This window comes from Cervus elaphus, chromosome 20, assembly GCF_910594005.1.
Source record: "Cervus elaphus chromosome 20, mCerEla1.1, whole genome shotgun sequence".
Lineage (NCBI taxonomy): Eukaryota > Metazoa > Chordata > Mammalia > Artiodactyla > Cervidae > Cervus > Cervus elaphus.
This window is the reverse complement of record NC_057834.1, coordinates 87,332,754-87,621,111: the sequence shown is the minus strand read 5'-3', so window position 1 is coordinate 87,621,111 and position 288,358 is coordinate 87,332,754. Positions and strand designations below refer to the sequence as shown.

At 36.7% G+C, this 288,358-nt stretch overlaps 1 protein-coding gene and 1 non-coding gene across 2 annotated transcripts; both read right to left on the bottom strand.

The window, feature by feature from the left end:
- Positions 1 to 64,210: 64,210 nt before the first annotated feature.
- On the bottom strand, positions 64,211 to 215,859 carry ADGRL4 (adhesion G protein-coupled receptor L4). The gene is made up of 15 exons (XM_043876473.1): positions 215,661 to 215,859; positions 214,165 to 214,314; positions 129,291 to 129,443; positions 115,682 to 115,752; positions 114,718 to 114,897; positions 114,430 to 114,613; positions 112,970 to 113,086; positions 109,161 to 109,363; positions 102,154 to 102,327; positions 100,704 to 100,907; positions 97,134 to 97,354; positions 96,938 to 97,004; positions 67,509 to 67,600; positions 65,973 to 66,141; positions 64,211 to 65,611 (listed from the first exon to the last, which is right to left on the bottom strand). The coding sequence occupies exons 1-15, from the start codon at positions 215,680 to 215,682 to the stop codon at positions 65,549 to 65,551; spliced, it is 2,070 nt and encodes a 689-aa protein (XP_043732408.1). The 5' UTR covers positions 215,683 to 215,859; the 3' UTR covers positions 64,211 to 65,548.
- On the bottom strand, positions 203,439 to 203,520 carry TRNAF-AAA. The gene has a single exon. It is a non-coding gene; the product is annotated as a tRNA-Phe (tRNA).
- Positions 215,860 to 288,358: the final 72,499 nt, after the last annotated feature.

The window sequence follows — 288,358 nt, the reverse complement described above, 5'->3', positions numbered from 1 at the left end:
CTGTGTGGGTCACAGCAAACTGTGAACAGTTCTTAAAGAGATGGGAATACCAGACCACCCTACGTGCCTCCTGAGAAACCTTTATGCAGGTCAAGAAGCAACAGTTAGAACTGTACATGGAACAATGGACTGGTTCCACATTGGGAAAGGAGTAAGTCAAGGCTGTATACTGTCACCCTGCTTATTGAACTTATATACAGAGTACATCATGAAAAATTCTGGGCTGGATGGAGTACAAGCTGGAATCAAAATTGCTGGCAGAAATATCAATACCTCAGATATGATGGTGACACCACCATTATGACAGAAAGAAAGAGGAACTAAAGAGCCTCTTGATGAAGGTGAAAGAGGAGAGCTGGCTTGAAACTCAACATTCAAAAAACTAAGATCTTGGCATCCGGCCCTATCATTTTATGGCAAAAAAATGGGGAAACAATGGAAACCTTGGAGACTTTATTTTCTTGGTCTCCAAAATTACTGTGGAAGGTGACTGCAGCCATGAAATTAAAAGACACTGCTCCTTGGAAGAAAAGCTATGACAAACATAGACAGCATATTAAAAGGCAGAAACATTACTGTTCCAATAAAGGTTCGTATAGTCAAAGCTATGGTTTTTCTAGTAGTCATGTATGGATGTGAGAGTTGGACCATAAAGAAAGCTGAACATCAAGAATTGATGCTTTTGAAGTGTGGTGTTGGAGAAGACTCTTGAGAATCCCTTGGACTGCAAGGAGATCCAACCAGTCAATCCTCAAAAAAATTAGTTCTGAATATTCATTGGAAAGACTGATGTTGAAGCTGAAACTCCAAAACTGAGGCCACCTAATGTGAAGAGTCTACTCATTGGAAAAGACCTTGACGCTGGGAAAGATTGAAGGCAGGAGGAGAAGGGGACGACAGAGGATGAGATGGTTGGATGGCATCACCAACTCAATGGACGTGAGTTTGAGCAAGCTCTGGGAGATGGTGAAGGAAAGAGAAGTTTGGCGTGCTGCAGTCCATGGGGTCACAAAGAGTTGGACATGACCGAGCAACTGAACAACAAGCAACATTTGCCACAGGAGAGGAGGATTCGAATCTTGGGTTGGGGAGATACCCTCGGGGAGGAAATGGCAACCCACTCTATTTTTATTGCTTGGAGGATCCCACAAACAGAATTGCCTGGCGGGCTACAGTCGATGGGGTTGCAAGAGTCATACATGACTGAGAAACTGAGCTTGAGCTTGAGCTTGAGCCATCTCGTATTTTCCTTTTACAGTTTAAGTTCTAGTGGAGTTGAATATATTCTCAGTTTTGGAGGCAAGATACTTATGTCAGATTTTAGGTTTTGAACATGTTTAGTCCTTACCAATCCTGAGCCAAAATATGGCAGCAAGACATGAAGCTGGGCAGAAAGGCACAGCAATATTGGATTTGTGTGGAAAACTGCAGTCTTGCCTTGTTTATCTGACTTAATGAGGTGACTGCATATTTCTAAAATATATTCAACAACTCATGATTTTCACACAACAAATATCACACTTCTTATTTATTAATGGGCTACAGGAGACTTCAAGTCCAGAACCACATCTTATTTTATTTCCAGGAAAAACAATGACTTGTTTCACTTCTCCAATTTTATAAAACCTCAGGAATGATTACAGGGAGCTGATTTTAAAACATTTTGATTAAGTAGTATGTGCAACATTATGTAAATAGCTTTAGGACTAATTAGGACCTATCTGATCCAGCACTTTGCTGCAGTTTTGAAAAGCCAGCAAATGATTTATATTGATATGGGTTAGCATAAAAGTCTAGACTGCAAATGAAATGTCTCTTTTTTTAATTTGAAACTATATTCTCTGCTTTTTCCACCTTCCTCAAACTCTAAAAACTAGATAAGCCTTTGTAAATATTTTCTATTTTTTTCAATACATTATTTGTTGTTGTTTAGTTAGTAAATTGTGACTGACTCTTATGTGACCCCATAGAGTGTAGCCTGCCAGGCTCCTCGGTCCATGGGATTTCCCAGGAAAGAATACTGAAATGGATTGCCATTTCCTTCTCTGGGGATTTTCTTGATACCCCAAAATGAAAACAAGAATGAGGTTATCAACTAATTTACCCTTGATGGACTATCCCTTAATAGGAAACTCACAAAGATAGGAAGGCTAACGTTATATACAAGTCAAGAGATCTTAAAGAGTGATGTTTAGAGGTTAAGATGTTATTTTAACACTTGTGAGGGAAAATATGATCCTTCTCCTTAGTGATAAGGAAGACATTTGTGACTCACCCACTTTAATACATTTAATGTGCATCTGGTACTTGGCAGGGTTGGTTGAAGTAAAAATAAGAGTGCAGAGAGCATAAATGTGTAAGAATGAATGCAGTATGCTTTCAATTGCAAAATCCCCTCCGTAGGAAATGGAAATGCATTTTAATTATCACTTTAGAAATACTGCTTTCATGCTTGGGTTATTTGCTACAAACATTCTCTTCAGGTAAGAGAGTTACATTAATGACTATTAAAATTCAGCAGATATTCCTGGATACTCCTCTCACTGTATTCCTGATGCTGAGTTATGATTAGTGATATCATATGTTTAAGGCCAAAAAATGGGATTAGGAAAATTGCTCAAAGCCAGGATTGTGAATTTTCACCAGAACAATCAAGTAGGCAGCTATGGTAGATGACATTTACTTTGACTTCTGAATACATCATTAGAATGAAAATGACTTAATGTCACATCCGTAAATATATGTTCTACTGCTGAGATATGTTTCTTAAAATTAGTATACCTGTGCCAGTATACTACAGTTTAAAAAAATCAGTACATTTTACAGTCTCCATTTTTAATTTTGGTATCTGGTAACATTGATACACAGTCAAATACTGTTGGCTAGTTTTAATTGTCATTGTGTGGGGTTAAAAGTGTTAGTTATTCAGTCGTGTCAGACTCTTTTGCAACCCCATGGATTGTAGCCTGCCAGGTTCCTTTGTCCATGGAATTCTCCAGGCAAGAATACTGGAGCGGGTTGCCATTCCGTTGTCCAAGGAGACATACAATTTTAATCTTTATCTTTAATTTTGCACATTCTCTGCAGATTCCATTTTTTTTTCAAATCTCCCAAATCATTCATCAACAGAAATTGTAGTTAAAAGTGACAGCCAATGCTGTAAAGAAATAATTACATGATCACAAGGAAGTCCAGTTCATTTTCATTTAAAATATGGCACTAATTCCATGCATATATTTTATCCATTTAACTTAAGAGAAAATATTGTTAGGAAAAGTGTATTGCTAATCATCATGTTAGAACTCAAAGTGTAAGAGTAATCAACTGGCATGGAATTTGTATTTTTAAAACACATGCCTGTCTACAGTGAATGTTCCTGATTGCAATCTGACATGAAGTTCATCAACTCAGACTGTTGTCTGGGTTGCTTCTTTTAGAGGACCCTGCTGAATACTAGTGTTTCAAATTTCATGATAAAAATAATTTTATCTTTTGGCCAGGTTTTAATGTCAAAAAACCAAAACATAGCTTAGAAAAACCATACTCATATTCTATAGAAATTTTTCTTGCAATATTATAATATTGTGCAATTCCCTTTCTGTTATGGAAATATGAACTACGTGAAACTTTATTTCTCTTCCAGTAATTTTGCATTAAAATTTTGACATACAGAAGCAAGGTTTTTGTATGTCAATTTTGACTGTCACTTTGTAAGTTTGTTACCTTGATCAAATCATATTAATCCCTCCAGACATTTGCTTTCACATTTATACAAGGAGGGAGTTGGATAAGATCATTAATAAGATTTATTTAGTTCTCAAAAGTTATAATGTTTTAACAAGGAATGGTACAAAATAAAAAAAAAAGTTATACCATAGGAACAAAATAAAAATTGTACCATAAAATTTCGTATGACTTACTATGTGATTTTAAAGAAAGTTTCTTAGAAGTTTTGTTGATATAATGAAATTAATGAGGACAAGAGGAGAAGGTGGTGACAGAGGATGAAATGGTTGGGTGGTATCACTGACTCAATGGACATGAATTTGAGCAAACTCCGGGAGAATGTGAAGGACAGGGAAGCCTGGTGTGCGGCATTCATGGGGTTGCAAAGAGTTAAACGCGACTTAGCTACTGAACAACAACAGCAATGAAATCAACACTACTTTCTTAACATTTAATTACAATTATCCTATTAGCTTTATTTTCATTAAATAATAATAAAACATTACTTTTTTGGTGGAAGTACATTTTAAAGAGAAATAATAATTTTTCTCCTGAAAAAAACATGTCACAATAATTTATCTTTTTGAATGGTATCTTTCTAGAATTGATATTTTGTAAAACATAATAACATCTTGGACTAAGGACAATTGATGTCAGCCGTTGAATATGCCATTAGATTTGACATGTGTGGAATGCAATGCTCATTTTTGTCATTGGCAGGTCACTGTGACACATGGTCAGGATAACACCAGGTCAGAGAGACAAGATAAGCAATTGAGCATCCAGAGGATCCTTTGTGCTCAATCAGACCTCTTTGTTCTAACTTAAATGGAGAGCTTGATTTTACTCTAAAAAACGCAAAATCAACTAATCATCTAAAAGTGAAATGCCTTTAGAAGTGAAAGCATTCTTTAATCTGATAATTATAAAAATGCCAATCACTCATTACTCCATAGAGTTTGAAGTATTCTTTGGCTCATGTAACATAAAGTTTGTTTATTTTGTTATTTTTGTTCAATTTTGTTCACATTTTTATTTTAAGCATCATTCAGTGGAGCAATGATTTCAATGACCTCAGCTGTCTCCATGGCAGAGCGATTTGCTTCTGCTTTTATCCATGTTGAGTTAGTGTGAGGACAGAATTTCTCTTTGGACCCATGAGAACTTATTTATGTACAGTTGTAGAAGAAGGGCATTATTAACTTCAAAGAAATCCATGAAAGCCCCCAACACAGTGTTCTGGTCATTGTCAGATTTACTACACATACAGGGTTTTTAAGTTGAATGAGCTTATTTCGAGTAAGAGTAAATATTTTTTCAGAAAATGAAAGTGATTACAAAGAGACTCTTAACCTGTTTTTCATTATCATTGGTGATTTTGTAGACAGAATCTTATTTAGCATCATTTGACCTAAGACAAGTGGTTAGTCTTCTATTGTTTCAAATCACATTGAAATCATATATATATATATATATGTGTGTGTGTGTGTGCATATATGATAACCTAAATAATATTTTGATGACTATTAATCATTTAAAGATTGGAAGCAGAAAAGTCAATTTTATAGATTTATGAATATAGTTCCTACTTAGGTTTATTTCTTATATTTAAATTTATATAATGCTTTTCCTTAAGATTTAAAATCTTTGCAGAATTATTGTCCTTTATGGTTATTTATTTGTAGACTATTTTATAAAGTATCTATTTTATAAAGTACCTATTATCAAAAGCAGTATTTGGTAGTATACATATACCATGTAATTTCAGTTTTCTATATAATTTTATAAATGCAAAGGGAGGTTGAAAAAAAAGTAAAGATTGGAAGCAATTTCTAATTACTAAGCCTCAGAAGAAATAACATTTAAAAAGCCCAAATTAACTTATTCTACTGACCTTTGAAATTAGATTATATTAGAATAACAATTTAGCAAATTGCATGCCTCAATTAAGGCTGAGGATATGAGATAAAAAAGTAGAATAAAAATAAAGCTTGTTGAGTTATGTGCCAAATTTGGAAAATATTCAGTTTTATATCATGATCATACCTAATTTTGGCTTCAGGTCTTAAATTGTTTTCCCCTAAATCATTTAAAATCAAAGAATCTGAGAGGGAGCCACATTTATTTAGAGACTTCTGCTTCCAGCTTCCTGATTGATTGGATATTATACAAACAAAAACCCTTCTTTATTTGATATAATTTGATCCTGGGTAAATTTTAACATGCTTATGTTTAAATGAGTGCCTGAGCTTGTAATGAAGTAAGAAAGTTAAACAGTAGTTTAAATAAGAATAGTTTGCTAGAACCAAAGCAGTATGCATTAAGCAATCAAAAGCTAGGGGATGCTCCTAAAAGCAACGCATATATCAGGTATGTAGATCTCGAAAACAAATGACATAGTACACAACATTGTAAATCAGCTATATTTCAATAAAATTTTTAAAAAATGTTATAGCATGTAGGAAATGGTACATTATTGTTAGGCCCACGGAATCAGAAAGAGATAAAGGGACACCACTGCAGTAATATGGGACTACATACTAGTGAAAGGGTAAGTTACCACATTTTTTTCTTTCATTGAAGTATAGTTGATTTACAATATTGTACCAAAAGTTTACTGAACAACACAAGGAACTCAGAGAGAACTCATGTAAATTTCAGGGAAGTAAAAAACACAAAAGTGGAAGTCACTTAGTGATGTCTGATTCTTTGCGACCCCATGGACTAGTCCATGGGATTTTCCAGGCCAGAATACTGGAGTGGAGTAGTCTTTCCCTTCTCCAGGGGATCTTCCCAACCCAGGGATTGAACCCAGGTCTCCCACATTGCAGACGTATTCTTTACCATCTGAGCCACAGGGGAAGACCAAGAATAATGGAGTGGGTAACCTATCTCTTCTCCAGCAGATCTTCTTGACCCAGGAATTGAACTGGGGTCTCCTGCATTGCAGGTGGATTCTTTACCTACTGAGCTATCAGGGAAGCCCAAAAAAGACAAAAGAAGATTATAATACCACATAAATGGTGACATAGAAAACATTCAAAATTCTTGGTGTTTGAAAGGTCAATTAATGTACTAATTATATTTCAACTGTTTAATTTATGTTAAGTGCTCATGATAAAATTGTAAGTGTAACTCATAAAAGAATAAAAATAATGTGATGGCACCCAAACATGTGTATAGGTTGGTGCAAAAGTAATTAATGTTTGGAAGTATTATAATTGCAGTTGGTGCAAAAGTTATTGAGGCTCAAAAATAATTGCAGTTGATGCAAAATTAATCGATGTTGGTGCAAAAGTAATAGTAATTGCAGTGGTGCAAAAGTAATTGCCATTGGCGCAAAAGTTTTGCACCAACCTCAATTACTTTTGCACCAACCTAATAGATTTAAAAAAATGGCAACAATTAACAAGGGAAAATCCCTTAAACGATTCTTACCACTGCATCTTGATATCACAGTCACCAAGGAATAGACAACACAAGCAAGCTCTGGATGGAAATAACCTTTACTTAACACAGGTAAAAGACAAAGCAAGGTTCAGCTGTGGTCTTCAGTACCCCATAGCCAGCTATTCTCTCCCATCAGCTGATGCAGGACAATTTGCCTACAAACACCCCTCTCAAGCCACAGTAGAAGAACCTCTTCTTTCCACAGAGGACAGATGTAACAGTGGGGTTGAGCAGGTCCTATAAGATTAACACACTTAAGCAGAACAAAAGAGCCCACATTGACATAAAACAGAGAAATAGTCCCATTTGAGGTGCTGAGCCTAGCACAGCCCATGGGGGCTCTTCATAAGGAAGTATTTTAGGCCCAAGGCCAAGCTTCTGTGGCTGAGCAGAATTCAAAAGACTGTGCATATGAGACTGCTTTTCCTATTAAGAGCAGAAGAAATATTTAAAGTGATAACGATTGAGAAGTTCTCCAAATTAACATCAGACACAAACCCACAGACTCAGTAAAACTCAGAGAACTCCAAGCAGTCGTGGTGAATAGCAGAAAAGCTCACCCTAGGTACTCCATTTTCAAACCATGGAAAATCAAAGGTAAAGAAAAGCTACTGAAAGAAGTCAGAGGAGAAAAACCTTTCCTATAGAAAAGTTGAAATAAGTTGAAAAGTTGAAAGGGTGAAAATAAGAATGACATTTGACTTTTTCTCGGAAACAATGCAAGTAAAAAGGGATGGGAATGGAATATTAAAAGTGTTGAGAGAAAATAAAAGCAACAAAAGAACTTAGAATTCCGTATTCTGTGAAATCATCCTTCAAAAGTGAAGGGGAAAAGACTTTCTCAAATAAAAATTGAGGAAATTTTTTTTGCTAATATACATTGTAAGAAATGTTAGAAGTTATTTAGAAAGAAGGAAAATGACATAGGCGAGACAAGTGCTCGGGCCTGGTGCACTGGGAAGACCCAGAGGAATCGGGTGGAGAGGGAGGTGGGAGGGGGGATCACGATGGGGAATATATGTAAATCCATGGCTGATTCATGCCAATGTATGAGAAAAGCCACTACAATATTGTAAAGTAATTAGCCTCCAACTAATAAAAATAAATGGGAAAAAAAGTATATCCTTGGTGAAAACAAAACAAAACAAAACAAAAAAAGAAATTTACAACAATATAAAGAGAGAAAAGGCAAAGGAGTAGGCATAAATAAGATAAAAATCTACTATTTTTCTTATCCTTAATTGATCTAAAAGGTAAAAGTTTATTCAAAGTAACAATAACAGCAATGTATTATATATACATATAACTCTTCTCAAGGTGTTAAGATACGCCTGTTCCTTAAGCAGCACACAGCTGCTTCTTTAGAAGGCATTGTCCAGATTGGAGTCATTCAAAAAATCATAGCATCCTTTCCAGGAAATTTCTGTGGTTAATAATTTAAGCAGAATTTTCAGATGCATGTTGGATCCTCATTTCAAGGAGATTGTATAGTTTACGGCCCGAATTTTCCCTGTTTTATAAAAGAAGACATTGAAAGAAGACCATTGCCCATTGATTTGGGCAAAGTCATAGAGCCTTATTTATTGAACTTGAATGACAGCAATATCTAGACAAAAACTGTATCTTACTTATCTTGATCACCCCGGTGCCTAGTAAGTTCCTGGCACATGGTAGATATGCAATTAGTGTAAATGAATTAGTAAATAATTGAATGAATAAAAAACTAGAACCTAGATTTATAGCCCTTTGGTCATTCCATTTTATTGAGAGATTTTTAAATTGAAAAATTTTTGAAACTTTATGTCTCTGCCATGAGCATATATTACCATTATTCTAAAACGTTATTGCTCAAGATGCATGGTGTAGGAACACACTTGCATCAAGTTTAAAATTGCTTTGTAGCTGAATATTGTGCATAGATTTCATGCCCTTATCTTATTTTGTTATTTCATGAAAAAAATGCACATTCTCAATCAACATTTCTATTTCCTTGGCTTAAACTAGTATCAATTTTAACTTCATCACTTTCTTTTGCTAAGTATTCACTTGTTGACTCATTTAAGTTTATGTCTAGACACTACACAGATGCAATACTGATATCCTACCTTGATTAAATGGACAGAGAAATATATATTTATTAGTAAGTTAATATGACTATTCTTCATTTTAAATTTCAACAAAGGTGTAAAAAGCATTACTAAGCAAACTACTGTATGAGTTATGCAAATTTCCATGGGTTTGTAGTAAACTGAGTTCTGTAGATTTAAGATCTATTTTATTCTGAGTCATTTATAACTTAACACTGGCTCTGCTGCCAATCAAAATGACAACTGCAAATTCATTCATGAACTTGATCTGAGAAGAGAAATCCCTACAGATGATTTTAAGTAAATGGAAAGAAGAGGAGAAAATTACATCTCTAGAAACTAGTTATTATTGTCCATTATGGTTGCTAAAATTACTAGCAGTTCCTCAGAGAAGTGAGTGAAATGGATCCCAAGAACTGGTTCATAATTTGGAAGCTGAGATTAGAAAGAGAAAGCTCAAGATCCATATGACAAATATGTGTGAGCTAGAGTGGCACAGTTTCTCATCTAGAAACAAACAAAAAACACCTGAATAGAAATTTTAATAGAAAACCTTGAACTTTTGGAAAATTGGCCTGTCAAACTTCATATATGATTTAAGGTAGGAGTTTTTTGATTGCCTCAGGGAGTATAAGGGCTATTGGGTTTAACTAATGAGACTTCATGGAAATAGATGAATTCAAAGGAGAATAATTACTCTAATATTTTTACCCTTTCAATGCTTAAAATCAAGGAAATTACCTATCCATATATACAAGTTCTTCAGTGTGGTCCTTTTAAAAATTTAGGGCAGTCATGCAGGATCTCTGATCTTCCTTGCAGCATGTGAACTCCTACGTATGGCATGTGGGATCCAATTCCCTGATCAGGGGCCCGAGTCGTACAGTCTGCATTGGGGGTTTAGACTCCCAGACACTGGACCACCAGGAAACTCTGGAGACTCTCTAATAGTAGTAGTTCTGAAGTTGCTAGATCATATGTCACTGAATTGTAGGTTTAAATTTTAACATTTAATACATACAAAGAAATATGAGGATTATATATCAGATACTCATGTATTAGGGCTTCCCAGGTGGCTCATTAGTAAAGAATCCACCTGTCAATGCAGGAGATACAGATTTGATTCTTGGGTTGGGGAGATCCCCTGGGGTAGGAAATGGTAACCCACTCCATTATCCTTGCCTGGAAAATTCCATGGACAGAGGAGCCTGGTATGCTGCAGTCCATGGAGTTGCAAAGAGTTGGACATGACTGAGCAACTGAGCATGCCCCCTTACACTTACCACCCTCTTCAAGAAAATACTTACCAGTACTGTTAAATCTCTTTCACAAAATTTTCCTCTACACAACCCATCTCTCCTCTAGAAGTCCTCATTATTCTAACATTGTTATTTAACACTATATTAACAAATTTCTTTGTGGTTTTTTAAATATGTATGTAATCCTAAGTAATACATAGTGTTGTTTTGAATACTTAAATCTTAATTGGTTTCAATATGCAACTTCATTTTTTTCTATTCAGCATTGTTTTTAAGATTTATCTATATGCATTCCCTCCCCTATGGTATGAATATACCATCTATTTACCCATTCTCCTGCTATAGACACTTAAATGGTTTTGCTTTCTTTCTTTCCTGCCTTTCTTCTTTCCTTCCTTCCCTCCCTCACTTCCTTCTTCCCTCCCTCCATCCCTGTTTCCTTCCTTTCTTATTTCCTTCTTTCATGGTGCTATTTTACACATTCTCCCAAGTGATGGCACCAATTCCCAATTCCACAGCAGTGTATAAACATTCCTGATGCTTCCCTACTTTTCTACTCTTTGAAATATGACAGCTTAATATAGCAGTTTAAAAGATTTTTGCCAACTTTGTTATTATGAAGTGGTAATTTCACTGTGAACCTATTTTTTCTATTTTTACTAGTCATGTGGAGCATCATTTCCTGTGCTTATTGACCTCTCTTTGTGAACTGTTAATGCAGTGTTTTTGTTGTTTTACTGTTTTTAGAAGTTTAAAAATGTATTTTTAAACTTATGTAGTGCATATTGTACATAAGTATGAAAAAGTGAAATTGTCCATCTTTTTTGACCCCAAGAGCCCACCAGGCTCCTCTGTCCATGGAATTCTCTAAGTAAGAATATTGGAGTGGGTAGCTATTTTCTTCACCAGGGGATCTTCCTGACCCAGGGACCGAACCCAGGTCTCTTGCATTTCAGGCAGATTGTTAATGGTCTGAGCCAGCAGGAAGCCTGTTCATAAGTTTACATGAATATAAACATAAAGTTTTCCCCAAAATTCAAACTCTTTTCCCACTTTTGTGATTTTTTAAATGAAAATAACTTTACATTTTAATGCAATCAACGTATAGGTGAACACATCACTCCGATTCTCATCTCTTTTACTCTCTGTACATGCTAGGGAGATCTACAGTCTGTTCAAACTATAAAATCCTTACTGTATCTCCTCCTTATGCCTTTCCTATGGCCTTCATTGTCTTGACCTTTAGAGTACAGATCTGAAAAATCTGAACCCTAAATGAATTCAATTTTCTTTGTACTCAGCATTTACACTGGGACTCCTAACACAGTGGAGAAAAAAATCCTACAACCATGATGCTTCACTTATTAGAACTTGAAGTCCTTTCCTTCTTTTGCTCTCCAAGGTAACTATTTCGTGCTGCTTCTTAAATTTAAAACTCTCTTATCCATCTTCACTTTCAGCCTATAGCCCTGCTTGTTTCACTAAGAAAATAGAAACAGTTGGAATAAAGATGCCACATCTTTCCTCCTTCCCAGTACCCAGTGAACTTAAACAGTGTCCCGAGAGCCTTCTTCCCTCCTATAACTATACTGCACTCCTATCTAAAGCTAAACACTCTATGGGGTTCCCTCTCATCTCATCTGCTAGATTATATTCAAGCATTTCTCCCTTTTTCTATCTATGCACAAGTTTCCCCTTTCTTTTGGATCATTGCAATCATCATACACACAAGTAATAAGTTTTAGAAAGAAATCTCTCTGGATTCCACTTCCTCTTCAGCTAGCACCTATTTAGCACTCCACTTCTTATCTCCCTCTTCTAATTTAACACTCAGAGAAGTTGTATACAGTTGCTTCTCAGTCTCTGCTTTTATTCTCCTCTTTTTGGGTTTTCATTTTGAAAAATTCAAACATATACAAATATAGAGAGAATAGGATAATGAAATTCCATATTCTTACTCAGATTTAACAATTATTTGTCTTACTATTTTTATCTACCCTTTTTCTTCTTCCACCCCTTCTTTCTTTTTCTCTCTTCCCCACTCCCTTTCTTTCTAAGCTAAAGAACATACAAATTTCAGACACCATATTATTTTTCTTAGCCTTTGACTGGGTGGATCACAACAAACTGTGGAATATTCTTAATGAGATGAGAATACCAGACCACATTACCTGCCTCTTGAGAAACCTGTATGCAAGACAAGATGCAACAATTAGAACTGGACATGGAACGATGGACTGGTTCAAAATTGGGAAAGGAGTATATCAAGGCTGTATATTGTCACCCTGCTTATTTAACTTATATGCAGAGTACATCATGCAAAATACTGGGCTGGATGAATCACAAGCTGTAATCAAGATTGCCAGGAGAAATATCAGCACTTTAATGGCAGAAAGCAAAGAGGAACTAAAGAGCCTGTTGATGAAGGTGAAAGAGGAGAGTGAAAAAGCTGGCTTAAAACTCAACATTCAGAAAACTAGGATCATGCATCCAATCCTATCACTTCATGACAAATAGATGGGAAAAATGTGGAAACAGCATCAGATTTCATTTTCTTGGGCTCCAAAATCACTGTAGACAGTGACAGCAGCCGTGAAATTAAAAGATGCTTGCTCCTTGGAAGAACAGCTATGACAAACTTAGTGTATTAAAAAAGCAGAGACATCTCTTTGTTGACAAAGATCCCTATAGTCAAAGCTATGGTTTATCCAGTAGTCGTGAATGGATATGAGAGTTGGACCATGAAGAAGGCTGAGCATCAACAAACTGATGCTTTTGAGCTGTGGGGTTGGAGAAGACTCTTGAGAGTCCCTTGGACAGCAAAGAGATCAAACCAGTTAATCCTAAAGGAAACAAACCCCTGAATCTTATTGAAAGGATTGACACTAAAGCTGAAGCTCCAATACTTTGGTCACCTGATGTGAAGAGCTGACTGATTGGAAAAGATCCTGATAATGGAAAAGATTGAGGGCATAAGGAGAATGGGGCAACAGAGGATGAGATGGTTGGATGGCATCACTGACTCAAAGGATGTGAGTCTGAGCAAACTCTGGGAGATAGTGCAGGACAGGGAAGCCTGGCGTGCTGCCGTCCACGGGGTCACAAACAGCTGGACACGACTGAGCGTCTGAACAACAGCAAGTCAGCCGTCTGCCACCAGTGCTCAATCACGCGAGCTGTTGGCAAAGTCAGCGATGACCTCCACATGGCTAGGTCCAATGGTCCGTTCCAACTTCCCCTCATATTTGGCTCATCAGCACCATTTCATAAACTTAATCACCTGCCTCAGTGAGGCACTTCTTTCACTTGCCTTCCAGCATATCCTACTGCTTTGGTTTTTCTCCTCCTGCACCGGACACTCTGCAGTTTCATTTGCTGGTCTCTGTATCTGTAAATGGTAGAGTCCCTGAGATTTACTTTCTCAAAGTTTTTTTTTTTTTTTAATTCTTTCCTGGGTAATCTAATCCAATATTCTGAGTTTAAGTGCTGTCTAAATATCTAAAGATTTTCATAGTTACATATCCAAGTGAGTTCTCTTCTAAGCTTGACTCATATATGTTCAGCTACTTTCTTGTCAGTTATCACTAAGGTGTTTAATAGGCATGTTGACTTTAAAGTCCCAAACTGGGCTTAGAATCTTTCCATCTCTCTTAGCAAATCTCATCCTCTAAAATGAATCACTATAGCTGATAAAGTGATCTGAGAATATAGGAGAAAATGTATTAATATATTCTCTACACATAATCTTTAAGCTGCATCACATCACTCCTTAGCTCTACATGTTTTTTTTATTCCCATCAGGGTAAAAGTCAAAGTCTTAAAAAGTTTGTAAGTAAGCTGAATATGTTTATCCTGGAAACCGGAACACTTTGAGGAGTAAAAGAGGACATTAAAACCGATTAAAGTAATATTATTTTAAAATACTCACTTATGAATGGACAGTTTGAATTAATTTTATTTGTAGACATAAGATAATCATATTTAAGAATTATTTCAAAGAAATTTCCCCCCCCTCAAACAATCAGTGTTAAAGCAACATTTAAAAACTAAATATCTCACTTAAAAATGATTAACATAACCTGAAAAATTATTCTTGGTACATCTTTGCATACTTCAGTTGTATGGCTTAGTCATAATTATCTCTAATACTATCTCTAATACTGGTACCTCCTGAAGTATATATTATAACATGAGTTTATTAGTTTCATTAAACTTTTTTTCAAATAGTCTTCAAATTTGCATTATATGACTAATTTGAAAGTGACAAATCTTTCAATGTGTTCTTGTTTGCAAGCTGCCAATAATTTCAATTTGCTAAAACTTCAGATATGAAATTTGGAAGGAACTCCATTTGTTGAGTAAGTTAACTATTTCTAGTTTCTTCTTGTTTTGAAAAAAAATACATCAACATTAAGAGGATTATTTAAACAAATACCAATTGTAGGACATTTAGCTTGATTGACAAAGCAGTTGTTCAAAGAGCCAAATACTTTCAAAATATTGTTGATGTGGGCAGCAAAAGAATAAGTTGCTCTCGGAGAGAAATGTATTTGTTTGAAGATTTAAATTTTTTATTTTTAATTTATATTTATTTATTTTTGACTTTTTGTTTTGTATTGGGGTTTAGCCAACCAGGTGGCACTAGTGGTAAAAACAAACAAACAAACAAACAAAAAACCTGCCTGCCAATGGAGGAAATGTAACAGACATGGGTTCAATCCCTGGATCAGGAAGATCCTCTGCAGGAGGAAACGTCACCCCACTCCAGTATTCTTGCTTGAAAAATCCCATGGACAGAGAATCCTGGTAAGCTACAGTCCATGGTGTTGTCAGGCATAACCTATCAACTAGGCACACACACACAGGGAACCTGAAGAGAACTAATTTCAGAGTTAATTTAGAATCTAGTACATGCAAGCCTCAGACTACCCTGACTCTTGATCAAGAGTATTCCACTCTATGCAGTGGAAAGTGCTTCCCAGTTTTACCGGGCAAGCTATTCAAAGAAGGCTATTGCCTAAAATCAGCTACTAATGGACCTATAGCCTTGGCCTTGCCTATCTAGTACAGTTCACTATTACATTTTGCTTTAAGATTTTCTTGGTCTGACCCCATAGGCTATAGCCCACCATGCTCCTCTGTCCATGGGATTTCCCAGGCTAGAATAACTGGAATGGGTTGCCATTTCTTTCTCCAGGGGATCTTCCCAACCCAGGGATCAAATCTAGGTCTCCTGCATTGCAGGCAGATTCTTTAGCATCTGAACCACCAGGGAAGCCCACTAAAGAGTATAATTTCAGGTCCAGGTCGCTTTGCTGTGGTTAGTCTCTGATTGGACATAAGTGAGGAGAGCACATCTTTCTCTTTGATCTATGAGTCCTTGGAGACAGCAGATTTTACATCTGGGGAAACTGCTGGCACTTTTAGATGGGCTAGAAAAGATCCTAAATATCTGGCTCTGCTGTTAGCTATGACAGTCCTGGGGGTATCAACAGCAGGCTCTCAGGCTGGAGGAAGGGAGGGGAGGTTGCCATCAATTGTGAAGTTCAGCCTTGAGTGATGACATTTGGCAGCAGGGGAGTTCTGAAAAGGGCTTATTTATGCACAGAGTGTAAGCAGCTCTGAGGATTTGTGTAAATATTTATATGGAGAGTGAATTCTGGGAAAATGGAAAAGATCACACGTAAAGGGATAGTGACTTCAATATACTATAAGCTAAGCGTAACTATACATAGCCTCTTACTTTTGCCTTTGGGTCAGTGAGACGTGAGGAGGTTCTCAGTGACAGGGTAGCCATATTAAGGCAGGGCCAAGGTGGTTAGGAGCTCAGAAGTTGGAAACAGGCTCACTGTGTTTTTGATCCTGTCTATATTACAAACTAGTTTTGTCTTTGTTAGTTTGGAAATGTAAATTAACCTCTCTATGCCTCATTTTTCTTTTCTGCCAAACATAGTGCCTTCCTCACTAGGGGGCCTCCCAGGTGGTGCAGTGGTAAATGAATCCACTTGCCAAAAATGCAGGAGGTGCAAGAGACTCGGGTTTGATCCCTGGGTCAGGAAGATCCCTGGAGAAGGGAACGGCAACCTGCTCAAGTAGTCTTGCCTGGAAAATTCCATGGACAGAGGAGCCTGATGGGCTACTGTCCATGGGGTTGCAAATAAGTTGGACATGACTGAGAGCACATGTAGCAATGGCAATAGCCCTCTTTAGATTGTTTTGAGTTTCAGGGTCCCATATTATTTCTTATGCATTTAGCACATGGGTGCTTGGCCCACATGGTGTATGTGTGGTTAGATAAGAGTCAAGCAAGGAAATGGAAGAGAACAAGGAGAGTTATATTTATGTTTCTAAAAATAACAGTGTGACATGCTGAATTTGTTAGCATTTCATGGGCACTATGCATTTCCTCAGTGAACGTGACTGAACACCTCCTGTGGATCAGATAATTGCTTAATGTGGCCCTCAGGCAATAAGATCTAGAGATCAGTGAGCCAAGAAAGAGGGGCACTGGATATCTACTGTCTTCCATTAATCAGAACAATTGCCAGCAGACCTCTGGTCTGCCTGAATATTTATCCATCAAGGTAAAAACATGCAGCTGTCTAGTCTAAGGATGACCCTGAGTATGCTTAGGGCATTGCTAGATATTGAGAAGCAGTAGTGTAGAGATATTAGAAATTGGATATGGTGTCAGACAGAAGAAATTCTTGTGTTGTAGGATCATTGTGAGTATTAAATAAAGAAACACGTGAACAAAGCCTAATAGATAGGCACACTGTGGGCTCCTGTTATTCAGAAGTTGCATTTCTCGAATAATTCTCTTCTGGTTCTCCAAAACCTGAGTATCAATCAAATGCACAGTGTCACTGACAAGAAAGGGCTTTGGGGATGCAGAAAAGCATAATGGCTTGACATTCAGGCTCTGGAGACATATTCCTACATTCAGATCTCAGCTCCTCCACTTACTAGCTGTGTGACTGAGGGCAGAGTCTGTGCTCCAAGTCCATTATCTGTACGTGGGAACAGTGACATCACCCACGGCATCACTGTGAAGACTAAATGTACTAAGACATGGGAAACCCCTGTCATTAATATAATGAGAGAGCAACAAATACCAGGAAAAAAAAGAAAACAGGATCAGGAAAAATTCCACAGAAAGAATAAGAACGTGAGGAATTCAGCTTTTCTTTTTCTGTACAAGCATTATTAAAAGAGTCTTTTTTTTTTTTTTTCTTTTTATTGACTATCACTACCAATGGTTCCAGTGTGGCCAGGTGCAGGAAAAGACTAGAGTAAGGAATGTGATGGCAACAGTTAAGTTAAAGCAGGAAGTTCCTGTAGAATTACCTAACTATATGAGATTCTGAGTTAAGGGTTGCAAGTGCATTTAAAGCTCTCCCAGTTGGTGGGTTTGAAATGCAGTCTCAACAGGACCCATGATTTCTTATTTGATCTGCTGGCCTGCCTTGCTCTTCTATCTCATTTCCTATTCCCTCCATCCTCACCCCTCACCACACTCTTACCTTCTCTTTTCCTCAAACATCCCCAATTCTCAGCTCATTCCAGCCTGCAACTTTTGTATTTGAAATCACTTCTGCCTAAGGTGCTCAGCACCTAAGCTCTCAGGCCTGGCTTCAGTGCTCACTCAGGTCAGCCTTCTCTGACCACTGATTTGAAAGTCCCCAGCAGATTCTAGTCACTTTTCATCTCCTCACCTATTTTCTTCATTGTACTTATCACTGTGTAAAATTGCATTGTGCACTTGCTTCTTTGTGTAGTAGCGACATAGACTCAGACGTTAGTTTTTTCTGTTCCTAGAACAGTGCATGGCATACAGTAGGAGATCAATTACTATTTGTTATAGATGAAAAATATCCTGGTTGCTCAGCAGAAGGGGGCAAAAATTTACAGGAAGAGTATCTTTAGAGCCTGTGGCTGGATGGGCTGACAAAGTCAGGGACAGACATTTTCAGGAATTCTCAGTTCCATAGATGTTTCCTGTTTATTCATGTTGTTGTTTTGGTTCATCTTAAAAAGTGGGTGCAACCCATATTCCTTCAGGTGTAGTTTGGACTGAACTTGGCAGGTTTATTTCCACCTTTTCTCTGCTTTCCATTCTTATTTTAAAATTCAAGACTAAAGCAACACTAATTAAATAGGTGAATGACAAAAAATAAGAATTTGGAATCTGTATGAGTTTTATGGATTTTTAGCATTTTGTTAATGTAGTATTTCAAATTCATGGATAGTAGATTGGCCTATTCAACAAATGATGCTGAGAAAACTAGTTAGCCTTTGGGGGGAAAATGTAATGAAAATCCATACCTCACTGAAATCAATTTCAGATAGAGCAATGCGTGTAATATTAAAAAGTAAAATTTTGACAACAGTTGAAGAAAATAGAAGTGACTATTTCAGAATCTTTGATAAGGGACAAGTTTTCTATGCATGCCATAAAGCCAGAAACCATAAAGGAAATGACTGACCTACAAAACAAAACTTTTTTATAAGGAGCAATAAGTCCCCAAAGCAAAACTAAGAGACTTTTGACAAACTGGAAACATCTGCAAAACAATTTTACTGTATTTAGAGCTCTATTTATACACACACACTCACACACACACACACACACACACACACCCCACTTACAATTTGGTAAAAGGACACCTGACCTTCCTAAGGCCGATGTCACTAGTGGCTCATCCATTAGTCATCTTTCTTCCTTCTCATTTCCTCTATGCCATTGCAGTCAAGTTCCCACCATAGAGACTGAAATGTTCCCCAAACCATTCTTAGAAGCATCCCTACAGCAAGACCAAGAGAATGTGACTCAGGTCTGGCCAGTGGGATTGGAGTTGATATCTGCTAACTTCCTAAGATTTGCTTTTCCCTGGGAAAGAGGCTGAGAATAAGAATCACCCCTTTCATTTTTAGCTAGACATTGTTATGTCTGCCTCGGAGCAGGATTTTGCTATGTATGAGGGGTAAACCAAAAGTTTCAAATCTGAAGACCAAGTTTATATGGTAAGAAATTCAACTTCATATTTTGTTTTTGTTTTTATTGGAAGATAATTGCTTTATAATATTGTGCTAGTTTCTGCCATACATCAGCATGAATCAGTCACAGGTATACATGTGTCCCCTCCTTCCTGAATCTCCCTCCCATCTCCCACCCCATCCTACCCTTCTAGGTTGTCACAGAGCTCTGGGTTGAGCTCCCTGTGCCACAGGGCAAATTCCCACTTGCTGTCTATTTTACATATGGTAATGTATGTATTTCCATGCTATTCTCTCAATGGATCCCATCCTCTCCTTCCCTCACTCTGTCCACGAGTCTGTTCTCTTTATCTGTGTCTCCATTTTGAAAAGTAATTAATCATGCCAAAAGTTGAACATGATTTCATAATTTATCATTCTCTTAAATGTCCACATCTCCTTTCTCCTCTAATCTGGAAGCCTAGGCAAATATACCCCTGGAGACGGACATAGCAACCTACCCCAGTGTTCTTGCTGGAGAATCCCATGGAGAGAGGAGCCTGTTGGGCTACAGTCCATGGGGTCAGAAAGAGTCAGACACAGCTGAGTGACTAACACACACACACGCAGGCAAATACATCTACCAATAATCTTTGAAGTTTTTTAAAGCATGAACCTGCCAAATATTTGCATTAACTATCATTCTGAAAGCATAGAGACTGAACTGACTATTTGTGGGTCTATACATTGTGTATAGTCGACAGTCAGTGTTTTCTAATAGTCAAACCACCTGATATGCAGTATTCCAGGCATCTGAGGCTCTTATTAGCTAGTTGTTGTTGTTGCTCAGATGCCAAGTGTTGTCCGACTCTTCACCATCCCATGGACTGCAGCATGCCAGGCTTCTCTGTCCCTCACCATCTCCTGGGGTTTGCCCACGTTCATGTCCATTGAATCAGTAATGCCATCCAACCATTTAATCCTTTGTTGCCCTCTTCTCCATCTGCCTTCTATCTTTCCAAGCATCAAGGTCTTTTCCAACGACTCAGCTGTTCACATCAGGTGGCCAAAGTATTGGAGATTTAGCTTCAGCATCAGTCCTTCCAACGAGTATTCAGAGTTGTTTTCCTTTAGGATTGACTGGTTTGATCTCCTTGCTTTCCAAGGGGCTCTCAAGAGTCTTCTCTAGAACCACAGTTTGAAAGCATCAAAGAAGAATTGATGCTTTCTTATTAGCCACGGCAGATGATAAAATAACATTATTTTTCTTCAACAAGATTGTTGTATCTAACTCTGCACACTTCTGATCTCTGTTTTCATCAGGTAAAGATCGCAGCCCACTGCTTCTCTGGTTGATTTGTTCTCTAATATTCCATGCTCTTTGTAATACTCTATACTACTTTGCCTTTGGGCTGCCGTCTTGTACCTTCTACACCATCTACATCCTCTGGAGTTCTCTCCGGTAATTGGTAAATTCTACTGTATCGTCCTCTGTCCATGGGATTCTCTGAGCAAGAATAATAGAGTGGGTTGCCATGCCCTCCTCCAGAGGATCTTCCTGACCCAGGGATCAAACCTGGATCTCTATGTCTCCTGCACTGGCAGATGGGTTCTTTACCACTAGGACCTACAGTCCATAGGGTCACAAAGAGTTGGACATGACTGCAGTGACATGTAGGCATGCCAGCACTGTATCCTCAATGGACATCTTGACGTTCACTCCAATGTCGTGTCTTAACAGAGAACTGCCTCCCTGCAGACGTCACTCCTGCCCTTTTCTGTTTACTCTTCACCTTCCAACATAATTCATGACCAAGAATTAGGCCTTGATGTCCCTTTTTATCTCCATTATTACCTCCTGCCCATTACTCTTCTAGTCTCTTGTAATAAATTCTTTTTCCTCAAGTCAGTGTATTGAAAACTGTTGCCCAGTTTACGGTTGTCACTTTGTATATTTTCCCTGTTCACAAGAGGAACCCTTCAGTGTCCTGGCTTCTCAGTGCTTTGATCTTTTTAACTCCAATGACTTTTTCTTGTACTTCACTTTAGCAATCTACTCCTGTGATTGCCTCTAACATCATTCCATCATCTCTGATATCTTTTCCTCTAAAATAAGTAATCTAAACCTCACGTTTTTTGTTGTCATTTTATGTGTGTGTGCTCAGTCACCCAGTTGTGCCTGACTCTTTTTGACCTCATGGACTGCAGCCTGCCAGGCTCCTCTGTCCATGGAATTTTCCAGGCAAGAATACTGGAGTGGGTTGCCATTTCCTATTCTAGGGGATGTTCCCAACTCAGGGATCAAATGGCTGTCTCTTGCATCTCCTGCATCCGCAGATGGATTCTTTACCACTGTGCCCCCTCAGAAAGCTCATGCGCGCATATATGTCCAGCTTACTTATTCCACAGCTCTTTCTCAGCTATTCAGTACACTGTCGATATCACTTATTCATTCTTACCCATTCATTACTTTCTCTGTCAGATGCATTTCATACCTTGTCATCCAGTTTAAATTTTATGATCCATCATTTCAACAACACTCTTAACTAACATCTTAAACTTCTTTTTATGTTTTTTTTTTCCCCTATCACAGTCACCTGGATATGTCCCCAATTCATATCAGCTTGACTGTTTAATTTTTTCCTGTTCTCACTGCATTAGCCATTACCTGCTTCTAGCTTCATGCCCTCTCTCACTTACCATCCTAAAAGTTTATTATCTAAATTTCTCAACATAATCACCTAAAATTTTCCATTTCCTTCCCTCCAATTTACTCACTTATTTAGTCCTGTCAGCATTTTGACCTCATCCTTCCACCAAAACAATACATGTTAAGACTACAAGTATCCCAATCTTCCTAAATTTTTCAGACAATTATCAGTAATTTACTTGAACTTCCATTAGGACTCACCCTTCCTGAAATAACTTTCTCTCTCTCTCTCTCTCTTTTTTTGCTTCCATGTCATCATATACTTTACTTCATTCAGATCACTTATCCTGTTTCTTTTAGGAGATTCATTCTTCTCTACTTACCCAAGGAACACTGACATTGCCAGGGTCAGTATTAAGTAAACTCCTCTAATATTACACTATACATCAAAGCCTATATTATTGAAAACAATGGATTAAATTTTTCTCAATATGTGAATGATTCTGAAATATATGTCTCTAGATTTAGCTACCTCCCACAGTGTCAGGGTCCAGGTGTGTGTTGGAAAAGAATTTCCAGACATGAGACAGAATGAGAGGGAAATAAAATTTATTAGAGTGGGAGATGCTGTTAGAATAACAGGCCAGCTCAAGGGCGAACTGATGTTGAACAGGGGTCCTTAGTCCACTTTTATACCCAGGGTGAAAGGAGTGGGATAGGGTTTTGTGGGTCATTTGCTGTTGGAAGAGGCATATATACTGGGTGGGGGAAGAGTAGGGCAAATACCTTCTCCCTGTGGGGGTAGAAGGGGAGACAGGTTATACTGTTCCATTAATAGTTACAACATGGGGGAGGGAAGGATGATTAGGGTTTGGTTTTTCCTGCATTCCAAGACCCTCCTTAGTTTTATCTCCTCTTTCATTCTTGGGTCACCACACATAGTTGCTTACAAGTATATGCAGATGCTAGTTAATACTGTCTTTTTGATATAGTAAAAGCATATTAAAAGCAACATGGCTAAATTTAAACAAATGACTTCTACCTATCTCCCAAGAAAAACAACCAAAAATATATATAACACAGGTCCTCTTCCAGTGACACAACCCGTCTGTTTAGTTGTATGCATTAGAAATACTCCAAGTCTTGTACATAATCAAATCCTATCAATTTCAATTTCCACAAATCTAGGATACCAACATTTCTGTCTGGGAATATTATTCTGGTGTCATAACCTCCTCCCGCCCTTTTTCTAGCTTGCAACTGTCCCACTCAACATAGTTTCCACATAAATCCAATTATGCTAACTCTACAACAATGGCTTTCTCTTACTCTAATTAAAAATGTTTTAAGTGGTCTACAATTATCTCGTGTGTATATCCAATATCTCCTTTTCAGTTTCATTGTACACTTGTCTTCCAAAAAGAAGGAGTCAATGCTAACTCAAAGATTTTCCCTAAATAATTCATGGATGGCATTGACATTTCCTGAGACAGAGAAGAGAGGCTGAGGCTATTGTCATTGTTTTGGGATTGTTGTCATTGTTTGTAGTGGTGGAAACTTTTTGGAAGTACGTATTTAACATCAAAGTGGAAATGTTAGGTAGGCAATTTGACAGAGGATTTGGGCAATTAAAGAAGAAAGTGGCAATGGATATATTAACTTGGGAGTCATTTTATGAAATTACCTATAAGTGAATATTAACAGAGTAAAAGCTCAAAGACTGAGCTCTCACAGTATCCTGGCTTCTCAAGTAGGGAATCAATCTGGAATCTGGATGAAAAGAGGGATCCAGCAAAGAAGAAAACTAGAGAGTGGTGAGTGTGAGTGAGAAGCGAGAAAAATAGTGGTGTTCCAGAAACTAAGTGAAGAAAGAGTAACAGTGTCAAAAATGCTGACTATTCCATCTTTTAGTATTTAATTGTCTTTCATACACCTTAGAAAAGGTGCGAAATATAACTTAAGTACAAATGAAACACAACATATTTTGGAAGAGGTTTTTTTTTTTTTTTTTAATGTTGAGACATGAAGAGGTGGAAAGCTCTTGTGAGACAGCACAGAAGAGTAGAAATCAATCATTTATTTAACTCAGTATAATAATATTCTCTTGGGACTTTGCTTACAAGGTGATGTAGAGAGAAATATGAGGATCTACTTGGGATCTTTCACATTTCCAGTCAATTTCAGAAATGACTATGGGAGAACTGGAAAGGTATGCTACAGCTAGATGACATGGAAGAGGAATAGAGATGGAGTTCAGACATTATCATTTAGGCTTTATCTGTTAAAGTGGCTTTGTTCATATCCACTGATCATAAGGCTAGGCAAAAATGTATAATCACACGCTCACACACATGAAAGACAACATGTGTTGTTTAATGATAGAGATGTATAATGTAGACACATCTGTTAGGTGTTGAACTACTGTTTCTTACCTTCTCTTAAACCAATTTGAATTGGTGATGGCTTGAAGGCCATCTCCTTGTTCTACGTCCGTAAAATCTGAAGACAGACCAATCTGTTTTCATGAGGTGTATTAGTGAAAATATAATCCATTTTAATGCACGGCTAAAGCACATCAAGAAAATCATATCCCCTGTTCCTATGTGTGGTGTAAAAGCTGCTCAGGGCTACCGTGTCCTCAGGATGTGTATGTGGAACCACCATTAGTATTTAATAGGAGCTGGGCATGTGCATCAGGAAGATAATATTATAGTGCTTGAGAATGTGGAAAGAGCTCTATAATATTAGGGCTTTTTTGTGCAATAGACATAAAAATGATTGAAATCCTGGTTTAAGGAAAAGAATGTATTCACTTTAACTATCTTCTTTGGTGGTATTTATAGAAACAGCTTTTATTCTTCTCCAACAGCTTTCCTAACGGTGGAAAAAATAAGTCATTTCAATATGATGCAGTATAATCTATAAACGCTTAGCCCACAATTGTTCCATGTACCACTGAAGTACAAATAATCACCTGGCTGGAATCTGGAAGGCAGTCGACAGGGCCTACCTAAAAATTTGCTTTAAGTTGAGGACAGAATTAAAAGATTCTTTTGTGTGTTTCTGTGCATATATGTGTGCATATATGTGTGGAATGATTCTACACACATTATGATATGGAAGTAAAGCAATGAATGGTCTAATCCAAATAAGAAATGTTTCATTTTCTAAATGTTGATTTGTTCAAAGAGACTGTCTTTTCAAGGTTGTTAGCTTAAAAAATTTACAGCACTGCATGCTTCAAGCCTTTCTTCTTAAATTTCCTCTTTCCAGTTATAGGAAGATAAAAATACTTTATTAAAAAAAAATCCCAATAAGCCTGTGATTGATGAAAATGGGAAAATTAAAAAAGTTGCAATTATCTTTCCACAATTATTAGTAAGCTTCACATGATGAGGCTTACTGGCCTCCATTACATTTTTTAAATCAACTGTTCCCAGATCCTAAGATTCAAATTCAATAAGCACTTCTTGTTTGAAGTAGAACTGCATTTCCTCTGGACTGTTTCCTTAGGTGAGATCTCTAAGTAAAAAAGTGTTTTCCCTTCTTTTTTGTCTTAGGAGGTGGGGGTGGGGATGCTGGGCTGGGAGGCCTTATAAGCCACAATGTCTAGAGGCTGAACAGCTTATCAGATAGTTTATAATACTCACCTGAGAGGCATGACCTTTTAGCAATTGTGTCTTTAGATTCTCCATGCACTTTGTTAGCAGCTGTATTGTTAAATTTAGATAAATCAACACTTGCTTCTCCTGAGGACTGTGTCTTTGCATTTTGCTCTATATCAAGTTCAAGGTAATTAAATTTTTAAAATTTAATTTTCTTTCTCAAACACCATATGTGCTTTTTCGATTGTGTTTCTGTGAGAGAATTGTGTTTCTAAAAAGTCAGTCCTATTATTATTTAAAATCTATTTGAATTTTACAACTCCAGGTTACTTATATTGGAACCCTTTAGTAAATCCTAAACGAATGACCTTGTCTATTTATATTTCTGTGATTTGTAAGGTAATCCATCCTGAATACATATTTCATTCTTATGTATGCACCATAAACTGGAGTTTGGGGAAGATTTTATTAAAAAAATGTGTCCATTAAAATATGTTAAAATGTAACAACAAAAACAAAAACCACGTTTGCATCAGACTTACATCAATTCATTCTTCCTATGATTGAGTCCTTCCAATTTTGTTCTCTCTTTATCCTTACAAACAACAAACAAAAAACCTTTCTTTTCTTCTTCTTTTTTTTTTAAAACTGTTTGTGCATCTTTCAATATGGGAAATACATATTTACTCCATGTTCTGAGTGTAAACTGTTTCAGGTACATAGTAGTCAACCAGTGTTCCATTTGTATCTTTAAGAATGGTTATTGAGGATACATTCCGGCAATGAGTTCTGTTTAAAACAATCCCAACTGATGGAATTTTGCTGATTATTCTAGCCTTAGAAGCTTCACTGTCTGCCTAACACTACATGAAATCTGTGACTCACAAATGCAGGGGCATGGAATCACAGCAGCAAAGAACAGGTGAAAAGTTGTTCCTAGTTGTGTTCTGCAGGCCCATACAAGCCCTGTCACTCCCGTTATTTTCTTCAACCAGTTCTCTTTTCTTATTCATCTTCATTAAAAAAAAATCTTTTATTTTCCTTTGTGACTATTAGTAGACTCTCTCAGCTAATCATTTCTTGGCTTGGAAAATGTAGGTTCATTCAATGTCTGAATCTCTTGCTTTTAAAATTTTACCCAGCAGGTGGCACTAAAACACTGTAAAAAGATAGACTCATAGCTCCCAGTTTTAAATTATCACCTGGAAAAAAAAACTTCTGAAGGGTCATGAAGTTGGTACATACAAAGAAGGTATGGTTGCAAACAAAGTACATTTTGCACTTGAAAAATCTTAACATTGCATACATTTAAACTACTACCGATAATTTAGCCAAACCTTCTCCTCATCTGTACGAAAGAAATCGATATTCTTACAGAAATGATAGGAGTGTGTATGAACGTGTTTGTCTCTGCTGGGGAGAATTAATTGAGACAGTTTTTGTCTCCAAAGAGTTGCTAAGTGTTGTATAAAATATTATGTTAAATCTGCATAAAATCAGAATTAAAAATGTATTTATTAGTATCCATATGGTTATGTTCTCATTTCAACACAAGGGAATCGGTGTGCATACTCTAACACCTATTAGTATTAATGGGAATTATATGTGTAAATCCCCAAGTCCCAATGCATTGAGATGAAAATCTCTAAAAGGATTTTAAATTCTGTACTTGTATTGCTTTCGGTTATGAAGAAACTCAAAGTGTGGAAGTCAGTCTTATATCTTTAAACTTAGTAGGGATAAGCTGCACCTGAAACAACAGAGTTTGAAATGTTATTTATTCCAGTTGAACATTCAGTTTTAGTGCAGTGATCAATTCAGAGCCAAAAACTAGAGAGGTTTCTCGGATTGCCAACCCCAAGTCTGGAACTCAGCCATTCCCAAAGAGCTACCACAGCTGTTCCCATAGCAGCAGAGGTTGCTCCTGGGTCTGGCTTCCAAGAGGAAATATCTTTCTTCCATGCCAGTGTGAACACATGAGAAACAGCGAAGCTTTCTTCTCGTTCCCAATGCTTATCTCTGTGGCTCCTTCTGCCTCACCCCGCAGGGGTGCTCAGCCTCTCTGGCACCTGTGACTCCGGGCTCTGCAGAACAGCACCTGGATTTGTGCTGGTCCCCAGTGACCCTGTAGAAGTAGGTTCTCTCCAGAATGTTCCAGGCGCAGGGAGCAGACGAGGAATGCATTGCCGCCACCAGCTCTTATTGACCGACACTTCTGGTTTGGCGCTGAACCAGGAGAGTGAACAGAGGGTTTCGACAGCTGGGAGATCTTCTGCCTTACAGACCTAGAAGATTCCTGTGCCAAGAAAGAAACCCTTCCTTGCAGGAATGCAGAGAGTCAGCCAGTCTTTTCCTCAGCTGACTGTCTTCCCTGGCTCTGCTTTACTGAGCTTCACCCTGCCTCGATGATTAATAATAAGTCCAATCGTTTGAAGAATCTGTGTGGTCTCCATCCAGCTGCACCATCTTCCTCCCACGGTCCCAGAGGCTTTCTGGCCTTCGTTAAAAGCCCTTCTGTCCTTGAGAATAAACTTCCAGTAGCGGAGACTTCAGGTTCTGTAACTGGATGAGTTGACAAGCCAACATTTATTGAGTACTGATGATATGGCCAGCACCATTTTATGCTGATTATATGAGGGACAGGGGAAAATATTCTTTTTCCATGTTTTCAGCCCTCTTGATTCTGACTACCTGGCTTTGAAGTAAAATATCCTCTCTTTTCTTTCCTTCTTCGAGGTGGGCTATGTCTACCATTCCTGTCTCTGCTGTGTTTGCCAAGGTGATAGCTGTCACAAAGTCACTGGCCTTTTGTATTTAATGAGTGGGTTTTAAAAGAAATCATTAGAGACAGTGTGTGCTATGGACAGATAATTACCTCTGATTTTAGGAAAAGTTAAAAATGAGTCTTTTATGTTAGCTTGAAAACTCACCCTCATTTATATCTTGTTTTTTAATTCCTTGTATAAAAGGAAATATTTTTTCTTCTCTATTTTTGCTCAGGACAGGATGGAGAACTCTAACATGGGTACCGTGTGTTTGGTAATGATTTGCTTCACCGATAGAGCAAATTGGTTGTTGACAATGGTTGACTGCAACTGACATTGCCTAATAGAGGAAAGAGGCATTTTATTGATTAAAAGACAAAAGTACCCAAACTGGGTTTTGTCCCTTTAAAAGTATTGACTATAAAATGAAGATCTTGTACTTTTTAGATTTGAATTCAATATGATATTGCAATTACTTTTACTATCACCCCTTTCCTGTTTTCTGAAAGAGCATACACATTTATTCACAAGGGAAAAAAAATGCTACCCCTTAGCAGATTCCTTGCTGAGGAATATTTACACACACGCACATGCAAACAAAAATTCAAAGCAAGAGATAAATGCACTCTAATTTTAAGGAGTATTCTGAGGTCATTGCTAAAAATGTTTGATTTGAAGTCAGTTCTTCCAAGTTGAACATAACATTATTTCTTTAGCAGGGGATCCTCCATCCTTATCTCATTTACCATATTTAAATCCTTAAACCTCTAACACCAATTCAAGTAACAGTCCACTTACCAGCTTCAAGCTTTGGGTCACTGTTCAATGAGAAGTGACAGGCAGTAAAACAGAGGAATTAATGGCAGGTGGGTAACAGATGTCGAAGAAAGCCTGCATGACTCGTAAATAGCCAGAGTTTATAAATTATCTATTACACAATTATTTTCTGAGCACTGTGCAAGGCAATGGGGGCAGTGGCTGAGATAATCACCATTCTTAAAAATTATCACTGTTCTCAAGACACTCATGATCTGGCAAGACAGGCTGATATGAAGGAAACTACAGGAGCTAATAACTGCCATAAACAAGGGGGATTCTAAACATGGCATACCTGCTCAGTTCATTCACTCAGTCATGTCCAACTCTGTGACCCCATGGACTGCAGCATGGCAGGCTTCCCTGTCCATCATCAACTCCCAGAGCTTACTCAAACTCGTGTCCATCAAGTCAGTGATGCCGTCCAACCATCTCATCCTCTGTTTTCCCCTTTTCCTCCTACTTCCAATTTTTCCTAGCAACAGGCTGTTTTCAAATGAGTTAGTTCGTCACATCAGGTGGCCAAAGTATTGGAGTTTCAGCTTCAGCATCAGTCCTTCCAATGAATATTCAGGACTGATTTCCTTATGGCAGAAAGTGAAGAAGAACAAAAGAGCCTCTTTATGAAAGTGAAAAGAGGAGAGTGAAAAAGTTGGCTTAAAGCTCAACATTCAGAAAACTAAGATCATGGCATCCAGTCCCATCACTTAATGGCAAATAGATGGGGAAACAGTGGAAACAGCGGCTGACTTAATTTTTTTGGGCTCCAAAATCACTGCAGATGGTGATTGCAGCCATGAAATTAAAAGACACTTACTCCTTGGAAGGAAGGTTATGACCAACCTAGACAGTATATTAAAAGGCAGAGACATTACTTTGTCAAAGGTCCGTCTAGTCAAGGCTATGGTTTTTCCAGTGGTCATGTATGGATGTGAGAGTTGGACTATAAAGAAAGCTGAGTGCAGAAGAATTGATGCTTTTGAACTGTGGTGTTGGAGAAGACTCTTGAGAGTCCCTTGGACTGCAAGGAGATCCAACCAGGCCATCCTAAAGGAGATCAGTCCTGGGTGTTCATTGGAAGCTGAAACACCAATATTTTGGCCACCTGATGTGAAGAGCTGACTCATTTGGAAAGACCCTGATGCTGGGAAAGATTGAGGGCAGGAGGAGAAGAGGATAACAGAGGATGAGATGGTTGGATGGCATCACTGACTCAATGGATATGAGTTTGGGTAAACTCCGGGAGTTGGTGATGGGCAGGGAGGCCTGGTGTGCTGCGATTCATGGGGTCGCAGAGTCAGACAGGACTGAGTAAGTGAACTGAACTGAATTGAACTGATTTCCTTTGTTAGTAAAGTAATGTCTCTGCTTTTTAATACACTGTCTAGGTTGGTCATAGTTTTTCTTCCAAAGAGCAAGTGTCTTTTGATTTCATGGCTGCAGTCACCATCTGCAGTGATTTTGGAGCCCCTAAAAAGTCTCTCACTATTTCTATTGTTTCCCCAATAATTTGCTGTGAGGTGATAGGACCAGATGCCATGATCTTAGTTTTCTGAATGTTGAGTTATAGGCCAAAATTTTCACTCTCTTCTTTTCGTATCTGAGCTGTTGATGTTTCTCCCTGCAATCTTGATTCCAGCATGTGCTTCATCTAGCCCAGCATTTTGCATGATGTACTCTGCATATAAGTTAAATAAGCAGAGTGACAATATTCAACCTTGACACTGAATAAACACCTTCTTGCTAATCTTCACAACCACTTTATAAAATGTATTATTATCTGAATTTTACCAAAGAGATGATTAAGGCTCAAAAGATTACATTAGATGACCAAAGTTTACCTTATTCTTTTTTCAAACTTTAAACTTTTTATTTTGTATTGGGGTATAGCTGATTAAAAATATTGTGATAGTTCATGTGAACAATGAAGGAACTCAGCCATACATATACATGTATTCATTTTCCCCCCAAACCCTATTTCCATCCAGGCTGGCACATAACATTGAGAAGAGTTCCATGGGCTATACAATAGGTCTTTGTTGGCTATCCAATTTGAATATACATGACCTTCCCAAACTTCCTAACTATCCCTTCTCCCAGGCAATCATAAGCTCATTGTCATACTGAGTGAAGTAAGTCAGACAGAGAAGGCAAAATATTGTTGGGCATCCCTTATATGTGGAATCTAAAAAGAAATGATACAAATGAAATTGCAAAACAGGAAGAGACTCACAGACTTAAAGAGTACCTTATTAAGTGACATCATTTGAACCCAGACTTCCCAGGCGGTGCAGTGGTAAAGAATCCACCTGACAATGTTCGATCCCTGGGTGGGGAAGATCCCCTGGAGAAGGAAATGGCAAACCACTCCAGTGTTCTTGCCTGGAGAATCCCACGGACAGAGGAGCCTGGTGGGTTACAGTTCATGGGGTGGCAAAGAATTGGACACGACTGAGCAGGTAACACACCACACAGACACACAGACACACACACACACAGACACACACACACACACACACATTTGAACTCAGGATTATCAGACTCCTGATGCTGAGTTCTTTCTCCCCATCTTGCTATTTCTCTCTCTTAGGAATACTCATGATCAAGGCAAATTTTCTTCCAGAACCACTGATAATGATAAACAGGTAAGACTTCATAGAGAAGGCTTCTCTTGGGACTGTGGAATGTATTTTCTTGGAACATTTCATTAGTTAATTAAAAAAAAAAAAGTGTTGGACTGCTGCTAGGTAGTTTATATTTTATTCTATTTCAAGTTGGGAAAATACCTCACTTCAAAGCTTTGTTTTTGGTATATATTCTTTGTGGGGTGGATCACACTGTAGGCAATTTGGAGACAATGTTTATAGCTCTACAGGCTGAGAATCTGGTCCTTCCCCAACACATATTTGAGCATACAGCAAAACAGCCACCATATAGTCCTGCTGTTCATGAAGCAAAGTTTGATTCTGGGACTTATAAACAGGAGTGTAACTATAGCAAACATGAGTTAATCCTCTCACAATCCTTAGCACTTATAAAGCTTTTTTCGGAGCCTCCTGTTTAGAGCTGACCAAAGCAATTTAAGCAGATATGTGGAGCCTGGAGAGAATCCCGAGGAGGAAGTCCAGAAAAATGTAAAGACTCTCCAGTCTGCCTTGTGCAAGAAAAGAAAGCAATTTGACAAACATTCCTGGGCAAGGAACCCCAGAGGGAGAGCACAGTCCAAAGGGATCCACATCTGTTGTATTAATTTACACGTCCATGGTTCTTTGCCCCATTCTGGGTACAAAGTAGCATTTCAGTCCATATGTGATGAGTTGAATCAAGGGCCTTAGAACCTAATTGGGATGTAAACCCGAGACCTTAAATAGAAGGAACAGGAGATAAGTGATATGATAAATGTATAAAGAAAGAGGGAAGAAAGTGATTTTCTTTGACTAGGTAATCATTGAAGGCTTCATGGAGGAGTCTAGTGTTTGAGATAGGCTTTGGACTATGGAGGTGTTTTCTATAGGATAAAGAGGGAATGGGCATTTATGGGTATAGAGTCAGTCTGTCAAAAGAAATAACAGTAAAGAGTTTATGTTTTACTGATGGAATGGGGGATGGTAGGGTTGTAACAAAGTACACGGGGAATGTGAAATACAGGAAACAAGACTGGAAATGAAGCTGATGTCAGGCTACAAAAGGCTTGAATATGGCGGTAAGGATTTTGTATTTTATTCCTTAGCAGTGGAGAAAATGAGAGTTAACGTTTATTGAACTATGGTTCTCAAGTTTAATAGTGGGTAAATATACAATTTACAAACATTATCTTACTTAATCCTCAAAACCTCACTGAGACTTAGAAGAAAATTGAAGTAATATTCCCAAAGTCACCTATCTGGCTGATAGCGTATCTGTCTGAATCTTGATATGACTCCAGAGCTAAGACTATTAACTATTATATTAAGCTGACTTTTGTCAAAAGCTTTTGGAGGAGGAAGTGACATGATTAGGACCATACCATCACTTTGACATATGCGTTAAAGATACGAGAGAGTGGAAGTGAAACCACTCCGGTAAAACCAGTTAGATTATTGCCACAGTCCAAGCAAACTATCAGTTAAAGCATATCTCTAGAAACGGTGGTTCAGGGAAAATGGGATATAAAAGTAACATAAAAAGTAAACTAAAAAGGACTCAAATAGGTTGAATTTGGAGATGTGGTTGTTATTATCATTATTCTTCGCTCAGTCGTGTCCAACTCTTTGTGACCCCCATGGACTATAACCTGCCAGGCTCCTTCATCCATGGGGATTCTCCAGGCAAAAATACTGGAGTGGGTTGCCACGCTCTCCTCCAGGGGATCTTCTCTACCCAGGTCTCCCGCACTACAGGCAGATTCTTTACCCTCTGTGACACTAGGTAAGACCTGCTATTAATTAGTACTATTTGTCAAAAAATTCCATTCCTTTCTCTTTCCAGATGCATTAAGTGCCCTTTCTGTCTTTCTATAGTTGGGTGGGGTCATGTGGTTAATTTGAGACAATAAGTTTTTCATGGAAGTGAAGTGTGTAATTTCTTGCTCAAATATTTAATCACTAATATATAACCCCCCCCCCCCCCCAGCCCCGCACCCTGCCAGAACTCTTGTTTTTCCTCTTATCATTGTGACTTGCACTATTTGAGAAGGCAATTTCTCTTTCAGCCTGGTCCTTGAATGCTTAAGAGGAGCAGAGTCTGTTGATCTTGATCTGTGAATGACAGAGAAACCTCTGTTGCTGTAAACAGCCGAGATATTAGGTTTATTTGTTACTGCAGCAAACCTAGCCTGTCTTGACTAGTACAGAGGAGGCAGGAACTGCTGCTGCTGAGCAGTTGCTAAGCCCAACTCTTGACAGTTCTATGGACTGCAGCCTGCCAGGTTCCTCTGTCCGTGGGATTTCCCAGGCAAGAATACTGGAGTGGGTTGTCCTTTGCCTCTCCAGGGGATCTTCCCGACCCAGGAATCAGGCTTTCATCTCCTGCTTGGCAGGTGGATTCTTCACCACTGAGCCACCTGGGAAGCCTGGCAACTTGCTGACATTTATTGAGCATTTACATTGTGATTAATTCATATTAATTACCTTATTTGGTTCTTAAAAGGAAATCTACTATAAGAAAAACATAAATTTTATAATATGAAAGTAAGCTATAAAAGCAAAACTTTTTACTCTGTTTGAAGGTGAGAAATGAGAGACAAGTACAGCAGGGAAAAAGGAGATGAGGAATACTCTCAAGGTAGGCAGTTGCAAGTTCCAAATGAAGCCGTGAACGTGAGGGCGTGGACCATGTGAATATGTGGTAGGGGGTGGAGAGAGTTTCTGTGTCAGGGAATACAAGCAGAGTGTATATATATTTATGTGCATATATATATCTCTATCCCCCCACCCCAAATCTCCCTGGTAACAGTGCTAAGCACAAAGCTAGCTGTAATGAGCAGGTTTACAGCTCATTGGAGTCACAGGGGAATTTATATGGTAGTCACTCTGCCAAACGATACACAGATCTGAAAATTCAGCACTGAAAATAGAAAAGCGCAGGCCCCCAAGCTACTCTTCAGATTTTTAGCCATTGTTGTGGTTGCCTGTGTTTAGAACCTGAGTATTACTGTGGGTGATACACTTCATTATTTTTTTTTAATTGTCCATTGTGAGTTAATTATTTTGAAAAACTCTTAAGCTTATGAGAAAGTCTTTCTTTGATTGCTAATAAGCTGACTGTTGTTTCCATCAGGTCAAATAGGCAAAGTTATCCAAGTTAGTTTGATTGGCTGATTGAAGGCTACTGGTTCAACTAATACGTTCTTTATATTACAGAAAGGAAAGAAAGGAAAAAAGAAGGGAGGGAGGGAGGGAGGAAGGGAATCAAAAGAGGAAACCAAAAAAACTGTCTCTCACTTGTTAAAAATTCAAACATAAGCCTAACTTATTATCCCCCACACAAATGTTTATCTAATTATCTATGGATCAATTAGAGAACTGGGTCTGATGATGGTCAGTTCATCACATTCATATTTCTTTATTCCTTACCTCTATTACCTTAGTCTCTAGCTCTCCTGCTCCCCAGTCTAGCTTGCTTACATTTTGTAATATATTCCTAGTGGTTCTCTTTGCTTTTCTGTTACCTGGGCCAAGATTCAGCAATGCTGCCTGATAAATATTCCTCAAGTATCACTTTCATGATGCCAGTGTGTTAGGCTTCCAGAGCCAACAAATGGAGTTTTGCTCTGATCACCTTACACACAAGGAGATTATTGGGGGCAATTGTCCACTCTTATGGATGTGATTTCATGATGTGATTCGACCTCAAATTTCCTCTTTATAAGTCTTCCTCTCCATTGAACTGTCCCTTATGCAATCAATCTGATTGCTTTAACTTATAATAATAATCATTATTCACACTGGGTAGATCTTTATCCCTGGGCTGGGTACCCACTCTGACCCAGGTAGTTATCAGTTCAGTGCCAAGAATTGTCTATCTTTGCTTCCTGAACCAGTGCCTCTGGCTGAGGGTACCTATAACTTTCCTGCTCAAGAACCTAAAGTGATTCTCTGCTGTGACCATAAAAATGTTTCAACTTTCTTTAGATTTCAGTTTCCCTGATAACAGGATGCTTCCCTAACTTTTCACTTTTACTGTTGACTACTCTAATGTGTGCTAACTGCCCTAGGGAGGCCAGTGCTCACTGCCAAGGTGCGACTGTGTGTGGTCCCACCTTGACACCCTAGTCCAAAATGCTTATTCCACAAAAGCCATGCACCTCATTCATTTTCCTCTATTGACACCTTTCCCTGGTGACTCAGATGGTAAAGAATCCACCTGCAATGCAGGAGACCTGGGCTTGACCCCTGGGTTGAGAAGATCTCCTGAAGGAGGGCATGACAACCCACACCAGTATTCTTGCCTGGAGAATCCCATGGACAGAGGAGCCTGGTGGGCTACAGTCCACGGGGTTGCAAAGAGTTGGACATGACTGAGTGACTAAGCACAGCACAGCACACTCATTCTACAGGCTTCCTAGGTGGCTCAGTGGTGAAGAATCCTCCTGCCTATCGGGAGACACAGGTTCGATCCCTGGATCGGGAAGATCCCCCAGTGGAGGGCATGGCTATCCATTCCAGTATTCTTGTGTGGGAAATCCCATGGACAGAGGAGCCTGGCGGGTTACAGTCCACGGGATGGTGAAGAGTTGGACATGACTTATCAACTAAACCACCATCACCACTCATTCTAAAGAATCATGTTCTATCACTTTTATTCAGCCTCTTTGAGAATTTTGTCCTATGTTGATCCTCTGTTTTTGTCATCTTTTTGAACATTATAAATATTATGTCCTATTATTTATGACTTATTATGCAGTTTCTTTATTTCATGTGTTTTTTACAAAATAATTTGTTTTCAAATTGGTGTCTCTGTGCTGTATTGCTTAGCACTGTCCTTCTGTTATTAGGGGCATATACTACAGTGCTTGTGTGACATAGGGCCCAACCCAATTCTAGACACCTAAATAGTGCTCATATAACCATTATACAGACAATGTGAAACAGAATAGGCAACTGTTAAACAGGAAGTTCCCTAAATGATTCCTACAGGAGTGATGATTAATAATTTTACTCGGAAAATATCATGTATTTGGTCAACAGGAAACTTGTTTTTTGTGAATTAATCATTGATTCAGTTCAGTTCAGTCTCTCAGTTGTTCCGACGCTTTGAGACCCCATGGACTGCAGCACGCCAGGACTCCCTGTCCATCGCCAATTCCCAGTTTACTCAAACTCATGTCCATTGAGTCAGTGATGCCGGTGATGCCATCCAACCATCTCATCCTCTGTTGACCCCTCTGTCTCCTGCCTTCAATCTTTCCCAGCATCAGGGTCTTTTCCAATGAGACAGTTTTCAACATCAAGTGGCCAAAGTGTTGGAGTTTCAGCTTCAGCATCAGTCCTTCTAATGAATATCTCGGGCTGATTTTCTTTAGGATGGACTGGTTTAATCTCTTTGCAGTCCAAGGGACTCTCAAGAGTCTTCTCCAACACCACAGTTCAAAAGCATCAATTCCTCAGTGCTCAGCTTTCTTTATAGTTCAACTCTCAAATCCATATATGGCTACTGGAAAAACCATAGCTTTGACTAGACAGATGTTTGTCAGCAAAGCAATGTCTCTGCTTTTTAATATGCTGTCTAGGTTGTTCATAACTTTTCTTCCAAGGAGCAAATGTCTTTTAATTTCATGGCTGCAATCACCATCTGCAGTGATTTTGGAGCCCCCCAAAATAAAGTCTGTCACTGTTTCCACTGTTTCCCCATCTATTTACTGTGAAGTGATGGGACCAGATGCCATGATCTTAGTGTTCTGAATGTCGAGTTTTAAGCCAACTTTTTCACTCTCCTCCTTCAGCTTCATCAAGAGGCTCTTTAGTTCTTCCTTGCTTTCTGCCATTGATTAGTGATTCTTTATGTTGCTTCAGTTGTGTCTGACTCTTTGTGACCCCATGGACTGTAACCCGTCAGGCTCCTCTGTCCATGGAATTCTCCAGGCAAGAATACTGGACTGAGTTGCCATTCCCTTCTCTAGGGAATCTGTCCAACCCAGGGATCGAACCTGGGTCTCCTGTGTCTCCAGCATTGACAGCATTACCACTAGCACTGCCTGGGAAGCACTTTAACTAAAGAAAGGATTTTAAAAATATTTCTTTGCAAATGAACCTCAAAAAGAAATCTTGATCTTATTCAAGTCTAGAAATTAGAAAGTTCTTTGAATGAGGTTGAGGTTGAGAAAAAGAAATAGGGGGGAAAAGGTATTAGGACATAGAACATGGCTTAAGCCAAAGCATGGAAACGAAGACATTTATGATGTGATCTGGAGTTCAGTTTTACTGAAGCAGAAGTAACATCCATGCGCATCACTCCCACCTCCAGACTGGATGATATGGAATTTATTCTGCATAACTTTGTCTCTCCTGTGTTTAACACAGTAGCTGGCATATGGTATGTACTCACTAAACATTTGTTGAAAGATCACTCAGGTTAGAATGAAGAAGTGGGGGAAAATGAAGAGAAAATATGCTCTAGAGCATTCTGACTGAATGTAAAACATCCATAAAAATATAAAGGAATGTGTACATATTGTTCAGTATTACAACCACATTGCCTAGTAAAGAAAGTAATCTGATCATTTGAGAGCAAGCAATTAAAAAGTCTTAGTAATGACGACAGTAAAGCAAATATTGGTTCTTCTAGCACCAAATGCTATGGAGTGAAATTTCTACCCAGTATAGGAAAATTGAACAACAGACCTGTGACATGAGTAAATAAAAAGTAACCTAGGTTTAATTAACTCAAAATTTTTCTTTTGACTTTCCTTGCCAAGATTTATTACCAGTTTCTGAGTGGACCAATTGACATTGTAATTTATGTTGTTGCATTCAAAATTGTTTTGTTAATTCGTGCCTTGACCATCTACATCAGAATTTCTTTTGTTCTAAGTGTTTCGTTTCACATCAACATTTTGTATTGAAGGCTCTCCCTTGTTAAAGATTTTCTTTCAAGTATTCTTATACATTGGGCTTCCTTGGTGGCACAGTGGTAAAGAATCTACCTGCCAATGCAGGAGACACAAGAGACCTGGGTTCAATCCCTGGGTTGGGAAGATTCCCTGGAGAAAGAAATGGCAACGGACTACAATATTCTTGCCTGGGAAATCCTGTGGATGGAGTAGCCAGGCAGACTATAGTCCATGGGTTTGCAAAAGTGTCAGACCCAACTGAGTGACTAAGTGCACACAGACACACACACACATTCTTATACATACGTTACATAGTAGGTGAACATTACTCAAATCAGCAGGGTTTTTTCAGCACAGGTACTGGGAATTCAATTTAAAAACTGTAAAAAAAAGTACCTTACTGGTCTGGACAACCTGGAAATCAGGGGTAGATCTAGATACATGCACATTAAAATCCAGGGCTCTAGTAAGGTTATCAGGCCTTTATCTTCACCCCTCAGCTCTGCTTCTTGCTGTGTATCATTTTAATTTTTTTCTACTCATGATGAACTTTTCACACGTGGTTTTTAAGGAGGCTTCTGGAGGGACCAGTTATCCATGTTTCCAGTATAATAGCACTGCTGCTGCTGCTGCTAAGTCGCTTCAGGCGTGGCCGACTCTGTGTGACCCCATGGACGGCAGCCCACCAGGCTCCCCCATCCCTGGGGTTCTCCAGGCAAGAACATTGGAGTGGGATGCCATTTACTTCTCCAATGCATGAAAGTGAAAAGTGAAATTGAAGTCGCTCGCTCAGTCATGTCCGACTCCTAGCGACTGCAGCCTACCAGGCTCCTCCGTCTATGGGATTTTCCAGGCAAGAGTACTGGAGTGGGGTGCCATTGCCTTCTCTGTATAATAGCACTAGAGGAGGTAATTGAAAAGTGAAAGTGTTAGTCACCCAGTCGTGTCTAACTCTGTGACCTAATGGAACCCACCAGGCTCCTCTGTCCATGGAATTCTCCAGGCAAGAATACTGGAGTGAGTTGCCATTTCCTATGCCAGAAGAGCTGCCCAACCCAGGGATTGAACCCACATCTCCCATATTGCATGCAGAGTCTTTATCATCTGAGCCACCAGGGAAGCCCCATAGATGTTATCTCTCTAATGTTTGTCCTCAGAAAACACTGATTGGTCCAGCAAGACACGTAGTTCTCAGGAATGATTTGCAAAGTTGGGTTTTATGATTAGCTTGGGTTTTTGATTAGCTTGGAATATCATGTCCCTTTTCTCTCTGACTCCCTCACCTTCAGTGGCCTGGGTGTGTTTGGCACCCCGTGTAATAGCACTGCAAGAATACAGGTATTGAAGGAAGAATTCTCAGACGGAAAGTGATGTTGGCCCTTCAACATATGACTACAGTTATGACCTAATAGTGGAGATTATGTTTCCTAGCTTGGAAACAATGAGGTAAGCAGTATATATCCTGACATGGAATGCCATCCGAACAAAATTTATTTTTGCCTTATGATAATTTTTAATACTTTAACCTATAAAGATGGTTGCAACCAATCTACCTCACATGTTTTCTTGAATATTATCTTAACCATTTTCTGATCACGAGGTGAGGCCTAAATCCTCTGTCTGCTCCTAAATCTGGATTGTAACTAACAGAAAATGGCAGAAGTGATGTTGCAGGGCTTCTGAAGCCAGGTTAAAAGCAGTATTGTGTTTGTGCCATGGTCTTTTGGAATGCTGTGCATGGAACGATACCTCTTAGAGCCCAGAAGACACACTGGTTTGGCTGTGTGTAGATGTTCTTACTGGCAGTTCTGGCTAAGCTCAGCCTTTGAGTCATCTCAGCCCAGGAACCAGACATGGGAGTAAGTTAACTGTCTTGGAAGTATATTCTACAGCTCCAGCCGTTTCAGTTCCCAGACATTTGTATCACTCACAGAGGAGGCTCTAGACACACAGGAGAAAAGACAAGCCACACCATTATGTCCTGGTAGAATTTCTGACTCCCCAGATTAGATGGCGCAATAAAGAAAAAAATCAGGTGTTATGCCCACTACTAAGTTTGCTTGGTTTGTAATGAAGCCATAAACAACTAGAGCATAATCCATGCTCTCAGTGCTCAGCATGGGTTTTTGGAGAGGACAGAGAACATATTTTCCCCCTGACATCTGAAACACGATCACTCCAGATGAAAAACATATCCTGAAAATAAGATTATCAGAAAGGGATTTGACTGATAGTGTAAAGACAATCAAATAAATTATTTAAAAGAAGTGCATTTTGAGATATTAAAGTTGTGAAAGATACTAATTAAGGGAGAGAAGTATAAAACAAAATCCAGGGATAGAGAGTTTAGTGATCAGTACCTACTTGGGATAACAAGAAACTGACGATTGGAATATATAGGAGGGAGTCAAGATGAATTTCAAAGCAGGATAATTTATTGGGGTCTTGAATGGTCTGCAAAGTTTAGATTTAGATAAAGACTAATAAGAGGGTGTCAAAATGTATTCCATTTGAAAATCTTATACCCCAAATGGCAAAGTTGTTGTCATGGTCATGTTTCAGATGAAAGCATGAGTAACAATCCCATGGTGCAGTGACAAAAGAGTCCGGCAGGAGACATGAAAAGCATGTAGAAATGGTGGAAAATAAATAGCATAATTGTGTGACCAATTATAATTGGGAGTTAAGTATAAATCCTTGCTTCCTATAAATGACTAATCCCCCAAATAATTCCAAAAAATGACTATAGTTTGTAGTGAGGGACAGTGGAGAAAAGAAGCTTATTTTGAGAGCTTTTCAAGTGTTACTCATTAGTATAGAGATGTAGTTTTCAAAAATAACAGTGGAAGAAATTTGTTTTCATGTGGCATATTGTGATCTTAGATTTTTCACACTAGTCTTGTCAATCGTAGGTCTTAACCAGACTAACAGAACATGTTGTACCTGCTGTGTGTACTTTTGGTTTAATGCTCAAAATCTCAGTCAGTACCTGTGAGATTTAGAGCAAGTAACATACCTAGAACTTACTTCTAACGTTGGAAAACTATTATTTGACTATTACATGAAGTTTGTGGAAGAATCAGATGAATAAATATATGTGGAAATGTTTTTGTACACTATCAAATTGTATACACATTCTTGAAATGAAACTAGAGTAGGCTGGAATGTTACAATTGTATCGAAGGAGCATGTTACAGGGTAAATCCCCTGAGAGGTATATATATATACTGGGTTGGTGTCTTGGATTCTATGTGTAATGTGCTCAGTCGTGTCCTACTCTTTGCGGCCCCATAGACTGTAACCCACCCAGGATCCTCTGTCCATTGAATTTTCCAGGCAAAAATTCTGGAGTGGAGTTGCATTTCCGACCTCAGGGGATCTTCCCAACCTAAAGATTGAACCTTGGGTCTCTTGCGTTTCCTGCACTGGCAGATGGATTCTTTACCCTAGCACCACCTGGGAAGCCCTTGGATTCTATACAGGGCTACAGAAGGAATAGTTCAGCCCAGACTGAAGATTGGGGAACACAGTTGGATATTGGGTCAGAATAGATTCATACTATACGGCAAGGAGCCAGAAATGGGTGTGGAGGTGAGTCTGAAGGTGAGAAATGAGAAGTCAATGAGATGAATCAGAGAAGCATGTTTAAATAGTCCAGGAAGTCAGAAAAATATCAGAGGGTATCCATAGGAGGGAGAGAAACATTGGTATAATCCGTTTTCTCCATTGATGGTTCTCTTAATGTGGGGCTTCTTTCACAAGGGTTTAATGAGGGATTCTCACATAGGATTACTTAATAAGGACTGCATCCTCTTCATTCTTTCAGTTCTCAAAATTGCTGTACCTAATACTTCAGCTTAGACAATTCTTATTCATGTCTCAAGCTAGACTCTGAAAGCTAAGGAATATAGGAACAGTTGTGCTAGCTGGATCAGGCTCATTATCATTGATAGTGCTCTCCAAATATGAGGGCAGGTGGCACTGAAACACCCATAATATAGAGCCTTTATTTTGTATCTGGACTCCCAAAAGCCCCTCCTATAATTTCCCTTTTGCCTTTTGAGATCCTGTTGCCTCAGAAATTGTTCTACCACCTTGCCCATCTTCTTTGATTGTTCATTTTATCAGCTTGGATCTTCACTTTTTTCCTGACCTTAGGAAACATCCAGCATCTTTTGATTCCATGCCCTAGAGCCACAAGCCACTCTAGCTCTACTCTAGCATTTTAGTTTAGTGTTTGTTGTCAGGGTCAAAACCTTAAAGAGATTGGTCAGACAGGGCAATTACATATTCTGTTAGGTAGGTGTTAATGTGGTCAGTGTTATTTCAGGTCAAACATTGAGGTTATCTCCTGTTCTCATAAGTTATTTGAGTGATGATGCAGAACTTTATCAGTACCAAGTAATGCTGTGTATTTGAAAGTAAACATTTCATAGTGGGTACAACATGTAAATTAAAAAATGCAAAGCATATCTTTTCCACTTGCAAATATATTTTCACTTTCTGATATGAGAATTTAATTATATTTCAAGGTGAATTTTTAAACATATTAAATGTTTAAAAGAATATTTTCTATTTCCAAAGAAAATTTTTTGATTTACAGAAAAATTGTGAAGATAGTACAGAGTTCCTAAATACCCAAAGCCAATACATTTGTCACAATCAGTGAACAAATACTGATGCATTATTATCATATAAAGTTTGTAATTCAGATTTCCTTAGTTTTTATTTAATATCCTTTTTCTGTTCCAGAATTCCATTGAGGGCACCATAAATCTATTTATTTATGGTCTCCTTAGCTCCAGTGACTATGTCAATGGATCAGATTTTCCATGTTTTTGATGACTTTGACAATTTTGAGGAATTTCAGTGGAATGTCTTTCACTTGGGATGTGACTATGCTCTATGTTTTCCGCATTATTAGACTGGGATTATGGGCCTCCCTTGTGGCTTAGCTGGTAAAGATCCACCTGCAATGTGGAAGACCTGAGTTCGATCCCTGGAGAAGGGAAAGGCTACCCACTCCAGTATTCTGGCCTGAAGAATGCCATGGACCGTATAGTCCATGGGATCGCAAAGAGTCGGACACAACTGAGCGACTTTCACTTTCACTTTTTCATGGACTTTGGGAAGGAGGATCACAGAGCAAAATTGACATTCTTATTCTATCAAGACATAAGCCACATCTGGCAGCATGACATATCACTTCAGATGTTGATCTAGATCATCTGACTGAGGTAGTGCTTGTCAGTTTTCTCCAGCGTTACTCACTTTTTCCTCTTTTCTGTAGTGTACTCCTTGGAAGGCGGTCACATTGCTACCATCCATAATTAAGTAGGGGAATTAAGGTCCACATTCTTAAGTGATGATATTTACATGGATTGTTATTTTGTGGAAGATTGGCTTACTCTCCTCCACTTATTTATTTATTTATATCCATTTGAACCCATGGATATTTATTTTGTACTTTAGGCTATAACTCAATACTTTAAGTATTGATTTAATAAAGTTCATTTCAAAAGCAAGTTTCAGGTTCACTATAAAGTTTAATGGAAAATGCAGAGTTCCCACATACCCTCTGCCCTGACACATGCACATCTTTTCCCGTGACCCACATCACACCCCAGACAGATACATGTGTTACAATGAACCTACACTTGCACATGGTTATCTCTCAAAGTCCATTCTTTACTTTACGGTTCACTTTGGGTGCTGTACATTCTTTAGGTTTTTTTAAACACTTTATTTATTGGCCTCACCACATGGAGTGCAGGATCCTAGTTCCCTGACCAGGGATCGAACTTGAGCCCCATGTAGTGGAAGCATAGAATCCTAACCACTGGGACCACCAGGGAAGTCCCCATTTTTTTTTGAGTTTTTACAAATGTATTACAAAATACCTCCACCATTATGGCATCATATGAACAGTATTACTGTCCTAAAAATTCTCTCTGTTCTGCATATTCATCCCTTCTTCCTGCTAACCCCTGGCAACCACTGATCTTCTCACTGCCTCCATAGTTTTGTCTTTTCCAGAACGTCCTATAGTTGGAATCAAACTGTATTTAGCCTGATCAGATCGGTTTCTTTCATTTAGTAATAAGCATTTAAATTTCTTTCATGTATTTTCATGACCAGATAGCTCATTTCTCTTTAGTACTGAGTAATACTTCACTGTCTGTATTTACCACAGTTTAGTTATCCAACCCCCTACTGAAGGACATCTTGGTTGTTTCCAAGTTTTAGCCATTATGGATAAAACTGGTATAAATACCTGTTTGCAACTCTTTTGTGTAGACATAAGTTTTCATCTTCGTTAGGTAAATACTAAGCAGTGTGACTGTAGTATCCTATGGTAAGAATATGTTTAGCTTTGTGAAAAACTACCAAACTGTCATCCAAAGTAGATGTGCTATTTTACATTCTGACCAGTGAAGAATGAAGGCCCTCCATGTCCTCGCCAGCATTTCGTGTTGTCAGTCTTCTGGATGTGTGCAGTTTTCATAGTGGTATCTTATTATTTTAATTTGCATTTCCCTAATGCCATATGGTATTGAGCTTCTTTTCATATGCTTTTTTGTCATATGAATATCTTTTTTTTTATGAATATCTTTTGATGATGAATCTGTTAGGTCTTTTCTCTATCTTCAATCAGATTGTTAGTTTTCTTATTGTTGAGTTTTAAGAGTTCTTTATATTCTTTAGAAAACAGTCTTTTATCAGATGTGTCTTGCAAATATTTCCCCCAAGTCTGTATATTGTATTTTTAGTCTCTTAATATTGCCTTTTTCAGAGCAGAAATTTTTAAATTTTAATAAACTCTAGCTTACCAATTATTTCTTTCATGAATCATGCCTTTGGTATTATCTAAAAAGCCACTGGTAAACCCAAGGTCAACTCGTATTTCTCCTTTGTTGTCTTCTACGACTTTCATGGTTTAACCCTTTACATTTACATAGCTCTAGTTTGAATTTTTGTGAGGGGTAAAGGTCTGTGTGTGGATTCATTTTTTTTTTTTTTTTTTTGCTTGTGGATATAGAGTTTTTCCAGCACCATTTTTTGCAAAGACTAATTTTTCTGCAGTGTACAGCCCTTGTGTGTGTGTTAGTCACTCAGTGGTGTCCAACTTTTTGCGACCGTGTGGACTGTAGCGTGCCAGACTCCTCTGTTCATGGAATTCTCTAAGCAAGGATATGGAGTGGGTTGCATTCCTTTCTCCAGGGGATCTTCTCAATGATCTCTTCTTCAGGGGATCTCCAAGGGATCTAGGGAATGCACCTGGGTCTCCTGCATTGCAGGCAGATGCTTTACCATCTGGGCCATCTGAGTTACTAGGGAAGCCCAACCTCTCTGTCAAAGATTAGTTGTGTTCTAGCTTTGACTATTGGGAGTTTCTTTCCATTAACCCTTTTGATATATTTCCATCCATAAAAAAAATTGAGCACTTCCTTAATTTCTGGCACTACAAGATAGCCCAGGCTCATCTTGTATATTTCCTGCCCCATTCCTTTGAGAAGCCCAGTTCCTTTTATTGGAGAATAATATTCAAAATCAAGATTTGAGTGTTAGATGTGCTCATTGTTTATCAGGTTATCATTTTAAACTCTCTCAGATGATAGAGCAATTAAATAGATGATGATCTACCAACCCATGTATACAAACGTGCACAGCCCATGAACACATATATACATATTTCAATATGCGATCATCTGTATCTATATTAAACAGTTCATACTGATATCACCTACTTTAGTGCATTGTCTTATATATAATTCTAACCACCCCCACTTGTTTAACTGAAAATTTTCACTCCAAAAGTGAGACATTTGGCTGTCAGCTTCCACCTAACTTTTACTTAATTGTTCAATTCCAGTATACATATATAGTGATTTCAGAATTATTAACCCATACACTCACAAGAAACAATTTTATCAATTATAATAGAGTGCGGATGTACATTTCTTTTTTTTCCCTTTAGTCCTATAGACTACTCATTTCCAAAGTTACTTCACTTAGCACTCTTCACCCCACCTCTTTCACTGAGGATGTATCTTACGTTTGCTGTAGAGTTACATTCTTTTGCCACATTTCACATTACATTCTGGAATCCCTCAAATTTCTAAGTGATTTTTAAAATTTGCATACTTTAGAATTTACTTTTTCGCTGTATCTTTCTATATTTTTTGACAAATGCACAGTATCATGTATCCTCTATTACAGTATCATACAGGATAATTTCACTGCACTAAAAAATCTATTGTATTGTAATATTTCCCCATGTATAGATCTACTTCCTTGCTTCTCCCGGGAAACCACTGATCTGTTTATTGTCTTTAAAATACTGACTTTTTGAGAATGTCATATACCTGAAATTATACCATATATAGTTTTTTCCTACTGCCTTCTTTCACTTAGTAATATGCATTTAAACTTCATCCATGTCTTTTCAGGCTTTATAGTGCATTACTTTTAATCACCAAATGGCATTTCATTTCATGGATATCCTGCTGTTTGTTTATTAATTCACATATTGAAGGGCATCTTGGTTGTTAACATTTTTAGTTTTTATGAATAAAGCTTCTACAATATGTAGACATTAATTTCCAAGTCAGTTGGGTAAGTATCTAGGAGCATGATTACCGCATCATATGATAAGACTGTGTTTAGTTTGTAAGAAATTGCCAAGCTGTCTTCTGGAGTGGTGACGTTGCATTCCTACTAGCAGTGAATGAGTTTCTGTTGCCCTATATTCTTGTCAGCAATGGATATTGTCATTTTTTTTTTTTTTTTTAGATTTTAGTTCTGCTGATCAGCCTGTAGTGCTATCTCATTGTTGATTTAATTTGCATTTCTCTAATGACAAAAGGTGTTGAGTATGTTTTCATATGCTTATTTGCCATAGTATATCTGCTTTGGTGAAGTGTCCAGATCTTTTGCCCATTTTTAAACTGTGTTGTTTGGTTTTTATTGTTGACTTTTAGGCTTCTTGTATATTTTGGGTATAAATACTTTAACAGATATGTGATTTGCAAATATTTTCCCCAGCGTGTGGCTTGTCATTATATTCTCTTGATAGTGTCATTGCAGAAGAGTTCTTAATTTAAAAAAAAAAGTGGAACTTATCAATTTTTCTTTCATAAACTATACTTTTGTTATATCTAAACTCTAGGTTATATAGATTTTTTTTTCTATGTTTTCTTGCAAAAGGGTTATAATTTAGCATTTTATATTTATGTCTATGATCTATTTTAGTTTTTTTTTTTTTAATGTATCTGTAAGATCTTTAGTCTCTATCCTCTTCATATTGTTTTACATGGACTCATTTCTATTCAAATTATTATTTTTTCTCCATTACATTGTCTTGTGTTTTTGTCAAAAATCAGTTGCTATATTTATGTGTCGATGGTAAAGAATTTGAATGCAATGCAGGAGACCAAGGTTTCATCTCTGGGTCAGGAAGATCCCTGGAGAAGGGAATGGCAACCCATGCCAATATTCTTGCCTGGAAAATTCCATGGACAAAAGCTCACCAGAGCCTTTGGTGTCCAGAGTTTTTATCGTCTTGATTATGTATTTCCTGCACAGCTGACCTTTAATCTCTAGCCTCCCTCTAAGACTGAACTAACACTTTAGCCTCCAGTTCCTTTAGAGGTCACAGCTAATATGGTGTGGCCCAAATATCCCACCATAAATCACATGGATAGTCTGTGAAGGTCATAGCCCCTAGGCCAGCAAAAACACTCCCATTGGGTCACACATCCCAGGGACCTTGAGACCACTTTCCAGGAGTTGAGAGCAAAGTTCAGACCTCTCTTTGGGTAAGGCTAATTTTTTTTTTTTGTAAGGCTAATTCTTCATTACACGTCACACAGGACATAAAATTATATGAATTTTAAAGATAAAACAGAATTTAAATATACATGGTAGTAACAATATTTACCAGATTTTTGAAGAACTTGAGGTCTTTCCTTTCCTAGCAGAAAGAAAGTTGCAAATTAAAATATGTTTAAGTAAATTACAATATGTTTAAAACCAACATTTTAATAAGGAAAATATTAAAAGTGGTCAATTTTTATACTTAGATAACTTAATTGTTGCAGTTTTCTGTATTATTATATGTTAATCTTTATAGGATGTTGTCTGTCTTTAACACTGTAGGAACAAGAATGTTTCACATGTTCTTCCCTCAGGGATGCATTCTTTCAATAAGGGAGGCAATTCTTTTAAATTTAGCTATCATCCCTTGCTTATAAGTCAATATTTTTGTGTGTCTGTTTTTCAGTGATCAGGTTACTGTCTACAGATCTTTTCATTGGTCTCCATTAGCATACAATACTTTTCGAATATCACCTCTTAAAAATGAATTTAACTAAAGCCAAGATAGCGTTCTTCATTTCAAATATGCTAGTATCTGTAGTGCCACCAGAAGGCAATTATTGCTCGCTTTGAAATTTAGCTTATTAGAGGCAGAGAGCTAAAGGAAATAGGCTAATTTTTTGGTGGTGGTAATTTTCTCTTTAAAAATGAGAGATGTACGCTGTGGCAAAGGCCTCGTAATGATGTGTGCAGTGTTCATGGGCTGTGTTGCTTGGGTGGTTTCAGAGAAAAACACATTTTGAACGTCAGATTTTTCACCCTTTCCCTATTATCTTCAGCTTCCCCTTTTCGGTCTATCGGGTGATTATGTCTGATTCAGTAGTCAGTAATACTCTCATTGCACTTGGAAGTATTGCATACAAATCACCCATTAAAAGGGTAGACAGGGAAGATATCACTGAATGCTCTTTTCATATTCGGTAGATGCCTTTTGAATTTTGTGTAGTTTCAGGGGAGATAGTCTTGCAAATTACTTTCCTTTAAAAAATGTCTTTAATTTCCTTTCTAATTCATAAATTCATTTTTACTTAAACACAACTTCATTACTGCCCTTTCTCTTTTGTAAACCATCATAGTGAATCAGAGACTCAAAACTTCTTTAATGTCTTGGGTAGCACCCATTTTATTTTTGAATCTGTCATTTTGAAAAAGCTCCACAACTTGATCTGGGTGAGATGAAATGCAATCTTAGTGTACAATCTGTTTCAGGTCATATCTTTTTGACTCAGGTTGTCATGGAAAGAGAAAATAGGACATAGGTTAAGTTTGGTCTCAGTAAAATATATCAAACTTTTGAAATAGATTCCTTGTATATGTAAACTTCTTAATTTTTCTCATATTAAATATTTGTCTTCTTTCTAGTCAGAGAACTATGTAGAAATATTATTCTGTAAATAGCATCAACTGCCTAAAGCAGAGCTGGAACTGGATATGATTATATAACCTTAAAAATATTCGAATATGGGTAAACAACAAGGTCCTACTGTATAGCACCAGAACTAGATTCAATATCTTATGATAAACCGTAACAGAAAAGAATATAAGAAAAAAATACATATATGTATAGCTGAATCACTTTCCTGTACAGCAGAAATTAATACAACATTTAAAGTCAATTATACTTTAATAAAAATACTTGAATATGCATTCATTTACTTACTAAATATTAGTTAATTCACATTAGTTTAGAAAATACTACATTGTAACTAGTTACACAATGATTAAATTTAGAATGATAATTGTGACTAATAAAAAATAACTTATGTGCCATCTTGCAAAAAGAAAATATATTCATCTAAATTTTAGGATAATAGCTTTTTTTTGAGAACTAAATATTTTTAAGTATGTTCTAAACTTGAAACTTCTTTGAAAATTATCAAGTAAGTGAAAGAAAAATAGGTGTAGGTTTCACACTGACTTTGGATTTTACACTTATAACCTTGAAATTTAGTATTAAGATCAATGTATTTGTAAAGTTCATTTAGCTTGATATTTGTTTGTATATTGGCCAGGGAGAACTTTAATTCTCACTACGCCACAGGTAGGGAGTTGTCTGGGCTCTCAATTACCCAATCATTTGTAACATTGCATAAATAATATATGCCCTTGGATTGTTACTTAATAAAGCTACTGAATCTTCTTTTGTTATTGTTTTCACAGAAAAACGTGTGTATGGTCAGTCACTCTGTCATGTCCAACTCTCTGCAGCCCCTGAACTGTAGCTCTTGTAGCTCTTCAGGCTTCTCTGTTCGTAGAGTTTTGAAGGAAAGAATACTGGAGTGGTTCGTCATTTCCTCCTCCAGGGGATCTCCCTGACCCAGGGACCAAACTCACATCTCTTGCATCTCCTGCATGACTGAAAAAGCTGGCTTAAAACTCAACATTTAAAAACAAAACAAAACTATGGCATACAGTCCCATCACTTCATGGCAAATAGAGGGGAAATGTGACGAAGTGACAGAGTTTATTTTTTGGGGCTCCAAAATCACTTCAGATGGTGACTGCTGCCATGAAATTAAAAGATGCTTACTCCTTGGAAGGAAAGCTATGACCAACTTGGACAGCATGTTAAAAAGCAGAGACATCACCTTGCAGACAAAGTTCCTATAGTCAAAGTTACGGTTTTTCCAGTGGTTTTGTATGGACGTGAGAGTTGGACCATAAAGAAGACTGAGTGCTGAAGAACTCATGCTTTTGATTGTGGTGCTGGAGAAGACTCTTGAGAGTCCCTTGGACTTCAAGGAGATCAAACCAGTTAGTCCTAAAGGAAATCAACCCTGAATATTCATTGGAAGGACTGAGGCTGAAACTTCAATACTCTGGCCACCTGATGCAAAGAGCCAGTTCATTGGAAAACCCTAAAATAACTCTGAATAACTATACCCTGATTTAAAAAAAAAGGTATGGGAAACTATGTTAAGCATAAATCAACATTTTTGTTTGTGTGTGTGTGTTTTAAAAATTTTTCATTGTTAGTATATAGGAATGCAAGGGATTTCTGTGTGTTAATTTTATATCCTGCAACTTTACTATATTCATTGATTAGCTCTAGTAATTTTCTGGTAGAGTCTTTAGGGTCTTCTATATAGAGGATCATGTCATCTGCAAACAGTGAGAGTTTTATTTCTTCTTTTCCTATCTGGATTCCTTTTACTTCTTTGTCTGCTCTGATTGCTGTGGCCAGAACTTCCAACACTATGTTGAATAGTAGTGGTGAGAGTGGGCACCCTTGTCTTGTTCCTGATTTCAGGGGAAATGCCTTCAATTTTTCACCATTGAGGGTGATGCTTGCTGTGGGTTTGTCATATATAGCTTTTATTATGTTGAGGTATGTTCCTTCTATTCCTGCTTTTTGGAGAGTTTTAATCATAAATGAGTGTTGAATTTTGTCAAAGGCTTTCTCTGCATCTATTGAGATAATCATATGGTTTTTATCTTTCAATTTGTTAATGTGGTGTATTACATTGATTGATTTGCAGATATTAAAGGATCCTTGCATTCCTGGGATAAAGCCCACTTGGTCATGGTGTATGATTTTTTTAATATGTTGTTGGATTCTGTTTGCTAGAATTTTGTTAAGGATTTTTGCATCTATGTTCATCAGTGATATTGGCCTGTAGTTTTCTTTTTTTGTGGCATCTTTGTCTGGTTTTGGAATTAGGGTGATGGTGGCCTCATAGAATGAGTTTGGAAGCTTACCTTCATCTGCAATTTTCTGGAAGAGTTTGAGTAAGATAGGTGTTAGCTCTTCTCTAAATTTTTGGTAGAATTCAGCTGTGAAGCCATCTGGTCCTGGGCTTTTGTTTGCTGGAAGATTTTTGATGACAGTTTCGATTTCCTTGCTTGTGATGGGTCTGTTAAGATCTTCTATTTCTTCCTGGTTCAGTTTTGGAAAGTTATACTTTTCTAAGAATTTGTCCATTTCATCCAAGTTGTCCATTTTATTGGCATAGAAGCTGTGGTACATATACACCATGGAATATTACTCAGCCATTAAAAAGAATTCATTTGAACCAGTCCTAATGAGATGGATGAAGCTGGAGCCCATTATACAGAGTGAAGTAAGCCAGAAAGATAAAGAACATTACAGCATACTAACACATATATATGGAATTTAGAAAGGTGATAACGATAACCCTATATGCAAGACAGAAAAAGAGACACAGAAATACAGAACAGACTTTTGAACTTTGTGGGAGAATGTGAGGGTGGGATATTTCAAAAGAACAGCATGTATACTATCTATGGTGAAACAGATCACCAGCCCAGGTTGGATGCATGAGACAAGTGCTCCGGCCTGGTGCACTGGGAAGACCCAGAGGAATCGGGTGGAGAGGGAGGTGGGAGGGGGGATCGGGATTGGGAATACATGTAAATCCATGGCTGATTCATATCAATGTATGACAAAACCCACTGGAAAAAAAAAAAAACAAGTCAAAAAAAAACCAAAAACAAAACTATAGTCCACCTAGAGGGATGGGATGGGGGAGGGGGAAGCTTCAGAGGCTTGGGATATATGTAGACATGTCTGATATATGTTGTACAGCCGAACTTAACATTGTAAAGCAATTATATTCCAATAAAAAAAATACTTTAAAAAAATTTTTTTTTCATTTATTTTTATTAGTTGGAGGCTAATTACTTTATAATATTGTAGTGGTTTTTGCCATACATTGACATGAATCAGCCATGGATTTACATGTGTTCCCCATCCCGATCCCCCCTCCCACCTCCCTCCCCATCCCATCCCTCTGGGTCTTCCCAGTGCACCAGCCCTGAGCACTTGTCTCATGCATCCAACCTGGGCTGATGATCTGTTTCACACTTGATAATATATACGCTTCAATGCTATTCTCTCAGATCATCCCACCCTCACCTTCTCCCATAGAGTCCAAAAGTCTGTTCTATACATCTGTGTCTCTTTTTCTGTCTTGCATATAGGGTTATCGTTACCATCTTTCTAAATTCCATATATATGCGTTAGTATACTGTATTGGTGTTTATCTTTCTGGCTTACTTCACTCTGTATTATGGCCTCCAGTTTCATCCACCTCATTAGAACTGGTTCAAATGTATTCTTTTTAATAGCTGAGTAATATTCCATTGTGTTTATATACCACAGCTTTCTTATCCATTCCTCTGCTGACGGACATCTAGGTTGCTTCCATGTTCTGGCTATTATAAACAGTGCTGTGATGAACATTGGGGTACACATGTCTCTTTCAGTTCTGGTTTCCTCGGTGTGTATGCCCAGGAGTGGGATTGCTGGGTCATATGGCAGTTCTATTTCCAGCTTTTTAAGAAATCTCCACACTGTTCTCCATAGCGGCTGTACTAGTTTGCATTCCCACCAACAGTGTAAGAGGGTTCCCTTTTCTCCACACCCTCTCCAGGATTTATTGCTTGTAGACTTTTGGATAGCAGCCATCCTGACTGGCGTGTAATGGTACCTCATTGTGGTTTTGATTTGCATTTCTCTGATAATGAATGATGTTGAGCATCTTTTCATGTGTTTATTAGCCATCTGTATGTCTTCTTTGGAGAGTGTGTTTTTTTTTTTAAACAGCAGTAATTCATATATTTAAAAAGAATTGACAGGCTGACTTGGTCAGTGGTAGAGCTGGTTAGTGGTTATGGGTGAACTATGCACGCTTTTTCAAAATTTTTTACTTATGGAATACCTATATTATTTTTTCAAATAAGATACATTAACTTTAATCAGAATACTCAAATACTCGTATTTGGAACACTAGGATATAATATGGGAAATACTGATATAGACATGGATTTTTAAATCTACCTCTGGTTTCAGTTCAGTTCAGTTCAGTTGCTCAGTCGTGTCTGACTCTTTGAGATCTCATGGACTGCAGTACACCAGGATTCCCTGTCCATCATAAACTCCTAGAGCTTACTCAAACTTAAGTCCATTGAGTTGGTGATACCATCCAACCATCTCATCCTCTGTTGTCTGAGGTTATTGATATTTCTCCCTGCAATCTTGATTCTAGCATGTGCTTCATCCAGCCTGGCATTTTGCATGATGTACTCTGCATAAAAGTTAAATAAGTAGGGTGACAATGTACAATCTTGATACACTCCTTTCCCAACTTGGAACCAGTCTTTTGTTACATGTCCAGTTCTAACTGTTGCTTCTTGACCTACATATAGATTTCTCAGGAAGCAGGTAAGGTAGTATCGTATTCCCATCTCTTGAAGTATTTTGCACAGTTTGCTGTGATCCACACAGTCAATGGTTTTGGCGAGGTCAATAAAGTAGAAGTGGATGTTTTTCTGGAACTCTCTTGCTTTTTCAATGATCTGGCAAATATTGGCAATTTGACCTCTGGTTCCTCTGCCTTAATCCAGTTTGAACATCTGGAATTTCATGGCTCAAGAATAACATCTGGATTCAGATATAATAACAAAACATAGTTATCTGAGTCATATCATTTGGTACTTTGTGGCTTTTATTGCTCTTGACGGATTGTTGGGTGTGACTTCATCAGATTATACTCAGGGATATTTCGGGAAGCAATCCTATTGAATTCATTGCTTTGTCTAATGAAAAGATATTATTGTAATACATGAAAGTGAAAGTCTCTCAGTCATGTTCAAGTCTTTGTGATCCCATTGACTAAACAGTCCATGCAATTCTCCAGGCTAGAAAACTGGAGTGAGTAGCCATTCCTTTCTTCAGGGAATCTTCCCAACCTGGGGATCTTCCCAACCCAGGAATTGAACCCAGGTCTCATGCATTCCAGGTGGATTCTTTACCAGCTGAGGCACCCAGGGAAGCCCAAGAAAACTGGAGTGGTTAGCCTATCCCTTCTCCACTGGATCTTCCTGACCCAGGAATTGAACTGGAGTCTCCTGCATTGCAGATGAATTCTTTACCAGCTGAGCTACCAGGGAAACTCAACACATAGATATTAGCAAGAGCATAAAAGTCATGGCAGATTATAGTTTCCCAAAATGACCTCAATAATATTTCCCTATTCCATATGCTTTTATGTATGTGACTTTGTCACTCCATTAAAAGATGGATCTGTTTCTCCAACCCCTTAAATCTGGGTGGACCACTTTGGTAGAAGTGAACTTTGTACGTTTAGAGGCCAGGTGGTAAGACACCTTTCAGTCTCTACCAGGTACTGTTGGAATGTTTGCTTTGGAGATGCTGCCACAAGGACCCCAGAGTCCATGCTATGTGAAAAACCCAAATAACATGGACAGATCATGAATGATGCTTGGCTGGCAGCCCCTGTGGAGATGGTAGTGGGTGGCCAAGTCAGATGGCTGTAGCACCAGTGAATACCTGACTGTATCTTCATGAGAAACCCTGGGTGAAAGGTACCCTCCGAAGCTCAATTAATCAGCAAAAATGTGAGAAACAATAATAAATTATTTTTCTAAGGCACCAGGTTTTGGAATGACGTGGTTACATAAACAACAGGTAACAGGCCGAACCTGGATGAATAAAGCACTCAAGTTTTAACTTCATTTTATGGCAGTACCCTTATTTCTGCTTTGATTCAATTCTTTTATGTGTTTTGCATTAGTAATATCTAGTTGGTATATTTATTTCATAAGAAAGGTGAATGTACATAATGCTTCGTGTATAAAATCACATTTTGTCCAAGTGCAAGAGTACATATTAATTCAATTACCTTTTCTGAGATTTTTAAAGAAAACAGAAGGATACTAAGAAATAACATTATACTCTTGCTTCTCAAGAAAATAGAGGTTTGATTAGCAGAGCAAGTCTCTTCCTCTACTTGTCCCAACAAGTAAAAAAAAAATGTTTGCTTATGTAGGGTTATTCAGCTTCCAAGCTATGCATGCAAATCCACTTGAGAAAAAAGATCACACAATGCTAAACATGTCTTATACTTTAGCACATAAAAGAATAAAGCACTATGTTTCTGACCTCTGAGGCATTGTTCATCAGAATGATGAGGTATGCAGGTGAAGGTGACAGATAAAACAAAATGCATGAATTCTTAAATTAGTAACTAATAGAATTCCTGGTTCATTTATCTCAAAAATTTGCAATATCTAGCTTACTAAATATGGAAACTAGAAACTGCCTGTATATAATAACAAAGACATCTTATTCTTCAGGAAACAATGCTGGAAACTTAAACAGGACAAAAATAGGTAAAAACAAATGCACTTTACATATAAGCAAGTCTTTATTAAAGAATATTTCTTCCTCTCTACTGAAGATTCCTTTCTATTTTTTTCTCAAGTATTAAAATAGCTCATTTGCTTTTGCCTTTAAAGAAATCAAGAGTGTGTTTTAAAAGAGCATGGTTTCTATGGTTTTACATTCAGTTCAGTTCAGTTGCTCAGTCATGTCTGTCTCTGCAACCCCATGGACTGCAGCACACTAGGCTTCCCTGTCCATCACCAACTCCCAGAGCTTACTCAAACTCACGTCTATCGAGTCGGTGATGCCATCCAACCATCTCATCCTCTGTTGTCCCCTTCTCCTCCCGCTTTCAATCTTTCCCATCATCAGGATCTTTTCCAACGAGTCAGTTCTTTGCATCAGGTGGCCAAAGTATTGGCGTTTCAGCTTCAGCATCAGTCCTGCCAGTGAATATTTGGGACTGATTTCCTTTAGGATGGATTGGTTGGATCTCCTTGTGGTCCAAGGGACTCTCAAGGGTCTTCTCCAAAACTACAGTTTAAAAGCATCAATTCTTCGGTGCTCAGCTTTCTCTATAGTCCAACTCTCACATCCAAGGTTTTACATTAGGTAAGAGCAAATGAAATTACTGCAAATTGTCCTGCACAAAGGAGATGAAGCACCCAAATGATGCCAGTATGAATTTCTTGGTCTTTTTTAGGAATATATGGAAAGTTGAGAAAACAAAATTATCTTCGCTTATAAGTACTGTTTAAAGAAGAGATTAAATTTTTCAAGTTCATGTAAGTGCTCATAGTTGTTGTTCAACTGCTCCATCATATCCAACTCTTTACAACCCCATAGACTGTAACCCGCCAGGCTTCTCTGTCCATGGGTTTCTCCTGGCAACAATACTGGAGTGGGTTCCCATTTCTTTCTCCAGGGGTAATGCTCACAGTATGTATATTTAAATAAAAGTATATCAATGCACCTTCGTGTAGGTAAACCATTTTAATTAAACTGTAGGACATTTAGCCTTGCAGAGGCAAGGATTTTATTTGTTCGCAGCAGTGATGGCGCCTTGGCTGCACCCCTACTCCAACGGGTGTGTCAGCAACGTTGAACATTTAACATTCTCTCTGACATTCTACTAGTTTTACAGTGGAAGGCAGTGAAATTTGACATTTTGAATGAGGCAGGGTAGAGATGGAGTATAGGTTGGGAGGTGGTAGAAAATAAAGAAAGTGAACCTACAATTTGACTTCATGATCACTGATTTTTATTTTTACTGTTTCCTCAGCTGTTTCAGACATAAGTTGCTGATAAATCAATAACATGGAAATCCTCACTTTATACAATAAATGCACGTCTTTTAAAAAAATTATTATTTTGGTTTCCTTTAGTGAATTCCACCACATACCTGTAACAGTCCCTGACACTTAAGGTGCATAGTCAATAGCTGTTCACCCACATGGAAATAATCATAGCTAATCTATTACCATTGATATCACTTGTTGTATGCTAAGCACTATAGTAACTATCTTCCATATACTAGTTGATTGAATTGTGACAGAAATGTGATGAAGTAGGTTTTGTTATCTTCTTTTCTGACACGAGAAACTGAGTTACAGGGAATAACTGGCCTGAGATCTCATTTCTCACTGTAGGTAGAAAAGAAATTTCTGACTGTAGAGTGACCCACCAAACCACGCTGCCTCTCTGAAAGTAAAGTTCTAAGATATGAGAGGTGGCTGTTTATTTACATGTTCCTTTAGGAGAATCTGAGAGATTGATCTGAGAAGGAAGATCAAATTGGGGAGCATTTAGGTGATTCTGCAGAGGAGTGGGTGGCACTTGAGAAACAAGAAGAGATGTTGTTTTGAATAATTACTTTCCTCACTCAGGTCATAGAAGGTCTTGCAGGAAAGCCTCCTGCACTAGATTGAGTGAAAGATGTAGTTGTCATGATTACCGAGTGGGCTGAAGTGACAGAATAAATGACCTCACTGGCGCATTGCCGCTCTCCAGGAGCCCGATGCACAGGAAACCAGGGGGAATTTTAGGGTAATTTGAACAATATTTGCAGTAGTGGCAGCACAACGCTCTTTCTTCACAGCAGGCAGCACTAGTGGGGAGTCTTTTTTAGGGCTCTGTTCTTATCACCTAAAACTTACAAAGCTTAACTGACTGCCAGGATAATTAACCCCCCTGTATACTGGAGGTTCTTTTAGATCCACTTCCAATACATTAAGAAAAAGAAAGAAAATAATCATTTTCAGGTTGAGCAGCCTGGCCCTCTGATGCTGATATATGGCAAATTGCAGCCCAATAGGAAATGAAACCGTATTCCTGAAGAACAATTTTGCAAGAAACCTATTATTTCTCCCCTTATTTTTGAGTGTATAAAATTGTAATATACTTTTTAGAGTTTATTATTTACAATGCCTCAAAGTGGTGGGGAGGGTTGATATTAGAATTGTGGTACATTGGCACTGAAAGAGATCCATTGCAACTAAACCAACCCTCTCATTTTATATTAATCATAACTACCATACAAACCTATGATGTATAAGGTTTGAATAGAATAATAAGCAAACTGTTCTGCACTTTCAGATTGCCTACTGATCATAATGCTTGCTCAAGCTTTCTATCTAGGGTAAGTAACTCAAACCCTTTTCACTTAAATGAAAATGCTCAAGGAGCTTTGTGGATCTCAAACACATGGCATGATTTTCACTGAATAGTTGCAAGAAATAAACAACCTCTATATCAATGAAAGGGTTATAGTGCTTTGGCTTATCAACATGTGTCCACATCCATCATAAGGAAAAAAATAACTTGACATTTGGTATTTTTAACAATAAAACCAAGCCACATAGCATGGAGACAATTACTCCTGAAAGATACTGAAGTCTTCCAAAGTATTACTGCGTTAATCCAGATTACATACCAGCTGTGAAATTTATGGTCCATCCTTAATATGAAATATTATTCATCATTTAAAAGGAATGAATGAAATATATACATTAGGTCTCCACGTGATAAGAGGTATTTTAAAAATGTGATTTCATACAACCATTTGGATATGATGCTATGAACAGGAAGAAAAAAATGGAAGAATACATACCAGGTAGTTAAAATAAATGGCCTAGTTGAAAGTGTAAGTGGGGCTGGGAGGATAGGAATAAGTGCGCAGAGAAAGGGCAGCAAAGAGAAAAGAAGAAAAATACTTCATCTTAAAACATATCAAGTACACACTTCAAATTGCATATGCATGTAGAAAATACATGTTTGAAAAGTACGTCACACTCCTCCATACCCAAAAGAACATAATTGTAAACAGGGATATTATCCTTGCACTGTATGAGTCTATAGCTATGAAACAGTGGAATATGCTCTAGACTGAGAGGCAGAAATTTGGGTATGAATCCAACCACTTTGACTTTCTATCTGAGAACATCTGAACAAGTTCCTCAGAGTTTCCATGAGGAAGCAGAAGGAGCAATGACTTTCAGTTTAAACGCTAAATTTGCAATTTCCTAGCTGTGTGACTGAGCACATTTCACATTGAAAAATGATGACAAAATTGCATATGTTACTGTAAGAATTAAATGAGATGTGCAATTTAACAAACTGAAATCAAATTTCAGGAAAAACTCCTTTCTTCCCCTTTCTATGCCATTTCTGAGTTAATTCTCTTATATCTGTAGTCTAAAATTTGAAGGCTTTAAGTTTGAACACAGTAATATCTTAACAAGCCCTATTAAGTGCTAAGTTATTCTGTACACCTTGCAAGTGCTATAGTTGTAGTGACTGGGGAAATTAATAAGAACTAAATTAATTAATCTGAGAGGCTTCATACTAGAATGTGCATGGGAGAAGACATTCTAGGTAGCAAAAATCTGAACAGGTTATCTTTCTCGATCAATACTAAATCAATAATGCATGCTCTCCTCAAAGGTTTCATGATGGAAAAATTAGAGAATAATCTTGAAACAGAGAAAAAGCTCATGTTTTAAATCATTAAAGGAGGATGTAATAACTTTAAATATATGAAAAATTAAGAAGTGCAGGGTTATTGTTTAACTTGGGGGGCACTGTATTAAAAAGGGCTGAAAAAATGATGCCATCATCAAAGGAGTATATATAGTATGTTGGTTATGCCTAGCATGAAGATTGTAAAGTATTTGCTTATAGACTTTCTCATAGATTTTTTTGTTATGCTGTGTGTAAATATATATTTCCCTGATCACAGTGTAATCAATCAACAGATTTTTTTATTAGGGGATTATAGTGTCTTGGTTAATATTAAGTTTTTACTCAGTCAGGGATTTTATCTTATACTTCTTTGGTGTCCATTCATCTCATTGTTTTAGGCACATCTTAAAAGTATTAATTTCTTTCATTGAATCCCCTGAAATACTATAAACCTTTCCCATTTGCTAATAAAGAGTTTGCAAATTAATATTTATTAATGAATTTGTGATATATTTTAGAGGTTGAAGAGATTTAAATCTCAAATCCTAGTATTTATTCCTCTCACCATCACGTGAAAAAGTGGTGTGTGTGTGTGCATGTATTTGTGTGTATGTGTGTGTGTGTCTTTCGCCACTCAGCTGTGTCTGACTCTTTGCAACCCTTTGGACTATAGCCTGCCAGGCTCCTCTGTCCATGGAATTTTTCAGGCAAGAATACTGGAGTAGTTTGTCATTTCTTCCTCCAGGAGATCTTCTCCACCCAGGGATCAAACCTGCATTGGGATCCCTGGCTGGATCCCAGGCAGATTCTTTACCCACCGAGCCATCAGGGAGCCCAAAGAATTGATACATGAGGAATAACTGCCAAATGGAAAACAAAGCATTACTTAGTCATTTGGCAAGCTTCTCACAAATTCCCAAAGATCTTCCCTGGAAAAACAGTTGAGCCGTATTGTGAACTTCAGGCTACATTGGTAGCCTAATTCCTCTGCCTGTTCCACTTCACCAATTTGAGATTGCTGGGCATTGTTTTCCACCTAATGACATTTAGAGATAGGCGTGGAGGGCTTTACCTGAGAAAGATGGCTCATCCAATGGGCTTCCAAAATGGGATAGGTAAAGCAAAAACAGCCAAAGCCAGACAGTTTGGAGGGCCCAGACTCTCTTGTCCCATCAACCACATAGTCACAAAACAGAAGAAAGCTGTACCATTGCTTCAAGAAGCAAAAAAGAGAAGGTGCCTTAAAGGAAGAACAAAACTTGCTATAAAGAATATCTTGAGCTTGGGCTAAATAACTGCAATACAGCGTGATAAATGTTAAAATAGGTAAGTGGTAGATAGAGTGATGCCACAAAGGTGGAAGTGATAAATTCCTTGTGTGAACCCAGAAAGGCCTCATAGAGAAAGACACATGAGAGGTAAGCAGATGTTTGTCAGAATGATGATGATAACAAGGAGGAAGCTCCAGAAATTTGGGATTTGGTAAACTACAGAAAGTCTTGGGAAAAAACTGAAGAAACTCACAGGGCAAACGTGAAAACCAAGGAGGCAGGGTGTCTTTATCGCACAGACTTTGAGTGGTTTTAAAGTTTTTTTTATGTTAATTAAGCATGTGGTGTGTGGGAATCTGGAGGCATGGGTGATGTCCACGACATGGGGCAGTGTCGCTCTGGGATGCGGGTGAGCCCTCTGACGGTGGGTCACCCTGGGTCCTGCTGAGGCCGAGCTACTGGGCCTCAGGGGACAGGGCTTCACTGCAAGTCCGAAGTGTGTTGCCAGCAGTTGTATGTACTTTTGTATAGCCTTTGTATGTCCTTTTGAATTCAGCACATTAACACTTTCCTGTCATAGTAATGTTCATGTTTGTATTCTAAAAACTGAGCACAGTGAAAAACTTTTCTGAATCCTTTTTAGTTTGAATTATAAAAACAAGGGGAAAATGCTATGAGGCATTTAATGCAATAAACATACATGTATACATGTGCACACACCCATTAAAAAAAAAAAGAGAGATCCTTACTTATCTAATAAAAAGGTAAGTAAGCAGATATGAAATCTCCTGCTAAAGAACAGGGGCTTCATCCAGTGATGTCTATGAGAGGGGTGATGAAAACAAGATAGAGAATTTAAGGTTTTTCTAATGATATAAATACTCACTTATCTCTAAAGATGTCATCACATACTTATTTCCATATTAGCTTCCTATAGTTGCTTTGAAAAATTATGAAAATTATCAACAAACTTTTGGCAAATTATCAACAAACTTGGTGGTTTAAAATAATATACATTTATTATTTTCTTTTTATTTGATTCACAAGCAGCACATTTATTCCTAGGATATAAACAAAAAGAAACCCAATGTAGACCTTCACTTTTGTTTTCCTGTTTCATAGCCTCTCTGAATTATATCTGCTCTTCATTGATGATAATGTGCTCAGTAAACTAAGCACTTGTGACAATGGGTGTTGTTGAGTGGCATTTATTATTTTACAGTTCTGGAGATTAGAAGTTGGAATTGAGTTTCTCTAGGCTAAAATGAAGGTTCACCAGGGCTGACTCCCTTCTAGAAGGTCTAGGGGAGAGTCCATGTTCTTGCCTTTTGCAGCTTATAGGCTGCCTGCCTCCATATTGTGGCTCCTGGACTGCTTGTATTTCCAACACCAGCAATGTGTGGCTGAGTATGACTCATGTTGCATTGCTTTGACTGGCTCCCTCTTCTGCCTCCATCTTTCATTTATAAGGAACCTTGTAATTACATGGGGCCCACTTGGATAATCCAGGATAATTTCCTCATGCCAAGGTTAGCTGATAAGCTGTTAGCTGGTTAATTCTTCTCTCCATGTAACCTAACATATTCATGTATTCTAAAGATGCGGATGTGGGCATTTTGGGAGGACCATTATTCTGCCCACCACACATAAATTGTATACACTGATTGAACTGATTACTTTTTCAGTATCGTATTCCAATAGCACTGTCCTACAGTGATAACTATAAAGATAATAGAGCTGACTCATTGGAAAAGACCCTGATGCTGGCAAAGATTGAGGGCAGGAGGAGAAGGGGACGACAGAGGATGAGGTGGGTGGATGGCATCACCGACTCAATGGACATGGGTTTGGGTGGACTCCGGGAGTTGGTGATGGACAGGGAGGCCTGGCGTGCTGCGGTTCATGGGGTCACAAAGAGTCGGACACGACTGAGCGACTGAACTGAACTGAACTGAATAACAGGTTATAGGCTAACCATATAAGAGATCAAAAGATCAAATAAAAAGTTATTATCACAGATCTTCTAAAAATGTTTGAGACATTGGGAGGTAGCTTATCTTTCTTGACAAATGACTCAGCCAAGCAGTAGAAGGATTCATTTAGATAACATTTTATTTGTTAAAGCAAGATTTGACAGACTTCATTTTAACAGCTGGAGAAATTAAGTTAAAATCACAACATTTGGTGTATTGGCATACTTTTACAGGTAAGTGCAGAACAATTACATATATTTTGAAATAAAATCCCTGCTTCTATATTTTAATTTTATGATCGGAAGGTAGAAGACTTACATTTTAGGAGATATGTTTTACTAGTGGAAAACTGTCAGAAAATATATTCTCTGTGGAAGTTTATACAGTTCTCAGTGATCTCTTTGTTATAAATAACATTTTTAATGTGTACTTTTCTGAACAGAAAAAAATAGCAATTCACTTTATGAATACTTTCATATTTACAGTGCCCTTTTAAAAATAGTAAGTTAAAAGGGAATATTGCAATGTGAACTATAATATTTCTAAAATTAAAAAAATAACTCAAATATATGAGTCTAATGAGATATAGTATTTTTCACTGCACTGAAATGTTATGGAATTGAATACTTCAGGTTTATATACATGATTTTTACATTTACAGGCATGAACAATATTATATTTTGACACATTTATGTACTTCTGAATAAGCATTTGAAGTCACAATCTGTGAAATAAGTATAGAAAGAGCATATACTTCATTCTAATACTAATGTAAAAACAGAACAGAAATGTTTAGTTTTTTCTTTTGTGAAGTTTTGTGTTTTCTATAGGGATAGAAAATCGATGTAACAAGTACAAGTCTAAGTTGTTTTAGTAAAACTTTAAGTTCAGAACAACTCATAGAATTGTAAGATGTGTTTATTCAATTCTCATCTGGTTTACTAAACAACAAGTCTGCTCAAAATACATCTCACTGTTATAACAATCACTCTCTTTTTACTGTTTCATATCCTACCCCTTCATTCTCTTATGTTCCACTTTCTGTAACAGAGCTCATTACCAAGGTGATAGAGGACTAGTTTCAAAGGCAACACAAGTCACAAAAGTATCAAGCCAGTGGTTTCCTTCAGGACATTCATACATGTTTTGTGTTAGAAAGAAAATCTTTGCTTGGGTGCAGTGCTATAATTCTGAAAAACTAATTACTTTCCAAATATCTGCAATACTATTTTTGACATAGCTAAGTAAGTCATGTAGAAAAGCTTACTATAGCTATATGGTACATAATTTTATTTTGTATTATCTACAGTTTCTACACAGTAAACAGAAAAATGGATTTAAAATATTTGATTACCTAGTAATTAATAATTGGACAGTTTGTTTGAATAATTTTTATACATTGGCCATCTGCAGTTGGGCATTTCTATTTCTGCATAACAATAATTATCCATAGTTCTGTTTACCTCAAACATCCGAAACAACAAGGGACATTTTTGAATAATCTGTAATATTCTTCTTGGATCTAAAAAAAAGAAAAAAATAAAGTAAGAAATGTGAAACATAATTGCAACAATCACATCAAATTATTTTCAAATCACATTAACCTTATATTTGGTTTTATAAATTATTGTTGCTTTCCGATTATCTGTCAGAATACACTCAAGTGAATGTAAGCTGTATTATTTATATTCCTACTAGCAAGTTTTTAAAAGCACATCTTGCTATGAACAATATGTGTCCTGATTATTCCAATGCTAAGATGTACTGCATTTAGGCAATAAAGGCACAAGTCATAAATTTACTAGAATGAGGATTTTTATCAATTTGCTAACTGATGCGACATACCTATACTAGAAGGTTGACAAGGATAACAAATTACTTACCTTTCTAGATAAGATACACAAGAATAAGAAGATGAACATCCCCTGGAAAGCATTGCTGATGGTGAAGAGATAAGCTGTCACTACCGATGCATGCACCACATGGAGAACGCCGAAGATCCAGGTGGTGCCAAGGAGAAACAGGAGGGCAAGAGCTCCTCGGGCACAAGACCTGGAAGAAACGTGCAGTGTTCCTGCTGAGAAGGCTATGGAGACTTAACACACCCTCAGATCCCTTAAATTTTGTAGCAAGTTGGAATAACCCAGAAATCTTCGGTAAAGACCAACAGAATTTTGAAACTGATAAACTCTGCCATAGTTACATGGGACAGGCTAGGGTATACTAGTGCACTGTGGCTGGGACACGTGTCCAAGTTCAAGGCAGCATTATTAAAATCTGGTAGTTTTCGAGAAATTTCCTTAATCTTAAAATATGCTCATCTGGTATACTACAGTGTGTATGCTTTGATTTCAAAACTAACGTTGCAGGAACTTCTGGAGCTAAGACATATAGCTGTTAAGAAGTATTCTCCCTAAGAAACCTTGAAAAATATACCATGTGGATTTAGGTCAGCACATAGGCAGGACATCAAAGGAAGCTTCTGCTTTCCTTTTAGGTTCAGTAGAGAAGAACATGTGAGATATAAAACAACAGTTTTTTTTGGGGGGGGTTTGCAATACAGTTACTTCAAAGTAAATTCATGTTAGAATGCTGATTTCTTAAAAAAAAACAAACAAAAAACCCCAAAAAAACATAGGAACATACTGTCTTAAGTATTTTCAACTTACCACCTCTGAGTTTTGGTAAAACAACATTCAATCCTGCTCACTGGGGACACTGCCTTGAAAATGAGGCAACTGATGCTTATTTTCTCACTCATTCTTAGTGCAATCATTCTTTACTGCAGAAGATATTTTTGCAGTGTACCACAGAAAATGAGTCATTTTCAACTTTATTAAAACCAGCAACCTACATGTTACTATGAATGGTGAGGAGTAAAAGAAAGTAATCAAACATTTGCTAAATTCTAACTATAAATCTTGTGCAAGATACTGAAACTACAGAAGTGTTCCCAAGCGACCCAAACCTCGGTTGTTTCTAATATTCCCTACAGTACACTTCAGTTTTTCCTGAACAAACCACTTTCAAGGACTCAATAAATCAGTTTTAAAGGGCAGGAGGTGAGGAAAAATCATGGAAGCATGCAAACTAGGAATACAAGAAAGAAACAGCTACTAAGTCTGAGAACTGCTTTGTAGAAGCAGATCCTAAGGCCGACTTTTGTCTTAAAATGTAGTCATTATCTTTTTTTTCCCCAAAGGAGAGTATGTTCAAAAAAGATTACTTTACTTATCATTTGATCTGTGGTGATTACAGGCTTATTAAACATATTAAGTGCTATTTAGCAGTAACTATTTTAAATATGATGGGAGAAAATGTGAAAAAATAATTTAAAAACTGCCTTCCAAAAATTACTTGCACTTTAAGTTATGAAAGCTTTGAATTGCTAAAGAAAATACAATTGAAGAAATACTTACCTTATGTTCTCATAGCAACTAACTTCTCGTTTCAACTCTGCAGTGTGACGAAAAACTTTGTATATGATAACTCCAAATGCCAAGAGATTAAACTGAGAAAATAATTTCAAGAGATAATTTTCATAACAAACTAGATACATATAAATGAAATAAACACATGGCAAATATATAAAATAAATAGAAACCAACAAACCATGACATTTTTATATATATTAAGAAGCACAAATCCTCTGGTAGACGTATGCAAACAAAGATGCGGTTGATCTTTACAATACCACTGAAAATTGTCAGTACAAATCGTAGTGGTACAATTCACCAGATTGTATTAAGCACCTGTTCAAGAATTTCTTCAGATGTTATAATCACATCTACAGATTGATGAATATCATCTTCTGCCAGTAATATGGTTAATATACATATCAAGATAAATTTTGGTTTGAAAAACTTAATGATCAAATTTTTGTTCATTAAATTATGTGCTATTTCTTTGAAAAGAAGTTTTAGTGAAAATTCTGTCAATCCTTTGAAAATTTTAACTGGAAAAGAGAATTTGAAAGGAATTAGAAAAAAACACTCAAGTTCCATCACTATAGAAAGTTTGAATAAATTTTGTTTTGTATGGTTCATCTAGCTATCTCTCTTAATATTATGCTGAGATTTAATTTTCCTAAATGTAACCTCATAAACTTTCAAAATGAATGTTTCAATGAAATATATGTTTGTTTGAAGACACACATTTTATTGATAAATATTTATATTCTATTATCTATATTCCAGAGTATGTGTTATACAGAATGCACAGAATTTTTACCCCTTCTAAAATGACTTTATTATGAAAAATTCCCATTTCTTTTTTTCCTTTTCTTGTACTCTTGGAGATTTGTAAGCCATATTTACAGTGTCAGGGGATTAATTGAGGGATATATTTTAAATGTATATTTATTTTAACAAAAGCATGTTAATAATTTAAAATATTAAAATTATTTAAAAATTTTGTAGATTAATCTTCTATTGAATATATTTCATTAACACAAACAGATTTTTCAGCAGATTTATAACAGCAGTAGCAAAGTGCAGTATTTTAATTTTTGGCTAATTCTTATACTAGGATTTCAGAAACTTATAGATAAATTATGTTTTTTTTCCATATTCTAAAAATTTTACATAGCTTTTGAAAATGATAGGGGTTTCCCCGAAGGCTTAGTGGTAAAGAATCTGCCTGCAATGCAGAAGCCACAGGTTCGATCCCTGCAGGAGCCACAGGAAGATCCCCTGGAGGAGGAAATGGCAACCCATTCCAGTATTCTTGTCCGGAAAAATTTCATGGACAGAGGAGATGGCAGGGTACAGTCCGAAGGGTCAGAAAGAGTAGGACAAAACTGAGGAACTGAGCACACACACACAGCACTGAAAATGGTATTTATTAGTTACTGTTACAAAAGCAGTATAAAATAATAGACCAGATAATTTCATATTGTCATATCTCCATGGAGAGGTTCTTGAGAGAAACTCTTAAGACAATATGGATCTAGTCCCTTCTCCTGCTTCCAAATATTTATTGCTTCTAATTATGTGATTAACAAATTCTTATTAAGTAAGGAGTCTATACAAAGAAAAGAATTCAGCAATTGTAGAGGAGAGATAAAATATATTTAAATTGATCCAGTTGACAAGTTTCACTCTGTTACATGCTCAGACAACTAAATTAAATGACAACTTAATAATATTTAATTTCATAAATAGTCTTTGCTACTTATGAAAGAGAGATGCTTAGTATTTTCTAGACTTCTATAGCGACAGCTTCTTTAAATAAATTTGGGAACAGTTGTATTTTATAAATATATTTTAAATAAGAAAAAGTATTAAAATTTGGTTAGTGTAAATAGTATACTCAAAACATTATTGATTTGAAAATCTTCAGAGAATTTTATGAGGTATTTATATTGAACTTATCTCAACAAAAAAAGAGTTGTAAGATAAAATAACATTAAATTTTAAAATAATTGTTCATTGATGCATAAATTTTCCAAGTTAGTGGTTAACATAATCTTTATTAGAGCTTCTTAAAATTCTAATTTTGATAAAACACACTGAAAAAGTTGCTATTATGGTTTCTCAGAAATGTATATGCATTTTGGATATGCTTTTACATCATATGCTAAAATAGTGAAGAATAAAATGGAACATTCTCTGTGGGTGATGTAGTTCTGGAAAGTACATGTTTTCTACATAAAAGGGAAAAATGTTTACACACTTATAAAATAGGTGCTGGTATAGAAACAGGAGACTGATTCTTAGTCCATAAACTTATATTTTCCCAATTATAAGATAAAAGAGCTTAAAGCATTTTTATCAAAAAAGTGTTATGGTTTTATTCAATGAAAACGATCAGAAATACATTGTATCATCCACATTTGATGACAATACCAGTTGCTCAGTGGTAAAAAATCTGCCTGCCAGTATAGGAGAAACCGGAGATGTGGTTTCAATCCCTGGGTTGGAAAGATTCCCTGCAGGAGGAAATGACAACCCACTCCAGTGTCCTTGCCTGGGAAATCCCATGGACAGAGGATCCTGGCGGGCTACAGTCCATGGGGTCTCAAAAAAGTACGACACAACTTAGCAACTAATCAACAATGCAAGTATATGGAGCATTTTATTTGCATGTATTCGAAACATCTTATAAAGGGCCCACTAAGTGTCTGATCTAGTGGTGAGTGCTGGGTACATTTAGCATTTAAACCAGAACTTGATCAGAAATGAGGGAGAAAGGCATTTTATGATGGAAAATGGCATTTTCAAAAAGCCATGAGACTTAAAAAGAGTCAAGAATGTGGTATGTCTTTAAGGAAAACAAAGGGAAGAGTAGCAGGAGGCAAGATAGAAAGAGATAGAGTACTTAGATTTTATCTTAAATGCAAAGGTTTTCTATTCTTTCACTCAAGAATCACTTATGCACTACAGTCCCTTTCCAAAAGAAACTTGCAGTAAAATGGGGGAGATGGCCAGTCAACAGGCATGCACAATATTATTCAGGAAGTGCCATGCAGTTGTTGGCAGAGAAGAGAAGGACACAAGATGACGCTTTAACGTATGATGTCTAGGCTAGTCTTGAATGACCAAAGGAGGACAACACGAGAAAACAAGTGACTTGTCTGGATCTCAGTCGCTGGACCAGCTACATACACTTGCTCGCTCAGACTCAGTGGATTCAGATAAGATCCTTAGGCTCTATCTGACTTTTTCACTTGGAAATCCAACGGACATGATGAATTAAAATGTCAAAAATTAAACTACTGTTCTTCTCCTAAAGAATCTATTTTTGCTGTAAACTTTACCAACTTTTATCTCATTTTCTAGCAGTAATCAAGTTTATTAATCAACAAACCTTTCATCTTTACCTTCAAAACATATTTGGAATATGACCAGCACATAACGTCTTTATATTTCCTTCCTGGAAGAGGACACCGTCATGCCTCTCCTGGGCTAAAGCTTCCTAATTGGTCTCCCTGCTTGCATCCTTGCCTTCCTACAGTCTTTTCTCATTACAGCAGAAAGACTGACATGTTAAAAGGTATGTCAGATCATTTCTTTAGTCTGAACCCTCCAGTGGCTTCCTATTTGAGTTAAACCTGAAAATCTCCCAATAGTCTACAAGATCTGAAATGATGTATTTCTTCCTTCAAGTTCTACTTCTCTCTGCTTTGATCAGTTTACTCCACTCACACTGGGTTCTCTGTTCTTCCTCCAGCACACAAAGCATGCCTTCAGGTCACTGTCCTTGCAGGACCCTTAGATATCCCCTTAGCTCATTACCTCACCACCTCTGGTTAATGCTAGTTACCTACCTACAGACTCCCAGGGTAGCTTTGTGAAAAACTGAAACCCAAATGATAAAATCAGATCTGAGTTCAACTGCATGGAAATGCAGAGCATGATGGTATTTTTTTCTGTTTTGGACAGTGCAAATTCTGTATGTCGACATGTTCTTCCCTGGCTTTCGTCAGTAGGAAACTGACAGCAACTTTCCTTAACTATAGTCAAGTTTCTCTGAGCCCTCTTCTTATTCAGGCCTTGACCCTGGGCTTCAGTGCCATTTTTGCAGTGTCTAGTTTTAGCAGGAATTCTGTTGAGTCAGCTTACAGAGGATTTCCCCCTCCCCCCTTGATATATGATCACTTTCAAAGTCTAATCAAATTTTTCATCTCCCATCATTGATATCTGATCACCCTGGCCTGCCATTCAGCAAGAAACCTCTTAAAATAAGTTTAGCAAGAATTCTCTCTACACTTGATGTCTAGTAATTTTCCATCCACAACCCCCACACATAACCTGTTCTTAGGCTGTAAATCCCTGGTTGTTCTTATAGTATTCAGAGTTGTTCTTAATCCCTTCTATTTTGATAGTTTTGGCACCTATCACAATAGTCCTGAATGAAGCCTTACTTACCATTTTAACAAGTATCAGAATATCTTTTTCCTTGATAAAACTTAAAGCCAAATCCAAGGTCATATTATAATTTTTAGCAAATTTGGGATAACTGGAAAAACCTACATTTACTCCTTTTACACTGCCTCATTCTCTTTATTCATAAATATATAAGCTACTTTAAATTCTTTTTCTAATAGAGTTAAGAATTAGTATCACCTAAAGGCACAGGACTTTAATTACTAAGAGGTGGAAATTAAGTTGAAACTCTATGCATTTTATGTGGTCCAGAAAAGTATCTTCTGGGAGGGAATATTTTGTTAAATAAGCATGAACAGTGTGAGATGTGATAAAAAACAAAGAACAAGATTATGTAGAATTAAAAAAAAAATTTCTAATAACAAGAAATAGTTTGAAATTATTCCAGAAGTAATTATTTTGAAAATTGATAGAGAAATATCAATTTAGATTTCAGATTAAATAATTAGAAAGATACTATTAACACTGTCAACAATAACAAACTTGAATGCTTCAGTAAAGCTTTAAAATATAATGTGTTGTTCTTAGTCGCTCAGTTGTGTCTGACTCTGCGACCCCATGGACTGTAGCCTGCCAGGCTCCTCTGTCCATGGGGATTCTCCAGGCAAGGATACTGGAGTGGGTTGCCATGCCCTCCTCCAGGAGATCTTCTCAACTCAGGGATGGAACCCAGGTCTCCCACATTGCAGGCAGATTCTTTACCATCTGAGTCACCAGGCAAGTCTTTAGAATATAATAGAAATAATTACTATTAACCTTAATTAGGAAAATAGACCCTTTAAAATGATTCACACTTTTGCTCATTACTGTTTACCTATGTGTGCTGATTTTAAGAGCTGTTGTTCCTTTATTATTTATCTCTAATGATAACGTCACAAAAGCAAAGGGGCTAATTAATGACTTGTAAATTAACAGTCTTTCATTATCATTTCTGTCTTAATTTTTAAAATACAGTTTTAACTTATAAACCAGGAATCCACAATACTTTTCTAGGAATAAACAAAACAAGGACACTACCTGGTAAATATAATAAGAACTCTGAAATTCACTGAGGTACTTTAGAATACAGAATACAGAAGAGAATAAAAATAGTTGTGCAAAAAAAAACTTTCAAATAATTTCCTTTGCTTCATCTTAAGTGATATTTATCTATACGGATATCTGTTTCTTCACTTCATTGATACGTGCAATTACTTTAAAGTTTGGCACACATACTCTGATGTTTGACAGAAAGCATTAAAATTTTTTAAGTGGATTAGGTTTTTTTTAACTAGAAATTTAAATAGATGGGTTGGTGAGAGAGCAGCTGCTAATTCTTAAAGATTAAGCCTAACAGGGTACATTCAAACCAAGAGCTTCAAACTCAGACTTCAAAATGAAGCATCCCAATCAGTCATTTTTTTCCTTTCTTAGTCTTTTTCTCAATAATTGATGAAGCCATCTATATGCTGATGTCAGATCTCACCAGAAAAAATGAGAAAATTTCTCTTACAGCACTTTTAGTCCCGTGCTTTAATTTTTCACATATATCAAACGTTATCTGGTTCATTTAAGAATGTGTCACGATCACAACTATAATATCCTTTCAAATAGTTTTATTACCTTTAAATTAACTGGCCTAGAACAGAACTGCTTTTGCCATGGACGAAAGGTGGATTTTACTGGCTTACCAAGAGGTTATAAAAAAAGAAGACCCATTCTCAATTCTTAGGCCACTGCAGAGATGGCTGAGTAGTTCTTAATTTAAGCTTTAAAATGAAAAGATAATCTATTAATAATAATAAAAAATCTACAAGCTAGATTGGAATTAAGTGCTGAGAATTTGATCTTCTGATTTTCTTTTAAAAAAATACTTGGAATTGCTCTTTTACATGCTTTGCAGGGGGGTGGTTTAGTTGCTAATTCATGTCCAACTCTTGTGACCCCATGGACTGTAGCCTGTCAGGCTCCTCTGTCCATGGGATTCTCTAGGCAAGAATACTGGAGTTGGTTGCCATTTCCTTCTACAGGGTATCTTCCTGACCCAGGAATCAAACCCAGGTCTCTGGTATTGCAGGCAGATTCTTTACCAACTGAGCTACAAGGGAAGCTCAGGCCTTAATTACATGCCTTAGTTTACATGCCTTAGTTACAGGATATTCACACAGTATTAGGTTATGTGATAAGTGGAATAATATGTCCCCTCCAAAAAAAATATCTACACCCTAACATCTGGAACCCTGTGAGTACAGCAAAAGGGATTTTATAAATAGAATTAAGGTTATAGACTTTAGGATAAGAAAGTTATCCTGGATCAAAAAGGGCTCAATGTCAATATATGAGCCCTTAATGAAAGAGGAAGGCAGAAGAGATTCAGCAGAGAGATGCTGAAGAAGGCGGGAGAGATGAGGGAGAAGTGAAGGTCAGAAAGCAGAGAACCAAGCGGGCCATGAGGCAAGAAATGTGGGAGCCTGCACAAATGGAGTCTGACATCTGTCCAAAAGCCAGCAATCAAATCATCTGCATAAGCACAGAAATAAACTCTCCCCCCAAAGTTTCCAGAATGGCTTTTGCATTGTTTTTAGCCCAGTGAGTCTCTGAGCAGAGGAGTCAGTTGAGCCTCACTGTGTGCAGACCTCTGACCTCCCCTACTGTGAATTCACAGATTTGTGGCCACTAAATTTGTAATAATTTGTTATTACAGCATTAGTAAAACACCCTGTGTTAGTTGACTATCACTGATTACCTTGGTATAGATATTAAACCCCACATAGTTACAGTATTTCTTATTTTTAAAATAAAAATTTTAAATCCAGCTTAAAACAAATGCTAATGTATCAATAACTCATATTTATTACTGATGCTCTAGATAAGTTGGTGGGTAGTCAATTATATGAAAACATTTACTATTTGTGAAATCTGCTTCTGTGTTTCCTAAAGTAAAAAGATCAAGCCAACTTATAACTTGTAAATTACTTCCTTTTCAGCAAATCATAAATGCAGTCTATACTTTCAAGTACTTGTCACATTTTCTTCATTATAACATTAATACCTATCTTTATAGGTCTTTCTCATAGTGTTGCCAGATTAGTAAATAAAAATATTGGATGACAGTTAAATTTGAATTTCAGATAAATGACAATGTAATTTTTTAGTGTAAGTGTATTCCATACAACATTGAGAACATACTTAAAAAATAATTTGTTGTTTATGTGAAAGTCAAAGCACATGAGCATTCTGTGGTTTGTATGACAATTCTGATTTCATAGCTTTCAAATCATTCTCTCATCTGATCTTTTTTATAATCTGAGGACACTGACTTCACAGTAGAAAACCCCAAGGACATTATCCTCTTAATGCAGGCTGATCTATAATTGTTTGAAAAAAGATCTCAAACGAAGAGGGGGTGAATTTTCAGATATTGTAACCATTGTGGAACCTGAACATGTGTGAATGTACTGAGACTGATAAAATACCCTGAAGGTATATAGTGGCTGAAAGCACATTTAAAAGGTTTGAGCCCAGTAAAGAATACACCCAGACTTGGCAGAACTCCCCCAGGAAATCCTAAGATCTGCAAGATGAAGCTGTGCCAGGAAGCAATTGATTGGGCTGCTGCTGCTGCTAAGTTGCTTTACTTGTGTCCGACTCTGTGTGACCCCATGGACTGCAGCCCACCAGGCTCCTCCATCCATGGGGTTTTCCAGGCAAGAGTACTGGAGTGGGGTGCCATTGCCTTCTCCGATTGATTGGCCTAGCACCTGTTAAAAACCTTTCGCTAATAAAGCAATAGTTATAAGACAAGCTGCACCCTGGGACCTTTAGTGCAGTGCAGCAACATATGCACCTGAACACACCTCTCCTCAAGCAACAAAATACAAAGAAACCATATGGGACTAAAATTAAGTGTGGCCGATTCTGGACAAAAGATACCGAGAGACCAACAAACTCAACTGCCACTTTTGAAGAACCTGGAGCAAAAGCAGGGCTCAAGAGCAAAAGCAGGGTACTGACATGCCCCCTGCACACAACACCACCTAAGTGGTGGGCAAGCCACCTAAGACATCCTTGTGGCCCGACCCCTGAACACCTCCCTGCCCTCACCCCATATATGGAACAAGTTAATGCCCTCAGGGAGCAGGCAAGCAAGGGGACCTGTTTGTTCTTGCCCCTCCTGCTGCAGCAGGGTCTCCAATAAAGCTTTGTCTGAATTTCTTGTCTGGTCTGTGATCAATTTCTGTGATCGTTTTCTTTGAAAATGAAATTTTCAAAGTTTAGATGGTAAATTGCGTTAGTATAAACTTAAAGGAAACACAGAAATTGTTTTGCCACTGAGTTTGTTGATATTGTATTAGAACTGTGGAGTAGACTAACTTTCCCCCTACATATAGCCTCATGACACTGCTAGAAAGCATTTATTTCCCAGCATCACAAGCTTCATCTTTTTTTTTTAATATTCCCTAGGCTTAGTATTGAGCAGCTTTGGGAATATTTAGAATGTCTTCTCCTGAGGCTAGTGCCTGGCACGTGAGACAGTAGACTAATGAGAAATGGGAGTGTAGTTTATAAGTACAGGAAAAGAATATTCAGTAATCTGAAATATACTGAAACATTTGAAAGAATCTGAAAATACAATATATTTAAGTAGGTTTTAAATATCCTAAGAGGAGAGTATCCCTCATAGACTATTCTGGGATATTAACAGTATATTAATGGACATGAACTTGAGCAAACTCTGGGAGATAGTAGAGGACAGGGAAACCAGGCCTGCTGAAGTTCATAGGGTCACAAAGAGTCAGACATGACTTAGCAACTGAACAACATTAACAATATTCCTGATACTTGACTAATCTCTTAAGGTTTACACTTTAAAACATAGCAATATTCTCCCAACAGGGCTTTACTTCTTGGGTATACAACTGGATGAATAGTTGTTCTACCATTTTTCATATACTCAATATCTAAAATAGAGACTCAAATCAATAAAAAAAATACTAATATTTATTGTTTTCTATGTGCCAGACACACTATTCTCAGCTTTCTCTATTTATTCATTTATTTAACCCTCACATGAACTTTATAGGATAAGTATGCTTATTCCTCTTAATATTATCATTACAGAGAGTCCCTCATTTTTGATGGTTTGGTTTAGGATTTCTTGACTTTACAGTGGTGGGAAAGTGATACGCATTCAGTAGAAACTGTATTTCAGGTTTTGAATTTTGATTTTTCCCAGTCATGTTATATGTGATATGGTACTCTCCTGATGCTGGGTGGTTGGCAGTGAGCCTCAGCTTCCAGTCAGCCCCATGGTCACCAGGTCACCAGGTCACCAGGGTAAACAACCAGGGCACTGACAAGTATCTGCATCCACACACCACTCTGGTTTTCTCTTCCAGTATTCAAGAAATTACATGAGATATTCAATACTTTCTTACACAACAGACTTTGTGTTAAAAGATTTGCCGAATTTTAGGCTACTATAATAGTTCTGAGCATGTTTAAGGTAGGCTAGGCTTAGCTATGATGTTCGTAAAGCTAGCTGTCTGTATTAGATGCATTCTAACACATGGGGTTTAGTTGAGCCATAATCCCACTGTAAGCTAAGTAAGATCTGTATCATTGCATGTATTTCACATTTATGGCAACACAGGCATAGGGAAGTTAAATAACAGGCTCAAAGTGAAACAGCATGTAGCAGAGTCAAGATTCATACCTAGTAGACAAATTCTACAGCTAATGCTCCTAAGAGCTCTGCAAAACTACCAAACTGTAGATGAAGGATAAAGAGAAGTTAAATTGACATCTAAGAGTTCAAGAATTTAACTGCTCAGATGTTTATTTATTTCTGACTGCTAACAGTAACTTTATTTTAGAAATAGTTAAAAGTGGAAAACATTAATGAGTAGCGACTTGGTTAGCTATTTGACATTACTATGCATTGAACTTAGTAAGTCACCAGTGACATTGAAAATATAGTGTTTTACGCCAATGAACCCCTAATGGAGACACATGCCTTCTTGATCTCTGTGCTGTTCAAGTTTTTCCTGTGCTGCTGAACAATAGAGCTCTATAGCCTTTAGAGTTCAAGTGTGGTTACTGGGTTCATGTCAGTGGTCTTATGTAGAATATAAAAATAATCTATTACTACACAGGAAGAACACATTAGCGTTCCTACTGATATTTTTTCCAAGGAAAAATCAAAGTTTACTACTTCAAGTATAGAGGACACTGGTGCCATCACTTTTCTACATCACATGGTCACACATCAAATAAAAGCTGTTTGGGGGAAAAAAAATATATATATATATATATATATATATATATATATATATATATATATACACACACACAAGCCATTTTGAGAGACAAGTGACTGTTACTAAAGACAGAGAAGTCCCCCCCGCCTCCTCCAACCCTTTGTTATCTTTAAGTCTACTGCAGGGTATAGTACGTGTGCCTGTCAGGTAGCTTTCCAGATCATATCACGTAGTTTAATAAAGTAGCCGTGCCAAGTGGCTCAGTGGTTAAGAATTTGTCTGCCAATGCAGAAGACCCAAGAGATGTGGATTCGATTCCTGTGTTGGGAAGGTACTCTGGAGAAGAAAACAGCAACCTGCTCCAGTATTCTTGCCTGGAAAATTTCCTGTATAGAGAAGTTTGGCAGGCTAACGTCCATGGGGTCGCAAAGAGGCCAACACGACTGAGTACAGCAATAAAATGAAAAAGTAAGATATAAAGTATCCAAGTGTATTCTGAATTAAAATTAGCACTGATAAGTATACACGAAGAAGAAAGTGACACAACTGACTTTTCTTCCTACTCCTAGACTGAGTTATCTGCCAGACAAGTTGCAAGTCCTCATAAATCGATCAAGTTAAAATCCACAAATAGATTCAAATTCCAGTTCTCACTTTTATTTATTTAATTCCTTGTATTGCACTTTCCTTGTCGGTAAAATATGGATAATATTAGTATCTATTTCACAGGATTTTTGTATGTATTAAATTACATAATAAAGTACTTGGAATAATGTTCAATATAAATGTTCCAAACAAACATCAATCATCACTAATAGTTATTAAATCATATGGCAAGATGTTCTCTCAAATTGTCTCAAATATCTGAAGTGTCTAACAATAAATAGAGTGTATATTTACTAACAATTGGATAGACATTATTTTGTGTCATAGACTCACTAGACCTGTAAATAGCACCTTAAAATTTCAGAACTTCTATCTGTCAGTCTTTATTTTAGGCAATATCTCTTCAACGTAAAATATAAGATCTTTTTTTCCACTTCCAGGATTTTCCTCTAAAATAATATCAGCAAAATAAATACTTGAATAGGTTTAATTAAACAATAAGTTAATTCTTTATTGTTCATCTAAACAATTTCTCATTCTTATTAAAACTTCTCTAGGGTCGAATTGAAATTTCAGGGTCAAAAATCTAACTATCTTTAAAATTTTTATAGGAAAGGAAAGAGTAACTGTATTTTAAAGAGCAATAAATATAAATAATTATTAGATACATTAATATAAGAAGAATATTCTTAATAAATCTAATATGATATTCTGGGATATTTGATGTTGATCGCTCTAACATAGAAGAGGGATAAGCAAACTTTTTCTATCAAAGGCCAGACAGTAAATAGTTTAAACTATGAGGACCATATGTTCTCTGTCACAACTACTCAATTCTTCATACCATTAAAACAGCCTTAAACAATATGCAAACAAATGAACGTGACTATATTGCAAAAAAAATCTTTATTTATTAAAACAAGCTGTGACTATTGCGGGCTTCCCTGGTGGCTCAGATGGTAAAGAATCCGCCTGCAATTTGGAAGACCTGGGTTCCATCCCTAGGTTGGGAAGATCCCCTGGAGGAGGGCATGGTAACCCACTCCAATATTCTTGCCTGGAGAATCCCCATGGATGGAGGGGCCTGCTGGGTTACAGTCCATGGGGTCACAAAGAGTCAGACACGACTGAGCGACTAAGCACAGTGGTTTAGAATAAGATCCATAAAGGTAAGGACTTTTTAATATTTTATTCACTGATGCATTCCCAGGGTATAGTACAAAGTCTGACATATATTAATAAAAGATGCTCAACAAACATTTGCTGAATGACTAAGAGGATGAAGGGTGGTATACCCCAATCTCAGGTACCCTTAATGGTGTATGTAAAGGAACATTCAACTATTAAATTGACTAAACATTCTTAAATCTAAATTTTGTTTCATCTCATATTCCGGCAATTGTGACAAAATAATATCATTATAAATCTATTGTCTGTAGGTAGATATACCAATGGAAACTAAAACAGTTAGCAAAATGAAATGACCCTCTAGGAATAATTTGGAGAAAAAGTAAAGAATGAAGTTTCACCTCCTTTATTTTATGAATGGATGCCTCAGGATATATGCAACATTTTGCATCTAATAGAAACCACAGACCCATGGACTTTATGATATGTATTCATTAATCAGACTTGGGCACACAAGCAGGCCACACAAAAGTCTTAATCAACAAGTGTGCAGAATACTGCCTCATTAGGAAAACATCTTCCCACATCCCCTGAGGTAACAGTTAAATAATTGCTCTATTTTATTATGGCTAAAATCCCACAGCAATATATAATCATAAATTAAAAAAATATTTGCATTTCATGTTTTTAATGTTTCTATTAGGAATATTTTAATGGCTAGTTTTTCTCGATGTTTAAAAGAATAATTTACTAGTCTCCAAACAGAATTAAAAGGTGAGGAGAGCTAGAAATTTATAAACATGAACGATAAAGTGATCTCTGTGGGTGTAAGTGAATTTCAAGAGCTTATTTTTATGGTTGGTTTCAACTGTAGATGTTTATAAGCCATAGAAAGATGCTAGAAAGGGAACAAAGGTGAAGGAGGAAAACTATATGTGAAGAGCATTTACAACAATTATTCGATTTAATGTGACAATGAGAACTGAGTAATGAAATTTCTTTTGTTAAGATATAAGCAAGGAAAAATGTTCTTTGTATGTAGTTGCTGTATAAAATGAGGATAGAGGTTATTAACAGTTAAAAATTATACAAACATATCATCATTCAACTGTTAATTAGCATCTAAGATAGAACTAATCAATTAAATTAAAAGATATTGCTAAGGTTATCACCAATATAAAAGGTAAAAAGAGAAGGACATAAGATTGTCTCCCAAATTATTGACACTTATCCAAAATTTTAAAGATTTTTTTTAATCATTTTAATTTCCTTTCTTTTTACAGTAACTCTATCTATAGAATTGGCATCATTATCCTCATGTACATATTAGAAATCCAGGGCATAGAGAGGACACCAAATATGTGCTTTTTAATAATCATACTGCTTTGAAAAACTCTGACATTATTTGGCTAGGAACCCATTTTATTCAGTTAAACTGAAAACGCCAATGAAGGTAGATAGATAGATATAGCAATTTGCCTAAGGTGAAAAGGAAGTAAAAAAAGAATGAAGATACAAGGTGAAAAGGAAGTAAAAAAAGATACAAATGAACTTATTTACAAAACAGAAAAAGATACACATTGCAAACAAATTTATGGATAGAGAAGAGATAAATTAGGAGGTTGGGATTAACAAATACACACTATTATATAAAAGACAGATAATCAACAAGGGCCTACTATATAGCACAGGGAACTATTACTTCGTGACAACCTAGAAGGGAAAAGAATCTGAATATTTACGTGTGTGTGTGTGTGTGTGTGTGTGTGTGTGTAACTGAATCACTGTGTTGTACACCTGAAGCTAACACAGCATGTAAATCAACTATATTCCAATTAAAAAAGTGATATAATGAATGCTTCACATATTCTCTCTTCTGAGACATTCTTTCCAAAATAACTCATTACCATGATGATGATTTCTTTCTTTAAATTTCCTTTGGGGAAAAGAATGAACATTTTTGACTAACCACTGTACTTGGTGCATTATTTATTCATCCAATTGCATTACTTGAGTGTGTGTGTGCTCAGTCGCTCAGTTGTGTCCGACTCTTTCAACCCTACGGATTATAGCCTTCTTGGGAAACCTCAAGGATATAGTGAAAGAAAGTCCATAATGTTTCACTCTCAAAGGGCTTAGAGTCTCCTGGAGGAGACAGATCTGAATCAGTTATGAATATGTCATTCAAACTAACATCTTTGTAATTATAAACAGAGGAAAATCCTCAAATATATATATATATATATTTATTTATATATATATATGGCTTCTACGTAGGCATATAACAAAAAGATTTAAAGAGACCAATGAGTCAAGGACAGCTTTCCTCAGAAAGTGTTGTTTGAACTGGTATCTGAAAGGAACTCAGAGGAAGAACAGTCAGGGGAACGCTATGAAGAGTGTTTTAGGGTAGAGGTCCTAGAAGGACAGGCACAAAGAACTGCTGAGAAACTGTAAAGCAGCCAATGTTACTAAAACACAAAATCCCGCGGGAGAGATGAGGCTAGTAGGCAGAGGGAGTCCAAACATGCAGTGCCTCCCAGGGAAAGTGTCCACTTTATTCCTGTTTGCTGGGACCTAGTACTTGCCACTTCTGTTACCAAGTGTTCTGCTCAGTGTAGAATTCACTTGAGTCTTACTTGTTTACGTCTTGCTGAGACAGGCTCCTACAGGTCTGGAAAGCTCCGCTTCTGCCATATGCTCCTGGGTACCATGTGAGTCACGTGTGTAGTGGCCCTTCTAATTTCAAATGTGCCTAAACATGGAAGATAACCAGCAACATCCCGCCTCTCGTCCCAGACCCTATCTACATATGATGTAAGCATCACCTTTCACTCAAATAGGCTCAGGCACAAGTGGCGAGGGACAGCCACTCCCTTCAGGGGTAGTGGAAGAAGGATTCAAAACATTTATCATTGTGAATCTATTATTATTATTCAAAATGTCTATCAAGCGTATGGTGCTCTATTCCAAATAAGTGTAGATACTCTGTAGAAAAAAAAGACTACTTTTGAAAAGAGCTGTTTTATAGGGCCACCAATACAGGAAACTGTTCTGAAATATTTTTATTACCTACTTTTCACTTCAAAAGGGTCCTGACTTTGATGACAAATAACCTAAATAATCTTATCATTGGCTTTCCTTAAGGTTTTAGACTTGACCCCAAGAACAATATGAAGCCAAAAAGATGTAAACAGGGGGTAAAGAAATGTTCTGATTTGCTTTTCCATGATTTTGTGGTGGTGGTCTAGTCACTTAGCTGTGTCAAACTTTGTGACCCCAAGGATGTAGCCTGCCAGGCTCCTCTGTCCATGGGATTTCCCAGGCAAGAATACTGGAATGGTTGGCCATTTCCTTTTCCAAGGGGTCTTCCTGACCCAGGGATCGAACCCTGCTCTTTTGCATTGCAGGCAGACTCTTTACCATCTGAGATACCATGATGTTACCTCAAGCTTACAGATGTGTTGTCTTTGGGTTGTTCATGTGTATACGTCCACCTGATACACTGTTTCGGGAGAAAGGTCTTTCTATTTACATATTCTCAGTTCTTGGCACAGCCTTAGCTGGGACTTTAATACTCGATAAAGTTTTGCCCTATGCTGAAATATTCTAAGTATTGTACCTATTTTTTCCCAGGTTATTTTTTCCTTCCAAAACTCCTTGCAGCTTTATTTAGATTTAATACTACCTATATTGAGAGTTTAAAAAAAATCATATAGATTCTTCAAAGAATTCAAAAGAACAAATTATTTTTTCTAAAGAAAATAAATCTTCCAATCAGAAGTATGGAATTGGGACTTACCTGATGATTCAGTGGTTAAGAACCCACCTTCCAATGCAGGGGACATGGGTTTGATGTCTGGGTAGGGAACTAAGATCCCACATGCCATGGGGCTACTGAGCCCCTGCATGCTTTAGAGCCCTCACTCCAACACTAGGGAAAGCCCATGTGGAAAAAGATCCCTCATGCTGCAACCAAGGCCCAATATCATCATCAACAACAACAACAACAAAGAACCATTAAAAAGAAAAAAAAAAAAGAAGTATGGAATTAAGGACAATAAATAATGGTTGAAAGACTAAACTTACCTTTCAGCTTTTTCGAAATGGGAGAAAATGAAAAAGGAATTTGAGCAATCAGATGTCATACAGGGTACTGAAAATTGCTTACTGATGAATATCAATTAAAAGAAAAGTAAACATCTAAACTATATTCCATATACTGATCTATAGTCTGATATAGTTAGGACTTCAGGTAGGATATTTTGGTTAGTTGCTAGATATGCTTGGCAAGTATTTAGAAAAAATAATGTATAATGGGGGAAGAGACATCTACAGTAGACAAGATTTACCTCATTTTCAAATGAGAGGAAGAGTACTTTATTTTGATAACTTCCCTATAAGAATTGAAAGCTTATGAATAATTTTTAGAAGGTTTGCTATTGCTGGGTCTCTGACAATTCACCCTGAAACCATTTGTGGAATCTGGGAGATGGGAACAAGGTTTTCATGGATCTAACAAAGATCTACTCCCTTCAACCTCTTGGGCAAGGAAAGATGAAAGAATGTGTGATAGGGAAACAGCACAGATTGTAAAATTGGAAACTTGAGTTTGTCTCTACCACTCAGTCACTGGGTGATCCTAAGTAAGTTGCTTAAACTCTCTTAAGATTCCACTTATTTAAAATATAGACAAAATGGTGGCTTTTACTCAAAGTGTAAATGAAACTCTAATGAAAAAAGGCTATGCCCTAACACTGAAAGACTTGGGCTCTCTTTTTGAACAGATACCATCAGGAGGCATGTTTTTTTCATCAGAAAGAATTGTAAATGTTCCTTTCTTGAGAAGCCCTGAAACTAGACACAACATTTTTATATGAGAAATAGAAATCAAGACAGAGCCACACAGATAGTACATTCTCTCAGAATATTTTATGTTTTGCAGAGAATACTGAAGGAGACAGAGGGACATGATAAATACTTATAGGGAAGATTAAACATTTTCAGATGTGTAGAATAAGAGGTCAGCAAATGCTAACTAAGACTGATTCAAAGAGGGGCTCACTCTTGTTGCAAGCCAGTGTGGGTAAGGACTCTGAGGCAGAGAATGATCAGAATATGTAGTGTGCTCTTAGCTAAATTTAAGGATTTTTATGTATTCTAATGAGTAGAAGCTTGAAGATTTCATCTGTTAGATACATAAGAATGTACATAATTTACTTTAGTGTAATCAGTTCCTCTCAAGGAATTAGTTCACTTCTTTAAAAAGCTATAAATAGCAGAATCCCCACAGGTATTTATAAATAGATAAGTCAAGATTACAGTTACTAGATCTAGCAAAAAACTAGTAAAACATTATCTCTTATTGCATGCTATTACTATCTTAATTTTGATATATTACTGAAGCTTTTGGGAGGATTAACTGAAATGCTAAAAGGGTTTTGTAAAGATTAAGAGATTATATGAATGTAAAGTGAATAATAATTCTAATGACTATCTTGCTGTACCAACATTCTTACTGTTTTCCTCTTACCATTTCATTATGTAATATCCCTCGATGTAAAGCTACATTTATACAAAAACACCAGTGATGAACTTCACCTTGGCTGGTAATTTCTAATTGGGCTTGAGAGACTCAAAGGATTTCTTTTTCAATATTATTTTTGATCTCCAATTTTTATAAAGTTATTCAATGTTTATGAAATTTTCTAGAACAAGTACCTAGTAGATTATCTGCAAAATGTATTTCTGGTAAGAATATAACCCCCATGAATAGGAATACACTGAAAACTACAAATGTATTATTTATGCTGTTCTTTTAGCTCCACTTTTTCTTTTTTAAATTCCAGCTACCTGTTATAAGAAGGTCAGAATAATATAAAAAAAAAACAGCTAAATGTTATAGGCTCTGAAGTTCTTAATAACACATAATATGGTGAAATGATAGAATCCTGAAGTGCCTTGAACCACAGAGGTCACTAAAAGATGCAGTTACCAAATATGATGCCATTAAATTAAAACATGTAATTAAAATGTTATCCCCACCATTTAAAATTTACAATGAATAGTGTTTCTAATATAGCTTCGATGGGGTCATCTAAAGGACATTGCCCAAGCTAAGATTTCAATTCCTTTTCTTATATTTATGCCAATTAAAGAAAGCTGCAAATGCACTCCTATAAAAGAAACTTACAAACCAATGTAGGATAGTAGCTCCCAATCAAGAGAATGAGGAATATGGCCCTCAAAGGATATTGTTATTTTTGAAGACAGTTTTGTTTGCCATACCTGGCTGGTATGTGGGGCTGGTGCCACTGGCATTAGGTGAGTGGAAGTCAGAGATGCTACTAACCTTCTATAAAGCAAAGGCCCCATAACAAAGACTTGGTCCTAATGTCAATAATGCCTCTTACAGAATCCTGGTCTATATATATTCAAATATAGCCATAAGATAACCACAGTAGATAAAACTACTCTGGCCTTGGAGTACAGAATGAAGCAGGGCAAAGGCTAACAGAGTTTTGCCAAGGGAAAGCAATTGTCATAGCAAACACCCTCTTCCAACAACTCAAGAGAAGACTCTACACATGGACATCACCAGATGGTCAACCCCGAAATCAGACTGATTATATTCTTTGCAGCCAGAGATGGAGAAGCTCTATGCAGTCAGCAAAAATAAGACCGGGAGCTGACTGTGGCTCAGATCATGAACTCCTTATTGCCAAATTCAGACTTAAATTGAAGAAAGTAGGGAAAACCACCAGACCATTCAGGTATGACCTAAATCAAATCCTTTATGATTATACAGTGGAAGTGAGAAATAGATTTAAGGGACTAGATCTGATAGACAGACTGCCTGATGAACTATGGACGGAAGTTTGTGACATTGTACAGGAGACAGGGATTAAGACCATCCCCATGGAAAAGAAATGCAAAAAAGCAAAATGGCTGCCTGAGGAGGCCTTACAAATAGCTGTGAAAAGAAGAGAAGGAAAAATCAAAGGAGAAAAGGAAAGATATTCCCATCTGAATGCAGAGTTCCAAAGAATGGCAAGGATATATAAAAAAGCCTTCTTCAGCGATCAATGCAAAGAAATAGAGGAAAACAACAGAATGGGAGAGACTAGAGATCTCTTCAAGAAAATTAGAGACACGAAGGGAACATTTCATGCAAAGATGGGCTTGATAAAGAACAGAAATGGTATGGACCTAACAGAAGCAGAAGATATTAAGAAGAGGTGGCAAGAATACACAGAAGAACTGTAAAAAAAAAACATCTTCACGACCCAGATAATCACGATGATGTGATCACTAACCTAGAGCCAGACATCCTGGAATGTGGAGTCAAGTGGGCCTTAGAAAGCATCACTACGAACAAAGTTAGTGGAGGTGACAGAATTCCAGTTGAGGTATTTCAAATCCTGAAAGATGATGCTGTGAAAGTGCTGCACTCAATATGCCAGCAAATTTGGAAAACTCAGCAGTGGCCACAGGACTGGAAAAGGTCAGTTTTCACTCCAATCCCAAAGAAAGGCAATGCCAAAAAAATGCTCAAACTACCGCACAATTGCACTCATCTCACAGGCTAGTAATGCTCAAAATTCTCCAAGCCAGGCTTCAGCAATACGTGAACCGTGAACTTCCAGATGTTCAAGCTGGTTTTAGAAAAGGCAGAGGAACCAGAGATCAAATTGCCACCATCTGCTGGATCATTGAAAAAGCAAGAGAGTTCCAGAAAAACATCTATTTCTGCTTTATTGACCATGCCAAAGCCTTTGACTGTGTGGATCACAGTAAACTGTGGAAATTCTGAAACAGATGGGAATATCAGACCACCTGACTTGCCTCTTGAGAAACCTGTATGCAGGTCAGGAAGCAACAGTTAGAAATGAACATGGAACAAAAGACTGGTTCCAAATAGGAAAAGGAGTAGGTCAAGGCTGTATATTGCCACTCTGCATATTTAACTTATATGTAGTGTACATCATGAGAAACGGTGGGCTGGGAGAAGCACAAGCTGGAATCAAGATTGCCGGGAGAAATATCAATAACCTCAGATATGCAGACGACACCATCCTTATGGCAGAAAGTGAAGAGGAACTAAATAGCCTCTTGATGAAAGTGAAGGAGGAGAGTGAAAATGTTGGCTTAAAGCTCAACATTCAGAAAACTAAGATTATGGAATCTGGTCCCATCACTTCATGGGAAATAGATGGGGAAACAGTGGAAGAAGTGTCAGACTTTATTTTTTTGGGCTCCAAAATCACTGCAGATCGTGATTGCAGCCATAAAATTAAAAGATGCTTACTCCTTGGAAGGAAAGTTATGACCAACCTGGATAGCATATTTAAAAGCAGAGACATTACTTTGCCAACAAAGGTCCCTCTAGTCAAGGCTATGGTTTTTCCAGTGGTCCTGTATGGATGTGAGAGTTGGACGGTGAAGAAAGCTGAGCGCTGAAGAATTGATGCTTTTGAACTGTGGTGTTGGAGAAGACTCTTGAGAGTCCCTTGGACTACAAGGAGACCCAACCAGTCCATCCTAAAGGAGATCAGTCCTGGGTGTTCATTGGAAGGACTGATGTCGAACTTGAAACTTCAATACTTTGGCCACCTCATGCCAAAGAGACTCATTGGAAAAGGCCCTGATGCTGGGAGGGATTGGGGGCAGGGGGAGAAGGGGATGACAGAGGATGAGATGGCTGGATGGCATCACCTACTCGATGGACATGGGTTTGGGTAGACTTCAGGAGTTGGTGATGGTCAGGGAGGCCTGGCGTGGTGCGATTCACGGGCTTGCAAAGAGTCAGATACAACTGAGAGACTGAACTGAACTGAACTGAATATTGGCAAAATGTCAGAAAATGGCCATTCTTATGATTTGTCAATGAAAGTGGAATATCAATTGAAGTAAATGTTATGGAGGCAATTTGTAACTTTAAAAATCTTCCTCTACTGGAGTTTGTACTTTTCTTTTTAAATTGAAGTTTAGCTGAATTACAAAGTTCTGTTATTTTTGTTACAGGAAAGAACTGACTCCATGTTGTATCTGTTTCTTTTACTTTAATCTTGGCTTCTAGTAGCTTTTGTTCACTAAAAGGATATTGTCCATACATAATGGCCTGTCTTGGGGAACCCTGCCCCTCTACCTGAATGTTAAACCAAAATGCCTTTTTATGGGACCCTGTCTACCTGTGGATGGCTACAGGAAGGGAGAAATTAATACATCCCTTCCCAGAGATTGACCATTCCAGAGATATCTGCAAGATTAATGATCCTTTTACTTTTCTTCCTCAACCCCACCCCCCACCTCTGTTCTATAAAAGAACCTGACATCCAGCACTGACAGAATAGTTATTTTGGACATTCATCTCCCATAGTCTCAGTCAGCTGGTTTTCCAAATAAAGTCATATTCCTTGTCTTAACACTTTGTATGTCGACTTACTGACCTGTCACATGGCAAGCAGAGTGAGCTTGGACTCAATAACAGTTTCAGGTGTACAACACAGCAATTTGATAATTTTGTATATTAAGTTCCATACAAAGTTACTGTAATATTATTGACTTTAACCTGTGCTGTACATTTTACTTCCAAAAAGCATTTCCTAACAAATTTATATAATGGGTATATGTAATTGTATTGAAATAGCCATTCTCTTGCACTAACAAATGTTCAATAAGGAAGAAGTTAAATAAAAGAGGATACTCATAATATGTAATGATAAAAAATGGTAGAATTGTATATTCTAACAAGGAATGATGAATATGATATATTACAGGCTGCAAATAATTCAGGTTATATGATTTTATAATCAAATTTATTGCTTACATTTATACATATGTAAGTGCACACATATATATATATATGTATTTATGTGTGCATATATGCATAGCAAAAGTCAGGAAGGATACAAAGTAAATATTAAGAAAAAGAAGAGTCAGTCATGGAGCATGTTTTGAAATGTTCACTTTTTACTTTAGAAAGTCTAATATTTACATTTCTTTCAAGTGTGGGAAATTTGTGAAATTTTAAAAAATGCAATAAGAATATATCACATAATAATAAGTACACACAGACATGGTCTGTTTGTAAGGGCTATGTGAGGAATTCATTTTTGAGTAGATTTTAATTCGTATTTCCTGGTGAAAGGGAATTAAAAGACAATTTAGAACAATTAGAGGAGACCACCACAAAAAACTGAGTGGAACTCTGGGCAATCTAAAGAGAAATGGGTAAAGTAGCAATGCAGAAACACTCAATTATAAGAGTTGTGATTTAAATTCAAATGAAAGCTCTCATTTTTTTAAAAAGAAAATGCTTTAATTGGACACAGCTTAATTAGTATTTGCCTCAATCAAGCAAATTAAATTCTTCAATACTGAACATATCTATAGGAAATTTTAATTTCTACTTAAAAGTTAAATTATTTTTACAAACTTTTTTTTATATTTGTGTACTTGAATCTAATCATTTGTACAGTTTTAGTTAAAAGAATTCAGCATGAGATTAAAAATACTGAAGAAAGAAATAAATTATGAAATTATCTTCAGTTTGCAGCTTGCTTTACAAAGATTTAGAAATCTCTTTCTTGTACAGCTCAGTCTTTCAAAAGCATGGCTAGGCCTTTTCATGTATAGTTATAACCTTAACATTCTAAATGTAGCAATTCATAGATAGAATCATGGGGTCAGCAGTTCATACTTCAGAATTCTAAGAGATTCTTAATGAGTTAACACCTGAGGAAGTATATTCATTTGATCAATGCAGAAAATGTTGCTGCTCAAATACCTAAGTAGTTAAAAAACAACATATCAAGGGGTAGAAAAATCCACCAGTGCCGAACTATACTTATTTACATATTGTCTTAAAGGTATTATTATTATAACCCCAAACCAGACATGCCCCAGGGCTCCATTCATAAAAATAAGCAAATATCATTTACTGAGAACTAGTTCTTAGTCTTCAAAAGAAACAAAAGCATTCCATGTAAGAATTAAAGTCATTGTCAACTGTTCTATTAAAATGTTGTTTGCAAGTGCAAGTCTTCCCAGATTTGTTCATAGAAAGCTGTGAAAGCAACCTTATCTCCCATTTAAAGGCATGCACAGCAAAGTCACCAAAAATTATCTATTTAAATTTGAAGACTTCCTTATATTTTATCTTTATTCTGGAAAAAATATACTATTTATCCTATTAAATCTCTACTGCTTTACTTTAAGATGCTTCACATTTTATTTCATTTCAGTTACGTCTTCCAGTAGAGTGTATTAGAGAATTTTAACCAAGTCCATATAACAAACACATTTATTACAATATAACATCTTGCTATAATCAAACAAATGGTGTTGTATCTTCACCACTGTTTAAGAATTAGTGGTGAATTATGCTCATATATGAGCTTCCCTGGTTGCTCACAGTATAGAATTTGCCTGAAATGCAGGAAAGCCAAGTTTGATTTCCGGGTCAGGAAGATCCCCTGGAGAAGGGCATGGCAACGCCCTCCAGTATTCTTGCCTGGAGAATTCCATGGACAAAGGAGCCTGGTGGGCTATAGTCCATGGGGTTGCAAAGAGTCAGACACAAGAGTTTCACTTTCACATGCTTATGTATATGTATACACACACACACACACACACACACACACACACACACACTATATTGGCCAAACATACATTCTGTGCATACAAATTTTTGTTGTGCAAATGATGGTTTTAAAATCAGGGTTTTAATTTAATTTTTAATACAAAAGGTAAAGCTAAGAAAGCCAAGATTGTCCTCCAAATTATTGTGTATTTTACTGTTTTAATTTTTAAAGACTATATACTTTTTTTTCTAAAAAATTGTTTGGTATTTATTGTATCTTTTTGTGTTGGACTGGCCATCATTATCTTCATTTTACATGTTAGGAATCCAGAACATAGAACAGTGATGTCTTAAGAAAGCTCACAGGGTGTTTCTTCCTGCCTCTTTTATTGTCATGGTCTTTACTAATGAATCAATTAAAATTATTAAGGACTTCCTACCTTCTGTGTTCTGGAGTAACCAAAGAGAGGGCTGATAGTTTTACAGTGTAGAGTCTGCTCATGCACAGAAGGTATTGTGAATATTGCTCTGTAGAGAATTCATTTGCAACTCATTGGGCTGTGGTCCCTAAGTCATGCAACCAGTGGCACTGATTATTGAACAAGTTATGGTTAGTGAACCAAGAGACTCACAGCTCTTTGTTTTGGTGTTTGGACGTTGGAGATGAGGAGTGTAATGCACAGAGAAAGTTACCAGGTGAAACCAAACAAAGCATTAAGAGTACTCTTTTGATTTGATTTAAATCAAAGTTCTGTGGGATCATGTTGAAGAAAGGATCATGTTGATTTCAGGCATCACAAGGTGGTAGGATTATTGACTGAAAAGAATCAAGGAAATATGCAAGGAGCAGTAAATATTCTAAAGAGGATAATGTTTTTATAAGAGTTGCTTAGTGGAGACAAGATGTGTAAAAAAGGGCTGAAAATAGGGCTCAGCTAAACTACTGATAACTCTATATACCAGTCTATGGTATTTGAAACATGTGGTGGTGGTTTAGTTGCTAAAGTCGTGTCCAACTCTTTTGCAACCCCATGGACTGTAGCCCACCAGGCTCCTCTGTCCATTGAATTTCTCAAGCAAGAATACTGGAGTGGGTTGCCACTTCCTTCTCCAGGGGATCTTTCCAGCCCAGGGATCAAACCCACGTCTCCTGAATTGCTGGCAGATTCTTTACTGCTGAGCCACAGGGAAGCCCTATTTGAACTATAGGTCAAGGGAAACTATTGGCACTGAGATGAAGAAAGTAGGACATGGATTCAAATTCATGAACCCGAGTTCCCACTTTATGTACTTAGTGGCTTTCGGGCCAATTGTGTAACCACTGTATACGTCAATTTCTCCAACTTGAAAATAAAATACATCACACATATACATTTTTGAGTTGTTGAAGGATTAGATTAAATACACTAACACACTTATTACCAGGAATAAAAGAGCTTAATATTAATGTTCTTATTTTTCTTATTAATCATTCCCACTATGTGAGCAGAGTTTGGGGCAGTTGATTATGAATAGATTAAAATGAAATGGGACAGAATGCCATCAGAATGTCAGATTAGAAGGCAATTGCAAAAGTGGCAAGTTAAAATGAAAAGCTGAGCTTTAATTAATACAGAACTAGTTTCAAGTTGTAGCCTCATTTATTTGTAGTGTCTTGGGGCCAATCACTTAGCAATTTGAATTAAATTCTACTTTTCATTAACTATAAAATGGGACAATAACAATGTGGATGGATGATTTAAGGAGACTGAACAGTGAAATATTAGCTGTCTTTTTAAAATTAGTAGCTGCTCAATAAATTGTAAATTTAAAATTCCTATTATTGTTATTAATACTATAACTCAACATGATAACAAATGTCTGATTATGAAAGTAGAGAAGAAATGGGTAAGTTCAGGGTGGGAAAGTTGATAAACAATTAATGACAGATAGACTTAAGGAGTGATGTATCTATGAAAATATGATTTTTGAATATTTTTAATAACATGATAATTTTGTGATTTCTGGGATTCCTTATTTACAAGAGCAACTATTTTGTCTGTGCCCTTTGTTTTCCTTCAGAAGGAACCTGGCAAGCTTACAGGGCTGCTTAGGAGACACTTAAGTTCACACTAAGAATTCAGTGTATGTGGAGTAGACTGTTTCTCACCCCATCCACAAATGAGTTTCTCATCTCACTGATGTGGTCCAGCCCATGTTGATGTCTCTCAGACCAGTTATCACTTATATTTAATTATATGTTATGCTTTGCATTTGTTTCAACTTGCTTTCTCCTCACTGATACTATAGTGGACAGAGCATAATTCTTATATTTCCTTTGTTTTCCCATCATTCCCAGATCACTCAATTAAGACAGTGAACTTAATGATATGGCTTGGCATCCTTTCCTACCAGAATATGCCCCAACATAGGGTGATAATTTTCAATTCAGTAATTCTGTGTAGGTGACTGTTGGAGTGGCATGGTTGGTTCTAGGATGTGTTCCTCCATTCATAAAGCACAGCTCCTCTGCTGCAGGGGGCTAGAAGGGTTTGATCAGCTCTTGGTGATAGCACTTCATGACATCACTTTGGTTGTTTGGTTCTTATTACTGCTGGTAGTCTTGGTGTGCTTCCCCTGTGGCTCAGGGGTAAAGAATATGCCTGCCAATGCAGGAGACACTGGTTCGATGCCTGGGTCAGGAAGATCCCCTGGAGGAGGAAATGGCAATCCACTCCAGTATTCCAGCCTGGGAAATACCATGGACAGAGGAGCCTGAGGGGCTACAGTCCATGGAGTTGCAAAAGAATTGGACATGACTTAGCGATTCAACAACAACAATCTTGGTTTATGTGTTGGCCTCCACTTAGATTAAGTTTGATTTGAATGTTTATAGTGTTTTATTTCTATCTTAACTCCTATTTTCAGAGAGTGCTAGCCATGCTACCATTCAACATCCCTGTCCTCAACCTATTCTCTTGTTGTGTGTAACTTCACTTGACCTAACAACCTTCTGTGCACCCTTACAACGTTCCCTTGTCTAAATATTCTGTACCTATAAGATAGCTGAAACCTTTGTGTGTTACCCCCGTCATTTAATTCCCAGGCACACTCTATAATAATCCTTTTCCTCCCTGCTGTCAAGGGAATGGACAATAACATGCAGTCTGCAGGGAACTAAAAGCAACTCTATGTTCTATGTTCACCCTTGACCCAAAGTCAGGGGACATATGTCAAGTTGTCATAAAAACTGTTCATACTCTCCTCTTGTATATCAAGGAGACATGAAAATTCCCCTGGCATTCAATCTGGGATCAGGATGGGAGTTTTTACTATTTTACTATTTCCAATTCCATTGTCTATAGACCTTTTGCAGTACTCCTGTACAACTCGTCTTCAAGAAGAACTAGGGAGAGCACTTATTTTTTTCCACTGGTAAGGTAAGGAAAATCTTTACACAAAGAACAATGCACTCCCTTACAGGCCAAGGACTCCTAATTCCAAGTCATGACTCTCTTGCCCCCACCACCCCTCAAATCTCCTTACTGGGTTATAGCTGGTCCTACTGTCTCTTTGTAAGACTCCTGGAAAGTATCAGGTCCAAATTATTGGTGGCTCTTTTTTAAATATCAGGTGCTCAATACTTCTTTTACTCATTGAACTCAATACTATTTCTGGACAACAGGAAAAGTTTTACTTAATGTATCATACTGCTTAATACTAATATGCCAGCATTAGCACAGAAAGTGATGTAACTAGAGTAAAGGAATTCACTTTCATTCACTAATTAAAGGATTTCTGCTATTTTAAATATACATAAAAGATAAACAGTATTCAGTTTTAGAGTAAAACTAAGGGGCCTTATCCATTTCTTAAATAGCTGAACCTCTAGTTAAATGGAATGATTAATATACAGAAACTGTATGGAAGACACATTGGTTCACTGATTTCAGCCTAGGACAGTGTGACCCTGTTCATTTAGGTTCCTAGGAAAGTTTATCCTTTCTAAAGTCTGTCCATCTTACCATAAGAGAATCCAAAGTTATCTCTCCCCTTATAACAGCAAGAGTAAAAAATAATTTCAGGGAAAACTTTCCGTTTATTACTTTAGAGAAGTATGCTTGTTATTTTGTCCTGCTTCCAGAAAATTCCTAGCCCACTATGTTCCTCTAAACTCTAAGGATCACTGATCCACAGAACTTTCACTTGTACAAAACAGTATCAGAGATGGTTCACTCTGTAGAGAAGGAATAAGTACAATAAGAATATATAGACAGGGCCTACACACAAAATACCCATATCCGGGAAAAACATGAAAATACATGGATGGGGCATATTCAACCTATATTATCACATAGTTGAAAATTTTGCAATTCTAAATTAACTCTGAAACTGTTTTAGCTGAAATCTTGCCAATGTTTTCTTTTTCTATTGCTAGATTCACTGTCAGAATTATAAGCAATTTTCCTGCAATGTTTAGGAAATATAGTCTCTAAATGCACTTTCACTCATGCCATTAAAAAATAAACCTTGATAAAAATCCTCTGCTTTGCATTTCAAGTCTTTTTCCATTTAACAGCTTTCTTACCACCATAAAAACACATGGGAAAAGACTGAGAGGGAAAAAATTCAAAAAGATACCTAACTTATGGTCAAAACATATGAGACAAAGTTGTCCAAAATATTGTCACAACTCCCCCATTAACAATTCATTCTATTGTAGAGCATTGTCAGACCTCCCAGATTCACTGACAGACTATTATATTCAGAATGGCTTTGAAAACTTAACGGCACTTAGAAATGCTCTGGAGACATATAAAAATGTCTTTATTTAGAATGGAACATATAACACCTGCCAAATTTGTAGGTTTGAAACCACTTCCAATAAGAATTAAAAGGCCCTCTTCCCAACTGAAATAGGGCTATCAATATATGACTTGTCTGCTCATGGGAAATAGTGGGTTCTTGTCTCTGATGTTGCAATTTAGTTTGAAATCACTTTCGTGATGACAGGGTACATAAGGATGATAAAACTATAAAGATGACAGTCTAATCTTCAAAGATCACTGATCATTGATAAAAGATTAAATAACGTAAACATCTGAAATGCCAGATTATCAGCTGGTTGGCACACTCTCAGTACTGAAGTATGCTGAGATACTACCGATAAGTGAAAAATGCTTTTCTTACAAGTAATGCAAAAATACATCCTCCCAAGAGGTGCCAGTGAACTGTAACAGCTTTGAGTTTAAGATGCTCATTTTTTTCTTATTAGTGAAGCAATACATATAGTGTTAATAAATGATTTATTGTAAAGTGCTCAAAATAATTTTTCCTCTCGAAGTAATGACTGATTGCTGAGAATTATAGGCACTTTTAAATCAATACTTTTCTGAATTCTAACCACAATTTTAAAATATACTTACAAGAATGATTAGACAGGCTGGTCCTATGAAACTCCAGATAAAGTTGTTTTCTGTGCTAAGCCAACATCTGAAAAGGAAATAAGAGATAAAATCTATACTTATGTTTGTATGTACTTCGACAAAGCAAAAGTTTCAATGATATACACAGCTTAATCAGAACTGCATACCAAATATTTATGAGAACATCTTAACTTACACTTTGGTGGTGCCATAATATCTATATCCTAATGATGCTGAAAATCCAACTACCACAGCTGGGCTGAGATAGCCAAAAATATAAAAATTCTTGTGCAGAAATCCTTTGTTATAGATGACTCCTACAACAATGAGATAGAGGTGGATGCCTTCAATGCACATCCATGCAAAGGCAGCTAAAAAGAAGTAGTGCAGCAGCCCAGCAACGATGGAACAGAAGAGCTAGACAACAAAGAAAGAAAGAAACCATAAACAATACTTATTTTAACATTATTGTAACATAAAATCTTGACTTTCTCTATAAATTATGCCATTTTATATAATGCTTGATCATAGTAAAATATCCTTGTCAAATGTCAAGTTTTTCACTTGTACCACTTCCACCTGATTTAAAAGAACTGTGCTTCATCAATGTGCAACACTCATCAGTCCTGTAATAGAATTAAGTTGCTAGTCTTGTCCAGAGATTTATACTTTTTATACACTTATGTGATCAACTGTGGACTGGTCACATGCAACCATGATTATCTCAGTGACTATGTCATGATTTGAGCTGATTTCTGTTTTGCAGATGTCTTTATTTTAATCGTGCTCAAAGAATGAAAATTACTGCTAACACTATGTTAAACAAAACATAATAAATAAGAGAGAGTACTGAATTTATAAAACATATGAACAAATGATGATATATTTTACAAAAACATCCACTATATATTCACTTTAAGTTACAAGATTAACAGGTAAATTTGAGATGGATTTCAGTACAATGTTATCTATTAGTACTGACTTCACACTTAGAATGACAGTTAGAAATAACAAATGAAGCAGTTATACATTTCTGTATTAACAGAACTAACACAGTTGGGCCTCCATGGTGGCTCTGATGGTAAAGAATCTGCCCGTAATGCAGAAGACCCAGGTTTGATGCCTGGGTCAGGAAGATCCCTTGGAGAAGGAAATGGCAACCCACTCCAGTATTCTTGCCTGGAGAATTCCATGAACAGAGGAGCCTGGTGGGCTACAGTCTATGGGGTCACAAAGAGTCAGACACGACTGAGTGACTAACACACACACACAACCCAATTACTGGTGAGATAACATAATATTTAGATACTTACTACACTTAATAGAGTATAATTCAACCATAAAGAGATTACCTACTAAAATATATTTGAGATCACTATATAAGATTGGGGATGGTGATTAAAATCTGGGAACCATTTAGTGAAGAAGTAAAATTTGAAATATGGCTTGAAAATGGGGAGAATTTGACAGCTGAAATGTAGAATTGAAAATAAAGACTGAAAAAAATAGTTTTGTGATGAGGATAACGATGGGATGAAGACAGGCGAATTATGCATTGGAGGATAGTGGGGATATACAAAAATGAATGATGTAAAAAAAAAAAAAATGAATGATGTTATAAATACCATTGCAAAACAAATAAAAACAGATATAGAGTTTACAATTTAGTGTATATTATATTAAATAGGTGCTTTGTGGCATCTACTTCAGAAGAAAACCTTGATAACTGCTGGTTATCTCCACTACTTGGAAGATCACTAAAAAGAATGGAAATATGGAGGCAACTGAAGGTTCTGTGGCCACGCTGATGAATCTCTCTGGTCTCCAGCTGCAGGGTGGGCTGCAGCAGCCGCAGAGGAAAGCCACTGACGTGCTCACGATTTCCGATGGCTGCTGTTGCTGCTGTTCACTCGCTAAGTCATGTCCAAAGTCACTGCAGACGGTGACGCAGCCATGAAATGAAAAGAGGCTGACTCCTTGGAAGGAAAGCTATGACCAACCTAGACAGCATATTAAAAAGCAGAGACATTCCTTTGCCAACAAAGGTCCATCTAGTCGAGGCTATGGTTTTTCCAGTGGTCATGTATGGATGTGAGAGTTGGACTATAAAGAAAGCTGAGCACAGAAGAATTGATGCTTTTGAACTGTGGTGTTGGAGAAGACTCTTGAGAGTCCCTTGGACTGCAAGGAGATCCAACCAGTCCATCCTAAAGGAGATCAGTGTTCATTGGAAGGACTGATGCTGAAGCTGAAACTCCAATACTTTGGCCACCTGATGGGAAGAGCTGACTCATTTGAGAAGACCCTGATGCTGGGAAAGATTGAGGGCAGGAGCAGAAGGGGACGAAAGACGATGGGATGGTTGGATGGCATCACTGACTCGATGGACATGGGTTTGGGTGGACTCCGGGAGTTGGTGATGGACAGGGAGGCCTGGCGTGCTGAGGTTCATGGGGTCGCAAAGAGTCGGACATGACTGAGCGACTGAACTGAACTGAAGTCACGTCAGTCTTGGTGAGACCCTAAGGACTGCAGCATGTCATGTTCCCTTTCCTTTACTATCTCCCAGAGTTTGCTCAAATTCTCATCTATTGAGTTGGTGATGCCATTCAAGGATCTCATCCTCTGCCGCCCCCTTCTCCTTTTGCCGTCAATCCTTCCCAGCATCAGAGTCTCTTACAATGAATTGGCTCTTCACATCAGGTGGCCCAAGTATTGGGGCTTCACCTTCTGAATCGGTCCTTTCAATGAATATGCAGGGTTGATTTCCTTTAGGATTGACTGCTGACAGCCACTGACTGAGCACAGCAAGACATTACTATTCTTGAGAGACTTGCCGTGTGACTTTGGTTGAGGATCTTCTGAAAGGACTACTTCATAGGCAAGCTGAGCTTTCCTCAGCTTGTAAAGTGTTTCTGTGCATGTGTGGTAAGTCACTTCAACTGTGTCCAACTATTTGTGACCCCATGAACTGTAACCCGCCAGGTTCCTCTGTCCGTTGGATTCTCCAGGTAAGAATACTGGAGTGGGTTTCCATACCGTCTCCTCCAGGGGATCTTTCCGACCCAGGGATCAAACTTGCATTTCTTATATATCCTGCATTGTCAGGTGGATTCTTTACCACTAGCACCACCCGGGAAACCCAAAGTGCTTCTACCACTACTCCTTTCTTCCTTCTTTCCTTCTTCACTCAGGCTCAGACCTGCATCTTGATCTGATGGCTCTCCATGTCTCTCTCTTCCCATCTTCTCTCAGAGTCATTTCACCTAATAAAGTTATTGCTTGTTTAATCCCACCTTAGGATGACCCAGTCTAAATCAATATGGGAGATATTTGATAAGGATCTACATCAATAATGGTGGAAAATGGTTATTACAAAAGTGCAGTTACTAGGTTGAGCTAATTTATCAAATTTCAACCTATGAATTCTAGCCACTTTTGTGTTCTGTCCCTGTCATACGATAAACATTGTTTTCAACTATCTTTCTCCCCTCTACTTTTGTTTAATGGCCATGTAGAAACAAACAAATAAAACCAAAACAAGGTTATTTCTTTTTACAGTTCATCATGAAGGCCACTGTGGTTAATGGAATTAATCAGCAAGTTGCTAATATATGTTAGCATTCTCAAACTTAGAAAAGCGTTAAGAACAAAGTATATAGTGTGCTTGCTCCACCAAGCCCTTAATTCCAATCCATGTCTCTATTACATATATATTTAGGAAAGTAAAAATTTAGAAAGCAGAGAGTAAGAGAGATCTACATACCTTATTAGTATTTGTATTTATCCCAACAAGAAAAACAAGTTCAGCAAGGAATAGGCTACAGCAGAGATTTTTGTGAATTGTTGTCCTCGTGCTTTGAATTTCACTGAAGAACCAGAAGGTAAAAATGCATAGGGCAAGGCAAATCAGTGAAATAATTATTCCTAGTTGAGTGATCCTTGTAAGAATATTATAATCTTTAATACCCTAAGGGAAAATAATAATACAGCTGTTAAGAGACTTAACTCAGTAGCTTGTCAAAGGAACTACAACATATAATGAACTTCCTTTTTCGGTGAAACATTAATCAAACTGTTCCTAAAATGTAAAAATACAAATGTGCATTTAGATGAGAAAACTTTGTACTTCTGAATATGCTTAATATTCACAGAAATCTGATATAAATCACATAGCACTTTAACAGTTCTGTAATTAGTGATATTTTTCCTAAGCATCGTATATATTAGTATATGGTTTAACAATGTTATCACCATTGGTTTCTTGATATTAGAAAGTCAATTCATTATTGTAATGTGAAAATGGTTAATTAAAGCAGATTTATCAGTGGCAAGAATAAGTCTTATTTCTATGCAGTAGTTCATTTAAACACATTAAATAAAGGTATCAGAAAAGCTGCATAAATAGAATAATAAAATAGTATAGGTGAGAGACTTTGAAATGGGAAAGTTTGGTTTCACTCTAACCAGACGGTTTTATATATATAACACAGGCATCTTATTTAACATTCAGGAAAAAAATCATGTTTCATTCAGAAAAAAAAAAAAAACAACTTTATCACTGACATTATGGTTAGGCAGATTTATTTAGTCACAATAAGTATTTGGTGAATTCTAAGTTTTGTATAGAAATGAGACTGCAATCTAAAGATTATAAAATACAAAATAAAAAAATTATATGATGTAAGAGCAAGATATTATGATGTAAAATACATAATCTGAAGCTTTTCACTTTAGATAGATTTTTCATGTTTAAAAATCTGAGGCATTCTACATTATTAAAAAATTGTATTTGTTACAAGTGTGCTAACACTTATTGACCAGCTATCAGAGATTTAAATGAATCTGTCACCAGTAAAAATAAACTTTCAATACAAAGGCAAAAGCCCTTAAAGTTCATGATCCTTTAAAATGTACGAATGGTTCCTAAAAGCAGCATTAAAAACTAAAGTCTGGATAGAAATCTGATATACAATCTACTAGCTATTATAGACTGGTAAGTCTTACACTAAAAACAAAGATTTAAATTAGATATGTCATAGAACGCAGGTATGAAAAGAAAGACTAAAAAAGGTAATGCTGAGATCATATCAATTAATTAAATATGCTATTTACATCCAAAGAACATAGAAAAATTAATTATTCTCTTGAACAACATAAAAAACAAGAAAAAAGCAAAGACAGGTTTAGAAATATGAAGTGGGAAACTGCCTTACAATAGAAGAACTAGAAGACATCAAAATTGCAAAATGTGTCAGGTGGTTACAGCGGCATGAGGTGTGGGTATCATTCGAGAATGTCAGCTCACAGCCCTCTGAAGACCAACTGCCGTTCATGGTGTCAGGTAAGTAGTTCCAGAATGCACACTGACTCTTATATTTATCTGTGGTCTGAAAAAGAGACATTTTACTGATGAGAAAAAAGTTGCACATCGAAATCATTTCAGTTATATTTAAAATACTATTTTTCATAACAATATAATTGTTATGAAACATGCCTAAAAGGAAAAGCATGAAATCAACACTAATAAGAGAGTGCTGCTGTTGTGTGAAAGAACTGAAGTTTATACTACAACCATGCTATATTTTATCAACGCTGTTTCATGTAGTTGTGAGAATTATTATCAACTGAGATCACGTAGGGGCTTCCCAGGTGGCTCACTCTAAAGAATCTACTTGCTAATGCAGGAAATGCAGGAGACCAGGGTTGAACACCTGAGTCAGGAAGATCCCCTGGAGGAGGAAATGGCAACCTACTCATGTAGTTGCCTGGAAAATTCCATGGACTGAGGAGCCTGAAGGGCTACAGACCATGGGTCCCAAAGAGTCAGACATGACTGAGCGCTATCATGTACCTCATCTAGAATGGTGCATATGACATATCTTTATTATCTTCAACACTAATTTATTGAGTATGCACTAGCTGTCAGTCATTGATCCAGGTGCTGAAAATAAAACACTGAACAAAACAAAAAAAGTGTTTGTATTGCTGACTTTACATTCTAATGAGGAGATGAGGAATTATTAAATAAGCCAGGGAAATGAGAACAGGATTAATCTGAGGAGGCTTCTCACAGGAAAAGACGTTTAAGAAAATACTCCAATTAAGGGACAGTGAGCCCTAAAGACTAGGGAACAGAGGGTTTTGACAGTTGGAATGGAAATTAGAAAAGTTCTGAAGTGAGACTCAACAAAGGTTTTCCAGAAATATCTGGAAGTCAATGCAGTTCCAGTAATGAATGAGGCAAAGTGTGGTGAGTATAAGATCATAGATCGCAGGGGCTGATCAAATAGACTACAGGATGATTGTTCAATAAATGGCAGAGTTCTCCTTATCATATATTAATGTTAACTAATCACAACACAATACCTAGTGCACTGTAAGCTTTAATAAGGTAGTCATAGAATGCTACATATCTATGCTATTTTATCTTGTAGAAATAACACCATTTACAATTATATAACAATTTAAGGTTAACCAGGTGCTATCTCACCCACTCTGTTTAATTTGCTCCTTCAAAGAGCCCTGTGAAGTGGGTATTGTGTTGGGACTAAGATATGTCAAAACTGTATTTAAGATCTGGTGGCTCGGTGGTAAAGAATCCGTCTGCCAAGCAGGAGATGTAGGTTTGATTTCTGAGTTGGGAAGATCCCCTGGAGAAGGAAATGGCAACCCACTGCAGTATTCTTGCCTGGGAAATCCCACGGACAGAGGAGCCTGGCAGACTACAGTCCATGGGGTTGCAAAAGAGTTGGACACGACCTGGTGACTAAACAACAACAACAAATCATTGATAAGTGGAGTAAAACAGAGTCAAACAAAATCTTCAGATGAAATATTCATTAAAGAAAATATTGGTGGTGGTTTAGTCACTAATTCGTGTCCGACTCTTGTGATCCCATAGACTGGGATCCCACCAGGCTCCTTTGTCCTTGGGATTCTCCAGGCAAGAAAACTGGAGTGGGTAGCCATTCCTTTCTCCAGAGGATCGTCCTGACCCAGGGATCAAATCCAGGTCTCCCCACTGCAGGCTGACTCTTTACTGAGTCAGTAGGGAAGCCCATATGTACACTATCATGTGTAAAATAGTATTGGCTTCTCTGGTGGCTCAGTCGGTAAGGAATATGCCTGCAATGCAAAAGACCCAGGTTTGATCCCTGGGTCAGGAAAAACCCCTGGAGAAGGAAATACTGAGGAAATACCCCCCAGTACTTCTTGCCTGCGAAATCCCATGGAGGGAGGAGCCTGGTGGGCTACAGTCAGGGTCACAAGAGTTGGACATGACTTAGTGACTAAACCAAACTACCATCGCATAGGCAAGGCAGAGAAACCAGAGATCAAATTGCCAACATCCATTAGGCCACAGAAAAAGCAAGAGAATTCCAGAAAAAAAAAAACATCTACTTCGATTCACTGACTACACTAAAGTTTTGACTGTGTGGATCACAACAAACTGTGGAAAATTCTTAAAGTGATGGGAATATCAGACCACCTTACCTGTCTCCTGCAAAACCTATTTGCAGGTCAAGAAGCAACAGCTTCTGCACAACAATGGAAACTATAAGCAAGGTGAAAAGACAGCCCTCAGAATGGGAGGAAATAATAGCAAATGAAGAAACAGACAAAGGATTAATCTCAAAAATATATAAGCAACTCCTGCAGCTCAATTCCAGAAAAATAAATGACCCAATCAAAAAATGGGCCAAAGAACTAAATAGACATTTATCCAAAGAAGACATACAGATGGCTAACAAACACATGAAAAGATGCTCAACATCACTCATTATTAGAGAAATGCAAATCAAAACCACAATGAGGTACCATTACACGACAGTCAGGATGGCTGCTATCCAAAAGTCTACAAACAATAAATGCTGGAGAGGGTGTGGAGAAAAGGGAACCCTCTTACACTGTTGGTGGGAATGCAAACTAGTACAGCCGCTATGGAGAACAGTGTGGAGATTTCTTAAAAAACTGGAAATAGAACTGCCATATGACCCAGCAATACCACTCCTGGGCATACACACTGAGGAAATCAGATCTGAAAGAGACACGTGCACCCCAATGTTCATCGCAGCACTGTTTATAATAGCCAGGACATGGAAGCAACCTAGATGCCCATCAGCAGACGAATGGATAAGGAAGCTGTGGTACATATACACCATGGAATATTACTCAGCCATTAAAAAGAATTCATTTGAATCAGTTTTAATGAGATGGATGAAACTGGAGCCCATTATACAGAGTGAAGTAAGCCAGAAAGATAAAGACCAATACAGTATACTAATACATATATATGGAATTTAGAAAGATGGTAACGATAACCCTATATGCAAAACAGAAAAAGAGACACAGAAATACAGAACAGACTTTTGAACTCTGTGGGAGAAGGCGAGGGGGATGTTTTGAGAGAACAGCATCAAAACATGTATATTATCAAGGGTGAAACAGATCACCAGCCCAGGTTGGATGCATGAGACAAGTGCTCGGGGCTGGTGCACTGGGAAGACCCAGAGGGATGGGGTGGGGAGGGAGGTGGGAGGGGGGATTGGGATGGGGAACACATGTAAATCCATGGCTGATTCATGTCAATGTATGGCAAAAACCACTACAATATTGTAAAGTAATTAGCCTCCAACTTATAAAAATAAATGGGGAAAAAAAAAAAGAAGCAACAGCTGTAATCAGACATGGAACAACAGACTGGTTCCAAGTTGGGAATGGAGTATGTGAAGGCTGTATACTGTCACTCTGCTTATTAAACTTATATGCAGAGTACATCATGTGAAATGCTGGGCTGGATGAAGCACAAGCTGGAATGAAAGTTTCTGGGAGAAATATCAATAACCTCAGATATGCAGATGACACCACCCTTATGGCAGAATGTGGAGAAGAATTAAAGAGCCTCCTGATGAAGGTGAAAGAGGAGAGTAAAAGAGCTGGCTTAAAACTCAATATTCAGAAAACTAAGATCAAGGTATCCAGTCCCATCACTTCATGACAAATAGATAGGGAAAAAATGGAAATAGAGACTTTATTTTTGGGGCTCCAAAATCACTGCAGATGGTGACTACAGCCATGAAATTAAAAGACACCTGCCCCTTGGAAGAAAAGCTATGACCAACCTAGGTAGCGTATTAAAAAGCAGAGACATTACTTTGTCAACAAAGGTCCATCTAGTCAAAGCTATGGTTTTTCCAGTAGTCATGTATGGATGTAAGAGTTGGACTATAAAGAAAGCTGAGCACCAAAGAATTGATGCTTTTGAACTGTGGTGTTGGAGAAGACTCTTGAGAGTCCCTTGGACAGCAAGGAGATCAAACCAGTCACTCCTAAAAGAAATAAACTGAATATTCATTGGAAGGACTGATACTGAAACTGAAGCTCCAATACTTTGGCCACCTGATGTAAAGAATTGACTCATTAGAAAAGACCCTGATGCTGGGAAAGATTGAAGGCAGGAGAAGAAGGGGACGACAGAGGATGAGATGGCATCACCGACTCAATGGACAGGAGTTTGAGCAAGCTCTGGGAGATGGTGAAGGACAGGGAAGCCTGTTGTGCTGCAGTCCATGGGGTTTTGAAGAGTAAGACATGACTGAGTAACTGAATAATAAAAACAAAAATGTAAGATAGTGTCAGGGAATGTTTGACGGGAGGATTCCTACGTGCTGTCTCATGAGTTCTTTGTCCTTCTTCAAGCGGAACAGCACGCTGCTCCCAGGGACTGAGGTCATTGTGTGAGACAGGCTTGGGTCTCCTTTAGTAAACATTCTCTTTAGGACAAAACTGTGTAGTTTGGCTCCCCTTTCTTGAGATATGGATTGTCTCCTGACCTTGTGACTAACTTTACCCCTTGTTCCCTTGGTAATGGTTGCTGTACGTTTGGTTTTCTGATCTCTATCATTCCCGAAGGAAGTTTCTTGTACCATAGCCTATATATACTCATAGAAAAATCATTAAAGCACCTTTGCTCCATCAGAGCTTAGGCCCCCGTGTCTTTCTTGCTTCTCTCTCTCTCTTTCTCTGGCTGACTCTCTGGAGTGTGGAGACCCGTTGTGCTCACTTTCCTGCCCGGGCTTCTAAGACCCTCTCGAGAAGGCACTTTGTGCCTTCACCCCCTCGAGAGGGCACCTGGTGCCTTCGTGAGCGATCCAAGTCCTGTGTCAAGGGCTTTATTGGTCCTCTGCGTAACCTGGGAATATCAGCCTCTTTCTCTCTTTTACTTTCTTATTGTTGACTCCGTACCACCAGGTTCCGGTCCATTAAAGGACCACAAGAAAATAGCTAGTGGGAAACTGCTGCATAGCATAGGGAGCTGAGCTGAATGCTCTGGATGACCTAGATGGGCAGGATGAGGGGTGGGGTGGAAGGGGGTTCAAGAGGGAGGGGAATTTATACATATATAGCTGATTCACTTTATTATACAGAAGAAACTAATACAATATTGTAAAGCAATTATACTCCAATTAAAATAGCATAGAAAGACCACAAACCATGTAAAAGAACAACATTTTTTTTTCTAGGATCAAAAGGTCTTTTGCATTTAGTATCTGAAAATATCTAAACTTAATTTCCATTCTTAAAACATTCCACACCTTCTTTTTCCCTCAACAGAATGCCTATCAATGTTTAGGTCTGAGCTACTAGTTATTTGGATTTTCTATACACTTTAGTTTCTCTCTACATTGGATGTCTTTCTTTACAGTGACACATCTGGACTGTATGTAAGCATATACAGTGGTCCCTTGATAGCCACAGGTGATTGATTCCAGGACTCCTGTGCATTCTGAAAACCACAGATGCTCGAGTCACTTCCGTGAAATAGTGTTTGCATCTAATTTATGCACATCTTCTCATATATTTTAAATCATCTCTAGATTACTTATAATACACAATAAATTGTAAATGCTTTGTAAATAATTGATGGCCTGCAGTAAATTCAAGTTTTGCTTTTTGGAACTTTCTGGAATTTTTTCCCCTCAAATATTTTCCATCTGTGTTTGGTTGAATTCATGGATGTGGAACCTGTGGATATGGAAGGCTGACTATATGTTCTTTGAGTCCCCTGTTTCCCATAAACATGCAAATACAATTTTCAATTTGCATGACAACCTTGCCCAGCTTCAAGGTTCTCTAAATGGAGCTTCTGAGGCACTTTAATCATGTACTAGGACTGAAATTCAATTGAAAGCCCAAGAAACCATCAACAGTATGCAGCAAACAATATGATTTCGTGTTTCCCCGTTCACTTTTAGGTCTATAAAAAACCTAAATGCTTGGATATTTCTAATCATATTTTTTTCATTGTATGGTTTTAATTATATATGGATTTGAAAAAAAATTTAGAGTAACAAAAGAGTAAAGTGGCCTCAGATGATTTCTTTAGGAAAAAAACATGAACTTCTCCATGATTTCCCTGTAATCAGCACCCAAATCCCTCCAAATATTGTTTTACATGACAATTACTAACCAAACATTTCCCTCACTACAAAAGTAATATTCATCTCTTTGATATATTTTTATAACTTATGCCTTGAAGGTACAGAGACTTCCAAAATGAACAATGTACTTTTAAAACTAAAATGTAGTTTAATTTCAGAGATCAAATACATAAAATTCTTTGGTATTCATTAGAAAGTCTAAAAAGCACTGAAAGTACCAAGCTATTTTTATTTATTTGTAGATACACAGTTTTTTAATAGATATCATTTATTAATATGTTTGGCTGTGACAGATCTTCACTGCTGTGTGGGCTTTCTCTGCTTTCAGCAAGCAGGGGCTATTCTTTAGCTGCCTTGTGTGGGCTTCTCTTTGCAGTGGCTTCTCTAGTTGCAGACCATGGGCTCTAGGATGTGGGCTTCAGTAGATGGGAACATGTGGGCTCAATAGTTGCAGTTCCTGGGCCCTAGAGCACAGCCTCAATAGTTGAGATGCAAGTGCTTAGCTGCTCTGTGGCATGTGGGATCTTCCCAGACCAGGGATTGAACCCTTGTCTCCTGTATTGGCAGGCAAATTCTGAGCCACTGGGGAGGACCCCAAAATATTTTATAGAAAAATTAGCTGAAATCACTTTACTCTTTTAATTTGATCTTGAGTTTGTAGGTTTAAACTCAAGAATTCACATACAATTAAAGTGACGCAACAACAACAACAACAAAAAAACCTCATTTCTTTGAAAGTTTCACAATAATAATCAATAGTCACTGGAATTTCAACTTACCTTTATGTGATTTAATGTAAATGTTACTTTTTCAAGTTCATATAATGTGGGTGGGTTTGAGCTAATTGAGAGCGAAATTACTGAAGAGATGACTCTTCCCTCCTCTTCAGCTTCATCATAACTTTGAGGTTCCAGTAAGTTGTCAGATGATGAAAACAGAGGACCAATGCTCTTATAATATAAAAATGCAACTGCAACACTGCCTGTCAATCATATAAAGGTATTCAGAATAAATTCTTAAAATAAACATAAAAGAGGCAGTTATACACATTCCCAGATACTGGAATGTGGGTCTTATTATATCTATGCTCACATCATCAAACAATATTAAAACAGGTTCTCTGACCCCTATGACTCTGATCATGGACTGTAGCATTTCCTTGGCACAAATTATAGTTAGAAGAAATTTTGTCCTAGATAAATTATATACAAGTGCTGAGTAAGAACCAAGGTGTTAAGTACACTTACTTGAAAAATAAAATCTTGACTTACTACTTTGCTGGGCAAGTATACGAATTAGAAAGATACCGGTAAAAATTACAGTATAACAGAAAAGATTTATAGTGTTAAGAAAGTTTATAACTGAAGAGGTGTAGATGCCACTGAGCTCCATCTCATGCCCACTGAGATGTTTCCTATTTACACTGATGACATACAGTTATGCAGTCTCAGGGGAGGGAATTTATTGTCTTTCAAGGCAGCCATTTATCCGCACCCTCACACTCCCCAGATGCAGCACACCAGCAGATAACCCAAGACTGTTACCAGATCAGTCCATACTATCTCATGACTACTTTTTCCTTAGCCTGGACGCCGCACCTACTTTAACAGATCTCAAATTGCCTCGGTTTTTGTAGCAGTTCATTATCACTGATATTAATTGTGTGAACAACTCAACATCAGCATCTATTGTCTTTTAAAATTCCCATTTTCACTTAGGTCATGTAACTTCTCTGCTGTATGATAGACAGTAAATTGAGGAATTTATATTCAGAATTTATTTATTTAGAATTAGAAGTTCTGGTTTTAGTCATGGCTTATACTTGTCTGTTCCTGGGTAAACTTGAACATTCTCATGTAAAACATAATGAGTGAATAGTGATATTCCCCTTGGCTATTTACTTGGATAAGATGGAGACCATGTAATGTCATTATATGAGAGAGTTGTCTGTAAAATTTAAGATGCTATATTAAGATGATTATTGCTATACTTATTAATTGGAAACATTATATGCTTGCTTTGATTCTTCGAAAACTTAGGAATAACTCTATCATATTCATTTGTTTCCTCAAATTTGTGACACCAGTAAATAATCTGAAAAGCATAAATTAATCACAATCATTAATACAAATGTTGACAATGTCATCAAAAACAAAGGACTGTGATACAAAGCTGGAACTCTCCACATCACAATTTATTTAATATATTTATTGGTAAATAGTGTTCTTTGGATATCATTATGTGAGCTAGAATTTGCAAAAGTATATCACTATGTTTTGTATCTCAGTCTAGAAAGGTACCAAAGACACCACTAAGAGTCTTGCTGACATTCAGATATGTTACATATTTTCCTAAACTGCCAGCTCAGAGAAATAATGTTAGTATACCATGTTTGAGCTAGCAAAATTATGATGGCTCTAGGAGACTGGCAACTAACCCAGCATTTGCTATGGACAGACCTGGGTCAGAAGCAGAACCTGGAAACCTCTTAGGTGAACCTGACCTAGTCCGGGTGATGAACAAGTTCATGCAAAAGCAACTTCTCAGAGGTTGTAGGAGGGGATGGTTCAAAATCAAATGAAGCAGCACGAAGATAACATGGGTTTAAAACTATGAATCACTCCTATCCTTTCTAAAGGAAACTATTTTTTAATATCAATTTTGGGTAAAAGAAGATGCATACCACATGGGATGGTTCAAAATACATTTTAAATTTTTTTCTGAATATAGTTTTAATATTTGTTCATTTTTATCATTTGGAACCTATTTTAATTTCCATAGTTTCTCACTAATTCTAGGCCTGATCTAGCTTTTAATTTTCATATCAGTTCTGTATCTATTTTTGTAAACTAGTTCATTCATTAACGACAGACACCAAAATTCAGTACATAAAAAATATTAAAAATCCATCTGTGCCTCCTGTATTTTCCTACTAATGACATTATGCACCTTTTAACTAATGCATGTTTTCATTAACGGATTTTGTCAATAAATGAATAATTGCACGTAGACATCATTGAATGCGTTTGATCAGTTTGTTACACTTGTCCTTCTTTTAAAGATTCAACCTTGAGGAAAACAAATTTTCTTCCTCTGCATTCTTGAGAGCCAGTATTACTGTCCCTTTCAAGTGTCAGAGTTTGCATGCATGATTATGAAATATAACAAACCTACCATACACTCAGACAGGATCTCTTTGAGATATTAATTCCATGACAATTTTATCATCTGTCACTATGATAAGTATTTTCAATGTCTTTATTCTCGTGTTTCTAAATCCTACTCAAATTGTCTTTGAAAATACAACAGTTTAACACATTCTTTGGATTTGCTCCTAAATATTATTTGTGTGCTTGGTTAATTAGAATATGATATAATGGGGTAAGAACCATGGGTTCAATGGCAGTATGGCTTAGTTATTTTTGCTTTTTTTATGGCCATCTGTTCCCTACTTTTGAATAAAAAATGACAAGAAAAAAATTGAGAGGATAATATCAATAGATTAGAAAAACATTTCCCATTAGTGCTGTAAAAATTTTTTTAAAGGATATTTTTTCTGAGAATGAAAGCACAAACTGCTTTTTAACAATAAAGACAATGTATTTTTTTAAATAAAATGATGTCTATAAAGTGACATATGTGTATTATTACATAGATTTTCCATTTTATGTATGATCACCTATACTTGCTTTGAGAAAATATTATAATCATGCTTTCTTTAGGTAATATATTTTGACCTATATGAGAACAACAATAATTCTATTATCAGCAGGGTTGTTACTTTTTTTTTTTTCTAAGTGCATTGCACTGAGGACAGACAAATGGTTAAACCAGAAGAGCAGCTGCTAGCTTGCCTGTGGTTAGGTGACAAGGAAAATCTGGTCAGGGCTGATTTCTATGTTAACTCCTTCGCTTCAAGTTTTAGTTCTGTATTATCTGTTAAACGTATATAGAGACAAATCCATTAACCGCTTGTGCTTTAGTTTTATTGTACATAAAATCAGGATATTAGATAATTATAAAGTCATCTGCTAGTACTAGCACTCTTGGATCACATCTCTTAAGAAACCCTGCCTTTAGTTTAGTTGAAGAGTTACTGTACAAAGACTAAGAAATGAACAGAAGAGAAATTCAAGCTTAAACAATAACTTTCTACCTTTTTTGAAAACTATTTCTGTTCATCTTCCTCACACAATCCCAAATTCAGGCTCACAATGAGGAATATGAAGGATTTCTGAAGAAGAACTGTTAAAAGGATTTTATGAAAATTATAGCATCTACTGACTGGTGCAAAATGAGGAATAAAACCACAGTCCCTTTGTATATTTCCACTGGGATCCTAACAATATTAGATAATTACAGATTTGGAGGGTCAAGGACAAGAAGGATCTAGATATGAGCTAAAATCCTCCCCAGGTATTTTTATCATAATAAAAGTCTCAAATACAAATATAGAATTCCTATGTATAAACAGAAAGTATTTTTCTATAGAAAACCACACATGTTATAAGCACATATGATACAAGCAAATGTATGATATTTATTGCAAAACATTGAAATATTGTTTATAAGCTTGTCAAAGTCCTACCATTTGAATCATATGCAGTTTTTCTCTTTGGAAATATCTTTATATTATCTCCATCCATATTCATATCGGGATGAATATATTTCATGTGATGTGAATCAAAAAAGAAAGCTTTGAGAGCTGAAACAAAAATATGAAAATAATAAATTCTCTGAAATCAGTTTAATTAATATATTTAGTTAGAATTTGATCCATCATTATTGTATTTCAACTCTTAATTACATCAGGTAGAATGAACATATTCTGAACATGACGTCTAGACATTATAATTTGTATTTAAAAATTTGATTCAAGTTTAGTTTTATTACAGTACAGCATTCATTGTTTAATTCTATCTCTACTAATAAAAGAAAATATGTATGCAAAGAATCTATAAATCATAATTACTAAAGCAGACAAGCAATTACAATTAGAGGATGATATCTACAACATAATTTATTATATACAGAGTGACTGAATTAAATTCTTGAGTGATAATTTCCTTACCTGTGCACAGTCACCTTTTTCATGAACAGATATAGAAATTTAAGCTTCTATATATGAGTCACAATGCTTGTTACCTTAATTTTGAGTAACTGGTGAATCCCGATGACATAATGATTTTTGTATATCTACTACTGCACAGCAGGATAGTATCCAGAAAATATAATAGAGGTGTATGAGATGATTATTTCAGAAAGTGTACCTTGTTGCCTCAGAACAACTTTACAGGCAACCTCAGTTTGATCCAGATTCTTAAAAGTGTCAAGCATGAGCTTTCATAAAGCAGGAAACATTCTAATTTGCTATGTTAATTGCTTTATATTACTGAAAGGCAAAGGATTCCTAATAAGAAATTAAAATACACTACATTCATGACAAAGATATATGCCCAAAGGATTTCAACATTAAAAATAAGAATCATATTATTGCAGAAATAATAAAAATTATGCTTGTGAAGTGGTGTTAGAAGTCAGGATGGCATTACCTTTAGGGGTTAGGGAGTGGTTGGCAAGGGGGATGAGGGGTCTTCTGAGGTGTTATTATACAGATGTGTTCATTTTGTGAAAATTCATCAACTTATATTTATTTGATACATATATTTGTCTTTATATGTGTCATAATTCAATAAAAATTTAACTTTAAATATATTACATCCAGAAAATCTTTTGTACTATCACCAGTCAAGACAGATCCTGCCAAGTCATGAGATGACAAGGAAGTAAGGTTCTCTGAGCATTTAAATGCTAAACAGTTCAGAAATAGGAAAAGGTGAAAGTTGCAAGTAGGAGACAAATCTCATGCACTCATCCTTTTTATTCAAACTTCATTCATACCCACTTTTGTGATATGCACCGTCATTTACGTCTGCACTGATAAACAACTGCCAATTTAATTAACAGCAGTTCAGATACTTTTCATCTCTTTTGAGGATGGCTTCTTTGGAAAACACTATTGCCTTGAAATTGACCTTGACTTCTTACCTATATCACTTGAATTAGTATCAAACTGAGTGGTCTTTTGAAAGTTCTGAGATATTCTTAAGGTAGCCTGCTCAGCAGCATGTATCAGTTTTGTAAGATGAGTTCTTCTTTGATTTGTAGATAACCTGTCCCAAACTGTAAATGTATCCTTTTGAACGAAATTATTCAGAGTTTTTACAAATTCCTGTTGGAAAAAAGCGTACCTTTTAAAAATGTTGGAATCTCACATTAATCACAGATGTAAGAAAAATTTTAAACTTACACTGAGTTAAAGCTCAACATACTTACAGTCAGAGTTGAATTAGAAAAGGTGTCCTTGTCTGAAACCACGCTGTTCATGTAACCCAGTAATGGGGATGATTCAGCTAATACTTCTGTGTATGTAATTATATCCACTGGTGAAAGATCTTTCACAGAATTTCTATAGACTTCTCGGAGCAAAGCCACAGGTTCTTCTATGTGTCTAATCTGAACAAATATGAGTCCAGAAAAAGAAAACCAGCTTAAAGCACTACTGGATCTTTGCAAGAATACAGGTTACAGGTTAAATGTATTGTTTTTCTCTCCTACATGTAAACTATCAGACTACAACTAAACCCTAACATGAAGCAATGAAACCTGAAATTATTTACAAAGGATTAGCAAATAGCTGAAAAAGCATAGAAGTTACTTCAGAAAGGCAATGCACATTTGAATTTATCATTTTAAATTAGCTTTTAAAATTTATAATAAATTATGACTTAATTTGAATTAGGTTTTAGTAAACCAGAAAAGTTTTTTACATGATAAAATGGCAATTTGCTTTACTTGATTGCTAATGAGTCATGTTGAAATTCACTTCTAATCATAGGACAATAATTTCATGGACATCTTACTCTTTGAAATAGTATTTGGTGTACAAAATCTAATTGCATAGAACTATGCTTCTTAGAATGTGGAAATGGCCTGTGATCAAAATGTGTTTTTACTATTTTATCCATCAAGTTTCTTAACACATTGAAATAACTTTCAGTGTACAGAATAGTGAAAATAAACTTACATTAAATATATGTCTTCTTCAGTATTTTGGGGATTTTCAAATTAATCCTATCTGACACCCAAACGAAATACTTGGATCTCTATATGTAAATATTTTAAACTCTACATGAAGATCAACGGTTTGTTACTCTTAAAAAAATGTGCCTTTGGAAAGATTTTAACTGAAACCAAAATGTCAAAACAGAATAAAATTTAATTCAACTCTTTTACTCACTTTTGTTAAAGTTTTATTAATATTTTCGGCAATACAGGCATTATCTAAATGGCAGTCTGGATTCACAATTTCTGTAGAAAAAAATAGTTATGTATTAAGTTTCAAAAAATATTTTCCCTAAGATAATTGTATTGATTCCAACGATTTTGCTCACTTATTTAGACATTAAAAGCACATTCTTAACATTTGAGTTTTATTTTTATTTATTCATGAAAGTTTATTTATTTAAAACATTTTTATTATTAATTTTAAGTTTTACTACTAATAAAAATTCACTTATTTTTATTCATTAAAATGCAAACTATTTTATGGAAAATAGAAAATTATAGTTATTGAAAGGAAATAGGGTATATGGGATCAGTGGTAAAGAACTCGCCTACCAGTGCAGGAGATGGGGTTTGATCCCTGGGTTGGGAAGATCCCCTGGAGAGAGAAATGACAACTCACTCCCGTGTTCTTGCCTAGGAAATCTCATGGACAGAAGGAGCCTGGCAGGCTACAGTCCATGGAGTCACAAGAGTTGGACATGACTTAGTGACTAAACAGCAATTACATAAAACATGTGATCTACATGTACCATTAACTAAAACATCTTCCATTATTTCACTTTATAGAGAAAGGACTATTGGCACGTTTCTTGGAAGGTGTAGCTCTTTGACACTTCACAACTATGCAGTAATATTTTATATAGTGCTTCAAGATTTTGTTTTTGATGTGGACCATTTTTAAAGTCTTTATTGAATTTGTTCCTGGTGGCTCAGCTGGTAAAGAATCCACCTGTATATACAACATGGAATATTACTCAGCCATTAAAAAGAATTCATTTGAATCAGTTTTAATGAGATGGATGAAACTGGAGCCCATTATACAGAGTGAAGTAAGCCAGAAAGATAAAGACCAATACAGTATACTAATACATATATATGGAATTTAGAAAGATGGTAATGATAGCCCTATATGCAAAACAGAAAAAGAGACACAGATGTACAGAACAGACTTTTGGACTCTGTGGGAGAAGGCGAGGGTGGGATGTTTCGAGAGAACAGCATCGAAACATGTATATTACCTATGGTGAAACAGATCACCAGCCCAGGTTGGATGCTTGAGACAAGTGCTTGGGGCTGGTGCACTGGGAAGACCCAGAGGGATCGGGTAGAGAGGGAGGTGGGAGGGGGGATCGGGATGGGGAATACATGTAACTCCATGGCTGATGCATGTCAATGTATGACAAAAACCACTACAATACTGTAAAGTAATTAGCCTCCAACTGATAAAAATAAATGAAAAAAAAAAAAAAAAAAAAAGAATCCACCTGCAATGAGGGATACCTGTGTTTGATCCCTGGGTTGGGAAGATCCCCTGGAGAAGTGAAAGGCTACCCACTCCAGTATTCTGGACTGGAGAATTCCATGGACTATATAGTCCACGGGGTTGCAAAGAGTTGGACATGACTGAGTAACTTTCACTTTTTTGGCCGTGAGGCATGTGGGATCTTAGTTTCTCAACCAGGGATTGAACTTGCACCCCTCTATATTGGAAAGTGAAGTCTTAATCACTGGACCACCAGAGAAGTCCCCATAGTGCTTTGATAATATATAAAATTAAATAGTATGTTTATATTGGCAATAAATGCCATCAATAGGTGTAAACTGTGATTTCCTGTGGATGTCTGATAACCTTCCCTGCAGGAACAGTTATAGCTACCATTCATTTTTTTACACACTGCATGATCACCACAGGCAAATGATTCACTGCCCTCATCAATATCTGGAAATATTTGAAAAATCAAGATTTTAACCTAGTGCTCATATAGTTGTTACCTTGTTGATAATAGTATTACATACTGTTAGTAATTTTATATCAAATTATGTAAGAAAGCAAGAAAAATTCCATGATCTGGAAAAGGACAGGGCAAACTTAGCTGCATGTAGTTTCAACTTTCTTTTGGTCAATCCATTTTGACAGTATATTGAAAATGTTATTCATAGACCAACACTTGAATTGCTTTTTGAACAGCAGGATTCATCAGCAAAATTAATAAGTCATAATTTCCATCATTGATGATGCAATGTTTATTCCTAATTAAATAAAAACCTAATTTCAAAAACACATTTAGAATTCTTTGTTTTCTAGTATTAAACTGATTGTAACACCTCAGCTTAGAATAATCTGGAAAGCAAAAAAAAAGAGCAGCCCATTTTCTTTCCAAAGCCTCATTTTTCCATATGTGCATGCTAAGTCGCTTCACTTGTGTCCAACTCTTTCCAACCTTATTGACTGTAGCCCTCTAGGATCCTCAGTCCATGGGATTCTTCAGGCAAGAATAGTGGAGTGGGTTGCCATTTTATACTCCAGGAGATCTTCCCAACCCAGGGATCGAACCCATATCTCCTATGCCTCCTGCATTGGCAAGGAGGCTTCTTTACCACTAGCATGATCTGGGAAGCCCCTCATTTTTCTGTATAAGTTAACTGAAAAAATTAAGGTGTAGCAGAATGTGTGATTCAGTGCCCTTAAAATTTTATCAAACCTTATAACTTTCGTTCAGGGTATATTTTGATATCATTCTTTTTTTTTTTTAATTTTTTTATTAGTTGGAGGCTAATTACTTCACAACATTTCAGTGGGTTTTGTCATACATTGATATCAGCCATAGATTTACACGTATTCCCCATCCCGATCCCCTCTCCCACCTCCCTCTCCACCCGATTCCTCTGGGTCTTCCCAGTGCACCAGGCCCGAGCACTTGTCTCATGCATCCCACCTGGGCTGGTGATCTGTTTCACCATAGATAGTATACATGCTGTTCTTTTGAAATATCCCACCCTCACCATTCTTAATACACGGTCATCATAGATAAAGTAACAAATTATACAGAATTAAGTCTTAGATTTTCAGTAGCTATATAGCAAAGCTACAATAAAAGTGGTAGGTTATAAACTCACATAATTTATATTCTTAATTTAAAATTTTACATACTATAGTGGAGAGTGAAATATATCTTAAAATTATAAATACAGTATAAATACTCTGCCAGTAGGCAAAGTTCCAATATGGAATGATTCCAAGGGACTAAAGAGTCCAGATAATTACCTTAAACTAATGCAAAAATTTCTGTGCTCCTAAGTCTAGCTCTGACATCTTAGAGCTACTCTATGTTAGAGAATAAGTCTGTAATTCTGAATATATAATTTGATTTTTTAAAAACTAATAGAGTGGCACAAAACTGTTTGCCTTTTTATAAAGGAAGAATGATCAAAATCCAATTAAAATGTCATCTCACTAGATATATAAAATGTAGCTGATCCCAATTTCTCATTTTAAAAATGCAAAAATGGTACAAACTCCACCCCCCCGCCCCCATTAAACCTCATACCACCAGGCAGTAAGTCTCACCTGTTCTTAAAGAAATTTCCATTTGCTAAAAATGTGATGGTACTGGATTTAAAGAAGATGATTAGCAGGCCTGGAAAAGCAGTAGAAAACACCTCGTTCTTCTGCCAAGGCTATATAGTCACGGTCTGTCGGTGTGTGCTCATTCACTCAGTCATGTCTGACTTTTGGCAGGCACGTGGACTGCAACCCACCAAGCTCCTCTGTCCATGGAATATTCCAGACAAGAATACTGGAGTGGGTTGCCATTTCCTCCTCCAGGGGATCTTCCAGACCCAGGGACTGAACCCACATCTCCTGCATCTCCTGCTTTGGCAGGCAGATTCTTTACGATTGGGCCACCTGGAAAGTCCCCAGTCATGATCTGTATTACCCAGATATCCAAGTCCTCTGCTTTTAAAGGAATAAATTCTGCCCTAGCACCTTCACTCTCTTCCTGAATTTCTATACACATGTAAGCATAAACTGTCACTTCACATGCACACACACACACACACACACACACACACACAAAACACACACACAGGACAGAAATATAAGGAGGGGGTGACAGCTGTTGGCTCTTGAGATATGGAGAATCATTAGGGAAAACTTCCCAGTTTGGCTGAAGTAAAGATGCTAGTGGACAGCAGACTAGAATTAATATTCTTCATGAAATCAAGAAGTGAGAAAAAATAAAAGAAAGCAAAAGACTAGTCTTTTTCGGAGCAGTGTTGAATAAATCATTTGTGTAGCACCCAAATGAGGATAATATTCCAATGAAGGTGTGAAGAGATCCATGAAGTATCATAAATAGAACAATTTATTTCATGGGAAAGAAAGTTATGTTCTCTGAATACCCTTATTTCACATTTTCAGATGCCTTCTACGGTTAATTGGAAATGAAGTGATGATTTCTCTCAATTTCAAAATCATTTAAAAAGGTGCAACTTTTCTTGGGAACTGTATCCCAAATCCAATCTCTGAACAACATACTGATTTTAACTTTGCAAACACCATTTTCATCCTCCCTCATGCCTTTGGACATAAGTGTACAGTCGTGGGGTTCCCTGGTGGCTCAGATATTGTTGATCTTGACGGCTTCAACTTTCCCCCATGTATTCTACACACCCTGTGGTCTTTATTTTGGGTTCTCTGCTAGGGTTTCAGCTCTCCCAGCACCCACTCAGCTGTTCGCTATCCCAGCATGTCAGCCTTGGACCAACTAAGGTATTTCAACTTCTGAATTCACCAAGTGACAGAATGTTAATCTTAAAAATAATGAGGTCATACCCTTGGAGATGAATATTTGAAATTTGGATTATGCAAATTTTATATTCTGACTCCAAATATTCTAGAAGAATATTCATCACCCTACCAAAGATTTGTTTTTCAAACCTTCGTTACCCCATCAAAGACATGTTTTCTGAACTATTTATACTTTCCTTGTTTACATTATTGTTCCCCTAGCTTTTTACTAAAATGTAGACATTAAGTTTGCTATCCTTTTCACTCTGGGCCTCAGTAGTAGAACCTACTGAGTTTAACGTAGTGATGGAATGTGTGACCACCACAACTGGCTGTTTTCCAGGATAATCAAGGAGCTTTCACTATCCTTAGCATTTCACTCTATACCTCCTTGCTACCTAGTAGTATGAAAAGATTCATAAAATACTGAAAGAGTATCCCATGCTCAAATGGGATAAAACTCACTGAGCCAAAGTAAATGTGACTGCCATTTTACATCACGGTCCACACTAATATCTCTTGCAATTTCTTGCAGGACCTAGATTCTAATAAAATCAGTACGTATCCTCCTTCCTACAGGTAAAGGTCCTGTGGAAGACCTTAATTCAAATCCTGACTCTAATATTCATTAGCTCTATGACCCTGGGTGGTACCATAAAATACCCTTAACTCAAAAGGATTCTTTTTCATAACAAATGAGGAAATGTACATAAAGGTGTTTGGAGGGGTGCCTAAGGTACAGTAGGTGCCTGATACTGTAACTGAGAATCAGGTGATTCTATTCAGATAGTGTGTTTTCTTAATAGCATAAGCCCTGTGACTATGTAGGTTTGGAGAAAACACATTGATAATGAGTGTCTTGTTAAACGGCCATGTTTTGGTACTCCCTAGAGCTATAAAAGAGAAAAAGCACCCTTTCCCCCATTTTAATGAAAGATAAATTGCTGCTATATAATTATTTCAACTAGGCTAGAACGACAAGCTGTATTTAATAAGTGATCCACTTTTTCCATTACCAAACTAACACTCAGCTTAACACCAATAACTTGATTTCACTAAATGTAAGTATGTCATAATATGCACGTCCTTGTTCTGCAGATCAAAAAATTCATTTGCTTTTTCATTAATACAATTATGCTTGTTTTTCATGTCTACAATGAGCCAAACCAGCAGTATTTTATCATAATCTTCTTTCAAAACATGATTATATGATTGCTTTAATTTTCATAATATTCATCAATACCTGAATTTTCTAATGTTGTGTAACTCACAGACTGCAAAAAAATAAAAAAGATAAAATGTTCAATTACTGGAAGTAATTTGCAAAGATAAAACTGAATTTTAATATTATTCAAAGCCAGAAAAAAAATCAGAGTACCTAAGACAACAGGACATAAAAAAATGACAAGAAGTAAACACTGCTCTTATGAACACAGAAAACGTGAAGTCCTTGGGTTCTACTCATTTGGTTTGGAAAGTCATACTACTGAATGCCTCAGTTTTCCCACTAGTGAGCAATATGTCTTGGGAACTGGGCACCAGAAGTTCTATTTTACTGTGATTCCAAGGAGAAGAAAAATAGGAATGATGCTCAATCTCACTCAAAGTCTTCTCCAATAAGAATACTTCACCTGTTTAAAAAAAGTATTTCAAAAGAATAAAGAATTTTGCTTGGGTAATTTCTTGTCCTGTACTGGAGGTTTTCCTTATATATTTATATATGTTCTTAATGACTATAATCGGGCTTCCCAGGTGGCATTAGTGGTAAAGAACTCACCTACCAATGCAGGAGATGCAATCCCTGGGTTGGGAAGATCCCCTGGAGGTGGGCATAGCAACCCACTCCAGTATTCTTGACTGGAGAATCCATGGACAGAGAAGCCTGGTGGGCTAAGAGTTGGACACAACTGAAGTGACTTAGCATGCATGCAATCACTGTAATTACCAGATATATCAAATTCAAGCATCAGCTAAACTTTCAAATCATAAGCAATCCACTACAAGGTAAAACTCTAAGGTAAAAAGAAAATAATTATGCTTCTCTGTTCAAATTCCCTGAGGATTATCATAGTTAACAATGAAATTAATACAAGACTGGGAGAAAAAAAAGGAACAGCTACTCTGCTTCTGAGAAAACCTTAATCTTTGAGGACAACAAAATTGGTGAGAATAACAATTTTCCAGAGAAAGACTTTTTTCACTGAATGATCCATCAGACAAAACAGGTGGAAACTGGAGGACTCAATACGGGATGGTATGCATGGTAAGTTGCTTCAACTGTGTCTGACTCTGCGACCCTATGAACTATAGCACACAGGATTTTGGATATTGGGTTTTAAGTTATTTTGTTTAATGAGATCTTAAAAGAGCTAAAAGGAGAGTTAGCAAAGATGTAGGGCTCTTCTACAGTATCTCAATAATAACAATACTAGGAGGAAGTCTTAAATTACAAATGTATTCAGTTCAGTCGCTCAGTTGTGTCCAACTCTTTGCAACCCCATGGACTGCAACATGCAGGCTTCCCTGTCCATCACCAACTCCCGGAGTTTACTGAAACTCATGTCCATTGAGTTGGTGATGCCATTCAACCTCTCATCGTCTGTTGTCTCCTGCCTTCAATCTTTCCCAGCATCAGTCTTTTCCAATGAGTCAGTTCTTCTCATCAGGTGGCCAAAACATTGGACTTTCAGTTTCAGCATCAGTCCTTCCAATGAATATTCGGGACTGATTTCCTTAAGGATGGACTGGTTGGATCTCCTTGCAGTCCAAGGGACTCTGAAGAGTCTTCTCCAACACCACAGTTCAAAAACATCAATTCTTTGGTGCTCGGTTCAGTTCAGTTCAGTCACTCAGTCGTGTCCGACTCTTTGCAACCCCATGAACCACAGCACGCCAGGCCTCCCTGTCCATCACCAACTCCCGGAGTCCATCCAAACCCATGTCCATTGAGTCGGTGATGCCATCCAACCATCTCATCCTTTGTCATCCCCTTCTCCTCCTGCCCGCAGTCTTTCCTAGAATCAGGGTCTTTTCAAATCAGTCAGCTCTTCGCATCAGGTGGCCAAAATATTGGTGTTTCAGCTTCCAATGAACACCCAGGACTGATCTCCTTTAGGATGGACTGCTTGGATCTCCTTGCAGTCCAAGGGACTCTCAAGAGCCTTCTCCAACACCACAGTTCAAAAGCATCAATTCTTAGGCATTCAGCTTTCCTTATAGTCCAAATCTCACATCCATACATAACCACTGGAAAGATCATACCCTTGAATAGATGGACCTTTGTTGACAAAGTAATGTCTCTGCCTTTTAATATACTGTCTAGGTTGGTCATAACTTTCCTTCCTAGGAGTAAGCGTCTTTTAATTTAATGGATGCAATCATCATCTGCAGTGATTTTGGAGCCCAATAAATAAACTTAGCCACTGTTTCCACTGTTTCCCCATCTATTTGCCATGAAGTCATGGGACTGGATGCCATGATCATAGTTTTCTGAACGTTGAGCTTTAAGCCAACTTTTTCACTCTCCTATTTCACTTTCATCAAGAGGCTCTTTAGTTCTTCATTTTCTGCCATAAAGGTGGTGTCAGCAGCGTATCTGAGGTTACTGATATTTCTCCCGGCAATCTTGATTCCAGCTTGTGCTTCCTCCAGCCCAGTGTTTCTCATGATGTACTCTGCATGTAAGTTAAGTAAGCAGGGTGACAATATACAGCCTTGACGTACTCCTTTTCCTATTTGGAACCAGTCTGTTGCTCCATGTCCAGTTTTAACTGCTTCCTGACCTGCATACAGGTTGCTTAAGAGGCAGGTCAGGTGGTCTGGTATTCCCATCTCTCAAATTTTCCAGTTTATTGTGATTCACACAGTCAACGGCATTGGCATAGTCAATAAAGCAGAAAGAGATGTTTTTCTGGAACTCTCTTGCTTTTTCGATGATCCAGCGGATGTTGGCAATTTGATCTCTGGTTCCTTGCCTTTTCTAAAACCAGCTTGAACATCTGGAAGTTCTCGGTCCATGTATTGCTGAAGCCTGGCTAGGAGATTTTTAAGCATTACTTTACTTAAATGCAATTGTTAGATAAATGCAGTGTGTGGTAGTTTGAGCATTCTTTGGCATTGCCTTTCCTTGGGATGGGAATGAAAACTGACCTTTTCCAGGCCTGTGGCCACTGCAGAGTTTTCCAAATTTGCTGATGTGTTGAGTGCAGCACTTTCACAGCATCATCTTTCAGGATTTGAAATAGCTCAACTGGAATTCCATCATTCCATCATTCCATTTTGTTTGTAGTGACGGTTCCTCAGGTCCACTTGACTTCACATTCCAGAATATCTTGCTCTAGGTGAGTGATCACACCATTGTGATTATCTGGGTCATGAAGATCTTTTTTGTACAGTTCTTCTGTGTATTCTTGCCACCTCTTCTTAATATCTTCTGCTTCTGTAAGGTCCCTACCATTTCTGTCCTTTACTGAGCCCATCTTTGCAAGAAATGTTCCCTTGGTATCTCTGATTTTCTAGAAGAGATCTCTACTCTTTCCCATTCTGTTGTTTTCCTCTATTTCTTTGCATTGGTCGCTGAGGAAGGCTTTCTTATCTCTCCTTCCTATTCCTTGGAACTCTGCATTCAAATGGGTATATCTTTCCTTTTCTCCTTTGCTTTTGGCTTCTCTTCTTTTCACAACTATTTGTCAGGCCTCCTCAGATAGCCATTTTGCTTTTCCATTTTATTTTTCTTGGGAATGGTTTTGCCCCCTGTCTCCTGTACAATGTCACTAACCACCATCCATAGTTCATCAGGCACTCTGTCTATCAGATATAGTCCCTTAAATCTATTTTTAACTTCCACTGTATAGTCATAAGCAATTTGATTTAGGTCATACCTGAATGGTCTAGTTGTTTTCCCTACTTTCTTCAGTTTAAGTCTGAATTTGGCAATAAGGAGTTCATGATCTGAGCCACAGTCAGCTCCCAGTCTTGTTTTTGCTGACTGTATAGAGCTTCTCCATCTTTGGCTGCAAAGAATATAATCAACCTGATTTTGGTGTTGACCATCTGGTGATGTCCATGTGTAGAGTCTTCCCTTGTGTTGTGGGAAGAGGGTGTTTGCTATGACCAGTGTGTTCTCTTGGCAAAACTTTATTAGCCTTTGCCCTGCTTCATTCTGTACTCCAAGGCCAAATTTGCCTGTTACTCCAGGTGTTTCTTGACTTCCTACCTTTGCATTCCATTCCCTATAATGAAAAGGACATATTTTTTGGGTTTTAGTTCTAGAAGGTCTTGTAGGTCTTCATAGAATGTTCAACTTCAGTTTCTTCAGAGTTACTGGTCAGGGCATAGACTTGGATTACCGTGATACTGAATGGTTTGCATTGGAAACGAACATAGATCATTCTGTCGTTTTTAAGATTGCATCTAAGTACTGTGTTTCGGACCCTTTTGTTGACTATGATGCCTATTCCATTTCTTCTAAGGGATTCCTGCCCACAGTAGTAGATATAATGGTCATCTGAATTAAATTCACCCATTCCAGTCCATCTCAGTTCACTGATACCTAGAATGTCGATGTTTACTCTTGCCATCTCCAGTTTGACCACTTCCAATTTGCCTTGATTCATGGACCTAACATTCCAGGTTCCTATGCAATATTGCTCTTTATAGCATCAAACCTTGCCTCTATCACCAGTCCCATCCACAACTGGGTGTTGTTTTTGTTTTGGCTGCATCCCTTCATTCTTTCTGGAGTTATGTCTCCACTGATTACCAGTAGCATACTGGGCACTTACCAACCTGGGGAGTTCATCTTTCAGTGTCCTATCTTTTTGCCTTTTCATACTGTTCATGGGGTTCTCAAGGCAAGAAAACTGAAGTGGTGTGCTATTCCCTTCTCCAGTGGACCACATTTTGTCAGACCTCTCCACCATGACCCATCTGTCTTGGGTGGGCCCACATGGCATGGCTTAGTTTCACTGAGTTAGACAAGGCTGTCTAACTCTAACTCAACTTCGGCGCTCAGCTTTCTTTATATTCCAACTCTCACATCCATACATGACTACTGGAAAAACCATAGCTTTGACTAGATGGACCTTGTTGGCAAAGTAATGTCTCTGCTTTTTAAAATGCTTTCTAAGTTGGTCATAACTTTTCTTCCAAGAAGCAAGTGTCCTTTAATTTCATGGCTGTTGTCACCATCTGCAGTGATTTTGGACACCCCTAAATAAAGTCTCTCACTATTTTCACTGTTTCCTCATCTATTTGCTATGAAGTGATGGAACTGGATGCCATGATCTTAGCTTTCTGAATGTTGAATTTAAAATTTTTCACTTTGCTCTTTCACTTTCATCAAGAGGCTCTTTAGTTCTTCTTCACTTTCTGTCATAAGAGTGATGTCATCTGTGTATCTGGGGTTATTGCTATTTCTCCTGGCAATCTTGATTCCAGCTTGTGCTTCATCCAGCCTGGCAGCTCACATGATTTACTTTGTAAATAAGTTAAGTAAGCAGGGTGAAAGTATGCAGCTTTGACGTACTACTTTCCTGATTTGGAACCAGTCTGTTCTTCCATGTTCAGTTCTAACTGTTGCTTCTTGACCTGCATACAGATTTCTCAGGGCCTTAGGAAGCATCGCTTTGAACAAAAGCTCATGGAGGTGATGGAATTCCAGTTCAGCTATTTCAAATCCCAAAAGAAGAAGCTGTGAAAGTGCTACACTCAATATGCCAGCAAATTTGGAAAACTCAGCAGCAGCCACAGGACTGGAAAAATCAGTTTTCATTCCAATCCCAAAGAAAGGCAATGCAAAGAATGTTCAAACTACTGCAGAATTGCTAGAAAAGTAATGCTCAAAATTCACCAAGCCAGGCCTCAACAGTACGTGAACTGTGAACTTCCAGATGTTCCAGCTGGGTTTAGAAAAGGCAGAGGAACCAGAGATCAAATCGCCAACATCCACTGGATCATCAAAAAAGCAAGAGAGTTCCAGAAAAACATATACTTTTGCTTTACTGACTACGCCAAAACCTTTGACTGTGTGGATCACAACTGTACTACACTTGCATAAAATGTTGGCTTTCGGTCATCTTTGTGTGTGTTTTCTGTGTGCCTGTGATTAATTTTACTCTAAATAAGAATTCTTTACATTTAAGGGATTTAGACAGAGAACTATATATCCCTCTGTGGACTGAGGTGTATCAAAAGTAAACATGATCAGGTGAAAAGACAAAAGACAAATGATCAGGTGAAGAGACAAATCTCTTGCAGAGATAAGAGGGAATGGAAAGTACAGCTAAAATTGTATTAAATTTCAGTAATTAAGGTGTTACAATTTGATTTCTTCATTAACTGAAATTTTTCTAGTTACATAGCTACAAAGTTAGAACTTTACTAAAGATAAAGATATGTACACATTACATAACATTCTAAGACTAGATACATGAGTGTAGGTTTGAGAAGAACTAACAGCGAGGTACTATACATTTTCTGGGAAGGTTTTAATTTCTTGAATATATTGTAATGATATAATCCAATAAAAATTTTTTGCTGTGAAAAATCCAGATAAAATTATAATTCAACAGAAACAGAATTATTTTCTCATATTTTCCATCATGTATGGCCTTGTAAAGTTTGATTCACTATATTTGCATGATCCCGATTCATGTGTCAGACTTAAGTGGTCACCCATTTGAGATTCTTGTGGAAATATCAGTGGCATTCTAGGTAGAAGACTGTGATTTTAACCTTTCCTTTAACCTAAATTTGTGACTCTGGAATAGCCCTTCACTTCCCTTGGCTAAAATAGGAGAATATAATCTTCCTTATTTAGGTAAAAAAGAAAATACTGTGAACTCTAAGTACACAAGACAGGATAATTTCTTTGACACAGACATTTCAATGAGAAATTCTCTTTGAACATTATCTCCTGACTTATTGTGTGTGTTAATAACAATATTGCTGGACTTCTCCTTAGCTTACTGATGAGAACTTTACTGGGGGCTGATCTAAAGCTTTAGTGTGATTGGATGTCTCTCATTTAACTATGAAAGATAGAAGCAGCACCTTACCCCTGCCCATGTTGCATTTTCAGTCCTGAGCTCATCTCATATCTAGCCCTGGCTATGTGATCAAACTCTCAGGGCTTCAGGTCATCCATTAATTTTATACCTAATTATCAACTATAATCATACTAGCTACTGGTAAACTAGACAATTTTTAGAAACCACGATTAAGATGATTCACAATTTATTTTCAAAGTTAATGTCTTGGTTCCAGAGAATCTGTCTCTGAAAACTATTCATCTTTTGAAATTTCTACAATTTTTTACAATTTTTTTCTCAGATTATAGTATCTGATGAATCAAATGTGTGACCAAAATACAATAGAAGAACATTAAAAAATCTAGAAATTCTCTCACAATATTTTACTTAGGAATAGAGCTACAGTTACTTTTATCCCTCTAGAAGACACTGTAGTGAACTTCTAAATAGGACGGACTTCAAAAAAACTGAATGCAGATCTTAAATGTGACAAACTTTTGGTGGGCAGCAGAAGTGCTGCCTCAAGCGAACACTACTAGTGTTCACAAGCAATGCCTATCTGAACACTTTCCAGGAAAATGTGGGGCCTCTCTCAGAGTGCATATTTATAAAAGCATCACTGTTTGGTGATACTAATGGTAATTTTCTGGAGTGAATATATTACTTTGAAGTGTAAGCATTTATTCTGTTATTTGCCACCTTGCTAGATCTCATAACATCACAATTTTTTTTTTTTTTGGTAAACTGATATCTTCCAAAAAAATATCTTTGTCTTATATTCTTGGGTAAATATACCATAGTAACTGATACCATATCGGAGAATTAAAGAAATTAATGAAGATTCTGAAAGCATGAACAACTCGGGTACAATCAATGGACAGAATTTGACTGGATATTATTTAATCTGTGGAGGTATAAGCAATAAAGGCATAAATCTTAAGCCAGGTAGCTGAACTCACCTACGCAGACGGTCCCGTCGTTAGTAATGAACTTGTCCTGGTCGCTGCTGGATCTGAAGCCAGGCGCACACACACAGTAATAACTCCCCTGTGTGTTCGTGCAGTTAGCATTCTCACCACAGGGCTGGGTCAAATTGCCACACTCGTTATCATCTGTGGACATATCAGTTTAAAACATTATTTTTACAGAACTGAGATGAATTCCTAATATTTTCCATCAGTTTTTGGGAATTTTCCCCATTAAATAGTATAAGGTATGTGATATTATTTCTAACAAGAGTTGATAATAAAAATTCACATTGCATACTTGATTCTTCTTGTTTAAATGTAAAACCTTTGCAGTCACAAAGCAAAGTAGAAACTCTTACTGCAAAAGCACTAAACACAGCTATTGAATTTTATTGGATTATTTTTCAAATGTTTACATATAATTTAAAGATCTCGATGTTAATGAATATCTTATTGGTGAACTCACAATACTCAGTCAATAATCAGTCACAATAATACTCACAATAATCAGTCAAAAGCATAAGTTAAAAATGAAAAATCAGAGATTACACATTGATGTTATTTAATCATGTACCATTTATTTTTGTCACTTACTCTCCAGAAGAATTTTGTGTTATCAGGTTTGTATCCCTTCATTTGTTCATTAAAATATGTGTTTGTTACCATATGCATTGTGTGATGTATGAAAGAGTATACAAAGAGAAAAAAATAATATCATGATCCATGATCCAAATAATATCATGGATCCATATGGATCCATGATCCATAGTCCTTACCCTTATACTCTTATAATGTAATTTATCAGAGAAGATACATAGGTTCATAAACCTTTTTTAAAAATTAGAAAGCAAAAAAAAAATTAGAAAGCAGATTCATATTACCTGTCCAATAAATGAAATAAAAAATAAATGGTTCTCAGAAGTAATTACGATTGATTGGAGGAGACATTAGATCTCCTGGTGTGCTGAACTGTGAGTCCCAAAAAGATATACTCAAGTCCTAATCTCCAGCATCTGTGAGTGCGACCTTACTGGGAAATAGGGCTTTTGCAGATATAATCAGGTTAAGATGAGGGCATGCTAAATTAGGAGGGGCCCAAGAGTGGTGTCCTTATAATACATTATGATATAATATAACGATGTCCTTAGAAAATTCAGAAATGGAGCCACAGAAGACAAGGCTATGTGAAAACAGTGGCAGGGACTGAAGTAATACAGATGCAAGTCAAGGAGTCCCAAGGACAGCTAACTAGAAGCTAGAAAGACATAAGCAAAGATTCTTCTCTAGGCCCTACAGAGAGTGGGGACCTTCCTACCCCAGGATTTCAGACTTCTTTCCAGAACTGTGAGAGAACAAACCTGTGTTGTTTCAAATCACGGAGTTTGTGCTAATTTCTTACTGCAGCCCTAGGGGACTAATAGACCCAAACTGGCTAATCTCCAAGATAGGTACATACTGATTAGACAGAGAGAAGCAAAGTAATTAAAAGGAAGGTAAAATCTGGGGCAAACATTCAAACATATGGGTGACTGAGATGTTTCTGAAGGCTGAGGGAAGCTTAATCAGTGGGCCCAGGGCGAAGTCATAGGGGAACAGTTGTATGAATTGAGTTTGGAAAATGTCTTGAATTTTTATTCTCCATTTTAATCAAACCAAGGTTAATGTGGGGGCTTCCCAGGTAACTCAGCTGGTAAAGAATCCGCCTGCAATGCAGGAGACTCCAGTTCAATTCCTGGGTTGGGAAGATCCCCTAGAGAAGGGATAGGCTACCCACGCCAATATTCTTGGGCTTCCCTGGTGGCTCAGACGGTAAAGAATCTGCCAACCTGGGTTTGATCCCTAGGGTAGGAAGATCCCCTGGAGGAGGACATGGCAACCCACTCCAGTATTCTTGCCTGGAAAATCCCCAAGGACAGAGAAGCCTGGCAAGCTACAGCCCATGGGGCTGCAAAGAGTCAGATTTGACTAAGCACAGCACAAGGTTAATTTATTTTTAAAGAATGATTTATATAACATTTAATTTGTACACAGGTTATTGAAAACATATATTGATAACTAAGAGTTGGAGATTTCCTAAGTATTTTATAATTATTACTTCACTTGTTCTTTACATACATTCTAAGAAGCAGGTGCCATTATTATTCTCTTTAACTGATGAGAAAAATAAGCCATAGAGAAGAAATGTAACTTGTCAAGGTCACATAGCTATTTAGTTAGAGCCTAGTAGTCTGGTCCAATGCCTGTTCTCTTTGCTGTTGCATCCTGCTGCCTCTGCAAGGATCATTTTACAAAGCAAATATATAAGGTAAAAATGTATCTGATGGATTATGGGTCTATTTTGAGAGAGGAAAAGATATTGAGGTAGAGATTTCAGAAGAAAAACAGAAACTTTATTTGTATTCTGTCTCTCACTTAAATTTTATTTCCACTTATTTTCAAACATTACAGATATAAGTACAGAAGTTACCATATTACAGACAACTAAATGTGAAGTCCTCTTTTTTTTTCCAAAAATTACTACTATGGTCAGGGCAGGTAAGATTTGGAAATCCTATTTTTTTTTAAGATAGTCAACCTATGAGGCTCTATTACATAATTTTATTTTATTATCTATATGTTTTATCACTTTGACTTAGTATATCAATTCTAATAGGCCAACTGCTACAAATATATCCAAACACGTAATGATTCAACACAATAAAAGATTATTTGCTGCTCTAGTCAGAGGCCAAGAGTAGTGTTCAGGTTGATGGTGCAGCTTCTTCCATAATGGTTCAAGGACCCAGACTTGCTTCATCTAACGGCTCCACCACCCCCATCGGGCCTCCACACTGTCGGTATTCACCCTGGTGGGGAGCTGGGTTCAAATAGAGCATAAAAAAGTAATAAGCTACAGCTATAAATGGCACCCATCACTTTTATCCACATTCTATTTACCAGAATTCATTGAAATGTCTACACCTAACCACGGGGAAGCTGATGGCTGTAGGCCAGTTGTGTGCCAGGAAGAAGAAAGAAGAGATTTTGAACAGCTAAAGTTCTCTGCCATACTTATTCTTTCACAAGAATGTGCTTGGGTGCTTCAGTCGCGTCTGACTCCCTGTGACCCTGTGGACTGTAGCCTGGTGCTTCCCTAGAGACTCAGCGGTGAAGAATCTGCCTGCAATGCAGGAGCCACAGGAGATGTAGGTTTCATCCCTGGGTCAGGAAGATCCCCTGAAGGAGGGCTCATGTACATATACAACATGCCTATGAGCCAGGCATTATTGTTATTTTCAAATAAAAAAAACCCTAAAGTATAAAAAGCTAGAACAACATGATCAATGGCAGACAGATAAGTAGCAAATTGTGACTAAAGCCTTAGGTATTGTGTCAAAGAGATCTCACTCTTCTTAAGTACTATGCTATGAAAAGAGTTCATAATAGATATTATTTTTCAAGTGTTTGTTATGTGCTAGACACTGTGATAGAAAGACTGCCATAAAATGGAAATACACTGTGACCACCTCAATAGGTTTTAAGAGATTACAAGGAGTTCATGAGCAGACAATGCTTACAGTGGTGCCTAGCGTGTAGTATGCAATATACAAGTATACTATTTTCTGTATATTGTTATTATTAAGTTACTAGAAATCTGATCCAGTTATACCCCACTTCAAATTCTTAACAGCTACTTGGCCTTTAATATGTAACATAAGTCCTTCATAAGTGACAGAGACATATCCCTTCTCATGAAGAAGTCAGCTTCCAAAGTCTGGAAATAAATTGCTTATCCTTAGATATGTATAGTAATAAATATATTCTTAAAGAAACTATAACAAAGATCTCAAAAAGTCCAAATTCCATTAGTATATGGATAGAATATATCCATACTAAATACAAAGAAGAAAGATCAAAATTTGTTTCCTTATAACATTTTTACAAATTCCAATAATACTGTTCATGATAATTTATTGAAAAGCCACTGGGAAAAAAGAAAATAAAACCTATTTGTAATTTTATTACATGAAGACAACAACTCATTCTTTGAGGCACCTCCATTTTAAAGATAATTCAGATTATGCAGAATCTCCATTTCTTTTGTATATGGCCTTATATAGTACTTTATTTTAAAGTTTTAATGTTAACTTTATTTTGCTAAAAAATATTCCATGTTCTTAAAAGTCATTCAAAACATCAATAAAATGATATTATTTTGTTTTGACATAGGAAAAAAATACAATTTACTTATATCTCTGAAAATAGACTTTCAAATATTTGAGACCTGACCTTGACTGTTACCCATGAGCTTCCAAGCTCAACAAGTGTAACACCTTCATCACTCTGAGAATAACCTTCAATTCAGGTCTATCTCACAGTGAACTGTAGGACCTTGTAGGACACTTCCTAGGCCTGAGGCAGGCCTGTCCCTACAACAAAAGGGGCAGGCAGCACCTAGAGTGCTCTTTGCTCCGAGCACAGGCCTGAATCTCTACTTTCCTCACAGGACCATTTCATTTGCGTATAACCAGTTAATAAGAATAACTCATCAGTCTATAGGAAGCAAGATCATTCTCTTCAAAGCCTAGAGCAAAGCTAGGCCAGGCCTCACACTTACTATCTTCTTCACGTTAAGACTTCAGGCCTCTTTTCATTTCTCCATTTCATTTCATTTCATTTCATTTCTCCTCTCTGGCATTTTGGGTTCAATTCCACTGTCTCCTCCAAAGTTCTAATTTTCGGTATGTAGTCTGATTTATTCTTCTGCTGCTGCTAAATCGCTTCAGTCGTGTCCAACTCTGTGCGACCCCAAAGACGACAGCCCACCAGGCTCCTCTGTCCCTGGGATTCTCCAAGCAAGAACACTGGAGTGGGTTGCCATTTCCTTCTCCAATGCATAAAAGTGAAAAGTGAAAGTGAAGTCGCTCAATCGTGTCCGACTCTTCGCGGCCCCATGGACTATAGCCTACCAGGCTCCTCCATCCACGGTATTTTCCAGGCAAGAGTACTGGAGGGGGTTGCCATTTCCTTCTCCCTGATTTACTCTAAGGTGAGTAAAAAACCAGAGTACCCAGAGATGAGTTTTGAACTCCCCCTAGAGGCTTCCCTGGTGGCTCAGACGATAAGGCATCTGCCTCCAATGCAGGAGACCTGGGTTCGATCCCTGGTTCAGGAAGATCCTCTGGCGAAAGAAATGGCAACCCACTCCAGTATTTTTGCCTGGAAAATCCCACGGACAGAGGAGCCTGGTAGGCTACAGTCCATGGGGTCACAAAGAGTTGGACACAACTGAACGACTTCTCTTTCTTTCTTTCTTTCGAGGCCAACAACTTGGAAATGTGTAAATGCAAAGATTGAGTTCTCAGAAGTGTGGTTAGGCCAGAGAGGTGGGTGACTTAAAGTCTGACTCCACCAGGAGCCAGACAGTAGAACGAAGTATGGCTTATGATACAGGAAAGCACACAAATTTCCTAAAGGATTTAAATTTTCAAAAATTTGAAAATCATATTAAAAATTTTTTTTTTCAGATTTAGCATTTGACTAGGCATTTGTCATCTCTAAATTAAAGCATATAAATTTGCTGAAAATGTGATAATAAAGTAAGAGAAATAGGCAGGTCATCATATAAAATGTTGAAGAGTTAATACTTTATTAACATGTGTGTATTAATTATTAATTTATCTATTCTGTACACAGAGATATTGTATAACTTTAGATGACTATATGCACACATATACTCAGAAAGCAAACATATATGTCTACACATTCATTCAAAATAAATTAGACTAGTCTATTAAAATTACCTGAGAGCATGTCACAAATTGACACAGAAGTACCTAAATCAAGTTGAAGAAAACTACTTCATACACATTGGATTTGACTCAATCATTCAGTTACTCAAATATTTATGGAACTTCCCAGGCCCCAAATGTGAGTATGTCCACATTGGGAAATAAGTAAAAATTAATCAAAAAGTCAGGATCTGTGCCCTGCTGTCAGAGTTCACATTCTAAAGCAAGTTAACATAGGAGCATGTAATTGAGTTCTTATTAAAATAAAAGTTTCAATTTTTATCTCAAAATTTGACTCCTTTCACAGCATACTGGGAGAAGTTTATATTAACTTTAAAAGGAATTGTGCTCTCAGATCAGTTATTGGTAATATAAAAAATGATGAAGATTGCATCCCCTGTGGTCTATAGCTGCAAAAATGATATGCAAAAATACAGAGGAAAAGAATTCACTAGGTCTGAGTTATTGGTTAGAATCCGAGAAAACGAGCCACTTTATACCACCTGATTGTTTCTGAAAACAAAGTAATGTACCGATATATTATTTGATTTCAACTTATTTTCAAGTTTTGGGTAACACATTAACCAAAAGAAAAAAACAAAATAAACAAAGATTCACACTGATTTTTGTGTTTCTCCCTACTATGTAGTCTTGAGCACTTGAGCTCTTAGCTTTCTTATCAAGAATCTGGAAATAAAAACATTTTCTAATCTATCTCCCAATCTTCTGGGCTGGATATATGATATAGACAAATTCCCTAAATGGTCTGATTCCAATCTTGTTCCTTGAAATACCACTTATCTGAAAGTAACCTCTTCTCTTCCCCCAAGAGAGTGGAGATGGGCAAAAAATTATCTTTGTGAAGTAATATATAAATTTGAATTATTTAAATAGCTTTAAACTTTCCAGTGTCTAACTTAACAAAAATGAAGTTTCAAGGAGAAAATTTATTTGAATGAGTATAATATAGGAGAATATACGACTGTTTCTTTTGTGCTCTTATCTCCATTGTTTATATCAATATATCAGTTTAGTCACTCTCTGTGATGCTATATTTAATTTATTGTGGGATTATAAAATAAATATTTAGATTAGGATGTCACTTGAAAAATTCATTGTAACACCATTAAAGAGAAGACGCATTATTTTAAAATGATCAAAAAAATGTTAATAAGGAGAAATATTTGGCATTCTTTCAGCAGAAATTCTCACTGGCTTACATTTAACACAGCAAGTTGAACACTACTAGAACAAAGACACACACCTAACGTGTAACAACAGGCTCCATGGCTGCTGGAGAAGACAGACAAAACCTCAAATTATTAGCATGTGTTGTATATAACAAATAAAACAAGTTATTTAGCCATATACTGGTAACTCAGAGAAGCAATGGTTTCCTTAGCAAGTTTTCAGGATAAAAGGGGGAAGGTTATTCTCAGAAAAGGTTTAGAAAAGGAAGAGATGATTAAGCCAAGCAGTGAAGTATAAGAATTAACACAAAGAAAACGGGCCCCAATAATCCATTCAAAACAAGGAAAGAACTCACGCAAATGCCTGAAGCCTGCAGAAGAGAACAACTATTAAGCGCCCAGATGGCTCAGTGTTAAAAAATCTGTTTACCAATTCAAGAGAATCAAGAAACGTGGGTTCGATCCCTGGTTTGGGAAGATCCCCTGGAGAAGGAAATGGCAACCCACTCCAGTATTTTTGCCTGGGAAATCCCATGGACAGAGGAGCCTGGCAGGCTACAGTCCATGGGGTTTGCAAAAGGGTTGAATAGCAAATAAACAACATATTGTGGAACAATAGGTATGATGGTAGAGACTGTAGGGCAAGATTCTATGCAGATATGTATGGTCTGAAGTGGGAAAATACTTGCTAAAAATTTCGGACTAAATTCAGTGGTTAAAGGATGAGCATCCTCAGATTTTACGTAGTAGAGAAATCTGATTTGATTTGATCTCAAAACAATTTTTGAAATATAAGAAAAATGAGGTAAGACCCAGGTAGATCTGCTAAAACACTGTAAGACATGAAAAACTAAAACTAAACACAGTCAAGGAAAATTAGTAAAGTGGGTTAGATCAGATACATGTAAGTGTTAAAAGTCAGTCATCTGGGGAGGAAAAGGAAAGTGGGTAGGATTCAACTAGATTAGGCATACACTGAAAACTGTCATCTGGATGACTACCATCTGATCTTCATATTCTTTTTTCTACTTATGTGACTTCAAAATTTTTCACAGTAAAATAGTTTTAAAATATTAGTGTGGCTTGGAGACTAACTGGATATGAGTTAGTTGGACAGAGGAAGCAAGGATGATTCGCAGGTTCTGATTTGGAGGGATTTGCTGGGTATATTGATTTATGAGGACAGAGAGAAGCACAGGAGGAAAAGATTTGTGGCTAAGAGCGAGTTCATTTTTGAACAGGGAGAGATTGAGTTGCCATTAGGACATCTGGAGTATCCACAACTGGATACTCCACAGGGAAGCCATAACTTGTTTAATCGCAAGCTGGAGCTCAAGACTCCCTACTTCTCTTCTAGAGGATGGGTCAGAGGCAGGAGCCTGGCAATTACTAGGCTCCAGTGCAGGGAGCAAGCTTGCTGCCTCCTTTGCACTCATCTCTAGATGGATCCTTTCTCCTGACTCCTCCTGCTTTGATCTCAGTAGTTTAAATGAACTCTGCCTTGGCGTTAGCACACTCCCTTGTTTCCCCCTTTCGTTTCTTCCGTTTTGTTGTTGTTGTTGCTGGGTTTTTGTATGCTTCTACGTACTTGAGTTTGCTTCCTTAGGATGGGAAAGTAGGTAAAAAGGACCAGCGGAGCCGCTTAACCTGTGTGTGGTCTCAGAGTGACCGGAAAGTTCCTTGGGGTTCCACATGATTCAGTCCAGCCTATCAGAAAACTACATAGGGCTTTAACATAACGCGTAACCATCAACCAGAAGTTAGTTGAGTGCTAACTAAGCTTCCCAAAAACATATACCAGAAATATCTCCTCTCAGTATATTTTTGGGAAGCTTACTTAGCACTCAACTAACCCATGGTTGATGGCTAGTTACTTGTTCATTGTGGACTTATATTAAAAACTAGATCAGCATGATTTGTATCTCATAATCTGAAAGAAGAGAGAAAATATTTTTCAAGTATTCTGCTAGATGGCTCATTTTAGTTTATTTAATCATTATAATAACACAATGATTGGTATGATCCTCATTCTACTTACTAGAAAATTAAAGCTGAGATGGGTTAAATCATGCTAGCTTAGAGAATCTGTTGTACATGGTTTTTATATTAATATTTAAGATTGCCCGACTCTAAAAACCAAGCTGTATCTTTGTATTGTAGGGTGAGGTGTATTTTGTAAAGTGTGCTTCTAAACAAGTCATAAATAGTGGGTATCTAATTCTCCAAATTCAAGAGTGATAACTGTAGGAATGACACATTTTGGGCAACAACCATATAATTATATTACTTTCTGTATAATGTAGAATTTTACTGGTTTTATAAGTCACTGGCATTCTAGAATCTGAACAAGATTTTAGTTTATATTCAATTTTTCAATCAACTGAACGTGGGAGGGGGGATAATTTAGAAAGAGAAAATATTCCCCTTCCTTTTTCTAGCATTTGAAATATTATTGGCTGGACTCAAATTGATTGTAACAACTTGAAAGCCAGAGAACTTTTAACAGCAGCATTCTCTTACACACACTTTCCCTCTGGACATGATTGCCGGTATTGCTCCGTAAATTTGAAGACTAAAATGACTATAACCATTATGTGATTTCTTGTGAATCAGGCCCTCTAAGTCAAAGGTGGAGCAATGCAGAAGCTTTTTTTCCTCCTATTTCTCCCCAAGGCAGCCTACTGGGCTCATTTGTTTTCAGTAACATTGGTAATTCTCTTCTCATATCTAGCACTCTCTAATGAACTTAGAAAAATCTTCCTTACGAGTCCCCTTAATTATAGACTTCCTACAGTTTATATTTTTCTGGGGAATATGAAGGTAAACATATAGTTATGAGGTAAGGGGGAGGAAAAGGTCAGCGGAAGGGAAAGAAAAAAAGCAGAGCTGCAATGAAACTAGAATGGGTTCAGTCAGTCAAGAAAAGTAATGGAGCTATTGTTTTCACACTGGAACTGTCATTACCAACCGTTCTAATAGACAAGGAAAGGTGTCAAAGGAGAGATATGGAATTATACCTTTTTTCCCTTCTGGGAACCTCTTCTGTACCTGAATCTTTAAGTGCATCCCAGACTATGAGTATGATATACACATAAACCACCCCTCCACATAAACATACTGACATTTGCAGAATAATTAAGAAGACAGAGAAAAAAAATAAATACTGAAGATATACTTCCTACATTACCACTGTTGACTATAAAACACATAGTATATATAAAATGTACATTTCCCATAGCCATAAAATTAGTTAAGTATGATTTAGTAAAAGAAAAGTCAGATACACCAAATGCAAAATATTAGAATTTATCATGGTAAAGACAGTAGAATTACACAAAAATAAAGTGTTCATGATAAGTATTTAGTATTTGAAAAAAATATTTAGTAGAAATGTGTTTGTGAAATTGTTTGAAGCAAGAAGCATCATTTGAAAATTTTCTGAAAGGAAAAGTGTGCCTTTGACTATGGATCAGATTTTGCAAAGGCTATATAAACCAGAAAAGAAAGATATGTAGGAGGGTCTCTGTTGCTCTTTTTGCATTTACTTATTTTCTGAGGGAAATGTAGAACTCAAGAAAATATTCTAATTTTATACTACTGTCATCTTTTCTGTCCCCTCTTTCTCAGAATTATTAAAACACACATTTTAGAACAAACAAGTAAAACCGAGTATGAGAAGAATAGGCAAATAGGAGAAAAATAAACCATTTTATTTCTCTAGACACTGGAAACCACTTCTCTTGTTCATTTGATACAAACGGTGGGATGAAAATCCTCATACATGTATTTCAAATTATAAATCAATTATTCTGAAGTTTTTTCATTTCACTGTATCTACCAATTCTAATAGTAAAAATTAATAATACTCACATATAGTCCTTCTGGTGCTGTTGTGATGGTTATAAAACACTTTTAAAGAAAATAGCTTTATTGATTTTTGTTTCTAATCATTAAATAATATATATTCAAGGGGAAAATCAAATCCATGATAGAAAAATCTTACAAACTTGAAACTGAGTCCCCTCAAAACTGAGTTCCCCTGCAGAGTTTGTAATAACTCTCTATATCCCCCTTCTCTATAACACTGTCTTGTCCTGTCCCTGTTCTCATTAGGATTGACATGTATAAAAGAAAAGAAGGAATGTGAACCAAGAAGGACTGTGCAGGGGGCCTTTTTAGGTGCAGTAGCCCTCGGTATCCTTGTTTCTTTTTGTAGAGAAAAGGTTTTAGTCTCCTAGCTCTTCCCCATGTTCTAAGGAGCAGACTCAAGCACTTAATGATACAACAATAAGTCACAGGACTTAGTTCCTCCAGAATGGACATAGATAATAATCTGAATCCTATCTTTCAGTGGTTCTGCAGAAACTAAGACCTTCCACCCATCAGAGGATGGTGACTGCCTGCTGACCACAGAACATAGACCCAGACTGGTTCTGACCAAAGGGCTGGTGATTAAGATTTCTGAAACATCACCCTGCTACTCACTATCAACCAACCAGAAGAAGGTTAATGAGCTGAGCATGCATCCCTGTTGTCCTTGTTGGTGTCCTTCAATAAATGCTGTACTTTCCTTCACCGTAAGTCAGTAGATTGGCTTTGCTGCACTTTAGATAAGCAGATCTAAGTCTGGCTCAGTAACAAGCTCTCAGTTGTTAAAGAATTTACCAGTTTACAAAGAAAAACAACTAGAATAGTATCAGAATCTTGCTAACATAATTGAGAGACTGTCAAGTACTATGTGTAAGTCACTGAGATAAAATGACTGCGAGACCAGTTCTGAAATTCTCTAACCAGACAAATAAATCTGAAAACATTGTAAAAACAAGGATTCAAAGAGTAGGTCACCCACACAGTCTGTGAAGACAGCATTCAAGATACCTCCTGGGGAGGAGGAGCCAAGATGGCGGAGGAGTAGGACGGGGAGACCACTTTCTCTCCTACAAATTCATCAAAAGAATAACTGAATGCAGAGCAAACTTCACAAAACAACTTCTGATCGCTAGCTGAGGTCATCAGGTGCCCAGAAAAGCAGACCATTGTCTTCGAAAGGAGGTAGGACAAAATATAAAAGATAAAAAGTGAGACAAAAGAGCTAAGGACGGAGACCCGTCCCGGGAAGGGAGTCTTAGGCGGCCTTGCTTGGGCTAGGGTCCGGGCCTGAGTGCCCTGAGGACAATCGGAGGGAGCTTCTGTGAGGTGCCAACTTGAACTGTGGGAGACCAAAAGAGAGAGAGAAAATTAACCGGCCGGAACACACTGCCGGCCGTTCGCAGAACAAAGGGACGGAGAAAGTCCCAAGAAGAGGTCGCAGGCTGCGGACCGGCCCAGCCCCGCCGGAGGCAGGAGGCAGGGGGGAGGGGAAGGTCGCGGCGAGACACAGGGCGCAGGCACCCGACCGGCGCAGGCGGGGACTGGGGCTGGGGACGCGGAGGGCGGAAGGCGCGCGCACCCGACTGGCGTCAGCGGAAACTGAGACTGGGTCCGTGGAAGGGAGTGGGTGCGCCACATCTGGGGATAGCGCGCCCATCAAGCCCCTGGCTGCCTGGACCGCTCTGACGGGGAAGGCACAGAGAGCAGGCGCAGCTTTTCCTTCCGCGCTTTTGTGGAACACCCAAGGGCTGGAACCTCGCGCAGCGCGGGGCGCGCTCCATATAGAACAGCCGGGAGCCTGAGCAGCGCAAAAGGAGAAAGCAGCGTCAGCCCCTCCCGGCAGCGCCAGCCCGCCCCTGCAGGGCCAGACCCTCCCCGCAGCGCCAGCCTCTCCCGGCAGCGCCAGCCCATCCCGCAGCCTCAGCCCCTCCCAGCAGCGCAAGGGAACTAGCTACCTGAATAAGAGTCCACCTCCGCCCGCCTGTGTCAGGGCGGAAATGAACCTCTGAAGAGACCGGCAAACAGAAGCCAAATAAACAAAGGGAACCGCTTCAGAAGGGACTGGTGCAACAGATTAAAATCCCTGTAGAAAACACCGACTTCACCGGAAGGGCCCTGTAGATATCGAGAAGTGTAAGCTGGAATGAGGAGCTATCTGAAACTGAGCCGAACCCATACTGACCGCAACAGCTCCAGAGAAATTCCTAGACATATTTTTACTTTTTTTTTAAATTTTTTTATTTTTTCTAAGTAAGGAAAAAAAAAAAATTTTTTTTTTCTTTTTATATTTTTTCTTTTTTCTCTTTTATTTTCCTTTAAAATTCCCTATTACTCCCCCATTACTCCTTAACTTTCATTTTCATAGATTCTTACGATTTTTTTAATTAGGGGAAAAAAATTTTTTTTTCTTTCTTTTTTTTTTCTTTTTCTTTTTTTTTTCTCTTTTTTCTTCTTTTTTTTTCTTTCCTTTTTCTCTTCTATTTTCTATTTTTCTTTTTCTCTTATTTCTTTTAAAGTCCTCTAGTACTCCTCTACTACTCTTCATTTTCATCTTCACTACACTATAACCTTACAAAAAAAAAAAAAAAGAAGAGAAGCCCTATCTTTAAACCGAAGATTATTCTCTCCCAATCTTGACTCTCTGTTTTCTACCTCAGAACACCTCTATTTCCTCCTTTCCCCTTCTCTTCCCAATCCAATTCTGTGAATCCTTGTAGGTGTCTGAGATACGAGAACACTCTGGGAACAGACAGCTGCGTAGATCTGTCTCTCTCCTCTTGAGTCCCCCTTTTTCTCCTCCTGCTCATCTCTATCTCCCTCCTCCCTTTTCTCCTGTTCATGTAACTCTGTGAACCTCTCTGGGTGTCCCTAACGGGGGAGAATCTTTTCACCATTAACCTAGAAGTTTAATTATCAGTGCTGTATAGTTGGAGAAGTCCTGAGACTACAGGAAGAATAAAACTGAAATCCAGAGGCAGGAAACTTAAGCCCAAAACCTGAGAACACCAGAAAACTCCTGACTACATGGAACTTTAAGTAATAAGTGACCGTCCAAAAGCCTCCATACCTACACTGAAACCAACCACCACCCAAGAGCCAATAAGTTTTAGAGCAAGACATACCACGCAAATTCTCCAGCAACACAGGAACATAGCCCCGAATGTCAACATACAGGCTGCCCAAGGCCACACCTAACACATAGACCCATCTCAAAACTCATTACTGGGCACTCCATTGCTCTCCAAAGAGAAGAAATCAAGTTCCACGCACCAGTACACTGACGCAAGCTTCCCTAACCGGGAAACCTTGACAAGCCAAACGTCCAACCCCACCCACTGGGTAAATCCTCCACAATAAAAAGGAACCACAGACCTCCAGAATACAGAAAGTCCACTCCAGACACAGCAATCTAAACAAGATGAAAAGGCAAAGAAATACCCAACAGGTAAGGGAACATGAAAAATGCCCACCAAGCCAAACAAAAGAGGAGGAGATAGGGAATCTACCTGAAAAAGAATTTAGAATAATGATAATAAAAATGATCCAAAATCTTGAAAACAAAATGGAGTTACAGATAAATAGCCTGGAAACAAAGATTGAAAAGATACAAGAATTGTTTAATAAAGACCTAGAAGAAATAAAAAAGAGTCAATTAAAAATGAACAATGCAATGAATGAGATCAAAAACACTTTGGAGGGAACCAAGAGTAGAATAACAGAGGCAGAAGATAGGATAAGTGAGGTAGAAGATAAAATGGTGGAAATAAATGAAGCAGAGAGGAAAAAAGAAAAAAGGATCAAAAGAAATGAGGACAACCTCAGGGACCTCTGGGACAATGTGAAACGCCCCAACATTCGAATCATAGGAGTCCCAGAAGAAGAAGACAAAAAGAAAGGCCATGAGAAAATACTCGAGGAGATAATAGCTGAAAACTTCCCTAAAATGGGGAAGGAAATAGCCACCCAAGTCCAAGAAACCCAGAGAGTTCCAAACAGGATAAACCCAAGGCGAAACACCCCAAGACACATATTAATCAAACTAACAAAGATCAAACACAAAGAACAAATATTAAAAGCAGCAAGGGAGAAACAACAAATAACACACAAAGGGATTCCCATAAGGATGACAGCTGATCTATCAATAGAAACCCTCCAGGCCAGAAGGGAATGGCAGGACGTCCTGAAAGTAATGAAAGAGAATAACCTACAACCTAGATTACTGTATCCAGCAAGGATCTCATTCAGATATGAAGGAGAACTCAAAAGCTTTACAGATAAGCAAAAGCTGAGAGAATTCAGCACCACCAAACCAGCTCTTCAACAAATGCTAAAGGATCTTCTCTAGACAGGAAATGCAGAAAGGTTGTATAAACTCGAACCCAAAACAACAAAGTAAATGGCAACGGGACCACACCTATCAATAATTACCTTAAATGTAAATGGGTTGAATGCCCCAACCAAAAGACAAAGATTGGCTGAATGGATACAAAAACAAGACCCCTATATATGCTGTCTACAAGAGACCCACCTCAAAACAAGAGACACATACAGACTAAAAGTGAAGGGCTGGAAAAAAATATTTCATGCAAACGGAGACCAAAAGAAAGCAGGAGTCACAATACTCATATCAGATAAAATAGACTTTCAAATAAAAGCTGTGAAAAGAGACAAAGAAGGACACTACATAATGATCAAAGGATCAATCCAAGAAGAAGATATAACAATTATAAATATATATGCACCCAACATAGGAGCACCGCAATATGTACGGCAAACACTAACGAGTATGAAAGAGGAAATTAATAGTAACACAATAATAGTGGGAGACTTTAATACCCCACTCACAACTATGGATAGATCAACTAAACAGAAAATTAACAAGGAAACACAAACTTTAAATGACACAATGGACCAGCTAGACCTAATTGATATCTATAGGACATTTCACCCCAAAACAATCAACTTCACCTTTTTCTCAAGTGCACACGGAACCTTCTCCAGAATAGATCACATCCTGGGCCATAAATCTAGTCTTGGAAAATTCAAAAAAATTGAAATCATTCCAGTCATCTTTTCTGACCACAGTGCAGTAAGATTAGATCTCAATTACAGGAAAAAAATTGTTAAAAATTCAAACACCTGGAGGCTAAATAACACGCTTCTGAATAACCAACAAATCATAGAAGAAATTAAAAAAGAAATCAAAATATGTATAGAAATGAATGAAAATGAAAACACAACAACCCAAAACCTATGGGACACTGTAAAAGCAGTGCTAAGGGGAAGGTTCATAGCATTACAGGCTTACATCAAGAAACAAGAAACAAGCCAAATAAATAACCTAACTCTACACCTAAAGCAATTAGAGAAGGAAGAAATGAAGAACCCCAGGGTTAGCAGAAGGAAAGAAATCTTAAAAATTAAGGCAGAAATAAATGCAATAGAAACTAAAGAGACCATAGCAAAAATCAACAAAGCTAAAAGCTGGTTTTTTGAAAAAATAAACAAAATTGACAAACCATTAGCAAGACTCATTAAGAAACAAAGAGAGAAGAACCAAATTAACAAAATTAGAAATGAAAATGGAGAGATCACAACAGACAACACTGAAATACAAAGGATCATAAGAGACTACTACCAGCAGCTCTATGCCAATAAAATGGACAACTTGGATGAAATGGACAAATTCTTAGAAAAGCATAACTTTCCAAAACTGAACCAGGAAGAAATAGAAGATCTTAACAGACCCATCACAGGCAAGGAAATCGAAAGTGTAATCAAAAATCTTCCAGCAAACAAAAGCCCAGGACCAGATGGCTTCACAGCTGAATTCTACCAAAAATTTAGAGAAGAGCTAACACCTACCTTACTCAAACTCTTCCAGAAAATTGCAGATGAAGGTAAACTTCCAAACTCATTCTATGAGGCCACCATCACCCTAATTCCAAAACCAGACAAAGATGCCACAAAAAAAGAAAACTACAGGCCAATATCACTGATGAACATAGATGCAAAAATCCTTAACAAAATTCTAGCAAACAGAATAACAACATATTAAAAAAATCATACACCACGACCAAGTGGGCTTTATCCCAGGAATGCAAGGATTCTTCAATAGCCGCAAATCAATCAATGTAATACACCACATTAACAAATTGAAAGATAAAAACCATATGATTATCTCAATAGATGCAGAGAAAGCCTTTGACAAAATTCAACACTCATTTATGATTAAAACTCTCCAAAAAGCAGGAATAGAAGGAACATACCTCAACATAATAAAAGCTATATATGACAAACCCACAGCAAGCATCACCCTCAATGGTGAAAAATTGAAAGCATTTCCCCTGAAATCAGGAACAAGACAAGGGTGCCCACTCTCACCACTACTGTTCAACATAGTGTTGGAAGTTTTGGCCACAGCAATCAGAGCAGAAAAAGAAGTAAAAGGAATCCAGATAGGAAAAGAAGAAGTGAAACTCTCACTGTTTGCAGATGACATGATCCTCTATATAGAAAACCCTAAAGACTCTACCAGAAAATTACTAGAACTAATCAATGAATATAGTAAAGTTGCAGGATACAAAATTAACACACAGAAATCCCTTGCATTCCTATATACTAACAATGAAAAAACAGAAAGAGAAATTAAGGAAACAATACCATTCACCATTGCAACAAAAAGAATAAAATACTTAGGAGTATATCTACCTAAAGAAACAAAAGACCTATACATAGAAAACTATAAAACACTGATGAAAGAAATCAAAGAGGACACAAACAGATGGAGAAACATACCGTGTTCATGGATTGGAAGAATCAATATTGTCAAAATGGCTATTCTACCCAAAGCAATCTATAGATTCAATGCAATCCCTATCAAGCTACCAACGGTATTTTTCACAGAACTAGACCAAAGAATGTCACAATTTGTATGGAAATACAAAAAACCACGAATAGCCAAAGTAATCTTGAGAAAGAAGAATGGAACTGGAGGAATCAACCTGCCTGACTTCAGACTCTACTACAAAGCCACAGTCATCAAGACAGTGTGGTACTGGCACAAAGACAGAAATATAGACCAATGGAACAGAATAGAAAGCCCAGAGATAAATCCACGAACCTATGGACACCTTATCTTTGACAAAGGAGGCAAGGATATACAATGGAAAAAAGACAACCTCTTTAACAAGTGGTGCTGGGAAAACTGGTCAACCACTTGTAAAAGAATGAAACTAGAACACTTTCTAACACCATACACAAAAATAAACTCAAATGGATTAAAGATCTAAATGTCAGACCAGAAACTATAAAACTCCTAGAGGAGAACATAGGCAAAACACTCTCCGACATAAATCACAGCAAGATCCTCTATGACCCACCTCCCAGAATATTGGAAATAAAAGCAAAACTAAACAAATGGGATCTAATGAAACTTAAAAGCTTTTGCACTACAAAGGAAACTATAAGTAAGGTGAAAAGACAGCCGTCAGATTGGGAGAAAATAATAGCAAATGAAGAAACAGACAAAGGATTAATCTCAAAAATATACAAGCAACTCCTGAAGCTCAATTCCAGAAAAATAAATGACCCAATCAAAAAATGGGCCAGAGAACTAAACAGACATTTCTCCAAAGAAGACATACAGATGGCTAACAAACACATGAAAAGATGCTCAACATCACTCATTATTAGAGAAATGCAAATCAAAACCACAATGAGGTACCATTACACGACAGTCAGGATGGCTGCTATCCAAAAGTCTACAAGCAATAAATGCTGGAGAGGGTGTGGAGAAAAGGGAACCCTCTTACACTGTTGGTGGGAATGCAAACTAGTACAGCCACTATGGAAAACAGTGTGGAGATTCCTTAAAAAACTGGAAATAGAACTGCCATATGACCCAGCAATCCCACTTCTGGGCATACACACTGAGGAAACCAGATCTGAAAGAGACACGTGCACCCCAATGTTCATCGCAGCACTGTTTATAATAGCCAGGACATGGAAGCAACCTAGATGCCCATCAGCAGATGAATGGATAAGGAAGCTGTGGTACATATACACCATGGAATATTACTCAGCCGTCAAAAAGAATTCATTTGAATCAGTCCTAATGAGATGGATGAAACTGGAGCCCATTATACAGAGTGAAGTAAGCCAGAAAGATAAAGAACATTACAGCATACTAACACATATATATGGAATTTAGAAAGATGATAACGATAACCCTATATGCAAAACAGAAAAAGAGACACAGAAGTACAGACCAGACTTTTGAACTCTGTGGGAGAAGGTGAGGGTGGGATGTTTCAAAAGAACAGCATGTATACTATCTATGGTGAAACAGATCACCAGCCCAGGTGGGATGCATGAGACAAGTGCTCGGGCCTGGTGCACTGGGAAGACCCAGAGGAATCGGGTGGAGAGGGAGGTGGGAGGCGGGATCGGGATGGGGAATAAGTGTAAATCTATGGCTGATTCATATCAATGTATGACAAAACCGACTGAAATGTTGTGAAGTAATTAGCCTCCAACTAATAAAAAAAATTAAAAAAAAAAAAAAGATACCTCCTGAATCAAATAATAATGGATTTAGAAGACAGATCTCAACAAGAGAAAATGAGATGGAGGTGTAACAATGTCATAGACAATAAATTCTGCAATATGTAAATTCAAATAAATGATTATTGTGATTATGAGTATAATATAAAAGATAACAAGAATTCTTATAAAAATTTACTGAAAGAAAACCTAATAAATAGTCTGGATATAGTGGGTTCATAGAGTACATATTACTTTGGTTAGATTGAGGACAGAGTGCAATAGCAAGTAAAACACCCTATAAAAAGGAAGTTTTGTTACCTGATTTTGGTAAAGTGTAAAAATGTGAGTTTGATTGTGAGTAAGAACAGGAAATGGACTAAAAATTTACAATTGAATTTTCAAAAAAGAAAAAGTAAATTGAGTAAATAAAAATTAAAAGAATAAATGAAACTATTAGTAAAAATAGTGAATAGAAATAATTTTGATGACATAAAAATATCAATAAAAAATATCAACTGCTATGCTAAGTGGAAAAGACTAATATTTCTCCATTATAAGTTCCAGCTTGTTAGATTAGTTTCCAGATGAAATCCAGATCTATTCTGCTAATAATAAACACACAATTTAAATTAAAGCAACCTTGAAAATAAATCAGAGGACAAAGAAAATAGGGATGGTACTTTTAATACCCAAAATACCCACATTACTAACAGTCTAATTTAATTCTTAATGAAACCTTGTTTCCTTAATTTTAAGACATCATAAATTTTATAACACTTCATTGATGTAATAAAATATATTGGGGAAAAATTATATCTGATCTACACTTACTGAAAGTTCAAAGTTCATTTATCACACAGATACATAGACCTCTCTTTATCATAAAATTGGCTCTAATCCTTTTTAACATTATGTTCTAATATAATTTGTAGTTACCTTTGGAATCCAACAGTACATATGTTATGATAATGTGATGCCTTCCTTAGCTTGTGATCATAAACTTGATCTCTATATTTACTGCATTAACATGTGGCAGAAGTTATTAAAATACAAAAGCTGTCAAGACTTTTGTCTGCTTTTTCTTTTTAGCTAAACTAGAATTTTTCTTGTTTCTTGCTTCAATGCATTGAATAGCATTGAAAATTACATAACTTCTCAGCACTCAGCTTTAGGCTCTGACAGACAAGACTCCCTATGGCTGAGGAATATTTGTTCCTGATCCCCATGTTGGTTATGTCAGCTTTCCCGAGCCTTGCTTATTTTACTATTGATTACTAGAGATATGACTGTTACTATCTGAGCAAGAAATGGCAACAGACTTGAAATTTATTTCCCTATCAACCAGTTCATCTTGTTGTCAAACTAATAATGAAAAATAGTATTTGTCTAATGTCCAAGACTATGTTACCTTTTAATTTGGGGGAAGGCAAGAGTTTAATGCTCATTTTTCAAAATTCTCAATCTAATATACTTTTTCTTTATTTTTCAATTCTTTCATACTAAAGTTTCCTTATTATTATTTTTCATAATATATACTATAAAATGGTATTGCTGACAACAGTGAATTAAATTAGTTATCAACAGCATTAAATGTTAACAAAATTTTTTAATGAAAATGATCTAAAGTTTTATAAAAAAAAAAATAAAAACCAAAAACTTATAAATAATCTATAAGACAGAGAAACCAGAGAGCTTAAAAAAAATTTTGTAGCTTTTTCATAGTGGAAATTAGTTACATAATTCACAAAAGAAACTCGAAATATATGATTGCAAATAAATATTTATCCATACCTATATATAAAGAATTACTCAAAATAGCAAATGCAAGGTCAATTATCATCTATAAAATGTGTAAGATATCTATAAAAATTCTTACCTTTTTTATTAAAGTTAGAGATTTGTTGTTATTTTGTGATCAATAAATAGTCGTTAGTCATTGGTTATGACACTATTCCACACTATATTCCTTATCTGCTACTAATAAAGTTTTGTAACCAGGACTGGGGCATAGGGCGGAAAAAGCAAAGACACAGGAACATCTTCCATAACATCTTACTCCAGTCCTGTCTCCACTCTCACTTTAGGATATGTTTTTCTGTTGGGGAAAACGTCAGAACAGTCTTTGGATTGGTGGGCAACCTGGTATCATGACTTTTTTTTTTTTTAATTACAATTTACAGAAGTAATGGAACTCAACTTGTACTTCCTTTGATTTTATTGCTCTGAACTCATTTTGCATTACTTGAACACTTCAACTTTTTAATTTCCTATAACTGTAAATGAGAAAATAGAGGAACTTAAGATAATACTGAACCAGAGTTGGTGTTATAGGAGCACTCACACACCCTGCTAATGGAAATATAGAGTGTTAAATCAAGAGCCTGAAGAATGGCCGAATTTTTGCCCCAAGAATTTTCTTTGTAGGTGTTTATTCAAAGGTTCAGAGATATGGCTAAAGTTAGTTAAAGAACATTCACTGAAGACATATAATGGTAAGAATAAGCAAGCACCTAAATTTAAATGCAGGAGACACGAGTTTGAGACACAAGTTCAACCCCTAGGTGGGGAAGATTCCCTAGAGAAGGAAATGGCACCCCATTTCAGTATTCTTGCCTGGGAAATCTCATGGACAGAGAAGCCTCAGGCTACAGTCCATGGGGTCACAAAAGAGTCAGACACAACTGAGTAACTAAATAGCAACAACAACAAGAACAACAAAATATCCATTACAAACCTTTCAAATTATCTGATAATTTACAGCCATTCAAAACAGTGTTTGAAGAATACTGGCTAACTTTAGATAACATTCATAGTTAGTAAGTGAACCATCCTGAAAAACACAATGATGAATCCTAACTCCTGTTGCTTACTAATAAGTTGAAATATCTGATATTTTTTAAGAAAGATATTTACCTGGAGGCATATCCTTATATGGATTATTTTGCTGAAATAAAGATGTGTCTTTTTTTTAAAGTTATCTGCTTGTACCATGATTTTTCCAAAACTTTATAAAAGTTATTCAGATTTTTTTAAACTATACCTGTGCCCATGAGCACTTTATGATTTTACATATTATATGTTGTAAATAATATCTAGAGTTTAAAATTATCACACAAATGCCATAATAAATATTTAAATCAGGTTCCTGGAAACCATAAACCTTTGGAACAGACCATAAATCTGAAAATGATACCTTGCTACTGAAACATCAATTACAGCCCTGACACCCTTATTGAGTGATCTAACATATTTACCTCTATCCCAGACCATACAGATTGAAAAGCCAACTATGAATGGGGTGCAGAGTTAAATTTTGATACTGTCATAACTCTTCTATTTACTATGTTCTTCTTAAGGTTTGCAATTTTTTTTTCTTACAGTCACCTATGCATGACTATATATATTTATAAATATAGCAAAACAACTTTTAATTAAAAACAATTCACCCTTATCATTTACTGTGATTTGATATTTTCAATTCTGTATTATTACAGTATGTTTTACAAAGCTGGTCATGATTCACTCCATTGATTCTGTGGCCCTTTAACTAGATAAACTACAGTCTGAATTAAGCACAGATGGCTCAAGTCACTTGATTCTGTTCAGTGTAAGTTTCACATTTCATGACACCATGTACTGATGACCTACTGTATGTCAAAGGCCAAGCAATGTTTTTTACTGGTAGTCACAACAACCTTGGAGCCAGGCTGGGGCTGCAGGTATAGCTTTTATATGGCACCACTGTACCTATGCCCTTGCTATGGAGCCACTGTACGTATCAGAAAAATGTGCCCTCCCCAAACAGACACATCTTTGTAGGCGTGGGAGTAGGTGAGTATCCGAACCTTTTGCAGCAACTTGTAAAAAGCATCCCCTTTCTGTATGAAAGCAGCTCTGCATCTTGAACAGGGCCTGGATAGCAGACCACGGGCAGGACTTTAGATGACATTGCAATCAACATCTAATGCATCCCTAAAGTGCCTCAGTCAGCAAGCAGCCTTTGTCCTTCTCCCTAGAAATCACATTCACTCTCTGTGACATGCTTACATTTTTTTTCTCCTACATCTTTGATCCTTCTCTGCATTTTAATTCAATAGCTACTGAATAGTCCCACATCTCTCTCAGCATTTCCCTACAGTAAATATGGAACATTTTCATTTATTATCTCCTTTTTCAAAGATGACAACCATTCTACCTCTCTCAAGTTCTTGTAATCCGCACTACCATTTCATGAGAGCTCCTGCAGATCTATGTTGAAGGCAACTTTGATTCTTTTCTATCCCCTGTCTTCTCCATCCAAGCATAAACTTTGTCATGACAAGATGCCAAGATGACATTTGCTATTTAAAAAGTTCCATAAATCATATTGAACATTCTTCAAAAATATGTCATTTATATATTATATATATGTATATATATTTAAAACATATATACGTATGTATAATATACATAGCTTTTATTTTCTGAAAGAAAGAATGCAGAAGTTTAATTTTAATAATATTTCTCTTTCTGGTAACATATCCTTTAAAATCTGACAGATAACTCACTACATACAAAATAAAGTACAATAATGGTGAGGATATTATAAATCTATGGTCAATAGAACAAATAACAAATTTTAAATAATACAAAATATGATGCCAATATATTTTTCACGGGAAAAATGCCCATGTAAGCTTACCTTTTCTAAATAAAACTTGATATGCAAAACATGGCTTACATAAAAGCTTGTTTTCATATTTTATTATTATTAAAATATGGTTTCTGTATTTTATTATTTTAAGTTGATGAACCATCTACAAATATGCTGCCTACTTTAAACTGTAAGATTCTCAAGGAAAGAGACCATGTTTTTTATATTTATATTTTCGGTCAAATGTACATATTCGGTGTATAGTAGACGCACATTAAATGCTTGCTCAATAAGGAGACCATAATATTGAGTCTTCTTGCTTGCTCCCAAATCAGAGTATGTTATGCACCTTTTATTGACAAACTGTTGAAAACTTAGTGTGTGATTTGTAAGAGGTATAAATCATACCAGTGTTCACACTGCAACAGAGAGGTGTTGCTTGCTAGGCAACTCCTGACGCATGAGTTTTGCTCCAGCCCCTCTCTGCTCCTTTGCATACCTGTCTGCCTTTCTTGTCTGGTCCCCGAATCCTAAGAGCCAGAAAAAGGGTAAGGACACTCTGTCTAGTTAAAGGAGTATTCTCACTCCTAGGGTGCTGCTGCCAAGATTATCTTCCTCTGCCTTTTGAAGTCTCTTTCGTGAAATGGAACCCTCTAATTGAATTTGGATATTTGAGGTCTACTTTGGGATTGTGGAAAATGAACCTTGCACTCCTAGTCTTCATATTAGCAGGATTAAATATGACATTTGTTTATATTTTAAGACAAATCTGCCTTTATCCTGAAGCATGCTACAAAGTGATTATTATGTCTGGCTGGTCTCAAATCATCAGTCACTTGGCTGTTTTACAGGATTTCTTAGTAAAAAAGATAAAAATAGATTTACACATGATAAAATCAAGGCCCAAAGAAATAATTAGAGCATCTAAAGAAACACTGATTTATGGTGCATATGATAAACATATGGACATTTCTTCAATTCTTAAAAGAGTTCATTGATTTAAGAAATTGTTGCTATTCAAAAAAAAAGGTGAGAGTAATTTATGGGTATTTAAGTTGAAATGATACTAGGTGTAATCAAACATCACACTTCCAGCCTTAACATAAATGCCTTAAGGGTCAGTTAGAAATTGCTTTCCACCATCAGTTTTGCAGCCTTATTCCACTGTTTAGGTACACCGAGCTGTGTGAAGATGATTTGGCTAATAGCACAGACCCTAGGAAAAGATGTGATGCCTTATTTTCCAGACCAGTGATCTGACCAAACATGGGACGGTAAAACTGATTCTATAACTTGAGATACGAATACTTAAGAGCAAAGGAGACTGATTCAAAAACTTTGTTCAACTTGGAAATAAATGTTCAAGATCAGAGTGATCCTGCTATTACTATATAATGTACATTACTTTATCACTCTAGTGCCTTTCTAGCTCAGAGTATGCAGTCACTGAAATCTCTTTATGTTTAATAACATCTTTTTATGACAAGCCACTGAAGTCTTAGAGGTATTCATTTTTATTTTAGACACTATTTCTGATGAAAGTATAAAGCAGAAAAGGTTGCAACAACAACCTTAGAATTAAGTTGTTTATATCCCCTTATATGATGCAAGAGTAAGTGAAAACAGCAAGGACATTCTAGGCTGTTGGGATTAGTTTGTGTCCTTACTATCTACTTAAAATGTTTGTTTTATGTTTATTTTTCTCCTACCACTACTGTTAGCAATGCCATTTCAAAAGCTAATAAATCTTCCATTTAAGTCCTTTCTTTTCTTTCTAAAATATTTCATCAATCATAGTACAACTGTGCTCTATCATGGGGTAGTCGCAAATTGGCATGCGAGAAAAGGATCTACATGTTCTCATCCCCCTTATCTCAACCCGGGGAAAGGATGACAGCCAATTTATTAGTTGAGATACTGTTAAGCTCATCAAATAAAATACTGTTTTCTGCATGTGTGATGTTTTATGTAACAGTATCAAAACTGTCTCTTTCAAAGCCCACTTAAAGATAGTTGTGATAGCAGTTAGTTATGCCTAATGTCTTCGTTGTATAGATGTTGAAAGTGTGGACTCCTCAGTTCTGGCTAAATGACTCCTACTAGATATTCTGGAAGACAAAAGACATGTAATCAGAATGCAATTCTGTTTGTTGATGTTAAAAAGTATGAAGACTTTTCGGGAAGATAAACCTTATTTACAACCAGTTGTTTATTTCAGTCAGGTCATTTAGTTCTATTTTGTGTATCCGTTTTCTCGCATGCAAGGTAGTGATATTAATATTGATCCTTTTAAAATTTCTGTAGAGTTGTTTTCAGCAACAAATGGGAGAGTGACTGTAATGGGACTTGAATAAGTTAAACTGTGAAGCTATTTTACTCCCAGCATTTTAATCTTTGAAAACAGAAATTCACTTAAGTCATAATACAGAAACCTAATTGAATGCTTATAACAGTATAGTCCAGAGTTCCAATTAAATTTAAATGTATATTTTTAGACATTCCTTTTTTAATGTAAAGGCAAAAAATTTTAAATTTCTAAAATAATAATTCTTAAGTACAACTTACAAACCCTATAATCTGAATAATGCTTTGTTATAAAAATAAAATGTAAGTGAAATACTAACTGATGACTCAATTTTAACTATGCTAGTAAAGGAGATATTTGGAGACTAACTCTTTGTATTTTCTTGTTCATAGCTGGCAAAACTTGCTGGTTAACATAGAAATAAATAATATAGAACATGCTGACATTTCAGTTTTTACAGTATTCTTCGAGAAACCCAAAAATAAAGTGTTCATTTAAGGAAAAATGGAGCTCTCCCTTATCCCACAACCTAACATTTTTGTAGCAAACAATAAAATGATTCCCAAGAATAAGTATAACCAGAATTCCTTTTAAAATAACCTTCTCTAAAAACCAATAGCTGGAAAGAACGAAAGATTGTAAGCATTAAACTTACTGTACCCATTTCCACCACTCTCTTCTAATAATGACGGCGTGTGTGTGCTAAACTGCTAAAACTCCTTGAGACCCCATGGATTGCAGCCCTTCAGGCTCCTCTGTCTGTGGGATTGCCCAAGCAAGAATACTGGAGTGGGTTACCATTTCCTCCTACAGGGGATTTTTCCCACCCAGGGATTGAACCCATGTCTCCTGAGTCTCCTGAATTGGCAAGTAGATTCTTTACCACTGAACCCAAGAATGACTACACAATGATATATATAGTGGTTATATTCTAATAATGACATTATAATAATGATTAAGCACTTACTGGAAAAGGTCAGTTTTCATTCCAATCCCTAAGAAAGGCAATGCCAAAGATGCCCAAACTACTGCACAATTGCACTCATCTCACATGCTAGTAAAGTAATGTTCAAAATTCTCCAAGCCATGCTTCAGCAATATGTGAAGCGAGAGCTTCCTGGTTCAAGCGGGTTTTAGAAAAGGCAGAGGAACCAGAGATCCAATTGCCAACATCCGCTGGATCATTGAAAAAGCAAGAGAGTTCCAGAAAAACATCTATTTCTGCTTTACTGACTATGCCAAAGCCTTTGAGTGTGTGGATCATAATAAACTGTGGAAAATTCTTAAACAGATGGGAATACCAGACCACCTGACTTGCCTCTTGAGAAACCTGTATGCAGGTCAGGAAGCAACAGTTAGAACTGGACATGGAACAACAGACTGGTTCCAAATAGGAAAAGGATTATGTCAAGGCTGTATGCTGCCACCCTGCTTATTTAACTTATATGCAGAGTATGTCATGAAATACTTTGGGCTGGATGAAGCACAAGCTGGAATCCAGATTGCCAGGAGAAATATCAATAATCTCAGATATGCAGATGACACCATCCTTATGGAAGAAAGTAAAGAAGAACTAAAGAGCCTCTTGATGAAAGTGAGAGATGAGAGTGAAAAAGTTGGCTTAAAGTTCAACATTCAGAAAACTAAGACATGGCATCTGGTCCCATCACTTCATAGCAAATAGATGGGGAAACAATGGAAACCATGGCAAACTTGATTTTGTCTTTGGGCTCTAAAATCACTGCAGATCGTGACTGCAGCCATGAAATGAAAAGACACCTACTCCTTGGAAGAAAAGTTATTACCAACCTAGACAGCATATTAAAAAGCAGAGACATTACTTTGCCAACAAAGGTCCATCTACTCAAAGCTATGGTTTTTCCAGTAGTCATGTATAGATGTGAGAGTTGGTCTATAAAGAAAGCTGAGCACCGAAAAATTGATGCTTTTCAACTGTGGTGTTGGAGATGACTCTTGAAGAGTCCCTTGGACTGAAAGGAGATTCAACAGTCCATCCTAAAGGAGATCAGTCCTGAGTGTTCATTGGAAGGACTGATGTTGAAGCTGAAACTCCAATACTTTGGCCACTTGATGTGAAGAGCTGACTCATCTGAAAAGACCCTGATGCTGGGAAAGATTGAGGGCAGGAGGAGAAGGGGATGACAGAGGATAAGATGGTTGGCTGGCATCACCAACTCAATGGACATAACTTTGGGTAAATTCCGGGAGTTGGTGATGGACAGGGAGGCCTGGCATGCTACAGTCAATGGGGCTGCAAAGAGTTGGACATGATTGAGCGAGTGACCTGAACTGAACTGAAGCACTTACTATGTGCTAAGCAGTTACAGTAACTGCCACTTAAATATTAAAACACACCTTTGAAAAGCACTATCCCCATTTTATAGATGCAAATTCTGAAAGCACAGAGAGAGTAAGAAGCAGGCTGAAGGAGACCATACTAGTGTCAGAGCTGGGTTTTAAATCTGATAGTTGAGCTGACACTCTAAAATATTTAGCAAGGTCTGTATTATCACCAATGAAACCAAAAGAATTATTCTCCAATGAGAAAGTGAATTTTATTTCAGTTTAAAAGTGATGATGTGCATGCTCAGTTTATAACTTGAGTATGACTCTGCAACCCCATGGACTGTAGCCCACCAGGCTCCTCTGTCCATGGGATTTTCCAGGCAAGAATACTGGAGTGGGATGCCATTTCCTCCTTCAGTGGTCTTCCTGATGCAGCAATTCAATCCTCTGTCTCTTGCATCTCCTGCATTGGCAAGCAGATTCTTGACTGCTGAGCCACTGGGGAAGCCCCAAAAGTGATAAAAGCCCAGAGCTAAAATGAAGCTGTTACTATATCTGGAATCTTGGCTGAAAAAAGCCATCATAAGACAGAAAAAACACAGACTGAAGAATCATGTAGACCTAAGTTTGAATCCTATGTGACATGCCTGTGTTGTAATTTCTCCATCAGCAAAATGGAATTACTTATGTCCACTGAAAGGGTTACTGTAAACACTAAACATCCATTGAAGTTGGGAGGTGGGATGAATAGGACAAGCACAGAGGATTTTTACGGCAGTGAAAAGAGTCTGTATGGTAATGTAGTGGTAGATACATTTCATCATTTATGTTTTCAAACTCATAGAATGCACAACACCAAGACTGAACCCTAGCATATAGTCATGGACTCTGGATGATGGTGATGTGTTAATGTAGGTTCACCAATTCTAACAAACGTCCCACTCTGGTGGGGGTGTCAATAATGAAGCAACAAGCTATGGTTGTGTTGGCTTAGGGGGTACAGAGAACATCTCCGTATTTTTCTCTCAATTTGCTATGAATCTAAAACTGCTTTAAATATAACGACTTTAAAAATAAAACAGCAAATGCCCTCAGGGAGTACATGGTACTTTGAAGGTGCTGTAGAAATACTATGTATAACAAAGCATACTAACTTCTGAGTAAACATGTAGGAAAGTAAATAATTATTTTTAGCCCACCATTTAGGTTATAGAATCCTACCTCTCCTGTAAAGCTTGTTTTTATTATCATACTGTATATACTGTATCAACAGGATGACAAACCTGACTGGATTTTATATCAATATGAATGCTAAGGTCGAATACTATGGTCAAATCGACACTAAGACAGTAAACAGAAACACATTACCGTGCAATTCTAAGATTAGAATCAGTAAGTTTCTTTGTAAACTTTATAGACTCAAGCTTTCTAATGCAGCATATTTCGAACAAATGGAGATTGCAAATATGTTAAAAAGAATAAAATCCAAAACATAAGGAACTTACATAAAAATAGTTTCATTCCTATAGCAAACTTTAACATGTAAGAACTGAACATATTCTCAACTAGCACATTGACAGGAGTTTCTTGAATTAGAAAGGGAACATGTTGGGAAATAAAATTTATTATTTGAAGATGAGGAGGATGGTGTTGGCTATTTGGTTTCACAAATGTAGTCTTATTGCCAAATCTTTCTCAAATTCTCTGAAATGGTTCTGTTTTCTGATTAATTTCTCAAATTGCAAGACCTTTCACATAGTTTCATGGCCAGCATACATCTGCACATGCTTCCCCCCAAATGTTTTCTGTTCCACAATGACACTCCATCTGTTGTTGCTGCTTCACTCCTGCTACAGCAAAAGTGTGGGAAGTCTGGCTGAGGACTAAGATTCCCAGTGGACTCTGCTCCCACCAGGTGTGGGCCTCTCAGCTTTGAATGTCAGACTGAATTCATTTGCAAAGCACATATTTCTGTGGTTTTAAAGGAATCCAGACAGGTCACATGCATCCTTAGATTGTTAGCATTTGCATCTTCAGATATCCAGTTTGCTCCACTTTATTCCTTTGACTTCCAGATTTTTGTCGTCTTTTCCTTCCTTATGAACTGGTTTCAAAACATTTTTTAAAACAGCTTCCTTAATTTTGGTTCAGATCTTAGAGTTAAACCAAGAACTCTTTTTACCACCTAATTTACATGCCTTTTTAAAAATGAGTTTATTTCTGCTCCATGTAACAGAGCAAGTGTCTAGTAACTCCTTTCATGTATGTGTAGGTATTATATATCAGCTATACAGAGAGAGACAGCCTACATTTCTAAAGAAATGAAGGGTTCTGAGTGACTCCTCTGTTTATAATTAAAAATATTATTTTACAACCTATCATGCAAACATATATGGCTTTAAAAGGTATTCTTATGACTACATTCGAAGTTTCAAATAAGGGATATTTTATAAGCAAGTACAACATATTGAAAAATATAACATGTATCAATTTATCCTAAGTGATGTGAGATAAAAAATAGTTAAATGTCAATAGAAATAAAGAAGGAAGTCTATTTAGACAATGTTAACCTATTTTTCAACAAATTTTGCCATCTAAAATCTTTATGATAAATTGATCTGCTTGTTATTCTTTTCCACTAGTAAAATGTGCAAAAATATCCATTATTTCTAAAGGCCTTTTGTTTTATGTTGCTTTCCTCATGTACATTCATATTTTACAATTCTCCTTTTCAACAACTGCAAGAAGACTTCTAACTAATTTGTGTAAATATTAAGGTTAGGATGACTGAAAAAATCTTTAAATAGTTATCCATGAGCTTTAACTTTGATTTTTTATTTAATCACTGAAATACATTGACAACAATTTTTAGAGAAAAATACACCCTCTTTTATTTGATCAGTACATTGAAAACATACTCACACATACTTTTGAGGTAAGAATCCTGATTTAAATTAGTATTTAATAATTACCTACAAGATAGGGGCTGAAAATCACCACCCTGTGTTATGCCCCGCTGTGGATACAGGGGAATTTTAGTATTTTGGTGGCATGATCTATTTTCTACTTTTCCAGGTATTTCTTGGCAACCCAATTGTGCCATTTGGTTTTAAAAATTCTTTTACAGTGTCTCTTTTAAAAATATGACTCAAAAATCCTGTGAGGTAGAAAAAAATGTACTCACTTATGCTTTTCAATTTCCTTGAGTACACAATATTATACTCAAGGAAACATACTCAGTTACTGTATTAAGTTCCTACTGCTGCTAGAGCAAGTTACCTCATGCTTGGTGGCTGTAAACAACATGAATTTGTTATCTTACAGTTTCAGTGGGAGTCTAAAATGGATCTCTCCTGGGCTAAAATGTGTTGCTGGGGCTGAATTCTCCTTAGAAAGCTCTAGCAGAGAATCTACTTTCTTGCCTTTTCTGACTTCTGGAGGCCACCAGCATTCCTTGGCTCATGGCCCACATCCACTGTCAAATGAAAATGGCTAGTTGAGTCTGTCTCTCATTTTATCATTATGACACTGACCCTCTGCCTTCCTCTTACACATTTCGGGACACTTGTGAGATTATATTTGGCCCACTTAGATAGTACAGGATAATTGTCCTACTTTAAGATCATGTCATTAGCAACCTTAACTTCACATTCCAACCTTACTTTCTTCTTGCCATGTAGTATAACATATTTACAGGTTTCAGAGGACAACAGAGGATGAGATAGTTGGATGGTATCACCGACTAGATGGATGTGAGTTTCAGCAAGTTCCAGGAGCTGGTGATGTACAGGGAAGCCTCGCGTGCTGCAGTTCACGGGGTCACAAAGGGTCGGACACGCCTGAGCAACTGAACTGAACTGAACAAGTTTCAAGGGTAAGTGCATAGATATCTTTGCAGGCCATCATTCTAATCAGTCACCTATTTAATATGTTGAGGAAATACCAACAAGAGTAGCAAATAGATTGCAGAGGGCTACATTTGTTTTTCAGATCCTATTATAAAAATACAATCAAAGAAAGAAATAAATGAATAAATAGATCAACTTTTCTCTCTAGCACAAAATTGAAATTGAGAGTTCTTTTATATGATTATAAAGCAATCCTACTCTTAATTAACTATTATGTGTCTGGAAATCTCTGATGAATAGGACCAAAATGGTTTCTGAGTTGTAACTATGGTGAAGGAAACACAAATGATTGTTTAGAATAAATATCTCATGATAAACTAATGATATGACAATTATATAGAAATGATTATAGTGAAATGTTTTATTATATGAATATTCCTCAACTAAGTTATACACTCTACTGATAATGGTCAATTGGATTGTCTGCAGTTTTAAATATTAGAAATATTGCTGCTATGAGTATTTTTATGCCTTTTGGTGCATAAGTAGTAGAATTGTTGGGTTACAGGGTATGCTTATTTTCAAGTGTATTACATAATGCCAAACTGTCTTTCAAGGTGGTTATATCAATTTATTTTCATACCAACAGTGATGAAGGTTTACATTGCTCAAATATTTCACTAACATTTGACATTAACAATCTTTAAACATTTTACCCATCCTGGTAGGTGTGTAGTATTAACTTGTTTACTGTTAATATTTGTGACTATTAATAACTATGAGCATCTTTTCTTGGGCTCACAATGCATTTGAATATCTTCTTTCATAGGCTGCCCACTCAAGTCTATCGTACATTTTCTATTGGGTTCTTTGCCTTATTATTATGGAGACATTCTTTACATATCTGATGTAAAGGTTACCAATAGATTACATGCGTTGCATATATTTTCTCCAACTATATGGCTTACTTTTTCAATAATTAGGTCATTTGAAGGAAAAAAATAGATTTAATTTCATATAATTCCACTTACCTTTACATTTATGGTTACTAATATTCTGTCCTGTTGAAGAACTCATTTCCTAACCTCCTCTTAATCTTCTACAAGCTGTTTCATTTCTTATAAAGTTTTAAAATTCAACTGGAGCTAATTATTATATATGATGTAAACAGAAGGTATGCATTTCGTTTTCCACATGGATATTTAATATTTCATCATAATTTACTTAAAAGACCATTCTTTCTTCATTTTCTGTACTATCTCTGTTACTGTAAATCAAAATATAAATATAAAAATAAATATAAAAGATAAAAGTACCTATCAAAGAAATTTAATCTTTAATCAAAAATAAACAAAACACCAGACCTGTATGGTGTACCATCTGGATAATATAATGAAATAATGCCATTTCAAAAATTCTTCCAGAGAAGAGAAGAGATGAAATGATATCCAACTAATTCTAAGAAGCCAGGAAAACATAACTGTCTGAAAGACTGATGAGGACGTTATGAGAAAGAAAAATGGTAGACCAACCTCATTTGTAAATAATGACAAAATGCAAACAGCAGCAATCTAATCCAGTAAAATACAGAAATGGATAATATGTGATGGCTAACTCTAATTTATTCCCAGAATACAAAGATGGCTTAACATTTAAAAATCAATGTAATTATCAACTAGTAGTAAGAAAGGCAGTCCCAAAGAATGCTCAAACTACCGCACAATTGCACTCATCTCACATGCTAGTAAAATAATACTCTAAATTCTCTAAGCCAGCCTTCAGCAATACGTGAACAGTGAACTTCCAGATGTTCAAGCTGGTTTTAGGAAAGGCAAAGGAATCAGAGATTAAATTACCAATATCTGCTGGATCATCGAGAAAGCAAGAGAGGTCCAGAAAAACATCTATTTCTGCTTTATTGACTATGCCAAAGTCTTCGACTGTGTGGATCACAATAAACTGTGGAAAATTCTTCAAGAGATGGGAATACCAGACCACTTGACCTGCCTCTTGAGAAACTTGTATGCAGGTCAGGAAGCAAGAGTTAGAACTGGACATGGAACAACAGACTAGTTCCAAATAGAAAAAAGAGTACGTCAAGGCTGTATATTGTCACCCTGCTTATTTAACTTATATGCAGAGTACATCATGAGAAATGCTGGGCTGGAGGAAGCACAAGCTGGAATCAAGATTGCCAGGGGAAATATCAGTAACCTCAGATATGCAGATAATACCACCCTAATGGGAGAAAGTGAAGAGGAACTAAAAAGCCTCTTGATGAAAGTGAAAGAGGAAAGTGAAAAAGTTGGCTTAAAGCTTAACATTCAGAAAACTAAGATCATGGCATCTGGTCCCATCACCCCATGGGAAATAGATGGGGAGACAGTGGAAACAGTGTCAGACTTTATTTTTTTGGGCTCTAAAATTACGGCAGATGGTGACCACAGCCATGAAATTAAAAGACTCTTACTCCTTGGAAGCAAAGTTATGACCAACCTAGATAGCATATTAAAAAGCAGAGACAAGGTCTGTCTGGTCAAGGTTATGGTTTTTCCAGTGGTCATGTATGGATGTGAGAGTTGGACTGTGAAGAGGGCTGAGTGCTGAAGAACTGATGCTTTTGAACTGTGGTGTTGGAGAAGACTCTTGAGAGTCCGTTGGACTGCAAGGAGATCCAACCAGTCCATCCTAAAGGAGATCAGTCCTGGGTGTTCATTGGAGGGACTGATGCTGAAGCTGAAACTCCAGTACTTTGGCCACCTCATGCGAAGAGTTGACTCACTGGAAAAGACCCTGATGCTGGGAGGGATTGGGGGCAGGAGGAGAAGGGGACGACAGAGGATGAGATGGCTGGATGGCATCACTGACTCGATGGGCATGAGTTTGAGTAAACGCCAGTATTTGGTGATGGACAGGGAGACCTGGCGTGTTGTGATTCATGGGGTTGCAAAGAGTAGGACAAGACTGAGCAACTGAACTTAACTGAACTGGAGTATTAAAAATAAACAAGATCATCTTAATAAAGAAAGCATAACAACTTTATCAAATTCATCTATTCCTGATGAAAATTTCTGTAAGTAATAAAACGGTTAATAAAGTAAACATAAAATTTAATAGCGAAAAGAAAGAATAGAATAGAAATGAGACAAAGATGTCTGCTTTTAACACATCTATCCATCACTCTACTGGTGATACAGCAAGGCAATTAAAATAAATGAAAGGCCAACAAAGGTACATATATTGAAATCTATAGTTTTTCTCATAGTCATCTATGGATGTGAGAGTTAGATGACATAATTGGCTGAGCACCAAAGAACTGATGCTTTCAAACTGTGGTGCTGGAAAAGACTCTCGAGAGTCCCTTGGATAGCAAGGAGATCAAAACAGTCAATCCTAAAGGAAATCAACCCTGAATATTCATTGGAAGGGCTGATGCTGAAGCCGAAGCTCCAATACCTTGGCGCCTTGATTCAAAGAGCTGGCTCACTGGAAAAGACCCTGATGCTGGGAAAGACTGAAGGCAAAAGGAGAATAGGATGGCAGAGGATGAGATAGTATCACTGACTCAATCGACATGAATGTGAGCAAATTCCAGGAGATAGTGAAGGACAGAGGTACCTGGTGTGCTGCAGTCCATGGGATTGCAGAGAGCAGACACGACTTAACGACTGAACAACAGCAACAACATAAATATTGAAAGGGAAACCTAAAATAGTAGATGATTTGATAAGTTATCAGAAATATAGGTAAATACAGCAAGTTCAGTATAAAACATCAAGATAAAAAATATTTGCATTTCTTTTCTACAGAAATACATAGTAAAATCAAAATATCATTTAAAATACAAACAAGTAACAGATGTCCACAGGGTCGCAAAGAAACAGACGTGACTGAGTGACTGAACTGAACTGAACAGATGTCTAGAAACAAAGCTAAAAAATTTGCAAATCTACTACAAATATTAATCACTACTGATAAATTTTAAATTATTATAAGGCTGGCATATACCGTATCAATGGATTGGTTACCTCAACATTACCAAAATACTAATTTCTAGGAATATTTAGAATCACTAAATTCTGAAACAAAATTCTGACCATCTAAGTCAGTTTTTGTAGAACTAGTTATGGTGTTTTTTTCAACAACACAGAAAAACAAATAAACACAGAAATACAGAAAATACAATACAATACAGAAAAACACAAAGGGCTGGAGATGAATATCAGAGATTGTACTATTCTACCAGAAATATTCAACATTAACAACACAACAACAACAAAAGAGAAAAATATATGAAAAAATGATTTTTAAGACACTGGACAATGGATATCAAAAGATATTAATCCCTGTGAGGTAAGCAAAACAAAACGAAGTAAATCACTGCCTTGAAAATTTCCTGGCCATGACCCAAAGGTAGGCTGATGAATTTTCCGAATTGAGCAGATGGGCTAATAGGGCCAGAAGATCAAGGTGGCTAGAGTTTGCAGAATAGAAAAAAAAAAAAAAAAAAAAAAGCTGCAGAGAGAGAATCCTAAAGACCTGTAAAGTTCCTGTTGAGGATTTAGCAAAGTACTGAAAAATGGCTGCATGTGAAGAAAGAACCATCTCAAAGAATGAGAGAACAGTACTCCTAGCTCACATGCAACAGTTCTGATGGAACAGTTGGAAGCCAGATGGAAAATAGGACATTAGGTAGAATGTTCAAAAGTGTTGGGCTTCAAAAGTTCCCCCCATATGTTCAAAAATTACGTACAGATATAGAATATCTTGAAAATTCTCAAAATAAAATCTTCAATATCTGAAGTGAAAAATACACTTCATAGATGTTTTCATTTTAATTTAGTTTTGTTTGTACTGCCCATGAGTCAAGGATAGTTTTATAATCTAAAGTGGACACATGTTAAGTAATTATATAAGTACTATTCATACATAAAAGCCTTCATTTTGTCCTGGTAATTTAAAATATTTACTTTCTGGTTGTTATAAAAAGGTTTATCAAATCTTGACCTAGATAAAATGAAAAACTCACTAAGAAGATAATCTGACTAGCTTTATATCTACTGTTGAAGTTGAGTTTATAATTAGAAGTTTTCTTGAAAGCCAACTCCAGGCCTAAATGGCTTCAGTGGTAAATTCTTCCAAAAACCTAAGAAAGAAATACCAATGCCATACAAAATCTATAGAAAATACTATAGAAAATCCAAGTAAAGGAAATTTTTCCAATTTATCCTAGGTCACCCTTACCCAGACACAAAAATCAGATAAAGACATTACAAGATAACTACATACCAACATACCTCTTGAAAACAGATGTAAAATTTCTAAACACCACTATGGCAAATTTAATTCCATAATACATACAGAGCATACTATATAATGACAGCTGAATTTATCTCAGGAATGAAAGCATTGCCTAATTTTTGAAAAACAATAAAATTCACTACATTAACCAATTTAAAAAGAAAAAAAAGAATCAGATTGTCTTTATGAATGCAGATAAAGCATTTAACAAAATTCATAATCTATTCCTGATAAGCTAGCTTTCAGCAAACTGAAACTGAAGAAAGCTTCCTCAACCTCATAAAGCAGTTCACCAAAAAATTTAAAATTATAGTTAATGGTGAAAAACTGTGTGCTTTTCTTTAAGGTGAATAAGAAAATAAGGATATCTGCTGTCATTACTTTTATTCAACATTAAATTACAGCTTTTAGCCAGTACAATAAGGCAGAAAAGAAAAAAGGGTACTTTGGTTAGAATAAAAAGAAGTAAAAGGAAGTAAAATAAGGGAAGAAGTCATACCTTTTTAATTGCAGGGTAGTCTTTTTGAAATTGGAAATTGGAAATATCAAGGGATTACTTCACTCAAAGATGGGCACAATAAACAACAGAAACCATAGAGATTCAGTAGACACTAAATCTAGTAGAGATCAAGAAGAGATGGAAAGAATACATGTAAGAACTGTACACAAAAGATCTTAATGAACCAGATCACTACAATGGTGTGGTCATTCACCCAGAGTCAGACATTCTGGAGTGCAAAGTCAAGTAGGCCTTAGGAAACACTGCTGTTAATAAAGATAGTGGATGTGATAGAATTCCAGTACAGCTATTTCAAAACCCTAAAGGATGATGCCATCAAGGTGTTGCATTCAATATGTCAGCAAATCTGGAAGACCCAGCAGTAGCCACAGGACTGGGAAAGGTCAATCCTCATCCAATTCCCAAGAAGGTAGTACTAAAGAATGTGCTAACTATCAGACAATTGTACTCATCTCCCATGCAAAACCAGTATGCAGGTCAAGAAACAAGAGTTAGAACCAGACATGGAACAATGGACTGGTTCAAAATTGGGAAAGGAGTATATCAAGGCTGTATATTGTCACCCTGTTTATTTAACTTATATGTAGAGTACATCACGCAAAATGCCAAGCTGGGTGAAGCACAAGGTGGAACCAAGATTTCTGGGAGAAATATCAATAACCTCAGATAAGCAGATGACATCACCCTTATGGCAGGAAGAGTAGAGGAACTAAAGAGCCTCTTGATGAAGGTGAAAGAGGAGAGTGAAAAAGCTGGCTGAAAACTCAAGAAACAATAGAAAAAAATGACAGACTTTATTTTCATGGGATCCAAAATCACTGTGGACAGTGACTGCAGCCATGAAATTGAAAGATGCTTGCTCCTTGGAAGAAAAGCAATGACAAACCTAGACAGCATATTAAAAAGCAGAGACATTACTTTGCCAACAAAGGTCTGTATAGTCAAAACTATGGTTTTTACAGTAGTCATGTATGGATGGGAGAGCTAGACAATAAAAAAGGCTGAGTGCTGAAGAACTGATGTCTTCGAACTGTGGTGTTAGAGAAGACTCTTGAAAGTCCCTTGGACTGTAAGGAGTTCAAACCAGTCAATCCTAAAGAAAATCAACCCTGAATATTCACTGGAAGGACTGATGCTGAAGCTGAAGTTCCAAATACTTAAGCCACCTGATGCAAAGAGCTGACTCACTGGAAAAGACCCGACTCAATGGAAAAGACCCTAATACTGGGAAAGATTGAAGACATGCTAAGAAGGGGACAACAGAGGATGAGATGGTTGGATGGCATCGACTCAATGGATATGAGTTTGAGCAACCTCCGGGAGATGGTGAAGGACAGGGAACCCTGGGTGCTGTAGTCCATGGGGTCACAAAGAGTCAGACACAACTGAGTGACTGACCAACAATCCATGCTAGTAAGGCCATGCTTAAAATCTTGCATGTTAAGTTTCAGCATTATGCAAACCATGAACTTCCAAATGTCCAAGCTGCATTTACAAGAGCAAGAGGAACCAGAGATCAAATTCCCAACATTCACTGGATCATAGAGAAAGCAAGAGAATTCCAGAATAATATCTACCTCTGTTTTATTGATGACATCAAAGCCTCTGACTGTGTGGATCATAAAAAAACTGTGGATAGCTCTTAAAGAGATGAGAATACCAGACCATTTTACCTGTCAAGAAGCAACAATTAGAACCCTGTATGGAAAACTGGCTCCACTGTGCTTAGTCGCTCAGTCGTGTATGACTCTTTACAACCCCATGGACCGTAACCGGCCTGGCTGTTCTGCCCATGGGGATTTTCCAGGCAAGAATACTGGAGTGCAAGAATACTGGAGCGCAAATACTGGAGTGGGTTGTCATGCCCCGCTCCAGGGGATCTTCCCAACCCAGGGATAGAACCCACGTCTCCCACATTTCAGGCAGACTCTTCACTGTCTAAGCCACCAGGGTAGCCCAAGAATACTGAAGTGGGTAGCCTATTCTTTCTCTAGGGTATTGTGCTGACCCAGGAATCGAACAGCGGACTCCTGCATTGTAGGTGAATTCTACTGGCTCCCCATTACTTGATAGCAAATAGAAGGGGAAAAGGTGGAAGTAGTGAAAGATTTCCTCTTCTTGGGCTCTAAAATCACTGCAGATGGTGACTGCAGCCACGAAATCAGACTACAATTGTTTCTTGGCAGGAAAGTAATGACAAATCTAGACAGCCTGTTGAAAAGTAGAGACTCTGCTGACAAAGGTCCATATAGTCAAGGCAACAGTCATCCCAGTGGTCCCATATGGCTGAGAATTGGACCATAAAGAAGACAGAAGACTGATGCCTTCAAACTGTGGTGCTGGAAAAGGCTCCTGAAAGTCCCTTGCACAGGAAGGAGATCAAACCAGTCAATCTTAGGAAAATCAACCATGAATATTCATTGGAAGAACTGATGCTGAAGCTGAAGCTCCACTATTTTGGTCAACTGATGCAAACAGCTGACTCACTGGACAAGTCCCTGATGCTGGGAAAGACTGAGGGAAGAAGGAGAAGAAGCCATAGAGGATGAGATGGCTGGATGTAATGGACATGAATTAATGGCTGGATGCAATGGATACAGATGCAATGGACATGAACTTGGGCAATCTCTGGGAGATGGTGAGGGACAGGGAGGCCTACCATGCTGCAGTCCCCGTGGCTGCAAAGAGTCACGTGACTGGGCAACTGAACAGAAAAACGTTTTGAAGAAGACAGTCTTTTTGGAAATGCGAAAGAATAGTTGGATATTGATATGTGAAAAAAGAAAAGAACTTTAAACCTTACCTCACACCATATATAAAAAGTATCTTAAAACAGACCACAATGCAAAATATAGGCTGAATTTTTGTAACTTGAATTATAAAAAAAATTTTTAGATACAGTACAAAGAGCAAAATCAATAAATGATCAAATTGAAAAAGCTCACCAAAAATTTAAACATCTGTTCTTTGAAATAAACTGTTAAGATAAAGTCACAGAATAGGAGAATATATTTCCAAAGAATATATTTTAGAAAAGACTTAATATTAATCTGTAATATAATTTAAAATTTAAATTAGTGAGTGAATTTAACTCAGATGACCATTATAGCTACTACTGTGGGCAGGAATTCCTTAGAAGAAATGGAGTAGCCATCATGGTCAACAAAAGAGTCCAAAATGCAGTACTTGAATGCAATCTTAAAAGTGACAGAATGATCGCTGTTCGTTTCCAAGGAAAACCATTCAATATCATGGTAAAGAAGCTGAAGTTGAACAGTTCTATGAAGACGTACAAGACCTTTTAGAACTAACACCCAAAAAATATGTCCTTTTCATTATAGGGGACAGGAATGCAAAAGTAGGAAGTCAGGAAACACCTGGAGTAACAGGCAAATTTGGCCTTGGAGTACAGAATGAAGCAGGGAAAAGGCTAATAGAGTTCCGCCAAGAGAACACACTGGTCATTGCAAACACCCTCTTCCAACAACACAAGAGAAGATTCTACACATGGACATCACCAGATGGTCAACCCCGAAATCAGACTGATTATATTCTTTGCAGCCAAAGATGGAGAAGCTCTATGCAGTCAGCAAAAACAAGACCGGGAGCTGACTGTGGCTCAGATCATGAACTCCTTATTACCAAATTCAGACTTAAATTGAAGAAAGTAGGGAAAACCACTAGACCATTCAGGTATGACCTAAATCAAATTGCTTATGACTATACAGTGGAATTGAGAAATAGATTTAAGGGACTAGATCTGATAGACAGAGTGCCTGATGAACTATGGATGGAGGTTCATGACATTGTACAGGAGACAGGGATCAAGACCATCCCCATGGAAAAGAAATGCAAAAAAGCAAAATGGCTATCTGAGGAGGCATTATAAATAGCTGTGAAAAGAAGAGAAGCAAAAAGCAAATGAGAAAAGGAAAGATATTCCCATTTGCATGCAGAATTCCAAAGAATAGCAAAGGAGAGATAAGAAAGCCTTCCTCAGCAATCAATGCAAAGAAATAGAGGAAAACAACACAATGGGAAAGACTAGAGACCTCTTCAAGAAAATTAGAGATACCAAGGGAACATTTCATGCAAAGATGGGTTCGATAAAGGACAGAAATGGTATGACCTAACAGAAGCAGAAGATATTAAGAAGAGGTGGCAAGAATACACAGAAGAACTGTACAAAAAAGATCTTCACGACCCAGATAATCACGATGGTGTGATCACTCACCTAGAGCCAGACATCCTGGAATATGAAGTCAAGTGGGCCTTGGAAAGCATCACTATGAACAAAGCTAGTTGAGGTGATGGAATTCCAGTTGAGCTATTTCAAATCCTGAAAGATGATGCTGTGAAAGTGCTGCACTCAATATGCCAGCAAATTTGGAACACTCAGCAGTGGCCACAGGACTGGAAAAGGTCAGTTTTCATTCCAATCCCAAAGAAAGGCAATGCCAAAGAATGCTCAAACTACTGCACAATTGCACTCATCTCACACGCTAGTAAAGTAATGCTCAAAATTCTTCAAGCCAGCCTTCAGCAATGCACAAACCATGAACTTTCAGATGTTCAAGCTGGTTTTAGAAAAGGCAGAGGTACTAAAGATCAAATTGCCAACATCTGCTGGATCATCGAAAAAGCAAGAGAATTCCAGGAAAAAATCTATTTCTGCTTTATTGACTATGCCAAAGCCTTTGACTGTGTGGATCACAATAAACTGTGGAAAATTCTGAAACAGATGGGAATACCAGACCACCTAATCTGCCTCTTGAGAAACCTGTATGCAGGTCAGGAAACAACAGTTACAACAGGATACAGAACAACAGACTGGTTCCAAATAAGAAAAGTAGGACGTCAAGGCTGTATATTGTCACCCTGTTTATTTAACTTTTATGCAGAGTACATCATGAGAAACGCTGGGCTGGAAGAATCACAAGCTGGAATCCAGATTGCCGGCAGAAATATCAATAACCTCAGATGTGCAGACGACATCACCCTATTGGGAGAAAGTGAAGAGGAACTAAAAAGCCTCTAGATGAAATTGAAAGAGGGGAGTGAAAAAGTTGGCTTAAAGCGCAACATTCAGAAAGCTAAGATATTGGCATCTGTTTCCATCACTTCATGGCAAATAGATGGGGAAACAGTAGAAACAGTGTCAGACTTTATTTTTCTGGGCTCCAAAATCACTGCAGATGGTGACTGCAGCCATGAAATTAAAAGATGCTTATTCCTTGGAAGGAAAGTTATGACCAACCTAGATAGCATGTTAAAAAGCAAAAAAAAAAAAAAAAAAAGCAGAGATAGTACTTTGCCAACGAAGGTCCATCTAGTCAAGGCTATGGTTTTTCCAGTGGTCATGTATGGATGTGAGAGTTGGACAATGAAGAAAGATGAGCACCGAAGAATTGATGTTTTTGATCTGTGGTGTTGGAGAAGACTCTTGAGAGTCCCTTGGGCTGCAAGGAGATCCCACCAGTCCATCCTAAAGGAGATCAGTCCTGGGTGTTCATTGGAGGGACTGATGCTAAAGCTGAAACTCCAATGCTTTGGCCACCTCATGTGAAGAGTTGACTCATTGGAAAAGACCCTGATGCTGGGAGGGATTGGGGGCAGGAGGAGAAGGGGACGCCAGAGGATGAGATGGCTGGATGGCATCACCGACTCAACGGACATGAGTTTGAATAAACTCCAGGAGTTGGTGATGGACAGGGAGGCCGGGCGTGCTGCAATTCATGGGGTCGCAAAGAGTTTGACATGACTGAGCAACTGAACTGAACTGAATTTAACAACTCAAAATACAATAATAAGTGAAAAAAACAATAATATTACAACTAACAGACACTTGATAAGTATTTGTTTATAAGAAACTGACAAGATGTTTTCAAAATAACTGGACCATTTTCCTTTCCTGTAGCTAATGTGTGAGAGATCCAGTTGTTTCACATCTTCATCGACATTTGCTGTGGTCCATCACTTTAATTTAACTTTTCTATTAGGTGGGTAATGATAGCTCATTGTGGTTTTAATTTGCATTTCTCCAGGTTACTAGTGATGTTGAATATCTTTTTATATGCATCTTGGCAATCCCCATCTTTGCTGAAGTATCTGTTAGTTGCAATATTATTTTTTTTTCACTTATTATTGTGTTTTGAGTTTTTATAATTGAAGTCACAAAAATCCAGCCTATATTTATAGAAGCCCCATTTTTCATGTGGTCCTAGTAGAATTTAGTTATAGACTATTTACACTATTGATTACATTTTACAACACAGGTATAATCTTTACTTGGAATTAATTACCAAACTGTAACACAGTCAAAATAGTGGACAGTCACCCTTTTCATGATTTGTGGTAGAAAATATTAGCAAAGAAATACAACCCACTGGACCAGAACAGAAACATTTAATAAATCAGAAATTAACAAATAACAAATAGTATTAACCTCACCAAATTTTGCAACATTATAAATTTCCATAACAAATCCCCACTCTACTCTACATTCTCTATTACAATGGCCATATGAAAAAGGTTTGAGACCAGCTTCTTTGGCATCCAAAATAGTAAGACCTTCACTTGGCTCTTGGATCCTAAAATCACATATCAAATAATTGGCATTCCAGTTCTCTTCAAGTTTAAAAGTAGTCAATGGGATCTATATTTGTCACTCTAATCTCTGTGCCTATTATCAGGTTCTAGATTTCTGGAGCTTGGGGTACTCTGAGGAATTTTCTTGCCCTCTAGGAAGGATCAGTGCAGATCATCTTCTGACATTACTGGTTCTGTTACCTACACAAATATTTTTATTTTAAAAATGTATTGCCTCAACTACAACTGACACTGTAAAAGTGAAAGGCACTATCTTTGCCATAAGAACAAGACAAAAAGCTACAATTTTCAATGTGAAAACTGCCTGCAATAATCCATGGTTCAATTCTTTTCCCATATAGTTCTCCAAGCCACTCTTGCCAGATATTTCCATTTTTATTATCATCTTTTTCTCATAACTTTCCTCCTCAACATATATAATATATACTTCCCTTTGAGATGGATTCCTTAAGAAGCTGTATAATTTTACAAATATGCACAAGAGAAGACTAACATTTATCAAGTACTTTCCAGGTGCTGAATCTCCAAGTGCTTTACATGCGTTGTTTCAATTGATCTTCACAAAAATTCCTGTGCGTTAAGATTTTATTAGCTCTATTTTACCTGCTGGAAAATTTGAATCAAAGAGGTTGACTTTTCAAAGTTTACAAACCTGAAAAACTTGGGAGTTAAAACTAAAACAGAAATTAATTTAAAGTCAAAGATTTCATTCTTTTTTCATCTCTATCCTAACATTTTCTATTCCACTCCATCCTACTCTATATTTTAGATTGATAATCTAATGTTGATGCTCTACATTTTAATATTTTAATATTCATATCATTAAACCAATAAATATTTATTTTAAAATGTGTAATATTCAAATATTTTAATATAATTTTTGGACTGTCAATATTTATTATTTACTACTAACAGCAGCAGCAGCCATTTTTAGAATCAGTTATGGGTAAAATTTAACGAAAATGCATGTCCAAATATACCTAACTTAAACCAAGGAAACACCATATTCTTATCTATAGCTCCTCTAATTATCTCCCGAATCTGGCTGGCCTTCTTAATAAAGAAGAAACAAAACTTTTATGGTAATTTATAAATGGTTAACCTAACCCTCGAAAATAAACATCGTTCACATGGTTGTGAGAGCTATATACCCAAACATAAGTGTCGTCATGGCCTTTCACTACTTAAAAAACTTTCATTTTCAAAATTAACTTCACAGTCCATAGCTTGATATTTAAGTCCAGTCCCCAAAGTTTGTTAGTGATGTTCCTTCACAATTCAGCACTAGCTATATCTCTCTTCATCCTACCCTTGCAGCTAACATTTCCGATCTAGAAAATGCTTGAAGATTTTCAAATAATTTATGTCTCTCATTTTCAGAGCCATTAAACATATTACTTCTGATGTATTACTCATTTTTTTTTAATTTATTTTTTTTTTCCAGTGGGTTTTGTCATACATTGATATGAATCAGCCATGGATTTACATGTATTCCCAATCCCGATCCCCCCTCCCACCTCCCTCTCCACCCGATTCCTCTGGGTCTTCCCAGTGCACCAGGCCGGAGCACTTGTCTCATGCATCCCACCTGGGCTGGTGATCTGTTTCACCATAGATAGTATACATGCTGTTCTTTTGAAATATCCCACCCTCACATTCTCCCACAAAGTTCAAAAGTCTGTTCTGTATTTCTGTGTCTCTTTTTCTGTTTTGCATATAGGGTTATCATTATCACCTTTCTAAATTCCATATATATGTGTTAGTATGCTGTAATGTTCTTTATCTTTCTGGCTTACTTCACTCTGTATAATGGGCTCCAGCTTCATCCATCTCATTAGGACTGGTTCAAATGAATTCTTTTTAATGGCTGAGTAATATTCCATGGTGTATATGTACCACAGCTTCCTTATCCATTCATCTGCTGATGGGCATCTAGGTTGCTTCCATGTCCTGGCTATTATAAACAGTGCTGCTATGAACATTGGGGTGCACGTGTCTCTTTCAGATCTGGTTTCCTCAGTGTGTATGCCCAGAAGTGGTATTGCTGGGTCATATGGCAGTTCTATTTCCAGTTTTTTAAGGAATCTCCACACTGTTTTCCATAGCGGCTGTACTAGTTTGCATTCCCACCAACAGTGTAAGAGGGTTCCCTTTTCTCCACACCCTCTCCAGCATTTATTGCTTGTAGACTTTTGGATAGCAGCCATCCTGACTGGCGTGTAATGGTACCTCATTGTGGTTTTGATTTGCATTTCTCTAATAATGAGTGATGTTGAGCATCTTTTCATGTGTTTGTTAGCTATCTGTATGTCTTCTTTGGAGAAATGTCTGTTTAGTTCTTTGGCCCATTTTTTGATTGGGTCATTTATTTTTCTGGAATTGAGCTGCAGGAGTTGCGTATTACTCATTTTTAACCTCACTTTAACAAAGAGTACTAAAGTTTTAGGACACAGATCAGATTTCGTCTTTTTCCTGCAGCCTTGCTAATTTCTCACCTATATACGTGTGTGCACTCCCCAGTTGGAAGTTCTACTTCCTTCTACTATGTACTCTCTCTTCTCAGTCATAGTGAACTTCAATCTTTTATATTTACTGTAGACTTTTTTCACCTAGCTTTTCTTCTGTAAGAGTACAGACATCTTTGTTTCTTTTCAACTTTACCAGGTAAGAACAGACACAATAAATATTTAGTTTTAAAAACACTGCTTCTCCCAATATAACACAGTCTCTAGTAGAGACGTATAAATCAAGCCCATTTGAGTGTTCCACTGAAATAGAGTTCTTACTTCTACAATTAAAAGAGTTTCTTGAAACAGAAAATTTTACAGCCACAGAGGAGTTAAAGTTTTCTTTACATAGTAAAGTCAGAAAGTTTAGACAAAATCTTTAGTAAATAGTTTACCACTGAAAGTACTAACTGCAGTCTAACAGAATTTATGACTGGTTCCAAAGAAACATTTCATTTCTTCACAGAATTTACAAGGCTGGAACGAACCAGAAGGGTTGTTTAGTTCATCTCTCATGTTTAAATCATCTCAGAGAAATGAGGAGCTATAGTATTTGTAAAAACCTCCAGAAAAGTAGATATGACAACCTCTCTTTGTACTCATTCTAGTACATAACACCTCTCACTTTAACAATCTCTCCCTAAATGTAACCTAAATTTCGTGCTAGAGTTTAAATCCCTTTCCTCTTGTACCATCACTATTTAAGCCTGAGAATAGCCATCAGTCTGGTCTATGTAAACAGCTTGTACACTGTAGCCTACTACTGGAGCCCCAGTGACTTCTGTCTCTGGCTGAACAATCATTTTCCAAAACTATTGGTCTTTGTGACACCTCTCAGAATTCTTGTGGAAGATGTTGTCCCATCTCCATGACAGCCTTCTAATTTTCACTCCTGCCCCTCAACAAGCCCTTCATCCAAGGGTCATCACATTATCATGAAAACTTCTAAGAATACAGGATAAAAAAATGCCTATTGAAAGCAAAATAGGTGAATATGAAGTGACTAATACAAAGATCATTTACAATGAAGACATGATGATATGCCCCTTCACCTCATGATGTCTCAAATTATTTTGTGTCAATTGATTCCACTACTGATTCAAGTATGAAAGTTGAATTATAACTATTTTTTCACCCACAAAATTGTTACAATAAGAATGCCTACTGATATTGATGATATAAGTGAAATGAAAGCTATTGTATTAAGTGCTCAGTAACTGTTAGTAGTTATTATTAGTAATACTCATAGTACTATTAATCATCTTTTACTCTCTTTAAACATATCTTTAAAAATATCTAGGGATATTGTCTTAGAGAAACAAATAAAAGTCGGGGTTTCCTTAGTTTTATAAATGTGGCTATGAGAATTATTAAAATGTCTCCTTGTGTTATGAATTATGTCTATATAATAATAAATGTAAAACAAAAGTTAAAGAAATTTAATTATTTAAGCCATTGCATAAACATTTTATGTCCCTTAATGTCTTTAATGTAATTACAGAGGATTTCACTATTTTCACTTTGTATTCCATATATATTATAATTCATCTTGGACTCTCAGCTTTTACCTGTTTTCAGTCTTTTTTGCAATCTGCCTCACCTATCTATTTTGCTTTCTCTTGAGTTCTGGATCTTCTAAGAAAACAATGGTATAATTTTCTTCTTTAAGCTTTATAATAAATTTTGCATTCACATATTTTAATTAAATTTTATGTTTTGAATATTTTTCTGATTTGTTTTGCAATCCTAAATAGAAGCTTGAGAGTGGTTTACCATGAAAATCTCACTTATATTTCCCATATTTTCAAGCACCATTTCAAAATATGTGTGTCTTTCAAAATATGTGTGCCATTTCTGTTAGAGCCAGACAACCCTTTGCTTTAACCTTCTTCAGTGAAACGTAAGGTAACAACTCACACCGATACAGCGTTACAATCTAGGCACAGGTGAGGAGGGTTGAGAAATCAAAGCAAACAAACTGATCATAGATCATGTAAGGTGCTTCTGACTATAAGTAACAGAAAACCCATTTCAAAGTGACTTAAACCATAAGGTAATTAATTATCTCACAAAAGGAAAATTGCAGCGGTAGAATGACTACAGGGTTGATTAATTTACCAGCATAGCCATGCCATCAAGGTTATTTCCTCTGTCTGCTCTGTCATCCACAGTATTAATGCTTTCCCCCCTCAGGCTAGCTTTCTTCACAGTCATAAGATGACTTACAAAGGATTTTGAATTTTTATTCTAAATACATAAAGACTAGATAATCTTAATATCTTTCTCCAACAATAGAAATACTAGATAAAATAAGACAAATAAAATAAATGTACTCTTAAAGGTAAAACTGAGCAAACTAAAAACTACATGAAATCTTCAAAGACAAAAATAAAGAGAAATATAATATTATGGTGTAAAAATAAGCCTCAAAAGACTTTTTAGGTGTGATAATTTTCAATGGCTTCTCTGGGAGGAAAGGACTGAACATGTGCAAGGTGAGCAAGGACTAAAACAATTGTTTAAAGTCAGGAACACCAAAGGACTGCACACACAGTGATAAGATGGACTTACAAAGATCTTCACCAGGGAAAAGAGGTGACACAAAAATTATCTATCTTGGCCTAGGCAATATACGGGGGTCAAAAGGGATTTCAGAATCTGTAGCTACATGCCTGTGGCTACAGTAATGGTAACCTGACAAATTGGTGGAAAGTGACTTTGAGGTAGTTAAGTGGGCATTCATTGCAAGAAGCAAATGAATATTCTTCCTCCTTAGAAAGATCTTTGACACAGGCATCACATGGTCACCCATATAATGACTGGCTAAAATAAATTCTACAACTAAAACTAAACACACACACACACACACACACACACACACACACACACCATTCTTGAGGATCAGCAGAAACAACAAGTAAGAAATTTGGGAATTTAAAAATGAAATTATTGAATACCTATATAAAATAACTATGTTTAAAATATTTAAGTTGTGACATGTATAGTATGTGAAAGCAAATAAAATGTTTCTATTACAGACTTGAGAATTTTAAAGAATCAAGCAGAAGTTCTAGAATTAAAAACTAATAGTTGGAGTTAATAATTTAGCAGACTGTTACAAAAGAGACTAACTACAGCTGTAAAAATTGTTGACAAACAGCTAGCTCTGATGAAATTACCTAACATGTATGGCTCAGGGTTCCCTGGTGGCTCAGATACTAAAGAATCTACCTGCAATGTCAGAGACCTGGGTTTGATTCCTGTGTTGAGAATACCCCCTAGAGGAGGGCATGGCAACCCACTTCAGTATTCTTGCCTGGAGAATCCCCATGGACAGATGAGCCTGGTAGGTGACGGTCCATGGGGTTGCAAAGAGTCAAACACAACTGAGCAAATAAGCACACACAGCATAGGAGCATATATAAACAAAGAGATGAGTAAAAAAAAGAAAAAGCTTATAAAGAGAACATTTGACTGGAATTTCAGTGAGGTTAAATGAAGAAGCATCATTATTTTAAGAGTGAGTGGTGTTGAAGAAGACTCTTGAGAGTTCTTTGGACTGCAAGGAGATCAAACTAGTTGATCTGGAAATCAATTCCAAATATTCATTGGAAGGATTGTTGCTGAAATTCCGATACTTTGTCTATAAGGGAAAGGAATCTTATGCTGGAAAAGATTGAAAGCAAAAGGAGAAGCAGGCGGCAGAGGAAAAGATGGTTAAATAGCATTACCAATTCAATCGACATGAATTTGAGCAAAATCTGGGCTTCCCTGGTAGCTCATCTGGTAAGGAATCCACCTGGATGGATTCACAGGAGACCCGAGTTCGATTCCTGGGAAAATCCCCTGGAGAAGGGAATGGCTACCTAATCCGGTATTTTTGCCTGGAGAATCCCAACGGACAAAGGAGCCTGGCAGGCTACAGTGCATGGGGTCGCAAAGAGTTGGACAGGACTGAGAGAATTTCATTTTCACTTTCTGGGAGAAAGTGGGCTTCCCAGGTGGCTTAGATGGTAAAGAATTCACCTTCAATGCAGGAGACCCAAATTTGATGCCTGAGTCGGGAAGATCCTCTGGAGAAAGGAACAGCAACTCACTCCAGTAGTCTTGCCTGGAGAATTCCATGGACAGAGGGGCCTGGTAGACTACAGTCCATGGGGTTGAAAAGAATCAGACATGATTTAGCAACTGAACAACAACAAATGCTACAGAATTTAAAATGAAAATATTTAAACACTGGAAATAAAATTCTAAGTCTGATAAAGGAAAGAAGTCTAAACCTGGACGCATCATTGTGAAAGACAAGAGGTAATCTTATATGCAGGTGCTCTTATTAACAGTATTATAAATTGAATGTTTGTGTCCCCCAAAATTCATATATTGAGGTCCTGACCCCTAATGTGATGATATCTGGAGACAGGTCTTTGGAAGCTAATTAGGGTTGGATGAGGTCATGACAATGGGGCCCTGGTCCAATGTCATTAGACTTCTATGTGAAGAGGCATCAGTCTCTCTCTCTCTCTTTCGATAATGTGAATGTGAGGACAGAGCAAGAAGGTGACCGTCAGTAAGACAGGAACCGAGCTCGCATCAGAACCTTACCATTCTGGTGCCCTGATCTCTAACCTTCAGCCTCCAGAACTGTGAGGAAACCAACTTCTGTTGTTCAAACCACCTAGTGCATGTATTTGTTGTGGCAGCCTGAGTTGACTCATACATACAAGTAGAGAGAAAAGACAGATGATCTATAAAGATAAGTGACAACAGACATTTTAAACAGTGACAAGAAGCAGATACTATACCATATTCCTTCAAAGTTCTTAGAGAAAATTACCTGTTAACTCAGAATGTTACATTCAAGCACAAGAAAAATACAGACATTTTCAAATAAACAAACTGTAAAATTTGCTATCAGTGGTGAAGCTCAGGGCAGATAATATTGAACCCAGAAAGAAGGAATGGTAAACGTGACAAAATGGTGAGAAAGAAATGGGATAAATAACCAGGTAAATCTAAAACTACTTTAGTGTATAAATAATACACTTAAACAGACAGTAGAGCAGTGGTTCAGAACATTTCTGAAGCTGCCCCACCTGTGTTTTGAATTTCATTCAGTCATTAATTAACTGGGTGATCCTTGGAAACATTATTAGCTTCCACATCTGAAAGATAGGTATTACGAGGATCATATGAGAAAATATAACTAAGATCCTAGAAGACTTCCAGGAACAAATAAGAAATTTATACCTCTTTTTATTTCTATTATTATGACCTCTATTATTTAAAAATAATACTGCATAATTTAAGAGATCAAAAGACAAACTAAAACATAGAACTATAATAATAGTTCAGATAAAAATGAGTGAGCTATTGAAATATTAAAGTCATATTTTGAAATATATGTGGACAGAAATGGTAGGGACCTAACAGAAGCAGAAGATAATAAGAAGAGGTGGCAAGAATACATAGAAGAACTGTAAAAAACAGATCATTACGACCCATATAATTGTGATAGTGTGATCACTCACCTAGAGCCAGACATCCTGGAATGTGAAGTCAGTGGGCCTTAGGAAGTATGACTACGAACAAAGCTAGTGGAGGTGATGGAATTCCAGTTGAGCTATTTCAAATCCTGAAAGATGATGCTGTGAAAGTGCTGCACTCAATATGTCAGCAAATTTGGAAAACTCAGCAGTGGCCACAGGACTGGAAAAGGTCAGTTTTCATTCCAATCCCAAAGAAAGGCAATGCTAAAGAATGCTCAAACTACTGCGCAATTGCACTCATCTCACAATTGCATTTAAGTAAAGTAATGCTTAAAATTCTCCAAGCCAGCCTTTAGCAATGCGTGCACCATGAACTTTCAAGCTGGTTTTAGAAAAGGCAGAGAAACGAGAGATCAAATTGCCAACATCCGCTGGATCATCGAAAAAGCAAGAGAATTCCAGAAAAACATCTATTTCTGCTTTATTGACTATGCCAAAGCCTTTGATTGTGTGAATCACAATAAACTGTGGAAAATTCTGAAAAAGATGTGAATACCAGACCACCTGACCTGCCTCTTGAGAAACCTGTATGCAGGTCAGGAAGCAACAGAATGGGACATGGAGCAACAGACTGGTTCCAAACAGGAAAAGGAGTACATCAAGACTGTATATTGTCATCCTGCTTATTTAACTTATATGCAGAGTATGTCATGAGAAATGCTGGGCTGGAGGAAGCACAAGCTGGAATCAAGATTTCTGGGAGAAATATCAGTAACTTCAGATATGCAGATGACACCACCCTTATGGCAGAAAGTGAAGAAGAACTAAAGAGCGTCCTGAAGAAAGTAAAAAAGGAGAGTGAAAAAGCTGGCTTAAACTCAACATTTAGAAAACTAAGATCATGGCATCCAGTCTCATCACTTCATGGCAGATAGATGGGGAAACAGTGGAAACAGTGGCTGACTTTATTTTTTTGGGCTCCAAAATCACTGCAGATAGTGATTGCAGCCATAAAATTAAAAGATGCTTACTCCCTGGAAGGAAAGTTATGACCAACCTAGATAGCATATTATATGGCAGAGACATTACTTTGTCAACAAAGGTCAGTCTAGTCAAGGCTATGGTTTTTCCAATGGTCATGTATGGATGTGAGAGCTGGACTATAATGAAAGCTGAGTGCAGAAGAATTGATGCTTTTGAACTGTGGTGTTGGAGAAGACTCTTGAGAGTCCCTAGGACTGCAAGGAGATCCAACCAGTCCATCCTAAAGGAGATCAGCCCTGGGTCTTCATTGGAAGGACTGATGTTGAGGCTGAAACTCCAATACTTTGGCCACCTGATGCGAAGAGCTGACTCATTTGAAAAGACCCTGATGCTGAAAAAGATTGAGAGCAGGAGGAGAAGGGGACGACGGAGGATGAGATGGCTGGATGGCATCACTGACTCAATGGACATGGGTTTGGGTGGACTCTGGGAGTTGGTGATGGACAGGGAGGCCTGGCGTCCTGCAGTTCATGGGGTTGCAAAGAGTCGGACACGACTGAGCAACTGAATTGAACTGAACTGAAAGATTATATTTGGCTTGTTTCACTAATCGTGCAAGCTAAAGATTAAGGATACTACTAAACAAAATTGCAGAGAAAAGGAAAATGTCTTTCAGCACAGAATTTGGACAAATTCTGAATATATTCATCTAAACAGAAAAGGCATGTCATCTATGAAAGGCTAAACATTATGCTAGCTTGAGTGTTTGGCATGAGAGCAGTCAATGCCAGAAGATATAAGAAAAACAGTATACAAAGTTCTAAAGAAAAGACAATCTGGCTTAAAGACAATATGTCCAGACAAGATTTTCAACTATGAAAGAATCTATTAGACATTTTTAAGTATAGTGGAACCTAACAGACACAGTGGTCACAAACACTCCTTGAAAAAAACATGCAATAATGAAATTCAGCTAATCAGATAAGACATTTTTTAATTCCCAGAAATGGAGCATCAGTAGTAAAAATTACTCAAGGAAAGCACTAAATGCTTTTAAACATAAAAGTAAGACTAAACTTCTATGGGAATCATAGTAGAACAGAATTATTAATAGAATAAGCCTTGATAAATTAAAAAACAGAAAAAGCAACAAAACCCAGGTAAAAAAGGAAAGGAAAGGAGAAGTGTTACTATGATAATCAATTAGTCTTTTATAGCAACAGGCAAACCAGCATTGTTTGAAATGAAAATTATTAAAAAAATTATCTCAGCACTCTGAATCTATTTATAATTTTTCTTATCTTTACATTTACTTTAAAATTTCTCTTGTGTTAAACAAAGAAATCTGCAATCAGCAATTCTTTCAGTTTCATTTCCTCCTGTTAAATTCTAGTAAAATGAAAGTATCTTTCCATATATAGTACATTATATACTTTCAGTTATAACAGTATATTCTTTTTCTTCTGTTAAATCTAGTAAAATGAGACTGAGCACCCTTCAGTAAAATAATAACACATCTGCTATCATTATATGTCTATCTATCACTTGTCAATTATTTCCCTTATCTATCATGTCATTTTATAGGTATCTATAGAAAGATCTCCAGAATAGTGTTCATTAAATGTCTAAAAGCTGGCTTGGGGGTCTGGGAACTTTACTGATGTTTTGCTTTCTCCTCTTTACTTTTTAAATGGCTTTAAATTTTTATAAGGAATATATATATATATACACACACACATATATATACACATACATATATATATCACTTTTGTAAAACAAAATATTCATAAACAAAATATTAGAGCTTGTTCCTGATTTAATAAACAACAGTATCTTGTTTTTGATTTTTCAATTGTTTTGCACAACTAACATAATATGCTTCCTCCAATGGTAATTTCAGAAGGTTGACAGCTATCATACATAATGTCTCATTTCCCACATAAACAAAGATGAAAAACAAAAATTACATATAATAAAATCCTCTTAGATGGCAGCAGACATGAGTGGCAAAGCTTAAGAATTATGTGAAAAATATAATAGATATTTAAGTTTTTACATGACAGAAATATGACTAAAAGTGACTTTTTTGACAATGAGGTCTGCAACAAAGATACCGATTTTTAAAAGTGATAGTCATCATTTTTCTTCTATTATTCAAACTTTGAAAAGATGTTATATGACACAGTATTTGCAACAAATAAAATACAACTGAAATCCAAATGCAAACTAAGTTTCTACTCAAATTCAAATATTTTCCAAGCTGTTGACTCATCATAACTAAAAGCAGCTGGAGTCCTTTTCAAAACGATTGTAAACAATTTAAGTTAGTGCCTCAAAAGATCATCAAAACAGAAAAAAATGTATTTTTCAAAAGAGATTGGAGAGAAAGTCTAAAAATGTATTTGACCATAAGGGAGGTGTTCTGTAGCAATAAGATGCTTTGAAGACAATTTAATCTCAAAGCAAGGGTCACAGAACAAAAGGAGATAAATCATGGCATGATGGTCTCATTTAAAAGGGATATTTTGGAAGGAGGTGTTAGTGCTACTTTTAATAGAAAATTTTCAATCTCAGATGAATTTTTTATTACCTAAAACATTAGTTAAAAGTAGCTTCAAATCTCAATATCTAAATCAATATCTAACAGAAATCACAATAATTAACAGTTTCCATGGCTGACTTCAGAGAGTCACATAGCATATATAAAACAGGTGACCATGGTATATTTGTCAAAGAGGACCTCATCAGTACTAGCTGTTTTCAAATTACAGTGGGGGAAATGTACCCCAAAGCATGTGCAAAATAATCCACTGATATACAGGAAAAGTGTTAACATTTCTTTCTTTATATTTTTTCCTTTTTGCATATCAGTAGTTATTGATTGTAATGTAGAAGGCTATAAATAAAATTTATAAATAAATGTACATATATTGGATGTGCAGTCTGAAAAACTCTTAATTTATAGCATGAAAACAGAACCAAAAAAACAACAATCTCTATCATTAGTTAGAATAGGATCGATTTCTATGTCAATTCTAATTATCTAGTAATTATCAGTACACTGTTCTGAGAAAATTCCAAGGCGATACTGCTTTTGACTGAAAATTCCAAGACGATACTGCTATTGACTGAATACTTATATCTCCCCAAAATCCATATATTGAAGCCCCAATCCCAATTTTTGGGGAGATAATTAAGCCATGAGGGTGGAGCTCTCATGAATGGGATTAGTGCCTTCTTAAGTGGATGAAGGGAAGAGAAAATGGCCACCAGGAAACCAGGAAGAGTGTTCTCTTCAGCCATCTACTCTGCTGCACACTGATGTTGAATTTTCCAGCCTCCAGAACTGTGTGACATAAATATTTGTGTTTAAGTCACTCAGTCTATGGTATTTGTTACCGCATCAGAATTGATTAAGACAGAAATCATGACACTTGTATATGGGAGAAGACAGAAAACATGACATTGTTGGAACAGTAATCCGGCATCTTGTTCCAGGTCTGGCAAACAATACTGCTTATTTATTTTATCCGGATGATTTATTTGTTTCTATATTTTCCAATATTTCAAGACTCCTTTGTCATTTTCCTAGACAAGCCACATTTATTCCCTGTTCTGTCCCCCACCACTCAAGGATTTGAAATGGCATGTGGGGATGCTCTAGATAATAAACCTGTGCCTGTGTGAACAAGTAAACTAGAATCCCCTGTTCTAAACCCTCACTTAGCCTCACTTTTCCTGTGTTCAAAATCCTATCCATTTTTGTCTTCACTGAACCTATACTTTCTTCTAAACTTTTCTCTCATTTTCTACTCAATTCTTTCTACAACCTTTATATTTGGTCAATTTCCACACTGACTTTTTTGCTTACTTTCATAGCGCTACTACTTAAAATAATTTCTTTACTTTTCAGGCTCTACTCAACCCATTCTATATTGGATTTAGTCACCAAAATTTCACCAAAGTAGTTCTTGCCAATGCCACCATAGATCTCTATATTAAAACAGCTATTGATTGTTTTTTGCTTTTCACTGGGCCTTTCAGTAGCATTTGAAACTGTGAACTCTTCTTTCTTGAAAAATGCATTCCCTTAGCTTTAATGATAACACACAAGTTCTCCCTTCCTTTAAGGCCACATTCCTAAATCCTTTATGTCAATTTTCCTTTCTCTGAAGATTTGAGCTTAGTTCTTCATTGTCATTCTATGATCTCTTTTATGTAGTCACTATAGGTAAACACATCTGCTTCCATGGTTTCCATTAACACCAATATCCTGTTGATGACTCAAAAAATTTTCTTTCTATTCAAGACTTCTGTAAGTTCCAGACCAATATGTAGTGTTATCTCCACTTATATATTTGAATGGCATGACAATGATACCATACCCAAAACAGAGCTAATGACTTTTCTCCATATCTATTTCCTTTTTTCCATCAAATGCACCAGTATCCACCTATTTGTTCACACTACAGGTCTAAGAGCTATCCTTCACATCTTCCCATTTCTTACTTGTAACATCATCCAATCATCATTAAGACTTATAGAACTCTATGTTTTATATGTCACTCCCTTCTATTTTCTTCCATCTTTTTGGTCACTAATCTTGACTAAGCCAATATTCACTCTCCATGACTCAGGAGACAGCATCCACCTGATGAACCTGTATCCATACTTTGTTGGCCTTCAATTTATTTACTTTGTATAGAAGAACAAGTGAATTTCTGAAAGCAGAATCCATTTTTTCACTATGGATAACATCAGGACTTTACATAATATAGCTACTGACCTATGTTTTAGATACATATTCTACAATTGCAGCATTTCACTTCAGCAACTTATTTTGGTTGTTAGAATTTGTATTTCTTTTTCATTCATTAGTGCTTTCATAAGTACATATGATGATCATTCCTACCTGTCATATCTATCCTCAAACATATGCTTCATTAAGCTAATTTCCAGCTCAACCATCACTTTAAACATTGTCTCCTTATGAAGTTTCCATGGTTACTTGGGCCGCTCAAATGATTAATCATTTGTGTAACTGTGATTTAAATGTTTATTTATCCCTCTAGAATCCACAACAGCCACATATACTTATCCACTACTTTATATTTAACACTCTAAAGTAGTACTTTATCACAACATAGGTGCTCAACAAGTATTTTTTGAGTGAATGAATACATGAATTAAAATGAATGCTAAATTATGCAAAAGAGCACCTGATTTGATTCAACATTATTGCTCTATTGTTAAAAAATAATCCATACTAATTACAGAATGGATTTTTAAGTGTATTATAAGCTATTACTTCTTGTATTATTTAACATATTTTCAGTAGCAGCTTATTTTTGTGTCTCTGTAATTTATGAATATTGAAAAATTAGAATGAAAGTTGAAAAATGTTAGAATTAAAAATTTTAAACTTTACATATAGCTGATTCACATTGCCATACATAGAAATCAAAAAAACATTTTAAAGCAACTATACTCCAATTAAAAATAATAAATAAAATTCTAAAATTGAATATAAGACATAACCTAGTATTTTCTTGCCCAGTTACAAAATAAAATTAAAAAACAAATGTTATTATACTAAGGGTTTAAATACTTGACTACACATTTTTAAATAGTTAAATGAATTATCATTTCCTTGATAGTAATTTTGAAATGACAACTTTAAAAGAATCCGTTCAGTTCAGTCGCTCAGTCGTGTCTGACTCTGCGACTCCATGAATCGCAGCACACCAGGCCTCCCTGTCCATCACCAGCTCCCGGAGTTCACTCAAACCCATGCCCATTAAGTTGGTGATGCCATCCAACCACTCACCCTCTGTCCCCTTCTCCTCCTGCCCCCAATCCGTCTCAGCATCAGGGTCTTTTCCAATGAGTCAACTCTTTGCATGAGGTGGCCAAAGTACTGGAGTTTCAGCTTCAGCATCAGTCCTTCCAATGAACACCCAGGACTGATCTCCTTTAGGATGGGCTGGTTGGATCTTCTTGCAGTCCAAGGGACTCTCAAGAGTCTTCTCCAACACCACAGTTCAAAAGCATCAATTTTTCGGTGCTCAGCTTTCTTCACAGTCCAACTCTCACATCCATACATGACCACTGGAAAAACAATAGCCTTGACTAGACTGACCTTTGTTGGCAAAGTAATGTCTCTGCTTTATAACATGCTATCTAGTTTGGTCATAACTTTCCTTCCAAGGAGTAAGCGTCTTTTAATTTCATGGCTGCAGTCACCACCTGCAGTGATTTTAGAGCCCCCAAAAATAAAGTCTGACATTGTTTCCACTGTCTCCCCATCTATTTCCCATGAGGTGATGGGACCAGATGCCATGATCTTAGTTTTCTGAATGTTGAGCTTTAAGCCTACTTTTTCACTCTCCTCTTTCACTTTCATCAAGAGGCTTTTTAGTTCCTCTTCACTCTCTGCCATAAGGGTGGTGTTATCTGCATATCTGAGGTTATTGATATTTCTCCCGGCAATCTTGATTCCAGCTTTTGCTTCTTCCAGTCCTGCATTTCTCATGATGTACTCTGCATATAAGTTAAATAAGCAGGGTGACATTATACAGCCTTGATGTACTGCTTTTCCTATTTGGAACCAGTTTGTTGTTCCATTTCCAGTTCTAACTGTTGCTTCCTGACCTGCATACAGGTTTCTCAAGAGGCAGGTCAGGTGGTCTGGTATTCTCATTTCTTGAAGATTTTCCACAGTTTATTGTGATCCACACAGTCAAAGGCTTTGGCGTAGTCAATAAAGCAGAAATAGATGTTTTTCTGGAACTCTATTGCTTTTTCGATGGTCCAGCAGATGTTAGCAATTTGATCTCTGGTTCCTCTGCCTTTTCTAAAACCAGCTTGAACATCTGGAAGTTCATGGTTCACATATTGCTGAAGCCTGGCTTTGAGAATTTTGAGCAAATAGAGAGGAGTAAATTAAGAGTCCGATATGGATTTTCACCACTAGCCTAGTGCTGTGAAGTTTGTTTTGACTTTAAAAAATGTTTAGTTGAGATTTAGTTTCAAAACAATGATTTTTTATTCTTAATCAAATGAATTTATATTTATCTTTCTTTTCATTACCAGAAAGGTTTCCAAGAAGTACAGATGGTTCAAATGCAGTGAATAAATATTTGATCATCTTGGGGTGACATAAGTTAAACCATAACTCAGAAATGTTGCTGAACTGAATAAAGATGTCTTGACATATTTCCACTCAAATCTATCCTTATTCAGAATGTACTATTACATTGATGAATTCTTGAACAGCCACAGAAGAGCAGAATCATGACAGTAATTTCAATCTTTACTCTCAACCAGTTCTTGTCAATGAACATATGTTGTTCTTCAAGGTACTGAAAATCCTGATAGGTGCTTTCCAGGAGGTTATTCTGTGGACCTGTGATTTCTCTTACAGTTTAACTCTATCTAGAGATTATATTGAAATTCTCATCCTTGAAACAAAGTTATACCAAATACTCATCTTTTCACTCTGCAAAATTATTGTATTTATATTTTTCTCAGAATGGTCTCATTCAATGGCAAATGAATTGCATTATCATATATAAGCATATATGGGTTTCCCAGGAGCTACAGTGGTAAAGAATCCACCTGCTTAGAGACAAAAGAGATGCGGGTTCAATCCCTGAGTGGGGAAGATCCCCTGGAGAAGAAAATGGCAACCCACTCCAGCATTCTTGTCTGAAAAATTTGATGGACAGAGGAGCCAGGTGGCTACAATCCACAGGGCTGCAAAGAGTCGGACATGACTGAGCACACACACACATAGAAGCATTTGTATGGTGATCTTCATATTATATATAATGATCTTATTATTTATATACACACAAACACATATATATGTGTGTGTATATATATATATATATTTCTCTGCTCTAAGTTTATGCCAAATAATCTTGCAAGTCTTTTTTAAAAAATTGCATAATAATAATTTAAAAAACCTCATATAGAGAAATATATATCTGTTTTTTTGTGCATCTATCAATCTTCATTTTGTTTTGTTTTTTAATTTTTATTGAGATATAGTTGATTTATAATCTTTGTATACTTTTAAATAGCTAATTTCAATAGGAGATTTGCTATGCCAAAGAAATTAGAGTTTCACAATATGTAGATTTTCTCCAAGGTTTCTTGTAAATCCTCTGTTTTCAAGCAATATTAATATATTTGTTAATCAGTTATGATAAATATTCACAGTAAGTGGAATAAACTGTTTTCTGAGAATTTACATTTTTTTAAATGTTTCCTACTGTACTCTACATCCTGCACTAGGTACCACATCTTTAATGCTAAAGATTTTAAAAAAAATAACTCACTGGCATACATATATGTGTGTGTGTATAAAATCTGGAAGCAGTTAGTTCCTAAATATTCTTTTTAAACATGCTTCTTTAAATTCAGTTTCCACCAAACTAACCAGGTGATTGGTACAAAGGTAATTAAACAAAAATCAGTCTTCAAAAAAAGATTAGTAGTAAGTGAGTGACCAATTCTTTTTTTCCTTCAGACAGGAAGCCTAAAATGTCAGTTAAGGATTAATAAACTATTAACAAGTGAGGTGTAATATACTTTTATTCTAGGTATATGACTAAGTGCTCATATGTGTTGCTGTTCATGGAATTTGGTAAAAGCAGAAGAGCACTTCATTGTTATAACCTAGCTGCCTAGATGATCTTAATCTGATTTTCTGGATGGTTGGAAAAGTAGACAAAGAATGAACCTACCAAAAAAAAATTGGCAGAAAATGACTGACAGATTTACATTAGTAATAGTTCAATAGTAATAGTAAAAAAACACAAGCTGGAATCAAGATTGCCAGGGGAAATATCAATAACTTCAGATATGCAGATGACACCACCCTTATGGCAGAAAGTGAAGAGGAACTAAAAAGCCTCTTGATGAAAGTGAAAGAGGAAAGTGAAAAAGTTGGCTTAAAGCTCAACATTCAGAAAACTAAGATCATGGCATCTGGTCCCATCACCTCATGGGAAATAGATGGGGAGACAGTGGAAACAGTGTCAGACTTTAATTTTTGGGGCTCCAAAATCACTGCAGGTGGTGACTGCAGCCATGAAATTAAAAGATGCTTACTCCTTGGAAGGAAAGTTATGACCAAACTAGATAGCATATTATAAAGCAGAGACATTACTTTGCCAACAAAGGTCAGTCTAGTCAAGGCTATTGTTTTTCCAGTGGTCATGTATGGATATGAGAGTTGGACTATAAAGAAAACTGAGTGCAGAAGAATTGATGCTTTTGAACTGTGGTGTTGAAGAAAACTCTTGACAGTCCCTTGGACTGCAAGAAGATCCAACCAGTCCATCCTAAAGGAGATCAGTCCTGGGTGTTCATTGGAAGGACTGATGCTGAAGCTGAAACTCCAGTACTTTGGCCACTTCATGTGAAGAGCTGACTCATTAGAAAAGACCCTGATGCTGGGACGGATTGGGGGCAGGAGAAGAAGGGGACGACAGAGGATGAGATGGTTGGATGGCATCACCGACTCGATGGACATGGGTTTGAGTAAACTCCAGGAGTTGGTATAGGACAGGGAGGCCTGGCGTGCTGCGATTCATGGGGTCGCAAAGAGTCAGACATGACTGAGAAACTGAACTGAACTCAACTGAATAGTAATAGCTACCAAGGCCTTTCTATATGGCCAGTATCATAATTAAGTGCTATACTTTTATTATCTTCTCGTATCTGCATAAGATATTTTGAGGTTGATAAGAATATTTATAAACTAAAGACATAGAAACTGGTCCAAATATGACAGCTAGTAAATGACAGAACCAGGATTTGATCCCAGGTGAGGCTTCCTCAATGTCTGCTTCTTCTATAGCCCTGCTTCTCCAAATAAGCTGTAATTCACCTTTGATCAGTTTTGGTCGAAACTGTTAATACCATCTGAATCTAAAATACTGAGGTACAAATTTTCAAAGTAGGTCTCCATTAAAATACTTCCTGTGCTGAAATCTACTTTTAAATAAACAATACTCATTTTTCCCTTCTATATTATTATTTGTACTCAGTATTCTAGATTTGAATACTAATCATATGTCAAATTTTAATTTAAATTCTATTCTCTAAGCGTTTCATATTTCTACGTGGGTCATTCAGTTTTAATACTGTCATAATGGCAGTTTTTTTTCAATTATAAAGAAACTGATCTCTAAATATTAACGTATCATTTAGTAGAAAGTCCTTCAGCCACAATTTATAGATTGATGGATTCTTTTTTAAAAATTGTATCTCCAATAATTGATAAAACTTAAGTTTTCTCAACAGAGTAAGGAAAATGTATTATAAGTCATAATCTAAAACCTTGCTTAAAGTCAGATTAACTTCACACTTCTTTATTCTTAAATTGGCCATCAGATTGTTTAAAAGGATAAGTATAAAGAGATTATTTACTATAAAACAATTAATGCCTCTATTGAAAATTTTCTGATATATTTATTTACTAATAAACTGAAATCAAAGTCAAAAACATATTTAAAAACACTCTTCTCCACATGGTATTCCATTATGAAACTGCTGCAGTGAGTATTATATTTGTTGAACAAACATAACACTATAATCAAGCATCTGCTTGCTTTCCTGCATTGTATATACAACAGAGATTTGCTGCACTTTTTTAGTATTCTCAATAGGTTTCTGTGTTTATAAAGGTCCAGAAATGATCTTTAGACCATATCCTCCATATGGCACCAGGAAACCTAGCATAAGAACCTTTCCTACACAAAGGATATAGAATTGTCTCATTTCAAAATATCAACAATTTTCTAGAAACACAAAGCTACCAAGTAAGTGTTAGAACTATCTCAACTTCTATTCAACCTTGTTCAAATTGATTTAGTCTTCTGCACGTGTCAACTTTAATTATCAAAAATACACAAATAAACAGCAGATTCCTTTCTTGAGTTCTAAATGTTAACTATAACTCCAATGACATTTTTAATAATAAATTCTTTAATACTCAGAACGTGTTTTTCATTAGCAGAGGGCCATCTCAGCATGATGTCACTAAACAACCATGACCTAAATTTTAGTTTTGAGGTTTTATCCACAAAAGAGAAATAAAGTGAGATGCTTACTTTTCTGGATAATTATTGCATATATAACTGATTTGATTAGTCAACCCAAATAATCTCAAAACATTTTGGTGTTCTTAGGGAAGACTACAAATTTCACAATTTGTTTTAACTCTCCTCTGTAATTCAGGTTTTCCTCTGTAAACACATCCTAATATCTGCTAAATAAGCTAAGATTTAAGACATGCAGAACACTGATAACTACCTTAATTCTACTGTAACTTCTTAAAAACTACATTTCAAAATTTACTGAATAATTTAAATAATAATCTTTATGTCTAAGTGGGCTAATGTGTGCACACTTTAGTATTTTTTATTTTATAAATATAACCTTTAAGATAATAGAGAATACAAAATACCATACTGCTCAGTAAGAATACTACTACTAAAGAACTCCACCTTCAATATCATGAAACAACTAAATATAATGTCAATTACATAAATCCCACTTGTTATGCCAGAGAGGGAGATTATTCAAACCTCACAGAAAATTAGTTTCTTTCTTTATAATGGTAATAAAGTGATTAACTAGTAAGTTTAACATGAAGAAATGATACAATTCCAAGTGTCTACAGTTCCTTAAACCACATCAAGATACATTGGCAGATGTTTCAATTAATGTGTAGCAAGGTCACAAAATCAATTTCTTATCAGCTAAAAACACTCATACAGTAAATTTTATTTTCAAACCATAATCTGTAAATTAAATCTGTGTCCCTAAAAAATACAGTTCAAAAAACCAGTCATTGGGTTTTCCTCCTGATAACGTTTTCACAAATGGCACAAGGCTTTGTATGCTATATATAGCCTACAATGTTTGGTTAGATTCTAATCTTCCTAGAGAATGTCATTATCTTTTTCCATGGCAAATAAAGGACCAAAGTGTTAATTTCCTTCTTAAACTAAGTACAAGGTTTGAACACATCTGGGATTCTATCTTCTAGCAATTTGTTTGGGAACTTTAAACAGTTATAAAGAGAAATCTCTGAAACTGTATACTAATCTGGATTTCCTGGTAATATAAATTATCTGAACATAAAATTGCGGGAAAAATCATGTTAATATGGAAAATAGCATTACCATGCAGTGAATTCCATGTAAAAGGACTTAGCAGGAATTGAACTTTTCAGGCCAATGACACTCAAGATAATCACATTTTTAATGAAAATTCATTGACTTGAATATAAAATACCATCATGTATTATATTCAGGTGCTGGAGTTCTTTCTCTATATTCTAATTTCTTTAAACAAAATGTTTTTTCTAATAACTGATTCTCACCCTATTCACAACTCCACATGAGACAATAGTGATGTAAGTCCTTTTACCTTTTCTCTCAATGGCAATGGACCAAAACAGTTAAAGGAGCTGAAATATATCAATAATATTGCCTTAATGTCTTAATATTCATAAAATCACAATTTTCATGGTAGACAAATATTATTTGTTCTGTTTTTTAACAGATGCATGATACTTTCATACAAATGCTGTATAATGTACACTACCTAGTGGTATTATCTCATACAGCCACCAACAAATTATAAAAATTCATTTATTGTAAATTCAGATTCTTGAGACCAATTTGGTGGTTGATAAAATATGATATATAAAATCATATCTCAAGAAGACAGGAAGAAAAAATTATCTGAGATAATACATTAGAGCTTTTCAAAGTAATTTTTCCACACACTCCTAAACATATACGCTTTTTGTTGATTTCAGCACTGCTAGACAAAATGAAAAGAATGTTTTCTAAAGCAAGGAGGTGAATAACTCTGAGGAAGGGTTAAAACACATCTACAAAAATTAAACACAACATTTTTCATAATCTTTATATATTTTAATCTTTAATCTTTGTATATTATAATCTTTATATATTTATAATCTATATATATATGAATCTTCCTAATCTTTATATATTACAAGTATTAAAATGTTAATAAAGTAATTTACAGAGAGTATTTTATTTCTTCCCACTTTATTCATGTTATAATCTATTCCATTTTAATCAAATTTAGAGCTTGATAAAAAATAAAAGTAAAATTTGTTTTAATAGCAGTCTTACTTTGTACATATTAATGCAAGAAAGACAAAAGTTCACCCTAAGTAAGTAAGTGAAGGATAAAGACAGCCATGTGTAACACTGTACTTAAAAAGATTGGTTCATTGTAAAAAGTGATAAATGTGAGACAGATATTTTCAATAACACAAAAATTATTTTCTGAAATTAAAGGAAAATTATTATGATTAGAAGTGAAAATACAGTTTTTCTAAGTGCCAATAATTTCACAATTCCTAGGATTTCTATGAAAACAGCATATTTTACACATAAGATGCAGGAAAAAATACCACAGTTCATGTGACAACTGGAACTCTGAAGATTAGGGCCAGAGTGCTTCAAAAACAGGAGGTCATCACAAGGCATCAGTGCCAATATGGGAAACTACCCTGCCTTAGGACATACTGCTTCTTCATTCATGAAAATGTTCAAAAGAGCAATAGATAAGTTAATGGAAATTCAGTCTTGCATAGTTGATCACTCACAATGAAACAGGGAAAGGCAATTTGGAGAAAACCAATGTAAAGTTTATTAAGCGAACTGATCATTCATACACATTTCCATCTGGCTATAATGGACAGTCTTTATTTATAGCAAAATACTTGGGATGGGATTATACATAAGGTAATCTTGCTATATGGGTCTTGTTACAATGTAGAGAATTCAAGCAAACCTGAGTGCTGATCCATGCAAGCAGGAATATCACACACAATATCTTAGTAAATTCAGCACAGACAGGGAATAGTAATAATGGGGCACCAACCAATCAGAATAACCACTCAAAAAACAATCCATGTATTTTCCAGACTGTATCCAGGGAATTTTGATAGTTTCCAAGGATGCAGTCAAGAACAAGAATTAGTCACTGTCTTCAAGCAAGAGTCACTGTTGGGATTTCCCAAGCACCAGAGGAGTCGGGTGAAGAGGGAGGTGGGAGGGGGGATCGGGATGGGGAATAAGTGTAAATCTATGGCTGATTCATATCAATGTATGACAAAACCCACTGAAATGTTGTGAAGTAATTAGCCTCCAACTAATAAAAAAATTAAAAAAAAAAAAATGTTAAAAAAAAAAAAAAAAAAAAAAAGCAGGCAGACTCCATCAACACCTATTCCAATATTAATGAATTAATGCAAAAATAAAAAGGAATTATGCAAAGATGAAAAAGCAAACAATCATTCTGAACGTACAGGAATAAGAAAGGCCTTGCAAACTGACGTATGTATTGAGTCTTAAACATTAAATCAAAGCTTATAATATTCCCAACATTTAAAGGGCCTTATTTCTCTCCTGAGCACACACACAATTGATTATTCTGTTCCATTTATTGTCTGACACAAAGTATTTTGATGCCTGGAAATACATGAAATCCTCAGAATGGAGAAATTTAGATACAGGATTCCAGCTGAGAAAACTTCCTTCTGATCAAGTCCACTCTCAAACTCCCTGGCTCATTACACTTACAAATAAATGATCATCAGTGTTCCTTTGAAGTTGCAACACAAGGACAAGTTCCATTTTGCAGCATTTTGTTCCAGATTGTTCGTTAAATCGTACTTATAAAATCACATGAATCATAACCCTCCTCTCCACAAAATGAATATGTGTACTATTTTATTCAAAAGGGGTACTCTCAACCACATACAACAGTGACTAAACCTTTCCCAGAAGGGAGCAAATATAAAAATCAAGGTTTACAGCCTTCTTGTTTCTTCTGGATGATTCTAGTGACTCTGATACAACACTTCTCTTGCTGATCATATTATATAATATTTAACACCTTACTTTTTAGCACTGCAATACAGAGGGTTCACTGAAGATTGGCCCAGAAACTTTTTTCCACAGGAGAAAGTCATTGACAAAACAGGTTTTCATGCTGGAAATAATGGAAAATAAGTTTTATTTATGTGCTGACATCTACAGATTTGTAATATATGTCTGACAAACTCTGAGGTCACACCTTGGTTCAGTAGGGAAAAAAAAAAATATCATCATGGTGTTATGGCCATGAGTAGAGAGAAGTGAGCACCTGCAGTAGATGAAAGCCTCACCTGCACTGGTCATGCCAGCTCCAGAGATCAGGGTAAAAAGCAGTGTGGTCAGTGGAAAGAGCACGGGGTTTAGAGACAAAAGACAAAAATCCGTATGTTTTGCTTTCTTGTTCCAAACTGAGTTGAAAATCCATTAGTTACTAAAAAAGACGAAATTTAAATTGACTAAAGTTCAAATAAAAGTCTCACAATAACAGAATCAGAATTTTAAAGCTGAGAGAGACATTAACAACCATTATCATAAGAGTCTCAGTTGAACAGGACTAGTGTGTGCGTGTGAAGTGAAAGTTGCTTAGTTGTGTCCAACTCTTTGCGACTCCACGGGCAGGCCTGGGGCCTGCAAGGCTCCTCTGTCCATGGAATTCTCCAGACAAGAATACTGGAATGGGTGGCCATTCCCCTTCTCCAGAGGATCTTGCCAACCCAGGGATAAAACCCAGGTCTCCCACATTGCAGGCAGATTCTATAGACTAGTCCATGTAAATAACAAGAGAAACCTTGGATACCATGGCACAGTTATATGAGAATACATTATCAAAGAATCTAGTTACTAGGGCATGACATACTAGGAGGGGTCAAGTTATGGGGCTGGGTCTTAGTTAATAATAAGGATATAAAAAGGGATCTAATACTGGAATACTCTGGCCACCTGATGCGAAGAACTGACTCATTTGAAAAGAGCCTCATGCTGGGAAAGATTGAAGGTGGCAGGAGAAGGGGACGGCAGAGGATGAGATGGCTGGATGGCATCACTGACTCAATGGACATGAGTTTGAGTAAACTCCAGGAGTTGGTGATGGACAGGGAGGCCTGGCGTGCTGCAGTCCATGGGGTCACAAAGAGTCGGACACGACTGAGTGACTGAACTGAACTGAATAATGGAAACCTGGAAGAGGAAACTTTGGAGTAGTAATTATTTTAAGAGGACAGAGTAATATTACAGGATTTATAAAACATACCCTTCCTCTCTTAAGCTATAGTTAGTATCAGAAAAGGGCTTAAATGAAGTAGAAGTTAAATGAAAGTAGATGAATATAGAAATGGAGGTCTAAAGGACTGATAGAAAGTGTTCTTGTAGTGGTCATGGATGGATCTTGGCCGCTTGGCCTCTACTCACTCTCCCGATGGTAAGAGTCACTCAAATGTCTTTTTGAAAAGCACCTTTTGTCACTATAATTTGAGTAGGTTTTCAACTATGCTACATGAATGAAGGAGCCTACATATTCTATTATTTAGGTGCACAAAGGTAATAAACATCTTGAATGTATAAATAAAACTGACAGGTCACAAAGTAAACTATACTACTCTTATAGCAAGGTATCAATAGAGGTATTCCTTAAACAAAACCTGAAATGTAAGGCACAAACATATTACTCAAAAGACAGGTGAATATTGGAGGATTCTTTGAAATGAAGACTCCTGTGTTTCTTAAGCTTTGGGAAATTGTCGTATCTTTTGTTATTTCTTTTGTTAAATCTTGCCTGACCCCTCTTCAATAAGACTTTGATTGGACGGGTATTAGGTTCTCTGTGTTTGGTTTCTCAGTTTTGCTCTCACAGTTTCCATCTTTGCCTTTTAGTTTTGCGGTCTCTGACTATTATTTTTCTGCTCTATTGTATATTATTGCCTTAATCTGGGAATAATATAGATCAGAAGATAAATATATTTCACTGGAGCAGATACATAGATTTGTTTGGTAGTAACTATCAAGTATATTAGCCAGTGAATTCATGAAATCACTCAGGGGAAACAAACAATATAGGTTGGAAACTGCAGATAATTGCGGTATTACAACAACAGAAGTTACAAGTGAATCAAAAATAAATCTTGAGTTCAATTAAATGGAGCAGAGGCTTTTCAACAACAATGCTCGGAGAAGGAAACAGCAACCCACTCCAGTACTCTTGCCTGGAGAATCCCAGGGACGGAGGAGCCTGGTGGGCTGCCGTCTCTGGGGTCGCACAGAGTCGGACACGACTGAAGCGACTCAGCAGCAGCCGCAGCACTGTTCTTAGGTACCAGGTATGGGCTCTATCCCAAAACTAGTGATATCACCATGTGAAAATTCACCAGCAGGTCATGGAATTAGGGCCAGAAAACACACTGACTACCCTGTTTCACCTTTAAGATAAAGTAGGGAAGGGATCTGGGAGAGATGTAGCAAGGGGATGAAAGTGGGTTATTATAAAAAGGCAGACTGTATTGAGCTGATGAATTTAAGAATATTTTGACTTATGCAGTCCACAGGTATCCTCCACTGATGTGTAAGCAAATTTGAAATTTGTAGCTTCCCTGTTCTATGTGTGATCATTTCTACATGAGAGAAAACCCAAGAATAGAGACTTTAGTCTCAATCTTCTGTTTTTAAGAATTGCTTGCATTACTGACAATTTTACCAGCTTACTGTCTTGAGGGATTGCTACAAAAGGAGATGAATAAAAGGAAAAAGAAAGCACAAGGAATTGAGCAGCACAAAGGTTACAGAATACACTAAAGAAGAAAGTATGTTTTGTGGTATGATAGCTTTTTCATACCCAGGAGCATATTTTATTTGTTTTGTTTGTTTGGATGCAAACTTTCTGAGAATCTCTTTGAGGGTATCAACTGGAGTTTTTCCTTCAACCTCATTTCTCTCCTTAGAAAGTATCTTTCTTAGGCCAGTTGTTCTGTTTATTCATCTTTGTGTTTGTATTTTTGGCTTTTCTCCAGTAATTGGTTATCCTTAAATGACCGTCATGTTTATAACTAAAGAACAATGTTGATTATCACAGGTATTTTGGCCTACATTTTGTCTGCCAGACAATTACAAATTCTTTAGCACAAGAGTTCTGAGTTTCCTGTATATGTGGGTGTGCCATAGGAAGTTTCCAGCATTATTCTAATTAGCATAGGTGGAGAATGGGCAGAAAGATGGTATTAATTTTCAACTTCAGTGATGGCAGGCAGATGACAAAGTTTTCTTTGAGAGTATTTTCTTGGCTTCATTTGGGAGAAAACACCAGTGGGAAATAGACCAATCTGCATAGCCTTAGGAAAATAATGTCAACCAATCACTTAAGTTTCTCCTCCCTTTCTGGGCAAGAGAAAGAATATGACCACCACAGAAAAAAGACACCATCTTCACTGAAGCCTGCTCTGTGTACACTTAACTATCCCACTTGCAGCACAAGATTCTGCTTTGAGAAGTTGACTCTTAATTTGTAGACTTCTCATGAATTCTCTCTGATTTCACTGATTTTATTGTCAATTCACTGGGCTTTAAAGACATAGATAAACAGGAGTGAAATAACTGTCCCTGGTCTAAGAATTTCATCAAAATATTAAAGCTTGTAAATAGTTTTAACTTCCCTGCACTGATTCCTAAAGTGTCATAAATGTGTTTTATCCGTTGTTTTGATAATGTACTGGAAAAAAATAAAGCAGAATCAAGGTGGGAGGGGAAGAACTACAATAATTCATTTTTTATTAATGAGATTCAATTTCATTATTTGCAGATTTACCTCACATAGTAGTTTGAGGATCATACGAGGCGACTGTTTGAATGTGTTTCCTTGGGGAAAATTACTTAATCTATAAATTGAGGATAATATGAGCTTTTATTTCAGAGTTGTTACGAAGATTAAATTTATAAATTCATGTAAAGTGCTTAGAATAGAAGGTAGCTCAGAGAAAGCACTCAAATTATCATCAGTATTATTACTCTTTTTGTGAATAAGCTGTAAATCTGAAGTTACTTATTCAAGCATTAAAGAGACCAAATAAGGAAGAGGAGAAATAATGGGAAAATGATAATCTGGTTAATTTGCTTCCAAATGACTGGGATTTGGCTATAAAGTATGTTGGTGCCCTATTAAAACTGGGACTGTAGAAAATTGACATTCCAAGAACAAAAGAAATATTATCAATTTTGCAAAATGAAATCAGCAATTTTAAAATACTGAAATATTTTAAATAGGGAACTATAATAAAACAAAAAAATTGAGACTCAGTGAGTCACTTTGTGATGTTAAAGGTGCTAACTCCAAATTTCTTTGTTCTTTATACTAATATTTTCTTGAAAAGCAAAAGAGGTTTAAAATATATGAAAATCCCACATCTAGAGTACAATTTTCATTTAATTTAAATTTCCTGTGTGTATGTGCGCTAAGTCGCTCCCATCAAGTCCAACTCTTTGTGACCCTATGGACAGTAGTCTGCCAGGCTCCTCTGTCCAGGGGATTCTCAAGGCAAGAATACTTGAGTGGGTTGCTGTTTCGCCCTCCAGGGGATCTTCCCAACTCAGGGATCAAACTCCTATGTCTTATGTCTCATGCATTGGCCGACAGTTGCTTTACCACTAGCACCGCCCTTTAAATTTCCTCTGCTGTGCGCAGTCACTCAGTTGTGTCTGACTCTTTGTGACCCCATGGACTATGGCCCATCAGGCTCCTCTGTCCATGGGGGCAAGAACACTGGAGTGGGTTGCCATGCCCTTCTCAAAGACCTCTTCTCAACCCAGGGATCAAACCCAGGTCTTCTGCATTGCATGTGGATTCTTCATTGTCTGAGCCACCTTAAGTTTCCTAGAATTTCCTAAAGATACAACTGAACAGAAAGTATAAATGGTAGAACTGCCCTGTTCACTCAGCATGCAAAAAAAGAAAACTAATTCTAGAAAAATGGTACCTAATTTTATTGCTGTTGATGCTTTATCACCAGTAGCACATACTATAAGAGTGTGTGTGTGTGTGTGTGTGCATGCTCAGTTGCTCACTGAGTATCTGACTCTTTGTGACCCTATGAAATGTAGCCTGCCAGGCTCCTCTGTCCATGGGATTCTCCAGGCAAGATACTGGAGTGGGTTGCCATTTACTCCTCCAGAGGATCTTCTCAACCCAGGGACTAAACTCAGTCTCCTGTGTCTCCTCAATTGGAAGGTGGACACATTATGGCTGAGCCACCTAGGAAGTCAGTAAGTCAGTGTATATATGTGTGTGTGTATATATATATATACACACAGGTATATATATACCTGTTTCACAGGTAACTACCACATAGTCGGCAGGATTCAAACCTGCGCGGGGAGACCCCAATGGATTTTTGGTCCATCTCCTTAACCACTCGGCTACAACTACACTAAGAAGGAATTATTTCACAGGTAACTACCCTGCTTATTTAACTTATATGCAGAGCACATCATGAGAAACGATGGGCTGGATGAAGCACAAGCTGGAATCAAAATTGCTGGGAGAAATATAAATAACCTCAGATATGTAGAAGACACTACCCTTAGAGCAGAAAGTGAAGAAGAACTAAAGAGCCTCTTGACAAAAGTGAAAGAGGAGAGTAAAAAAGTTGGCTTAAAGCTCAACATTCAGAAAACTAAGATCAAGGCATCCGGTCCCATCACTTCATGGCAAATAGATGGAGAAACAGTGGAAACAGTGGCAGACTTTATTTTTTTGGGCTCCAAAATCACTGCAGATGGTGATTGCAGCCATGAAATTAAAAGACGCTTATTCCTTGGAAGGAAAGTTATGACCAACCTAGATAGCATATTATAAAGCAGAGACATTGTCACCAAAGGTCCGTCTAGTCAAGGCTATGGTTTTTCCAGTGGTCATGTATGGATGTGAGACTGGGACTATAAAGAAAGCTGAAAAAAAAAAAAATACTTACTTCAGTGCAAAAAAAAAAGAAAGCTGAGTGCAGAAGAATTGATGCTTTTGAACTGTGGTGTTGGAGAAGACTCTTGAGAGTCCCTTGGACTGCAAGGAGATCCAACCAGTCCATTCTAAAGGAGATCAGTCCTGGGTGTTCATTGGAAGGACTGATGCTGAAGCTGAAACTCCAATACTTTGGCCACCTGATGCGAAGAGCTGACTCATTTGAAAAGACCCTGATGTTGGGAACGATTGAAGGCAGGAGGAGACGGGGACAACGGAAGATGAGATGGTTGGATGGCATCACTGACTCAATGGACATGAGTTTGGGTAAACTCTGGGAGTTGGTGGTAGACAGGGAGGCATGGTGTGCTGCGGTTCATGAGGCAAAGAGTCATGGGTTCACTCGCAAAGAGTCGGACACGATTAAGCGATTGAACTGATATATATATATATATATGTGTGTGTGTGTGTGTATATAATAGGTATGAAGAATCAACATTTTAATCTGCAACAATAAAAAAGAAATCGATAGTCTTCACTTGGAAAAAAAAGTCAATACTTCGATGTTAACTCAGATAGTAAGTCTTATCTAGGGTTGATTTAACATAGAAATTTGAATAAGCCTTTTTGATTATTGATATTAGAACTCAGAAGTTCTCTGTTGATTTTTACTATTTCTGCTTAATTCTCTGTGCCATTAGTTATCTGATATTACTTTTCTGATTCTAAATATGCAATGAATCCATCTAGTTAATACTGATTAAAAAGTAATTAAAGACAAATGAGACTTCTACATGAAGAAACATTTTCATATTTCATTATAAATTGGTTGGGAAAATCCAAAATCATATATCCATGTTAAACTCTTTTTTAAGGTCTCAGATTACTTCTTAGTTTGTATCTCATTCATTCTCATAATTGTCCTATGAGATAAACATGAAACAGGATGACTCAGAAAAATGATTCCTGAAAAATGACACTATCAAATTACATTAGAGAACTTTTCAGATTTAAAACTGTGGAGTTGATCAGCAAAACTCAGATGACACAAGTCATTTTTTCCTTCTCTTTTTAATAATAAAATATTAGCTTAAAGTTTTTATAATGGTTTATTCCTTTATTTTTCTCTTTTTATAGGGTAAAAGAGTTTGTAATTTTATGTAGTGGATGTTTTGAGGACATTCTACCTAATTATTGTGCTTGAGTTTGTTTTCTCTATTGTGTAACCTCCCTTGACAATAGATGAAAGAGGTCATACTTCTAGTTACAAGGAAAAGAATTTCTGAAATTGGCAAAGGTGTTTTATTTATTTGGATGAAGTTCACAGAAAGCATGCATCCTGGAATGTAAGCCTTGGGTTAATTTAGACTATCATTTTTTAATAGGTTACATTTTCCATTCAGTACAAGAAATCACAAGGAAATAGGCACCTCACTTTAAAAACACAGCTATCTAGAGGCAGATTAGAGTTCAAACATTTTCAATTTTGCATTATTATTCATTTCCTAAGAAATTCGTCTGGAGGGTATAAAAATACATTTGTTTTATAAAAAATTTACTTCCTCAAAAATTTTTAGTAATATTTCACATATGAAAGAAAATGTGGATGTAATGTTATTAGACATAGATTTCTAAATCTTCAAATATTCTTTAAGTATTACTTAAAAGCCATACCAGAGATCAAACTGCCAACATTTCCTGGATCATAGAGAGCCAGGGAATTCCAGAACAACATCTACCCCTGTTTCATCTGCTATGCCAAAGCCTTTGATTGTGTGGATCATAACAAACTGTGGAAAGCTCTTAAAGAGATGGGAATACCAGACCACCTTACCTTTCTTCTGAGAAACCTGTATGCGGGTCAAGAAGCAACAGTTGGAACTCTGTATGGAACAAAAGACTGGTTCAAGATCAAAAAATGAGTACTTCAGGGCTGCCTGCTGTCACCCTGATTATTTAATCTATATACTGAGCACATCATGAGAAATGCCAGACTGGATGAATTACAGGCTGGAATCAAGATAGGCGGGAGAAACATCAACAACCTCAGATATGCAGATGATATCATTCTAATGGCAGAAAGCAGAGGAACTAAAGAGCCTCATGATGAGTGTGAGGGAGGAAAATGAAAGAGCCAGCTTAAAAGTGAATATTAAAAAAATGAAGACCATGGCACCCGGCCCCATTACTGCATGGCAAATAGAAGGGGCAAAGGTGGAAGCAGTAAGATTCCCTCTTCTTTGGGCTCTAAAACACTGTAGATGGTGACTACAGCCATGAAATAAGAAGACGTTTGCTTCCTGTCTGAAAAGCAATGACAAACCTAGACAGTGTGTTGAAAAGCAGAGATATTCCTCTGCTGACAAAGGTCTGTATAGTCAAGGTTATGGTCTTCCTAACGGTCACGTACAGTTGCGAGAACTGGACCATAAACAAGGTGGAGCACCAAAGAATTGATGCCTTCAAACTGTGGTGCTGAAGACTCCTGAGAGTCCCTTGTACAGCAAGGAGATTAAACCAGTCAATCTTAAGGGAGATCAGCCCTGAATATCCAGTGGAATGACTGATGCTGAAGCTGAAACTACAGTATTTTGGTCATCTGATATGAACAGCTGACTCATTGGAAAAGTTCCTGATGCCGGGAAAGATTGAGGGTAGAAGGAGAAGAGGGTGTCAAAGGATGACAAGGCCTCACTGAAGCAATGGACATGACCTTGTGCAAACTTTGGGAAACGGTGAGAGACAGGGAGGCCTGGCGTGCTGCAGTCCATGGGATCACAAAGAGTTGGACAAGACTGGGTGACTGAATAACGACAAAAATCATAAGGCACCTCCTTCCAAGGACTGGAGAAAAGGAAAGAGAGGAAGGTAGAGAAGGGGGACAAAGAGGTGGGAAAAAAAAGAAAGAGAAAGGAAGAAATGAAAGAAAATGCTGGCACTGGCTGCTACTAAATTCTCTGCTCCTAAGCTCCGATATCACAAAAGGTCGTGGTGGTAGTGGCGATGGTTTAGTTGCTGACCCTTGTGACCCCATGGACTGTATGCAGCCTGCCATTTCCATCTCCAGGGGATCTTCCCAACCCAGGAATTGAACACGGGTCACCTGCATTGCAGGCAGATTCTTTACCGGCTGAGCTACAAGTACTAAATATAAAAGCATAAGGAAAGTTGCAGATAAACTACTGGAAGTGCTGATTATGCCAGATGAGAATGAAAATCAAATATTCAATAGACACCCATTTGCAGCCTTAAGACAAAAAAGACAAGATTCAGAATCTGCTGTGAAAAATCACCTCTCTAGTGGAAACTGATCCAGGCAGTATTGATCCACTGTACCTTCTGGGTTTGTAACTCCATAGAAGGCAAATATGGTTATATTTTAAAGATTAACTTTCTTTGTGTTTGTTCCAAACTGACTTAATAAATACTCACTTAGGTAGCCAGACTATTTAACTTGCCTGATCATGGCAAAACTAAACTGATGGACCATCTTTTTTGGTAACAGAAATAGAATGTTGGTATATTAAATTATTAAGGGTACCAACTTTTAAACTTTCAAAACTATAACAGGTTTAAAAAATGACAGGGACAAAATGATTATTCTAACTGCTGAAATATCATTTTGCTTTTTTCTCAGTCATTTTAAAGGTAATGATGATGCTTTATCATATATGAAAATGCTTGCTCTGTTCCCCAAAAAATGCGCTGACACATTTTATGACATTTTGTCCTACACTGTAATGTTTATTTTATAAAACATTTGTATCAGTGAAAACATTTTTAAATAAGTTGATACAGAATCTAGTTCATCAATGTATTAGGCTTATCTTTGTTACTTTTAGAACTAGAGATATTAACAATGTCCTTGGGAATTGTATTCGTGAAGAACAGATAATGTTTATGAATTGAATGCATGAATATGATACATCTATATTTAAACAAATAACAGAACATAAGCACCTTAATGAAAATTAACAACTTGAATGTCAGTATTTATTCACAGTGACCTTGCTATTACATGCAATATCAAAATATTTCAAAACCAAAAAAGTTTTCATGCTACTCATGAAAAATATTTCACCTCATATTAATTTATAACCACACACCATTTTCTTAACATCATTTTGGCATTTAATCTTCTACTTTACCCATCAGATTTGGCTAAAAGTTTCTCTTAGTTGTTTCTGAAAATTAAACAAATCTCACTGCCTCAAAATCCCTCTCAAAATCTCACTGCCATTGAGGATAGGGAAAAAAAGCATATATTTGAATAATTTAAATTCAATTTATATCATATATATAAATTATAAATACAAGTCCGAGAACAGTTTTGAGCACTGATAGCATCATGTTCATAAATGAACCACCTTACAATGGTATTTACTTGGGTGAGAAATGAATGACACCCATTAGATGTTCAGCATGTTTGTTCTTAAAAACCATTTACATGCAGAATATAATTATACTTCATAAAAGACAAAAGATATATATATGTATATACATATACACATCATAAAGTCATGACTATGTGTATGTATCATTATTAAATATGAAATATCATTCAGATGTGAGTAAAGAGTTATTCTTCTGGTCACATTTTTATTACAGACATTATTACTTCATTAAATACTTATAACTACAGTTATTATTTGTAGGACATAGTTTAGAGTATACTAACTGTGTTAACTGATGTGCATGTATACAACATATACATTTTGCAAGCTTTGTGTCTGTTTTGATGACTGTTGGTTTGCCTATTTTGATGAGCACTCTCTTTATTACTAAAAAAATATTGTTATGGAAGCAATTACATGTTCTCAGCACTTCTATTTTATCCTGGGCAGATTCATGTTAGAGGATTATTTTAATTAATATTTCTCCCACATTCTGCTCTTAGATAGCTATTGCACACTGTTCTCTCTACCTTTACCAGCCTGATACTGCTGTCTAGTTTATGATGATGTTCTTCCAGTTTAATTTTACAAGTATACATATGGTTATTAGATAATAATGAAAAACTACATTTTAATCATGCAGTGTGTCTCCTTGAGTCAGGCACCAAGACTTCATTATTTGCTGTAAAGTGCCTGTGATGTGGTTCATAATGGCATGTCTCGAGCTGTGAAAAAATTTTATGCATGCATACAAGCAGTCAATTACATCCTTCCTGACCCTTCCTCTTCCTGCCTGGGGCAAGTGTTTTCCTCCTACCCATTCTGACTACATGAAACTTCCAAAAATATTGCCCCTCTTAGTGAGCTGATATGAGAGTAGAGATTATTTTCTTACCCCACCCCATCCTCTCACCCAAACATGCACTGAACTGCATCCTCCACCCAGCTCCTGCTTCTTGCTTCTCATAGCTCAGCTGATTCCAACTCAAGCAACAGTGTTTTAGGTGTACCCGAAGATGATTTCAGCCATTCCTACCTTCTTCCCGTTTATAACATAATTACCTGGGAGAGAAGGGATCTTTAACTTCCTATATTTGTAAACTACTGTACACTAGAAGGTAACCAAAAATGTACTGAGAACCATAAGGAAGAGTAATAGTAATATATATTTAAAGAATCACCTACATTTTAGAGTTAAATATTAACAATTTCAATAGCGTTTAAATGTACCCCAAAATTTCTACACAATCTTTTTCACCCCCTATCTTAAAATGTACTTAGATGTCAGCATAAAGATAAGTGTGTAAATAAATTATCACGAATACTTCAATAAAGTGGTAATAAATAAACTCTTGTTAAAATGATACTGTTCTAACAATTTGATTTAAAAATCTGTACTACCCGGATTATGTCAGGTGACTGGTAATACACTGACATTTTTGGTAATCTAGAGAAGGCTGAGATTCCAGGGTTTGAGTCCTAGGTTTACCATATTAGCCTTGGGATCCTGGAAAACTCACTTAAGCTTCTAGAGTCCTACTTCTCTCATATGTGAAGGCTGTAGCATGGAGCTCCACAGAAGCTATTAATAGCTATACCCAGTTATATTGCTGTTTGTCAGTAAAAAAAAGAATCTGTAGTTTATATTTCAAAAGCTTTATATAAGAATTAAAGATACACTGGGTAGAGGCAGTATTAATTATAATGAACTGTACAAATATAAATGATTATTGGTTTTACAGGTTGGGTAAATGGCCTTTTGTGGGTTGACCCTCACTAATCCATTCTTATTCTACCTAAGGGAGTCATCTTTCTAATATCAACAGTCTTATCATTGTAATTCAGCTACTTAATATCTACCAAAGTTTCTTTTTTGGTGAACAGAACAAAGTCCATACCTTTGACATCTTGACTTAATTTCCACTGATCCCTCAACTAATATATATTGTGATATATAGTCAGCATGAAATAATTGGAGCTCCTTAAAACAAACAAACAAGCAAACAAAACACATGTTCAACTTCTAGGCCTTTGTTATTGCTGACTCCTTCTGCTGACTTCTCTTTGTCCCTTTGTTGATCTTAATGTGTGTGTTAGTCGCTCAGTTGTGTCCTACTCCTTGTGACCCTATGGACTGGAGCTAACCAGGCTCCTCTGTCCATGGAATTCCTCAGGCAAGAATACTGGAATGGGTTGCCATTTCCTTCTCCAGATCTTCCCGACCCAGGGATCGAACTTGGGCCTTCTGCATTGCAGGCAGATTCTTTATCACTGAGCCACCATGGAAGCTCACCTTAAAAAGTCAATCTTAATAAAGATCTTTATAAGTTGATCTTAATAAAACAAATTTATTCTCAACTCTGAGCGTAAATGTCACCTCCACTCGCAAAGTTCCTTGCAGTTGATTATCCATTTCAAATTTACCTCTTCTAATACTTTTTATTGGAGAAGGCAATGGCACCCCACTCCAGTACTCTTGCCTGGAAAATCCCATGGATGGAGGAGCCTGGTAGGCTGCAGTCCTTGGGGTTGCTAAGAGTCAGACACGACTGAGTAACTTCACTTTCACTTTTCACTTTCTTGCATTGGAGAAGGAAATGGCAACCCACTCCAGTGTTCTTGCCTGGAGAATCCCAGAGACGGGGGAGCCTGGTGGGCTACCGTCTATGGGGTTGCACAGAGTCGGACACGACTGAAGTGACTTAGCAGCAATACCCTTTATAACATTGTGTCAAATTATTAATATAATTCTGTGACTGACCTCAGATATACTAGAAACCAAGGTCAATTTCCTATTTATAATTTTAACCTAAGGGCATAGCAGTATCTGATAAGCAGAGGCCTTACGGTCAAACACAGTGAGTAATAATACAGGCACTGGGATGAGGCAGACTTGGGTTCAAATCTTGGCTTCTCTACTTATTTGTTGTGTCACTTCAGATTTTCACTTAACCTTCTTAAGACTATTTTCTCATAGATAAAATGGGAATAATAATAGATGAAGGTGTTATGCTAATTAATATATTTGACTAAGTGCACAGTAGATATTAACTATCCTGATGATGATGGTGATAATGATAATAATGATGAACATAATAAGTACTTGTTTAATAAAAAGATAATTAATGAGATAAAATCACTACTATTAAAACTTGTTTCTATGGGACTGTGTAATCCAAAGTCTAAATAACTTATTCAAAACTAGCTTTTGGAACAGAATACATTTAGTATTGGGTTATTATCATGATATTTATTTGGGAGGTCTTTGAGGAAGACAAATTTTATGAAGATAATGAAAGTTAAAATCAGTTGTGTCCGATTCTTTGTGATCTCATGGACTATATAAACCATGGAATTCTCCAGGCCAGAAAACTGGAGTGGGTAGCCTTTCCCTTCTCCAGGGGATCTTTCCAACCCAGGGATCAAACCCAGGTCTCCTGCATTACAGGCAGATTCTTTACCAGCTGAGCCAAAAGGGAAGCCCGAGAATACTGGAGTGGGTAGCCTATCCCTTCTCCAGTGGATCTTCCCACCCCAGGAATCAAACTGGGGTCTCCCGCATTGCAGGCAGATAGATTCTTTACCAACTGAGCTATTAGGGAATGAAGATGATACTTATAATGCCAAAAAACAACAATTTTCAGTGCTCAAAATGTAGGCATCCTCTGTAACAAAAATTCTGTCCAATGATTTCATAGTGGTCTACTAACAATCTTAGAGAAAAATAAGGAAAGATAAGAAGCTCTTTAGAGATGAGAAAAAGGCAACAAGATTATTCATGCCGAAAATATAACCTAGATGATTCAGAAGTTAAAAATGTCTTAAGTCCAAAAATCAGAGTAAATGTATTTACTGAAAAAAAGTAATTAATAAAATTAATAAATTTTAATTACTCATTAAATAAATAATTAGGGAATTAATAAAAGGTGAAAAAGATGAAAATCACTGATTGAACAATTTGAGAGGATATTATAAACCTCAAATAGTGAACATCAACACAAGTGAATATGTACCATTCTTTAAATAAGAAGGGAATTTAAGAAGAATTTTAAAAGAAAAAAATTCCCATTAAAAAGTGTGTTCTGTTTAAAAATGAAGTGCAGGGCCAAAGGTCTTGAAATACTTTTATTTTTCAATGGAAAATATTTTCTGCCCTTCAGCTGGCTATTGACTAAACTGCAGGGGGGAAAAACAATTGCATTGGATAATGGAAGATGTGTTTTCAAAAGAAATCATTAAAAACATGACTATGAACTGGCTGACTGATGAGGGTTCAAATTGTGAAAAATCACTGGCGTTAATGATGGTAATCATGATAGCTGAAAAGTATCTAAATAACAAAAAGGCAACACTGCTTATAAAGTACTCTGGTACAATTTGCAATGATTAGTGGAAAAACACACTAATATGTCTGATGCCATATTTTGAAGGTCACTCAACTATCAACTTGCCATAATGCCATCCAATTAAATACACAATAAAAATTCAAGATTATTTACGGAAAGAGTTTTGTAGTGCTTGTACAATAGTAAATTACAAATCCTGGCTGTATATACAAGCAGAAATGCCTGATCTAATGCACCATTAAGCAACTGTAGCTTTGCTCCACATTTTTTAAACATTAAACTAATTATGATGAGGTCTAGCCTTACTATATACTGCATATTTAATTTTTTTAAAGCCTATCAAATTGAATCATAAGATGCAACTTGTTTATGCTATATGCAAACACACACAATATTAACAATGTACAATATGCTGGCTTAATTAGAAAAAGTTCATGTTATCTTAAATACATTTAGGAGTGTAATACCACAAAGTTCTAATTTGAACTTGCCATTTAATTATATTTTAAAACTAATTTATCTAACTTGGAACTTTTTTTTTTCTTGCTTTCTCCTACAGAGAATTTTGCCCTATTGACCTAGTTAAACTAGATTCTACTAAAAATGAAAGAGAGAATAAAGATTGAGTAAAGACTGAGGAAAGAAGAGGCATGGTAATGATGAAGACCACAGATAAGAAATCACTTATATTTGATTATCGGATGGTGTTCTGTTCATCAAGCCAACGGGCTAAATTGTAACCTCAAAGGAACTTTCCTGGAGTTCTTTTTCTGGGCTCTACCCTAAAGTTTCATAAATGAGATCTACTATTTCAGAATAGAATATATTTCAAAATTTTCTCTCTCTCTCTCTCTCTCCAGGGTATATGTCCAGAGTACACAAGAGAAAAAATTCTAATCTCTTAATGGGTATTCTCAAATTTAGATACTCAAGTACTAAGCAAGGTATCTAAATGCAACACATATGGATATAGCCTGGTCTTCAAGAATTCTCTGTGCTTTTCCCCCTAAAAGTATTGACTCTGCTTTCTGCAACCTAGTTTTCCAGCTTAAGTTCAAGGGCAATCTACCCAAACTACTGGGCTGGCCAAGAGTTCATTCAGATTTTTCCACGCCATTTTATGGAACTACTTTCTAACCAACCCAATAAGATATGCATGGAAGCATCAAAAATCCATAATCAAGTATAAATTTTGACCTGCAAAGTTCAAATTTATTGTTTAGTTAATTAAGCTTTTTTTTTTTTTTTTAACCAATAGCATGAAATCAAGCAGTATAAAGTAAGGCAACTTAATTTCTAGCTTAGGAAAAAAGCAGTTATATCAGAACTTCATATTAAAATACACAACAAAAGAGGTAATAAACATTGTTTACCTTCACAAATTGTGATGCCATTTCCTGAATATCCAAGGTTGCAATAGCAGCCTTCAGCTCCATTCCGAATTTCACATTTTGCATTTGGGTGGCAAGGCGTCTTGGTACAGTTTTGAGCGCAGGAACAATTCAGCAAAGTGGAAAAACCCACTAAGGAAAGTAGAGAATACACATTTTCAAAAAGAAAAACCTTCTTCCATTGTTGAATTAGACAATATATACATTAATACCCTTCTTTTTTTGTTTTCCCATCTAGATAAATACTTCATGAGAACTTCCCAAAGGAGAATTTAGGTAAATAACAGGACACAAGCAGGAATTAACGCTTTTCTTCATTCTCAACGTTTATCAAGTAAACCTCAACCAAGTTGAAATGTAATAAACGACCTGGCTCTATAAACAAAACAGTATTCTAACATCATTGGACATTTCACCCAGAGGTGAGATACTCTTAAAGGTAGCTGCATGACTGTAAAACAATATCCGTACCCTGGGAATGACTCTCTGCAGAAAGAAATCAAGGTGTACTGAGTATCTGGGTCTTTTCAAAGTCAAATCTGTGTTGTTTTAAGATGATACCATCCAGGAGGACAAATGCAATTAATGGTTTGTTTTTTTTTTCCTGTGTTCTAAAGATCTTTTAAAATTCTGCCTTTTCCATAATAAAGTTTCTTTTATACTTTTTCCCATTAGAAGGGAAAAAAAAAAAAACAATTCAATGTACTTGTCAAAGACTGAGCTTCCAGAAACAGGACGCCACTCAAACATGACCAACAACACGCAGCATGAGAGAGTACAAGCCTTTATTTCAGAGTTCTTGTAAACAAAGTTGGAAATGGTATTTTGCGGGCTGTTAGGAAAAGATAAGGAAAAGCGTAGGACGTTCCTTTTTTTTATTGTTGTCCTAGTCCTTCTCAAGACAAGCCTGCTTGAGATGGACAGTTATGAATCATGTAAGTCATTATTCTGAAAACAGTCATCTGAGATAAATTGGCCTTATCTGGTAACAAGAGATTCTTAAACATTCAATTATAAATCCCAGCTTCACACAGGGCTGTATATACTGTCTAAACCAGAATTAATTTGGCTTCACAGATGTGATTTATTATCTTTCTGCACAGTATCATCAAAATGGTGATTTTAAAGAAACTCAAAGTCTGGGCCAGCAGTCCCCTTGAAACAAGGCCAGGAAACCTCTCACAAGTGTTAATGGTTTGAAGTTCCCAGATTTTTTGAGGGACAATCCGAAGAAAGGTCAAAGTCTGGGACTTCGGGCACTTGGTCAGCAGGAACAAAGAGATGACTTAGTTCCTGGGTACTGAATATCGAACCCCAGCGTTGAAAGGCCAAGGCGAAAAACATCCTGGGAAGGGCTAGTTCAGTTCTCCCAGGAGTCTTGGCGAAATGCACTTGGCCCGTGCGTACCACCTCGGAAATACCATACTCCCCACAGGTGCTGGTCGGGGCAGCCCCGGCCGCCGGGCACGGGCACTTACCTAGGAGCGGGAGGAGTCTCATTGGCGGCGCCGCGGAGGTGGCGGAGGCGCGGGCGGAGCGACGGGACCAGCGGGCCGAGTACCTGGGCCGCGGCGGGGCGGGCGCGCCAGGCTCCCGGCTCCGGCCCGCGTGACGCGGCCGCTTCCTCCCGCCACTTTCCGGCCTCTTTTGTGTGAGTGCGTGTGTTCAGCGCTGAGTCTGCAGGCCACGTCCGGACCGGCCCCTACGGCACGCTGACCCCCTCCCGGCCGCGGGCCGCCAACCCCGTGCGCTCCGCGGGGAGGGATTTTGCCAGGTGCCGGGGCGCAGGGTCCAGGGTGCAGACCTCCAAGTCAAAGCGCTCCAGATGTCTGCGGAGCGTCCCCCTGAAAGAACTTCCAGAACCGCCTAGATCTTAGAGGATCCTTCCTACAACCTCAATTCGCAGGACACGTCTTTTTTTTTTTTTTTTCCCCCTCCCTTCACTAACACTTTTCCCTAAAGAACTGTGGGTTTAGAAGTAGGTTGGAAACTTGGCTCCAAACGACAGGGCCTCGGTTTCTACCTTAAGTCTGCACCTTGTGGGAACTCAGGGTTCCATAGTGAAGAATAAAAAGTACGCTATCTTACCTACAGGTTAGGCTTGTGTCTAAAATGAGTGAAAAACAAGCAAACCAAAAACACAAGTGTCAAGAATTAAATGTCTACGAAGTACAAAATGATCTTTCCCACTTTCAACTAAAATTTACCCCTCTGCTCACCAGTCTCCTCTCCTGAACCCCTGGTGCATCATATATAGCTTTCTTTTCATGTTACTATATATGAGTTGATTACATAGATTCAGATCATGTAGGTTGAAACAAGGAAACAGTTTTAGTGTAAAAGTTAAACATAACTGTCAGGTGAGGCTGATCTATAAGACAGAAAGCAGATAAGTAGTTCCTCGAGGTTGAAGTGGAGTGTGGGATTGACTGCAGGGAGGGACAAGGGAAATGTGAGATAATGGGAATATTCTGTATTTTGATTGGTATGGTGGTTACCTAAATGCATGGGTGTGTCAGAAGTCATCTCTTTAAATTTGTGCATTTTATCACATGTATATTATACCTCAATAAAGTAGTATAAAGAAATGACTGATCTTTGTGTCTCGGACACCAGTCATTTGACCTTTTAACAGTTGGACACACCTTTGTCACATTTCGTATGCATTCTGTTTAATTGAACAAGCATGTTAAGAATCTACTTTGTATTCACAAAGATGAACAAGCTGTGACTCCAAGAAGATAAAAATAAACTAGTGGAGTGTTAGTCACTCAGTCATGTCCGATTCTTTGTGATCCCATGGACTGTAGCCCGCCTGGCTCCTCTGTCCTAGGAAATCTCCAGGCATGAATATTGGAGTGGGTTGCCATTCCCTTCTCCAGGCGATCTTCCTGACCCAGGAATCGAACCCAAGGCACCTGCATCACAGGCAGATTCATTACCGTCTGAACCACTATGGAAGCCCAATAAACTAGTGGGGCAACAACTAAAACAAATCACAGTGACACAAATCACAATAATTCATGTACTTATATATAGACATACTGAGTGCAGCACTTTCACAGCATCGTCTTTTAGGATTTGAGATAGCTCAACTGGAATTCCATCACCTCCACTAGTTTTGTTTGTAGTGATGCTTCCTAAGGCCCACTTGACTTCACATTCCAGAATGTCTGGCTCTAGGTGAGTGATCACACCATCATGATTATCTGGGTTGTGAAGAACTTTTTTGTACAGTTCTTCTGTGTATTCTTGCCACCTCTTAGTATCTTTTGCTACTGTTAGGTCCATACCATTTCTGTCCTTTATCAAGCCCATCTTTGCATGAAATGTTCCCTTCGTATCTCTAATTTTCTTGAAGAGATCTCTAGTCTTTCCCATTCTATTGTTTTCCTCTATTTCTTTGCACTGATCACTGAAGGCTTTCTTATCTCTCCTTGCTATTCTTTGAATCTCTGCATTCAAATGGGTATATCTTTCCTTTTCTCCTTTGCTTTTTGCTTCCCTTCTTTTCACAGCTATTTGTAAGGCTTCCTCAGACAACCACGTTATGGTTTTGCATTTATTTTTCTTGGGGATGGTCTTGCTCCCTGATCCTGTACAGTGTCAGAAACCTCTGTCCATAGTTCATCAGGCACTCTGTCTATCAGATCTAGTCCCTTAAATCTATTTCTCACTTCCACTGTATAATTGTAAGGGTTTTGATTTAGGTCATACCTGAATGGTCTAGTGGTTTTCCCTACTTTCTTCAGCTTAAGTCTATATTTGGCAATAAGGAGTTCATGGTCTGAGCCACAGTCAGCTCCCGGTCTTGTTTTTGCTGACTGTATAGAGCTGCTCCATCTTTGGCTGCAAAGAATATAATCAATCTGATTTTGGTGTTGACCATCTGGTGATGTCCATGTGTAGAGTCGTCTCTTGACTTGTTGGAAGAGGGTGTTTGCTATGACCAGTGTGTTCTCTTGGAAGAACTCTATTAGCCTTTGCTCTGCTTCATTCTGTATTCGAAGGCCAAATTTGCTTTCAATATGCCAGCAAATCTGGAAGACTCAGCTATGGCCACAAGACTGCAAAAGGTCAGTCTTCTTTCCAATCCCAAAAAAGACTATGCCAAAGAATGCTCAAACTATCTCACAATTGCACTCATCTCAGATGCTAGCAAAGTAATGCTCAAAATTCTCCAAGCCAGGCTTCAGCAATACGTGAACCGTGAACTTCCAGATGTTCAAGCTGGTTTTAGAAAAGGCAGAGGAATCAGAGATCAAATTGCCAACATCTGCTGGATCATTGAAAAAGCAGAGTTCCAGAAAAACATCTATTTCTGCTTTATTGACCATGCCAAAGCCTTTGACTGTGTGGATCACAATAAACTGTGGAAAATTCTGAAAGAGATGGGAATACCAGACCACCTGACCTGCCTCTTCTGAAATCTGTATGCCGGTCAGGAAGCAACAGTTAGAACTGGACATGGAACAGCAGACTGGTTCCAAATAGCAAAAGTAGGATGTCAAGGCTGTATATTGTCACCTGCCGGGCCTGCCGGCTAGATGAACAGGTCAAGGACGCAATCACCAGTGCACCTGAGAAATAAAAGACTAAGAAAGATGGGGTTGAGAGGGACGGAGTCAGCTTGTGACTGATTCCGACGACTTTATTGAGGCGTAACATACATATATATACTAACAGGATTCACCAAATTTTAGATCAAATACTTGTATACGTGCAGAACTGCAGATACTAGTTTTAGGAGTTTATCTTAACTCCAGCAGAGCATGGCACCAGCATCTTACAATCAGGTAAAGACTACCTAGACATAAGCCATTCACAGGAGCCCGATAATCTTATCAGAGTCAGGAAAATAGGCAAATGGTGGCTGCAGCGATTTCCTTGAGGGAGGTGAGAAAGGCCAATTTGCACTTTAACAAATCAGGGGTGGCGGGACAGAGAGGGACCTTTTGATCTCTCTCAGGGCCGAGAAGGGGCCTGAGCAGTCAGGCCGGCTCCCCGCAGTCACCCTGCTTATTTAACTTATATGCAGAGTACATCATGAGAAACTCTGGGCTGGATGAAGCACAAGCTGGAATCAAGATTGCTGGGAGAAATGTCAGTAATTTCAGATATGCAGATGACATCACCCTTATGGGAAAGTGAAGAAGAACTAAAGAGCCTCTTGATGAAATTGAAAGAGGAGATTGAAGAAGTTGGCTTAAAGATCAACATTCAGAAAACTAAGATCATGGCATCTGGCCCCATCACTTCATGGCAAATAGATGGAGAAACAGTGGAAACATGGCAGACTTTATTTTGGGGGGCTCCAAAATCACTGCAGATGGTGACCGCAGCCACGAAATTAAAAGACGCTTACTCCTTGGAAGAAAAGCTATGACTAACCTAGACAGCATATTAAAAAGCAGAGCCGTTACTTTGCCAGCAAAGATTGTGTGGCCAAGGCTATGGTTTTTCCAGTAGTCACGTATGGATGTGAGGCTTGGACTATAAAGCTGAGTGCTGAAGAATTGATGCTTTTGAACTGTGGTGTTGGAGAAGACTCTTGAGAGTCCCTTGGATTGCAAGGAGATCCAACCAGTCCATCCTAAAGGAGATCAGTCCTGAGTGTTCATTGAAACGAGCGATGCTGAAGCTGAAACTCCAATACTTTGGCCACCTGATGCGAAGAGCTGACTCATTTGAAAAGACCCTGATGCTGGGAAAGTTTGAAGGCAGGAGGAGAAGGGGATGATAGAGGATGAGATGGTTGGATGGCATCACCGACTCAATGGACATGAGTTTGAGTAAACTCCGGGAGTTGATGATGGACAGGGAAGCCTGGCGTGCTGCAGTCCATGGGAATGCAAAGAACTGGACACAACTGAGTGACTCAACTATATACTACTATACTATATATAAACATATTTCCTTGGCTTTCAATTCTTTTTCTGAACCCTTTTCTAGCTTAATTATATTCCTACAAAAAATGCTTGAGTATGGTCCCAGAATAAATGAGGAACAGAAGTGTTGTGTGATTTGCTTGAAATCATACACAGCGTTTTAAGTCACTGGTTACTTTTAATCCCAGGCTCTTTTGTTTCTGAATCACTGTTCTCAGTCAACCTGCTATATTCTTTGTACAGTGGTATCACCCGGAGAAGGCTACTGCAAAAATGAGTAGTCATCAGTTACTGTTACTCAGGGAGTCTGGAAAGGTGTTTTAAATGCCCTAAATACCACGAAAAATAACTTTGGACTTTATTCTGCTATAATTGGTTTTCTTTGAAGATTCCTTTTTTTTTTTTTCTTTCTTTTTAAAAGCTAGACAGTGATTCAGTGAATAAAACTCTGGCAGCAGTCTGAATGAGGGATGTTATGGAGACATCAAAGGCTGAGAAGCCAGAGTAGTCCAGGAAATAGACTACAACTGCCTGAACCAGGATGGGAATATTCAGGTGGGGGAGATATGGACAGATTGGAGAAAGAATTAAAGGAAATTGAAATCTGGTGAACTTGCTAAGGCTGAGGGGTAGGTTTAAGACTGAGAGTGTGAATGTCTTCTAGATGTGTGAACAGAAACAGAAACCACAGCCGAAACTCACAAAAAGAAGAAAGACAAGATGAAGAGTGGCTTTGAAGGGGAAAAAGTAACAAACCTGGTTTTATAAGATAAAATTTGAGCTATTCCAATGACCTGATCCATTGGTGGAAAGTTAGTTTTTCCAAAGTCGTTGCATCATACTTATCATATGCAGTCATTGAGTGTACTCATCATTTGAAAGACATAAATGTATAAATATATTGTTTCCAGAGACAAGTTACAAACTGAAACACAGTACTTGCTTTTAAAATCACTATCATAAATTAGTTTGCTCCATAGATCATCTGCACATGCTTAATTTTTATACTAAAGATAATAGAAGGCAGCCAATTTTAAAAAAATATTATTTTTCTTTATGTATGTATTGCTTAACAATGAACAAAAATTAGCTAAAGTGCAATTAAAATAATCTCCAAGCTTTTCCTTTCCATATGTTTTTATTTTAAAAAAAGTTTATTCATTTACTTTTTATCAAGAAAATACAGGAGAGCAAAAACTAAGCATGAAGTATTTAATTATGTTCATAGTTTTAAGATTATTCTTTTTAATCAAATTAAAATTTACTACTTGAAAAAGTTTATATCTATAAGAAATAAATATAATAACTGAATAATTTTGAATCTGTTGTCTTTATGTTAATGAAAAATATTTAGAATTTTCAATCCAAATATTTTAATTGTGAGAGAAAATCATAGTTTAAAGACGTATTTTCAAAGAAATACAGGACCTTAAGCATAAACTTTTATCAGCATTCTTTATTTGGGTACCATGGAGACATGTCTAGTTTTTTGAAAATTTAACAATCCTTCAGAGTTTGATTTTGGCCTAAATATAACAGATGGAAGTAAAATCATTTTAAGCTGTCTACCTGATTATGGTTTTAATACACTAGTACAAACATTCATCCTACAATGTGAGATCTTATCAAATCCATGATTAGTTCTATCTTGGGTCTGTCTGTAAGGTGCCAAATTAAACAGGATTTCCTTGAAAGGTTCTTGGTCAGGTTAAAGCTTGCTCTGGATAGTATTTACTGTGAAAGACCTGGGTTTAACTCTAACTTTTATCATGAGTAGATTGTTTAACCTATTTGGGGACTAGTTTACCCACTGTTACATGAAAATAACAATGCTTGCCTTAGTAGATCATAGTGGGTTGTTAAAGTCACTAACATACATTTCAGAACTATTGGGTATTTGATACCTTTAATATTTAAAGCATCAAATACAGGAAAATATTACACAACTGAAATGAAGTCCTTTCCCATAAATGCATTTATGGTGCCCACAGAGACTAATACAAGAAATACATCCAGTTTCTGGTCCCCCTTCCTGAGACCCCTGGGATACTGATTCCTCACCTGGGTGTTGATAGTGTGACTGAATTTTAAGTGTTTGGCCAGCTCTGTGACTATTTCTTAGAATATCATCATTACTCACATCATTGAATTTTTTCAACTATGGAAACCTTGTCAACAATTATTAATTTAAGTGTTTCCTCATTTCTTATTATCTGTATTCCCATAGGACCCTCAGTAGGATTACAATTTACCAGATATGTTTTTCTACAAGCCAATTTTTTTTTCAAATCTAGAAATAGCACTGTGCAATTGGAAAAAATACTGTAAAAGGTTTAAAAGAAAAAAGGAAAATTGAGTTATGTGTAAGGTTGGAAAGAGTAATCAGATGGCAGTATACTCAATGTTTAAACCAAGAAAAACTTTACCAAAGTGAAACATTAATTCCTCATTGTAAGGAAACTTCCACAAGTGGATAAGGATTGAATTTCCACAATGTGAACCTGTCTGTTAATGATTCTTAACCTGGTCTTTTAGAACTGACAGTAAGAAATCTAATTAATTTTTCCTCTATGACACCTCACACAATGGCTTGAGGATAAAGATATATATTTGTAAAAGTGATGATTGGATGAATAAAAAAAAAATCATTAGATACCTAGAATGGTGTGTAGTCAAGTCTATTAGAAATAAAAATCTTTTACTTGGTAGTTTGTTTGCCTCAAATGTCTTTTAGGTTTCCAGATGCATTTTATGTTATCATTGTTGTTGTTGTGTTAGTTGCTCAGCCATGTCTTACTCTTTGCAACCCCATGGACTATAGCCAGGCTCCTCTGTCCATGGGATTCTCCAGGCAAGAATACTGCAGTGACTAGCAATTCCCTTTTCCGGGGAGTCTTCCCAGCCAGGGGACTGGACCTGGATCGCTTGCATTATAGGCAGATTCTTTACCATCTGAGTCACCACGAAAGCCCAATTTCATGCGGATATAGCCAATCTCTATCACTTGCACTTAAATTTAAAGAAAAAGTCAGGAAAACCCTTAGTTAATTGTAATCTATATTTCCCAAACTGTGAGGAGCATTTTTTGGTCTACTGTTAAGCTAATGATCTTAAATAGTCAGGGTTGAGATGCTACAACTTATGAAACTAGTTACCTGGGTATTTGTGACTTTCTAATCTATATTGAGTCTATCAAATGTCTATTTTGTATCAAATATAAATTTTAATGTTTTAGTACACATTTCCACAAAGCAATTTTAACAACTTAATTTTCTAATTATAATACTCAAGTTAGTTAAAAAAAATTTTTTTTAATTGAATTTCAAAAACTAGAAACAGAAACACTAAACTAGCTTTTGTGCTACAAAGAGGGTGCAAAAAGCATCTGGTAATTTTCAACCATGGCTGGAAGGGAGGAGATCCAAGTTCCTGCCCAGCCTGGTTGTTCAATTGTTTTGTGGCCTTCAGAAAACTCACTAAATCGTTCCATTATTCTGTTTAACATTTGCAAATGTCTCTGCTTTATATGTTTTTTTTCTGTTCTATGGTTTATAAAGATTTATAGATTAGCACTCACACTTTTGGAACTGATATTTTTAAGTCAGGCATTAGCCAAAAAAATAGAGGTAGGAGCATTATGCTGGTTCTCTGTATTGTAACTGACTTCTATTTTATCTTGTTAATGTATTTTCCTTTGTTTGAACTTTTCCATGTTACAAGAATATGAAACTGACCTCACCTTTTAAAAATGGCAATAATTCTAAAATAGAAGCCATGCTACAATCATCATCTATTTAATATTGTTATACTTTTTAGCTATGCTTTTAACATGTTGTAGCATTGATTTATTTGTAGTTGATTGCTCTTTTTCATTGAATTGTTCAAAATAATATCCTGAGAGGTTGCAGAGTCCATCAGGATGTGCAAGTAATTTAAATTATTTCTTAGGGTATGTAATACTTTGTGCTTTATATTACATTTCATTTACCTTTGTGTTCTTTAATCACCAGTTTATTATACTTTGTTACAATTCTCCATTTCCCTCAATTTTTTTACCAAAATTAAATATTGTAATTACATACTATCAGCATATTTCAGCTGCTTGTTCTTCACTGTCATCTATTATTTTTAACATGTATATTGAGGATACAAGCTACTGATTCAAATCTCCAGGGGACATCATTATTAACATCCTACCACTTTGAGAATTATCTTTTTATTCTTGTTCTTTATTTCCTACTTTGTCACAAATCTTTAATCTTAGACAAGATTTAGTTTTCTTATTGTAATCTATTTTATTAATACCCTTCTGTGAGAAGGGATTGGCTTAAAAATTAAAAACCTATCTGGAAGTCTAAATGAGATAAATTAGCTTATAGTCATTTGTGATTGATCTTATTAAAAAAAATTGTTAAAGATAGGCATCATACATGCATTTCCCCCTTATCTCTATCTGTAATCACAAATAAATATAAAAGTACTATCTCTAGTCAACCAATTGTGAAAATAATTGTGCTTACACAGAAATAATTAGATTTAAAGGGAACATTTACTCAAAGTTATGGTAGAATAAAGGCATCATTGACACATAACTTGTATATTAACATTGGTAAACAAGGGCTAAGATAACAGAGTTTATTTCTCATTTATGTCTTAAAAATTATTCACAAACAAGTTATAATTATTTCTCTTCCAAAATTCTTAAATGTTATTGATGTTTTTCAAATTTTAATTATACCTATTTATTAATATTTTTCCAATGAAAAATTTTAAATGTATGAGTAAAATATACTCCTTTGTCATATGAAATTATATAAACACCTTTTATTTTTATTCAGTGACTTTCAAGAAAGTGATGGACACCTAAAATAATGACCAATTAGTCATAATTTCAGAAATATTTCTTTCTATGAATGGACTTCCACAAAGGGAAAACATACTCAAAATGATGTCTTTTGGAAATTGAAACTTGCCTGTGAAATGTAAACAACATTATTTATCATATGAAGAGTAATGATGTGAAAAAAATTCTCACATTATTTTATTTTTGTGATGAATATGATTGCTGAGTCTAGAACACTGAAAGATCAAGAGGTTTTATTTTTGTTTTTCATTAATGGATATCCAAGTATTTATAGGTAACTTTTCTAATATAAACACAGGTTTAAAATTAAAAGAATTCTAAACTATAATTGTAATAACATTTTTAGGTGTGAAATTGTCTCACTGCAAAAGAAGTTTCCGTTAAATTATTATATACATAATTGGCCCTTTAATCATAAGGTTGATATCCTACTTCAAGGTTCTTTTTCACTTTGCCTCTTTAAATCAGAAAATAAAAATAAGCTTTTTATGTAAGCAGGTAATTTAACGTAGGCACTTCCTAAATGTCCATCATTGCCCTCATATTTGTGAGAACTGAAGAATTTTATTTATACTTGCAAGAAAGTACTTTTAAAAACTTTTAAACAGTGCCTATTACTGTCTTCTTTTTGAAGGCTGAAATTAACATTATGTATTGTTTATACTTTCAGTGCTAAGATTGTTAAGGTTGATGTATACAGTTTTTTAAGTGATGTGTCTTGTCTACAATGTCCTGTGGTCCATTACTATAGCATTTCAGAGGAACCACATAATTATGGTCTTATAGGTTGTCCTGTAAATATAATAATTTTGTTCCATTTCTCTACTATCCTTGTCAATAGAATGGCTAAATCTCATTTTTCCCTTTTTTAATTTTTTTATTTCAAAGAACTTGCAAAGCTGTCAACAAAAATGGATTAATTTTGTGCTTCTGTCACCATAAATTGTTCAATAATAACAGAGTTATCCTTGAATTGTACCTCATACTTTCACTGAGCAAAAAATTTACTGAAAGATAATATTCCAACATATTCTATTCTTATCAAATACTTTAAATGTAAATATCCTGGTTCATGTTAGATGCTATGGAGCACTGAAGAAATATGTATATGGTAAAGTAACTTTTTCAGATGCAACTTCTAAAGTACAGTATGTAAGACTGAACCTAATAATCTGTACTTAGAGTACCAAAAGTCTCTAACACTGAGTCATCTCCAAATATCATTACCCAACAGAAGAAATAGTCTGCATAGTGTGTCTGGTTATTAACTAAGCCACTAGAAACAATAGAATATAAACTGTCTGTGAACTGTCCTGTTTTATCTGGAGAATTATGCCCCTGATCATATTTATCACTGCTAAGACCACCTTCTCATTGGCTTTCAATGACAACATATACCCAGGAGTTATCAAGCTTCTTTATCTTCCAAAATCAAAGGTGTTCCTTTAGCTACCTGTCCTGATCAGTTCAGTTCAGTTCAGTTGCTTAGTCATGCCCAACTCTTTGTGACCCCATAGACTGCAGCATGCTAGGCTTCCCTGTCCATCACCAACTCCCAGAGTTTGCTCATACTCATGTCCATCGAGTCAGTGATGCCATCCAACCTGGCCTGATAACTCTATTTGAACAGGAAACTCAGTCCTGGCCATGCCTTCCTGCTCTGTCATGTGCCTTCAAATCAGTGGCAGTGTTCTATTTATCCATCCAGTTCTCAGTGAGAAATTGTTTTTTAATGAGTACTTTTTTTCTTTTATGATTAAAGGAACTATTCAATTAGGTGATTGGAATCAAAAGAACATTCTGATGAGCAATATCCAAGATAGAGCCTCTTAGCATTACTCCAGTCAGGCTCACTCTGTATTTCCCTTGATAGATTCATAGAAAGGTTTGATCTTTCATGAGAATTGGTTAGCAAATAAAGATGACTTTACTTTTTTTCATTTAAAGAAAGAACAAATAATTCAAGTATTAGTGTATTTCTCAGTGCTGCTTTCAAGTTTAGCATCAGATATCCTCTATAAATTCATTCCTTTTCCAGCCAACATGACTAAGTGTCTACTGAATTGCAAATTCTGTGTGATAGTCTGGAGAGTCAAGATTATAGTGTAACAATCAGAAATACCCCAAGATGATTTTTGGGACTCATTCTGGGTTTCCTGAGCTGGGTCTGGCGATGCCCTTCTGCTTTCTTTATTAGGAGAGTCTGTACCAAACTTGACTTCCCATGGGGTCCCAAGGTGCCTGGGTAGTTTCCCAGACATCTCTTGTCAACATCTCATATCAAAAGTCAGACTTCTAGGCACCCAAATTGACCAATAATCTTTTCTATGCAACTGACAAAATTGATCTCCTATTGACCCCATCCAAAGGAAAAGCAAAGCCCTCTCCACTAGAAGGCATATCACTACTTAATGCACACCAGTAAAGCTTTGACAAGTTAACTCTCCCAGGGGGATGGAGAAAAGACTACAGGACTTGAACTTTCTTTTCTGTTTCTGACTTTGGGCTTGTAAATTTCCCTGGATAGCTGCTTTGCTGCACAACTTGTTATGTTTGAAGTCCAGTGAATGGGACTTGGCCTTCTGTTCTACCTTTTTACAAGGTAAGCCTAAGAAAATGGCTTTTTCAGAAGGTAGCAGATTCCTGGGAACAAAGAAATCTGGGTGTAAGAACCAGCTGCCTAACATCAAGGACTATATGACTTTTGGGAGATTATACCTTCTCCTGTGAGTGGCTGGGACAGGAGAGAAAACTGCTTCCTAATGGAAAAAGGAGAAATCCTAATCCATGCTATCTTGATAGGCAACCCAGGATGAATTCTTGGACAGTTCTATCCCTATACCATATAACTTTAGATATCATATAACATGTTCCTGACTTCATTAAAGGTAGAGTTAAGCAAGGATAAATCAAAAAATAAATTCATACCAAGAAATAATAGTCAATATGGTATAAAGACCATAGTCTGTCATAAGGTTGTTGCAGGGATTGCTGGTGGTTTCTCAACAATTATCTTTTTCTGTCTTTCCTGATAATGCTCGCAGTGTTTGAAGTTGTGAACTTGGCCTATTCTTTTCTAGTCTACTTTGCAGCTAGGAGTGCTGAAACTGAGTACTGGCCACTGAGGTATAAGCACAAGCTTTGGATTTCACTTCTAGAAACCTTCTCTAAATAGACTATTTTTTCTCACTGCTTCTTCCTTTCTGATGCTTTTGACACAGTGGTAAAAGTCACAACTCTAGCAATTATCTTAGACTAGGAGAAAGAGCTGTAGCCTCTCTTGGTGCAGTGATAAAGTAGTTCCATCCCTGAGGACAGTGGATACAGAGCTGCCTCTTAGAACTGGCAGAATTATCTGCCTTCATCTTCTTTAATGAAAGGAAAATAGTCTGCTATCTTGCTTGATCCATTGTTATATTGGAATTTACTCTGAAGCCTAGGTAAACCTAATCCCAGCTGATGTTTTCTGAACTAGCAATGATTTAGATTTGAGAGAGCCAGATATGAGGACAAAGGTGTGCCTGACATACCAGGACAAAGGCATGGCTACCTTGGCAGTCTCAACTATACTTTGTACCAATGTAATGCCAGGCCTCCACCTAATTTGCTCTTGACTCCCATAAGGTAATGGTCAGAGACTGTCAGTGAAGGAAACTAAGGCTTAGGCAGGAAGCAAGCTGGACTTAGAAAAGGCAGAGGAAGGAGATCAAATTGCCAACATCTGTTGGATCATAGTGAAAGCAACAGAGTTCCAGAAAAAAACATCTACTTCTGTTTTATTGGTTACACCAAAGTGGATCACAACAAACTATGTGGATCACAACAAACTGTGGAAAATTCTTCAAGAGATGGGAATACCAGACCACCTGACCTGCCTCCTGAGAAACCTGTATACAGATCAAGAAGCAACAGTTAGAACTGGACGTGGAATAATGTACCGGTTCCAAATTGGGAAAGGAATACGTCAAGGCTGTATATTGTCACCCTGCTTATTTACCTTATATGCAGCGTATATCATGTGAAATGCCAGGCTAAATGAAGCACAAGCTGGAATCAAGATTGCCAGGAGAAATATCAATAACTTCAGATAGACAGATGATACCACCCTTGTGGCAGAAAGGAAAGAGGAACTGAAGAGCCTCTGATGAAAGTGAAAGAGAGTGAAAAAGCTAGCCTAAAACTCAACATTCAGAAAACTAAGATCATGGCATCCGGTCGCATCACTTCATGGCAATTAGATGGGGAAACAATGGAAACGGTGACAGACTATTTTCTTGGGCTCCAAAATCACTGCAGATGGTGACTGCAGACATGAAATAAAAAGATACTTGCTCCTTGGAAGAAAAGCTGTGACCAGACTAGACAGCATATTAAAAAGCAGAGACATTACCTTGCCGACAAAGGTCTGTCTAGTCAAAGCTATGGTTTTTCCAGTAGTCATATATGGATGTGAGAGTTGGACCATAAAGAAAACTGACTCTTGAGAGTCACTTGGACTGCAAGATCAAATCAGTCAATCCTAAAGGAAATCAATCCTGAATATTCATTGGAAGGACTGATGCCAAAGCTGAAACTTTAATACTTTGGCCATATGATGCAAAGAACTGACTCATTGGCAAAGACCCTGATGTTGGGAAAGACTGAAGGCAGGAGAAAGGGACAACAGAGGAAGAGATGGTTAGATGGCATCATCGACTTGATGGACATGAGTTTGAGTAAGTTTCGGGAGTTAGTGATGGACAGGGAAGCCTGGTGTGCTGCAGTCCATGGGGTCACAAAGAGTCAGACACGACTGAGTGACTGTACTTAACTGAAGAACATTAGGCTGAGTCATGGCTGCCACACGGACCTGAACTTCAGTTTAGGGAAATTATACATACACATCAGAATATATGCATATGTATATTTATACATGTGTATAAATATATATGTATTTATGTGCACATGTATTTAGTGTATGTTCATCTGTATATAAATTTCCACATAGACACAAATATAGTAACTACTTAAAATATAACTGCTTTTTATACATCAGTACAACAAAAATATCCAAAATTAGAATCTTAATTTCAGATTCCTTTTTTTTAAAAACTTATTCATTGAGTCCAGGGATTAAAACAAAATTAGGACAAAATTAATGTTTTTTCAATATTTATTGTGAGGTAATATATTTAATGTTAAATCTCTCTTTATCCCTATTCTTTGAGCATAAATAGCTTATAATAATAGACCCTTAAGTTGTAAATTAAAGAAGTCATCCCTGATTAAAATATGAATGTGACATGAAAGCACCTCAGTGTGTGTGGCAAATTCAAATCCAAGTAATTTAACTGCTCATGTCTCCAACATCTGAGCATTTTGCTTATTCCATTAAAAATAATGACAGACCTTCAGGATTTCAAAGAAATCCATAAGGATTTTGTTCAATCAAAGGGTTACTGAAACATTTCTAGAGAGTTGACAAAATGACTTTAATAGATTATGAAGACAGTCATTAAAAAATAAGATAGTATTTATCAGAGAAACATCAAAAAAGCATCCCAGCGTGCTGTATTGATAATGGGAATTCTTATTAATTTCTATCACATGGTGTTTCTGTAACACAATCCAGGCCTTTGGGAGTGAGGTAATTGTGGCTTATTGAGAAAGTTTTTTGGTTTCTAAGTCATTGGCATCTTAAGTGCCATGTTTAGAATTAATAACTTTGTTAGTACAGTTGTTGGTTATGGTTTTCCTCTCAAGTGCAATTATTAGATAACATTCACTTACAGATATTGGTGAATTTTCATACTAAAGTCAAAAAGGATAAAATTTAGATCCCTAGTAAGTAGTCATTTTATAGTTTTTATCAAGCATCCTAAATATGTTTCTATATATCAACATTTATTTTGCATGATCATAAACTTTTATTTTATAATTCATATTATCTTAAAAATGTGTTGATATTGTTAAGATACATTGAAAAATTAATTTTGGGAGAAAATGTGGAAAAATTTGAAGTACATTTCTCTGTTATAAATAAAATGGAGATTTAGGCCCATGGTCCATTAAGGAACAAAATAAGAACAGTCTATAAAGGTTTTTCACATTATAAGCACACATTAGGGATGAGGGACACCGTTCAATTTGTGATTGGTGATTTTTTAATGAAATTTAATTTTAAAAAAATTTGCCATGTAACTTGAATTTACTTCCTTACTTTGACTCTTACCGTTGTCTATCTCAATACTGTTACTTACGTGTGAGTGGAATGCCCCATATCAGATTATAAGTTCCCTCAGGGACAAACTCTGTGTTGTTTAGCTCTAAGTATGCAATTTTGAGTCACATACTATGCTTCCCATTGCTGTCCATTGTGAAAATCTAACCTGTAAAATCCATCAGGTGGGTATTGTTACAGCAACAATGCCTAAGAATGTCTTGACACAAGTGGCCTCCTACTCAAATTCTCTGCAATTGTTAATTACTTAAACAAAGAAAACAAACAAACACCTAAACTGATTTGGAGAGTGATTTCTCAATGTTTATCAAAAGCCTTAAAAGTGGGGGAGGAGCTAAGATGGCAGAGGTATTAATAGGACGGGGAGACCACTTTCTCCCCTACAAATTCATCGAAAGAACATTTGAACGCTGAACAAACTGCACAAAACAACTTCTGATCGCTAGCAGAGGACATCAGGCACCCAGAAAAGCAGCCCATTGTCTTCGAAAGGAGGTAGGACAAAATATAAAAGATAAAAAGAGAGGCAAAAGAGCTAGGGACGGAGCGCCATCTTGGGAAGGGAGTCGTAATAGAGGAAGTTTCCAAACACCAAGAAACGCTCTCACTGGCGGGTCTGGGAGAAGTTTTAGAATCTCAGAGGGCAACCTAACTGGGAGGAAAAATAAATAAAACCCACAGATTACATGCCTAAAAGCAACTCCCAGCAGAAAAGTACCCCAGAAGCTCGCATCTGCCACCAGCAAGTGGGGGCTGAACGCAGGGGAGCGGGCAGCATTGCTTAGGAACAAAGGAAAGACTGAGCAATTCCAGAGAAGAGCTAGCCGGCTGCGGACCGGCCCATCCCCTGCCGGAGGCAGGAGGCAGGGGGGAGGGGAAAGGGGCAAACTCAGCCCCAGAGACGGCACCCCTGCCAAACTGTAAACAGGTTCCCAGTTTCTAACCAAAGACTTCCTGAGATTCTGGATGGTTGACATCCGCAGGAAGGGTCGCGGCTAGAGACCAGCTCCACAGAACAGGCACAAGGAGCACTGGACCGGCGCACGCGGAAACTGAGGCTGGGACCGCAGGGGGATAAGGTGCACCGCCCCCAGGGAGAGTGCGCCCATCAAGCTCCTGGCTGCCTGAGCTGCTCGGGTGGGGAAGGCACAAAATGCAGGCCCAACCCAGTCTGCGCTTTTGTGGAGTACCCGAAAACTGGAACCACACAAAACTCAGGGCCTGCTCCCTTAGAGCAGCCTGGAGCCTGAGCAGTGTAGATGGGGAAAGCACACATGCCGTGAGTGGGGCAAACGCAGTGTGGCCAGAACACTGCGAGTGCTCCCCACACAGGCCAGTGACATTTGTCTGCAGCGCCCCTCCCTCCCCACAGCACGACTGAACAAGTGAACCTAAACAAGAGACCACCTCCGCCCGCCTGTGTCAGGGCAGAAATTAGACACAGAAGAGACCAGCAAACAGAAGCCAAATAAACAAAGGGAACCGCCTCAGAGGTGACCTGTGCAACAGATTAAAATCCCTGTAGTTAACACCGACTACACTGGAAGGGGCCTATAGATATCGAGAAGTGTAAGCTGGAATGAGGAGCTATCTGAAACTGAACTGAACCCACACTGCCCGCAACAGCTCCAGAGAAATTCCTAGATATATTTTTACTATTTTTTTAATTAAAAAAAATTTTTTTCTTTTTAAAATTTTTTTCTTTTATTTTCTTTTAAAATTGCCTATTACTCCTCTATTACTTCTTACTTTTCATTTTCATATATTTTTACTATTTTTAATTTTAAAAAATGTTTTTTCTTTTTTTTCCTTTAATTTCTTTTAAAGTCCTCTATTGCTCCTCTATTACTCCTTAATTTTTATTTTCATTCTCATATATTTTTACTATTTCTTTAATTAAAAAAAATTTTCTTTTACTTTCTTTAAAAGTCCTCTATTTCTCCTCTATTACTCCTTAATTTTCATTTTCATTTCACTATAACCTTGCAAAAAAAAAAAGACCCTATTTTTAAAGTGAACTTCATATATATTTCTTAAATTTTTTGTATTTTTGTTTTTAATATTGTATTTTTAAGAGTCTAACCTCTACTCTAGATTTTTAATCTTTGTCTTTCAGTATTTGATATCAATTTTGGACATTTAAGAATCCAATATTCAGTACCTATTTTTACTCAGAAGTGTGATGATTATTCTTTCCCCCTTTTGACTCACCTTTTTCTCCCCCAGATCACCTCTATTTCCTCCCTCCCCGTTCTCTTCTCAATCCAATCTGTGAATCTCAGTGGGTTTTCTGGGCTACGGAGAACACTTAGGGAATAGAGAACTGCGTAGATCTGTCTCTCTCCTTTTGAGTCCCCCCTTTTCTTCTCCTGCTCATCTGTATCTCCTTCCTCCCTCTCCTCTTCTTCTTATAACTCTGTGAACCTCTCCAGGTGTCCCTCACTGTGGAGAATCTTTTCACCATTAACCTAGAAGTTTTATTATCAGTGCTGTATAGTTGGAGAAGCCTTGAGGCTACTGGAAGAATAAGACCGAAAGCCAGAGGCAGGAGACTTAAGCCCCAAACCTGAGAACACCAGAGAGCTCCTGACTACAGGGAACATTAAGTAATAAGAGATCATCCAAAAGCCTCCATACCTACACTGAAACCAACCACCACCCAAGAGCCAATAAGTTCCAGAGCAAGACATACCACACAAATTCTCCAGCAATGCAGAAACATAGCCCTGAGCATCAACATACAGGCTGGCCAAAGCCACACCAAATACATAGACCCATCTCAAAACTCACTACTGAACACTCAATTGCACTCCAGAGAGAAGAAATCCAGATTCACCCACCAGAACACTGACGCAAGCTTCCCTAACCAAGAAACCTTGACAAGCCAATCGTCCAACCCCACCCACTGGGAGAAAACTCCACAATAAAAATGAACCACAGACCACCAGAATACAGAAAGGCCACTCCAAACACAGAAATCTAAACAAGATGAAAAGGCAAAGAAATACCCAACAGGTAAAGGAACATGAAAAATGCCCACCAAGCCAAACAAAAGAGGAGGAGATAGGGAATCTACTTGAAAAAGAATTTAGAATAATGATAATAAAAATGATCCAAAATCTTGAAAACAAAATGGAGTTACAGATAAATAGCCTGGAGACAAGAATTGAGAAGATGGAAGAAATGTTTAACAAGGACTTAGAAGAAATAAAAAAGAGTCAATTAAAAATGAATAATGCAATAAATGAGATCAGAAACACTCTGGAGGGAAGCAACAGTAGAATAACGGAGGCAGAAGATAGGATAAGTGAGGTAGAAGATAAAATGGTGGAAATAAATGAAGCAGAGAGGAAAAAAGAATCAAAAGAAATGAGGACAACCTCAGGGAACTCTGGGACAATGTGAAACGCCCCAACATTCGAATCATAGGAGTCCGAGAAGAAGAAGACAAAAAGAAAGGCCATGAGAAAATACTTGAGGAGATAATAGCTGAAAACTTCCCTAAAATGGGGAAGGAAATAGTTACACAGGTCCAAGAAACCCAGAGAATCCCAAACAGGATAAACCCAATACAAAACACCCCAAGACACATATTAATCAAATTAACAAAGATCAAACACAAAGAACAAATATTAAAAGCAGCAAGGGAGAAACAACAAATAACACACAAAGGGATTCCCATAAGGATAACAGCTGATCTATCAATAGAAACTCTTCAGACCAGAAGGGAATGGCAGGACATACTCAAAGTAATAAAAGAGAATAACCTACAACTCAGATTACTGTACCCAGTAAGGATCTCATTCAGATATGAAGGAGAATTCAAAAGCTTTACAGATAAGCAAAAGCTGAGAGAATTCAGCACCACCAAACCAGCTCTTCAACAAATGCTAAAGGATTTTCTCTAGACAGGAAACACAGAAAGGTTGTATAAACGTGAACCCAAAACAGCAAAGTAAATGGCAACGGGACCATACCTATCAATAATTACCTTAAATGTAAATGGGCTGAATGCCCCAACCAAAAGACAAAGATTGGCTGAATGGATACAAAAACAAGACCCCTATATATGCTGTCTACAAGAGACCCACCTCAAAACAAGGGAAACATACAGACTGAAAGTGAAGGGCTGGAAAAAAATATTTCATGCAAACGGAGACCAAAAGAAAGCAGGAGTCACAATACTCATATCAGATAAAATAGACTTTAAAATAAAGGCTGTGAAAAGAGACAAAGAAGGACACTACATAATGATCAAAGGATCAATCCAAAAAGAATATATAACAATTATAAATATATATGCACCCAACATAGGAGCACCACAATATGTAAGGCAAATGCTAATGAGTCTGAAAGGGGAAATTAACAATAACACAATAATAGTGGGAGACTTTAATACCCCACTCACACCTATGGATTGATCAACTAAACAGAAAACTAGCAAAGAAACACAAACTTTAAATGACACAATGGACCAGCTAGACCTAATTGATATCTATAGGACATTTCACCCCAAAACAATCAATTTCACCTTTTTCTCAAGTGCACACGGAACCTTCTCCAGAATAGATCACATCCTGGGCCATAAATCTAGCCTTGGTAAATTCAAACAAATTGAAATCATTCCAGTCATCTTTTATGACCACAATGCAGTAAGGCTAGATCTCAATTGCAGGAAAAAAAACTATTAAAAATTCAAACATATGGAGGCTAAATAACATGCTTCTGAATAACCAAATCATAAAAGAAATTAAAAAAGAAATCAAAATATGCATAGAAATGAATGCAAATGTAAACACAACACCCCAAAACCTATGGGACACTGTAAAAGCAGTGCTAAGGGGAAGGTTCATAGCATTACAGGCTTACCTCAAGAAACAAGAAAAATGTCAAGTAAATAATCTAACTCTACCCCTAAAGCAACTAGAGAAGGAAGAAATGAAGAACCCCAGGGTTAGTAGAGGGAAAGAAATCTTAAAAATTAGGGCAGAAATAAATGCAAAAGAAACTAAAGAGACCATAGCAAAAATGAACAAAGCTAAAAGCTGGTTTTTTGGAAAGATAAACAAAATTGACAAACCATTAGCAAGACTCATTAAGAAACAAAGGGAGAAGAACCAAATCAACAAAATTAGAAATGAAAATGGAGAGATCACAACAGACAACACTGAAATGCAAAGGATCATAAGAGATTGCTACCAGCAGCTCTATGCCAATAAAATGGACAACTTGGAAGAAATGGACAAATACCTAGAAAAGTATAACTTTCCAAAACTGAACCAGGAAGAAATAGAAGATCTTAACAGACCCATCACAAGCAAGGAAATCGAAACTGTAATCAGAAATCTTCCAGCAAACAAAAGCCCAGGACCAGATGGCTTCACAGCTGAATTCTACCAAAAATTTAGAGAAGAGCTAATATCTATCTTACTCAAACTCTTCCAGAAAATTTCAGAAGAAGGTAAACTTCCAAACTCATTCTATGAGGCCACCATCACCCTAATTCCAAAACCAGACAAAGATGCCACAAAAAAAGAAAACTACAGGCCAATATCACTGATGAACATAAATGCAAAAATCCTTAACAAAATTCTAGCAAACAGAATCCAACAACATCTTAAAAAGACCACACATCATGACCAAGTGGGCTTTATCCCAGGAATGCAAGGATTCTTTAATACCTGCAAGTCAATCAGCATAATATACCACATTAACAAATTGAAAGATAAAAATCATATGATTATCTCAATAGATGCAGAAAACGCCTTTGACAAAATTCAACATCCATTTATGATAAAAACTCTCCAGAAAACAGGAATAGAAGGAACATACCTCAACATAATAAAAGCTATATATGACAAACCCACAGCAAACATTATCCTGAATGGTGAAAAATTGAAAGCATTTCCCCTAAAGTCAGGAACAAGACAAGGGTGCCCACTCTCACCACTACTATTCAACATAGTTTTGGAAGTTTTGGCCACAGCAATCAGAGCAGAAAAAGAAATAAAAGGAATCCAGATAGGAAAAGAAGAAGTGAAACTCACTGTTTGCAGATGACATGATCCTCTATATAGAAAACCCTAAAGACTGTACCAGAAAATTACTAGAGCTAATCAATGAATATAGTAAAGTTGTAGGATATAAAATTAACACACAGAAATCCCTTGCATTCCTATACTCTAACAATGAGAAAACAGAAAGAGAAATTAAGGAAACAATAACATTCACCATTGCAACAAAAAGAATAAAATACTTAGGAGTATATCTACCTAAAAAAACAAAAGACCTATACATAGAAAACTATAAAACACTGATGAAAGAAATCAAAGAGGACATGAACAGATGGAGAAATATACAGTGTTCATGAATTGGAAGAATCAATATTATAAAAATGAGTACACTATCCAAGGTAATCTATAGATTCAATGCAATCCCTATCAAGCTACCAACGGTATTCTTCACAGAACTAGAACAAATAATTTCACAATTTGTATGGAAATACAAAAAAACCTCGAATAGCCAAAGCATCTTGAGAAGGAAGAATGGAACTGGAGGAATCAACCTCCCTGACTTCAGACTCTACTACAAACCACAGTCATCAAGACAGTATGGTACTGGCACAAAGACAGAAATATAGATCAGTGGAACAGAATAGAAAGCCCAGAGATAAATCCACAAACTTATGGACACCTTATCTTTGACAAAGGAGGCAAGGATATACAATGGAAAGAAGACAACCTCTTTAAGAAGTGGTGCTGGGAAAACTGGTCAACCACTTGTAAAAGAATGAAACTAGAACACTTTCTAACACCATACACAAAAATAAACTCAAAATGGATTAAAGATCTAAATGTCAGACCAGAAACTATAAAACTCCTAGAGGAGAACATAGGCAAAACACTCTCTGACATAAATCACGGCCAAATCCTATATGACCCCACCTCCCAGAATATTGGAAATAAAAGTGAAAATAAACAAATGGGGCCTAATGAAACCTAAAAGCTTTTGCATAACAAAGGAAACTATAAGCAAGGTGAAAAGTCAACCTTCAGAATAGAAGTAAATAATAGCAAATGAAGAAACAGACAAAGGATTAATCTCAAAAATATACAAGCAACTCCTGCAGCTCAATTCCAGAAAAAATAAATGACCCAATCAAAAAATGGGCAAAAGATATAAACAGACATTTCTCCAAAGAAGACATACAGATGGCTAACAAACACATGAAAAGATGCTCAACATCAATCATTATCAGAGAAATGCAAATCAAAACCTCAATGAGGTACCATTATACACCAGTCAGAATAGCTGCTATCCAAAAGTCTACAAGCAATAAATGCTGGAGAGGGTGTGGAGAAAAGGGGACCCTCTTACACTGCTTGTGGGAATGCAAACTAATACAGTCACTATGGAGAACAGTGTGGAGATTTCTTAAAAAACTGGAAATAGAACTGCCATATGACCCAGCAATACCACTCCTGGGCATACACACCAAGGAAACCAGATCTGAAAGAGACACGTGTACCCCAATGTTCATCGCAGCACTGTTTACAATAGCCAGGACATGGAAGCAACCTAGATGCCCATCAGCAGACGAATGGATAAGGAAGCTGTGGTAAATATACACCATGGAATATTACTCAGCCATTAAAAAGAATTCATTTGAATCAGTTCTAATGAGATGAATGAAACTGGAGCCCATTATACAGAGTGAAGTAAGCCAGAAAGATAAAGACCAATAGAGTATACTAATGCATATATATGGAATTTTAAAAGATGGTAATGATAACTCTGTATACAAAACAGAAAAAGAGACATAGGTGTACAGAACAGACTTTTAGACTGTGGGAGAAGGCAAGGGTGGGATGTTTTGAGAGAACAGCATCGAAACATGTATACTATCTATGGTGAAACAGATCACCAGCCCAGGTTGGATGCATGAGACAAGTGTTCAGGGCTGGTGCACTGGGAAGACCCAGAGGGATGGGATGGAGAGGGAGGTGGGAGGGGAGATTGGGATGGGGAACACATGTAAATCCATGGCTGATTCATGTCAATGTATGGCAAAAACCACTACAATATTGTAAAGTAATTAGCCTCCAACTAATAAAAGTAAATGGGAAAAAAAACAAAACAAAACCCAATGGTCTTAAAAGTATTGTCATCTTTTGACTCAGTGGTTCCTGTCCTTTCCAAATATTCTAAAAACACAAACACAAAGAGAACTCCTCTAGACAGTTTTTAAGCATCAAAATATGTATAGCCCCTTTAGTTATAACATTCAAACATTGGAAATAATTTAAAAACTCAACAAAAGGAAAATAATTAAGGAAGCTATGGCACATCAGTGTTACATGGTCATATAAAACTAGTGATAGTAATTTCAAAATGTGCTTATCAGTGCTATTCTTTAATTTAAAAAGAAAAAAGTTTTGAATTCCCAAAATGAAATGATAGTAAATATCTGATGTATTTCAAATGCAGTAAACTATAGTATCTAATAAATCATGAAGTAGAATTGTAAATTTATTTTTCATTCAAATATAAATTAACATAAATCATTTCCAATGAATCAAAAATACTATAAAGTAAAAAGTATATTTAAATTTGAACTATTTAATGCAAAATGATTTTGATCTCTTTTTAGAAAATGTTATTTTTAAAAATGTCACTATTGTTAATGTTGACTCATGAGTATATTTTTATGTAAATTAGTTCCTTCTGCTGAAGAAGCTCTTTTTGACTTTATATTACTCAAAAGAATGATGTAGAGATAGACTATAAAATAACTCCAAATACTTCATTTTAAATATTTTATCTTTAAATAATATGTCTCTGGGCTTCCCTGGTGGCTCAGTGGTAAAAATCCGTCTGCCATTGCAGGAGATGCAGGATCAATCACTGGGTTGGGAAGATCCCTTAGAGAAGGAAATGTTGACCCACTCCAGTATTCTTGCCTGGAGAATCCCATGGACAGAAGAGCCTGGTGGGCTACACTCCATGAGGTCACAAAGCATCAGGCATGACTTACTGACTAAACAGCAATTCATCCTCTAAATAACTTTGAAGAGATCATTTAAAATAAGATTTTAGTTTTTATTCCTGGCTTTGTAAACTTTTGGTGGCTCAGAGGGTAAAGTGTCTGCCTACAATGCAGGAGACCTGGGTTCGATCCCTGGGTGGGAAAGATCCCCTGGAGAAGGAAATGGCAACCCACTCCAGTATTCTTGCCTGGAAAACCCCATGGATGGAGAAGCCTGGTGGGCTACAGTCCATGAGTCACAAAGAGTCAGACACGACTGAGCAACTTCACTTTCACTTGCAAAATTTCTATTTATTTATTTATTTTTAATTTTATATTGGGATATAGTTGACTTACAATGTTGTATTAGTTTCAGGTATATAGCAAAGTGATTCAGTTGTACATATACTTCTCTGGTGGCTCAGCTGGTAAAGAATTTGTCTACAATGTGGGAGACCTGGGTTTGATCCCTAGGTTGGGAAGATCCCCTGGAGAAGAGAACAGGTACCTACTCCAGTATTCTGGCCTGGAGAAATCCACAGACTGTATAGTCCATGGGTCACAAAGAGTCAGACATGACTGAGCGACTTTCAGTTTCATATGTATATTTCCTTTTCAGCTTCTTTTTCTCAAATAGGTTATTACAAAAGCGTTCCTTGTGCTATACAGTAGGTTCATGTTGGTTGTGTATTTTATTTATAGTAGTGCGTCCTAGTGTTCTTGCCTGGAGAATCCCAGGGATGGGGTCGCACAGAGTTGGACAGGACTGAAGTGACTTAGCAGCAGCAGCAGCAGTGTGTATATGTGGAGAAGGCAATGGCAACCCACTCCAGTCCTCTTGCCTGGAAAATCCCATGGATGGAGGAGCCTGGTACGCTGCAGTCCATGGGGTCGCTAAGAGTCAGATACAACTGAGCGACTTCACTTTCACTTTTCACTTTCATGCATTGGAGAAGGAAATGGCAACCCACTCCAGTGTTCTTGCCTGGTGAATCCCGGGGACTGGGGAGTCTGGTGGGCTGCTGTCTGTGGGGTCGCACAGAGTCGGACGTGACTGAAGCGATTTAGCAGCAGCAGCAGCAAAAGCAGTGTGTGTATGTTAATCCCAAACTTCTAATTTATCCCTTCCCCTGACCTTTCCCTTTTGGTAACCATAATTTTTTTTCCATGTCTTTGAGTCTCTTTCTGTTTTTAAATAAGTTCATTTGTTTCATCTTTTTTAGATTGATTGTAAATTATATATTTTGGTTTTGTTACAAAGAATAGTTTCCTGGTTTGTCCTTTTCTTTGATTTTATCATGGATAAATGAAAGTGTTGATGTAGACTTATCAAATAACTATACTTGCAATATTGTTATGTTCATATTTCATTTATTTGGAATCTTTTTGAAATAGAGTAAGGATTGTTACTGAAAAAGAAGATTTGCAATGTCATAATACGTTTGCCTACTTAGACTCACTGTCACAGAACTGGCAAGATTTGTAGATGAGTAACTGATTTGTCTTTTCTCATTAACTGTATAATAGTGATCTTCATTTAGATAAAGTAACGATACAGATCTCAGATTTTTTAAATGTCAAACATAATGACATAATGCTAACAAAAGATACCAGTGTATTGATTCTTAAAAACAATCCTGAATACTGGGAAAACTGAATACAATAAGTATGACAAATGCTTTTTCAAATGTTACTTATAAAGACTATTCAGTGAAATGGAAGATCAGTATAAGTCTAAGTAAAGAACAGAAAGAAAATTTCTAAAATTTTTATGTAATCTACAAAATAGCATACACAGTAATATTAACAGTAAAAACTAATACCTACTGTCTACTATCTGTTTGTTATGCTCCAGTCACTTTAAAGCATTTGGTAGATAAAAGTTCATGTATATTTGAGATAACTCCATGAACTAAATGCTGTTTTACAAATTAAGATCTCAGGCTTAGGAAGAATAAAATGTGCCCAATGTCATCCCCAGTGACTCAGAGAGTAAAGAATCTGCTTTCTGTGCAGGGGACACAGGAGTTGCAGGTTCGATCCCTGGGTTGGGAAGATCCCCTGAAGGAGGAAATGGTGACCCACAGCAGTATTCTTGCCTGGAAAATCCTACTGAGAGAGGAGCCTAAGGAGCTACAGTCCATGGGGTTGCAAAGAGTCAGACACAACTGAAATAACTAAACACAGTACATTGAATCTACGGGTGATTATTAGTATCAGGATCCCATCTCATGGTTCATGGTTTCACCTGTCACATCAGTGTTTTAGAATGGTTTACCTGTAATCCATAATAAGAGGTTTGTTTATAGCATTGCAAACTCAGCATATGGACACACACATACAAACACACACAAAACTGTTTAAATAGATATGTACCTTCAAGGAATAACATATATTAATACCAATGCACTCATTCTTTTTTGCTTGTTTCCTAACAATTTGGTTCTGCAGTTTGATGAAGTAGACCCACCTTTTCCTATCAGAGCAACAGGAAAACAAACTTCCTCTTTCCAGAAGTGGCTACAGGAAGTAGCCAAATACTTTGGCCAATTATTGTCAGAAAAACATTTGAATATCGATTACAGAAAATTTGCAGTTATTGTTTTACACAAAATGACTTGGTATTCTAATAGATAAAAGTAAGTTGTGTTCACTTTAACTTGTTCACTTATCTGGAAGTCTATTTTCTGACTAAAGTCCTAGTCAACTCATGTGGATAACACTGTTCAAAATCAAACATGTTATAGGAAGCAAGTTGCTTGAATGATAGAGTCAGAAACAAATAGATCTGGCTTTTCACTCTGAGGCAACTGCTGACCCTATCCTCAAGATCTTCTACTGCATAACTCCATAAAGGAAAATTGATGGCAACATTTGAGATGTTTATACTAAAACATTTGTCCCTTCATGTCTTGAATACTTGTTAATATTGCATTTAAGCGCAATGTATTATACATGGCCTTGGAAAAGTAACAATGAATATGTTGAAGCCTGACCAGACTCATGTCTTGGTTCCTTACATTTGCCACATTTAAACCATATCCCTAGCAGCACCTAAAGCTATTTATTTGAATGCCTAAAGCAGTTTTCAAAAATTAAACTTCCCCTCTTCTTTGCCTCCTCCCTCAAAATATCTAAAAGCTATGTTTACTTCCAAATTTAAGTTAAGGTCAACACCATCCTGACACTTGAAACACAGTCTTTGGAATCACTACTGACTCAGCACTTCAGTTCAGTTCAGTTCAGTCGCTCAGTCATGTCCAACTCTTTGCGACCCCATGGACTGCAGCACGCCAGGTTTCCCTGTCCATCACCAACTTCTGGAGCCTACTCACACTCATGTCCCTTGTGTCAGTGATGTGATCCAACCATCTAATCCTCTGTTGTCCCCTTCTCCTCCTGCCTTCAATCTTTCTCAGCATGAGGGTCTTTTCCAATGAGTAGGTTCTTTGCATCAGGTGGCCAAAGTATTGGAGTTTCAGCTTCAGCATCAGTCCTTCCAATGCATATTCAAGACTGATTTCCTTTAGGATTGACAGGTTGAATCTCCTTGTGATCCAAGGGACTCTCAAGAGTCTTCTCTAACACCACAGCTCAAAAGCATCAATTCTTTGGCACTCAGCTGTCTTTATAGTCCAACTCTCACATCCATACGTGACTACTGGAAAAACCATAGCTCTGACTAGACAGACCTTTTTTGGTAAAGTAATGTCTCTGATGTTTAATATGCTATCTAGGTTGGATATAGTTTTCCTTTAGGATTGACTGGCTTGATCTCCTTGCAGTCCAGGGGACTCTTTAGAGTCTTAAGACTCTTAATGACACACAACAAACAGCTGACTTTCAGGTAAGTACACATCACACCTAATATTTTTATTAGAGTCCATATATTTCTTAAATTAACTACCTTTAAACTAGGAATTAAGGGCTTCCCAGGTGGCACTAGTGGTAAAGAACACCCTTGCAAATGCAGGAGACACAAGGGACATGGGTTTGATCCCTGGGGCAGGGAAGATCCACTGGAGGAGGCATGACAACACACTCCAGTATTCTTACTTGGAGCATTAGACAATAGACAGAGGATGCTGGTGTGCTATATTTCATACAGTTGCAAAGAGTCAGACATGACTGAAGCAACTTAGCATGCACACAAACTAGGATTTACAATGTGCTTTATGAATATTAACACATTGGTTCCTACAAAAGTTCAAGAGAGACTATTATTACTATTCTAACGACCAACCTAGATGGCATATTAAAAAGCAGAGACATTACTTTGCCAACAAAGGTCCATCTAGTCAAGGCTATGGTTTTTCCAGTGGTCATGTATGGATGTGAGAGTTGGACTGTGAAGAAAGCTGAGCACTGAAAAATTGATGCTTTTGAACTGTGATGTTGGAGAAGACTCTTGAGAGTCCCTTGGACTGCAAGGAGATCCAACCAGTCCATCATAAAGGAGATCAGTCCTGGGTGTTCATTGGAAGGATCGATGCTGAAGCTGAAACTCCAGTACTTTGGCCACCTCATGCGAAGAGTTGACTCATTGGAAAAGACCCTGATGCTGGGAGGGGTTGGGGGCAGGAGGAGAAGGGGACGACAGAAGATGAGATGGTTGGATGGCATCACCGACTTGATGGACATGAGTTTGAGTAAACTTTGGGAGTTGGTGATGGACAGGGAGGCCTGGCATGCTGTGATTCATGGGGTCGCAAAGAGTTAACACGACTGAGTGACTGAACTGAACTGAACATAAATTTTAAAACATTCATTTTTATAAATGAGTATAATTAAGAGAATATTAGTCACCAGGTGTTATAAGAGTGTTTTCAGGTATTTTCTTTGACTGGATTACTAATCCATACAAATATTAGTTTGCACTCAGTTGAAAAAGCAGTGTTAACATTTCTTGGAAAGAAAATTTGATATGATTGTATGATAAAAAAAATTTAGAAACAGTGCAATAAAGTACCTCAATTTTCAAAAATAGAACACTGAAATAATTATCTCTAGAGCAAATATGTGCCACACCCAATAGCTAATTATCCCACATTTCTTTCTAGAAGCCATCTATCATATGTAGTGGTTAAGAGCCCTGGTTTGGCATTCAGAAACCCTCAGTTTGAATCTTGCTCTGAAAGTGAAAGTTGCTCAGTTGTGTTCCACTCTTTGTGACTCCATGGACTATACAGTCCATGAAATTCTCCAGGCCAGAATACTGGAGTGGGTAACCTTTCCCTTCTCCAGGGGATCTTCCCAAGCCAGGGATCAAACACAGGTCTCCTGCATTGCAGGCAGATTCTTTACCACCTGAGCCACAAGAGAAGCCTGAATCTTGCTCTATATACTGACAAATTCTGTGTCTTTGGTCAGCTGAGTCTTGCTTTTATTTAGGAATTTAAAGACTGCTTCAGTCTTGTGATTTTGCTATTAACATTAAATGAGATAATGCATGTCAAGCATAATTCCTGCATGTAGTAATTTTTAATAATGGCAGTGATTTGTGGTCATTATTGCATAATAGACCTGCAAATACTACTAGGAAATACTTGTAACCGTCCTTCTGTAGACAGTTCAGTTCAGTTCGGTCACTCAGTAGTGTCTGACTCTTTGTGACCCCATGAACTGCAGCATGCCAGGTCTCCCTGTCCATCATCAACTCCTGGAGTTTACTCAAATTCATGTCCATTGAGTGGGTGATGCCATCCAACCATCTTAGCCTCTGTCATCCCCTTCTCCTCCTGCCTTCAATCTTTTCCAGCATCAGGGTCTTTTCAAATGAGTCAGTTTTTAGCATCAGGTGGCCAAAGTATTGGAGTTTCAGCTTCAGCATCAGTCCTTCCAATGCATATTCAGGACTGATTTCCTTTAGGATAGACTGGTTGGATCTCCTTGCCATCCAGAGTAGACTTGATTAGTAAGTAAATATAAAAGCCATACTTGATATAAAATATGTCTTTCTGGAATGAGATAGAATTTATCTTGAAGACTGTATTTAGGATGAGAGCTAGATGAAGTGACAATGCAGGCAAATTTGGACTCTATTCTAACTTCAATTCTATTTATGGCATTCTTTTGGTTTGAAACCTTAATAGATACCCTATCCATTCCTCTCCCAAACATCAAACATCTCCTCCCCATCTGACCCTACATTATTGCATCATGTAATGATAGTATCATGTCACAATAGACAGAATGCACATTGTTATATTAGTTAATAACAATTGAGCTTATGCATACATATTAAGCTTTTATATGAAGACCTAAGAGAGTGAATCAAACTTCCCTGGTGGCTCAGATGGTAAATAATCCTCCTGCAATGTGGGAAACATGGGTTCAATCCCTGTGTTAGAAAGATCTCCTGGAGGAGGGCATGGCAACCCACTCCATACGTATTCTTGCCTGGAGAATTCCCATGAACAAAGAAGCCTGGTGTGTACAGCCCATAGGGTGGCAAAAAGCTGGACATGACTGAGAGACTAAGACATAGTAGGAGAGTAAATCACTTATGATGGAATTTTAGGACCAAATAATCAGTACAGGATAGGTTCTTCAAGCTGCCTGCTCTATCTCCCACTTTGTCTTTGTGCTGATCTTAAGATAAGTAATTTATATATCTATTTATCTATTCCTATGTTTGACTATTTTGTATTCTCTCAACTGGTTAGGAAAGCTATGCTATTTTGCTTGAAGATGCAAAATGTAACTGAATAAGTTTCAGATTGTGTTCAGTTCAACTGACCCCCCTCATTATTTTTTTTTATTTCTCCTTAGAGTGGTAACAGAGCTGTGACAGCTATTAGCATCATCCCTTCTCACAGCATGTGCAAAGGCAGGAAGAGGAAAAGTCTGTCTTTGTGTGTTCATTTTTAGTTTTTTTCTCAACTTTTCTTCAGGGCTTCCCTGGTAGCTCAGATGGTAAAGAATATGCCTGCAGTGCAGGAGACCTGGGCTCAATCCCTGGTCTGGAAGATTCCCTGGAGAAGGGAATGGCTACCCATTCCAGTGTTCTTGCCTAGAGAATTCCAGCGATGGAGGAGCCTGGAGGGTTCCATGGGGTCACAAACAGTTGGACACAACTGAATGACTAACACTTCTTTTCACTTTCAAACTTTTTTAGAACTCTGCTGCCTACATATTCCTCCCTGTTGCTGTCCAGTATCATTTCATGGAGCAGGTCCTAAAACCATGACTGCTCAGAGGCCTGGAAATACCTTGTCTGGCTAGATTCATCCTTCCGGATAGAGAGAGACAGAGCTGGCTTCCACTATGGGAGATCTTCTATGTCCTGCCACCCTCTAAACTCCAGATCACCTGCTTTAGGCAGCATTTTCTGAGGATTTCTCACAGACTGAAGTGCTCTGTTTATGCTTCTCCCCTGACATATTAAACACAATTTATGACATCATGTCTACACTGTATTCAAATTGAGTATCAACTGTCTTGTCAATAAAGTGTGAGCTCCTGAGAGCTTGGTCTGTGACTGTCATATTTTTGTACTCCCAGAGCCTAACAGAGGAGGCTCATCACTTCTAACGAAATGAGTGGGAAACTTAGAGATTGAATGTCTCTCCCTGACCAAAGTATGTTTCCATTCTGAAATTTTGTCATTTGTTAAAATGTATTATGTATATCTATCTGTAGAGGTCTTTTTTGTACACAAATGGCCTTCAAATAGCTCTTCCTGAATAGACATTAATAATAATAGATGTTAATAATAATTATATAAAACCAAATAGAATTAAAATTAGAATTCTCTGTTGTTTAAGCATTTGGACTTTGAACTTAGCAGTTTTATTTATTTCTAAAATGTTTGAGCAGAAAGCATGGACATTTTAACTAGTGTCACAGGTGGTTGGAAGAATCAGTTTTTCTCACAAAATCAGTCAAGTGATTCCCAAAAATTTAGGTAGACAAATGAAGAGTGAAAAATGCAGGAAATTACTGACTAAATCAGCATTAAACTGCCCTCCTCTCTCTTACCAGAAGTATTCTGATAACTGTGTATTTTTTCCACTTCTTCACTTTTGAAATGACATTTAATTTCAAAATATTAAAATAAGTAATGAAAGTGCTTACCAGTTGTGCAGTCATAATTTCAAATTTGCTAACTTTCTTTGTAATATATACTGTAGTTCAAATATTTCCTCTTAAATAACTATCTGGTTCATGATAAATTGCTGTGATAAAGGTGTTTCATCTGGTGGGAAGAAGTGACTATTCATTTTGCTAATGTACTTCACATCTGTCATTTTCACTCCCAAAATACTTCATCACAGTAGAGAATATAAGCCTTACCAAGTAGGTCTACAAAGTATGTTTTCATTTTAAGAATCACTGTCTGTGATATAATTTGGGATACAGAAATTATTAGATCAGTCTTTTTTTTTTTTCTTTTTCCTTTTTATCACCACTAAAGAATAAACATGTTAACTGTAGAAATGTCAACTTTCATATTCTCTGATAAAATTACTTCCAGGATTTATTCTAAACTCAGTTTTTGAGGGTGGGGACTGATTCTTATGTGAGCGTTTATACAGAGTTAAGTAATTCTTTGCAGTTGATAAGCACTAGCTATTTTGTACTGTTTAGGAAATGTGTGCATTTGCAGTAGGAAAAAAAAAAAGCTGTCAGAGGAAATTTGGGTGGTACTGTTAATTCAATAAATTTAAAACCGAGAGTTATTATATAAAGGGAGGAAACAGATACCAACTGTTGAAAAAGGAATCTGCAGTACTTAGCAGAGTATTGTATAAATAATATAATAAGTATTGAAATATTTTAGTGAGTAAATTTGAGAAAAGGGTGACATAAAATATGATTTTTGTTTTTCAGAAAATAAAATTTTTCTTATCACAGTGAAAAAAATTTGGCAGGGAAAAGCCAAAAGAAAATATATTTGTCATTAAAAAAAAAACACATTTTCTTTAATTCTTTCTATTAAATGACACAGCTAAAGAAAAAGATCTAAATAAGATGTCACTTGAATGAAATAGTCAGAAAGTCATCATAAATATGTTCAGTGAAGTGCATATTTGTGTACTTAATCTACGGAATATTTAAATAAGCCAAGATGAAAGTATTTACATTTAGTTAAAGTTGCCCATGACTAACTAAAGATATTTAAATATATGTATCAGAAATACACATGTAAGGGTAGTTTTGTTTTCAGCATCCCTCTGAAGAAATTCCTGTGTAGGTAGATTCTGACCATTAAGGAGTCTGATTAGCCAGCTTCAAGAGATTCTTAATAATCATAACTCAATATGTTGTAGGTCTCTGGGGTAGGAAATGGCAATCCGTTTCGTTTTCTTTCCGGGAAAGTTCCATGCACAAAGCAGCTTGCCAGGCTCAATGGGAACCCATGGGATCATGGGATTGCAAAGAGTCAGGCATATCTGAGAGACGGAGCATGCACGTATGATGTATGTACATATGTGTATATATATATATTTATATATAACCAGTATATGTATAAATAAGTGTTCTGATATATAATCTGCCAGTTTTGCAAGTGGCGTATTAATGCTTGTACTATGAGTCATTTTAAGAAGTAAAAACAGTAACATATTTTAAAATATTTGACAAAAATTTAGCCAAAAGTTAACACTTTTTGAAGCAAAGTTTTACATAATATATTATCGATTATGAATCATATTCAAGAATATAGGTAATTGTATTCTGAGTCATATCAATAAGGAGGCAGTAAAATATTATTCACTGCAAATTTATTTCATATTTTCAAAATCTTCTTTTGAATATGTTAATATATATATATATATGGGAGATACAAAAAAGGTAATGGACATATGGTTTTAATGATAAAATTTTGAAGGCAATTGATAGACTATAGAGATTTGATGGAGCTTCAGAACCTCGGAGAGCTTTCTGAAGAGAATCAGGAAGCCTTAAAACTTCCTGAAATTGTATGCAACTGAGTGTATGTGCTGACTTGTATGTTTCTAAAGGGAGTCTGCAGAACTGTCGTGACATTATCATGGAAACAGTGACTTAGTTTTACTTAAAGGCAGACACATGTTATCAATTCCTTATGGGTTTAGGCTGAAGAATATTTAAATGTATTGAAAACAAATATTTGGTATGTGTTAAGATGTCTGGATACATTTTTAATAAATTGGATTTATTGCAAAAAGTATGCCTTCATGGAATGATATAGGTTGCAAAAATACATAATCATGGCAATTGGCAGAAATGCGTCAAATAACAGGTGTGTGACAACTGATAGCTGAAATGATATTTAATAGAAATTCATGTGGTAGAATTTCATTTTTTCTTTTCCATTTAGTCATAAAAAATACCTGATAGTATGAAATGAAAACAGATGAAATGAATTTTCACAAATTTCATCTTCTCCGTGAGTTCTTAGGAAGTCCAGAAACTATTCCCAGTCCAGGATAACTGGAATCTGCAGAATCTATGCATTACTTCATTCTGCCACTGACACACAGCTCACTGTAATGGAATATGAGGCCATGGAAGGCAGTTTGTTTACTAGGGCTTCAGGGTTTTTTTTTCCCTCACTTTTCCCTTCCCTTGCCCTCCACTCTCATTTTCTTTCCCCATCCTGCTCCTCCCCTTATTTATCAATTCACTTCATGACTTAAAAAATTACAATGTTCTCAAAAGCTATTATTATGACATTTTATTTTCATAAACTTTGTAAAAAGTAGGTATCAAAATGCAATAAATGTCAATCTATCTGAGTTAAAAGGCCATTTCTGTCAACTAAAACAAGGAATGGAATCTACCCCAAAAAAACATTTAAAGTTGGACTAAAGATATATTTATTTTTTAGCAAATCAAAAATAGTTTCTCTTTAGTCTATCTGCTAATAACCTTTTGGCAGTTATATGCTGCTGCTTACTGTCACTCCACTAAAAAAAGAAAAACTACAAGTTGTCATGAACCATCCACCAAATGAACTGACTGAAGAAAGTAAATAAGTTTCACTGTGTCCTAATTTGTCATATTTATTCTTCTACCTGAAATCCATTCTAATACATTATTTTCACAGGAAATCAGTACTAGAAATGAAAGAACATTTTTAAGTGTTAATATTCAAGTGTCTTTGACATATAAATGATACACAGTCTGTATCTCTGTATTTCAAATTTTATGAACCACATCAAAACCGATAGCAAATTATTTAAAGCATAATCATTTCTTGAGGTTGCTTTTAGACACCATGTAAATAAATATTTTAGAGAAATGGCTGTGCTTGAATCACAGAAATCTTAATATTAGATAGCTAAAAGCAATTGGTATTAATAGCTTATGTACATTTATATTTAGTGAATTAATTGGTTTTAAAAATTAATGTGACTAAACTTGATTCTAATCAGCCCTAGAGGTTTTAAATATAATTTATTTACTCATACTTAAATCTAGAGAAAAATCAGTACTTTTAAACTTTATATTAACTGTGTATTTTTCAGTTCCGATACACTGTTTGAAATGCAAGTACAGCTTACTAAGGTGAAGTACCTAACACCTGTAAACTTAAATTATCATTTTCCCCTACTATTTCCTAAAAATATTTAATGAAGTGTAAAAAATAGGGTTAGTTTTCTTGCTTTTACATACTACTACATGTGTGGAGTATTTTAATCTTCTGTTAACCCATGGGAAGTTTAATTTTTAACAGAAATCAAAATGCTCTGTAGTCAGTGATTTCTTTAAAATTTTTGAGATAATATTTCATAAGAATCCTAAAATACTTTTGTTCTCTTGGAATGAAAAACATCTGAACTCTATCCCCAGTTGAATATTTTGTTTCCATCCATAGCACATTAAACAATCCAATTTAGCCTTGTTTGTAAAATGGGGATAGTTATAACAGGGAAGCCTGGTGTGCTGCAGTTCATGGGTGGCAAAGAGTTGGACACAACTTAGGGACTGAATAACAATACCAAGATAGTAGTGTCTGTTTTGGCTCCCTCATAGCATAATTTAGAAGGTTGGGATGAGGGTCATCTGGGGTACAGATATGAAACAATGTTGACCCCAAAAAGTACAATTTGCTATAAGTGTTCATATACTCTTAGTGATCTATAAAACATTGTTGATTTCTGATTCTGGTCCTTTACATGGAGCTGTATTCCTGGCTAGAAAATTGGGAACCTGTAATCCAATCCATATATTTTACAGAACAAGAGAAACCCAGTCCATGATTTGTGGAGTGACTAGATCTCAAATTCCTGACTTATTTCAATACTACCGTTTTATTAAACACATCAACGTGTATATTATATTCGTTATCCTATTATTGTCAATAGATTTCCATTAAGGTTCAAGTTTCTGATAAATAGAGATTTTTTATCTGGTTTATGCAGGCTTATTTAACTACCAGAAATACATTAAGTTTGAATGAAAATGAATCTGGTCAAATCGGCCAAAAATATTAATTATCACCATCAGCATAGTAATCCACTATATCAATATACAGTTTTATTTGACAGTGCACTTTACATGTATAACTTCAGTCAATAGCATAAATAATATAAGCATAAATAGTACATGACAAAAAAGATAGAGGAAATTTCATTTCATTTTAGTGTTAAAACTTTATCCAAAATCCTTCATCCAGCAAAATGTTTTCTGATGTTGAATTTACTAGTTTATATGATAAATTAACAGCTTTGTAGATTCCAAATAAATGAATTTACATTGTTTTGAAATGTTTACTTAACAGAAACACTGTATTCTAACTAAAACATTATTTAGTCCTGCCCGGAATCCAGTAGTGTCTTTTCTAGCTTAATTTCCTAGAAGTTGTTCTTAATTCTGACCTATGCTCAATTCTGGCATGCCACGTTGGACCCTTAAGAAAGGATTATGCATTGTTCCTAAAGAAAATGACAGGATAGAAACAAAGATTCTGTCTGAAACCTATAGAGACTTAATTTTTGGAAAAACCTTGGGATTTGAATCTGTTTTTATTCTTTTATTAAATCAGTAATATCTATCAAGTAGCCTGGATTGAGTTCTCGAATGTTGCTTTTGAATCATGTTTTATAAAGTGTGGACTTTACAGTAAGTGGAGTGGTATTAGGGAAACTCTACTGGTTCTTTTTGTGATTTATTAGGACAACTGAGAAAATCTGCTGCCTGTTTTCAGATACATATTATTTGTGGTTTTCTGCTACCAAGAATCATTTTGGCTGTGTAATAAGAGATATACAATTGTTCTTCTGTATCCATGGGGAAAAAGCCAAACAAATGACAGGTATGACACTAAATAAATATTCACAGCATTTGAGTCATAAATTATTTATTTTTGAGTAGCAATCGAGTTATGTTGTCAAAAGAAGTGTCATTCTGCAATGATGAATTGTTAATCTTTGATTCTCTTCTAAAGTCCTTCCTTTTCAAGCTGAATTTTAACTTAAAGAGATTTTTAAATGTGAATAAAAATGTGTTCAAATTTCTTATCAGGGGACTATGTTTCACACAATTTTCTGAGGTAAGTTGTTATTAGAGTTTGAAATGATAGTGGAAAATAAGTTTCTCTTTTCTATTGCATAAAGAAATAAAAATATTACTTGTTATAACAAAATCCCACCAGCATAACCAATAACATTACATTATACTTAATTATTTTGCTCTCCTCCTGTGAATAAGTTTTGGGGTTATGGATAAAATAATTGCTTAATTAACTCTTCAGAAAAATAAAACCAAAACCAACTATCTTCTTTATAAAACTTCTCTCTTTATGATTTTTAACATGAGTTTGATCACTGCTCTGTTTCATAAAACATCTTTGAGATATTAGACACTTTTACAACTGGATATATTAACTTCATGAGAAATTACCCCATATATATCCATGAAGGAACCAGATACATTTATAATAATAAGTAGTTTTCTTTAGTCAAGCTTCACGGCATGTACAGTAAAAACAAAATGTATTTTGATCATTTGTCTAGGTTATAGACTGCAATTTTGTTTTGTTTCTTTTTATAAAACTCAGCTTACTTGCAGCTATTAAAGGATAGGAGAGAACACATTTTTAGAAGCATGTGCAATGTACTAATAGGTATTCTTTATTAAAAGGCACTACTTTCACTCAAAGTTTCAGTACTTTCCAAAGAAATAACACAATATATTTTTGTAGAGATGAAATAGACATTCTGAGTGAGCAAGAAGGTGCTGCATATGGTGGTGTCTGAAATGGAAAATCTTGTAGGGAGATGTTGTTAAAAAGGAGCCACAGCTTACATTTAAAAGTCTTTTCAGATACAGCTGAGAATATTCTCAGAAATATATCAATTTTACAGTTCTGAGAAAGTGTTGTTACTAATTCTAAGGGAGAAGCTATCATCCTAATTCCACTTGGAGTTAAACTTGTCAAACTACTCTTGTAGAACACACACACACAATTTAAAAAACTTTAAATGCTGGTTATCATCAAAAGTTGTTAGGAAAAAGACTTTGTTGGGTTGCACAAAAAACCCATGCTCTTTTCTTAGGAATACAGTCTAGAAAGATACGAACAATCAGGATTTTAAAACATTTTGGAAAACAGCAAAGACGGATTTTATTAATTTTTTAAAGTTTGTAGTAAGAACAAGGGACAGATGATATAATTTACTATATAATTATAATAATGTATGTTTATACATTCTACGATGGTTTTCATGCTTTTTTCCTTAATCTGGGATCTCATAACAGTGTTGCAAAACAGACAGGACTTTTTTTTTTGCTTGTTTCAGAAAAACAAGCTATGTTCGAAAATTAGCCTGAGTTTAACTAAAACATAAACCCAGATCAGAGCTTGGCATTTTTACTTATTTCGTTGTTTTTGTTATAGTACAGTCATTCACACACATGATTCTGTTCCTTTTCAGGGAGAATGAAACTGTGGAGTGGCCCCAGGTCCAGCCAGCCCTCTGTTCACTGAAATAAAACCAAACATGCGTTTGATCTCAGGGTCCTTGTCTGTAAAAGAGAGGATTGAATTTCACATTCTTCTTTAGCTACTCCCTATCCTACCCTCTATGATGTGAAAATGATTTTTAAACTGAAAGGCAAGCAACATGTATAATCAAGGGGTATTACACATAGAATACAGAAAGAAGACTAAGATAAAGGGCTCTCTGTATGTTACAGTCTTGAAGACTCACATTGCCTACAAATAAAAAATCATGGAGGTGTAAAATCATGACTGCTGCTTTGAGCTCTCTTGGAGAATAAGAGTTGCAAAATATTGAGGACAGGTGTTCTCATGGTCAGAAAGAAATTTAGAGAACTCTTAAGTCAGTTGATTCTGAAAAATAGCGTTGGGAAGAAAATATTCAGGGAGCATTTAGATAAAAAGGCAGTGATAATGGGGCAAGAAGAGACCCTTTCCCAGTAAGGTATGTTAACTTTTGTATTACAGTACTACATTGGTATTAATTTATCTATGTATGTCACCATAGAATGAGTTCTTGATATTTTTGTGGTCAAGATAAAGAAATCAATGCAGACTTAGATCAAAATCAGGTTAGATGGATTTTTAGGAAAATAAACAACCTGAAAGAATTTGACTGATAGTTCAAATTAGACTGGCAAGTGGTCTCTAAGGATTGGCCATATGCTGCTATGATTAACCATTTTTTTAGTGTATATTTTTATCTATTACTAGCGATCTGCTTTAATAGTGCCATATGTCTTTCCAAAACTCAGACTTCTGTTTGACTTTTTGTTGAATGAAGAAATAAAATCCTAAAATGTTGGTCTATGTGTTCTAACATTCTATTTTTTGCTGTTAAATCAGTATATTCTCTTTAAAACAACCAATAAATTGTGCTACCTACATCCTTGCTTCCAAAATGGATCTGTGTCAGAACACAAAGTTAGAACTGAGAGGCCCTTGATTAATGTCACTAAATGTTTCTGTAGTATAAATGTATTGCCACTATTTGTTGTTGTTAATTGTTAAGTCATGTCCAACTCTTTATGACCTCATAGATCATAGAATGTTAAGTTCCTCTGTCCTTCAGTATCTGCTAGAGTTTGCTTAAATTCATATTCAGAGAGCCAGTGATGCTATCCAACCATCTCATCCTCCACTGCCCCTTTCTCCTTTTGCCTTCAGTCTTTCCCAGTGTTAGGGTCTTTTCCAATGAGTAGGCTTTTCTCAACAGGTGGCCAAAGTGTTGGAGCTTCAACTTCAGCAACAGTCCTTCCAATGAATATTCAAGGTTGATTTCCTTTAAGATTGACTGGTTTGATCTCCTTGGACTGTAAGGAGATTGTCACTAACCATGACTTTAATTTGGTAGTAAATTTACTGTCCTCATTCTCCAAATGAACAAAATATTCCATTTATTTAAGTATAATTTCCTTTTCCTTCTCACAAAATATGTTTTTAAAAAAATTTTTCCAATTAATAATGGTATTTTTTTTTTATTGTGTATTGTGTGCAAAGCTGAAGCTCCAATACTTTGACCACCTCGTGTGACGAGACATTTCATTGGAAAAGACCTTAATGATGAAAGATTGAAGGCAAAAGGAGAAAGGGGCAGCAGAAAATGGGATGGATAGATAATATCATTGGCTCAATGCATGTGAATTTGAGCAAACTCCAGGAGATAATGGAAGACAGAGGAGCCTGGTGTGCTGCAATCCATGGGATCACAAAAATTTGGACAAGACTTAACGACTGAACAACAATGATGTTACTTTGTTTTAGCAATTTTTCCAAATGGAGTTGTATTTTACATATTTGAATTACTGAAGACTTAAAAATTGGGACATAGACTTATAATAGAGAAGCCGCATGTATAGACAACTTGTAATGTTTCTGTGGAGTAATATAAGATGGCAAGATGTATCCAAAAAAAGTCCCACGAGGCCAAGAGTTTCACTTTTGTAATACTATATACATGGCATTGGAAACTATTTTTCACAAAGATAGCATATATTCTTTTAAAGATATTCCTATGAATGTTTTACTGACTTATGGGGAATAGTCAGTAGCTACATTAAAATTGATAAGCTCACATAAATGTACCATATTCTATGTTATTTGCTATCTGTAACATTGAATCCAAATAACAGTAACTGATAGTAAAGACAGACAATTAAAATATTTTTAATTTATTCAAAAGTTTAACAAATATTTTTGTGCAATAGATAACAACTAAGAAACTAATTAGAAAAGTAAAACGTGAAGTTTACTGGTCTAGCAATACTTGTGCAACTCAGTGATTTAAATTTAGCATCTACTTTGCCACTGTTGATTTACCTTGAATCCTTAACTAAAGTATATGTTGTTTCTGAAACATTCTTAACATATAAAGGTATAAAAGCACATAGCATTATTAAATTTTAGATTACAGTGGATTTCTTACATACTCTATTTTACATAGTAGCAACTTTTTTTTCAAAGGGGAAATTGGTAACCATTTGCTATTTCAATATCAGGGTCTACCAACATAGTACAATACCTCAATATTAGCCTAGCTTATATTACCATATCTTTTGCTGTATGAGCTTCTATTTTTAGTGGCTGATCAAAATTAATGTGGTTCTTCTACCCAATGGCATTTATTTTGGTTATAAGATTAGAAATGTAAATTTGCAATAAAAAACGAAAATAAGAAGCTGGTTTTAATGAATATTTTACACATGACTAATTAACAGAATCCCCTACAGGAATTTGGAAGTAATAAGGAATTGACTGCAAATAAATTAAAAATTAATAAAGGAGTCTCCAAACAACTTTGTTTATGAACATTTAACAGTTTCTTTCTTAGTTATGAATATTTCAAGCTGTTTTGTTATTCAGCATGTATTATTCTTGTAGAGTTCATAATTTTAGAGGTGATTATACAAAAAGGGAGTAACACACAAAACAAAATGTCTTAAAATGATAAAAACCCACCTTGGGAAAACTGACTAATGTAAAAATAATGGCTTAATATTCATGGTTTTTGTCTAACAATACCTGCAAAATAGAGTCTGAATCCATTGAAAGATCAAGACCCTTAAAAGGAGCTAAAGAAAACCCAGCAGCTTGATTTCCATGAGCAATAAAAATGCTTTTAGAGAAGAAATTTTTGAGTTGAAGATAATGCTGCTCTTTGCCAAATGTTTTGAAAATTAGTTTAAATGATATAGATTCATCCTTGCATGTAAATTGGTGAGAACATCTTCCCAAAAGGAATATTATCACAGCATCCTTTTTCAAGTATATTTAATCTTAATTTATTCAGGCAGCTGAATATTTATGGGCACTTTCCTTCAGTGTTTGCAAACTAAAGACATAAGTTGAAGAACTTTAGCTGAAATATGTCAATAACCAAATTTTTAAGCAACTTTAATTTTTTCCCCAAATTAAAATGGAATAAACAGATTGAGTGACAATGATTCCTTTTACTTATCTCCTCTCAGTGGAAACAACACTGGTAACTTCAGTTGTGATTGGTACATAAATGATGAAATATGTTTGGAAAATATGTTACATAAACTTTTTTACATAAAACATTTGAATACATATGAAGAACAAATTTGTTTCATATGAACAGAATACATTTATAATAAATTGACAAAAATGATAATAGTTTGTACTATTTAGTAAAAAGAAGAGGTTGTAAAGTTACTCAATTATAGGTCATAAATACCTTGCTATATTAGATCTCTTAATATATCTGCATATATACCAGAGATATCTTTTAGTGAAATAATAGACATACAAGAGTGTTAGAGTTTTGAAAGCATTTCAAAAGAAAAAAAATGTCAGATCCCCAAATTTAGTTTTATTGATATTACATTTTTCTCCCAAATTGGAAACACAGTAATAAAAAAAAAAATCTTACTAAAACACTACAAACCTTTTGATAGGATAGAAGTTTTCCACGCCACCTACAAATTTTACTGGTCAGTTGCTCAGTGTGGCCTACTTTTGCGACCCCATGGACTGTAACCTGCCAGGCTCCTCTGACCACGGGATTCCCCTGGCAAGAATACTGGATTTCCTCTTCCAGCCAAATTCTAGAATCAAACTTAATTACAAATGTTCTGATGTAAGGTGTTCTCATTACTATCTGTCCTTCTATAAATCTACCTACAAGATAAGCTTTTCACTTTAAAGGAAAAAAAAAATCCATTACTTGGTATTGGTGATCAAAATCAGAATCAGTAATGACGTGTGTATTTCTTACTGTAGTTTGGGTGTAGAATGCTTTTTTTTTTTTGTCTCTGGAAAGATAAAGAAGCAGAAAGACTTAAGTCAGCATGTTATTGTGCTTCAGATGGATAGATTGCATTTGGTTAGAAAAGGCTGAAATATAAATGTTGAAGGAAGAGAAAAGAGAAAACCAAGAGAAACAAAACAGTGATATGAGACAGGGAGGGAAGGAGGAGGGGTCTCTGGCCTTCATCCAATAGTACTTAGGTATTATATGTGTCATGGCCAGAGTTCCTTGTAAATACATTCCTTAAAAATACATAATTTGCTTAGCTTTTCTTCCTTTAGCCAAAATAGAATACATCCAAAAAGACTGATCTCTCTCAGTTCAGTTCATTTCAGCCACTTAGTCACGTCCAACTCTTTGCAACCCCATGGACTGCAGCATGCCAGACTTCCCTGTCCATCACAAACTCCTGGAGCTTGCTCAAACGTATGTTCATCGTGTTGGTGATGTGATCCAACCATCTCATCCTCTGTCATCCACTTCTCCTACTGCCTTCAATCTTTCCCAGCATCATGGTCTGTTCCAATGTGTTTGTTCTTTGCACCAGGTGGCCAGAGTATTGGAGTTTCAGCTTCAGCATCGGTCCTTCCAATGAACACCCAGGACTGATTTCCTTTAGGACTGACTGGTTTGATCTCCTTGCAGTCCAAGGGACTCTCAAGAGTCTTCTCCAACACCACAGTTCAAAAGCACCAATTATTCAGTGCTCAGCTTTCTTTATATCCCAACTCTCACGTCCATACATGACTATTGGAAAACCCATAGCTTTACCAGACCGATATTTGTTGGCAAAGTAATCTATCTGTTTTTTAATATGCTGTCTAGATATGCTATAGCTTTTCTTCCAAAGAGCAAACGTCTTTTAATTTCATGGCTGAAGTCACCATCTGCAGTGATTCTGGAGCCCAAGAAAGCAACATATGTCATTGTTTCCATTGTCTCTCCATCTATTTGCCATGGAGTGATAGGACCGGATGCCATTATCTTCATTTTATGAATGTTGAGTTTAAGCCAGCTTTTTCACTCTCCTCTTTCCCTTTCATCAAGAGACTTTTTAGTTCTTCTTCACTTTCTGCCGTAAGGGTGGTGTCGTCTGCATATCTGACCTTATTGATATTTCTCCCAGAAATCTTGATTCCACCTTGTGCTTCATCCAGCCTGGCATTTGCATGGTGTACTCTGCATATAAGTTAAATAAGCAGGGTGACAATATACAGCCTTGACGTACTCTTTTTTCTATTTGGAACCAGTCTGTTGTTCCATGTCCAGTTCTAACTGTTGCTTCCTGACCTGCATACAGATTTCTCAGGAAGCAGGTCAGGTGGTCTGGTATTCCCATCTCTTTCAGAATTTTCCACAGTTTATTGAGATCCACACAGTCAAAGGTTTTGGCATAGTCAATAAAGCAGAAGTAGATATTTTTTTGGAACTCTTTTGCTTTTTTGATGGTCCAGCAGATGTTGGCAATTTGATCTCTGGTTCCTCTGCCTTTTTTAAAACCAGCTTGAACATCTGGAAGTTCATGTTTTATGTAATGTTGATGCCTGGCTTGGAGAATTTTGAGCATTACTTTGCTAGCCTATGAGATGAGTGCAATTTTGTTGTAGTTTGAGCATTCTTTGGCATTGCCTTTCTTTGGGATTGGAATGAAAACTGACCTTTTCCAGTCCTGTGGCCACTGCTGAGTTTTCCAAATTTGCTGGCATATTGAGTGCAGCACTTTCACACCATCATCTTTTAGGATATGAAATAGCTCAACTGGAATTCCATCACCTAAACTAGCTTTGTTGGTAGTGATGCTTCCTCAGGCCCACTTGACTTCACATTCCAGGATGTCTGGCTGTAGGCGAGTGGTCACACCATTGTGATTATCTGGGTCATGAGGATCTTTTTTGTACAGTTCTTCTGTGTATTCTTGCCACCTCTTCTTAATCTTTCCTTTTCTCCTGTCCCTTCAGTTTCTCTTCTTTTCTCAGCTGTTTGTAAGGCCCCTCAGACAGTCATTTTGCCTTTTTGCGTTTTTAATGGGGGGGGGGGTGGTTTTGATCACTGCCTCCTGTACAATGTCTCTCTCTAGTGATCTTCTATTCACACCCCTTCTGCTCCTTCCCTCTTCTTAACTCCCCCTCCTCTCCTTCCTCAGGTTCCTCCTTCCCTCTTCCTTCTCCTTTTTCTTCTTCTGTCATTCCTTCTCTTGCCCTCCTTGCCTCATTTCTTCACTCTCCTTATCTTTCTTCTTGCATGTTCCTTAACTCAGAGAAGTATAATTTATAAATAAAACTATAGAAAAAATGTTATATTTTGGACTATAAGTACATGATTATAGGCCCTGTGTTCTTAGGAATATTACCACTATGAGTTGCTTTTGTCTAAACCTTCAACAAAATAGCTAAGACATTTTACTTTACTTTTCATCTTCTCATAGGCAAAACAAATTTTTGACTTTATCAGAATATCAGCATCACATGGATAAAATTTATATCAGCACTATTGTTTCAAGGATCTAAATGGTTGCAACTAAATGATTAAGTAGCGATACTACAGTTGAGTTCGGATACTCATTTTGATCTCAAAAACAGTAACAATATAAGAATCTATTTACCTACCCACTTTTTATTAGTTCTACTGCCAGGCACTCCTGTTTTGTTATTTACAGATAAGATTTGAACATTGAGAGAAATTTAGCCTTTATTAATAGATACATAATGTAATCTAAAATAAAAAACTTAAAACTCTGAAATTGCAAGTCTGTCATTGCTATCACTTTCATGTCATTCCCTCCTTGAAAATTCATACAGATAAGTTAGAGAGTATATAGAACATGTGAGGTTACAATTATTTGCCTTGACTTCCAAGCAAACAACAAATACATGCATTCAATTAAAGTTAAATTTATTTTAAAAGTTAAAGACAATTTCTGATTCTAGCATGATCCAAGGTCTATAAAATACTTGATGGATGTAAACTCTTCATTCTATTAACTATTTCAGGGTGTTAATGTCACAGCTGGCAAGCTGTTTCTTCCTGAGAATTTAAATTATATCCTGTACCCTGAAAGAATTAATGATCCTTTTCAGTTAGCAATACATTAGGCACCCTAGCGAAATAATTGTCCAAACACAGTCTCAAGAGTCAGGAAATTCAGAATGTAGTTTTAATACCATTTCTAATGGAAATCTGTCATATTGAATAATTCAGTCAAGAGAGAGTATCCTAGTACTTCAGTCTACTCACTGGAAAAGCAATTGCTTTGATATTTCAAAATAATATCCTTTAATAACTATTGTATAATAATGAGAATACGAAAAGAATTGCAACTTTTTTTTTATGATTTTTGTTTAGAGATACTACTGAAGAATTCCCTGTGAACCAGTGGAAAATGTTCTGTCTTTAATATTTGGAAATTTCTGTTCTAGAGGTGAAAGTTAGGTAAACAACTTTGACTGCTTATACTTGTCTCAAATGGACTGAAAAAAAAAGTCAAACAATTTTTTCCCATGCTTCCAGTAATATCAAAGGCCAAGGAATACAAAATTAGCTATTTTTTTAGCAACCTATTTATGCTTATTTTTGAAACTTATGATTGGTTCTCTATGGGCAGAAATTTTCCCATTCTGCCTTCGTGTGCATGCTCAGCCACTAAGTCGTGTCTGATTCTTTGAGACCACATGGACTCCTCTGTCCCATGGGATTTCTCAGGCAAGTATACTGGAGGGGGTTGCCTCTTCCTTTTCCAGAGGATCTTCCCTACACAGGGATAGAACCCGCATCCTCTCTGTCACTTGCTTTGGCAGGCAGACTCTACCACTGAGCCACTCAGGAAGCCCTATGGGTATTTATATTTTGGGGTTTGTGTGTGTTATTCAGTTGTGTCCGACTCTTTGTGACCCTATGGACTGTAACCTGCTGGGCTCCTCTGTCTATGGGATTCTCCAGGTAAGAATACTGGAGTGGGTTGTCATTCCTATCTCCAGGGGATCTTCACGACCCAGGGATCAAACCCTTGTCTTCTGATTATATTCTGGAAGAGCTACTAAATTACCAAGCTATACTTTTTAAACATAGAGTCTTTTAAAAAATGCTACTTGAATACCTTCCAACTAAGCTATTTATGTGCATACTATATATAATATGTTTATATGCCTAAATAACTTTAAAGATGAAGAAGTAGCCACTCTTCTTAATTTACATATAACAGATTGCCATTTATGAAATGCTGCATTTTCAAAATTAAATTGAGACAGTATAATGTCAATAGTAAAAATAATCTATCATTCATCTACAGTATTAGAGAATTTGAATTAAAAGTAGATTTCTTAGTCTCTGAAACATTTATATATGTGATAACTGGTGGAGATTTTAGTGTGTTGTGTTTGATCAGAATATGCTGAGCCCTACATTTCTGTTATTGGTGGGGATTGGGAGTGGGAAGAAGAGGATGGCCAAGGGACAGGAAATACTCACCTTACAGAAAAGAAAGTGCTGAATTTCAAGTATGAAAGAAAATTCTCTGATTCTACATGGTAACTTTTCAGAACAAAAATTTGAGTAATCATTAACACAATTAACTGAAAACAGTGATGACATTTTCTGTGAGAATTTAAAACAGAAGTATTTGTTTTGTAAATTTGGTCTACATAAGACAAAGCTGCTAATTAATCAAACTTCAATTAAACCAATATTTCACTGAGAAGATATTTGTAGAACATATTCTCTATAATTATGAGACTAAGACTTAAGTGGTGCAATGGGGATTGGGTTTGAGAAAGAGCTGTGTAAATAATGATATGACTGGAAATAATAAATGGAATAAAAGAATGGGTATGTCTTTAAAGAAATATTGCTTATTGGGGGTAAGTAGGCCACAGATCAAAGGCTGAGCTCACTATTTCCACCAGCTTGCACATTATATGCTATTAATCATTCTTCTAGTTATGAATTGATAATGTGTTTCTTTTAATATAAACAGGTAGAAGGTATTTGACTTATTTTCTTTTTGAGTACAGAGTCAAATATGTTATTTCCAATTTGAAAGTGACCTTTATACAAAGAATTTTATTTTAAAAAGTATATCATATTTATGTTCATTTATGAGTACAAACAAAATAAATAGCTAAAATCTAAAAAAGAAGGCCAATATCTGAAATTCAAAAATCACACCAAAATCCAAATGGGATCTAGAAATTCATATAGAAGTGAAACTCTGTGGCTATTGCTTTGTTAATGAGTGATACATCAGATTTAAGCTATTACACTTGACACTATATTCTTAGTAAACTGAATCTATAGTCTTTAGATCCAAAGAAACACACATCCAGAGAAAAAGAAATGTTGGGTATTGGGAAGAATATTCAATTTGATGACAAGAAATGGAGATCAGCTGATGTGGAAAAAATGGCAAATTGCTGCTTACAAAGTTTATGTATTACATTAGATAAAATTATCTTATTGAAATTTGAGGGCTATAAAGCAAAATGTAATCATTAAAGATATCTAGATTTTAAAGTAAGCCATTGCATATTTTTCTTTCACATTTTCAAAAGTCTGTTGAAGTACTCTATCTTGTAATCATCCATTTACCACAATTATTAGTCAGTATTTAAAATAAATGTTCTTTGAAAATTTAAACATTATATATTATTGCTTTGTTTTTAGTATGAAAATTTACTCCTTTTCCATTTCCTGAAATAAAGCTGTTAAATACCCTTTACCCAGTGATTTATAAATTCAATTTGTTTTTAAATAAAAGTACAGTGGTGCAATGATACAAATTAGTATCACTGAAGCTTTTAATTAAAGTCTAAAATATGTATGTCACTGTTAAAGAAATTAAAATTTTCAGAGCTTTAATAAGAAAAGCTATTTTTAAGGGGTCCTGAAGCAATTGTGCTTTTGAAGATAAGTCCTAAAACAGCTTCAGTCTGGCATTTTGTTTTTATTCTGTTTAATCTTTAAATCTTTCTTTCATAGATATTTTGTCCATTTTTTTTTGTGTGTGTGTGTGTGTGTGCAAGAAAGCAGCAAGAATGTATGTGCCTGGAAGGGAGAACGTTTTGCAAAACTTAGGAAGCAAACAAGGTTTCAGTTGAAAATGTGGAGAGTTGCCCCAGAAGCTCTGGCAGTGATTCTGAAAAAACCATGAATTTTTAAAAAGAATCTTAAGGGATTTTGTGCATTAAACTGTAGTATAAAAGGAACGATTTTGTCTGGACTCATCAGGGGTGCAGGGTAACCGGCAGTATTAATAGGGACTCTAAGCTACAAGAACCCGCAGGTAGTGGATGAACAGCTGGGGAACAGTTTGACTCACAGATGCTTCCATGTTGGTAGAGGGCCTGTGGTGAAATTCATGGATGTTTTACAAATAACAAATCCATTGCCATTCCAGCTGTGCATTCTCAAGCTGCAGGTAATAGTGGAGGATCTTTATGCCAAGTGCCCCCAGAACTAAAACAGAACTGCTTGTATAACACAAAGCCCTTACTGGATAATAACTCTTCCTCAAGAGTCAGATCATTCATCTGTCAATACTGAAAGCCAAGATTCTTATTTAACATCGCAGTGAACTGGCAAAGTACCTGGGAAGCAAATAGGAACCTTGCTTTCACTTAAATTTCTGCTTTACCTTCCATATTTATCAGGCCCGCTTCCTGAATATTTAAATATGCAGAGATCTCCAGTCATCTCTAGCCTCATCCCTTGGCAATTTGTTAAGGCTTAGGGTCTCAGTATAGATTTTCTTCACTGAATAAAGCCTTGTGGAAATGTGGACTCTGCCAGTTAAGTGAGTCCAGCAAGAAATAACCAGGCAGTATGAAAACCATTATGATGTTAAGGTTCTGGCGGCAACTCTGAATTATTCAATACCCTTCCTCCCTCTATCCAGCCAACATATGGTGCTGCCTGGGTGTTACTTTTATTGAAACCTGGAAAATTCTACTAAAATACAAGGTTTGCTTTGGTGTTTTTCATCTTTTTCAAATATCTATGTTAATTTTTAAAAATATGCTCAGTTCTTCATCAAAAATATAAGATATCTCATTTCTGCTTATCATTAAGAAATTTCTGATTTTTTTTTGTTATGAATGCAAAAAAGGAGGAGTTGAACCTCTGAACTAGTTGGGTTCAGTCAGTGACTTGTCAAGCAAAATTCTGCAAAACAGTGTTAATTTTTAAAGATTGTAAATCTTGCTAAAGTTTGTATTTAGTCTCATCAATGATATTACAGTTTCATAAAAATTGTAAAAGTGATGATGGTTTTTAAATGTCATGAATAATCTTAAAAGCATGTCCTATTGTTTCCTTCAGTTGTACTTGCAAAAAAATTATTTTTTTAAACATTTGTTACTTAGTTTTATCCATGTACTTACAGGTGTATTAATCAATGAATGTTATTTCTTGTATCCAGGAAGGTATTCAATCATTTGAGGGTGACTTATTTTACTTGGGGTTAATTTGTAGGCAGCTCTATAGCTATATGGCTTTAAGAAGTTACTGAAGGTGACAAAATGAAAATTAACAGCTTTTAGTCCTATATTACTATATTACATGGCTGAAATTGAACAAGGTAGAAATAAGAGGCCATTGCAATCCCCAAGATGGACTTGGCTTGAAGCATGTCAGTGTGCTTTGGGTTTTAGCGTCACCACTGGTGGCTATTTTTATGCAAGCAGATCACAAGAAACCTGTGAACTTAAACATATGGGTAAAATGATTTTCCGGGAAGCAATTGTTTACAATTGGCTGTGTCTAGCAAGTAATTATGCATTAGCATTTAAAAGTGCAAGCACTTTGCTGATTCTAAGATTATATATAATTTGTGTCTTACTGTTACTTGTAATTATTCCCATTTTACAGTTGAAGACATTGTGGTCCAGAGGAGTTAAGTGGCTACCAAGTGATGAGGTGAGTCAGTTCTAGTCAATTCACAGAGGGAGACCAATTTAAGTTAGTTTTTCCTTCTTAGACATAGAAATAGTAAGATTAATGTGTGGCCTTTGCAGTGATCTTAAGCTAGAACTAATGGGAACTTGAGCAAAGAGTGTGTTGCAGAAAATATAAGACAGCACAGAGGTGAAAATCAAGGCATTGGTGACTGATTGGTTGAAAGAGTGAAATGAAAATGACTCTGACATTTCAAGTCATTAGCTATGATAACAATAATATAGGGAACAGTTTCTTAAATTAACTCCTTTACTTTGAGATAAATTTAAATTTACAGAGGAGTTGCAAACTTACCAGAAGGAGTTTCTGTATTCCCTTAACTTCCTTAATTAACATCTATCAAAATCAAGAGATTTACATTATTCCAAAACTACTTACTAAACTATAAAAACCATTCACAAATGTACATAAGTGATAACCAATTTTGCTTATTTGAATAAATGTGTCTCTATCCTCATTTCATTATTTTTGTTTGCATTTCAAGAAAACACTAAAGATTGCTTAACAGACTCTAGACATAAATCATCAGTTTGCTATTGATTGATTCTTACTGAGGAAAACTCTATTTTTAAAACGTGAAGTTGTTATGGTGAGGACACCAATGTGACTCATTTTTTTATCTTGTACTCTGATGTACTTCAGCTAATTACATTTGATTGCACATCAGTAAAGTTGGAAACTGTGATGACTTTAGCTCAACTCAACACCATTTTCAAAAGAGTTTGATAGTTATTTCAAAGGATTTATTTCAGTCTTCTGCTTCTGGCCCGAAATAAATAGATTGGGTAACAGTGATGAGGTTTACCTTTATACCTGAAAGGCACAAAAAGCTGGACAAAATATATGAAACATTGGTTTTCAAGACACTATGTTTCATGAGAAGAGGTATTGCTCCGTCCCAAATTCCTGTCCATGGAAGTCAATTCCAGTACTGGCAGGTGCAAGAAGGAGCTGATTGTCTGTTATCTGTCTAGCAGGTGCGTATGCTATACCCATTCCCTCACCAGGATAGTGTCATTGGGATCCTGGGGCTAGCTAGCCCTAATGCCACACCCAGAAGCAGAGAGACTAAAGAGGCAGTGCAAGTATGGCTGATCATCACTAGAATTCACATCACCGTCCTCCATGGTAGTGGGGAGATGACTTTCCACCCTATCTTACATCAATAAAATAAAACAACATAGTACAAGTAAATGCTAGTATGTATTTCCCTTCCTTCCCACCCTCAGTGCATCTGAAACCCAGTGGAGAGCTGAACATTCGTATTCACCAGAAAACAACTAGTAAGCAGTTAGGGGCGGCGCTAACCACCCACGTTTCTGCATACAGCTCCCCCATTCCCAGGGTGGATTGCTGAGCATGCCCCTGAGGAGGCACAAGGAGGTAATGGAAATGGGATTGGTTGACAATCTACCTGCCCCACCTCTTTTCTCCTGGTCACTGGGGGGTCCCAGTGAAGAGTTGAGCTTCTGCCTCCAACCTGCAAGAATAGGCAGTTTAGGCCTGATTCCCTCACTTCCCACATCCTCAGGGCAGGGGCAGTGAGATCAATGGAAAGCTGATCTTACCCCTCCACACAGAGGTAATAAGGTGGTATGAATAGGTGCCCTATGTTTAATGGGAAGGTATCTTCAGGGTCAAGGAGAAACTTATGTTCCACCCCAACTGTCTGCAATGCAGCAGTGTCAGTAGGGCACAGTGAGAGTGAGCAGGCACACCCAACTGCCTAGTGTTACACCGTCCCAAGGGACTACCCCCTCAAAACGTTGAAAAAATTGAGAGTCTCACAGTATAACATTAACTCCATGTAGAATCAGGAAAATCACAACATGAGAAAATATAATCAACAGATGCTAACATCAGGATGAATCAGATGTTGATTTTATCTGACAAGATTTTTAAAAAACCATTCAAAAATGCTTCAACAAGCAACTACAAATTCTTTTGGGCAAATGAAAACATTAAAAAATATCAACAAAGAAATAGAAGTCATAAATGGACCAAATAGAAATTATAGAACTGAAAAATCCAGTAACTAAAAAATGTCACTGAATAGTTTCAATACTAGAATGAAGATGGCAGGGGATAGAATCAGTGAACTTGAAGAGAGATCAATCAACAACAGAAAGAAAGTAGGCTAAATAAATGACATGTAGAAAAATAAAAAGAGCTAATATCCTTATCATTGAAGTCCAGGAGGTGAGGAGAGTACTTGAAGTATTTGAAAAAGTATTTGGATGAAATAATAGTTAAAAACTTCCCAAATTTGATGAAAGACATAAACCTACAGTTTCAAAAAATTGAGTAAAGCCCCAAATGGACAAACTCAAATAAATCCATGCCAGGAAACTTAATCAAACTTATGAAAATGAAGACCAAAGAACAACAACAGCAACACACATGCACACCATATAAAGCAGCCATAGCACGATGACACATTGCTTCAAGAGGAAAGTGAATTTAGATTACAGCGTTTTCTCATGTGAAATCACAGAGGCAAGAAGGAAGTGATACAACATTTTTCAAATACAAAAGAAGCAAACTGCTAACCTCAAATTTTAAATCCTGCAAATATGTCCTTCAGGAATAAAGAGGACATAAATATATTCTGAGTGAAGAGAAGTTAAAAGAATTTGTTGTGAGCAAAACTATCCTTGCATGAGTGCTAAGTCACTTCAGTTGTGCCCAGCTCTTTACTACCTTATGGACTGTAGCCTGCCAGGCTCCTATGCCCAAGGAATTTGCAGGCATGAATACTGGAGTGAGGTGACATACCCTCCTCCAGAGGATCTTCCTGACCCAGACTTGGACTTGCATTTCTTACATTTCTAAGGATAGCTAAAGTAAAGGAAGTTCTCTAAAGAGAAAGCAAACAATAATAGAGGAAAGCTTGCGACTTCTGAGAGGAAAGAAGAACATCAGAGTGAATAAAATAGAATAAGTAACAGACTATACTGCTTTTTATTGTGTTTCCTAAATCACAATTTATGGTTGAAGGAAAAATTTTTAACCCTGTTAGAGGTACCCAATATATACCCAATATATATACCCAATATATAGATGTACCCAATATATATAGTATGTACCCAATACTTAGGTTAATTATTTTTCAAATGTGGGAAGGGTAAAAGGTCCTAAGTTGAAGTAAGATTTCTATAATTCACTCAAAGCAGTAAATCGATGATCTGTATATGCTGTAAGTATTATATAATTGATGCTTTTGCACTGTGGTGTTGGAGAAGACTCTTGAGAGTCCCTTGGACTGCAAGAAGATCCAACCAGTCCATCCTAAAGGAGATCAGTCCTGGGTGTTCATTGGAAGGACTGATGTTGAAGCGGAAACTCCAATACTTTGGCCATCTCATGTGAAGAGTTGACTAATTGGAAAAGACTCTAATGCTGGGAAGGATTGGGGGTAGGAGGAGAAGGGGACAACAGAGGATGAGATGGCTGGATGGCATCACCGACTTGATGGACATGGGTTTGGGTAGACTCTGGGTGTTGGTGATGGACAGGGAGGCCTGGCATGCTGTGATTCATGGGGTCGCAAAGAGTCGGACATGACTGAGCAACTGAACTGAACTGATATAAATATATATACATATATATATAGTAATACTTGTAATAACCACTCTACCTTCTGTATCATATAAAGTGATATATTCCAATGCACCCTAAATGAATCCAGATGAAATCTTTTCTTGGGAAGCCAAGGAAAGAGAAACAATAGAATAAGAAGCAAATAAAACAAATAAACAATGAAATGAAGGTAGATGTGTCTATAAAAGGATGACAAGAGGGATCCTTGTGGGGTGGAAATGTTCTGTACCTTGACTGTATCAGTGTCAGTGGACTGACTGCATATTGTTCTATATTTTTCAAGATGTCATTATTGGGGAACCTGGGTAATAAGTTTTGGCATTTCTTTACATTGTTTCTTACAATTGCATGTGAGTTAATTATTTTGAAATAAAAAGATTAATTAAAAATATACACTACTACTGTGAGATACCTTGATATACCTCTTAGAATGTAAAAAATTTAAGAAAACTGATTATACCAAGTATTGGCCATTATTTGAAGTAATTATAACTCTCTTACTGCTGGTCAGAATGTAAAATTATGCAGCCACTTTGGGAAAGACTGTTTACTTATTTCCTGAAAACATTTAACCATACATCTGCCAAATTACTTAGCCACTCTATACCTTGATGTTTACTGAAGCATATATTCATAGGATGGTTTGTTTAAGAATGCTTATAGCAGTACAACCAAGATGTCCTTTCATTGGTGAAAGGACAAACAGATTTTTGAATAATAACATACTGGAACATAGCTTTGCAGTAAAAGAGATGAAACTACAGATGTTCACAATAACATAGATGAAATAAAATGATGATTAACTGAGTCAATGAAAAAGAAGAGAACATGATGTAAGATTGCATTTATAGAAACCTTTAGAAAATGCAAGGTAATCTATTGAGACAAAAAAACACATTAGTGATTGCATAGGAACTGGAAGTGACAGTGGGAGTTACACTAATTGAATCTGCCAAGACAGTGTACTAGTCATAACAAACACCTTTTTTCAACAACACAAGAGACGACTCTACACATGGACATCACCAAATGGTCAATACCAAAGTCAATTTGATTGTATTCTTTGTAGCTGAAGATGGAGAAGCTGTATACAGTCAGCAAAAACAAGACCTGGAACTGACTGTGGCTCAGATCATCAGCTTCTTATAGTAAAATTCAGGCTTATACTAAAGAAAACCTGGAAAAACCCTAGGCCAGCCAGTATGACTTCATATCCCACATGAATTTGCAGTAGAGGTAATGAATAGATTCAAGGGACTAAATCTAGCTAACAGTGTGCCTGAAGAACTATGAACAGAGGTCCATAATATTGTACAGGAGGCGGCAAATGAAACCATGCCAAAGGAAAAGGAAAGCAAGAAGGCAAAGTGGTTATCTGAAGAGGCTTTGCAGATAGCAAAAGAACGAAGAGAAGTGAAAAGGAAGGGAGAGAGGGAAGGACACCTCCAATTAAATGCAGAGTTCCAAAGAATATCTAGGAGAGACAAAAAGGCCTTCTTCAATGAGCAGTGCTTAATAATAGAAGAAAACAGCAAAAGGGGAAAGATTAGAGATCTCTTCAGGAAAATTGGAAACATCAAAGGAGCATTTTGCCCAAAGATGGGCACAATAAAGGATAAAAATGGTAGAGACCTAGTAGACACTGAAGAAATCAAAATGAGGTGGAAAGAATACATGAAACAACTGTATAAAGAAGATCTTAATGAACTGGGTTACTACGATGCTGTGGTTAGTCACCCAGAGCCAGACATTCTGGAGTACAAAGTCAAGTGGGCCTTAAGAAGCACTGCTGTTAATAAAGCAAGTGTATGAGATAAACTTATAGCAAAACTATTTGAATCCCTAAAGAATTAAGCCATTAAGATTTTGAAGTCATTATGTCAGCAAATCTGGAAGACCCAGCCGTGGCCACAGGACAGGAAAAGGTCAATCCTCATCTTAATTCCCAAGAAGGGTAGACCAAAGAATGTGCTAACCATTGGACAATAGCATTTATCTCCCATGCTAGTAAGGTCGTGCTTAAAATCTTGCACGCTGTGTTTCAGCTTAGGTGAACCAAGAACTTCCAGGTGTCCAAGCTGCATTTCGAAAAGGAAAAGGAACTAGAGATCAAATTGCCAACATTTGCTGGATTATAGAGAAAACAAGGGAATTTCAGAAAAACATCTATCTGTTTCATCAACTACACTAAAGCCTTGACTGTGACAAACTGGAAAGTTCTTAGAGAAATGAGTATACCAGACACCAGACAATCCTACCGGTCTCCTGAGAAACCTAATGTGGGTCAAGAAGCAACAGTTACAACTCTGTATGGAACAACTGATCGGTTCAAGATCGAGAAAGGAGTACAGCAAGGCTGTCTGCTGTCACCCTGTTTGTTTAACCTACATGCTGAGCACATCATGAGAAATGCCAGACTGGATGAGTTACAAGCCGAAATCAAGATAGGCAGAAACATCAACAACCTCAGATATGTGGATGATACCACCCTAATGGCAGAAAGTGAAGAGGAATTTAAAGAACCCCTTGATGAGAGTGAAGGAGGAGAGTGAAAGGGCTGACTTAAGGCTAAATATTTAAAAAAAAAAACCTAAGATCATGGCATCTGGCCCCATTACTTCATGGCAAATAGAAGGGGAAAATGTGGAAGTAGTGACAGATTTCCTCTTCTTGGGCTCTAAAATCACTGCGGATGGTGACTGCAACCATGAAATCAGAAGATGATTGCTTCTTGGAAGGAAAATGATGACAAACATAGACAGTATGTTGAAAAGCATAGACATTACTCTGTTGACAAAGATCTGTATAGTCAAGGCTATGGTCTTCCCAGGGCTCATGTACAATTGTGAGAGCTGGACCATAAATAAGGCAGACTCGATGCCTTTGAACTGTGGTGCTGGAGAAGACTCCTGAAAGTCCCTTGGACAGCAAGGAGATCAAGCCAGTCAATCTTAAAGGAGGTCAACCCTGAAAATTCACTGGAAGGACTGATACTGAAGCTGAAGCTCCAGTATTTTGGCCATCTGATGTGAACAGAGGGCTCATTGGAAAAGTCCTTGATGCTGGTTAAGATTGACGGTAGAAGGACAAGAGGGCATCAGAGGATGAGATGGCTGGATGGCATCACCGATGCAATGGACATGAACTTGGGCAATCTTTGGGAGATGGTGAGGGACAGAGAGGCCTGTTGTGCTGCAGCCCATGGAGTTTTCAAAGAGTCAGACACGACTAGGGGACTGAACAACAGCAAATATATATATATGATGTGGTTAAATAAATAAAATATGTGAATTTTATTAATTTTTAACCACATTTAATATATTTGTGCATATTTGCTGTCACTGAGTCACGTCTGACTCTTTGTGACCCCGAGAACTGTAGCCCACTGGGCTCCTCTGTCCATGGGATTCTCCAGGGAACAATACTGGAGTGGGTTGCCATGCCCATCTTCAGGAGATCTTCCCATATATACTCAAGCTTATTTAATCAACTCATTTAATAAAAAGTAAAATAATAAGTTTAATATTCATTTCAACTACAATGCTCATGAAAAGACAGAGATTAAGCTAAAAAAATTCACACAACTATCTTCCTTTCACATTTCAAACATTTAACTTTATAAATCACAAAATCATAAAGGATAAATAGAAAATCATGTAGATGGAAAGAAACATCAAACATCTCTCCTTCCCCCACCTCTCTCCCTCTCGTGAAACAAGAAAAGGAAGTCAATTCCTTGAAATTAGCACATGATTTCTGTGAAAGACATAGGGGTCAGGTTTTGTATCTCTCATAAACCAGAGCCACTTACGTAAAAAGATTCCTTTGAGGTTCTCTTAATGTAAGAAAACAGTACTCTGGTTGGAATATTGTCTTTGCAGCTCTAAAAAAGCAGGAAGTTCCCCAAATCATTTTTGAAGCTTTTAAAACTTTTATCTCAAAAACCAACAAATTAAAGCTACCAAAAAAAAAAAAAAAATAGCCTTGGGAGCTGAGTGTTTTTACAGTTCCTGTAGGCTTCATGACACCATTAGAAAGGTTTTATTACAAATGTTTCATTATGAAACCAAAACAAAACCACAACCTTCTGTGGGTTCTCATGGTGTCTGGATTTTCTCTCAAGCTGAAATTGTAACAGGAATGAAATAGTGAATGCTTAAAAAAAAAAAAAAAAAAAAACAAAACTGCAAATAAAAGAAAAATTTATTCTTTCTAATCATTTTGAATTTTATAGTTGTTCTAACCAAATCTTGTTTTCCTTATTTCAGTAAAGACAATGAACAGACAATATGAAACTTATATTTGATCATAGGGCAGGTATTATGGTAGTACCAAAACCCCTGGAGAACAGAGGGAGGGGTAAGAATGAGTGAGGAAAAGCTTCCTAGAGGAAGTGAGAGGTCTTTCTTAAAGATAAATAAGAATCAGCTATACTCCCAAAGAAAAATAATAATTTAAGTAGGGGGAAAATCTAGTACCAGATATTTGGGGGGAAATTGGAGGTGTCTTAGCTGGTTGGATGGCAAGAGGTGGATATGGGGATGGGGGAATACAACAGAAAAATATGACAACATTTTAAAGACAGTTAAATAGTTTATTGAAAGACTTTCAGCAAAAAATTAACTTGACTAACTGTGAGCTTTTGGGGAAGAAAGTATCTTTTTGAAGGGCCAGGTGCAGACAAAGAGGCCAGACAAGTTCTAAAGATATCAATATTCCAAGACAAATTGAATATTGGGTTTTGCAAATGGAAAAGAGAAAATTTCAGAAGCAGAATCTACACACCTTAATGACTGTGGATGAGAAGAGGGAAGGAAGCAGGAAATGGAGGGTGATTCCTTGGGTGACTGGGTGTAAGTAGAGATAGGTGGTCATTGTTCAAATGGAAACAGAGTCTCAAGAAGTTTTCAGGGAGAGATTAAGGAGCTGAGTCTGGACATTTTGAGTTTGATGTGCCTGTGTGAAAATTAGAAAATATCTGGTAGGTACCGGATCCATTTTATCTTGTGATAGGATATGGGCTAAATGGTGAAAATTAAAAAAACAAAACAAAAATTGACATATTCTTGCCCTCATGGAGTTTTCATCTATGGAAAAAATAGAGTTAACACATAAAAAAATTAATATCAATCAGTGCCATGTTAGTATTTTGCAGTGTGGTGGAGTATGTATGTAATAAATGGTTCTAACAGGTGGTGCAGTGGTAAAGAATCTGCCTGCCAATGCCAGAGACTCAAGAAATGTGGGTCCAATCCCTGGGTAGGGAAGATCCCCTGAAAAAGGAAATGGCAACCCACTCCAGTATGCTTGCCTGGGAAAATCCCATGGACAGGGGAGCCTGGAAGTCTACAGTCCATGGGGTCACAAAGAATCAGACATGACAGCACACACAACAGGTGGATGTAACCACAGTACCTTCAAAGACTTTATAGTGACAGTTACACTTCATTTGGTTCCAAAGATGAATGGAGGTTGGCAAAGTGATGAAGGATGTGGGGATAGTTCTATGTGCAACAGAGGAGGCACAGAGACAGAAGAAACTTTGAGATGTTTACAAAATGAAGGTGGAAAAGTTAAGCCTTATAGCAATGTGGACTAAGTTCTGTGAGCTGTGAGAAAAATGTGGGGGAGTAAAAAAAATAGTGTGATATGACATAGAGGTCTAGAGCTCAGAAATACTAACAGTCCAGTCATAGGCTGTTATTTTTATTTTCAAAATGAGAATGTTAAAAGTAGTTTTGTCATGTGTTTGTGTGACGTTAAATATCAAACATATATAAAAAGTGCCTGTTAACAAAGGAAGGGCTCAAAATATGTTTTTTTTTTATTTTTTTTTATTTTTTTCAGTGGGTTTTGTCATACATTGACATGAATCAGCAATAGATTTACACGTATTCCACATCCTGATCCCCCCTCCCACCTCCCTCTCCACCTGATTCCCCTGGGTCTTCCCAGTGCACCAGGCCGGAGCACTTGTCTCATGCATCCCACCTGGGCTGGTGACCTGTTTCACCATAGATAATATACATGCTGTTCTTTCGCAACATCCCACCCTCACCTTCTCCCACAGCGTTCAAAAGTCTGTTCTGTACTTCTGTGTCTCTTTTTCTGTTTTGCATATAGGGTTGTCGTTACCATCTTTCTAAATTCCATATATATGTGTTAGTATGCTGTAATGTTCTTTATCTTTCTGGCTTACTTCACTCTGTATAATGGGCTCCAATTTCATCCATCTCAGTAGAACTGGTTCAAATGAATTCTTTTTAATGGCTGAGTAATATTCCATGGTGTATATGTACCACAGCTTCCTTATCCATTCATCTGCTGATGGGCATCTAGGTTGTTCCATGTCCTGGCTATTATAAACAGTGCTGTGATGAACATTGGGGTGCACGTGTCTCTTTCAGATCTGGTTTCCTCAGTGTGTATGCCCAGAAGTGGTATTGCTGAGTCATATGGCAGTTCTATTTCCAGTTTTTTAAGAAATCTCCGCACTGTTTTCCATAGTGGCTGTACTAGTTTGCATTCCCACCAACAGTGTAAGAGGGTTCCCTTTTCTCCACACCCTCTCCAGCATTTATTGCTTGTAGACTTTTGGATAGCAGCCATCCTGACTGGCGTGTAATGGTACCTCATTGTGGTTCCAGAAAGCAGGAATAGAAGGAACATACCTCAACATAATAAAAGCTATATATGACAAACCCACAGCAAGTATCACCCTCAATGGTGAAAAATTGAAAGCATTTCCCCTGAAATCAGGAATAAGACAAGGATGCCCACTCTCACCACTACTATTCAACATAGTTTTGGAAGTTTTGGCCACAGCAATCAGAGCAGAAAAAGAAATAAAAGGAATCTAGATAGGAAAAGAAGAAGTGAAACTCTCGCTGTTTGCAGATGACATGATCCTCTACATAGAAAACCCTACAGACTCTTCCAGAAAATTACTAGAGCTAATCAATAAATATAGTAAAGTTGCAGGATATAAAATTAACACACAAAAATCCCTTGCATTCCTATATACTAACAATGAAAAAACAGAAAGAGAAATTAAGGAAACAATACCATTCACCATTGCAACAAAAAGAATAAGATACTTAGGTGTATATCTACCTAAAAAAACAAAAGACCTATACATAGAAAACTATAAAACACTGATGAAAGAAATCAAAGAGGACACAAACAGATGGAGAAACATACCGTGTTCATGGATTGGAAGAATCAATATTGTCAAAATGGCTATTCTACCCAAAGCAATCTATAGATTCAATGCAATCCCTATCAAGCTACCAACGATATTTTTCACAGAACTAGACCAAAGAATTTCACAATTTGTATGGAAATACAAAAACCCTCGAATAGCCAAAGTAATCTTGAGAAGGAAGAATGGAACTGGAGGAATCAACCTCCCTGACTTCAGGCTACACTACAAAGCCACAGTCATCAAGACAGTATGGTACTGGCACAAAGACAGAAATATAGATCAGTGGAACAGAATAGAAAGCCCAGAGATAAATCCACGGACCTATGGACACCTTATCTTTGACAAAGGAGGCAAGGATATACAATGGAAAAAAGACAACCTCTTTAACAAGTGGTGCTGGGAAAACTGGTCAACCACTTGTAAAAGAATGAAACTAGAACACTTTCTAACACCATACACAAAAATAAACTCAAAATGGATTAAAGATCTAAATGTAAGACCAGAAACTATAAAACTCCTAGAGGAGAACATAGGCAAAACACTCTCCGACATAAATCACAGCAAGATCCTCTATGACCCACCTCCCAGAATATTGGAAATAAAAGCAAAACTAAACAAATGGGACCTAATGAAACTTAAAAGCTTTTGCACAACAAAGGAAACTATAAGTAAGGTGAAAAGACAGCCGTCAGATTGGGAGAAAATAATAGCAAATGAAGAAACAGACAAAGGATTAATCTCAAAAGTATACAAGCAACTCTTGAAGCTCAATTCCAGAAAAATAAATGACCCAATCAAAAAATGGGCCAAAGAACTAAACAGACATTTCTCCAAAGAAGACATACAGATGGCTAACAAACACATGAAAAGATGCTCAACATCACTCATTATCAGAGAAATGCAAATCAATATATGTTTTTTAATTATTATTATTTTAGTATATACATATACTTCAGAGAAGCTTACTCATTAGACTATCATTTAATATCACTTTAACGTAAGTTTTTATCAGATCACTTCCCATATTCAAGATAGTTTCAAGATGGGAAGCAGAATCTTAAGTCAACTTGCTAAGAAGATGAAGAGGTAGGTGTTCAGCATTTGCTTCCCATGCTGCTACAGGAACCAACATAGGTAGTTTTATCTAGTAAAATCCAAACTTCAGCTGGGGCATGAAGAATTTCCTCACAGAAGTATATTTAGCAGAGTCAAAGTCTCCAGAAATGGTTCTCCATAACAGTGCCTATCACTTTTATTCCAAGAAATAGTCTTATTAATACTGAAGACAGTCAAAGAGGTGTATGTATATATAAATGTGCATTCATATATATGTATATATAGCATACATATATCTATTTTTCATATTCATTATAGACCACAGTCTCTCAAAGTGGAAATTAGCATCATCCTCATCAACTCCTGATGAATCCGTGTCTCTGGAAAAAGAAACTTCTCAAAGTCTCACCACTTAGAACTGCAGGATACCACCAGTTTCTAAGGTCTTGTAATGATATGTGCATGTGTACCACACCTTTTCCGTTCTGATTTCCGCTGGTCCCCATCCTGTCTAGTCTCCTTTTCCATATTATCATATGCCTGATGCTGTCTCAATTCTTAATTCTTCCCCATAGTACCACAACCATCAGAGCGTGTATGTTTATTGGGGGATGGAAGGGGTGAGGGCTTTACTGAAATTCAAAGATATGCAGGTGTTTCAATAAAGCATGCTAGAATTATACAATTTTCAAATGTTGCTCAGATATTTCTCCAACAAAAACTTGTCACTAACTTGCCTTGACTCAGAACATAACTGGGCTCCTGCCTCTTATTTTTCAGTCTCGCCTTTCGTCACCTCCCCTGGTCCCCAGTTCCCAACCTTTAAAGCAACAGGGTAATTGAGCCTAATTTTTCTTTTTCCTTTTTCCTTTCCAGAATGTTGAAGCCATGTTCACTGTGGTTTTAAAAAATAAGGAGCCTCACAGAGATGGGATCCAAATCTCATATACAGATCTTCCTTGACTTAAAATGGGATTGCATTCTGATAAATTCATTGTAAATTGAAAATATCACTAAGTAAAAAATACATTTAATACATCTAACCAAGCTAGGTATATTATAGCTAAGCATAACCTACCTTAAATCTGCTCAGAACTTAAAGTAGCCAATCTGGATACTGTGCAGAAAGTGAAAAGCACAATAACTGCATATCTACAGAGGGAAGGAATTTGTCTTTTTCTTCTTTAAGCATTAGTTGTCCAGTCACTAAGATGTTTCAGACTCTTTGTGAATCTGTGGACTGCAGCACAGATACAAGCACTTAAATTAGTTCCTGTCACAGAGTAAGAATTTATCTCTTGATAACTTTACAAACTACAACGAAGAAACTTAAGGAAAATGACTATCCTTTACCAGCTGAGCCACAAGGGAAGCCCAAGAATACTGGAGTGGGTAGCCTATCCCTTCTCCACAGATCTTGCGGACCCAGGAATTTCACCAGGGGCTCCTCATTGCAGGCAGATTCTTTACCAACTGAGCTATCAGAGAAGCCCATTGACTATCCTAAAAATCTTTAATTCCACGCTTCCATCCTTATCTCAACTCTTCTCCCACACATAGGAACACATGAGAAAGTGATAGTAATTTTGCTATAGGAACAAAGTTCAAGTGGCTCCAAGTTACATTTTAAAAAGTTAATTAAGTGAAAAATTGAAGGTCATTTTCACATACCTTTGTAAGAGATTTTAGTACCTGATATTTGAATAGCACTTTGAAATGCCGAGACAATTTTCACATCTATTGCCCTGTGTGAACTTTGATCATTATTATCTTCAATTGGTTTTAATACCATGGTTTAAAGCAAGTAGAGTGAGATGCCCATCTTTAAATAGCTGGTGAGGAACGGAGAAGAGTCAGGACGGAGGCCTTCTGCTGTTTGGCTGGATGTTCTCTCTCCTACATAACATGAACCCAGCTGGAATTGGAGGGAATAGATTGTTGGAAAGTTTCAATGAGTTAATGTGTAAATGTGTCTAGCAGTCTTTATTTTAAGAAGAGTTGAATACAGATGGTCTCCAAGTTAAGATGATTCAATTTAAGATTTTTCTACTCTACAATGATGCAAAAGCCATATGCATTCAGTAGAGACCATACCTCAAATTATGAATTTTGATCTTTTCCTGGGCTAACAATACACCATATGGATACTTTGCTGACAATAGGCAGACAATAGTCCCAGCTCCCAGTCAGCCCCTTGATCACCAAAGGTAAACAACCGACACACTCACAACCATTCTGTACCTGTACCATCATCATGCTTCTCACTTTCTGGACAGTATTCAAATTGGTTAAAGTAAGTTCTGAGCAGATTTAAGGTAGGTTAGGCTTACCTATAATACACCTTGCTTGGTAGGGTGTATTAAATGTATTTTCCACTTAATTATATTTTCAATTTACAGTGAATTTATCAGAATGGTTCAATATCTGAGTTGGGAAGATCCCCTGGAGAAGGATATGGCAACCCATTCCAATATTCTTGCCTGGAGAATCCTATGGGCAGAGGAATCTGGTGGATACAGTCCATAGGATCACACAGAGTTGGACATAAGTGAAGCGATTTAGCACTCAGGCACAACCCCATCATAAGTCAAGGAAGATCTGAATATGAGATTTTTTATCCCATTTCTGTGAGCCTCTTTATTTAAGTTCAGTTCAGTAGCTCAGTCGTGTCCGACTCTTTGCGACCCCATGGACTGCAGCATGTCAGGCCTCCCTGTCCATCATCAATTCCCTGAGTTTATTCAAACTCATGTCCATTGAGTCAGTGATGCCATCCAACCATCTCATCCTCTGTCATCCCCTTCTCCTCCCACCTTCAATCTTTCCCAGCATGAGGGTCTTTTCCAATGAATCAGTTCTTCACATAAGGTGGCCAAAGTATTGGACTTTCAGCTTCAGCATCAGTCCTCCCAATGAATATTCAGGACTGATTTCCTTTAGGATGGACTGGTTGGATCTCCTTGCTGTCCAAGGGACTCTCAAGAGTCTTCTCCAACACCACAGTTCAAAAGCCTCAATTCTTCAGCGTTCAGCTTTCTTTATAGTCCAACTCTCACATCCACACATGACTGCTAGAAAAACCATAGCTTTTATTAGACGGACCTTTGTTGGCGAAGTAATATCTCTGCTTTTTAATATGCTCTCGAGGTTCTCTTTATTTAAAATTTAATTTTGTGTTGAATGTACAGATGAATGAATAAGGAAATGGCTGCTAACTGATTGATCAAAAGTTGGAATCAAAAATTTTAAATTTTTAAACAATTACCAAGAGAAAAGTATATAAGGGAAAAGTGTAATCCCTAAAAGCAAACCTAATTTATGACACTGCTTTTAGCACAATACTAGAAAGAAGGGAGTTAAAAAAGAAATGGGGAAGCAGGGAGGCAGACAGAGAGACAGGGGAGAGCTGGGAAAATCTTTTGAACAGCGTACTGGGAAGAGAGTGATCTTTCAGCTGAATCCTTGAATGATGGACAGACATGGGTAGGCAATGGAAGATAAGCAGTCGATACCCTGAGAACCACTTCTCTAGCAGAGGAGAGGGGTAAGACTGAAGATATGAACACTGGAGTTAAAATGGATACTCAGGAGGTAAATGGAGTCATCCTGAAATAAATGTAATATAAATTTAAATAAAATGATGTGTATAGCCATTGTAGAAACTCCTGACCTATATTCACCTTGTAATCTATGTTATGTAGAGTATCTTTTCCCCTCTATGATTCCATAGATAATGTGGCTTCTTTATCATGGATAATTCATTACCAATACTTCAATACTTTCTGAGATAGTTTTGAGAAGTGACTTTATGAGTGAAACTAATTTTAAAACCATATAAATAAATCTACTAGGATTCCATTTTCAGCACTCATGAAGACCCAACTTTTTCATCAGTTACTCTCTAAACTCACTGCAACCCAATCTTTCCCTTCCAAGAGTTTCTAAATGCTGACACTGTGGGATATTGACTGTGGAATTCTTATTGAGAGGTAAAATTTCCATGATAAGCACACTTCCTGTTAACCAGACCTAAGATATTTGAAATATTTTCCTTCAGACAGTTTGTGCTGTGCTGAGCTGTTCTTAGTCACTCAGTTGTGTCTTCTTTGTGATCCCGTGGACTGTAGCCCGCCAGGCTCCTCTCTCCATGGGGATTCTCCAGGCAAGAATGCTGGAGTGGGTTGCCATGCCCTCCTCCAGGGCATCTTCCCAACCAGGGGTGGAACCTGGGTCTCCCGCATTGCAGTGGATTCTTTCCAAATACATTCACGTGGATTCTAGAAAGACTTTGTGTAGTTGAAACAACACCCAGACAAGAGTCCTGCTAATAATAAAATATGCAGGGAATATCCCAGGAAAACTAACATTAGAGAGGTTTAAAATGTAAGTTTTTCTATTACAATGACCTAATATGTTCCAATTACAAGTCTTCCTATTATTTAAACAGCTGAACTGGCAGCTTTAATACCCTTTAAAAGTTAATAGTGGAATTTCAGTGAGACTCTTAAGTCCATATGTGATTTAATGAATGTTTTAATTACAATATTTTATACTTGTTCCTATATGTGCTTAGAATTATGTGTTTATAACTATCCATATAAGTTACATTATTGTAAATCCTTATATTTAACTTTTTGTGATTGAAATAGCATTGTATTTCATTTTCTGTTGTTTTTCAGAATGTCTGTAATGTTTTCAGTGGTACAATATACAATATTTTCACAGCTTTCTGAGTTTACATAAAGAGTCCTTCCAAACACTATTCGCAAAGTGATTTGCCAAATCATTTTAAATAAAATGGTCACTTCCCTTCTTTTCCTTTTAGGGACTCCTGCTTTCCATCTCGTGTATTTCGACTTGAAAGAGAAAAAAAGAAATTATTTTAGAAATGTTTCAGCCATTTTATTTGAGTTTCTTAACAGATTCATTCACTCTCTATTGCATGTAAAGCTCTGTTTTTATATCTGACTGACTTTAACAAAAATTGTTTTCAACTAGGGATAGTTTCTATACTATATGTGTGTGTGTGTGTACACACGCACATAATTTTGTTTTTAGTGGTAGATTTGGGCTTTGCAGGTGGCACTAGTGGTACTCTCCTGCCAATGTAGAAGATGTAAGAGAATTGGGTTCTATACCTGGCTTGGGAAGATCCCCTGGAGAAGAAAATGGGAACCCACTCCAGTATTCTTGCCTGGAGATTCCCATGGACAGAGGAGCCTGGTGGGCTACAGTCCATGGGGTTGCAAAGAGTCAGACATGACTGAGTGACTAAGCATGCTTGCATGCAATCATACTACTAAAATTGTATGGGAAAGTTATAAGCTATTTTTGTTTTGTTTCTCCCTTTCTCTTTTTATTCTTTCTTCCTTTCTTTCCTCTTACCCCTTTCTTCCTTTTCTTCTTTCATTCCTTCATTTCCATCTTTCTTCCTTCCTAGTGTGAACTAACAGCTAATAAAATTGACTCCATATTCTTTAGTTTTATTTATCCATGTATCTGGAAATCAAGTCAGAAATTTTCTGATTCAATCTTCAGGAAATTTGAAACTTACTATCACCATAAAGTGATAAATAGAAGAATAGCTTTAGCAAAGGCCTATAAAGTAGCATATTAAATATATCTTTTGAAAAGATAGGTTCAGTCTAGAAGTTATGATTATGGTGTTCATTATCAAAATATTTAATTAGTAGTGATCTGATGTTGATATAACTACAGGTATCATGCTTTGGAAAAGCTGTGGTTAAAAAGGGACTTTTAAAGTATGGTACCTATGTAATAAATACTTTAAGTGCATTTAGTCAGTTGCTGTATTATAAAATCTGACAAAACACATTTTAACAAATGTATAGAGTATAAATATGTCTTTTTAATCACATAGGTGAGGGGCTAGAAACCATCTCTTATGTAAGGAAAAACCAAAAGCTGTGATAATGAGAGGCTGGGACATGTTCACTACATGTTGAAAGAAAATACTTAACATACTTTTGCAACATGACTTCTAGAATATGAAACATTGAAGAATTAAAAATGTGTTCAAATTACCTTAGTGAACTTGGAATCTAGTCATTGAGATTTGAATACTGATGTACTTGAAACCAGAGGTGCATCCAAAGGTATTTATCATCCTCAAAATAATTTTTAAAAGGACACCTCAGATTTCAAATAACAAAAATCCTAGAGAGAGCATCAGGCTCTGAGTTCCATTTCCTAAAAAATTATGCAACTATGACATACCAGTGTGCCAATGGAAAGCAGTCAGTGGAGAGGCCTGGGGATGTTGTTGAAGAGGGTGCTGACTTAAGCCTTATCAGCTTCTCAAGATTGTTTGGCCTGTTCTTCTGGTTCCTTCCTCAGGAAGCTGAGATATGTGTGGCTGCCTCTTGGGTGAATCATCACCAAGCTCTGTTGTGGAGTTGTCTGGAAGAAGACTATCAGGAACTCGGAGACACTTAATGACCCAGCTGCCTGTCTATGGCTGGTAAGCCCAGTGAGCACATTACCTCTATGTGTAATGAGGTCAGGGCTTTGATCCTTGTGTGGGCCAGTTAGATTATTTTGACACATGATCACAAACTGAATAGCTAACCCTGGCCACTCAGATGTCTTGCACATATGAACCATTCATAACAGAGCAGACAAGTTACTATTCATATGTAGTAACACTACATATACATAGAGAGAGAGTTTACATTTCTCTCAGTCCTAGGAAAACAACTCAAGCGTGTTACCAACTTGTTAGCACCAATTTCATTTATTAGTAGACCTGATCAGATTCTTTAGAAAATTAAAGTCATTTTTCAGATGGAATTATCACTTTCAATAAAATAAATATTTTAAAAAGTTATGTTGTTAAACTTGTCCTCAAAATAGTGGCTTTTGGGCCTAATTTCAGGGAGAATTGTGATAATAACTAATACTTTCCTCACATAAACTACTCCTTTAAATTAGATAAAATAAAGGTACTGAAACATTAAAAGAATAACCTTCAAAACTACAAGCATGCATGTTAAGTCACTTCAGTCATGTCTGACTCTTTGCGACCCTGTGGCTCCTCTATGAGATTTTCCAGACAAGATACTGGAGTGGGTTGCCTTGCTCTCCTTCAGGGGATCTTCCCCACTCAGGGATTGAACAAAGGTCTCCTGTTTAGTAGGCAGTTTCTTTATCACTACCACCACCAGAGAAGCCCCTAAAACTACCAGAGACCATTAGAAATAGTTTAGACACTCCTTGAAGAATTGTAATGCTGTTGACATTTCACTACTAAAATATATTCTAAAAAGTTGGTTGGGAGTTCCCTGGTGGTCTAATGATTAGATTTCAGTGCTTTCACTGCCATGGCCTGTGTTCCAATCCTAACTGGGAACCTTAAGCTAAGTGGTGGGGTCAAAACTAAAAAAAAAAAGACCTGGATTTTTCTCAGGTAAAATTGTGCAAATAATGCTTGTGTTGAAATTGCTTCTCTGCTCTTAACCTACACCTTTATGTAAGGTGATGTCACTTCTGAGATCTAGGAGAAGCCCCAGAATTCATGTCCGGCCAATGAAATATAACCAATGACTTTTTGAAAATTATTGGAAAAGAGATTTTCCTCTGCTTTGGTTATTTAGGTAGCAAGATGGAATTTGGGAGCTACCAGGACCATTAGAAAGAAAGGACTTATTTTAAAATGAGACTAATATGGAGAAAAGCAGGGCCATGGTGGAGGGAAGGGGAGTGGTAGTGAAATTAAAGAGTCATGATGACTTTTTCAACTCCTGGATATAACCATACTTGAAGGTAAAATTCAGGGCTTTGTAGTTTTAAGTATTACATCAATAATTTGCACTCTGCCTTTTCTGCTTGATTCTATTTGATTATGTTTCTGTAACTTGCAAACTTAAAATGGATAATAGAAAAGAACCAGAATTTTTAATCTAACACATATTTATTGAACACTTACTTTGGACTTTAGACTTCATTACTCAGATCTGGTTTTTACAGAATCTGATATAATAATATTTTCATATTCTATATGATATAAATAAGAGTAGTATATATAAAAGAGCACATGTTCAGAAAAAAAGTGACAAAATTAGAATTCATTTAAATAGTGCTATGTATTAATTAGTGACAAAATTAGAATTCATTTAAATAGTGCTATGTATTAATTAGATTAATTTTCCTTCTGTTCTTGGAACAATAGTTGGCATTTTTGTTTTAAGGACCTAAAATGCTAAGAAAGGCAGCAAAGTGCTTTAAAATTGAAATGTAAAATTATTCATTGAATATTGAAACAATGAGGCTGGAGGACTGGGTGCTTTTGAAAAGATATCTTCTGTAACATTGGATCAGCCATGTCAGCCAAGCTTAAATGAAGCAGTAAATCTCAGTGCACTCAGTTACGTTGGATATCACATCTGTTGCAAACATATTACATATGATTACTGGTACTTCATATTTCACTGATTTTCACTGTGCTGTGTGAATCCATCAGGTAGTTCATAAAGACATAGGTCACACTATAGAAAATGATATTTTAATTTAAGAAATAAATCATGTAATGTCCTTGGTGTTTTCCAGTCATCAGCATTTCACAATATCAACATTATCTGGTCATTACAATGGGTCAATAATATTGAAGACTATCAGGATTAAATATCAAAATCAATTCAAACTTAAGGGGATATACAGCTAGTTCTTTATGAGGCATTAACATTCTTATAGCTGTTCAAAAAGAGTAAGCTTCAATTCTAGATTCTCTCTCCTTTTTACACTGGCTTTCTAAAACATATCAAATTTGTTATGCAAACCACAAAAACATTAAGGGATGAGGTACAGTGCAAATGAGTGAATGGCTAGAATACAGTCAGAATTGAGTACACTTTTGATGTTGCCTTTTAAACAGTGTTATTCTTTCTTCAACATCTCTTCATACGAATGAGAATTCTTAATACAGAATAAGATGCCATTTTTTTTTTTTTAATGGAGTCTCTTCCTTCCAGTTTTTACATTATGGCATATGTCACATTTCCTTTCAAATTTTCCCTGTCAACTGGAATAGTTAGTAATGCAGAAGGTTCTTTCATGTGACTGCTAATGGGGGAGTGGGGTCATAATTCAGATATTATGTTTTTCTTTGGATCAGTGTACAACTTTCTTACCTATCTAACAAAAATAACAGACAACTCTAG

Coding starts and splice junctions, on each gene's coding strand:
- ADGRL4 (XM_043876473.1), bottom strand. CDS start 215,682: ATGAGACTCCTCCCGCTCCTAG. Junction 109,364..112,969: donor AACTGCATATGATTCAAATG/GTAGGACTTTGA, acceptor TATGATTGACAG/GCAGTGTTGCAGTTGCATTT. Junction 100,908..102,153: donor TGTCTTCTAGTTCTTCTATT/GTAAGGCAGTTT, acceptor ATTTTCCCTTAG/GGTATTAAAGATTATAATAT.